Source organism: Felis catus, chromosome C1 (assembly GCF_018350175.1).
Source record: "Felis catus isolate Fca126 chromosome C1, F.catus_Fca126_mat1.0, whole genome shotgun sequence".
Lineage (NCBI taxonomy): Eukaryota > Metazoa > Chordata > Mammalia > Carnivora > Felidae > Felis > Felis catus.
In genome coordinates, this window is record NC_058375.1 from 191544181 (window position 1) to 191805038 (window position 260858).

Consider the following 260858-nt stretch of genomic DNA (forward strand, 5'->3'; position numbering starts at 1 on the left):
CTAGAGAATGTTATGCGAAGCAAAATAAGTCACTCAAAGACAAATACCATATGATTTCACACATATGTGGAATTTAAGAAACAAAACAAATGAGCATCGGGGAAAAAGAGAGACAGTCAAAACCAAGAAACAGACTCTTAACTATACAGAACTAACGGATGGTTACCAGAGGGAAGGTGGTGGGGGATGGGTGAAATAGGTGACCGAGATTAAAGAGTGCACTTGTGATGAGCACTAGGCATTGTATGGAAGGACTGAATCGCTATATTGTACATCTGAAACAAATACTGTATGTTAACTAACTGGAATTTAAATTAAAACTTTTGTAAAAAAACAGAAAAAAAGGGAAAGATAAGTTGGGATTTAGATAAACCAAATTCGTAGCGGTGGCCCAATATAGAAGTGGAGGTCCTCAGGAAGCAGATGTGAGGCTGAAGTCTGAGAGCCGTCAGAGCTAAGACACAGGTTTGACGCTAATCTCCGGGGAGGTCAACGTTTAAGCCATGAGAGCAGAAGGATCCTGCAGTGGGATTCCGTGTGCAGAGGAAGGACAACAGGGAAGGCTGAAGAATGAGTCTGAGACGTGTTCACACTGAAGGAGAAGGGAGTTGGGACTAACAAAGAACCCAGAAAAGGCATGTGAGAGTTGAATGGAGCAACAGGACCGTGGAATGTCATCAGTGCTGACTGGTTCAGAGAAGTTAAAGAGAGTGACAGCAAAGGTCGCTGGTGGCCTTGGAAAGAATGGCTCCAGGAAAATGACAAGGGGAGAGCTGAACGGCAGTGGGTCAAGGAGTCATCGTGGAAAGAGCAAGTATCATGTTTAGCAGTAAAAAGAACTGACAGCAGTTGAAGGGAAAAGAAAGTAGAGGGAAGATTTTAGTCTTAAAGAAATATCCATGGTTAAGAGGGTAACTACTGTGGGCACCCTATTTGGGCTCTAAGAATGTGCAGGTGATATCCGCTCTAGCTCTTAAAATTTGCTTTCGACTCTTTTCGTTTAGCAGGTAACATGCACAGTGTTTTTATAAAGGACCTTCTACTCTATTCTTTATACTTATATTTTATTTTCTTAGACACTTTTTAACCCAACACCTATTCTCTAAATCAGGATACAATGACACATTTCGTTCCATTAAATGCGTTACCATGCAAGATGAAACATGGAAGAATTTTTTCAAGTTTCAAAGCAAAAGGCAAAGTTATACTCAGTTAACTGGATTTCCGATTACATCCTAGAATATTTGGGAATGTGACTGGGTAAAAGTAACCCTACCTGTGGGTTATTTATGTCCTCTTATATTATCAAAATCGGCACTCCCTTATCAGAAACTTCTTTCCTCAACTCCTGTCCATCCCCATCTTCCTTCTCCACACCTAATCTTTGTTTATTTGTTCATTTTCCCCTAGACACTTATTTTAGGAATTAGCCTATGTTGTTTGTATCTTACACCGTTTCCTCTAGCTACAAAATGAGCGTAACTAAAATTTACGAAGCGCTTGAAAAGTGCCACGGGCTAATCCAAGTGCTTTCCATGGGTGGTGTCCTGCAATCTTTGCAATGCATTTTACGGACAAGGCAAGTGAAGCAGGGAGAGGTTAAGTGACTTACCTGAGATCACATAGTTCTTAAATAGTGGAGTCTATATTAGAACTAAGGAAGTCTTTTCCGGAGTCCACAGCCTTAACCAAGCACTGCGCTGCCTCTCACCAGATGCTCTAAGTTTCCTGAAATCTGCATTCCTTCTGTCCACAAACACGTTGAGGTTACTAACTTCATTCAGTAATACGTATTGGGAGATTGTAGGTAGGCATGCTGTGCTCAGGGCCAGGGTTTCAGGAGCTGACAATGCAGACACTGGAGATTCCTGTCCGGAAGGGGAGGCAAACAAGAAGTCAGTCGTTCAGGTGGAGTGTGGGAGTGAGAAGGCTAGAGTCGGGGGGAGAGCTGACATTCCTCAATACCGTCACTCCAAGGGGCACCTGAGTGGCTAAGTGGGTTGATTTCAGCTCAGGGCATGCCTTCATGGTTCATGAGTTTGAGCCCTGCATGGTGGGGCTCTGTGTTGACAGCCAGAGCCTGCTTGGGGTTCTCTCCCTATCTCTCTGCCCCTCCCCCCTGTTCTGTCTCAAAAATAAATAAATAAACATTTCAAAAAATTACCATCACTCCTAGTGGAATGTGAAGGAGGCAAGTCAGCCCCCTAGCCTTTGAATACCAGCTCCGGATTCCCTAGCTGGGAGACTCTTGGGAAAGTGAGCTCTTCCTGGGCCCGTAAATAAACTATAGTAGTAGATTGCATACAGCTGCTCTCCAGAATCTGTCCTGGGCTTTCTTCCTTGATCATTTACAGCTGGCTTCAACAATGAACTCCATGCCCAAGACTTGTGTATCTCTATCTCCAGCTTGAGCCTCTCTTCGGAGCCCTAACTACACTCCTGGTGGGCCATGCCCACCAGATGTCCCTGCTTCCAACTCTAACTTCATAAATCTAAAACTCGTTGGCTCTCTCCAAACCCCTGGTCCTGAGTAGTGCCATCTACTTCTGCCACTGGCACCGGCACTCTTCCAGAAGCCCGGGTGGAGCCTCTTTTGATTCCACCTCCTCCCTTGCCCCACCATCTAATCAGTCAGGTGTCAAGTCTTTGAACTCCTCCCTCCTTTACATTTTTACTGCCACGACCGACCGGTTTCTACTTCATTAAGTAGCCTAACCATTGCAGAGCCTCTGCTTCACTCTCCTCTCTGCCAGGAGACTTCCTGAATCACATCTGACCGCCCCGCCTGTGCCCCTGCCTGTTCCACCTTCCATGCTCACTATGCAATCACCGTTGGCTTCTCCACTCTATTCCTCACCCCTCTCCTTTCTGCCTTCCGCACCTGTCAAGTTCAACTGCTTATGCTGCTCCCTCCATCTGGGACACTTTCTCTATTTCTCAATGTCCAAATACTGCCCACCGCCAGTTCACACGCACGGGCCTCTACCAACTTTTCTCTCCTTTGGTTGGAAACCATCTCTTTCTGACATGAACTTACAGAGCACTTTACTGCTCTTCTCAGCACTTGGCAATCTCTACCTTGCTTGTGTAGTTCTTACGCATCTTCTCTCTTCCACTACGTGGCAAAGTCTTTGGGTGTAGAATCCAGGCGCGGTTCATTTTGAAGGTGTCGCAACTGTCTCTAACACAAAGTGCTCAAAAATATAAATTGGTGACTAAGAAGATGAGTGGAAGGCCTGAAAGAAGATTGGAAAGATGAGGGAAAAGAAACAGCAATAACACACCACCATGGGCTTGACTGAAAGCTGAACACTAAGCAGCAGACATCCCTCCATCACAGGGACTTCAAGTAGGAAAAATAATGCACTATAATCACATGTCACTTAAACATTTTTCCAGAAAGCCAGTTATGTGAAAGGAACAAAATAATACCACCTTAACGTTCAGATCCACACACTGCAGAAAGGTACAAACAAATGCAAGTAAGCAGGCTTTTAAATAATATAGGCTTTTTTTTTTTCTCCAAGAATTATTGGTGGGGCACCTGGGTGGCTCAATGAGCTAAGCGTCCGACTCTCAATGTCCACTCAGGTCAGGATCTCATGGTCCCTGAGTTGGAGCTCCCCATCCTCCTCCCCTCCCGGTCAGGCCCTGAGCTGACAGCTTGGAGCCTGCTTGGGATTCACTGTCTCCATCTCTCTGCCCCTCCCCTGCTTGCACTCTCCCTCCCCCTCTCTCTCTCAAAAATAAATAAACAAACATTTAAAAAAGTGGGGAGGGGTGCTTGGATGGCTCACACGGTTAAGCCTCTGACTCTTGATTTAGGCTCAGGTCATGATCTCATAGTTCATGAGATTGAGCCCCACATCGAGCCCCGAGCTGGCAGCGTGGGGCCTGCTTGAGATTCTCTCTCTCCCCCTCTGTCTACCCTTCCCCCGTGCTCTCTCTCCTTCCCTCTCTCTCAAAATAAATAAATAAATAAACATTAAAAAAAGTTATTGCTAATGAGGCACCTGGTTGGCTCAGTCAGTAGAGCATGCAACTCTTGATCTCGGGGTCATAAGTTCAACTCCCACGTTGGGTGTGGTGCTTACTTAAAAAAAATATTATTAATAGAACAGAGGAAAGAGCAAGGAAGTGAAGATACGTCAATGAAGAGTTAAAAAAAATAGATTCTCTTAGAAACTTTAATTTTTGCTTTTACTTGGCGATCCACAGGCTCCTAGCATCACGCTTTTCAAGATGTGGCCTCGTCTGAAAACATTTCACTAATAATCTTGTCTCCTTAAGGCAGCTAGTTTTTAAAAATCAAATCAAGAACTGAGCCAGGACAATCTCAAAAGCTTGTGATTTGTGCAGATATTCAGAAAAGGAGCATCCTTAATAGAAATAAACGAAAGAATTTAATAATCGCTTTACACATTTATTTTGAGAGAGAGAGAGAGTAAGCATAAGCGGGAGAGGGGCAGAGAGAGAGAGGGAGAGAGAATCCTGAGCAGGCTCCGCTCTGTCAGTGCAGAGCTGATGAAGGGGGTCAAACCACAAACCAGGAGATCATGACCTGGGCCGAAATCAAGAGTCGGATGCTTAACTGACTGAACCACTCAGGTGCCCCATGAACAACAGTTTAAAATCAACTATCATATAACGGAAGAAATGGACAGACCAATTTCAAGCATTATTCTTCATACCTTGTCAATTTCAAAAGTGGAGCCCGGGATGGATGACGTTGTTACCGCGGGCCAATTTACTCGTACTGTGGGCATCTGCACTTCTGGTCTCAAAATGTCACCTTCTTTAGGAGAAGCAAAGTACAATTTTAGATGTATCTTAAGCATGCCTGGGTTAAGGAAGAAGGAAAACCAATCTAAATGTCCCACAGAAGTGAAAAATAGTAAATCTCTAAGAAAAGGGATATGTGATTAGTTCACTAATTTCTCTTTTTGATTTTTATCCTAGCCTCTATGGGTACCGCAAAATCCTTTGGCAGCAAGACAGCACAGGAAATGAAAAGTTCCAATCCGCCTATTAAAAAAAATAAAAGAATGTTTCTTCAAGTTTTTTCTTTTTTTAAACTTTTGGTTATACAGCATGAAGTTCTTCTTATACTTGTGAAGCTATGAAAATGAAGAGAGAAGGGGCTTCTGACTAAATGAAATAGAAATGCAACTTCTGGTTGCATTTCAAGGTTAGATACCACGTTAAACTCACTTAGGCTTTAACTGATCTATAGCTACTACAAATATTAATCGTTGTTGGTCTAACCATAAAGAACCATGAATACATCTCCCTGGAGTTCTTGATAAAATACATTAAGATAATTACTCTACTTAAATAACAAAGGGGGGGAATATGTGTGCCCTGGATTTGCAGCTTCTATGTACATCCAGGCAAAGGAAATTATACCCAAAACAAGGCTACTTCACAGCAAGATTTATTAATACATCCAAAAGAAAGAAAGAAAAATCATTTTGTCACACTATATACAGATAATACATACAGTGTTTTATACACATATTACATCAGTTTTTACACAAGAAAAATATACATAAAAATGTAAACTTTTGTATACAAAAACCCTTAAACAAATTAAACAAGGACCAGATAACAAAAGGAGACCAATCCATTATTATTTCATCAAATTTTTAAAACAGTAATACAGTACATTCATTGAGATATATATGGAAAATGTGAGCCATCTCTTCATGTTTAAAGGGAAATTACAAACCAAAAGCCCATCGCCTCCCAAAATGTGGTTCCCACCCCCACCCCCCCAGCAATACCATACTCAATGCCATAGATACGCTTTTCCGTTAGAACTGGGCAGCAGGGGGATGGGGGTGGGGGGGTGGGGCTCTTACCCAAACCTGCCAACCTCCTCATCTTGCTCCTATAGTCTGTGCAGAAACGAGTGGCCCCTTAGCTTTTGTGCATATAACTAAGCTTCTAGCCACTATTCATGCAAATAGAGAGAAGATTCTCAGTTTGTAAGTTCCCTTTAAGCAGGTGTTGTTTTTTTTTTTTTGTTTTTTTTTTGTAAATAGTTTTAAGGTATGGCCTGTTAAACATACTTGTGTGCCAAGGTGAATGAGAACACTGAAAAAGAAGGGCTTTGAGAACCGCTAGTCCTTGCTACCGTGCAGTTACTTGGTAAGAAGAGATTTTACAACTGTGCAACCTGTCACTTACTGGATTCAAAGATGTTACCACCTCACCTCTGATTTCCCACTGCAACTTGGTTTCAATTCACACCTCAGGACTCCAGTTAGTACCATACAATTGCCAAGAGGCTTTCTGTTAAAGGCTGCTTCTGATATCAAGTTCCAGCTAAACTATTCCATGAAATCCCTCAAACCCCAACCTCTCTGTTTTAGTGTTCAGGGGAACTCTCAATCCACTGTTTTTTGTTTTTGCGTTTTTTGTAACGTCTTACAATGGAGGATTGTCCATCTATGTTTATGTTCCTCTCTCTGTGAGGTCTTGAAATGCAATCTGCTGCCAACTCATCACAAAATAAAATATTCCACGTTTTTTTCCTTAATAGTCTGTCATTCGGCGTGTCAAATTGATATACTAATGAAAACACCTGAAGTTGTGGGGAATAAGAAATCTATGGCAAGTGCATGCAGACTTGGAGCTCTTTTAAAAAGGAAACAAAAATGTCTGGGAAGACCTTTTAAGTAAATAAATGCAAAACATGCTCAAGACAGCTTCAGGAGCGCTGCCTTCCCTCAAAGCTGAATTTTGAACAAGGCAGAATAACAATTAGGTGATATAATTCCCTGCAGCTAGAGAGTAGTTAACTTCCCCCCCAGGCAAAATGATCTCAGTGATCATTACTTATTAATGAAAGGAAGAGGCAGACTGGCGAATTAAGTTGGTCCAGAAGATGGTGGATGACATACACTAATGGAAATGTTAGGATTGCTTTATAACTGAAATAAACAGGCTGGTTTGTGGTACATCTCCATTTGAGAGAGAGGAAAAATGCACAAGGTTCCTCAAGTGAATCTCCAGCGCTCTCTCTCTTTCTCCTATGGGACAGATGGCATTTTAAAAAATGACAGTCTCCCTTTCAGTTTAAAAAAAAAAAAAAAGTAACAATAAAAAGGAAAAGGAAGATAAATAAATAATGTGTGGATGTCTTTAGATGAGACTTTTAAATGTTCTTTTAAATAATTTTTGATAATGTATTTTAAATCATTACATACAACTGCCACTGCAGTGACAATATTCCAGTAGGGGCAGCATTTTGCTAAATGTAAAAGATTGCCATTTAAAACTCATACATATACATGTGTATATACAGTATATCAACACTATTTATATACATATATATCTGGAAAGCAACATTTCATTGCCTTTGAATATCTATATATCCACTCCCACAATATATGAGACATACTGTGTGAGTATATACGAAAGTATATGTACACATGCTCCAACATGTATATATACACTTTTGTCTGTGTGTGCATAAGAGCTTTAAAGGCACAATATATAGGGATGCAAGTGTTGTAGAGAGCTGCAGCAAAGTTAAAACAGAATGTCACCAACGTGAAAAAAAGTCAAGAGGAAATACAGCAAAACTCACTACGTAAGAATTCATTAAAGCAGTTTCATCATGAGTAAAAGGAGTTAGAGAATTCAAGAGGCATATGCGTGACTTTGTACGCTTTCCATGAAAAATGAAAATGGCAAATTTGTGGCTAAAACACAAAGTAAACCAAATTTTTAAGTGACAAATTGATGACGGTAAATGAGAAAATAAACCTAACACTGTTATCAATTAATAAAATCATAATTATGTTCTTTGCCAATGTGAGTAAAATGTCCCAAAATTATCTAGGTAAAACTTTCAAATGCGTTTTGTTTGACTGTTGGTTTGCTCATTTTTGAGACGAAGACGAATGCCCAATCCTCAAAACTACTCTAGAAACTATTACCAAAACTTACATCTTCTGGAAAATTTAAGAGCGTAAGATCTTTAAAAGAAACAACTGAGGAGTTAATGAGATATGCTTAAGCCAAATGCTTCTGGCTAGAAAGGCCATAATAAGGCGGCGGGGGGGGGGGGGGGGGGGGGGGGGGGGGAGTACCAAATGAAGTGTGATGAGAGACTGATTTAGAAGGCAGTGAAACTCTACGGCCATACCACCCTGAATGCGCCCGATCTCGTCTGATCTCAGAAGCTAAGCAGGGTCGGGCCTGGTTAGTACTTGGATAGGAGAAGGCATGAAGGTGAAGAATAGTGGAACTGGAAAGTAAGAATAGTTCTAGCAGGAATTCACTTATAATAACCATGAACAAGACTATCATCCAAAGGACTTCCGTCTTAGGATGCACTGATAATGTACTCTAGACTGTCACCTCCTCTTGCTTACAGAATAACCCAGAGTTTTCCAGGGACGGATAATCTTGCTTCACAAAGGCTGTTTATCTATTACACACACACATTTAGGGAAATATATGTATATAGCTTTATCTATACACACACATATACATACGTGTATATATAGATTTATACAAATGTATAAATAAACATAATACTTTTCAATCTTTCCATTAACAAGGCAAGTTCACATTCAGCAAAGTGCCACCACATCCCATATACACATCTCTGTACAGATATACACAAAAGGGTCTATTTTCACCCTTCAATCAGGGGGAATTTATTCTAGCAAATCCCATTAACCAGTAACTGAAGGGAGGAGTGGCACCGAAACCAACCCCCTTCTTTCATTTGCATGCATATGTACAAGAAATATGCAGATTTTTTTTTTTTTTAAATCCATAAAGCAAGAGTGAATGAAACTGGGAGATGCAGAAATACAACTACAAAAGGAACGACATGTAAAGCTCTCCTAGGTCTTGACTATACCTAAGATGAATGAGGCTTCAAAGAGAACTACAAATTCAGGTGTAGTATCAGGAGTTGTTTTGACATATTTCAAAGTACATGATTTTTTTTAATATTAAATATAAATGTGATTGGAGCACTTAATAACAACTCTAGTTTGGGCTATCTGAGACCACCAGATACTCCAGTAATTAATGTATGGCAAAATGACAAAACTCAAACTATAGGAATGTATCTTTTTTAAATTCCCTATGAATCAGGTAAAAGTCAAGGGTAGCATAATTTTTCCTGTAACCAAAATACGGGGGCCGGGGGCACACTCACTTCATAAGAGCACAAATGAGTAAAAAAAAAATTTTTTTTGATTTTTGGAGATAACTAAAATCATCCCAGCTTTGAAATATGCATGGTGAAATGATCCCACCAACTCTTTCAACAAAGCAGTCCCTTCAAAAAATGGCATTCTTTAAAAAGAGCCTATACTTTCCTTAACTTTACCAAGAAAAGATGTTCAAGATTTTCTAACTCAGAATATGAAGAGATCTATTATTAACATAAAGAAAGGTTCAACGGATGTGGTCCCATCACCCCAGTAGATAAACACAGCTCACGTCTGGGTTTGCATCTCTCTCTCTCTCTCTCTCTCTCTCTCTCTCTAATTTTTATGCTCAAAGGTGAGAGGCTGGTCTTAGAACCTGCTGTTTCTCACATCATTTTAAAAACATAGCGTAATATATAAGTTAATCAAAAGTTAAAAGAAAATGCACATGATATCAGAGATAGCCTTTTAACATAAGATAGCATAATGAAGAATTTGGTGTATTTATACTACGGAGACAATGAGAAAATAACTCTGATAGCCCCCTCTAAATAGTCATATTTCTACAATACATTCTGTTACCTTCCTCTATTTTCACCTAAGCACACATTCACCTCTCCCACACACGTGCCCCCCCAATGTATATTTTTGCATGTGTGTAAAAACACAGACAGAGACATGCACACGAGTAATTTAATTCTATTTTTAAGTCACAGTGGGAATTCCTTAGTGAGGAGGGATAAAAAGTTCCTGAATAAGACACTGAGAACATCTAGACTTATTATTTTCTCTATTTTACTTCCCAACTTACAGAATAAACTGTAAATTAAAGAATAAATCCATAGGAAATAAAGGAGGTCTTAAAAACTTAAGTTTACAAATTCCAGCTACAGTAGTTGGGAGCTTTGCTTGATCTATGTATTTCTATTTACCCTGTAACTAAGCTTCTAGCCATCTGAAGTGTAAACCACAGATCAGTTACTAAAGAAACACGACGCCCAACAGTTCTATGAGCAGTAATAAATGGTCTAAAGGTGTTCTACGTTTTGAGGCCCCAGGATATCCTTTTATTTTATATATCTGCAAGGTAGCAAAGGATAGCTATACACCTTGACACGGCAGAGATCCAGTGTAAAAAGGTGCTTCACTAGTTTGTTTTGTCAAAAAAAAAAAAAAAAAAAAAAAAAAAAAAAGCTCATATATAATTTTTTAAGCTATTAAAACACATAGGCAACATAATTCATTACACTCAATACAGCTTTAGTATAAAACTTATAATTTATGAGGTGATGTTAATAGTATAAATTAATATACCTTTTCTCTTAAAATCTACAATAAGTATTCTGAAAGCTCATCGGGGAAGGAAATTTTTAAATAAAACTTTTAAAGCTGTGCGTGGTGGGAAAGGACTGTTTGCTGAAGCGGAGGAGAGCCTGAAGGAGAAAAGGAAGAGTCCTACGCAAGACACGGCGGGCTATGAAACCAAATGTTTTCTCTTTCTTGCGCTCTCTTCAATGGTGAGTCACCTTTAGTTTCTTTTAAAACTATTTTCTTATTTTAAAAACTGCCCTAATTTCCACAAGGAATCCCTGAGACATACTCAACACTGTACAGCGAAAAGAACGATCACTGTGCCGAGGAACTGATTCCAACCCTTCCGAGCAGATGAAGACAATGTTCCAAGCACCAGATTTCCTGTCACTTCCACGCTAATCTGCTGGAGCCCACTGGGCCCGAACCAGGCAGGGTGGAGTCCTTTCAGGGCAAATCAGTCTAGTCCCCGAGCAAAAGCAATGGTGTGGCGTCTAGCTGCACTGGAACCTTCCGCACTGCATACTGACATTTTTTCCAAGGGGAACTTTGGGTGCATCTAGAGCTTACTTCAGTGGTCCCCAGCTTAAACACACAAGTAAGAACAAACGAACAAGTGCAAGAGGCAGCTTCTAGTACTCTCAGGCCACGATCACGACAGATCAGGCTGTACGTGTGCATACTTGAGAACCGGGGGCAGGCGGAGGCAGGCAGGCAGGAGGGAAGAGGGGAGGAAAGCTGGGCTGCCCTACAGAGCTTACCAAGAGTTAGAAAGCTTTTCTCTTGCCACATTCTTTTTCAGACTCAACTTTAGATCACCAAAAAACTCCGCCACTCAAAGTAGTCAGACATTCCCAAGACCTGGGAACCTAGTTTATGGTCAAGAAAGTCACACCAAATTTGCTCTCTCTCCGAAATGCCACGTGTCCTTTATTGGCTCTGTTGATCACAGTGCAGAGAGGGGAAAGCTGACAGAAACCAGAGGTGAAGGGAACGAGAATTTTTGCTATTGAGAAATGAGGCTAAGTCGGCCCCGCAATTTTTGCATTAATGACACTGGCTACTAGGAGACAGAATTAATTCACTTGTGTTTTAGGTTTTCTTTCCTAACTCACTAGTCAGGGGAAAATGCTTAACAGATACCCAAATATGTTCTTCACTGGTATTTTATGTCAAATTTTTTGAAAGATAGCATTTAAAATGTTACTTTAATCTACTAAACACGGATTCTTGTTCCCTCCAGAGTATGATATTGGAACGCTTATAAGGCTCAAGATATTAAGAAGTCATTAAACTGTTTTACCTTTCTATAGAATGCCAGTGAAGATTCCGTATTTTCAATGTATTGCGAGAGGGGGAAAAAAAAAAAATCGATGTTCTATCACATGTATACTTCTACCTCCCACCTCACCAAGAAATGTATTTCTCATCGGGAAAAAAAATCCTTGGAGTGATGTAGGTGTTAGTGATGGTTTAAAAGATACAGATGAAGACTGTTCAGTATGACTACATTTTCTTTTAAGGAATCCTTTAAACTGCCTCATTCAACTGCAGAGTTCTGCTGACCATTTAGAAGACCACTGGATCAGATTATTCCACATAAAACAGATTAAAAACACAACTTAGTAGAATGTTAAAAGGCTAAAAAGAAAGAGGTTGAAGAACCTGAAAACTAGCTACCTAAAAAAAAATTTTCCAAATGCAGTCGAAACTGATTAAATAATTAGTTTAGTGTTATCAATACCTTCATCTTTTTGCAATACCAGTCCACAACAACCTACTGAACTAACTCGGAGAAAGGGCGACCGCCTCAAACACTGCTGACGCAGCCCCAGAACCCCTCGCAAGGGGGCAGGAAGGACGACAAACGTAAGGGCGCAAGTTACAACGAACTGAATGGAAGGGGGTGTGCTTGGTTGGCTCAGTCGGTAGAATATGCGACTTGTGTTCTCAGGGTTGTGAGTTCGAGCCCCATGTTGGGTGTGGAGCCTACTTAAAACACAAAAAACTGAATGGTATATTGGTCAACAGAAACAGAAATTCTTTCACCTAAGAAGAAAGCTTACAGATCGGGCACGTATCACAGACACCGTTTCCTTCCAAATCAAAGCACTGTCTTTGCCTCTGGGTTGCGATGGTGGCCTGAGAGCGAGCTCTGATAAGGAATAGCTTTTAGTGTTAGTCACAGAAAGTGAGGAGGCTTAGCTCGCAGTTGAGACATTGGGCTTATCGAAGAAATAAATGGGCTTATTGAAGAAATAAATCTTATAAATAATTATTTGGCAAAGATAAAGTATTAGCTTTCTTTAGCCTGACACCACTCAAGACAGTAACTACAATCTTAAGGAAAAGAATACAAAGAAACACATCTTCCAACTTTACCTCCATACCTACTATTTGCTTCTTATGAAATTAGAATCTTTTCCTGGAGGGACACTAGACACACCGCACTGCCTGCCAGCATGAAATTGCTCAGGAAGTCACTTATAAAGCAGTTCTATCTCACGTGGTAGGTTACTAGAGGGAAAAAAAAAAAAAATCCTTCACCATATAAGCTTTGTGACGATAATTACAAAATTTTTCCATTGCATAGTCTGTCATTTGGTGGGTTAAGTGTAATTGCTATTTACTATTGTGAATTGTTACTAGCTACATAACCTACGCAGATGTGCAAATTACTAAGCCATTTTTACAGAGAAAAAAAACAATGTCTTAAGTACTTTAATTAAAATAATATTAACAATTATGTAGAGAGAGTAAAGGAGAGAAAACACATCTTTTCTTCGGATGCTATAGATCACAGCCAGTGAGTATCATTCGTTAGAATGGACTTCAGATTCTCAGAGCACAGAACGTATCCATTAACTGCAGCAACTCTGTAAATTAAATCACATTAACACAATCTAACTGGCCTTTATAAATGGTCCCAAAGAACTGCAGAAATAGAGTGACCCTTCTCTGCCACTATTTCTGATGAGTTTCACCCTAGAACAAAAAGCTAGCTTCCACCTAATTAGGACCTTACATACAATCTGTTTTTGATTCCAGTATTGCCTTATTATAGTATAGTGTAAGTGCTATTTAAAAGACACTAATTTTCCTGTTTCTGGAGGAAAAGACAATTCATTCCTTCCTCTACACATTAACAGCAAACCTACTACTGATAGACGAGAATTGCTCTATATCAGCTAAAAGAAAAACGTAACAGGTGTCTCTGGGTTCACAGATGTTCTTCTGTCTTCCAAAAAGGGACTCGCAAGAAACCGCAAGGGCAAAGCAAATTGCAAGCTTGGATATTTGTTTTGCAGTAGATGAAATGAGAGGACAAATTTGTTTTTTGCTAATTCCTCAAACCTACACTGGTACTTTCTACGGGTGCCCTTTCTTCAGCTATCACTGTGGGCGTCTAAACAAAAATGAATTTACTCAAAAGTTTTTGGTGTGAAGCTGTAACTGGCAACATTCCTGATCATTTCGTGCCTCCTTATTAGAAAGCAGGAAAGGGCTTTTAAATGCACACAAAACAGAAAATTGCGAACAATAAAATGTGCAACTTACTGCAAACTCAGTTTTGATAACTGAAGCATTTTAAGCAGCTACCACGAGGGACAAATAGCCAGAAAAGTTCAAACCGACTCCCCATGACTTTCCCTTTGCTGTCAAAGAAGGGGGCCGATAAGATAGTGTCCTGCTCTGGTACAACCTTGGATTAGTACACGATGGAGACTAGACCAAATTGCTGGGAATGGACAGTTATCCGGCGAGGATTAGAATGGGAGGCGAAACGGCTGGAGCAAACTAAATGACACTTCTGAGCAGAGGTAACTACTCATCATCATTTCATTACAGTACATTAAAATAAAAAAGCTTACTAACATAGGTTCACAGGTGAGAAATATTCAAATTATCTGCTCTCACCGTTCAGAATAGAAATTTATGGTGATACCAAATATAATTTTGCTTTGTGACATAATTTATAATTTAGAAATTTCTCAATCTGCAAAAAAGGCAAAGCTATTAAAAAATAAATCTTCCAATCAATTATCATGATTAAAAAAAAACTAAATATATTACAAACATATTTTTGGCCCACAAAAAGAAACTTCAATAAATACAAAATAGGGCATATAATGATTTCATACAGTCATGGGACATTTCCCCTCCATAACCTCAGGCGCATGGCATCTGCATAATGCCTTCTGATCACCATCATTCCTTTAAAAAGCAGAGAAAGAAAAGCTTTCAAAAGAAGGGAACTGGTTAGAATTAGCATGGCATAAAGAGAATACATATAGGAAGTAGGAAAATACATCCAAATCTTTACCTATTGAAAAGGAATTCAGATCAAATATTCCCTGACCAATGAATTATTATATCACATCATTAATAGATATGTTCTCTCTACTCATCTTTTAAAATATATATATGTAAATTAGACTAGACTCAGGTATAAATAGCCAATGGTATCTCAGGGGATGGTGAAACTTCTCAGCAAAAGCAGAAGAGTACAGATGACTTTAAAATCTAGTTCCACCCTTGGGAAGGGGGCAGGGGAGAAGGCAGGTAAAAAGAAACCTCACATATTCATTTCCATAGTCACCAACTTACTAAACTACCCAATATAATTTTCAACCCTAAAATCTCGGTACTTTAAAAAAATTTCTGCAGCTTAAATCTAAGTACTTAAATTGTTTTAAAAGTACCAACAGGGTAGGTAAAATTTAGGTCTAATTTCCATACTCTGCTTTGAAAGAAACTTTAAAATGTGTATCCTTCAGATATTACACGTCACTTCACAACTGGCACATTGATTCTACAAGTGTCTTCAACATTTTACAACTCTTACCAAAGAATCACTACTGTAAACATGAAAAATTCAAAAGTAAAAGATGGACCAAGGAGTTCGGAGACTCCATCTTTCCAAACGTATCTGACCTAGCCTGCTTTTCACATCAAAATATGGTCTTTAATTACATCTCGTGAATGTATTCCATGAGAGAGGATGGAGAAACAAACACCTGTCTAAAAAGGCAAAATAACCACCACACCTCGGAATCTCAGCAACCCTGCAGTCACTCCATGCTTTTTGTGACATCCCCACGGCCCTGACATGAATTCAGCTTCTCGTGTTCTTGGATAACTTAGCGGAAGAGGGTTGTACAATTCACGTCACCAGACCACCACTCTCTCTATTTGGGAAACTTCGTTAATTCGGTGGGAAAGGATGACCAACCTTATTAGGGTTGTGAGACGTGGGAAAGGAGAAGTAAGAGCCTTATTATAGTCGTTAGGAAAGAAAAAAAAAAAAACAGAAAGAAAGAAAGAAAGAAAAAGAACAACCATGGGACAGCTGCTTCCTGCCCTGCACAAAAACACACACATGGGTGCACACATACACACAGGCGGTCAAAAGACTAATAATGTTTTTCTTTTTAATTGAACATGATCACAATTAGGAATGGAATCCTGGCCTCGTGCGGTGTTTAGCAGTTGGTGCTAAGTCAGAGCCTTGATCTGTCCCTACACACCATTTGCTGTCTCTTACACAGGAACTCGATGAACAGGACCATTCTATCTAGAACCACCTCTGTAAAGACCTGGTAATAGAATGGAAAGCATTGATCTGAATACTAGGAAATAGTAAAGGGCACTGGTAATCTGAGGTATCTTCCACTTCTAGGACTTGCTGCTAAAAATCAATTCTATCCAGTCACTGTGCTGAGCCACTAAGGAAACCACTGGGGTAAGAGTGAACCCGCCGGGAGGGAATGAGCACCAGTGCAAAGGAGCACATGTGAACACTGAAGCGAGGTCCACTGCAGGGTTACTTGTTTAACTGGAAAAAGGAGTTCCCCTCTAGTCCCCATCTGTTATTTTTAAAATCTTCTTTAGGAAAAGGGGAAAGGGATGATCAACAGGAAACAAAGATAGAAAACACCAGGTTCCCCACCTGCCTGCAAACACACAGACACGCTCAGTTAGGGGAGGTAAAGGGAGAAGATGCATTATTGGTACTTGTAGCTGTGGCACCTGTTACCGTGAAGCCTGTAGGAGGGGCTATAGAGCTGTGGCTGGGCTGCAGGTCCTTAGGAATGCCACTGTGAGAACTCAGCTGGTGGCCGAAGGCTGCGCTGAACTGAGGGAGTTGCTGCTTGGGAGAGGTGGAGGCCATGAGTTCAGCAGAAGGCCCCATGCCACTGAAGCTGGTCTGCGGTAACCCCGGAAGCACGCTGGAGCTGCTGGGGGTCACGGTGGCGAAGGCAGGCTGTGTGGTCTCTGAGTTCGAAGTGGTGGGTGGCGTGGATAGGGAAGTGGAAAGAAGATGTCCATCTGCGCCAAGAAGGTTGCTAAATGGAGAGGGATCTCCAAGGTTGACAGGGAGATTGCCCCAGTGAGTTCTGGGGTTCACGACTCCTCCAAGTGGCACCTCGAGTTGGGTTGGGAGCAAGTGCTGCGCCATGATGGGCATCTCTGCTGAAAAGGTAGCTGCCATATTATCACCAGAGTAAGATGTTGTGTGGGGAGAGGTGATATGGTCACTGTAGGGAGACGGCACGTGCTCACTATCATAATGGCTTCCATGGGGCGAGGAGTGTGAATGATCACTGCTGTATTGCTGTCGTGAGGTGATTAGGTCATCTGCCTTGCTCAGCAGCTGGGCAGGATGTGGCCTCTGGGAGGCATGGCTGCCATCATGTAGTCCATGAAACTGTCCTGGGAAGGCTCTCTCCCCAAGTGCACTCTGGCTGATCAGAGTGGCAGAAGTAAGGCCGACGTTGGCTGGGGCAGAGAACTGCCCTTGGATCTGCCCTGCCAGGGGTGTAGGTGGGTTAGACAAGGTAGCAGAACGGAGCAGGTTCTCGTCCAGCTCTAGACTAGAAAAATTATCATGTACTATGCGCCCATTCAGTAGCTCCCCTAGGTCTGTGTTTACTTCTCGGCTCAAGGACTGAATTCCTGAAGCTCCAGTACCTGTGGAGAACACCCCTATTCCTCTCTCTGACAGCTCCTGGACTGGCACACCATCTGACTGGGTAAGTACCCCAATGGTACTCAGGCACTCAAGAGAAGTGACAGCCTGCAAGGCCCGCTCAAGTTCCTCGGCCTCTTCGGTCGTTGGAAGAAGGTCTCCGTTCTTTCCTGAGCAAAACAAAAGCCGTCAAGAGAATCAGCAGAGTCGTTACGTATGCCACACCACAAAAATCCTCCATTGGAATTATCTGTAACAGTATTCTATTAAGGAGAGGCCCCACGGAAAAGGGAAGCTTCCAGGGACTAGACTGGAAAGAAAGAGTGGAAGAGTAGTCTGCAGGACAGGCCTGAGAGGTCAAGCTGTCCTGCAGCCTGTATCTTCAGTTTACTTACAGCAGTGTCTAAACCCAGCTGGCCAAAGCGTTAAATTCGTAAGGATTCTTCTAAGCTTTACCGACTTAAAATGCATGGTGGCCGTCCGATTACACACGTTTTTACCTGAAGTTATTATGTCAAAATCATTACAATAGAAAATATATCATATTGGTTCGGACTGGAGACAAAAGGCCATGCAAGAGTCCCCTCGGTGCTTCTGCTCTTGAACTCTCTGCTCCAGCAGGAGGGCGGCCGTAGAAGACGGGAAAAGAGACAGGCGGCGCACCCGGGAGCCGAGCACTCACTCGCACTCAGTCCTCTCCAAAACGCTTCTGTGTGTTTCCCGCTAGTCCTGCTCCCCTCATGCCAGTTTTCATGAGAGGAAAGCCTGGGGGCTGCCACTGACTTCGTCTCCAACATTAAACATCTCTAGACTTAGGAACTTGACTAGTCACCAGAAAAATATCCAGTTTTTTTTTTTTAATTCTTTTTTTCAACGTTTATTTATTTTTGGGACAGAGAGAGACAGAGCACGAACGGGGGAGGGGCAGAGAGAGAGAGGGAGACACAGAATCGGAAACAGGCTCCAGGCTCTGAGCCATCAGCCCAGAGCCCGACGCGGGGCTCGAACTCCCGGACCGCGAGATCGTGACCTGGCTGAAGTCGGACGCTTAACCGACTGCGCCACCCAGGCGCCCCGAAAAATATCCAGTTTTTAATGGTGAAAGAAACTTTCTAAGGGCATAAAAGGTTTTCCCTGAAAGCACCACAGAACTGGTGGGATTAAAGCCAACTTCGTTTTAGAAAAGTGCACTTCAACTCAAGTACGGGGTGGGTATTGGAATAGGACGAGTTCTAAAAGGCTTCAGTAAACTCAAGTTTAAGATGTTTTTGTTGAAAAATAGAGTAAAATGACTCATTTTAAAGGGACAAAGTTAACAACCTAACAGTTGAATGATCAACCTACTAAGCCTATTAATTTGGCTAGTTGGACAAACCGCACTCCTTACCTTCTGAAAGCAGGGTAAAATCGATATAGCAGGGCTGCATTTTCTAATTACGGTGGAAGACACTGCGTGTGAGGAGGAATACTTCACAAACGCTATTTCCCTTTTTAAAAACTCATTCAGGGGCGCCTGGGTGGCGCAGTCGGTTAAGCGTCCAACTTCAGCCAGGTCACGACCTCACGGTCCATGAGTTCGAGCCCCGCGTCGGGCTCTGGGCTGACGGCTCAGAGACTGGAGCCTGTTTCCGATTCTATGTCTCCCTCTCTCTCTGCCCCTCCCCTGTTCATGCTCTGTCTCTCTCTGTCCCAAAAATAAATAAACGTTGAAAAAAAAAATTAAAAAAAAAAAACAAAAACTCATTCAGCCTTCTTGAATCAAAAAATTGAGCCATACCTTCAAAAAAATCAAAATCTTGTAAGTCATCAGGCAGCCGTGGCAGGACGTCTGAAAAGTCCTCCTGGTTCAATTCCAAGTCATGTGGAATGTCAGTGATCTCATTGGCAATGTCGTCCGGCAACTCATCAGCACTCAGCTCCGGCGTGGATGGGCTCCTGGGGAAGAGGACACAGTTGGCCCCATCACGCCCCTTATCCCTTCACACCAGTGTCCCCAAGACACGTTCGTCAAATGTGAAAATGGGAAATCCTAGCTTAAAATGTCTCCTTTTCCTACTTCCAGAAAAGGAAATTTACAAGCAAAAGGAAGACCTGACCATACTCAGTCACACAGCCCCAAAATCTTCACCCATGTAGGAAGAGAAGGCAACCGTTTCGAGATAGCTTTACCTCACATTAGTAGAACAAATCACAATTTTGTGCATTGAGTGTGTCTTAATACTTTTTAGAATTTCAAGTCTAGTCAAATAGTAATTTTTAAAAAGTGAAATGGACAGATAAAACCGAAATGTCTAGCTGAAACAGAAGCCTCATTCGACTGGTCAAAATGCTTAACTCCTGCCAAAATCAGTAAGGTATCAGATTTCTGACGGAACATTTCTGTCGAAACATATATGGAATTTCTGCTAAAGCAGAAAAATCTGAGGGCAGACAATTAAATTCTCAATTTCAGCATCTGCTTTCTGTGTTACAGTCAAAAACTTTATTTCAGATCTCACCCAGTCAGATATTTGGTAAAAATTACATTGAAGACTACAAGGTCTAGGCTCGTCTATCGAATGGCTTCGGTGGCCGAGCGGCAACGCTACAGAGATGATGCTAGGTGTTGTGAGAAGCATCACTGACCGGATCTGAGCGGTCTCCACTGGCAGTGAGACGCTGGTGGGCATGCTGAGGTTCCCTTGGGGGACTGCAGGGGGAATGGGTTTTTGGGGTCGACGAGGTCCACGCCGTCTCTTCTTCTTGTGTTTTTTGGTAAGTGCAGGAGGCTTGGTTTTTTTCCTGGGTTTCCTCTGCTGCTGGTGCTGAACTTTACGGGAGCTATCTCCTCTCAAGAAATTATCCTTTGAAATGAACAAATGGGTATTTTTAAACTGAGAATGTTTGGGAAAAGCCTAAGAGCTATCTGAAAAAAATTACTCCCATCTCTTACCATTCTATAGAATGCCTAAAACATACTGTATACCTACAGCAAATATAACCATAAGTAAATGAGTAAAGAATTCATTTTTTCAACTTAATTCAAATTAATCCAAATCAATACATACAGTTCACCCCACACTTAAGGACACTGTGAGATTTTGGCAGGCCGAGAGGGAGGTGTGGGTGGGTAGAAGGGATAGGGGAAAAAAAAAAAAAAAGACACTGTGATAGGTGCTGTAGTGTTTAAAAAAAAAAAAAAAAACCAGAATGAATGAAATGTAATTGCATTCTCAAAAGAAATTACTCTTTCATGGAAAGAACAAGAACATAAGTATACATAAATACAGTACAGAGAAAATAGGGCAATAATGGCATAAATACCTTCCATGCATGTACAAAAGGAAAATCAATTACTTTTAGTTTTGTGGGATTAAAAGATAAGTAGGATTTTAAGTCACTGGGGTAAGGGGAAGATCATTCTATAGCAATGACACTCACAAGACAAAACAGCAAATAATTGGGTATGACTGGTGCTTGGGGTATGGTGTAATGGAGGATGGAATATAAAAAGTAAGCTGTAAAGAAGTTGAGGACCAGATCACGTACGACTTTGATTACCATGTTCAGGATTTTCAGCTTCATTTTATAGGCAATGGGAAATGATTTTTGATGAAAGGAGTAACACAACTTGACAAATGCTTTAAAGGGATTCAGAACACTGGCAGCAATGAAACAGACAAGGCAAGAGAATGGAGGTATTATTTCCAATCAGAGGGCCATTTCAACAGTCAATACAAGATAAATGGCTACGGGCAATGTGAGTGGGAATGGAAAAGCAAGGCTCTGTAGGGACAGAATTCTCAAGATGTGACAGCTCCTTGGATGAAGGGAAGAACACTCTAACATGTCTCTCTAGGGTTTCTAGGTTGGGAGACTGTTAGATGATACCATTAGTTGGAACAGAGCACACAGCAGAATATGGACTCAGAAGAGAAGTTAAGGAATTCAGCTTGGCTCCCATATAATTTGAGGTACGAAGATGTCCCAAGAGATAGAGGAGGAAATGGTATGAGGGATAAAGAAAGGGATGGAGATGTAGCCTCAGAAATCATGACACCGTAAAAGCCCTTCAAGTAACTTACATGGACCAGGGAGACAAGGTAAAGAGAGAAGACAAAGGGACCGCAGCTTTATATAACTGCTGCTACTCACTTGAGTGAACAAGGTAAGAACCAGCAAGGAGGAATAAGAGATTAACAATACAACCAGCTTTCTTCATCGGCCACCCTTCAATCTGAATACTGCATTTCATCAGTTCCAAGGTACATTTTAGTATCTCTGCAACTGGGCTGCAACTGCTGTTGGCCCGGTGATGGTCATTACAGTTGGCATGGTCTACGTATGTGCGAGGGTGACAACAGTTCTTTGTACCGTCACTGTTTGACTCAAGGCATGTGCATTGTTGGTTTCACATGAAGAGGGAAAACTGTTGTGTGTACAAAAGCACGAACAGTAGCTGAGGGCATAAAACTCATTAGTGAAGCAGATACTCATTGAAGAGGTGACCGCAATTCCATTTTTTTTTTTTTTTTTTTTTTGCAAAGCAACAACCAAATGAGAAAGGAAAATAACCACAAAGTAGACAAAGCTGTATCAAAGATGATGATGTAGAAACTACCTCCTTTTCTATCTCAAGTAATTCAGTTGAAACCAGGAGTATTAGAGAAGATAAAAATCTATTGTCTAACTAAGTCTAAAGAAGCTATTTTGATACATACAAAACAAAAACTGTAAAAGGGGCGCCTGCGGCTCAGTCAGTTAAGCATCCAACTCTTGACTTCCGCTCAGGTCACAATCTCAGTCATGAGATCAAGCCCCACATCGGACTCTGTGCTGAGCATGAAGCCTCCTTGGAATTCTCCCTCCGTCCCTCCTCTGCTCACGTACTCTCTCACTCTCTCTCTCTCTCTAAAATAAATAAATCAACTTAAAAACAAAAACAAAAACAAAAATTTTAAGTGGTAAGAAGTGTACTGTGCAGCATTTTTAAATTTCTTGGTGGTATACAAAATAGTGATTTTTACAACTGAAAGTATAAATCCAGGTAATCTAAAAGAAGTTTAACACTAGCCACATACTTGAATCTAAACACAATTACAGGGGCTCCTGGGTGGCTCAGTCGGTTAAGCATCCAACTTCAGCTCAGGTTCATGATCTCACGGTTCATGAGTTTAAGCCCCGTGTCGGGCTCTGTGCCGACAGCTCAGAGCCTAGAGCCTGCTTCAGATTCTGTGTCTCCCTCTTTTCTCTGCCTCTCTCTCTCTCAAAAATAAACATTTAAAAAAAAATCTTTAAAAACAATTACAGACTAAAGTCACAAATGTACAAATTTATAAAACCAACAAACAAAAAAACAAAGAAAGGCTGTTTCCTAGCCTCTAATAGTCCTTTTTAGCTCAATACTTGAGGTCTACTTTTATCGTATCCATCATTTAATTCAACAAATAGTAACTAAGCAGCCACCAGTACCCACCAGGATGCTAGGCATCCATCCAGGCTTTCCCTCTAGGACCAGCAGAAACGTTAAGCAGGAGAGTCTGTCCAGCTCAAGATACACCAGTCCTACTCATAAGACACTCCAGTACCACCTGGTTCTAGTTCTAGGTGTGTGTCTTATTCTCCTAAGCTTGTGCAGCCCGGCAATATTCTTGGTAATGTGCCAGGCAGTCCCCACAGAACTGCTCCAGAATGAGGCCCTGCCATGCTCTTGGTAGTCCCCCACGAAGCTCCTCCACAGAGGTGGCGCCCCTATGCCTTAGCGGCTTTCCTAATGCCAACTGTTCACTGCCTCCACTATTTGCAAACACTCTTCACTCTCAACTTTCTCACTGCCTCATTCTACTTCCGTGCCAGGATGCTGCATTTACTAACTTACCATCTGCTGTCTGGTCTCATAGCCATTGAATAACATGTTCTGTGTCACAGCCTGGATGTCCTGTAGCTTCAGCTTCTACCAATGACTGTCCCGTCCAGCGCTTGAGTCTAATTCTGAATCTCAACCTCTCCCGGCCATGCGTCTAACTATCCAACAATCACTTATTGAGCATCTTTGTTCTAAGCACTGGGGATACAGCAATGGACAAAAAATGTTCCTGCCTTTGTAAAGGTTATGTTCTAGTAAAAGGATACTGACAATAAATAAAATAGTAAGTAATACAATGAGACAGACATAAATGTTAGGAAGAAAAATAAGGTACAGTCTGAGGATAAAAAGTGACTGGGCAGAGAGGAAGTGGAAGGCTTCTTTGATGACGTGACATTTGATCAGAAACCCGAATGAAATGAAGGAGAGAGGCATATAGAAACCAAGGAAAAGAACATCCTAGGAAAAGAGAAAAAAAACAAGTGCAAGGCCCACGAGGTGAGAGCATACTTCAAGGGTTGAAGAAACAGCAAGAAGGCCAATGTTGCTGAAACTCTGGAAGTAAGGAGAGAGTACAAGATGAAGCTGGAAAAATTACAAGGGCCAGATCAGGAAGTCTCATAGGCCGTGATAAGAATGTTAGATTTGGAAAAAAAAAAAAAAAAAAAAAATGTTAGATTTGATTGTAGATGTGCTGGAAAGCCATTGGAAGGTTTTGACCAGGGAACTAAGGTGACCACAAGTGCATTCTCTAAAAGGCCTCTAGGGGCGTCTGGGTGGCTCAATGGGTCACTTAAGTGACTGGCTCAGGTCATGATCTCACGGCTCCTGAGTTCGAACCCCGTGTCGGGCTCTGCGCTGGCAGCTCGGAGCCTTGAGCCTGCTTTGGATTCTATGTCTCATTCTCTCTCTGCCCTTCCCCTGCTTGTGCTCTGTCTCTCAAAAATAAATAAATGCAAAAAATAAAAAAAAAATGTTTTTAAATAATAAAAGGCTTTTATAAGACATTCTGGAAAATGTGAAATTACAGGGGCAGGAAAACATCAGTGGAGATACTTAGGGGTAGACTACAGAGGGGTAGCACAAGAGAATTCGGGGGGATTGACAGCAGATCTTGATTATGGTGGCAGTTATAGGGACGTATGCACTGTCAATCTCACAGCATTGTGCACCCAAGAGTGGATTTTACTGCACATAAACTCAAAGGAAGTGGGACACACACAGCCTACTCGGACTGCTGTGTGAACAGGACAGCTGGGTGCAGATAAGAAGGGGGCAATAAGAAGGAGACCAATTAGGAGACTATTACAATAATCCAGACCAATTCGAGAGCAGAATGGTAGCAGTGGAGTTGGCAAAACGTGTCCGGATTCAAGACAGTTTGAAAGCAGAGCCAAGAGATCTGCGTAGGTTTTACCACCCAGTATTAAGTCTCTCACTGGGGGACTGATGGGGTACAAACGTTGCTATACTGAGACGTAATCTTTAACTTACAACAGTCCTTGTGACACATTTAGCTGGTGGCAACACCAGGATCATAGCCTTAGACTATGAGGTCCTGGTCCAATGGCCATTCAGTTACCCTGCTGCTCCCCTGAAACTGTAAAATGCTTGCAGAGGGAAAGAATTGTCTTACTCAGCTTTTTCACACATATACCTTGCATACTACCTTGCAAATAGCAGAACTCAGCAAGTATCTAGGTAAAAGTAATAAAAATGCACTTTTTAAAAATAATGATGTAATTCAGATAGCCCACTAATTCAGACTTACCTCTCCTTCCAAATTACTCTGAATTAATTAGGGCTTATGATACTAGCATTAACAGAAGCAATAGTTAAGTTCAATAGAATTATAGAAAGGGTTGGCTTTTGGCCAAAATCTTATCAAATATCCAAGACATTCACAGAATTGAATATAAAAAAGCAAAAATCTAAACAAATGGGGCGAAGAAAGCTTGAAAAATCTGTTAAGTGTCAGGAAATGTGCCTTAAGGCAAAGAGAGGTATAGAATGAGGATAGATAATAAACAAAATAACTATATGTTAGTAACTACTAAATACCTTCTAGAATAGTTTTTTTTTAACTTATTTTTAATTTATTTTTTGAGAGAGAGACTGGGTGCATGTGACTGGCCCACCCAGGCACCCCTAGGACAGGTTTTTTTTAATTTTTTTTTTTAATGAGGCTATGAAGGGACACCTGGGTGGCTCCGTCAGTTAAGGATCCGACTTTTGATTTTGGCTCAGGTCATGATCTCACAGTTCATGAGATTAAGTCCCACAGTGGACTCTGTGCTGACAACAGGGAGCCTGCTTCAGACTGTCTTTCTGCCCCTCCCCTGCTGAAGCTCATTTTCTCTCTCTCTCAAAATAAATAAATAAGCATTATTAAAAAAAAAAAAACCCACTCTTTAAAAACAATAATAAAAATTTAAAAATGAAGCTATGAAATATGGGTCATGACAAGTATGTTTACATATTATATATTACATTATATTACATTACATAATATGATATGATATATGATATTTTACATATTTACATACAGTTTGTACCAAGTCACAAAATATTTTCTACTGTGGACTGCTATCCAAAGTTTGAAAGCCTCTGCTGCCGAAAATAAAATCTGAACTCACCATTTTTTTGGCATGTTCTTCACACAGAGGGGTCTGGTGTGTAATGTCAAACACGGGCACAGAGCACTGCTGTCCGTCTGCAAACTTGGCCGTGCAACTTGAGAAAAGTTGCTGAGAGCGGTTCAAGAGGATATCTGTGTTTTTCAAAGTTAAGAATGTAATACACTGAAACTCAAATTACTTTTTAAAATTTGCATATAAAATCTGCTTCTTCCCTTATGTTTAGCAAGTAATACATTTTCTTATCTATAAAAGCTAAAGAACAAGCCCAACTACTGATGTGGGAAAATGGTAATTGTTGAATTTATCGGAAGATAAGAGTCTGTTTTGCTAAAGGGCTCCTAATAGGTGTCTCTTTAATAGCCTTTCTGATTTTTGTTATTTGGAAAAAGGAGGGCCGTTTAAGTCTTCACACACTATTAAAAGTTGCACTATAATGGTAAAAAAAACAAAAACAAAAAAACTTTAAGGAAAACTTTTTGCATACAATCCTCAGTAAGAATGGGGCACCTGGGTAACTCAGTCGGTTAAGTGTCCCAACTTCAGCTCAGGTCATGATTTCCTGGTTCATGAGTTCCAGCCCTGCGGCCGGCTCTGTGTTGACAGCTCAGAGTATTGCCAGCTCAGAGTGTGGAACGTGCTTCAGATTCTGTCTCAGCCTACCACTGTCCCTCCCCCGCTCACCCTCTGTCTCTCTCTCTCTCAAATACAAATATTGTTTAAAAAGAATAAAAATTTTAATTATATTTTAATTCTAAAAAACTCATCGATCCAAATTTGGATTTTTCATTTAGCATTTCCAACACAAAACTCAAACTTACAACTTATGAAAACTTACTTTTAGATCAAAACCATACCATTAAAATTGGAACATCAGTTTTATTTATTTATTTTTTTAATAATGCTTTTACTTTTATTCTTGAGAGAGACAGAGCGTGAATTGGGGAGAGGCAGAGAGAGAGGGAGACACAGAATCCAAAACAGGCTCCAGGCTCTGAGCTGTCAGCACAGAGCCCGACGTGGGGCTTGAATTCGAGAATGGTGGGATCATGACATGAGCCGAAGTTGGATGCTTAACTGACTGAGCCACCCAGGCGCCCCAGAACATCAGTTTTATATCATAAACATTTTTAAGCATCCAAACTTTTAGCCCCTGGCTACGTATTCTAAGACTTATTTTATACCTATCAAGAAAGTACCCTTCTGTTTTTCCTTTTTGCTTTTATAGTTAAGGCGATTTATAAAACTACATAGAAAGTGATGCTGAAAAAGTGAAAATTTAATCCCAAGAACAGAAAGGAAGGCAAAAAGTCAAAGACAATAAAGAACAAGTAACTGCTACTGTATAATTTTTTTAAATGCTACTCAATTTTAGATGTTTAATAAAACGGAAAATAGTAAGACTTCATAACCAGCCTGAATGAAACCCTTTTACCACAGGTTTCCTTCTAGTATATTCTGTCTTAATGTATCTTTTTTCCCACTCAGTGAAGTTCATCCTTCCTTCATTTCAAATCAGCACTGTACCCAACACAAAGAGCAAACTATTCCCAGAGCAAAAGGCACACTGTAAAATTGTATAACTTTCTTGGAAGATTAAAAACAGTTTTTGAATAATATGATTTGATTTTTCCATCAATTGAGTGTTATATATAGTTGCTTCTTACAAGCTACTTAAGAGGCACCACAAGAACTAGAACTCTGTTAACAAAATTTAATCAAGTGCCAGCCACTGGAAGAATCTGCTACTTGCCATCAATTTTGCCAATTTTGATGTAATTCTTGAAAAAGAATCACAATGATGTAAGCAGAGAAAAAGTATCCAGAAGACATCATGAAAATTAGAAGTTATATAAAAATTATTTTGAACGTCAAATAGTTATGATTTCAAAAGTCATTCACGTAGCTTAAGAATGAAATATGAACCCGAATGAGTTCCTACTTTTATGCCCACTCAATTAAGAGGATACGTTGGAAACAATGTCTGGTGAATGGAAGGGCTTTGTTAGGGCACTGTTCACCCTTCACGGTTCCACTGCATGCTGCTGGTTCCACCTCCCTCAACTTGGTCCGGCTTATGCTAAGGAAGGAAAAACACATTAATTTTTTAACAATGCGTTAGGAATCCAGGGCAACTTTTCAACACTATGTTAGCAGAGTGCAACACCAACATTTTACTTTTCCACATTCATTAAATGAAAGGTAAATATGAGTTACAATGACCAGTTCCAATATTTCCCTAATTTACCGACAAAAGAAATTATAAATGATTTCCACTATGTCTGGGTTTTTTTCTTTGTTAAGTGACATTTTGGTTCCTTTTACTTCACAAAGAAGCAACAAGTAGACAAAAGTGATCAAGAACATGAGACTAGATTAATCGGGTCTAATTCTGAATCTCAGCCCTAACTCTTACTAGCTGTGTGACCTTGGGCAAGTTACTTAGCCTCGCTTGAGTCTCAACTTCTTCACCTATAAAGTGGAGACAGAGTACCTTTAGTGGACAGGTAAGCACCAAGATGCAACACATCCAAAATACTTATCATAAGTAGCAGATGGTAGGATACCTAGTAAACAGTCCATGGCTGTTAGTTGCTGGTATTATTATCATCATCAGATTTGGGCCATGTCAAGCTGCTGAACAGTAAATGTGCAAAAAACTTGATCTATGATGTGAGGAAAGGGGTAATGATATGCAGAAATGATTGATTTGCTCTCACCTTCCAAAATGAACTCACTTTGGATATATTCTTTTAACTTTTTATAGTATGTGCAACTCCTTCTTTCATTAAATGGCATCTCCACTTGGCACATTCAATGTTTCAATGTTTAAATCCTGTTTTTAAATTTACGAATAGGCGATGTGTTCACATGGTTCCAGAAAAACCAAAGAATAAAAACCAAGCAGTGGAGAGTCTCCTTTCTCCCCTTGTCCCAATTTGCAAGTTCCTACTCCCTCTATAGTTAGTATTCATTTTATTAGTTTCTGGATCTTACCATAGTTTTACACAAACATAAAAAAAATAAAAATATCCAAATTCTCATAAGTACAAAACGACCCTGTTTGATTCTATAAAGCATCACAAACTAGTAGGCTTTTATGCACGTCTGAGCGTAGAAAAAGAATCTACGTAATACACTGAATCATAAGTCAGGCGTCAAAAACAAAATATCTTTTGAATTGTTTCTTTCTATATCTAAGGATTTTGATAGAATGGCTTACGCTAATTAGAAGGTCATACAGAACCAAAATTACATATGAATTTATAGCAAATCTAAACAACATTTCTATTATAACTTTCATATAAATAGTAACTGCAAACAGATAACCGTGGGCTGCCAGAGAAGTTGCTTTAATTGAGAGTTCTGTAAGATTTGTCAGAATCACAAGAGTGGGGAAGTGGGCCATTAACTCCAGCTCTGTAAAAAGGATACACAATTTCAAATAAAGGAAGCTTTACTATTTTGGCAGCTTAGCCCAAATTCTCTTGGTCTAGATTTAAATAGCAGGTAGTTCTCTATGCTGAATGGATAATTTTTGTAGAACACTTTTTAATAATTCGCTCAGCCATCTACAAAACCTGGGGTAGAGCACATTCCCTCGTTTTCTTTATCCTACACTTCAAAAGGAACCACCGGTTTCATTTTTTAAAATTGCTGATCTATGTCTTAAAACAAACAGCAAAATAAAGTCAGTATAAATAAACTCAAAGTCAGAATTTCAATATGCCCCTGGATAATTAAGGTAAAAATGCCTGACGTTAGATCTATTTTATTATCCAGATAATCCCAACAAAACAAAGGGAGAATTACCAAGACATTTTGATGTTTTTATTTTTTAGTTTACTTTTTATTTTTTAAAATTTATATCCACGTTAGTTAGCATACAGTGCAACAATGATTTCAGGATTAGTGCCCCTTACCCATTTAGCCCATCCCCCCCCCCCAACAACCCCTCCAGTAACCCTCAGTTTGTTCTCCATATTTATGAGTCTCTTCTGTTGTGTCCCCCTCCCTGTTTTTTTTTTTTAATCTTTTTAAATGTTTTTATTTATTTTTGAGACAGAGAGAGAGAGCATGAGCAAGGGAAGAGCACAGAGAGAGGAAGAAACAGAATCCAAAGCAGGCTCCAGGCTCTGAGCTGTCAGCGCAGAGCCCGACGTGGGGCTCAAACTCACAGACTGTGAGATCACGACCTGAGCTGAAGTTGGATGCCCAACTGACTGAGCCACCCAGGCGCCCCTACTGCCTGTTTTTATATTATTTTTGTTTCCCTTCCCTTATGTTCATCTGTTTTGTCTCTTAAAGTCCTCATATGAGTGAAGTCATATGATTTTTGCCTTTCTCTGACTAATTTCGCTTAGCATAATGCCCTCCAGTTCCATCCACGTAGCTGCAAATGGCAAGATTTCATTCTTTTTGATTGCCGAGTAATACTCCATTGTATATATATCCCACATCTTCTTTATCCATTCATCCATCGATGGACATTTGGGCTCTTTCCATACTGTGGCTATTGTTGATAATGCTGCTATAAACATGGAGGTGCATGTGTCCCTTCGAAACAGCACATCTGTATCCGTGAATAAATGCCTAGTAGTGCAACTGCTGGGTCATAGGGTAGTTCCATTTTTAGTTTTTTGAGGAACCCCCATACTGTTTTCCAGAGTGGTTGCACCAGCTTGCATTCCCATTGATGTTTTTAATATGAAAACACTCACTACAAGCTTCTCTTTTGTGTGATTAGATGCCCCTTTAACAATAGTTTCTACACAAATAGCACTAGTCTCTCTATTGTGGCTACAAGGTAGTTCAATTAGAGTTTACATACTTTAAAAGCTATTTCAGTGGCTTATTCCACATATTCACCAACATATATGACAAAGTTATTAGATGAGAAAGAACAATGTTATTCAGGGGCACCTGGGTGGCTTAGTTGGTTGGGCGGCTGACTTCAGCTCAGGTCATGATCTCACGGTTGATGAGTTCAAGCCCCGCGTCGGGCTCTGTGCTGCCTGCTTCAGTTTCTATGTCTCCCACTTTCTGCCCTCACCCTCACTCATGTTCCCTCCCTCCCTCCCTCTCTCTCTCTCAAAAATAAACATTAAAAAAAAAATTTTTTTTTTAAAGAATGTCATTCAGCTTATATCCAAGCTATATTTTAAAAGGCTACCTAATAAAAGGCAGCCACTAAAGTTTTAATTTCTAAAATATTTTAAAAGCAACTTTTTAAATCTCTTTTGTGGAACTGGTCTTTGAAAGCAAAAATATCAAATACAGGGCATTATCCAACTGACACTGATTTTTGTGAACCTAAAATATAATGTAAACTAGCAAGTTACCAATCACCAACAAATGATTATGGCTCATTGCTAAATGAGTACCAGTGATGCACTGGGCAACAGACTTTTTACTAATCTTTAGTGACATAACCAAAAGGCGTCTTGGTATTTGTTTAGTAATATTTAGTTATCATGACGTTTTTAAAACACCACTAACAGCGGTTTGGGAACTTTTCTGAAAAAAAGCGGTCGGGGGGACCTTGATTCTACCAGCTAAAAATCATAGATAAATAGTTTTCTACACAAATACTAAATTGTCCCAAACTCCGAGTACAGTCCCTTACATCTTTGACAAGGTCATAATAACATACTAGATTCAAAGTATACAGTGCTCTACATACAAACTGCTTCATGCTGGATGAAACTAAAGTTTCTACTGAAATGATACGCTTGCCAAGCATTATGTAAATGTTAGATAGCGTTATTTTAAACCTATGTCAAACCAAGTGAATTCTTTCAACAAATAGAGAACAGGCATGTTTAATTCTATTCATCTGTTCAACACTAGAGATTTAAGAACAAAACGTACATTGTTCCTGCCCTCACAAAAATTACTGTCTGACAGAAATATTAGTATACGATTCTACAATGAAGTAGAGCTCAATAAGCACGTGTAACAGGGGGACCAAACACAGTCAGTGGAACATGGGAATTTCTCTCCGAGAAGGCTAAGTCAGTAAGCGAGGACCTGACGAATGTTACAGAACGGACACTACCTACCCCCGCCCCTACAGAGGAGCAGGAACTGTGAGTGAGGGAGAATACTGGAGGCAGCAATCATTACGTAGGTTTATTAACTAGACATACAAGCTTTCAAACAACTCTAAATATGTCAAGAAGCAGAAAACTCTGAAGGGTATAGTTATCTTTTGGATAGATGCCATTAAAAAGTAGTTTTTTTTTTAATAGCAAATATAATGAAAAGCAAAATACACAAAACTAAAAAATATATAGATATGTAAGAAATATGATCAGTAGCTGAAAATCAAAGGTTATTTTTCTTAGTTTTGTCTGTTTTAAACCCCTATTTCCTCACCTCAGTGACTTATGAGCACTAGAGAAAAATTGGAATATATAGACTATAAATTTTTTCAAACTTTATCAATAATCCTACCCTCTGAGATAGCCACTGCTAATATTTTGTCATAAAACTCCTAAAAGTGTGTGTGTGTGTGTGTGTGTGTGTGTGTGTGTCTCTCTCTCAAGGTTGTTATCTGAAAAAAATAAGTAAAAAGTGTGAAATAATAAACTCAATCTAGAACTGTGCCTTCTAAATTTGAAAATTATTTCCTTAATTAAATATGAAGATATTTTGGAAACTTTTAATTCAATTAAACTAGTAGTTTCAAAAGGTACATAACCTAAATAAGTAATTACAATTAAGTTTTCACCACCCAAACTAATTTCCAAAATGGTAATAATACTACAATTTCTTCACTGAAATATCAGATAGCTCTACATTTCCAATATATGGATTTTCATTTAAAAACAGTATCACACATTATAAATCATGTTTTCAAAATAATTTTTAAGAACACAAGGGAATGGCTAGGATATATTCTTAAGGGAAAAAACTGGACACATAACTCTTAAACAGTATGGATCCAATTTTGCTTAAATACATACTTAAAATTTAAGGAGTCCAAAGACTAATTATGAAGTCATTAAAAATCGTGTTTTAAAGAACATCAGGAGAAAATGGCAATAATTCAATGTTAAGTGGGGAAAAAAGCAGGAAATAAAATATACATATAGCATGATCTCATTTTTCCTTTTTAATACCAATGCATGGCTCCCTGGAGACTTCATACACACGCAAACACACACGTGTGTACACACAAGCAGAAGAAAAGACTAGAAGGAAACAACCAAAATATTTACAGTGCTCATTCTTTGTTTTCTGCATGGTGATATTATGGAAAATTTCCCCTTCTTTTTTCTACATTTTCCAATTTACAAAGCAATTACCTGGACTAGAAACAGAAAAGAGATTTTCCCTAAAAGAAATGCAATGGAATAAAGTATTTTGAAGACATAATATGTGAGAAAAAATTTTTAAATAAGAAGTAAAATATGTAAAATGCTACTTTCGTGGTTAAAAAAACCCCCATAAACCCTACTTCTAAATAACACATGAAATTTGAAAGCATCGTTATTTTTGTAAAGACAGGTGGCACTCTCCAATACTTCACTACATGCATTCATCTGGCGGAGCCACAGCAATGCTTCTACTGTCAGCTCGTGGTGCTGTTATTCTGCCACCCGTACAACTCTCTGAGCAACAAAACCAAGGTGCAATGCTTCGACATTTCAGGTTTAAATGCCCACTGCCCACGGTGTCTCCGCTATCCACTCAACAAAATACAGAAGCCAGACAGAGACGAGCTCCTTACAAACAGGTGGCTGCCTAGGGCTCTAACCTGGTTCGGCTGCACGCAGCTCTCTGCAGTTCCTGGATTAACTGACCGGTACACTCGGGTTCTCTGCTGGCCGCCTGCAGCAAGGCTTTCCTAAACGTGTGCCGGCATTTCTTTTGACGAGATTCTGCCCGCTCCAGGCGGCAGAGGTGCTTATATTTCTGCTGAAAGTAAGTGCAAAGTTGGGTCACCCTGGAGCTCCTACTCTCCGTATCATCGTCATCTGACCTGGAAAGCGCAGGGAGAGAAGTGAAAACCTGATTAAGTGTGAGGCTCACTGGAGAGGGGAAAAGCAGGTCAAGAAGCTGGCCGACATGGGGTAAAATCCGTGGCAGGTGAGCATATGCTTAACAAAATTAGAGGATGAGAAATCCAGGAGAGCTGAAAAGTACCGTATTTCGACAACAAGTAAGGCAGCAGAGACAACCCAACGCTTTCAGAACCTTCTTAGCATCTCCTCGTTAGACACTTCATGCATCAGTGTCTTCTAAATTTCAGGTGACTTGGGGTTCTTGGGATTCTTGGGAAGAAAATCATGTTACCTTTGCTTACTAAAAGTCTGAGTAAATGACACGGCAGTTATGAGGAAACACTCAGCAAATTTCATAAAAGATAGGTCATACCCGAAATAGAGCAGTGAATTCCTGCAGCACCTTCTCGAAGAGCTGCCCTTTTATGTGTGCTGGTTTGAACGACTCTTTTCTTGCTAAGCACTTAAAGAATTTTGATTGCAGGGATCACAACCATTCCACAGTATTTTTCATTTTACCTTTTTAACCACAGAAGATATCCTAAACAACATTTCACGTATCATGGATTACACAGAGGTTTTTCTGTCATGATGGTAATTTCGAGCGGCCAGTGGACCCCCACTAGCCTGCAACCTTGAAAAGGATGCTGAGGCCACATCGAGACTCAACAAGAGTGCTGTGGTAGGCGGGCAGTGTCTACCCTGGTGAGGTTTAAAAGGTCACTTTTCTATGGAACAAATGTAATCTCACCTTTTACTCTTTGGAAGAATGCACACCAGACTCGAAAACTGACCCAGGTTACTTTACCTTCTTCAAACAGCACGTATGTGATACTACAGACTATTTATTATTTTACTGATCTTCTGTAAATCATTGCTTGGCTTCTCTTAACTTCCTAAGTGATATCATTCCCTTTCGTTTCAAAATAGTCCGTAGGTGGCTACTTTGCAAATTTCCAGTCTAAGAAGTAAGTCCTAAGAAACAAGTTCTCTTCGGTATAGTCTCTACTACAAATATACCAATTGAAGGATCTTATTCAATCTTTTCATTTACTCAACACTCAACTTTGCTGTGTGTCTATTATGTTGAGTACCATAGAGGAGAAAAAAAATGTAAGCAATTCTCAATGCAGTTTAGATAGGATGAGCACATACCCAAAGTTAAACAATTCAAAAGACGATCGAATCAGTAACTAGAACAGTGGGGCAGGCTGACCAATGATTCAAATACCTGACCTTAAGTTAGAAAAATCTAGGAGCTTCTCACAATTTGAGATCCCAAGACCTCCACTAGATCTACTGAACCAGAATTTCCATGGAATGGGGCCTAGGAATCTTTATTCTGAATTGTTTCCCAAAGTCCCACAGCAGGATTTCATGCGGGAGCTGTAGCTGAGCCAGTAGGTGCTATTAATATCCTTAACATGAGGCAGAGAACAATAAATGACAGAGTTACAGATATGGCTCAAGTGCCACTGAAGTTCACTAGCAAGTATGCTGGATGAGAGGCTTCGTTTTTTTGTTTATAAATGTTTATTTATTTATTTTGAGAGAGGTGGGGAGACAGCGAGAATCCCAAGCAGGCTCTGTACTGTCAGCAAGGAGCCCAATGTGGGGGCTCGATCTCATGAACCCTGAGATCATGACCTGAGCCAAAATCAAGAGTCGGACGCTTAACTAACTGAGCCACCCAAGCACCCCTGGATAAGAGGCTTCGTAGAGGAGATGGCAACAGAGCTGAACCATAAAGAAAGGGCAGAATTTAAAGAGAAGAAAAAGGGCACCTCACAAAGATAAAGGAATACAGGCCAGGCTTTGAAGATGGACAGGATGGGGAACAGTAAGTACTAACTAGCTAGCTTTTGCTAAGGTGTGGGGTACATAGGGGAGTGATGGCGGGAACGGTAAACTTTCTGAACCTAAACTAAACACCAGATGAAAGGCTTTCACTTTTATTCCAGAGGCAGTGAAGACCCTCATAGAGTTTGAAGAAAATCGGTAACAGTAACAGCTGGGTGCGAGAAAGATGACACCATCAGCAGACGGAAATGAGGAAGAGACTGGGGAAAAGGGCAGGGAGCAAATGATTCTGAAACTCCAGGTAACAGGTAACAAGAACCCACGCCGGGGTGACACGGCAGGAATGTAGAAGAGGAGAGGTAACCCGCATATATAAAAGGCAGACCTTGTCAACTGGGACAGGTAGATGGAAGGGACGAGAATCCCACGGCAGTTTCCATCACCGAAGACCAGGGCACAGGAACAAGAGCAGATCCAGGGCAGGACATAAATTCCATTTCAGACGTAAAGAATTTAAAGTACAGATGAGGTATCAAAGGCAGCAGTGGGAAAACCGTTGGACATGATAAACAGGAACACAGTTAGGGAAGGAGTACAGATTTCATAGCCCAAAACCAGCAACTGAAGGACAAGGGAGTGACTGTACGTAAAAGGGCACAGAGATAATAGAAAGAACAAGGCATATAAGGGCCATTATCATAAAAGAATTAACTCAATTTGGTGACTGGATATAAAGGATAAGAAAACCAATAATGACTCAATGACTTTGAACTTGCATAACTAGGAGAATGGAAGGGCTATTAATAGAAAAAAGAGAGGAGAAACAACAAGTCTTAAAGGGAAAGTAAAGCTCAGGTAGATAATCATTTGCCAAAGCTGTTATTTGAAAAGACTCCATTATATTATAGCAGGGAGGAGAGACTAGCCCAGCAGTTCTCAAGTGTACAGCGAATGGAGAGAAGCACCTGGATGTTGAGGCGGGTTCCAGCATTACAAAAGTATTCAAAGCTTATAAGGAATTTCCAGGCTTATCTTGTTGCGGACCAGGAAGCAGCAGTTTGCAGACCTGCACAGGTCCACAGACCACCCCTGGCATGGTCCTTAACCAGAAAATCTCCCAACATGCCTCCCACTTCTAAGATGTTGTGACATTAGTATTTCACACCTGGTTGCGGAGAAAGAGTAGCAAACTGGGCAGAGAAAGGCCAGTGTCCGTCATTGACCAGCAGTGACAAGGCGTGGCACCTACTGCATTCTTGGTATGTTACCTTCCTTCCTTATCTGTGAAATAAAAGAGACCTGGGGCTTGGGGGCGCCTGGGTGGCTCAGTCGGTTAAGCGTCCAACTTGGGCTCAGGTCACGATCTCACGGTTCAGGAGTTCGATCCCTGCGTCAGGCTCTGGAGCTTGCTTTGGATTCTGTCTCCCCCTCTCTCTCTGCCCCATCCCTGCTTGTGTTGTCTCAAAAATAAATAAATAAACATTTAAAAAAGAGAGAGAGCTGGGTTGTCTAGCTCCCAAGGTTGTTAGGAGAATGAAAAGAAAAGACTTATCTGAAATTAGAATACAAGTATAGCTACTATTATTAAATAGAGAAACCTAGGAATACTGGGTGGCTCAGTCAGTTAAGCATCTGACTCTTGATTTCGGCTCAGGTCATGAACTCATGGTTTATAAATTCAAGACCTATGTCCGGCTCTGCTGACAGTGTGGAGCCTCCTTGAGATGCTCTGTTTCCCTCTCTCTCTGCCCCTCCCCTGCACACATGCGCTCTCTCTTACTAAAAATAAGTAGTAAACATACACACACACACACACACACACACACACACACACACGCACGCATATGAGATACACCTATACCCATTAACTAGCCTAAACAGTTTTACCATGAGTTCTACCAATATCCAAAGAAAAACTAATTCTAATTACACACAAAATACTCCAGATGTCAGAAAAGAGGGAAATATTCTCCTTTAATACAAGTACCCTAAGCTTGATACCAAAAATAAGGGGAAATATGACAAAAGGAAAATTATAGGAAAAGCTTATTAATGATCCCAGAGGCAAAAAATATTAGCAAATTGAATCTAGCAGTATATAATAAAGGACATATCCAATCTGGGTTAATTATTTAATTATTTCTCAATCCTACCTTACTATATATCTCTTCTGCAAAACAACACAATTTATTCCTCTTTTCCTTTCATGTTAAAAGTTCCTACTTCCTTGCTTCCTCCTGTTATTTTCCCCATTTCCTTCTATTCTCTTTCCAGTCATCACTCCATTTTTAGAAATTCTCATTTGTTTTTATCACTTCAACATCAACTTATATGCTGCGGACATGAATTTGTTCTCTAGCCCATACCTCACAATGGTATTTCAGACACAGGATACTTGGTGTGCTCACCCACATCTAACTACCCAAGAAATGCTAGAATTAGCAGGACAGAGTACTGGGAGGAGACAGGTGCACAGAGAGAAGCACTCTGCAGATCTACAGACGATTCCCCTCAGTTCCTCACTTGAGTCCTGCGATCAGTACAGGCGTGTGGGAAATACTGGAGGCCAGGAAAGAACCACCTGAAAAAGAGGAGGCCCAACTAATTCCAGCAGCACACGCAGGGCCAGGGTTAGTTTGTGTTCCCACTATCCCAAGCGGAAAAACCTGCAAGATGCAGGGCACGGGGTAGACTACTCAAGAGCGTATGCCTCAGTAGTGGGGTGAAATCAGCCCTAAACTAAAGGCTGTTGTGGTCCCATTTCACAAAGTTTAAAAAGCAAGCCTCAAAAGCTGCTTCTAAGAAACAACCATCTCCCAAAACAAAGCTCTTTAAAGATGACAAAATACCAGAATCAAATAAGTAAAATTAACAATGTCTGACATCTAATTAAAAATTACCAGGGGGCGCTTAAATGGCTCAGTCGATTGGGCATTCGACTCTTGGTTTTGGCTCAGGTCATGGTATCACAGTTTGTGAGTTCAAGCTCAGCATGGGGCTCTGTGCTGACAGTGCAGAGCCTAGCGCCTGCTTCAGATTGTGTCTCCCTTTCTCTCTGCCTCTCTCTCTCTCTCTCAAAAATAAACATTAAAAAAATTTTTAAAAAACTACTGATAAAGAAAAAAATGTCAAAACTCAGAGAAAAAAAGATATATAATGCTCCTTGGACCAAAGATGTGAATGAGAGCTGACTTCTTAGTCAGAAATAATGCAATCCGTGTGAGCAACACCCTTAAGTACTGAAAGAAAAATGGTTAACTTAGGATTAATATCTTTCAAAAAATGAAGGCACACATTTACAAAACCATGGATGGACCTACAGGGTATTATGCTAAGTGAAGTAAGTCAGAGAAAGACAAATACTGTATCATTTCACTTATATGTGGAATCTAAAAAACAAAACAAAGCAGAAATGAACCCATAAATACGACCAACTAGTGGTTGCCAGAGGGGAAGTAAACCATTCATACAGAAAGAAAATGACATCAGATGGAAATACAGAACTATTCAAAAAATAAAGAGCCCTAGAAATTATAAATATGTGGATAAACACAAAAGAGTTATTTTTCTTTGAAATCTCCTTAAAAGAGAACTAACTGCCTAATACAACAGCAATGTGTTACGGGGGTTATAACATATGTAGAGGGAAACATATAGCAACAAGCGTCTATGTTAGATGCAAGGAAGATTGGGGTGCCTGGGGTGACTCAGTCAGTTAAGTGGCAGACTCTTGATTTCGGCTCAGGTCATGATCTCACGTTTCATGACTTCAAGCCCCGCATCGGGCTCTGCACAGAAGACTCCAGAGCCTACTTGGGATTCCTTCTCTCTCCCACTTTCTCTGTTCCTCCCCTACTTGTGTGCGCGCACCCTCTCCGCTCTCCCTCTCTCTCTCAAAATAAATAAACTTAAAAAAAAAAAAAAAGGAAAAGAAAACAAGGAAGATCTCAGATTTAACTAATTTATCACCTTAACAACTTGAAAAAGATCTGCTCCTCCCTCACTTGTGCACGCACACGCATGCTCTCTCTCTCAAAAAGATAAGCATTAAAAAACTTGAAAAAGACAAATTAAACTAAAACAAAGAAGAAAGGAATAAACGAATAGAAGAGAAGGAAAAAGTAAAGAACAGAAAGCAATGACATAAAGCTAACAGAGAACCAATGAAACCCAAAACTGGTTCTTTAAGCAGATAAATGAAAAAGAATAGAAAATGCACACATAGGGGTGCCAGGGTGGCACAGCTAGTTAAGTGTCCAACTCTTGATTCCAGCTCAGGTCACGATCTCATGGTTCATGAGTTTGAGCCTCGCGTCGGGCTCTGCGGTGACAGGGTGGAGACTACTTGGGGTTCTGTCTCTCCCTCTCCCTCTTTGCCTCTCTCTCTCAAAATAAACATTAAAAATAAAAGAAACTGCAGGGGCGCCTGGGTGGCTCAGTCGTCGGGTAAAGTGTCTGACTTCGGCTCAGGTCATGATCTCGTGGTCTGTGGGTTCAAGCCCCACATCAGGCTCTGTGTTGGAAGCTGGAAGCCTGGAGTCTGCTTTGGATTCTGTGTCTCCCTCTCTCTCTGCCCCTCCCCCATTCGTGCTCTGTCTCTCTCTCACTCTCTCAAAAATAAACATTAAAAAAAATTTTTTTTAAATAAAGTTAAATAAAATTAAATAAATAAAAAAATAAAATAAAATGCACAAATAGACATACATATACATGTCAAGGGCTCCAACCCAATTACAGTGTTTTCAATATAGTGTTGATTAAATAGAAAATCCACATGGAAAAAAAAAAACCGTTCCTTATTACTACCTCACATCATGTACAAAACATACAAAAATAAATTTCACAAAGATTGATTGCCAGTAAGATAATAAAGCTTCCAGAAGGTATGTAGCTTTATGACAGGTGGGTAAGCAATGACTGTTTAAAAGAGTCACAAATACACTAACCATAAAGAAAAGACTAATAACTTGTCCTCATTAAAATTAAGAACGGTTTTCTATCAAACATACCATTAGAAATATGAAAAGGTTAGCAGTTACTAGGTAATTACTGTTCCTTAAAAATATATTTAACATACCGACTTATTTCTGCTACTGAGACCTCAGGAAGAGCCTGAGAGAACTCTTTTAGCACATGCGTCTACAGTCAGACTAAGTAACCAAGAAATCTTTTACAAAACAAAACCAGGGCACCTTGACCAACACAGCAGGTACAGCATGTGACTCTTGATCTCCGGTTGTGAATTCAAGGCCCACATTGGGCGTAGAGCTTACTTAAGAAAATGAAACAGGGGTGCCTAGGTGGCTCAGTCAGTTAAGTGTCCAACTCTTGATTTCCGCTCAGGTCATGATCTCATGGTTCGTGGGGTCAAACTTCGCATCAGGCTCTGCACTGAACAGTGTGGAGCCTGTTTGAGATTCTCTCCTTCTCCCTCTGTCTCTGTTCCTCCCTGATTCTGTTCTCTCTCTCTCTCAAAATAAATAAAACTTCAAAAATAAAGTCTTTAAAAAGAACAAAACAAAACAAGGCCAAACTTTTCCCTAAAATTTCTTCAAGTATAATTCTAGTTTAGCAAGAAAACTCATGAAAAGGTTCTGGGAGGGGAGGGGTTTGTGGAGAATGGTGATCAGAACACTATCGGTTTTTCTTCCAAAATTCCAAAAACTCAATGAACTCACTGAACAATCTTAAATTTTTTTTTTTCAACGTTTATTTATTTTTGGGACAGAGAGAGACAGAGCATGAACGGGGGAGGGGCAGAGAGAGAGGGAGACACAGAATCGGAAACAGGCTCCAGGCTCCGAGCCATCAGCCCAGAGCCCGACGCGGGGCTCGAACTCACGGACCGCGAGATCGTGACCTGGCTGAAGTCGGACGCTTAACCGACTGCGCCACCCAGGCGCCCCTAAACAATCTTAAATGGTAAAACCTTTTGAGTAATTTTAAATGGCAAAACTTCTTGAGGATACAATGGACAGGCTAGGTAGGGTAGGGCCAATTTTCTACAGCTGTCCATTTTCTACTAGACTTAACCACAAGGTACAATAAATGACAAGTAGCTGCAAGACGAAACTGAAATAAAGTTGTTACCTGGGTAGTTTAAATACAGGACAAAGGTCCCCACGAGAGGGCACAGTGGCAGATACAGACGTTGGAGATGCAGACAACGAAAGCATGGCAAACCAGGCCAATCCAAGTTTCACCCAAGGGAGACCATATGGTGTGCCCATTCCCAGATCACAAGACTTTGACGAGAATATGCTGAGTGAGTGAGTGAATGAATGAATGGATGGATGAAGGGAAAAGATTAAAGTGCCTACTGGACAAGAAGTGAGGATGGCTACTTACAAAAAGAAGGCAAATATCCTGAAGGAAAAGGAGAACCAGGAAAAGAGTATTGTGGTAAGTCAGAGAGGAAGCCAGCTAGCAAAAATGACCAAGAAAGTAAAATGCTACAGAGATGAAGAAAAACTCGATGGTCTCAAGTCTAAAACAACAGAAATACTCCGAAAACTCTGTTAAGAACTGAGGGCAGAAACAGGGGCACCTGGGTGCTTCAGCTGGTTAAGCGACTGACTCTTGGTTTCAGCTCAGGTTACGATCTCACGGTTTGAGTTCCAGCCCTGCGTCAGGCTCCACACTGACAGTGAGAGCCTGCTTGGGATTCTCTCTCTCCCTCTCTCTTTGCCCCTGCCCTGTTCGCACATGCTCTCAGTCTCTCAAAAAAAAAAAAAAAACAAAAAAGAAAGAAAGAAAGAAAGAATAGAAGGCAGCAACAATATACATTGCTCCTAATCAAGAGCAAATGTGCCTAATATTGATGTTCAGGTCATCCTGAGAATTCCAACAGGAATCTTAACTACCATTAATCAATCATTGCCCATGTATAGGGCATTGTGCTAAGCATTGACTTATGTTCCCTCATTTATAGCAATTTGGAAAATTAATTCAAAATATCCCAAATCAAGTTAAGCTCATAGGAACATCAACCTTAGGAAGCATGACGGATCGGAGCTGTAATTACAAAGGTGTGAGTTCAACTGTACTCTCTCTGAAAAAAAAAAGAATTCACTAATGGTAAGCAAGCAGTCTTGAATGACACATAAAATGGAACCTTTGAGCCAGAAAAAAAAGTACAGCATTCTCTGTTACTGTCTGGGAGTTGTGGAGGCGAGGACGACTGGCCATCAAGAAATCCAACTAGTTCTCCTTGCTCTAGTTAGTTCCAGGCCCAAATAAGCTCCTCATGTAGGCTGCCTTCGTCAACATTTGTACTACTTAATGATTATTTCTCAATTTGAACTGGCATTTTGGTTTGTACATTAGTCTCTAACGAATCAGTTCCCTAAGCCTAATTATTTCTGGCTGTACTAACAGATCACATATTAAGCCTATAAACTAAAAAAAACCAGACCCTAGAGAATATATGTCCGTACAACAACACTGTGAAATTCTAGGAGTCAGCTGCGGGCAGATAGCTGGCCTCCCCTCTATCTTGCCAAACATCTATTCAAACCACAATACTTAAAAAATAATAACAATTAGCTGAGTCTGAGAGTCATCTTTGGCTCCACAGACAGGGATCTATTTCAGTATGGTTAACTGTACCAAGTGAATCCCTAAGGCAGTCCCCTGAAACAGAACGAGCTTTCTCACTATCAAGGAAGGGGCTGTGTGTTAATCAACCTACAGCTTTCTCATAAGGCAGATACCAAGAACCTCTAAAGAGATTATCTTGAAAAACATTTCAGCACATTAGAAATACTCAGCGATTGGGGTGCCTGGGTGACTCAGTCGGTTAAGCGTCTGACTTCGGCTCAGGTCATGATCTCTGGGTTCATGGGTTCGAGCCCCACATCAGCTCTAAGCAGACAGCTTGGAGCCTAGAGCCTGCTTTGGATTCTCTGTCTCCCTCTCTCTCTGCCCCCCACCCCCCACTTGCGTGCTCACGCTCTCTCTCTCTCTCTCTCAAAAATAAAACAAAAAAAAGTTTTAAAAATATTCAGTACTTAAGAAATATCAAAGAATGGATCAATCTTGTGGAAGACAGATGAAGTAAAAACCACTGATTTTTCAGCTATCAGAGCTGAGCCAAAGAAGATCCAGATACATCAGACAGTGGGACTCCAAGTAGCCCTGGGACCACAGCCAAGTTCCTCAACCTGTCTGGGCCTTGTTTCCTCTTCTGTAAAATGAGGAAATGAGACTAGGTAATCTCTAAAGTCCCTTTTCCACTCTAAATTCTATTATAATTGGTTCCTTCAGTGATAAATGGGAAAGGTACAGAAACGAATTTCCCAATTCAACTGGAGCGAAGCTCTCCTGAAACAATATAGTACATTTCTTCCCAAGTAGAATCTATTTCACCTCCATTACAACAAAACTAGATCCAACGAAATAAACAAACATTAGCATATAGAACGAAAAATCGGGCCACGGCAGGGGTAATTAAAGAATGAAAACAAAAGGAAGACTTACGTGTGTCTTTCATATCTGAGGGTTTCTCGGATGGACCATGCCACCTGGTATGGCGAGGCCTGCTCGGAGTCCTCCGGTTCCTCTCCACTCTCTTCCGACCAGTCCAACCCTGGGACAGAGGAGAGGATATGGCAGGTGAGAATAAATGTATTCTTACTTAAAGTTTAGGGGAGAAAAAAAAAAGCTACCCAAAATGCATAATACAAAAACCTACAGCACCTGCTATCACAGTGTACATAAAATGCCTCCTGATGAGTTTCATCCCTGTTCTGGCAAAAATATTAATAATGAATACATGACATACACTCAGGTTAAAATAATGACGTTATAACAAAAAGCTATATTCCGAAGATGAAATTCTTCTGTCAGACATTTTACAGAGTAGACACAACATAAGCAGGGAGTCAAGTACCCCCCTGCCAAAAAGGTAGAATTTCTGAAGTGTCAAAACATTATACGTTAAACATCACACATTCGGACATACGTAATGTCAGGGAAACCCAAAACATCTTCACAATGGTAGGTAAGGAAGGCTAATGTGTGTTCAGGTAAGAAAGAAATCAAAAGGTACTGGTGAAAGCACTCTATACTTCAACAAAGAAGGGCCTTAGAATAAACTGTCAAAGGCAGACACTTCATCCCCTTTCCCAACACCTCCAGAAAAAGGACTCCACTCCCCCAGGCAGGGCCATTGACTGGCTCGTGCCCTCTGCAGGAAGAGGGAAGGGTAAGATGGCAATAACCTGATGTGGCTTGGAGTTCCTTTGAGTTCTTTTACACAAGAGCTGGCACGTTTTGTGACATTTTGAAAAACAAGTTTAAAGGGGAAAAATAGAGAAATACAGTATGAACAATCACTTAGTTTATTAAATGCTACTGTTTTTAATGATTGGATAATTACTAGCTTCCAACATAGATGTTTTACCTTTATAGAAGTTTTGTATCTTGAAAAGGTCTTAATACTGATGTTACATCCATAACTTCCATCCATAACTTCAATACACTCATAACGCAATGAGACTTTAATTAGATACCTTGATAAATACTGATGTTGTACAGCGTAATACACATAACTTTAATATACTGCTATGAGACTTTAGATACCTTCATAACTAGTATGGTCTTCCCTCTTAAACCTCCTAAAATCAAAAGACCATCTTCATTAGACACTTACGTTAAAAAGGACCTCACACGTTGCTTCTATAAATTAAATGAGTTTATATGTGCTAAATAGGGAAATTAAGAAAAGGCTAATCAAAATGCAAATTATAAATGGTTAAAATTAAATAACACACTGCCACTGGCATAAAGCAACCTCAAATCTAGTTCCAAGATGACCATCCAAACTGTCAAGTCACCTTAAAAAGTAAATTACTTTCTCTCTACTAAAATAGTAATTACAAAAAACAAAGTCAGAAACAAGTAATCACAATAGAATTAGCTTCAGGACAGAATATTAAAAGGCAAGGCCTTTCAAACACAAAGTTACATTTAAGCACTTTCAAAAATTAGGACATGAATTATCTTTTATTGTTTTTATATAATTAACAGCAATTTCTACTAAGTCACCTGTACCTTCTCTGAAAAAGTCAAGATCTCAGTCATAAGTGCTAAGATGGTAAGTGTTTCTCTTGTGAAATTAACTGTCCAATAAAGCAAACCTTTGATCTTGGCTTCATTATCACTAGTTTTAATGTAACTAACTGAGATAACCAGCCCAGGCAAAACTGTAAAAGCTGATTACAAAACTGTATTTTTCTTTAAGTATTCTTTGCTGACATGAATGCAGACTGTACTTGGTCACAACAGTGCATTACAATTTCTCTTCTCCAAAGTAACCGTTGTTTTGAAAACCTAGGCCCGTAATATGCTTGAATAAAAAAGACAATACATTTTCTATAAGTTTTCATTCTGTTCAAAATGATAGAGCCTGGGTGGCTCAGTCAGTTAAGCTTAAGCGTCCGACTTTGGTTCAGGTCATGATCTCAGGGTTCGTGGGTTCAACCCCCACGTGGGGCTCTGTGCTGACAGCTTAGAGCTGGGAGCCTGCTTCACATTCTATGTCTTCCCCTCCCTCTCTGCCCCTCCCCTGCTCACACCCTGTCTCTCTCTCAAAAATAAATAAACCTTAAAAAAAATTTTTAATTAAAATGATAGAAAACCAGCCCTCAACACAACATAGTTTGTTTCAAAAGCTAAAAGAAAAAAATCAGCATCCACAGATAATCCAAAGTATAAATATTTAGAAGAGGACGTAGGTAAATTGTGGACTAAGAGGCAAACATCTGGGAAAAAATAAAGTTAGATCTTTGCCTCAAAACTCATACCTAATGAATTCCAAATAGAGGACTGCAATGTAAATAATAAGACAAGAAAAGGACTAAAAGAAAATATAGGTGAACATATTACACAGTCTTGGAATGAAGAGAGCCCAAGCAAGCAAAAAACAAAATAAAGCAAAACAAAACAATAAACCTGATTCAAAAGGAAGAAATTCTAAAAAAATAGAACATACAAACGATTTCAACTCCTAAATTCCAAAATCATTATCATAGATATTTAAAAGCAAATAACAAATGGGCAGGAGGAGAGGTTTTTGCAACAAATATGATGTATAAAAAGCTGTTACCTAATCAATAAAAAAAGAGAAACACTTCCATAAAAATGAGTGAAAAAAACCTGAAAAGGTGAAAAAAGAACAAGACATATCAATGTTCAAAAAGCATATGAACAAATACTCAAAGCTACATTATTAATTCAAAATAGCAGTTCTCACTCCAACTATGGTCCATAGATCCCCAGGGGTCCCTGAGACCCTCTTAGAGAGTTCCTTAGGTCAACACTACCTTCAAAATAATACTAAGACATTATTTGCTCATTTCGCCATGTTGACATTTGCACTGATTGGGGCGGGGGGAGGAGGGAACCATGGTGAACAAACCTGCTGGCACCTCAGCAGGAATCAGAACAATGGCACCAAACTGTACTAGCAGTCATTATAGGTTTCACACCATGAATTGCAGTGAAATAAAAGCCAAAAACAAGTTTTAAGAGTATCTTTGACAAAGCAATTGTATATTAAAGATTATTGATTTTATTAAATCTCAATTCTTTTTTTTTTTTTAATGTTTATTTATTTTTGAGAGAGACAGAGACAGAGTGTGAGCGGGGGAGGGACAGAGAGAAAGGGAGACAATCTGGAACAGGCTTCAGGCTCCGAGCAAGCTGTCAGCACAGAGCCCAACGCAGGGCTTGAACTCACAAACAGCGAGATCATGACCTGAGCCAAAGTCGGATGCTTAACCAACTGAGCCACTTAGGCGCCCCTAAATCTCAATTCTTGACCACACGTCTTTCCAACATCTTTGTGACTCAATGGAAAGTCATAAAGCGCCTCTGCATACCTCCCAAGAAAGTATGGTGGTTGCCTTGAGGAAAACACTTGCTCCACTGTTTTAAGCTGTGACCTCAACTAGCTGCTTTTTTGTCATCCAACACCATTTTTATTCGAAAGAGTGACGGACAAACTACAGTTATTAAGACTTGGGTATCTGGCAGTCATTTTTTTCTAAAATGAATGCAGTGAAACTGTCACTTCAAAGAAAGCAATGAACAGTATTTGCTCCCAACTATGAAATTCACATTTTCACTTGAAAGCTTGTTTTTTGTTGTTGTTGTTGTTTTTGTTTTTTTTGTTTTTTTTTTTTTTTTGGAAGACCTGAAGTCTTCACTAAGTCTATGACAACTTTCTAAAAGATTTTTCTGATGAGGTTGGGTGAGAGTATCAATGAATGTGATTTTTAAATTTTGTATAACGAAATATATCAACATTTGGAACATATGTTTAACTTGGTAAACCGCTATTTTCCAAATGACCAACACATGATGTTACAAAATCATGCATGAGTAAAAAGATCCATGCAAAGCACAAAGTAGATCAATGGATTTTAATGTAACAGTTTGCAAAAATTCCTTGATAATGGCCTCAGATTCCACATTGCAACTAATCTTTAAAAACCCACCACTTGTTGGGGGCTCCTGGGTGACTCAGTCGGTTAAGCATCTAACCCTTGACTTTGACTCAGGTCATGAGAGCCCTGAGTCGGGCTCTGAGTTGATAGTATGGAGCCTGCTTGGGATTCCCTCTCCCTCTCTGCCCCTCCCCTCCACTTGCTCTCTCTCACTCAAAATAAATAGACATAAAAAAAAAAAAAAAAAGAAAAAAAAGAGGACGCCTCTTCTCAGTGGCTCAGTTGGTTGAGCGTCCAACTTCAGCTCAGGTCAAGATCTCACAGACTGTGAGTCTGAGCCCCACATTAGGTTCACTGTTGTCAGTGCAAAGCCCACTTCAGATCCACCATCCCCCTCTTCTCACGCTCTCTCTCAAAAATAAACATTAAAAGAAAAAAAACTGCAAAACTTAAAAAACAACAGAAAAAAGAAAAAGAAGAAGAAAAGAAACTACCACTTGTGAAATTTTGGTGTAGAATCAAGAATATCCATAATTATTTTTTAAGAATTTTTTTTTCAACGTTTATTTATTTTTGGGACAGAGAGAGACAAAGCATGAATGGGGGAGAGGCAGAGAGAGAGGGAGACACAGAATCGGAAACAGGCTCCAGGCTCTGAGCCATCACCCCAGAGCCTGACGTGGGGCTCGAACTCACGGACCACGGGATCATGACCTGGCTGAAGTCGGACGCTTAACCGACTGCGCCACCCAGGCGCCCCCATAATTATTTTTTAAAAACCTGTAAAATATTCCTCCCTTTTCCAGCTACGAATGTGTAAGGCCATATTTTTATCTACTAATCAAAACCACGTATTATGACAGATTGAACGCAGAAGTGGACAGGAGAATCTAGCTGTCTCCCAGCAAACCACACATTAAGATTTGCCCAACAATGTAAAATAATGCTGCTCTTATTATATTTCTGTTCTTGGGAAAACATATAGCTATTTTTCACAAAAAGAACATGTTAACATGTAGTGACTTTGTTGTCATCTTTAAATGCATTAGGATTTTTTAAATTTCTGAGTTTTAATTTCTAATTCAGTAAATATCAATAAATTTAACTCATATACACAAAGGCTTTAGAGTGTCCTCAATAATTTTTTTTTTCAACGTTTTTATTTATTTTGGGGACAGAGAGAGACAGAGCATGAACGGGGGAGGGGCAGAGAGAGAGGGAGACGCAGAATCGGAAACAGGCTCCAGGCTCCGAGCCATCAGCCCAGAGTCTGACGCGGGGCTCGAACTCACGGACCGTGAGATCGTGACCTGGCTGAAGTCGGACGCTTTACCGACTGCGCCACCCAGGCACCCCCTCAATAATTTTTAAGAGTGAAAACGGATTGATTCTAAAGCCAAAAAGCTTGAGAAACACTGATCTAAAGTACACAAATTAAAGCAAATTTTGGGGGCGCCTGGGTGGCTCGGTCGGTTAAGTGTCCAACTTCGGCTCAGGCCATGATCTCGCTGTTCCTGAGTTTGAGCCCCGCATTGGGCTCTGAATTGAGAGCTCAGAGCCTGAAGCCCGCTTCGGATTCTGTGTCTCTCACTCTCTGCCCCTCCCCTGCTTGTGCTCTGTCTCTCAAAAATAAATATTAAAAAAAAATTAATAAAAAAATCAATTTTGTATCAAATTTGGAAAGGCAAAATAACAACTAATATCTCATACTATAAAGATGTAGAAAAACTATCATTGTCATATACTGCTGAAAGAGGTAATGTGACAAAATAATTCTGAAGAAAATATTTGACAACATGTATCAAAAAGCTTTCTATTTTAAGTTTTATTTATCTACTTTGAGAGAGAAAACAACATGAACAGGGGAGGGACAGAGACAGAAGAAGAGAAAGAATCCCAAGCAGGCTCTGTGGGGTCAGTGCAGAGGGTGATGCAGGGCTTGACCTCACGACCATGAGATCGTGACCTGAGCTGAAATCAAGAGTCAGACGCTTAACTGACTGAGCTACCCAGGTGCCCCTCAGAAAACTTTTTAAAAACCACAAAAGCTTAGAATCCCCAATTCTGCTTCTAGGAATCTATTTGAAGGAAAAATTAAAGATGTGATAGGAATAATTTTACTGTGAAACTATACAGCTACAACACTTTATAATGACACAAACTGCAAACAACCTAAATTAGAAAAAGGATTCAGCTGTGACAAATGACGTTTTGTATGAAAAATTACTCCCTTGGTAGTCCAATATGAAAAAATTTTAAAACAGTTTACAAAACTGTATGTAGAGCAGGAACCCAATTTTATATAACTTAACTATACCAAGGCATTAACAAATCAGTATTAATAAGGTTTGGGTGTTTTAATTTATTATTTTTATCTACACCTTTAAGTTTTATTAGTTGCTTTAATTACCAAAAGTCATACATGGTTTACTAACAGGTGAAACAATATAAAACTATACTGTAAGAAGAGTTACCTTTCCCGTCTCTGTAAAAACACATCCTGACCAGTTTTATCTCCCCTTGAGAGCCAATGTCAGCAGCCTGGTAGTGTATATTCAGTTACACTTTGCCTATAATCACACCTAAGAGGCAAACATCTATCTATACATATACTTGATCAATAGATGCACTGGTGCCCCCTGTTTATATTTTTTTTATGGGATAATACCCATACTTCTTGGTTCTTTTCTACTTAATATACCATAGGCACATCAAGTTAAAAGATACAGATTTCATTCTTTTTAATAGCTATATAATACTTCATAAAGCATATATATACCATAATTACTCAAGGCCTACTATTGGTTATAAAGGTTGTTTCTGGATTTTTAATACTGCAAGAAACGTTGCAATAAACATCCTTGAACACATATCCTTACATTTTGATATATGTATTTTTTAATCCAAAGTTAGAGTCCCAAAAGTGAGTTTGCTGGCTATATATACACACTCTTAATTAGTAAATACTACCACATTACTTATCAGCAATGTATAAGCCTCATCAACAACACTGGATATAGTTTTTGCCAATCTGATAGTAACTTACTGTTACTTTAATTTGCATTTCCTCACCTGCTATGGGGATTGGGGTTTTCACTGGTTTACTGACCATTTAATTTACCTTTCTTCTTCCTCTATTCCCATCCTTTTCCTATTTTTTTATTCTATTGCTATCATATGCCATGCAAATAATTTTTCCTAGTTAGGATCACAGCTAACACCATATTTAAGAATAAATTCCAAATGAATTAAAAGTTTAAATAATCAGGGGTGCCTGGGTGGCTCAGTTAAGCTTTGGACTCTTGATTTCAGCTCAGGTCATGATCGAGGTTCACCTGCTTAGGATTCTCTCTCTCCCTCTCTCTAACCTTCCCCTGCTCCTGCACATGGGCTTTCTCTCTCAAAAGTAAATAAATAAAGTTTAAATAATCAAAAACAAGCTATCTATAACAAAATATAAAGTATCTGTATGAACTTGGGATCAGAGAGATTTTCTTGAGCAAGAAAATTCAGAAGCAATAAAGACAGACATTTCTTTTAGCTGTATTTTTTTTTCCACTTTTAAATTATCAACAGATATTGCTTTGGGAATTTTTTTTTAGCAAGTTTTTCTTTTTTTTAACTGTCGGCAGATATTAACAATGCTATCGTTATTCCAAAGTCCTATGATAAGACATGTCGAAAACCTCATCAGACACAGGTGCTGAGCTGGCAGAGGCACAGAACTGCCAAACACAACCAACCGCCTTTTAACACCGCCGCTACGACCACTAACCAGAAGCTGTGATGGGATTCTACACTTCCCAACTGCGGCTTCCGCATCCCGTCCACCAGGGAGGTTTCCTTTACCAAGGCCTGCCTAAACACGGTGCCCAGCAGCGGACCCCCGCCCCGGTGCCCTCCACCCCCATCGCGCGGGGGGCGGCCGTGGGCACGCGGCCTCGCGGGAAAGGGCACATTTTGTTCCCGTCACGCGGCCACGATCTGGCACAAGAGAGAACTCACCTAGATGGGGGAACAGATCAGTGTCCAGCTGATGTTTCTGGGTGCACAGTCTCACCAGTCTCTGCAGTCGGCTGATGCAGGAGAAGTGTGGAGAGAAGGCTGTGGCTTTCATAAGGACCCGATCAGTGCTGGGCGGGTCCGTGGCGGGCGCCCTGCCGGAGGGCAGGAGGGGCAGCGGCCTCTTGTGAGACGACTGCCTTGCTTGTGCTATAGTGTGTGTGGTGGGGGCCACTCCCTGCAGTGGTAGGCTGGTGTTCGGAGGTGGAGGGGACTTGCAGACGAAACCCTGCGGTGGCGGCGGCGCCGGAGGTTTTAAAGAAGTGGGGGAGGGTGACGGGTGGGGGTGCTGCTGCGGGGGCTGCTGCTGTGAAGGTGCAGGAGGGGGACTAAAGTGCTCTTGTCGAACTTTTAAAATCTCGGTCTCTCTCTGGCGCTGCCGATTCTGGGCCAACTTGCTCTGCAACTTCTTTCTCACAGTTGCCCCTTTCTTTAGGTCATCATCTTCCTCGTTGAAAGCAAACGGGTCTTCCAACTCGGTTTCCAGGTAGTGGAGAGGGACCCTAGCCCCGGGCGGAGAGAGGGACATTCCATCCAGTCCATTGGGCATCTTCAAGGCCAGCGTGGGCACCGTCAGGCTGAAAGCCATGGTATCCATCTGGTGCCTGACCTTTACCTCATCTATAGGATCATTCTTTTTCTTCCTCTCTTTTTTCGGGATAAAGCCAAGTACCTGCAAGTGGCTGTTGCAGTACCTTTAAAAACACACACACAGAAGGGGGAAAGGTTTATGATATACAGAGTAAGAAAAGGAGAATATAGAACGACATGGTATAAATTGTGACTCCTGCCTAGTATGTTATAAATTCATGACTATCTTAACTCTTGGCATTGGTGGATTTAATGTAAACAACTGCCGCTACTCTCAAGCAATCCTCCAAGTCTGCCATTTTCCTGAAGCAAATATGTGAACTGTGTATGTGCAGAGGCTGCAGGACAGAAGCAAGTCATTCAAATAGTGAGTGGCCCCGGATAACCATCTGGCTATTGCTTCTCGCTCTACTTTATTTTATTTTGTATTCATAGCATACAAAGTAAGGAGTCTAAAGGATCACTTAAAACTCTCCTGTGCAGAAATATGTATGTATGTATATTTTCAAATATTTGTAGTCACAAAGATCTTATGACATAGCCCCTAATAATGTAGTGTCTACAGTGTATTCTACACACACACACACACACACACACACACACACACACACACAGAGTAAGAAAGAAGAGAAGGAAAAAGTAAATTAAAACTAATTAGTGGGACTACAGATGAAAGGAGTTCCTCAACAGCGAGAGAGAGAAGTACATGTTTCTACCTGCAGGAAATACTAAAATAATGCCCTGTATACAGATAAGGAAGCTAAACCTGATAGAAATCAAATAGCTTGCCCCAAACCCCACATCTGGAAAGTGTCAGAGTGGAGACCTGAACAGATTATCAAAGCTCAGAAAGACTCTTAGTAGGTCTTCAACACGAGGCTACTTTTGTAATGTAAATGGTATTTTAAAAATACTAAAAAAGGACAGAATCCTTCTACATAATAAGAAAGTAGAATGCATGTTGCTCCAGTAAACCACACTGAAAACCTATGGAGGCTTTTCGCCACTAGAAAAGCAGTGTTTTCCAAACTGGTATTCCTTAAGCAATTCAGAGTAGGTTAACAAGTATGCTTTAAAGAGTATTCCATGCTTAAATAAATTTGGAAAATACTGGCTTAAACAGAATTAGACAACGATTTTGTTGTTTGTTTCTGATGAACAACTTCTCACAGCATTTTGTATGATAATGTGCATTATGCTTCGAGGTGGAGATGTACCCATCTGACAGTGTTTCCCTAACTTATTCGAAAATGGCATCTATCTTGACTGTAGCCCACCTGTGTTATCTCCATCGGACACAGTTTTGGGGGAAAAGGCACTAAAGTAAATAATTAACATCAGTCCTGAAACTCATTGGGCTGCATCGAACAAATTTTAACTGTTTTTAACGTTTATTTATTTTTGAGAGAAAGAGTGCACGAGCGAAGGAGGGGCAGAGAGAGAGGCAGACAGGATCCGAAGCAGGCTACGCTATAGTGAAGGGTGTGATTTCGGGCTCGAACCCATGAACGGTGAGCTCATGGCCTGAGCCGAAGTCAGATGCTTAACTGACTGAGCCACCCAGGTGCCCCTGAAACAAATTTTTAAGTAGTTATTAAAAATACAGATTCACCAAATAATCAGGAGACATGGTTTCGTTGGCTTTATACATAAATCTATCAGAGGCACTTCTCAATTTTAATAGGACTATTAAGAAAGCTTTCTGGACAGTAAAGAGAATCTACACACCTAACAAGTTTGGGCTAGGTCTCACAGATACCTTAACCAGAATAGATTCATAAAGCTGTGGCCAACAAGGAAAAAAGCTTCAGGGATAACCGCATTAACCAAGCTTCCCAATAAAGAATAAGTGATTTCTGTTGTCGTTGTCAAGTCATTTTCAAATTAACAAAAGGGTTAGTGAGGAGAATAATATTTTTTTAATTTGGAAATCTAATTTTTCTGCTCATTACACACAGGCAGCCTGAACTGGTAACTGAGCCCGCTATGCGCCACCTCACGTAACATGGCAGAGGCTGATCTGCCTGTACAGTCCTTCCTCGACCTCACCCTCAACTCCTGCTCCAGCCACTCTGTCAGCATCACCACAACACAGAGTCTGAATTTGTAAAAATAGTTCCTCTTCTAAAAGGGAAAAGTTTTCATAGCTAGAATTACAACAGCTTCCTTAGTTATGATCGGTGCTTAAAAGTGTACAAATATGAACAGGGAAGACACTGCTAAGGGGTTCTTTTGAGGGGAGGAAAATGTAAAATTGGACTATGATGATAGTGGTACAACCCTGTAAATATCCTAAAAAATACTGAATTGAACACTTCAAGTGCATGAATTGTATGGGATGTGAATTATATCTTAACTAAGCTGTTTTAGAAAAGAGTAAACATCGGGGCGCCTAGGTGGCTCAAGTCGGTTAAGCGTCCGACTTCGGCTCAGGTCATGATCGAGTTTCGTGAGTTCAAGTCCCGCGTCGGGCTCTGTGCTGACAGCGCAGAGCCTGGAGCCTGCTTTGGATTCTATGTCTCCCCCTCTCTCTGCCCCTCCCCTGCTTGTGCTGTCTCTCAAAAAATGAATAAACGTTAAAAAAAAATTAAAAAAGAAAAAAAGAAAGAAAAGAGTAAACATACAAGAAACAAAAAATTTCTTGGCAAATATATACTACTAAAATGTATAAAATTATAGCAAACAGGGGCGCCTGGGTGGCACAGTCGGTTAAGCGTCCGACTTCAGCCAGGTCATGATCTCATGGTCCGTGAGTTTGAGCCCCGCGTCAGGCTCTGGGCTGATGGCTCAGAGCCTGGAGCCTGTTTCCGATTCTGTGTCTCCCTCTCTCTCTGCCCCTCCCCCGTTCATACTCTGTCTCTCTCTGTCCCAAAAATAAATAAACGTTGAAAAAAAAAAATTAAAATTATAGCAAACAAATTTAAAATATTATATAAAATAACCAACTTAATATAACCACTTACCTCTGAGACACCAAGGTAACAGTGATAAGCCTTAGCTTCCCAACTTTAAGTATATTAGGAAATTACTTTTTAATTATACCAGTACTTCTACTGAACATAACATTATTCTACTTCAAAAAGGTAGAATCCCATAAGTTAGCATTTATAATACATACCAGATAAGTTGGACACCAGATATTGAGAACCTTCCTTTAGCTGACTACCAGTCAGATCGTTTTATCAACTAAGAGTCCTCGGGGGGGGAGGCCTCAGGAATTTGTTTTCTAAAATAATACATAAAACCACCTCAAATTCCTAAGTGTCCAAAGAAGAACTGCATTAACAATAATGAAAGCTTTGTTGGGATGAGCACTGGGTGCCCTATGGAAGTGATGAATCACTGGGTTCTACTCCTGAAACCAATACCACACTGTATGTTAACTAACTTGAATTTAAAAACATAAAAAACTGGGGCGCCTGGGTGGCTCAGTCGGTTGAGCAGCCGACTTCGGCTCGGGTCATGATCTCGCGGTCCGTGAGTTCGAGCCCCGCGTCGGGCTCTGTGCTGACAGCTCGGAGCCTGGGGCCTGTTTCGGATTCTGTGTCTCCCTCTCTCTGACCCTCCCCTGTTCATGTTCTGTCTCTCCCTGTCTCAAAAATAAATAAAACGTTAAAAAATAAATAAATAAAAATAAAAATAAAAAACTAATGAAAGCTTATTTTCAAAAGAACCTCAATCTTTTCTACACTATATCATATCATAGAGCGTAGTTGTAACTATCAATATTTATATACATGTTTAGACCTTATATGAATTCCACCTGGATTTTTTTTTTTAAGTTTATTTATTTATTTTGAAAGAGTGAGTGCGCATGAGCTGGAGAGAGGCAGAGAGGGAGACAGAGGATCAGAAGTGGGCTCTGGGCTGACAGGAGAGAGCCCAAGGCGGGGCTCAAACTCCCGAATGAGATCATGACCTCAGCCAAAGTCTGACACTTAACCGACTGAGCCACCCCGGCGCTCCTCAACCTGGATTTGAGGTAATAAGAAAAATATTACCTCCTGCTAGCTAATGTCTACTCTAATCTATTCCAAATGCTACAAATAATAAAAATATTGGTCCCATTTGCATTGGTTTGAACCAATTTTGAAAAAATATATGCAATTTAGTAAGTACTTAAGTATTGCTTCTTTTGACATAGCAACACACAGAGTCCTTCCCCTTCTTGTTCTAAAAAGAGGAAATTACTTCAAATATCAAGGTGAAGACCTAGGATTGAGAGAATTAATATCTTGGAGAAATTCAGAGCTACTCTTGCTTTACTTCTTACTGCTAGCTAGTAGAAATTTCTTTACCTACTTGCTTCTACTGAAATGAAGGGGAGGAAAAAAGCCACAGTGGACAACTGCAACTGTGATAAGCTGACAAAATTACAGGGGTGCCTATCTGGCTCAGTCAGAAGAGCGTGTGACTCTTGATCTCAGGGTTGTGAGTTCAAGCCCCACATTAGATATAGAGATTACTTAAATAAATAAACTAAAAAAAAAAAAAAAGACAAAAATTATAGATGTGTTTATAGTGGAGCTTGAAGTAAATTAATCCAAGTTCATCAATTCTTCAAGTTAAAAAAGGGCAGGGGTAAGAAGAAATGGGCATGTTAAGTCTGCTAAAACCAACTGGACCCATATGGTTAGCCAGGAACAGTGGTCCCTTTCTCATCTGAAATTAAAATTTTATTCCTTGTCTCCCTGAGCAGCTGCTTCAAATTTTCAGGTATTGTAATGTGAAGCTTTAAGTGCTCATTAGAAATTCTCAGAGAGTATTCCCAAATCACCACATGGTGCTATACTCATTTTGGTGAGAGGTCTATCAACACAAATTATCTATTTCATCCTGAAAGTGTAAAAATTGTTCACCATGACATATAAAATACATGGTTTCTTTTCAACCAACGTATGCAGGTGACAATTGCTTATGTATAGGAACAAGGATATATATATATGTATGTGTGTGTGTGTGTGTATATATATATGTATATACATGTGTGTATATATATGTGTGTATATATATATATATACATGTGTGTATACACACACACACACACACACACATACATACATACATATTTTAAAGATAGAAGTAAAAAGTTCACATTTTCTACCTAAAGATAACAAGTATTTGAAACTTTTGGGAAAATAATCGTGTTATCTCCCTGTGACATCCTGCAATGATCCACATGGTTTCTGGAGAAGTGAAGAAAAAGAAACATGAAAAAGAGGCTATAAGAGGAAAAAAAAGAGATTATATGGGAAATAGTGTGAATTTTCCTGAGAATATGAATGATGAATAACCATCATAAGACTCCTTCTAAAAACACCTCCATGTTTAATTCAGCCAAGTAAAAATTCACAATCCTAGTGATAAAGCCTACTCATACTAATGAAAATATCATTTCTCAATTATAGTAAACATACTTTATATGGAACTCTTTTAACCAAAAGAGGCAACATTATAAAACAATGCCAAACACTGCTTAGAAGTCTGATAGAAAATAAATCTAATTCAAGTAATCACTCTTTTGAATAATTTTCAAGAAGTACATACCCTTTGCTACCTTTCAAGCAGATTTTAAAATTCCAAAATTATTATTGTTAATTACAACACCTAAGTAGTTCCTATAATTTCTGTTGTTTAAGCAGATTTCTATCAAAATCGGGACTTACTTTGTAGGACTGCAAACCAAACACAAGCAACAAGTGAGGGAAAAATTCTTTTAAAGTCTATTGCATCAATAAAAACACTCAAACATACTTTTCAAATAATTCCCCAAGTTTACTACCCCGTTTTTTAAAAACTGCCATCTCTCATCTTTAGAAGCATGCCAAGGTTTACTTAGATTACCCCTGGAACTCAATGTTTAAATTCACCACATTAAGAAAAAAATAGACAAGAAAAATTCCAAGCCTACGAATTAAATCAAAGATGGATTCCCACTATTAGCTCTTACCTACGATCCTCTGATTTGGGGATTGGGTTGGTGCAGCGTTGGCTGTTATATTTGGCCACATATTCACATTGCTTGAAGGGGGCAGTCTTGTCCTCCAGAACGTGTCTGATACAGAAAGCGTAGCCGTTGAGTCGCCGCTGCTTGCACAGTTTGGGGCTATATGAGCACAAGGGCTTATTGTCAACCTCAGAGAAGTGTATATGTTTCCCTTCATACATCACGTGACTCTATTCCTTGTGAACATCAGCTAAAAGACCACCACAAAAAAAGAAACCCAAATGATAAATCAGAGAGTATAAGGCAGATTTAAGTTGAGAATTTCACTGAGGGACTTCTGGCCCCACAGCCATACCTGATTTTAAATCTTCTGCACCATAGCAATGTTAAGAGAACCCCAAGGATACCACAGTTTGGAATGCTGCAGAATCAAGATGAAGCAGATTGTCTACAAAAATATCAAAAGGCCTAGTTAACAAATAGGAACATGAAAAGCTTGCTCACCTGGGAAGTGAAATTCTAGGATGTCACCCTTCCTAATGGGATGGATTCTTCATTGTAATCCATCATCCCGACATTAAATTCAAATAGTAAGAGACATGATAAAATATCAAGTTACCTTATCCCTCCAAATTGAACTAAATAACTTTTACTCTGGTTAAGTGTTGTAAGTACCTCAAAGTTACAAATGTCATAAACAGATGTCATAAGGTGGCAGGTCTTTTTTATTTCATTACTGGTGGCTGATTGCTGCATCTGTTTTCAGAGCCCAGATCTTTTCACAATACCAGTAGAATGAACCTACAGACCTAAAACTTCCCTCAGAAATTCAACATTTTTTGATATGTTGGCAAAATATTTGGCAATTTGCAACAAATGTTCCTATGAAATACAAAAAAAAAAAAAAAAGGAGGCAATCCCTATTTTAAAAGTCATTTTGCCTGTAATATTTTCCACATTTATCCCATCCAAACTATAAACTTCTTGAGCCCAAAGGCTCTTCACCCAATACACTGCTACCATTCAGTGCACTGCTATCCATAAACGCTGCTCCCAACTACACTAAATAGTCTAAGAATCACGACTTCTAAGATTCTGGAGTTTTAGTAACAAAATGCAAGTTAGAAATCACATAATGCCCACTACCTCTCTACACACAAAATGTCCAACAGGAACATTTACATATTGTAACTCCATATAGTCTACAATGAAACTGAATCAACTGATTTGTCAAGTCAGGACTGTATGTGGGCTGATGTGGTCTAACACTTTCTCCAGAATCCAAAAGTCACCCAGATGGCTGATGAAATAGCTTGGATCCTAGCTACAGAAAAACTCAAGAAATACTCTCTTCTTTACAAAACTGAATAGGAAATTCCTTACACCAATAAATGACAAGATACATAAATACTTAAAGGACTCAGAAGACAGGTTTGCCAAAATCTGCTACTTTCGGTGTTACCTTGAACAAATAATAAACGCTCAGTTTTCTCATATGCAAAATAGGGGTTAATAGTAGTAGCTATGTTACCATCACGTTGCTCTAAGGATCAAGTAGTAACAGAGCACACAACCCACCAAGTATCAAGCACTGAACAAATAGGAGTTACTAAAAAATGTCAATGCTGGGGCGCCTGTGTGGTTCAGTTGGTTAAGCTTCCAACTCCGGCTCAGGTCATGATCTCATAGGTTGTGAGTTCAAGCCTGCTTGGAATTCTCTCCCTCTCTCCCTGCCCCTCCCCCACTGGCTCTTTCTCTCAAAATAAACAAACTTAAAACAAAACAAAACAAAAAATGTCAATGCTCTCCCAAGAAGACATCCAGATGGCCAACCGACACATGAAAAATGCTCAGCATCACTCATCATCAGGGAACTACAAATCAAAACCACAATGAGATACCACCTTACACCTGTCAAAATGGCAACAGTAACAACTCAGGCAACAGACGTTGGCAAGGATGTGAGAAAGATCTCTTTTGCATTGTTGGTGGGAATGCCAGCTGGTGCAGCCACTCTGGAAAACATTATGGGGGTTCCTCAAAAAACTAAAAATAGAACTACCCTACGACCCAGCAGTTGCACTACTAGGCATTTATCCACAGGATACAGGTGTGCTGTTTCGAAGGGACACATGCACCCCCATGTTTGTAGCAGCACTATCCACAATAGCCAAAGTACGGAAAGAGCCCAAATGGCCAACGATGGATGAATGAATGAAGACGTGGTATGTGTGTGTGTATATATATATATATATACACACACACACACACACACACACACACACACACACACACACACACACACACAATGGAGTATTACTCGGCAATCAAAAAGAATGAAGTCTTGCCATTTGCAACTACGTGGATGGAACTGGAGGGTATTATGCTAAGTGAAATTAGTCAAAGACAAATATGACTTCACTCATATGAGGACTTTAAGAGACAAAACAGATGAACCTAAGGGAAGGGAAACAAAAATAAAAACAGGGAGGGGGACAAAACAGAAGAGACTCATAAATACGGAGAACAAACTGAGGGTTACTGGAGGGGTCATGGGAGGGGGATGGGCTAAATGGGGAAGGGGCACTAAGGAATCTACTCCTGAAATCATTGTTGCACTATATGCTAATCTGGATGTAAATTTTAAAAAATAAAAAAATAAAATTTAAAAATGCCAATGCTTTGGGGAGCCTGGGTGACTCAGTCAGTTGAGGGACCAACCCTTGCTTTCAGCTCAGGTCATGTGTCTCCTGGATTGTGTGCTGGAGCCCCCATGTAGGCCTCTGTACTGACAGTGGGGAGCCTGCTTAGGATTCTCTCTCACCCCCTCTCTCTACCCCTCCCCCACTCATGCTGGCTCTCTCTCAAAATAAATAAATAAACCTTAAAAAAATGTCAAGAGGTGCCTGGGTGGCTCAATCCGTTAAATGTCTGGCTCTTGGTTTCGGTTCAAGTCCTGATCTCACTCTTTGGGAGTTCGAGCCCCACGTGAAGCACTGCACTGACAGTGCAGAGCCTGCTTGAAATTCACTGTTCTTCCCCTGCTCTCTCTCAAAAATAAATAAAATAAAAACTTTAAAAAAATTTTTTTAAATAAGAACTTTCCCTTTTCACTTTATTAGGATACAAGAAAAAGTTGTATTAAAAATTTTAATTTAACTGTCCTAAAGGTCTAGATGTTCAGGACAGGAAATATTTCAAAGCAAACTCATGCTGTTTCATTTTTATACTCTCTCTTTGGCTTGCTCATCCACCTGGTCAACATAAATATTTCATAAATTAGTTCAAGTAAACCTCTGTGAACTTCAGGGGGAAAATACACTGGATATAAGTGAAACAAGTAATTTATAGAACTAATTTGATTGCCATTGTGAAAAAGCAGCCAATGTATCTAGCTTCATGAGAATATTTTATAAATAATAGAAAGAAAGGACACCTGGGTGGCTCAGTCGGTTGAGCGTCCAACTTCAGCTCAGGTCATGATCTCACAGCTTGTGAGTTTGAGCCCCGTGTTGGGCTCTGTGCTGACAGCTCAGAGCCTGGAGCCTGCTTCAGATTCTGTGTCTCCCTCTCTCTCTGCCCCTAACCCACTCGCATTCTGTCTCTGTCTCTCTCAAAAATAAATAAACATTAAAAAAAAAATTTTAATAAATAACAGAACAAGACTGAGGGCAGGGATGGAGGGATATGATGGACCACCTTCACTTTTAAGACATATTCTAGGTTAACAATCACATCTGTGTAGATTGATGATTTCCCCTTTCTTTCCAATTTTTATACATCTTTTTTTCTCTATTTGAATTGGCTAGAACTGCTGGAATGATGCTAATAATAATGGCAACAACTGTTAATCCCGTTAAATGAGAATTGCTTACCGTCAACAGTAGGAGTAATGCAAACTTTTTATAAGACATATTTCCTATCATGTTAAGTATCAAGTAATTCCTATTAAGAGTTGTTTAGGGGCACCTGGGTGGCTCAGTCGGTTGAGTGTCCGACTTGTGCTAAGGTCATGATGAGCCCTGCGTTGGGCTCTGTGCTGACAGCTCAGAGCCTGGAGCCTGCTTCGGATTCTGTGTCTCCTCCTTCCTCTGCTCCTCCCCTGCTCATGCTCTGTCTGTCTCTCAAAAATAAACATTAAAAAACAAAGCGTTGTTTCTTTTTTAAAATAAACTCAGAACTGATAGTTAATTTTACCAAATTCTTTTTCAGCTTCTCAAGAGAAAATCATTTTTTCTCTTTTATACTTTTAAACACACGGCACTTAGTATTTCCCATTAGTGATGTATTTAGTATTTCCTGATTTCCTTATACTTCATCCTGGGATGAAGGCAACTTGGTCATCATGTATTATTCTTTTAATGCGTCACTAAATCACACTTGCTAATTTTTAGGATTTTTGTAATTTGAGACTGGTCTAGTGTTTAGTTTTTGTGTGCTTTTTCAGAATTTGGTATCAAAATAATATTTCAAAAAATAACTTAGCAAATCTCTTTTCCTATGTACTAGAACAAGTTAAAAAGCACTGCAGTTATGTTTCTTAGAAGGATGCCTGGGCCTCGTGCTTTTTTGTGTAGATCAGGTTTTCATACTTACCTGCACGCAATTTAGCAATAGGACCACTTACATTTAATTTCCTAAATATCCGTGATGCATTCTCTGACTCTGCGTCTGTTCATACACAGGTGACTCGTGCTTTCTCCCTTTGCTCATGATTAGGCTCAATGGGGGTTTATCTGTTTAAAACTGTTACCAACATCTTAACAGAAAGGTTCAAATCTCTTAGATTTATTAATACCTCCAAGTATGTTTTCTAAATCCATCAATTTCTGCTTTTATATTTGCTAATACCTCCTTTCTGCTTTCTTTCCATTTTCTTATTATTATTTTGTAACTTCTTGGGATGAATTCTTCTCCTCTATCATTCTTTTCTTTAGTAATTTACTTATATCTACGAATTTTCCGCTGAGTACGACTTTAGCCATATTCCGTAAGAACACACAGAATTCCGATGATTGGTATTACTAGTTGATACGGATTTGATTTTTCAATTTTTCCTTTAGCCCAAGAGTTGTTTAATTGTCTCAGCTGGCAGAGTTTTATGCTTTCCTTTGCTTTAGTTCTATAAGAATAAGGAGAATATGGATATATCTCTGCTTTTTGGATTTGACTGATATTTTCTCTGGGATGTAATAGGTATGCTTGAAAAAGTATTCATTGTTTCCATGGTGTGCTGTTTGCTATTCCATATATCATGCTATTACCTTTTACTTTTAAGTTTTCTAAAGCACAGTTTTAGATCACGGGTCAGCAAACTGGCTTAAAGGACAAATTTGGCCCACTACCTGTTTTTGTAAATAGTTTTACTGGAACACTGTCCTGTTCATTCATTTTACATGCTGTCTATGGCTGCCTTCACATCGTAATAGAGCTGAGTAGTTACAAAAGAGATCGTATGGTCATGACACTTAAAAAACTCACTAAATCAATCAATCTCTAAAATATTATTTGCTGGTCCCTTTTCAGATGCATCTCTTAATGGATATAACTTTTTTGTCCCAATCTGTCATTTTCTTCTAATAAATGAGTAGTGTCTAAGTTATAATTTTATATTTATTTACATGACAAATAGTTTGTCCTAATTTTATTTTTTTTGTATTGCTTTTAGCTTTTAATTTTTTATTAAAAATTTCACTATATAGTCTGTTTTCCTGCAAGATTTATAGTCTATGCCCTTTAGATAACATCTCTTCACTCCACACTAAGAAAAGAAATTGGTATATGATTGACCCTCTGAATAATGTGAGAGTTAGGTGCACCAACACCCTACATAGTCAAAAATCTATATATAACTTTTGACTTCCCAAAAACTTACCTACTAGTAGCCTACTGTTGACTGGAAGTCTTATTAATAACATTAAACAGCTGATTAACACATATTTTGCATGTTATATGTATTATATACCGTATTCTTCTCTATTTTCATTTTGTAACTACCCAATCTCCAATTTTTCCCTTATATTTCTGTACTGCCATAGTTTATAACGTTATAATATTTACACTTACATTTATTTAATGCTAATCACTAATCCTTTTAACTTAGTGTTCAATTCATCTATTAATTCAGTAGTTTATAATACAGTCACCTCCCTTCTCCAGCCTTGCCCCGCACCCTGCAGGGCTGACTCAGGAGAACTACGCTGTGGTTTTTCTGTTCGGAAATATGTGTCAATTGGTATTATACTTACATGATAGCTTACCTGGACATAAAATTCCTGGGTCATATTTTTTTTGTCTAGTGACCTTGCGTATTTTTTTTTTTCCATTTTGACTTAATAATAAGTCTTCACATTTAAAGATTAGAAACCATTCTAGAATTTCAAGTCTTTTATTAGGGGAAACTCTTCCTTAATGTCTTGGTAAGTTCTTTCTGCTTCAATGATTCTATTCTTCAGGGGTTATCAATTATTGGTATGTTAGATTTACCGTGCTCCGTATCTATCACTCCCCTTTACTTTTTCCATTTTGGATTGCTCAAATCTCTCAAGCTTACCTCCATTATTCCCAACAAGAGTGTATCTGATGCTTTGAAAGTGACCTTCATTTCTATAATAACTACGTATATATTTTTTCTTTTGTAGCCTGTTCTGTCAGCTCACTCTTACCTCTTCCCGTTGTCCTATCATTGATTTCTTGAGCTTTGTCTCCTCTTTAAACTCCTGCTTCAGAGAAGCCATCTCACCCCCAACTCCACACACCACCTGTCACCATAGGGAACTATGTTCATAATTTTCACTTGCTGGGCTCTTTCTGGAAATGATTATCACCAACACTCTTCCCTTGAAGCTTGACTCAATGCTGAACTTGTCTCCCCAACTCACAGAGGCCCAAAGGCCATAGATTTTCAGGGGATGATAATGCAGGCTTCATTTCTCTTCAGTGGACCAAGATGAGCAGCTGTAAAGATAACGTGCTTCCAGTTTCTCCTCTACTCTAAACTTCTCGCAAAAACAGTATCACTGCAGTCCGTAATTCAGCCCTCCCTCTGGCCATTCAGGGAGCCCAATGTACATAACAACTCTGCCATTCCACATATGCAGGTTATTGGTTTTGCTCCCAAGGTGTGTCAGCTATTTGGGAGAAAGCTGCATCCTCACTTTCCCTGAGTTCACGCTCTCCCGGCATGCTCTTACCTTGACTCAATTTTCACTGCACTTACCAGCACTCATTCACTTATTCTGGTTATAAGGTTTTGTTAGTTACCAAAGAATGAGTTGCTTTTGTTTCTCACGCTCCTTGTTACTTCTAGTTGGTTTGAAGAGAACAAAGATGTCAGTACTCTTTATATTTTAAAATTCTGTATGGTAAAATATATCAAAACCAAAATCATAAAACAAATGTATTACCCAATTTTTTGTAAGAAATCCATTGCTTCTGTAATCAATTATTTTTTATTTTAAAGAATCAATATGCTATTTAAAAAGTTAATAAACTTGGGGCGCCTGGGTGGCTCAGTCAGTTAAGTATCCAACCTTGGCTCAGGTCATGATCTCATGGTTTGGGAGTTCGAGCCCTGCATTGATTGGGTTCTGCACTCTCAGTGCAGAGCCTGCTTGGGATTTTCTCTCTTTCCCTCTCTCTCTGTGTCTCCCTCTCTCAAAATAAATAAACTGTATTTATTTAAAAATAAATAGTTAATAAAGTTGATTCAATTCATTTCACTATGTGAAATCCACATGACTCTAGCTTTAATGGCAAGTATTTACTAATCACTTGTGAAAAGTTCATCATTTTTTCAGAAGCTGTGGAAAATAGTAAAAGACACAATTTTTAACTAACATAACACTGTGTTAACTAAATGGAATTAAGATAAAAACCTAAATTTAGAAAAAAGACATAATTTTTGCCTTTAGATGATATCGCCTATGAGACAAGATGCATTCATAAGGAAGTGTACAGTTGGAGGCCCTCATGACAGCTGAGCGGCCCAGGCTCCTCTAGTCTCATCAAATCTAAGAAGCTGCTCCCTCTGTCTAGAGCAGTGGACATCTTCCCTGTTCGTGCTCCCACCTGGGGCCAGACCTAGTCCAATCCTTCAGAAGCCAGCTTAGTCATGGCACCTACAGATTCCCAAAGGCTGGGTTAGGTACATGCTCCTCTGAGGTATTCCATGCATTTCCCTGTTTCAGTGATCATCACATTCCACTGTAACTGCCTATTCTGCTGTCTTCTCTCCTAAAAAATAAGTTCCCAGATGGACAAACCATTTTCTGTTCATCATTATATCCCAGGGCCTAGCACAGTGCCCAGAAGTTAACAGGTGCTCAATAAATAGGTGCCGCTTACATAAATAGCTTCTGTGACAGTAATTCTTAATTCCAGGTGGTCTACCTAAAACAGAGGTTACAATTCACCCAGGGATCATTAAATAATTTAAAATCACTAAACTGGCACTTCGGACAGTCTATACAGTAATTTCTAATAGCCACAGTCATATACCAAGAGAAAGTTAGTATAATTTAGAAACTTTAGGGGTGCCTGGGTGGCTCAGTTGGTTAAAAGTCCAACTTTTGCTCAAGTCATGATCTCACAGTCTATGAGTTCGAGCCCCACGTTGGGCTCTGTGCTGACAGCTTAGAGCCTGGAGCCTGCTTCAGATTCTGTCTCCCTCTCTCTCTGCCCCACCCCCACTTGTGCTAGCTGTCTCTCTCTCTCTCTCTCAAAAATAAACCTTAAAAAAAAATGCAGAAACTTTAAAGTTTTTATGAAGTAACATCAAATAGATATCATATAAAGTGGCACCCAATGTCTATTCAGCAAATAATGTTTAAAAAATAAGTAAGAAAGGGGGCGCCTGGGTGGCTCAGTCGGTTAAGTGTCCAACTTCAGCTCAGGTCATGTCACAGCTCGTGGGTTTGAGCCCCGCATCGGGCTCTGTGCCTACAGCTCAGAGCCTGGAGCCTGCTTCCGATTCTGCGTCTCCCTCTTTCTCTGCCCTTCCCTTGCTTGCGCTCTCTCTCTCAAAAATAGATAAACATTTAAAAAATAATAATAATAAATAAAGTAAGAAAAAAGTGACCTTGTAATTTTTCTGTAAGTCTAACACTATTCTGGGATACCTGGGTGGCTCAGTTGGTTGAGGGTAAGACACTTGAGAGCGTCCAACACTAGATTTAGGCTCAGGTCGTGATACCAGGGTCATGGGATCCAGCCCCACTTCTGGCTCCCCTGCAAAGGACTCTGTGCTGAGCATGAGGCCTGCTTGAGATTCTCTCTCTCCTTCTGCCCCTCCCCCATGCACATGCATGCTCTCTCTAAAATAAAAAGAAACAAAAACCAAAAAAAAACAAAAAAACATTTTAAAATAATAAAAGTAAGAATGGCTTCAAATCTGCCAATTCAACCTTTTTTTTTTCTTTTCTTTTTTTTTTTTTTTTTTGAGAGAAAGAGAGCTTGCCCGCGAGCAGGGGAGGGGCAGCGTGGTGGTGAGCACCCTAAGCAGGCTCCACACTAGGCCCAGAGCCCCACAAGGGCTCCATCTCACTACCAGGAGAGAACTCGAGGCAAAATCAAGAGGCCAACACTTAACCAACGGAGCCACCCATGTACCCCATATTCAGATTCTTTCTAACTCAAAGAATTCACTGTCTACCCACCTGCCCTCTTCAGTATTTGCCACAAGGTGCCAAAGCTCTTGCCAAGGACCTCTAAGACATTACAGAAAGGTGTTTAATTTCAACATCTTAGAAACAACTTCTATTTAACCTTATTTTCTATCTACCTGTGATCAATTTTTCTTCCCATTTCTTTGATTTTTAATATTTTAAAGTTCCACTAAAAACCGACTCTATATCATTCTACGTTTTGAACAATCAACACTTCGCCATTTTCAAATCCCTCTTTTAAATGCTCAATTTAATCTTCATACTTAATATTTCCAATTCCCTAATGTATTCAGACTCACTTTATATACCATAAAAGGAAAGAATGTTGGAGAATGGCCCTGTGCTTTGAAATCTAGCTTCCTTCTAAATGAATTACTATTTAATATCAAAATCACTCTGTCTATAAACTGGACACAACTCTTCATCTGGTCTTCTCTACATTAATGGGTTTTTAATTAAAGAAGAAATCATAACAAAAGCACTAAAGTAGATCTCAGAAAAAAAAGAAACCTATTTTTTTTTCATTTTTTACATGTAGCCTCCTACAACTGACGTTATTTACCCCTAACTCCAAAGGTGAAGTTCACATAGCCTTCACTCCTTAACATTTGTTGTAAGACATAAAGAGAGGAAACGTATAAAGTCCACATGGTCTTAACCAAATTATTACTGTCTAATCCATGAAGAAGAAAAACTATACCTAAACTCTATTTTTTAACACATGATCAGTATCACTTGAAAAAGATAAAAAAATCCCAACCACACTCAATTTATTGACAGCCATAGTAGATATTATCTTCTGCTGTGGAAATAACTTGTTTGGACTGTAAGTGGATCTGTGCTCCCTTAAAGAACACAATGCAAGTAACTGAACACTAGAGAGCAGAATATATGCCGTTATTTATTACTAAAAGGCAAATGTAATCGCTACTGAGAATAGACTCACAGAATTAGTATTTCCACAGCAAACAGCAAACATATCCACATACTGGAATTCAAGAGTGGGAAATAATGGTTAGGTATAAAATCTTAAAAAACAAACAAACAAACAACCTTCCTCGGTATTATATTATAATGCTGAGTTTAACTGGAAAAGAAAACACTTCCTTCCCACAGTTTCTTCTTTCAAATACAGCGGAAGAAGATATTAAGCAGGGAGAAAAGACAAGCCTTTAACAAAGCAACCTATGGCCCTTTCAGTCTTCCCACAGCAACACATAAACCAATCTGACCAAAATATGAACATTATTCTCTTTGGGACTGCCACTGTACCACATCCATGCGGAAACTCTGCATGTCATTACTGTTCTTTTGAGTCTCATGTTTCAGAAGCATGTTCATTTCACTGCCACAGCAGATTCCCCTAATTGCTCTCTGTAATTGTATAGTTTAGCCCCTTTTAGGAGCCTAGACTTACGACATACCTTACAATTTTTTTAAATCGAGCACTTTAATTCCCAGAATGTTAGCTTTCTTAACATATTTAATACAATGAAAAAAAAAATTTACTTATCCCTGAGTCCTATACTTTCAAGGCTCAAAAAACTTTTCTACCCATGCTATGCTTTTTAAAATTATTTTTGTTATGATGGTTTTTTTTTTTTTTTTGAGAGAGAGAGAGAGCACGTGTGCATGAGTGGGTGAGAGGGGCAGAGGGAGAGAGAAAATCTTAAGCAGGCTCCACACCCAGCAAGGAGCCTGAGGAGGGACCTGAACTGATCCCATGACCCTGGGGTCAGGACCTGAGCCAAAATCAAGAGTCAGACACTCAAACAACCGAGTCACCTAAATGCCCCTTAAGCTTTCTTTGAAGTTTGTTTTTTTTTAAATTTCTTTTAATGTTTATTCACTTTTGAGAGAGAGAGTGAGTGGGGGAGGGGCAGAGAGAGAGGGAAACACAGGATCCGAAGCAGGCTCCAGGCTCTGAGCTGTCAGCACAGAGCCTGAAGTGGGGCTCGAACTCACAAGCCATGCGATCATGACTCACAAGCTATGAGAACTCACAAGCTGTGAGATCGGACGCCCAACCGACTGAGCCACCCAGGCACCCCTGAAGTAAGTTTTCATTCAACTTCATGGAGCACCAAAAGGTAGTGAGATACTAAACAGATAAGTATACTGATTAAAAAAAAACAAAAACAAAAAAAAACAAAACACAAAAAACTAACATCGCACATAGCAATGTGAAAAGCGGTAAAATTAAGACTCGGAAATGAAAATCTTCCCGCTGATGTGATCTGAAGAGAAAGATCAGTGAGAAAAATTGCCTATCACCCCAAAACATAAACGATATTCAGCATAAAGTTCAAACTAAAATACTTGAAAATAAACCAAATAAATGCTTATTGAACATCTATTATGTGCCAAATACTTTGCTGTACAAATGAGTCTGCATTATGAATTTAAATTAACATGGCCCTTAAGCTAGTTGAATTCCTTGGCTGATTTATTAGAGAGGGAAGGACAGTTCTGTGGCAGGTGTCAGTACCCTCGGCTCTAGCGCATGTCAGAGATGGTGCTCCAATCTGGTTCTGCTAAGTACTAGGTGTGTGACCTTGGGCAAGTTATTAGGTTCCAGTTTTCTCCTATGTAAAAGAGAGGACTATAATAGTATGCACCTCACTGAGTCCTTCAGGAGAATTAAATTAGGTATTTCATGAACCGTACTTAGCATGGTACCCAGCACATAGTAATCACTTAATCTTAACTACTATTAGAAGCAGTAAGAAGTAGTTTATTGGTATTATCATTTTAATCTAGAATCTGCAGGGCTAAAATGCACTCTCCAGCTGCTAGTGGTTTTCTGAATGGTACAGTGTAATTCTCCATTAAGTCAGGGCCTCCCACCTTCTTGGAGCTAGAGTAACAGAATCCACTAAGAATAAACCATATAATCTACATTAAAAATCCAGTGTTAAAAATATTTTCTATGTTCTATAGAGTCACTATATCCTGATATTCTCATGATGCGAAACATCAACTCAATGAGCAGTGCTTGATTTGGCTGCAGCATTGATGAGGTCCACTTAGTAAACCTTTACAACAAAGGCTTCTGAGTCCCTATGCAAGCCACGGTCACACTCCATTGTGACAGAAACCCTATATTGCAGGACCAGAAGAAAAACTAAGTTATAGCTATAGTCCTCAAAGTTCTTTTGTTCTAAGAACCTGAAACTAATGGCCTCTTTGTTGCTAAATTCCACATACACTTTTCCATCCCTATCTTACTTAACCTCTGCAGTGTTTCACACTGTTGACCACTTTCTCTTTCTTGAAAAGCTCTCCTTTCTGGCAGCTCCGTGGATTCCTTTCTCTTGCTCCCACACTTAAATGTCAATGTTCCCCAAGACTTTCTTATTCTTATTTTGTAGGGATGGATGCGAGGTGAAACGCCTAAATGGGCCACAAGGGTGGGACAGGGACAGACTTTGCTCCTCTAAAGGTGGCTGATTCAAACCAGTTCTAGCAAGTTGTTGTGATATTAAAAAAAAGAAGAAAAGAGATAAATGCAGACCCAAGGTTTCTAAATTTTAGCATTTTCAAAAGGCAAGAAGCCAGATTTCCCATTACATTGTTAAAATAGAGATGCGTGACCTCAAGCAAGTTACTTTATAAATCGGTTTCCTCGTCTATGAAATGGCAGTGATAAAGTCACAAATTTTACATAAAGTGAATAAAACAAAACATTTCCACAGCCCCTTGTTTTATCTTCCACTCTACATCTACCCCAAGACTACAGGTTATGATCCCAAGTTTAGTTGGAAAACACATGTACGAATCGTAAACACACCTAAATGCATTCTTCTGGAGAAGAATCCAGAGTCCATCAGATTCCCCCCAAAAGACTTCAGAACCAGACTAAGCCAAATGTTTCTGCTTCTACAGCTTTAGCTGTCATCTCCATGACACGATCCCCGAATCGACATCTGGCCAACCTATGCAGACCACTTTACCTCTGTGACCAGCCTGTCCACTGACTTGTCTCCATCTCCACTGTCATTCCCAATGCCTCAGTTCAAACCTTCCATCTCTTCTTAGCAGCTTCCTCTCTGGTCTATTCCAGTCTTGCTCTCCTTCACTCCAATCTTTGTACAACTCAGATCCTCTGAAACGCAAATAATTTCTTTGGCCAAAGCCCTTCAGGGTCTGCTCACGAATGTAAAAGGAATCCAAACTCTGGAGCCCATCACTTAAACTCCCAAGGACCTGACCAGGCTGACCTCTCCCCCTCCCACTATTTATTCCTATTCCTACAACTCCTACAATTTGCAACACAGAATACTCTTTTGTCCTCAGGCATTTATTCCTACTAGCAGGTCCCACCTCTCCGAATGCCTTTCTAACTCCTCCCATTCGCTTAGGGCAGAAACCCTAAAAGTCTAGAAACCCTGGAAAGTCCTTCTTTTCTTTGAGGCTTACCCCTAGGCCAGAATAAATAGGTTCTCTTCCTCCAGGCTAATCTATCCCTTATCATTTAATGTTGTAAATGTCAGCCTTTCCCCCCACCCCCACCCCTAGACTAAAAACTCCTCAAGGGCAGAGAATGTGTCGCAGTATTACATGGCCACAGTGACCAAGAGGAAACTAATCTGGTAAATGAATGAAACATCACTGGTTCTGGCAACTTCCACCATCACCCCAGGTAAACATCCCACCCTCCTAAGGTGAGCCCACCAAAGTCACAGACTTCCTCAAAGCTCTGCCACCCAAACACACACACAAACAGGCAGATAACCACAAGGCTTTCAAGGGAGCAGCTGGAAGTAAAGTAAACCTGCTTTCGATGCCCACTGGAGTACTTACCAGTCCTTTACATCTGCCAACTCACAGAATCCAACGGCTAGACCACCATCAAGCTGCTGAAACTTCTATGAAAATCCTGCTAACTTTTCAGTGGCACAAAAAGGTATTTGCCCCATGAAGGCAATTATAATATTCTATCTGTACTCAAATACAGTATCAGTATTAAATTCTTAGTATTGGTAATACATAGGGAGCCAAGAGCTTCTTGACATTAAAAACACATCCATAATACGAAGAATCTTTAGAGGAAAACATTATATAAAAGTCACGCACCATTTTAAAAACCATGCGCAACTCCTCATTTAACTGTCACGGCAACCCTATGATAAAGGTATTATTATCACCCCTTTTCACAGATGAAGAAACCGAGACTTAATGAAATTAAGTCAATTGGTCCAAGTCACGTGAGATTCCAGGCCGGTCTGAGGTCAGAACCCAAACACTTAACCAACACGAAACTACACAACACTTAAATGCAAGATCCTAAGATTCAGCTGCGTGCACATCCAATCACACAAGGAGAGAAAACACAACCAAAAATGTTAACAGTGGTTATACCTCTGAGTGTGATAGACAGGGCCGAGTGGGGTGAATATGAGCTAGTATAACTTGTAGTCAGAAAAAAAGCAAACAAATAGAAGAAATGGTATTTAGATGGTTTAAAAAAAAAAAAGGTTAAGGTGGGTTAGGAGAATAGTTAATGAGCACCTACCAAGAGCCAAGCACATAGGCCATCTCATCTAATCCTTACGCCAAAAAATGTTCTATTTCCGTTTTACAGATAAAGAAACTAAACATTAAGTAATGCTCCCAGTGGAAGAGCTGGGATCAGAACCCAAAGCCCAGTCGAAATGTGCCTGACTGCAGGATACCACACGACAACTAAAATTTAACCGAAAAGCTGTTCAAAAACAAATCACATTCTGGGAAAGAATCAGAACCAAGTAGCCTGGCATAATACGTGCAAGGTGAAAAAGAACAGAGGCCTAAGGTTTTAACTTGAAGCTTTAGTCACTAGTTATCTCTGGAAGTGTCTCAAAGAGCCAGAAGCATTGTCTAAAACTAGCCATCACGGGGAGGACTCTGGGACAGACCTGTACCTGATGGAGTGGGAAGGAGATTCCATTGCTGTTTGTTTTGCAAAGCAGAGTCGTATTAGCATAAGTTAAATGGACTTAAATGTGACTCCATTGTCAAAGCGGCAGAGTATCTGCTTTGGGGACAATTTGCTGCTTCCAGCCCAGACTCACCCATTCATCTATTGTTTACAAGTTCCCAGGTGTGTGGGGGGAGAAATGAGGTGTTACAAGTCTGAGACTATTGCTAACTGTATTCAGATATAAATGACCTCTCATTACCCAGAACTACTGTTCCAAACCTGGACGGTGAGAGCGGCTAACCCTTAGGGAACATCTCTGGTAAGAATGAATGGATCAGCACTTTTTTTGACAGGACATGTTTGAATGCTCTGACTTTGAAATTTTAAAATCCATATAAACTACAATCTCATTTCTCTAAAATAGCAGTAATACGATTTACTGAGGAAAGTAGCTGGGGTGGGGGCCTACACACATTTCCTTATACAATCTTTCAGAAGAAATAAGATGCGATTATTTCACTTACAAGTTACAATAAACATCTACTTTTGAAACTAAATACTTAATAGTGAAACATATATTAATTACCTTAGCAATCTAAAATTAACTCAATATTTGCCCTGAAACTCTTATTAGTTTCAAATAAAATACAACTTTTAAAAGTGTCAAATCTTCCATTCCTTCAAGAATAAAGTAGCCCATGACACAATTAGATTAAGAAATTTCTGTAGGTTTGGGACAGGGTGGGAAAAAGCAGAAAACTCTGGGATTTGTACATACAGTTTTTGAAAGCTTAGGAAAGTGAAGTCGATAATATACCTTAAAGCTAGCAAATTATGGGGCAAAGATTTTTTTTTTAATCCTAAAATGTTCTAGGAAAAGAGACTCACTGAACGATTTCTTCCATCCAACATGCTCTAAAAATAAGGGCAAGCTATAATAGAAGTAACAATTCTGAGTACACAAGTACATGAAAACGTCCAAGTCAATAAGCAATTTCAATTAATCGATAAAGTTGAACAACCATTAAACGTAATTTGCATTTCTGTATGAAATCCATGCCTCAAATATCAAGCTTTCCTTAAGTAAAATGCTAAATGGCTGGATATCTATCATTGTGGAGAAACAGGAGTTTTATTTTAGGCAGACAAAAGGAAAAGAAAGACACAGAAGAATCATAGGAGGAGTCTCACTTCCACGCCCGACAGGAGTCAGACCAAGTCATGGGTGATCCATAGCTCTGCTCAAGTGCCAGCTTCTCACTAGGTAACAGTGCTGGGGGGGGGGGGGGGGGCTGTGTGGTCAGAATGTGGAACACCTCTGCCCATGAACGACAACGACAGCCTGATACCGGGCAGGGCACACACACAGGCACACAACATAATGGCCTGGGTCCGCTAAAAAAAGAAGGGGGGAAAAAAAAAACAAAAAACGAAAGAGGAAAAATAACTTGCAAACTTTTGCCCACACCAGGGGCTGGTAGTGGGGGCAGGGGACATTTAACATTTCCACTTCCATACTAGACGACAACCAGAAGGTGGTTAAGTGTAGCCACAGGAAACATCCCATCCCTGAAAACCAGGAAATCGAGATCTGGAAATTTAAGTTTTTTACTTTTTGTTTGTTTGTTTGTTTGTTTTTGCAACTTGCAAAGCTCGTGGCACCAAAATAAAACTAAAATTGAACCCGTTTAAACATAGGGGAAAAAAAAAATACCAAAACCACACTGTGTCAGCTACGTTCAGTTCCCTGAGGGCTCTTCCACAGACCCTTCTGAGTTGTGGCAATAACAAGTTTCCTTAAAAATCCCCATTTTTCGATGTCTAGGGTCGGACATAATATCACATCAATCCAAGTAGTTATTGTCACAATAAATAAGCCACTCATCCTTAAACTGTAGACCTGGTTTCAGAAGCTGCCCTGCCCACCTCCTCTCCCTCCTCCTAATTTTTAAATGCTTCCAAGCGTTCTGACAACCAGGGTCTCCCCCCTCGGGTTCCGTTCGTGTGTCTGATATACCAGACGCTGACCAAATAGGACAGGAAACTCCCACGTCTGGGGGCTGCTCCAGAAATCCAACCCCCGCTAATGACAATCTCCTCACCGCTCCCTTCGTCTTTCCCTGTGCGGGGACCGTCCAGGAAAGGGGGGCTTGAGACCCGGAGGAGTCCGAGAGGAAAGGAGGGGGCGTGCTTAATCTGAAATGAACACCCCCGGTTTCTGGAGCAAAGGCTAAAAAGGCGATTAGGAGAGCCAGCCCATGAGAAATACCACCTGAATTTACCTCCTCCTTTCCCACACCAAAAGCCCAGTCACTAACTAATAAGCTGCGAAAATTCCCTGGAAAACTTTTCCAAACGGGCAGAGAAGGCCCTCTCCCCAGCCTGGGGGCTCCTGGGGAACCGGCAGGAGTTTGCAGCCCGGGAAGGGCTCGCCGGGGAGTGGGGTGGGGCGCGGGCGAGGGGTGCAGGGGCGGAGTACCTTCAATGGACAGGAACTGGCAAAGAGTTGCAAAATAGCCGAGTGCTCTCCTCCACGCCCTCGGGGGTCGCGGGCGCTAGGACCAGGGCTCCCCGAAAGGAGGGCAACCCCCAATTCGGGCCTAAAAGGAAACTTTCCGGGCCGCGGCTGCACCTGACTCCTCGCCGCCCCTCCACCCCACCCCACGCCCGCCAGGCCGCCCGCCCCGCCCCGGCCTGGCCGCCCAGAGCGCAGAGGGGAATAAATAAATTCAACTATTACCGGAATCGAGGGTGGGGGGGCGTCGGCGAGAGACCAGGGGGAAGGGCCGGGCGGGTGCCCATTCCCCACTCCTAGGCCCTGACGCCCCTGTCCCGGCAACCCGGGCCTGCCGCCCCGCGGGGGAGCCTCCCGGCCGGCGCACGATCGGGCCCCGCAGCGCCGCCGTCCCGCCCCGAGGCCCCGGGGGAGCCGGAGGGGCGCGCGGAGGCCCGGGGTGCCGGGGCAGGGCGCGGCCGCCGCGGGGCCCGCCGGCCCGAGGCCTAGCCGGCTCCCCCCCAACCCCCCGCCCCGGCCCACACCCCCACCCGGGCCCGCGCAGGCCGCGCCGCTCGGCCGGCTCGGGCCCCGGCTGGACCCCGCGCCCGCCTGCCGCCGCCGCCGCCGCCCGTGGGCGCCCCCAGGCCCTGCGGCCCCCAGCCCCCGCCACCCCGGCGCCGGCCCCTCTCACCCTTTCATTCTCTGCCCGGGGCCTGACGCGGGCCGGCGGATCCCCGGCCTCACGTAAGCGCGCTCGCCGCCCGCCCTGCCTGCGCGGCCCTGCCCGCCGCCCTACGGGAGCCCGGGGATGTGGGCCGGGCCTGGGGCCGCCTCTGCTTACCTTTCAGCTGCTTTTTTTTTTTCTCCTTCCCCCCTTTTCCCTCGGCCGGGCTGACAGATCAGAGTGAGAGGCGCTGGCAATGGACTAGGAAGCTCGGCTGCCGCTGCTACTGCTCCCCCCTGGGCTCCGGCGAGAGCCTTTCCCTGTCAAGCAAGAGGGGTGAGGATCATATTTTTATTTTGGAAACTAAAAAGTGCTCCCAGGGTCGGTGATTATTAAGGGGAAATCCCTGAATATACTCTCCAGCCAAGAAGGCAGGGCTGCCGGGGCTGCACAAGAAGAGGCAGCAGCCTCCTACAGCACCACTACAGGCACTGCGAGGACATAACACCAGAGAGCCGCTCCTCTGCCCTCCGAAACGACAACTTTCCTACCATCTTGGAGGCAGAGGAAAGGGGGGCCGGGGGGAAAAGTGCACCCGCTCCCGATAAAGTGCAAATTTCGACTTCTCATCTCTGGAAAAAAGTCCATACCGGCCGTCTACACTGGCGCCTGGGGGAGAAAGCAGGGAAGAAACTGGGGGTGCTTGAGAAACGTTTTCATTCGCACCTCGGGGGAAAATGTTTCTGCATCTTCTGATGGAAAGAAATCTTTACAAGACACAGGTTTTCCGGTGATTATTGTTTTCTGTTTCCTATGTGATTTTTTTTTCCAGGTTGGTGGCAGTGGCATTTTAATTTTTTTTTTTCAGGCTAATAATGATTCTTCTCCGTTGCGGATCCAAGTTCTGTGTCTGGTGGTCAGTTTATAAATTTGTACTTCAAGAGACTTCATAGCCACTGTATCTTATATTGGTCTATGGATATGTTTTTACATGCATATTTGCAAGTCGCTTTCTATATAAAAATTTGTATTATATATTCCACTCAAAACTGAGATTGCCAAAAGACAATTGTTAAGGGATGTCTTTTGTCTCCTTGTCTCAAAGCTATGTAAATAAAACCTGACTGTCCAGAAAGGCATAATACAGCTGTTTATTTTTCACAGTGCCAATAAAGGCAGAGATCACTGAGAGGTTAAATACAATTTAAGTATAACTGAGCACATTTCTGAGAATAATCCTCATTCTGTTATGGTCTACCCATGAAGAAAGGTTACTGTAAAACTGGAAATAGACTTGAAAAGACAGCTTTAGATTTTCTTTAAAATTGCTTATTGAGGAAATGTGCTTATTCTACCCAGATACTTGATTTTCTAATTAGATTCTTTAGGGGTTAGATCTTTGGTGCATCGCACATGTTGCTGTCCACTTTCTGTGTCACAGAGTGGAAAAATGTGTGTTTTTGTTAGAGTTGATATGTTGTTAGTTCTTAACTTCCAGTGTGCTGCCAGCTGTATAAATCACTTTTAATATATTGCAGTGGTTGTCACAGATCTACTTTTTTTAAATGAGCACAGCTTAGTGGATAAATGGGATCAAAGTTACCCAAAGCTGAGGTAGCACCGAGATCAGAGAAGGGTACCGCCCACTTGCAACAATTCCCATGGACTCTTACTGGAGGAGAATAAGTTACAGAGATATTTTCCTATTTTTGCGAAGAAAGAGAAGAATACCAGAAAAATTATCAGAGGAACTTCTTATATGTTCTACAGGGAATGATGAACTGAATCTTGTACTAAAAGTTATTTTTCTGACATACGTTGGCCAACCGAGTGGGAATGGATTTGTGATGTTAGTGCCTCGAATCAGCAGAATATTTAATTTCTCTCATTTAAAATGTATTGCAAAGCATTTAGAAATGACTGATGACTCCACTTAAAAATGTTTACTTTTTGAGATTCCAAATTTAGAAGAAATTCCCATAAGGTTAAAGTGAGTTCGGATAATGCATGTATCAGATAATTATTATTTTCATGTTGACCCCATCTTTGTCCTCTAAATTTGAATACAGTACCTGAATACTTTGGGTTTTCTTTTTGTGGCCTTTTATTTTTCTCTGTAGTAGAAAAATCTGAAATAATTAAGGTGTAAAGTTAACAGATTCTTATCATCTTGGAAACCTCAATTGTGAAGTTGTGTTCTATGTACAACTTTTTAAAAAACATTTGGAGAGCAAACACATTGGTCATAACAAGGAAATTAACTTCTCTTAACGTGGAACTCTAGTGGACTCAAAAAACGGGTTTTTGAACTTGTTCCTATATATGACGTGACCTTATAGGTATGCTTTACATTTTCAAGAAATTAAGATGTGTTCACTTTAAGCTGACTGCACCCTTTTATGCAATCCCTCTTGTGACACCCAAACTTATTTGTGTGATAGGGATATGGGATATGGTGCATAATCTTAGCATCTCAGTGTCTTTCTCTTTATAAAGCTTGACTTGTACATGGCTATAATCCATGATGTTTATCCACCAGCTGAGCTAAATAACCCAGACCTGGGGAATTACAGCTTAACCAAGAAAGAAATCTCACTACCTTTTGCAATATTGGTGAATTTAATTGGCCAGTATTTCAGGTGATAATTGAATTCCTTTTAGGTGCTATGTCTCCCCAGTTCCTAGATGCTAAAGGTGCTAACAAAACTACTGACATAATTAATCTTAAATAACCCTGTTTTTGCTCAATAAAATTCCCAATATTCAAATTTGTCTAACATTATTGAGCACCTAGTGCATTTTGGTAACCTTTTTGGACACTTATGTATGTGCTCTCATTTAATACCCCCAAGAGCTCCAAACAGAGTTATTTTTCCTTCTTTTCTCTCCTCCTTCTCCTCCTCCTCCTCCTCTTCTTTTTCCTTTCTTTACTTAAATACTGTTGGGATCACTTCTTGGCCCTAAAACTTAATAAAAAGATTTCAAATTCTCCTCTAGAATTTCCGAGGTGCCTGCCACAGCTCTATGTTCTGGATCTGGAAATGCTAAATTCCTGCCATGTGCTCTGTGCCAAAACCAAATGTTGAGTAGCCAGCAATTGGAGCCCTCTTCATCAGTGACAAGTGGCCTAGCTCACCTTTGTGAGCTGGTAACTAAGTCTCTCCATTATGTTAAAAAATGCAAAAAGATAAATATAGTTGCCACTTGAAATAGCACTGTGACTGAGAGACTTCCTCTTGATCCTGAAAACTAACAGTACATGTTGTAAAGTACTAGCATAATTGGAAATGCCACCTGTGGTTGTAAAGTTATGCTATTTCATAAAGATCTAGTTAACGGATGACAGTGCATCCATGAATGCCAGGTTTACCTTATGTGATACGTGGAGCAATAGTGTCTTTTATTTATTCTGTTAATTTTGGAAGCCTTAATTTCACAGTTTGGCCTGTAGGTGAAGTAGGAAATGTTTGCCTTAATATTTTTACTATTGGAATCTTTAATTGATCTGTATTTTGGTATTAATGATTGTAATTTTGTAAAAATTAACCACCTTATTGTGAACATTATAGTGAAGTGAAGAAAATACCACCTGTATATCCTTTAAAGGTCTCATTCATAGATAGATTGTGTGGATTTCAAGTGAAAAGAGTTTTGCATACTTAATATATTAGATATCTTTAAGCAATAAAGCCATGACTTTATTGGCAAAGGTTTGCTGACAGAATCATTAAGTGTTTAAAAAGACAGTGACAGCAGACATGGTTATATAAATTACACATGGGATTTTTTTTGGAGGGATAGGGCTATGGATATAAACCTTCCCTAATCATACAAATGTTTTTCCTAACATTTCTAAAAGTGGACTCTAAAGGGGCGCATAGGTGGCTCAGTCGGTTAAGCGTCCGACTTCAGCTCAGGTCACGATCTTGCAGTCCGTGAGTTCGAGCCCCGCGTCGGGCTCTGGGCTGATGGCTCAGAGCCTGGAGCCTGCTTCCGATTCTGTGTCTCCCTCTCTCTCTGCCCCTCCCCCATTCGTGCTCTGTCTCTCCCTGTCTCAAAAATAAATAAACGTTAAAAAAAAAAAAAAAAAGCAGACTCTAAATTCATATCAAGAGTCCATAGCCAGGGTAAAAACTCCCAAGGAGGTGAAAAGACAGGAGTGGGGTGTGCGGTGTGTGTACAGAGCCTGAGTTTTCAGAGCCACGCTATTAGGATGGCCATAAACACAGTTTTTTTTTCACTTGAAGCATTGCTGTTTTGGAAACATTTGTTGGTAATGTTTCTATCTAAAACAAAGATTTGGTTTTATTGTGGTTACCGTGTCCTACAAGAAAATGTTTCTGAGACTGGCATATTTGGCAGACATCGACACCATAGTTGTAGATTATCTGAGTATGAAATTTCTGTAATACAGATTCACCTGTAGTCAAAACACACATGATCAGGTAATCTCCAAGTTCTAAACACCTAACCCAGGGGCATGGAGCCCTGGAAATTACGACCTGATGCCAAACCAGAAACCAAGAAAAGTTGTTTTATTTAATCCCCACAAGGGCCAAAAGATATCCTCCGGGAACCTGATGGTCACTGGCAGCATCAGGGGCAAGACGTGTCCCTGGTGCCGTTCCACTGCCTTATCGTGCTGTAGGCAGAAGAATGTAACAGAGCCTAGGCTGTCTGCCTTCTAGGGCCGTTCCATGGACTACTAACCTTACACTAAGGAAAACAACTCTCTAACTGAAGTTACGGTTTAGGTAATGATTAGCAAAAAGAAATACCCAAAAGCAGTATTAATGATTGGATTTGAGTAGAATTGTAAGTGATGGTCAACCTTTGCTATAATTTCAAGTGAAAAACTGTCCCTAAAGTGGTGGTTAGCTACAACATTGTAGTAAGAAGAGAAGTCCATAGAGCCCTCAGAATAACAAGCAAAGGTCAACACGAAGATTACAGTGTTCGTTTCTGCTACATTCCTGGGTAAGGGAACTTTTGTAGACCCAGTGGGAACTTAACCACTATTTCCATGGGAAAATAAATTCCGGGTTCCAAATAGCTCATCTACAATGATGTTCTGGAACGTGTCCATTAATTAGTTTGGACCTGCTACACTGTAACATCTTTGTCATATATTTGTTACAGAATGCCAGAATTCAATAGTAAGGTTGGAGAAAGGGGGGAAATTCTCTCATTCAGTTAAAGTAAGGAGTAACTAGGGGCCCTTCGATGGCTCAGTTGGTTAAGCAACCGACTCTTGAGTTCGGCTCAGGTCACTATCTCATGGTTTGTGGGACTGAGCCCCAGGTCTGTGTTGGCGGCGCAGGGCCTGCTTGGGATTCTCTCTTGTTCTCTCTCTGCCCCTCTCCTGCTCACACGCCCGTGTGCTTTCTCTCTCAAAATAAATAAGCGTTACAAAACAAAAAACTTCCTATCTTTTCCGTTTGTTTAAAAATATAAATAAGGGGTAACTGTTAACACAATTCAAACAGCTGATTCAAATTCAGGTGAGGAGGATGATCAAATTATAAAACGGTAAGGCCAATTGTACACCAGGAGGAAGACCTCAGTGACCAAAAGTTGTATTTTCACCTTAACTGCATACATTGGTGTTTCTGTTTTATGCATATCTGGGTGCTATATGAGCTTACAAGTAGGTGTTTGCTTTTTTTTTTTTTTTTTTTTAGTTTATTTTGAGAGAGAGAGAGTGAGGACGAGCCGGGGAGGGGCAGAGAGAGGGAGAGAGAGAGAATCCCAAGCACAGTCTGTGCTGGCAGCGCAGAGCCCAACACAGGGCTAGATCACACAAACCCATGAGATCATGACCTGAGCCAAAATCAAGAGTGGGTCACTCAACCGACTGAGCCATCCAAGGGGCCCTGCATTTTGTTTTATTAAGGAAAACCAGAAAGAGAAAGAAATGGACAGAAGTAGATATGATTCTACTAAAAATTATTCAACCTCATTCTTCTATTAGGTCGTTGATGTTTTTTCCCCATGCCGCAGGCCACGGCCATTCTTGTCTTCATGCCTCTGTTCTGAGCTCTGCCAGTTAAATCCTTGAGTTTTCTAGGTTTTGTTTGTTTCGTTTGTTTGTTTGTTTCCACATGTGTTCCTCTTGTGCAAAAGGGCCTGATGTGGTTGGGAGTTCAGTCATCAATCCAGGCTATCTGGTTCAGGAACTTGGCTTTACCACTTTCCTTGGTAGTGTGATTCTGGGCAAGCTACTTAACCTCTCCGTGTCCTCCTTTGTCAAAATGAGGATTACAGAGTTGTGAGGATTCAGTGGCATAGTGCATGTAAGGCCCGAGGCAGGGTCTCCTGCACCTAGTAAGTGCTATGTAAAGGTCAGCTGCTCTTTTTGATTGCTTGCCAATAAACACTTTACAGGCAGTACGGCTCAAGGTCAGGGAGAACTGTTTTGTTTTTGTTTTGTTTTGAAACACTACCAAGACAGTGGGCTTAGCAGCACTAGACACAAGTTGACCTCAACACAGAAAAAGATCAAAGACTATGATTATGGTATACCAAATATCTGCATTAAAATATAAACAGTCCATTGACTTTTTTTTTCCAGATAGTGTTGAATACCCAGGTGACAGTCTGCAATAAAGAATTTTAAGTTTAGCTGAGATTTTTGGTGTCCTTCAGACTCCATCAAAGTGTTAAGAAATATAAAATGGGGTACAGGAAAAGTACACACAGAATGCACAACAGGAGAATATGGTCACCATTATTATTAACCCCTCTGTTAGCCATCCTAAAGAATGAAATGCATTTCAGCTTCAATATGAGGTATTGAAGAAGACTTTGCTGACAATGAATCATAAACAAGATGATGAAACATCTTCAAAAAGAGCCATCCCACAAAGGAACGAGTAGATGTTTGATGTGTAACATTTCCAACTAACTTGTTTTAGCGGGCAGGTATTCGTTTTAAAATGCAAATACAGTTCAGGGTTAAAGTGTGGGGTATAGATCAGAAAACCATGTGTGAATCCAATAGCTAATATTTATTTACTAGCTATGCAAACGGGCAAGTTCCCTAGTCTCTTAGACCTCAATGCTCTCATTCTTAACACCATTACTTGAATAAGATGATTTATAGGACCATCTGTGGTATAATATCTGACACCTAACAGCCACTCCACAACTGTCCATTCCTATTTCTTTTCTCTGAATTCATAGAAAGCAACTGGAATCAAAGTAGGACTTTCATTAGAAAATGGAAAGGGGCCAGAGGGCGCCTGGGTGGCTCAGTTGGTTAAGCGGCTGACTTCGGCTCAGGCCATGATCTCGTGGTTCATAACTTTCAGCCCTGCGTCTGGCTCTGTGCTGACAGCTCAGAGCCTGGAGCCTGCTTTGGATTCTGTGTCTCCCTCTCTCTCTGCCCCTCCCCTGTCTCTCTCTCTCTCTCTCAAAAATAAAACATTAAAAAAAAATTTTTTTTAAGTATTGAACAAATACCACATTAATTAGAACCCTATTTACATATTTATTATTTGCTTGGAAGATTTATGTGAGATTTCTCTTTGAAGTTATTAGTGGTCTTGATGAAATGAAAGTTTAATTTTAAAAACCATGATTGAACTATACATTTTCACAGCCAGAACAGATTCAGCCAACACAAAGCCACATATGTTTTATTCACTCAGCTATGTGCCAGACTGATAGGCCTTTCCCTAGAACTTGGCTCCAATGGAAAATGATCACAGGGGTCTTCCTTTACAGGGTACTAGGTGATACGATGCCAAGAGAACTCACCTCAACTCTGTGGCATATTGTGTTTGAAACAGGGAACTTAAGAAATCAACTTCGCAGCTAATGACCTACTAAAAAGAATAGAATGATAGAACGGAAAATATCCAGAGTCATTGTGGTCAAAGTTTATTTCACGAAACCGTTCCCTTCAGTTACGTGCGCACATATGTGCTTTTATGGTGAACTGGAACAAAAAGTTTTAGAGCTACTGCTGTGTATTCTGAGGCTGAAATTTGTAGCGTCCTGCAGGGGTAAGTAGTGAACCAGACAGGCCCTGTCCTCGTGGGCTTTACAGCTGAGGCATAGGATAAAGGTCTGAACTGGCCTAGATTGAAGACTATAGGGAGAGGTGGAGCCAGAGAGGCGCTTGAGACCAGTGGGCTTAAAAATATTAAGTTTCTTTTTCTTTTTTCTCAACTGCTGGCCAAACATTCTGGGGGCAAATCTGCTGGCTGATGAGAGAACACGTGACCCTGGATAGGTTATCTCATGAAAATGCAGTTTGTCCATGCAGTTTAGCTTGCCGTATCTCAAAGACGTTGTGTGGTCAAGGATGAAAGAAAACCTGGAAACACTAGGACTTCTGTGCTTGGAAAATATGAACAGGGTTGTGATTAAAGTTACTGAAGGAAGTAGATCAGCTGAACATTAAATCGTTTACATAAAGTCAAAGATAACTAAAATCTCAGGTGAAGTATTTAGGACTAAAAGGAAGTATTTTTTTCACCCAGCAAGCTCTGACCATGTAAAACTTAATTCAAAAGGCGGAATTTGTGGGGCACCTGGCTGGCTCGGTTCAGAAGATTGTGTGACTCTTGATCTTGGGGTTGCAAGTTCGAGCCCTGCATTGGATGCACAGGTTACTTAAAAATAAGGTCTTTAAAAAAAAAAAAAAAGATGGAATTTATTGCAAAGGTTAACTTTGTGACAGTTGAAAATAGGAGACTCAGCCCAAATTGGTTAGCCTTCCTTCAATTAGGGAAATATTTATTGAGAGCTTGCTGGGCATGGCACTCGGACTCTGTGGGGAAGTAGAAGATAGTACATAGTTGGGCACAGGGAGCTTACAGTCTAGCTGCAAAGATAAATAACATCCTGGAAGCCCTGGAGACAAGCAAGGGCTCACAGTAGGGAACCAAAGGGGCAGAGTAAGGAGAGAAGGCCAGGTCCAGGCCCTACTGGGTAGCTCAGTGACCCTGGGCTGCTCTCAGAACTCTGAGCTTCTTTTGCTCCTTCTAAAAACCTGCAAGTGTGCTTGTGTACGTTCAAGAAAAGATGTGAAAATCTATAGCACAGTCCTGGCACATGGAAGATCCTAGATGAGTGTTTGTTGAACCTAAAGGGAGAGGGTTTTTATTTATCTGGGACAGAGGAAGTGGTATGAGGTAAAGCAAGAGTACTGTGTCTTATAGTATCACAAGAGTGTGCTGAAAAATAGAAATTAAAGACAAAAGGTAGGGCCCGAGTGAGAGAACTTCGAAAGCCAAGCTGAAAAATCTAAACAGATACAACAGGCAATAAAGAAGCATTATTTGTACTTAAGCAAAAAGGATCTTCTGCTATTTAATTATTCAAGGAATACCTATTAATCATTTATAGTGTGCCGGGCACTGCAGTTAGGATACTGGGGAAACAGTAGCCCCTGCCCTCAAGTGGCTTCACTCTGGCAAGAGAGAAGAGAATTATTGTTTTAGAGATGTTTTAGTTTATACAGGTCCCACTTTAAAAAATGTAAGTACCATGAAGCCTAGGGTTTTTTCCTTTATTATTCTTATTTTTTATTTTAAAAGTTTTTTTAATGTCTTATTTTTGAGAGAGAGCAAGAGTGGGGGAAGGGCAGAGAGAGAGGGAGAGGCAGACAGAGGATCTGAAGCTGGCAGCACAGAGCCCAATGCAGGGCTCAAACCCATGAACTGTGAAATCATGACCTGAGCCAAAGTTGGACACTTAACCAACTAAGCCACCCAGGCACCCCTTAAATTTATTTTTCTTTATTCATTTTTAAAGTAGGCTTCATACCCAATGTAGGGCTTGAAGTCATGACCCTGAGATCTACTGACTGAGCCAACCAGGCACCCCTCCTTTTTTTTTTTTTTTAACCTATTTTGTTCACTAAGCGTCTAGAAAAGTGCCTGGCACAAAATTTGCGCACCATAAATATTTATTAACTTAATAGTTTAGATTTTGAATTCTTAAATAGTACAATGTCTTCAAGACTATTACATAATTAAGATATGGCTATTTGAGGGCACCTGGGTGGCTCAGTCGGTTAAGCGTCCAACGTCAGCTCAGGTCATGATCTCGCGGTTCACAAGTTTGAGTTGACAGCCCAGAGCCTAGAGCCTGCTTCGGATTCCGTGTCTCCTTCTTTCTCTGCCACTCCTCTGTTCGTGCTCTGTCTCTGTCTCTCTCAAAAATGAACATAAAAAAACGTTTTTTTAAAGATATGGCTATTTTATAGGTTGAATGAGAAGAGTTCTGAGGAAGCAAATGTGGACTTTCAATCTCACTAAGAGTCCCAAGGTGATTAGTAAAATATCTGTACAATTCTAATGATGCCAATATATTCCAATTGTCCATATTATAGTGTAGGCTAAAAAATCTGGGAGCAGTGCAAAGTATGCTACTTTCTTCTATTGGCTTATTTCTCTTGTACATTTTTTATTGCCAAAAAAAACTTTAAATGTATGCATACTCTATTTTTAAATGATTAATGCCACATCATATTGAAAACTCTACAGGTTAAAAAGTAACATAAAAGATCACCTGAAATAAAAACAAACATACAAGAGAAGAAAAATATGGTTTTATGGGGCACCTGAGTGGCATAGTTGGTTAAGTGTCCGACTCTTGATCTCAACGCAAGTCGTGATCTCACAGTTTGTGAGTTCGGGCTGCACATCGGGCTCTGTACTGATGGTGTGGAGCCTGCTTGGGATTCTGTCTCTCCTTCTCTCTGACCCTCCCCTGCTTGTGCTCTCTTTCTCTCTCAAAATGAATAAATAAATAAATCATTTAAAAAATAAGAAAAATATAGTTTTAGTTACAGCCTTTTGTATGGAAACTCTGTAGCATACTTGAGGAAAGATCTTTAAGTATTCCCTTCCCCCATTTTGTAGGACATAATCAATTATTCCATCTGCTCTTCTGGGTAACTTAGCATCTGCTAATTGACTAACATTTTTCCCTGAGTTTCCTGTAGCCATAGATAGTTCTAGAACATAAAAACAAAAGATATCTAAGAATAGCTTTCATAATACAAGTTTCCTTTAAATTATAGAGGAAAAAGGGAGGGGGTGGAGGGATGGGTTAAATAGGTGATGGGGATTAAGGAGTGCACTTGACGTGGGGAGCACAGGGTGATATATGGAATTGTTGAATCACGATATTATACACCTGAAACTAATATGATACTGTATGTTAACTAACTGGAGTTTAAATAAAAACTTTAAAAATAAATAAATAAAGTATAGAGGGGGGAAAAAAGAATCAATATTGGCCAACTGGGAAGAACTAAATAAATATTTACATAGTCATAAATCATTTTAGTTTTCCCAGAGATTTTATGATGTTTTAAAGTATTAATATATAAAGCAGAAGCAATTAAGCAACTTAATACCAACAGAATTTATACTTCAGATGGGGGAAGAATGGATCATCTCAGTTTGTGGTCAGATACACAGATGCTTCCTGTTACTCTGTCCAGAACGATGTTAACATTAACCTCGGAGGAGGCCGTTAAGCCAGTCTTGAGCTGGAAATGGTAAGCATTGTGTTTCTCTCTATGGAGGAAGGAGGGAAGAATTATGTTACCTAAAATGTACAAGCAGCCAAGTTAGAGTACTTTATACAGTTATCACTGATGATGTGATAAAGCATCATTCAATCCACACCGTATGTGTCCATCTCTCTGAAATAAAGCTAACAAAAAATTATAGGGGAAGAGACTCATGATACCGTACTTAGAAAGCTCATGTAGGGGTACCTTGGTGAAGCAGTCAGTTAAGCAACTAACTCTTGGTTTCGGCTCAGGTCATGATCTCATGGTTCATAAGTTTGAGCCCCGGGTCCTCTGCACTGACAGTGCAAAGCCTGTTTGGGATTCTCTCTCTCTCCTCCTCTCTCTCTCCTCCTCTCTCTCCCCACCCTCCCCCTGCTCATGCTTGCTCTCTTGAATTAAATAAATAAACTTTGAAAAAAAAAAAAAAGAAAGCTCTTGTAAATACTCCATGTAGTCCATTTGTCCTTTTTTTTTTTTTTTTTTTTTTCCTATTAGAAGGGGGTTTCTATCTTGTCTGAATCAAACTGTTTGAATGGTGTGTTACTGAATTCTTTTTTGGTTGCCTCTCTTTATCCTGACTTGAATTCAGAAAATTTCTGAAATGCTCATTCTTTTAAACCATAAAAGGATTTTGTGTATTTGTTGTTTATGCCAACTCTTTAATTTGAAATAAAAAGAAAATTCAAACAGCAAAGCACTAACCGCAAAAAGCCTCCACAATGTACTAAGTTGTCCAGATTTTCATTTTTGGATTATATCCATTCATAGTATTTGCTTTCATTAATCTGTATCAGCACATCAAAATCATTACAATGTTAAAGCACACTAAGTCTTCCAAAACATACCAACTCTTCCAAAATTAAGCTTTCTTAAAGGAAAATAGAACTACTAAAAAAACAAACAGTAAGCGACTATTTCAGCTAAGAATCTGTTATTTATTTTTTTTAAAGTTTATTTTGAGAGAGAGAGAGAACATGAGCGGGAGAGGGGCAGGGAGAGACAGAGAATCCCAAGAGGACATCATCATGACCTGAGCTAAACCAAGAGTCAGCCGCTTAACTGACTAAGCCACCCAGGCGCCCCTCAGCTAAGAATCCTAAAGTACCACTACAAACTCACTGTTTGTAACAACTGGAAAAACCAAGTTCTAGCAAGTGATTTGTTTACGGTTACATAGCCTAGCCAGTTCTAGAGAGAAATGACTGTGTTTTGTTGTAGTTTTTGTTGTTAACTAAACTGCAGATTTCACCAGTTTACCACTAAAGTCCTTTTTCCACTCCAGACACTCAGTCTTTCCTTGTCTCTCATGATCTCAACTGTCTTGAAGAGTACTAGTCAGTCATTTTGTAGAATCTCTCTCCATTTGGGTTCCTCTTATGTTTTCCCATGATTAGATGAGGTAATTTATTTTAGGCAAGAAAATCTCGTACGCGATGTGTCCTTTTCAGAGCACCCTATTGGGGCATGATGTTGAGATATGTTATGGCTGCCTGTATAGTTTTCTTCCGCTGCCAGAGTAAATCACCACAGACCCAGCGCGGTAAGACACCACCCGCTTATTATCTCATGGATTCTGGAGGTGAGAAGTCCAGGCAAGTTGAAGCTGGGCTTCCTGCTCGGGGTCTCACAAGGCCGAAACTGAGGTGTCGGATGGCTGCATTCGCATGTGGAGCTTGTATCCTTCTTCCCAGTTCATGCAGGTTGTTGGCAGAATTCAGCTTCTTGGTTATAGAACTGACCTGTCTTCTGGCTATCTGGCAGCCAGGGATCACTTTCAGTTCCTAGAGGCCACTCTCAAGTTCTAGTTGTGTGGTGCCTCCACCTACAATGGCAGCAGGAGCACCTCCCAGACAATCCCTCTCACACCTCGAATCTCTGACTTCTAGGCCGAGATTTAAAAGACTCAGAAAGGGGCACCTGGCTGGATCAGTTGGGAGAGCATGGGACTCTTGATCTCCGAATTATAGGTTTGAGCCCCATGTTGGATATAGAGATTACTTAAAAATAAAATCTTACAAAAAATAAATAAGTAAAAAAAAAGGCACATATAATTAGGTCAGGCCCCAACCCATCATCTCCCTTTCTTAAAGTCAACAGTGTCACATAATATAACCTCATTACAGGATTTAAATCCATTATATTCACAGCCTGGAGGCAAGGCATATATATCAAAGGTAGCAAGGACAGAGGAAGTGAGCAGACATCTTAAAATTCTGCCTGCCACACTAGTGATTATTGATCTTGATTACTTGGTTAGGCTTCTTCTAGATTTCTCCACTGTAAAGTTATAATTATATAAAAAAATTGTAATTTAAAAATATCATGGGAGGGGCATGTGGGTGGCTTGGTCGTTTAAGCATCCAACTTCCACTCAGGTCAAGATCTCATGCTTTGTGAGTTTGAGCCCTGTGTTGGCCTCTGTGCTGACAGCTCAGAGCCTGGAGCCTGCTTCAGATTCTGTGTCTCCCTTTCTCTCTGCCCCTCCCCTGCTCATGCTCTGTCTCTCTTTGTCTCAAAAATAAATAAAAAACAAAAAATTTAAAAAATAATAAATAAATAAGACAAAAAAAATTTTTTAATGTTATGGGAGACATACTTTGAACTATGTAAATATTCTGCTTTTCCTCAAACTTTCTCACATTAATTTAATTTTTTTCCCCCACATTAACATTCTTCAATGGAATTGTCCACTCTCCTCCATTTATGTATGTATTTATTTTATTATGGACTCATGCATATATATTTATATTTAATTTGGGAAGTTATAATCCAAATTATCATTATTTTGTTGTTCAACTTCCAGCTTTAACCATTGATACCTTTTTCAGGTAGTGTCTGTACCCTTTTGACATACCCTCAATCTTTTTTGAGCACTTCTTCACTTTCTGATACCAAAAGATGCTCTAGATTCAATTATATTTTTTCCTACCCCAGCCCTGGAATAAATCACTTTTCCAAGGATAACTCCAGTTGTGTTTTGTTCATTTTTTCATTTTATTTATTTTTAAAGTAGATTCTATACCCAACATGGGGCTCAAACTTATGCCCTAAGATCAAGAGTTGCCTGCTCTACCGACTCAGCCAGCTAGACACCCTAAGATAACTCCAGTTTTAATCCAAGAGAACTAGAAGTAAATTTGTTTGTACTGACTATAAATTAGTGTCTCCATAAGTTAGGTGCAGATTAATGAATGTATAATAGAAACTTACTGTCCTAACAAAGTGCCACAAATTTAGTGGCTTACAAAAACATGGTTTAGGGTCACCTGGGTTGCTCAGTCAGTTAAGTGTCTGACTCTTGATTTCAGCTCAGGTCATAATCTCATGGTTTGTGAGATCAAGCCCCACATTGGGCTCAGCACGGAGAGCATGGAGCCTGCTTGGGATTCTCTCTCTTTTCTTCTCTGTCTTGCTCTCTCTTTCCCTCTCCCTCTCTGAGAAAATAAACTTAAAAAAATACAATAAAATGAAAACAACATAGATTTTTATCTTACGGTTCTGTGGGTCAGAAGTCCAAAATGGGTTTTACAGGGCTGAAATTAAGCTATCAGCAAGGTTGCATTTCTCTGGAGGCTCCAGGGAATATAATCTGTTTCCTTGCCTTTTCTAGCTTCTAGAAGCTACCTGAATTCCTTGACTCATGATCTCTTCCTATATCTTTAGAACCAACAGCACAGTGTCTTCCAGTCTCCTCTGTCTCTTGTCCTTCCTCCTGTCTCGCTGTATTTGGATCCTTCTGATTACATTGGGCCCCCACTCAGATAATTCAGAATAATCTCCCCATCTCAAGATCCTTAACTTAATCATACTTACAAAATTGATTTTGCCATGCAAGGTAACATATTCACATGTTCAGGAAATTAAGACACAGACATTTTGGGAGCCATCATTCAGCCTACCACATGAATATATTTAGACTAATTAATATATATGGACTAATGGGACAATCAGGCCACATAAATCAAGCAAAAGGGAAATATCTCTTTAATAACAGGTCCCTTTTTATTTTTTCATAGCTCAGTAAATCACTTTTTTAAAAATTGCAGTATGGGGGAGTTGGGGTGGCTCAGTCGGTTAAGCATCCGATTTCAGCTCAGGTCAAGATCTCACGGTTTGTGAGTTCAAGCTCCGCATTGGGCTCCATGCCAACAGCGCAGAACCTGGAGCCTGCTGTGGATTCTTTGTCTCCCTCTCTGTCTGCCCCTCCCCCACTCACACTGTCTCTCTCTTTCTCTCTAAAAAAAATAAACATTAAGAAAAAATACGAAAACACAAAATAAAACGTACTTAAAAATTTTTTTCAATAAAAAGTAAAAATTGCAATATGTTTGCAAATTTGTCTAAATCCTTCATAAAAGTAAATGTTGGTAATCTTCCATTGGTAGGACATTGGTTTTGATTTGTCCTCCACCAGGAGTGAAGAACTCTTGCTGATCCATCTATCTGTCTTCCTCCTCCATTTGCCACCAAGAGCACAGAATTTTACAGGATCATACACAGTTGTAAAAGCAATGATTATAATTTCCCATGATGCATTACTCTGTGGACCAAAGAGCTTGATTCATATAACCTGTATGCACTTCGCTGGTTGGGAATTACATTGCTGGAACTAAATGAAAAAAAAAAAATTAAACATTCTCTTCATACTCTTGGCTTTAACTGTGAATTTACTTTTTATTCATTTATTTATTGAGCTAATGTTTGAATGCCTGACTGTGCAAGGCACTGCTATAGGTACTGGTGATGACTACTACTGGGCATGTAATAAATCATGATTCAAAATAGGGGATATTGCTTTTAGTAGCTAAACCTCAGGGAGTAATCCAGGTATCCAATATTTATATACTTATTTTCTGTCTGGAAGTTACTTCTAAAGACAAGGTTTCCCCATTCTTATTACTTTCAACTGACTAGAAATAAAATTTTTGATGTAAAGCATTATGTGGAAAAAGCCATAAGGCTTTCTACTCTAGTCCTAAACTACAGATGGGTTGCATACTAAATCACAGACTTCTAAACACACATTTTTAAAAAAGTAATCTCAGGGCGCCTGGGTGGCTCAGTTGGTTGAGCGGCCGACTTTGGCTCAGGTCACGATCTCGCAGTCTGTGAGTTCGAGCCCCGCATCGGGCTCTGTGCTGACAGCTCAGAGCCTGGAGCCTGTTTCGGATTCTGTGTCTCCCTCTCTCTGACCCTCTTCCGTTCATGCTCTGTCTCTCTCTGTCTCAAAAATAAATAAACGTTAAAAAAAATTTTTTTTTTTAAAAAAGTAATCTCTACACCCAATGTGGGGCTCAACTCACAACCCCAATATCAAGAGTTGGATGCTCTACCAAACTGAGCCAGCTAGGCATCCCTAGGTATACATTTTCATTCTTTCTTTTTAAAGGATGAAATAACAACTAACACTTATTAAGCACTACTCTTGCTTAGTGCTTTATATATATTATTTAGTTAACTCTACGAGGCAGGTGTAATTATCCTTGTCATTTCCATTTCAATAGGTAATAGTAATAGAAATGACATAGCTGATAAGTGGTCGAGCCAGGATTCAAATCTGGGCAATTAACTGATTCCAGAACTTTCTTTCTTAACACACAAATCAGTGTGTACATTAAAAAAAAAATTTTTTTTTAACATTTATTCATTTTTTGAGAGAGAGAGAGAGACAGAGCGTGTGCAGGGGAGGAGCAAGAGAGAGGGAGACACAGAATCTGAAGCAGGCTCCAGGCTTAGCCATCAGCACAGAGCCTGACGCAGGGCTCAAACTCACAAGCTGTGAGATCATTAGCTGAGCTAAGTCGGCGCTTAACCAACTGAGCCACCCAGGTACCCCACAAATTAGTGTGTACATTATCACATAGTGCTGCCACCCAGTAAATAGTGTTGGATATAATGACTGCCCCAAAAAGAGTGAACAGAAATTTTAGAAACAGCTTCAATGCTGCAAACGCTTAGTAAATCAAAGCCTTGTTGAGTACACACGCAATAACTAGAACTAAAGTTCATCATTGAGTTCGTTGTCTATTCGATAGCATGACTCAGAAAATATAGGTCCCAGCACAGTTATTCAGAATAAAGTAGAACTTCATACTAGTATCTGTTTTGCATTGGCAATTACTTTCCCATAACTGAGGAGGACTGCTGTCGAGTTGGGTATTTGTTGATTTATTTGTTATGATTTATTCAAACATTTATTTGAATGCTTGTGTCCCTTCAAAAATTATACGTTGAAATCCTAATGCCCAGTGTAATGATTTTAGGAGGTGGGACCTTTGGGAGGCGCTTCAGTCATGAGGATGGGGCTTTCATGGATGGGATCAGTGCTTTTATGAAAGAGACCTCAGGAGCCCTGTGCTCCCTTCTACCTTGTGAGGCACCATAGGAGGTGGCAGTCTGCAACCTGGAAAGGGCCTTCACCAGAACCTAACCGTGCTGGCACCCTGATGGTGGACTTCCAGGCCCTGGAACTGTGAAAAATAAATTTGTTCATGAGCTACCCAGTCTGTGGTATTTTTTTATAGCAACCCCAACAGACTAAAACAATATTATTTTTCTAGTTCTTGGAAAAATCCTGAAACTCTTTTGAGTATAAAAATTTTGGCTGCTTAGTGATAAATTCTTTAAAAATATTCTAATCTGGGGCACCTGGGTGGCTTAGTTGGTTAAGTGTCTCAGGTCATGAGCTCACGGTTCATGAGTTGGAACCCATGTTGGGCTCTGTGCTGACAGCTCAGGGCCTGGAACCTGCTTCAGATTCTGTGTCTCCCTCTCTCTCTCTGCCACTCCTCCCCTTGCATTCTGTCTCTCTCTCTCAAAAATAAGTAAATGTTAAAAATTATATATATATATATACACACACACACATATATATACATACATATATATATATGTGTGTGTATATATATGTATATATATATATATATACACATATTCTATCTATCCCTAATTAGAAAGAATGTTTTTCATGTTTACTTTATTTCTGCATTTGAGTACACACATGTATCATTCATAGAAAGGTATAGTTTTCTATTCCAAAACACCTAAGTGTAAAATATTTTCATATTAGGAGTCTGGGTGGCTCAGTCAGTTAAGCATCCGACCCTGGATTTTAGCTCAGGTCATGACCTTACAATCATGAGCCCGAAATTGGGCTCTGCACTAGGCATGGAGGCCAAGATTCTCTTTCTCCCTCTGCCCTTCCCCTGTTCATACATGTGCTAAAAATAAATAATATTTCCATGTTGAAGTTGGTAGATATTTCCTAACTTAGTTTAAAAAATATATAAATCTAGGGGTGCCTAGCTGGCTCAGTCAATAGAGCAAGCAACTCTTGATCTCAGGGTCGTGAGTTTGAACCCCAGCTGGGCATAGAGCTTACTTAAAAAAATAAAATAAATACATACACACACACACACACACACACACACACACACACACACACACACACAAATTGGAAAAGGGGAAAAATGGATTCAATTTATATCCACATTTGTACAAATATTTGAAATATGGATACACTCAACAAGAACATTATTCAAGATAATTGAAAGTTTTAGAATAAAATAGAAGATGAAATTTATAAAAAGTGACATATAGTCCAGTAAAATACACATAATCTAAGATATAATTTGAAAGTTTTGTCAGCATATATATGACTACATATGACTAATTTCTACTAGATTGCTAATCACTTGGAAGTGATTCACAAATAGGGTTGTCTATCAACAAATTTAAAGAAATGGAAGATAGTATCCTGAAGGACCAATAAATTATACAGCATAAGGGTTACTAGTTAATAAATGGATTATTTTTCTACATTTTTGTATTTTCCAAATTTATAGAGAGGCAGTTACTCAACATTTGACAACATAGATAACTTCAGACTCTGCTCTGGGTGATTTGCTTATTAGTTTACCCAAGACCAAAATTTAAGACCTTAAGCCATATTATGAACATAGTTCTCCTAAAGAAGACATAGACATTCATTATTTAGGGGAAAAACAAAGTGCTAAAAATTCTTTTCTTTTTTTTTTTTTTTGAAAGGTTGTTTGTATTAGCTTTGGAAAATTGATGACCAGCATTGGAAACTTTGTTCAGGGCACTTGGGTGGTTCAGTCAGTTAAGCATCCAACTCTTAGTTTTGGTTCAGGTCATGATCTCACAACGAGCTCCATGTCAGGCTCTGCACTGACAACAGGAAGCCTACTTGAGATTCTCCCCCTTCCTCTCTCTCTGCTCCTACCCTGCTAGCTTGCTCTCTTTCTCAAAATAAATAAACTTAAAAAAAGAAAGAAAACTTGGTTCATTAATTTATTCATAAAATATTTATAGTAAGCCTACCTGCTAAAAGTATACTAAGACTTATACAGATGGTCACACGCAATAAATGGTTGAGAAATTATTGTCTCTGCCTGAGTTTCTAATGCACATGTATGAGTGAAGCACATGTATGCATTTAGTGACCCAAAAGATACCAGATCTCAATTTCCTAATGGGCCCCATAGTTCTCTCCCCTGGTTCCTAGATGGGTATCCCTCCATTATAAGTGTTCTTAATGACACATATGAACAATGTATACATTCATATTTGTGTCTCTAAACCCATATGTGGGAGATAAAGTAAGTAGTACTTAATGTCCCCATTTTACAGATTAAAAAAAAAAATCAAAGACCTTGTCATTTAATTCAGTCACTGAACTACCATGACCCAGGCCGCAGTCTAGGGCTCTTCGGCTTGCAATTTACCTGTGTGCACTCCTAATCAAATAACAGCAATGATAGGAGGAAAGGACCACTTAGATAATTACCCCCTCAGATAAACGACTAAGATGACTTTCTAGTACTTCTGCTAGTAAATTTTTATTTTATTTTCTATTTTATTTTTTAATAAGATTTATTTTATTTACTTATTTTTAAATTGTTTATTTTTGAGAGAGAGAGAGAGAGAGAGAGAGAGAATGCAAGCAGGGGAGGAGCAGAGATAGGAAGACAGAGGATCCAAAGTGGGTGCTATGCTGATAGCAAGGAGCCCGATGTGGGGCTCCAACTCATGACAAGATCACTAACCTGAACTAAAGTCAGATGCTCAACCAATTGAGCCACCCAGATGCCCTGCTAGTAAAAATTCAAATACCGTAAGAGGACAGCTTGTTGCTTCTGATAAAAATGCTGCCTCCTCCAAACAAATGATACATTTGGAGGAGAAACTTTTCCTGTTCAAATAAAAATGTGTTGCTCTTTGACCTCATAATGTCATCTCAAGGAATTTGTCCTTACTGATATACTTAGAAAATGGGGCGCCTGGGTGGCTCAGTCAGTTGAGCATCCACCTCTTAATTTCAGCTCAGGTCATGATCCCAAGGTTGAGGGATCAAGCCTCACATCAGGTTCCATGCTGAGCATGGAGCCTGCTTGGGATTCTCTCTTTCTCTCCCTCTACCCCTCTCCTGTAGTCGTGCCCTCTCTCTCTCAAAAAAAAAAAAAAAAAAAAAAAAAAGTAATAATTTATGTACTAGGGTATTCATTACTGCATTATCTATATTAAAAAAAAATCTAAAGGAATCTAGAGAAAGGCCTAAATATCCCATCAACAGGGAAGAAGTATAGCACAGTGGTTAAGAATTGCCTAGATTCCAATCCCATCTGCACAATTTACTAGCTATGTGATCATGGACAAATTACCCCACTGTGCTTTTGGTTTACCAAAAGCTAATAATAGAATTTACTTCATTGGGCTGTGATATTTAGAACAGTGCCTAACCCACAGTATATGCTCAATACATTTTAGCTATCATTATGAATAGGAATTGGGATAAATTTTGGTAGAGGCACACAATGGAAGACTAAGTAACTAGTAAACTAGTAAAGAGAACCCTATATACTCTACTTAACCAGAAAGCAATCTCTGCCAACTTAGTCTCCCTCCAATGCCTAAGAAAAAAATTTAGCTAAACTTAAGTTGGCTAAACTTAGCACATATATATTGAAGAACAAAGAGTAAATTCTTTGAACTCTGGTGGAAAAAGCATTTGGGGGTTTTGGAGAGGGAAGGTGAGAAGCTTTGGAGAAACTGGAGTGTGAGGAGAGAAGAGGGTAGCCAACACTTTTGATGCATTAGCTTTGTGAGTAGCTTCAGGAGAGAAAAGGGACCAGGGAAAGAACTAGGGGCCTTATTAGAAATTGAGATTGGTATCTTTTTGGTCACTAATTGCATCCATGTGCTTTACCGCATCAGAAACTCTTAGCAGAGACAATAATTTCTCAACTGTTTATTGTGTGTAATCGTGCTGAGTCAGAGAGTGAGTCAATGCAGCTCTCTGGGAGGGAGGTACTCACATGGGAAAAGGAATGACCTCTTCTGGGCAGATAGGCCAGTTTAGGAAAATTCCTTGCCCATGCCCTAATCATTGTATCTTGGTGCCCGGGAAAAATTACCTATTATTCCCAAGAATGAGCAGTTGAGTTGTTCTACTCAACCTTGAGGATCAGGCGTAATAACTCAAGTTAACATCAGATGTTCACATATACAGAGCACGTTGGGTACTGCCCAGGGAATAAAATTGAATAGGCACAGTTCTTGCCTAGTAACCTTAATTGTCAAGCTATTAAGGATATTAGCAGTTGACTGTTAAAAGCACAGAAGCTCCTAATAATCTCTTTAGTAGTTCGCCTGGCAGAAAGGTTTCCTACCCCTCTTAGGGTGTTTTTCATTTTCCTTGTTAAAATTGCTTTTCTTGGGGCACCTAAGTGGCTCAGTCGGTTAAGTGCCCAACTTCAGCTCAGGTCATGATTTCACAGTTCGTGGATTCGAGCCCCATGTCGGCTCTGTGCTGACAGCTTAAAGCCTGGAGCCTGCTTCAGATCCTCTGTCTCCCTCTCTCTGCCCCTCCTCCCCTGCTTGCACTCTGTCTCTCTGTCTCTCTCTCAAAAATAAATAAACATTAAAAAAATTTTAATTGCTTTTCTTGCACAGGAACTTAATGAGCTAAACCATAAAACATGAATGGAAGAACTAATTCTCATCAAAAAGTTCACAGTACAATAAGATGTGGATTCTTAAGACTCAAATATATTATTGAAAATGATTAGGTATCTCTTTTCTGGCCATCAATAGGTTTATACAGGGCACCACATGTTCCTAAAACCATTCCCTTACAAGATATTTGTCCTAATATTCCAGTTTCAGATGAGGGTTTTACCAAAGGGCAATACATTTTCTATACCAAGTCACATGAAGGAAAGATGCAGAGTACAGGGGAGGACAATGATAAATTGGAACTGGTAGAAAATGCATCTCAAGTATAAGTGGGAATGACATGAGAGGGAAATAATAGGTAAGAACACTTGAGGCAAACCACTAGAGATAGAGTGAAAGGAATATGGAACACATCTCATCTCCTATGGAACAAAAGGTTTAAAGGGAGATGGACACACACATTGGCTGGTAAAGTGGATAAAGGAGAGGGCATAGGTCACAAGAGTGAGGACACACACAGGAGTTACTGAGGAATAACCCCAATTTCCCAAGGGAATGCGGCTGCCCAGGGATACACTACCCTTCCTTATCATTCCCTCCGGGTTTGCAGGTACAAAACAAGCCCCAACCCATCAAGAGGTGTGGCTGTTTAGTTCCTGCTTCTAAGTAAATAATACATTTCCACTTCATGCTTTATGGGAATTGTAGTTTGAGATTTGGGGAGCTAAAGGAAGGCATATGTTATCTTATTACTTAACTTTATCCACATAATGTTGCCCTTCAGATTGAGACCAGGTTGCTTCCAGACTTTTTTTTTTTTTTATGTTTATTTTTGAGAGACAGAGAGAGTACGAGTGGAGGAGGGGTAGAGAGGGAGACACAGAATCCAAAGCAGGCTCCAGGCTCTGAGCTGTCAGCACAGAACCCGACTGGGGGCTCGAACCCACGAACCATGAGATCATGACCTGAGCCAAGTCAGACACTTAACCAACTGAGCCACCCAGGCGCCCCAGGTTGCTTCCAGTCTTAAAAAAAGAAACGAAACAGGCAAAAAATGTGTGGCCCTTATTCTTCTTGACAGGGGAAAAGGAGATTAATGAAATTTAGTTATGCTTTACTGCTCCTTTTAGATTTCCAACATTATCCCAGGCCTTTCCAGCAGCAAAGTAGATGCTTCTATTCTAGAACAATGGGGTGAGGTCACCCTATCCCTAGGAATATGAGGAAAATCCCAAAATCTTGGAAGAGTTTAAAGATCTCAGTATGCTCAGTTCCTGTCCTAGTTTGCCTTTGTGATTACAAAACTTTCTTTTTTGGGGGTGTCTGGGTGGCTTAGTCAGTTAAGCATCTGACTTTGGCTCAGATCATGATCTCATGGCTCCTGGGTTCAAGCCCTGTGTCGGGCTCTGTGCTGACAGCTCAGAGCCTGGATGCTGCTTCAGATTCTCTGTCTCCCTCTTTCTCTGCCCTCCCTGTCTCATGCTCTCTAAAATTATAAATAAACATTAAAAAAAAAATTAAAAACCCAACTTTCTTTTTTTAATTCAGAAAAAAATTAATATACAGTAGACTGTTGGCAGGGAGGTTACTTATCCTGCTGAATAATGTAGTAAACCCTTTAAATGGAAATGGAATGGAAGTCCCTAGAAAACTACAGTTCGGGGTCCATTGTGGTGCTCAAACTGTGATACTAAATATGTCACCTGAGGAACACTACTTCGTTTGGACCTAGTACTTACCAATCTATAGCACCCCAGCCTGGACAATCTGCAAGCAACCTAACAAAGACTCATTTCCTCCTATAAATAACCTTAAGCTCACAAAGAACATTTCAGTTACATATGCCAAGGATCCTGAGCTATATTTAAAAGCTTAAAGAATCTGAGCCAAAGGGAAGGGCCTCAATGCTATCTAGTATATAACAGGACACTTACCAACTCTGTAATGGATACAAAAGTACTAGAGTTGTGTATGTAGTAAGTAATTAGAAAATAGTTATGGATTAATTGGTATATTATAGAAACTTCATTTTATAGTTGTTAATGGTCTCTGGCTTTCCTTCTCTCTCTCTCTATTTCCCTCTTCACTGCTGTGGTACAGACTCAGGACCTATGGCAGGAACTAATTGTCCCTCAATATTCACCCTTGTGGCAGTTTTAATTCTTTCACACTCCTCCCATGGGATGTATGTTTCCCCCTCCTGAATCTGGGTGCACTCTAAGACTGTGGACAGTGGAAGTGATGCTATAGAACTTCCAAGGGTAAGTCATAAAAAACCTTGCGGCTTCCTCATTGGTCTCCAGGAATGCTCTTGCTCTTGGAGCCCTGAACACTCTACGATTATCCTGAGACTGTCATGCTAAATAGGCCACAAGTAGATGCTCTTGAAGACAATCCCATCTGAAACTGTCCTTCCAGCATTCCAGCCCAGGCGCCAAACTTGTGAGTGAAGACGCTATCTGGGAACGGAGTGTTCCCACCACAGGTGCTCCAGCCCCGAGCTGTTTCAGTCATCTTGTAGAATTCCATTCATCCAGCTGAGGATCCAGCCTTATGGAACACAGATCGATCACCCCATCTCTACTGTGCCCTTTCTGTACTTTGCACTCATGGGGTCATCTTATAAGCATAGTAAGATAGTTGTTGTTTTATATAATTAAGTTTTAGGGTAGTTTGTTACACAGCAAAAAATAACTAGAACACCATCTCTTAGAATCTTTGTTTTAGGGGCACCTGGATGGCTCAGTTGGTTAAGTGTCTGACACTTGATTTGGGCTCAGGTCATGATCTCATGGTTTGTGGGATTGAGCCCCACATTGGGCTCCATGCTGACAGCATGGGGCCTGCTTAGGATTCTCTCTCTCTGCCCCTCTCCTGATCCTGCTTGCTCTCTCTCTCTCTCTCTCTCTCTCTCTCTCTCTCTCTCAAAACTAACTAAATAGGAATCTGTTTTAGTTAGGTAGATGGCTTTAGTTGGGTATATTTCCCAGCCTCCTCTCTTGCAGGTGAATGTGGCTATTAAGTCTTACCTATGATATATGAGTGGAAATGATGCAATTTCTACGTCAAGTCAATAAAATGTTAAAAGGCAGGGTGCCTGGGTGGCTCAGTCGGTTGAGTAGCCAACTCTTGATTTAGCTCAGATCATGATCCCAGGGTCGTGGGATCCAGCCCCACATCGGGCTCCACGCTGAGCGTGGGGCCTGCCTGAGATTTTCTTTCTTCCCTTCTTTCCAATTTACTCACTCTCTCTCTAAAAAATAAAGAAATAAAATAAAATAAAATAAAATAAAATAAAATAAAATAAAATAAAATAAAATAAAACTCCACTTCCTCTCTCTCATCCATCCATGTCTTGCTGGCTGAAACAGTGATAATTGGAGCAGCTATCTAGGATACATAGATATTCCGGATGCTATCACAGACTGGATTCCCCACATAGCAGACTCTGAGAAGAGTTTAGTGTACAGAATATTTAATTTTTTTTTAACGTTTATTTATTATTGAGACACAGAGAGACACAGAGCATGAACAGGGGAGGGGTAGAGAGAGGGGGAGACACAGAATTCAAAGCAGGCTCCAGGCTCTCAGCTGTCAGCACAGAGCCCAACACGGGGCTCAAACCCACAAACTGTGAGATCGTGACCTGAGCCGAAGTCGGTTGCCCAACCAACTGAGCCACCCAGGCACCCCAGTGTACAGAATATTTATTAAGGAGTTCCCTGAAGGTCAACACCTGTTAAGGAGGGAAAGAAAACAGGAATAGGCAGAGGGAAAGGCTGAGCTGTAGTACAGGCCCAATGACAATCTCATCCAAACCCACAAAGAGCTCAGAAGCTAAGATATAAGAAAGCCCTTTAGAGTTGTCCTCCAGTGGATCTAGAAGGTCAGGCCTTTATACTCCCACATGGGTCAGTCATTGTATGTGAGTCATCCTACCATATGCTTTTGCTAGGTTATAATTACAGCATATTAGTGATCTATTATTACATAACAAAATAACCCAAAACTTAGTGGCTAAAAACAACAAACATTTAGTACCTCAGTTTCTGTGTGTTGGGAATCTGGAAGTCTATGGGTTATAGCCATCTCAACTGGGGGCCAAAGGATTCAGCTTACTCAAGTGGTTGCTGAATCCTTAGCTGATGATTGCTGGTTCCTTAGCACATGGTCCTTTTCATAGGCTGTGTATGTGTCCTCTCAACATGGTAGGTGGTGATCTGAGAGGGAGAGAATAAGAGAACAACCAAGATGAAAGCCAGTCTTTTAAAAACCTAATCTCAGCAGGGACATCCCTACTGATTACAAGTGAATCAGTAAATCCAGTCCACACTTAAGGAGAGGGGATTACATAAGGACATAAGGGCATGAATCCCAACAGGCAGGGATGGTGGGGGTCATTTTCAAGGCTGCCTACCACACATAACATGCGCATAATTTTGTATCCTATTTTTAGTTGTCATCGACTTTGATGTTTTGTTTCACTACATATTCATTAAAAAAAAAACCTTTTTTTAAATGTTTATTTTTGAGAGATACACTGCGAGCGGGGTAGGGACAGAGAGAGGGGAGACACAGAATTCAAAGCAGGCTCCAGGCTCTGAGCTGTTAGCACAGAGCCCAATGTGGGGCTTGAACTCGTGAACCACAAGATCATGATCTGAGCTGCAGTTGATACTTAACTGACTGAGCTACCCAGGTGCTGCTACATATTCTTCATTTAAATAAGAGTGTTGGGGTACCTGGGTGGCTCAGTTTGTTAAGCACCCGACTTCGGCTCAGGTCATGATCACACAGCTTGTGGGTTTGAGCCCCATGTCAGGTTCTGTGCTGACAGCTCAGAGCCTGGAGCCTGCTTCAGATTCTGTGTGTTTCTCTTTCTCTCTGACCCTCCATCACTCGCACTCTTGTCTCTCAAAAAATGAATGTTAAAAAAAAATAGTAAAAAAAAGAGCTGTTTCTAATTAAAAAACCTGCCTCTAATTTGTCCTTAATTCTCTATTTCCACAATTACAAAATGCATATGTAATACTAGATTTCTTTCTATAGTCCTTTCCAGATCCAAAATTATATGCTTCTAAATAAATGTTATTCATCTTGTGATCTCTTTACATACCAATTCAAATTAAATATTATAAACTAATGACTAGTCGTAAACAACACATTTGCCATGTTTTTCAATACCAACATATGCTTTGTAAGTTATTTTTGAAATATTAAGATGTCAAAGATCTTGAATATCATAGGTAAATCAATCTTCAAAGTTTTTCAATGGTAAAATTCACAAATACTTTAAGCAAAAGGTATTTGTTTCCAAGATCCTTGTTCTCTTAAAATCTAGACCTGAGATCTAGTCATAGTTTTCTCATTAACATGGTCCCTTAGGCTAAATTAAACAAAATAATTAAAGTACTATGCAATTAAGATATTTTAAAATATTGGTTATTAAAAAATTATTAGGGAGTTACTAGCTATCTTCATCATTATTAAAAGGTGGCCATTTTTGTCTCTATTTTTTTCCAACAGATCTTTATCAGATTTTTTCCCACTCGTTTTCAAAAGTTGAGTCAATCACTAACAAGGTCTAGGCATGCTAAGACACGACTAGCCTCACCAAATGTCCTAAAAAAATAGCTTGTAATATTAATGTGTATCATAATTTCTATTTGAACCCTCATTTTCACAGCCATACAAGACCTTTGCTACCAACAGATTTGTAGTATTACCAGGGACATCTTAACAGTAATCATGACATGTTAACATTAAAAAACAAAACAAAACACCTCTTAGCACTGCTTTCTTTTCTCATGTGTTGAATAGTGGCAGTGTAATTGGTTAGAGTAACAATAAGGCTGAGTTTATGTTAGCTAGAAGTTTATGTTGGCAAAAGAATCCACTGGCCTCCTTTGTGCACATCAATAGCTCTGACCCTCTATTACCTTACTATCTATCTTACTACCCTTACTTTACTAGCAAGTATTTTCCCCCTCTTCTGATAGCATTGTTTTTATGGTTTTGCTCTTAGAAGTACTCTCTTTTAAGGGTTAGAACGCAACACTCAGTAAATCTTTCTACTTGACTGGTAAAAGTTCTATCAAAATAAGCAGAGTTCTACATAATAAATTTCACAACCTTGGTGGACGGTCCGTAGTAGCAGTGTTTTGTTGATTAGTTTGACCTTGGATAAGTCAATTTAATTCCTTGGAGCCTTAGGAAAGGAATGCATTTCTTTAGAAAAATGTAAGCTGGAGGTTATATTAGGCATGACTTTCACAATCAATAGTTTGAGTTTTTCACTTCATTCATTTAGAACGGTGCCTGGCTGGCTCAGTCAGTAGAGTGACTCCTGATCTCTTGTGAGTTCAAGCCCCATGTTGGGCAGGGCACAGAGTTTAAAAAAAAAAAGAATTCCCACGGATGGTTCACTGCAACCTCCTGAAACTGAGCAAAATTTTGAGTACACGTTTTCCTCTAATAACGGTCTTCAGTTATTGAGCACATTGAACATTTACTATGTGTCAGGAAGAAAGCTAAGAGTTTCATAGGTTTTCTGACCTACTCCTCAAAACAACTCTTTGAGGTCAGAAGTAAATACAATTATTCGATTTTTATCCCCGTTTTACAAACGAACAATATTAAAATTTTTCTAAATACCTTTCCAAAGTTGAACTAGATATGTCAGACCTGGCAAGAAGTGGTGTTTAAACAACTCAGCAACAAACAATAATGATTGTATACTGAGTATTATTAAGAAGGCATAATACTTTTTATTAACGTATTTGTTATAATACAATTCACAATAAATTTGGGGAGCATTCTGTATGGAGCTTAGGCATTAAGATTCTTCTTGTACATGTACTCAATTTTCATACTGTCCAAAAGGTTTACATTTGAGGCAACATGGGACAATAAAAATATCTCGAATTTAAACTCCCTTACCTTTAGTCTGTAACTCTGTAGCTTTAGGCAAGTTACTTCATATTTCCTGGGTCTCAAACCTATTAGTTGCAGGTTTTTTTGTGAAATTAGACATAATGTACTTCAAGCTTTAGAGATACATATTTAGAAGGTCCTCTTTAAATGATACTACTTTTCCCATTGCTTCTTAGCTTCCCTTTTGGCTAAGATCAAGTGTAAATGAGTATCATTCTTCCTGGATATTTTCAGACTGGTTTCTTCACCCAAAGGGACTTGGCCCTGAGCCTTTGTAGACCTTCTCACTGCTGACCCTTTCATTACTTAGAACCATAATTCCATCAGCCAGGTTAGTCTCACCTATATATATTTCTTTTCTATCTGGGAGCTCTTCTTCAGAAAGTCTTTTTTCCCTAGCAACCACCCTTAATGTTTATGTCCGCAATAACCTTACTATTAAGCATTACACACAACAGGCACTCATCAGACAGACTTGCATGTTTACTTTATGTAAAAACAAGCCAATTTTACAGAGCACTACTTACCCCAGAGTATTCTTTAAAGAATTACAAGTTCAACACGCACTGCCTAGATGGCAGCCCAAGGATTCTGGACCAATTTGGTTATATGTCACCTCTTCTCCACTTGAACACAATGTTCCCTCACCAACAAGCCTATGAAATCTACTAACATTCACTGAAAAGTACTGTGTAAAATACAAAACAGCATATGCCACATATGCCCCCTCGAGGTCAGCTACAGTGCTAAGGGGACAGAAAGGTTGTGCTGAATTCAAAGGCTTTAAGCAAGAATTTGTATAATTTCAGGCAACTTAGAATTTTAAGTACTTTAAGCAAAATACATTTCTTAATGTTTTACTAAAGAAGATAAACAGTTCTGAAAAAGCTGTTACAAGTGACACATTTTGTACAATTTCTGAAGATAAAGTATTGATGACATATTATTATTTTAAAAATCTTATTGTATCAAGAATATTGCATCCTATAATTGGGCTAAGTCTTTAGTGAAAATAGGAATAAGGATTATAAAACAAAAGGATTCTGACCATAGATTGTGAAAAAAATTTAATAAGTTAGATTATCTCCTAGGTTAATTGTAAAATTTTTACTTACTTTTTAACAATGAAAATTATGAAAGCTGTCAGTTCTTCTTCTATTATTGGAATAATTTAGTTCATTTAAGACTACAGATGGTGTTAATATAATGAATATGGAACTTCAATAAAGACCTAAATTATATCTCTTTACTCCTTCACTCTAGTGGTGTATGTGTGTGTATAATCTCTTACACAAAGAAAAATGTCACATAAATCACCGTGACATAGAAACAGATTCAAGAGAAAACAGAAAAATGGACTATATATTAAGCTTCTCAATGCTAATTCTTAGAAGTAATAACCTATAGGATCTGTATTAATGGGAGGCAATTATGTGTAGCAGGAAAGAACAATGGGCTTTGGAGTCAGAACTAAGCTTGAGTCCTCGACTTTGCTGTGACCTTGGGCAAGCTACCAAATACCCCTAGGCTTCAGTTTCCTCATCTGTAAAATGAGAGAACACTATCTCAGTGAGTTGTAGCAAGGACAAAACAAGACAATACACATAAAACCAGAGTGCTTAGCACACAGGAAAAGCTGAATAATCATGATCTACCATTATTATGATTAATTATAATTGTTCAAATACATATCTGATGTAGGATTATATTATATATATATTTTCTATTTACCCAGCTTGACAGAATGCTTAGATCATTAGCACTAGAAAACAGTGGCTCCTAATGGAAGGACCATTTTACAAACATAAACGATCAATGAAAATAAGCAAAAACTCCTATTTCAAGGATTTTCTTTATATGTGTCACAAAGATTACCAATGCTTTTATGTGAAAGAGCATCTGTAAATATGTTCATTAAACTATTTAACAATGTTTACATACAACACATAAATGTTTTTGAAACCTCAAAATTCACTAATAACCACAGTATCATTTTCAAATAAGCATGGTACAATCTTAAATATTACATCATTCAGATTATTTTTTAAACAGATAAACCTGTAGGAGGTCCAACATAATTGCCCATTAATTATTTGTAACAAAACAGGGTTCCTAGTAGATGTTTCAGCAAACGGATGGCTCCTCTACTGCTTGGGCACCTTCCGTGACAGCTTTGACACATTTGGCCATTGTCTGTGAGGCTCTGCTAATTGAGTCTGAAAGATATTTTAAAAAGTGCATTTTGATAATACAATTTTTAAAAAAGCACACAGTAAAACTTTCTTGTTGCACATATTCAGGAACAACAAAAAAAGACTATAAAACCCTATTGAACTATATGTAATGTGAGAGCAACAAATTCAGAAGTCCCTTATTAGCTAATAAATGTTTTTAACAATTACTCCTAGGAATGATTAAATAATTATATATATACAGCCATGGAGTGTCTGCGTGGCTCAGTCAGTTAAGTGTCCGACTCTTGATTTTGGCTCAGGTCATAATTTCACGGGTTCATGGGATCCAGCCCCAAGTCAGGCTCTGTGCTGCCAGCACAAATTGGTATTCATTCTTTCCCTCTCTCTCTCTACTTGTGCATGCTCTCTCCCTCTCAAAATAAGTAAACTTAAAATAATAATAATTATATACATTCATACAACACGCTAGTGTGCAACATTAAAAATATTGTAGAAAATTATTAAAGACAGGTAAAACATGTACAAAATACTATTTTTTTTTTCAACGTTTATTTTTGGGACAGAGAGAGACAGAGCATGAACGGGGGAGGGGCAGAGAGAGAGGGAGACACAGAATCGGAAACAGGCTCCAGGCTCTGAGCCATCAGCCCAGAGCCTGACGCGGGGTTCGAACTCACGGAATGCGAGATCGTGACCTGGCTGAAGTCGGACGCTTAACCGACTGCGCCACCCAGGCGCCCCCAAAATACTATTTTTGAAAAAAAGTTTATAAAATAGTATGTATACTAAAATCCACTGAATTGTACACTTTATGAGTGAATTTCATGGTATGTGGATGATATTTCAATAAAGCTGTCAACCCCCCTCCCCCCCATAAATGAATAATCATATCTTTTGTTTAAATAAATGTATGTGTATATCCCTGGATGCCTGACAAAATATTAAAAAAATAAATATAGTTATTTTTCTGGATGGTGGGATCATAGTAATTGTTTGCTCTTTGGGCTTAAGTATGTATTCTATAACAAACATAACTAAAAAACAATTAACAATAATCTTAGATACAAACTTAAAAAATTAAAAAATATACTATATGCTTTGATAGAAAATTATTTAAAATCATTTTTAAATTACCTCATAACATAGATATTATATCAGGTGTTATTTTATACCAAATGGAAGATTTGCAGCAAAGAAGTTTCAGTAAGTCTGCATTCCTTAAAAACATTCCTAACAATATACATCAGAAGCACTGGGTTTTTTGTTTGTTTGTTTGTTTGTTTGTTTTATTTTATTTTTCAGAGAGAGAGAGACAGCGTGAGCAGGGCAGTGCAGAGAGAGTGGGAGACACAGAATCTGAAGCAGGTTCTAGGCTTTTTGTTTGTTTGTTTGTTTGTTTGTTTTATTTTATTTTTCAGAGAGAGAGAGACAGCGTGAGCAGGGCAGTGCAGAGAGAGTGGGAGACACAGAATCTGAAGCAGGTTCTAGGCTCTGAGCTGTCAGCCCAGAGCCCGATGCGGGGCTCGAACTCACGAACCATGAGATCACAACCTGAGCCCAAGTCAGATGCTTAACCAACTAAGCCACCCAGGCATACCTAGAAGCACTGTTTAACATGAGTTTTGATATTTCTACTGTATTTCTCAGAAAAACCTTAGCAATTCTGGCTGTCACTTACAAAAATGCTTCCTAAATTAGTATACAATGATTTTATACACAACAGTAAAATTTTATATTGAAAACATGCTTACATTTCAGAAACAAAAAAAAAAAGAGAGTAAAATCAGATGATACAAATTACATTACTTCTGATGTTTGAAAATTTTCAAAGATTAAATAAAAATATCATATATTCTGGGGCGCCTGGGTGGCGCAGTCGGTTAAGCATCCGACTTCAGCCAGGTCATGATCTCGCGGTCCGTGAGTTCGAGCCCCGCCTCGGGCTCTGGGCTGATGGCTCGGAGCCTGGAGCCTGTTTCCGATTCTGTGTCTCCCTCTCTCTCTGCCCCTCCCCCGTTCATGCTCTGTCTCTCTCTGTCCCAAAATAAATAAAAAACGTTGAAAAAAAATTTTTTAAAAATATCAAATATTCTTAATAACAGGTTGGAATCTTTTTTTTTTTTTTTAGCATTTATTTATTTTTGAGAGAAACAGAGGGAGAGATTGAGCGGGAGAGGGGCAGAGAAAGGGAGAAAGAGGATCTGAAGTAGGCTCCGCACTGTGAGCACAGAGCCCAATATGGGATTCGAGCTCATGAACCAAGCTCGATCATGACCTAAGCCAAAATTAAGTCAGCCACTTAAACTAAGCCACCCATCCAACTAAGACGTTGGAATCACGATGCTAAATTAGGTGATCTTCTACCTTCCCACCTTTTATATTTGGCAGGCATGCTGACAGATGCATACCTGTCATGTAGAAGTCTTTTATTGTTAGCTGAGGTGGAACAAGCGGATCAGCAAGAAGTTGCTGGTTCACTAGCTACAACAACAAGAACAAAAAAGCATGAGATCAATAATAGAATTGAAAACTAACAGCAGAGGATACACTAGTATGAAAACTGCATACAGGCAAGTTTTTACCTTGGAGAGCTCATTTGCTTGCTGGAAATAATTGGCTCCTTCGACATCATCATATCGGACAAGATTAGGAGAGACTTCCTCCAATCTGTTCCTTACTTGATCCAGAGTATCATATGGAAGAGTCATACCTGCAATCTATACATATCAGGTCCCCAAAATTGACACAAAGCTTTAGTATTTAAAAATTCAAATCATACATAATTGCAACTATAGTGAAATAATGTTGTACCAATGAAAATTCTATTGGCGTTCATTAGCATGTATATTGTGGTTAAGTGGAGAACACAATTGTCAAAAATTTTAATTCATAAACAGCTATCAGTATGTTAGTAATTTCTCTTTAGAAATTAGACTGATTATGAAATAAATCATTAAAGAGATAATGGTATGCTAAATCTGAATGCTTTTGCTAACCTGATACTGATCATAAACAAAATCTACAGACAACTGTGTATAATTTTAAATCTCATGATGCCTTTTTTCTTTTTTACAATAAAAAGAGTTAAAAGCAGTATTTTTAGGCAAAAATTAAGCCAAAAATAAAAACACCAATATCAAATTCCCATTTTCTGAACATATTTTTCCAACAGAGATTATTCAAATCATCTCTGCACTTCAGACTTTGCATCCGCTTTGTCTTTGACAAGCTAACAAGTCAAACTTCCCATTAGCAACATCACTAAGAACAAATACCTCAGAGAGGGCTCTTATAATTTTCCAGTCTTCTCTTGCCAAGCCAGGAGGTGTCACTGCTACTCTTGTCTGCTGAGCTCGGCCTTCAGTATTGACATAAGTGGCTGACTTTTCTGTGTAAGCAGCGCCTGGGAGAATAACATCAGCTATTGGAGCTCCAACGTCTCCATGATGTCCTGTGAAAAGACGGAAAATGCAAACCATATTTTAGCAAAAAATTAATTAGGTACCATACATGAACCCAGAAGATACCCTTTTGTAAATCCCATTAAGAATTTAAAAAGTGTTAAAAAACAAAAAATAATTACAAAATTGTTTACTAAATTACAATATACAAAACAATATAAAAATTTTTTGGAATAAAAAGCCCACATTTCAACTCCCTTCCCAAAGAAATCACTGATAAGCATTTGCTATGTATCTTCCCACATAATTTTTTGCAAATACAGAAATACACATAACACCGCACATATATGGGCAACTAGCTATATCATTTCTCTTGATAATTACAAACTAGAAATGCTCAGGTATATGTAAGTGAAATTTGGTAAAGTAGATGGAAATGGTGGAGGAACAAAAATGTAGTTCAGGAATGACAGTGATAATACTAAAAACACAATAAACAGAAAACTATACAAAATAGCTTGCTGAAAAACTGAAATAGTATAATGAAAGTTTTAATAGTTTAACGAAACTGTTAGAAGGAAAAAAGAACTTGAGTTAAACGAAATATATAAAATATTTAGTCTCATTTTTGTACATACATAGAAAAATACATGAAGCACACATTTCGAAACCATTATCAATGATTATCTCTGGATAGGATAAGGAGCTGGATGTAATTTATGTATTTTGCTTTAATTTTAACAAACAAAAAAATACAAAACATTATATAATGCTTTTTATGTTCCATGGCAATAAAAAGCCTATTAATAAATTTATGGTGTTTGTGTAAAATGAAGTAGAGAGTTATGTAATACTTTTCCCTGTCAAATATCCAGGAACACTCTGGACTCCATCTATTCCAGGGAAACTTGATTACATTTATGAGTAAGAGTTCAAGAAAATGAGTCAAATACAAAGAAGCCAAAGGAGTACTGTCAAATATATTTCATTAAATGTTCTGTAACATAACACTCATGATTTTTTAAACTTTTTATACTGTTTATATAAAAGTGCTTTCCTCTAATTATATAATAATGGTAAACATTCTTTGAAAAGCAGAATTTTAGTGCTACATAATATTTCACTGTATAAATAAACCATAATTTAACCATTCCTGTTACTGAAGCATTTAGGCTTCTTTTAATTTTTTGTTATTAGATATCATCAGATAGTAATTTTTTTTAATTTTTTTAAATATTTGTTTACTTTTGAGAGAGAGAGAGAGAGAGAGAGAGAGAGAGAGAGACAGAGAGACAGAGTGCGAACAGGGGAGGGGCAGAAAGAGAGGGAGACACAGAATCCAAAGCAGGCTCCAGGCTCTGAGCTATCCGCATAGAGCCCAATGCAGGGCTTGAACTCATGGAGCGCAAGATCATGACCTGAGCTGAAGTCTGATGCTTAACCAACTGAGCCACCCAGGACCCTTAAGTAATTTTTTTTAAAGTGATCTCTACACCCAACATAGGGCTTGAACCCATGACCCTGAGATCTAGAGTCAGAAGCTCTACCGAATGAGCTGGCCAGGTGTCCCAGGTAATAATTCTTTTTTTCTACAGGTAATAATTCTCAATTGCAGTATCAACTATGTAACTAATAAAACCTATGATTTGGTTTTTAAAAAATATTGAGGGGCGTCTAGGTGGCTCAGTCAGTTAAGCATCTGACTTCAGCTCAGGTCAGTATCTCACAGTTCATGGGTTCGAGTCCTGCATAGGGTTCTGTGCTGACAGCTCGGAGCCTGGAGCCTGCTTCGGATTCTGTGTCTCCCTCTCTCTCTGTTCTTCCCCTACTCACACTGTTTTTCTCTCTCTCTCAAGAATAAATAAACATTAAAAAAATATATTAAAAAAATACTGGGGCGTGTGTATGAAATTCTTGAACGGAAAATATTTAATCCACTAAATATATTGCCATACAGTTTCTAATCTACACAATATTCGATTCTCTTCTGTTTCTGGTATCACAGATGCTACCTACCTTGATAAATAATGAAACAATCCTTTGGCAAATCCTCTCGAGTGATACAACCTCCATCTGCTCCCAGGAGAAATAGCACTTTGGGAGGGCTCTTACGAATTGCTTCCACCCCAGGTTTATAGCCAAGGTCCAAAGCAGCTACTTGGCTTGCAATCCTGTAAAACAATCAAATTTTTAGCACACCTGCAGTGTTATCATTATAAAAAATTAAATGTGATTCTTGAAATGATACTTAATCTCCTTTCTATTCAATGCTGACAAAGACCTTCCCTTATCTTCTTTACCCATTTTAAACAGATGTCAAAACCAGAAACAGCAGCTTTTTACTGTTTTAAAAATGGCAAACAAAGAAACAAGGTGCTTAGAATTATTAGAATAATTGTGGAAACATTATGCCAATTGAAATTACCCTAAAATTGGTTCTTAGTCAACACAGTAAGCCAAAAACTGTCATTAGATAAAAATTAGACGATTTTGAAAACTGAAAGGGAGAAATTAAAACACTACCCATAAGACTGTAACTTGGAGAAAACTACAATTAGTTCATGGGTGTATGTCCTTATGAAGTTCTTTCTATGAACATATACTACTCTTATAAGCAGAAAATAATCCTTTAAAGAACAAGTCTGAAATAACTATACTCTGAACAACTCAGTCTTTGGTCTAATTTGCTAATGTTAACTTTCTTTCTAGAAATAGTAGCCATTCTGAGGACCTACTATATATAAAGCAGATTGGTGTTTTAGCTATTTGTTGGGGGAGGAGAGCAGGTCAAACCAACTCCTACCAGATGCTACTACTCTGTCAAACTCTGACTGGATAACGTCAAAAGAATGAAACGTTTTTAAAAAAAGTGTAAGATATATATAACGAAAACTACAGAACAACTTTGAAAGAAATTAAAGACCTTACTAAATGGAAAGACATCCCATGTCCATGGATTAGGAGACTTACTACTGTTAAGACAATACTCACCAATTGAACTTATAGATTCAGTGCAATCCCTATCAAAAATCCCAGCTGAATACTTTACAGAAACTGACAAGTTGATCCTAAAATTCATATGGTTTGCAAAGGACCCAGAATAGCCAAACCTATCATGAAAAGTAAACAAAGTTGGAAGACTCCTACTTCCCAATTTCAAAACTAATCCCTGTGCCCCAATAGTATTTTTTTAATGTCTTGATCTCTCTCTCTCAAAGATCTGAGCAGAGACTCACGTTAACTTATGACAGTCTACCTCATCCCGGAAAAACAAACTCAGTAAGCCTAAGTTTTGCCTTTGCAATAAAAGATACGTCCTAATAAACTAAAATGAACTTTCAAAAAAAGGAAATCTTTTAATAATGAAATGAAAAACAAGGTTAATAAATTAAAAATTACATCAACGTCAGTGCTCTCTAGAATGAAAACCAACAAAATGATGGAACAAAACAAGACATTTTCTCTAAGGGTGCCTGGGTAGGTCAGTCGGTTAAGCATCTGACTCTTGGTTTCAGCTCAGGTCATGATCTCACTGTTAGTGACTTTGAGCCTCATGTCGGGCTCTGTGCTGGCAGTGCAGAGCCTGCTTGGGATTCTCAATCTCCCTCTTTCTACCCCTACCCCACTTGTGTTCTCTCTCTCAAAAGTAAATAAACTTTTAAAAAAATGTTTATTTATTTTTGAGAGAGAGAAAGAGCGCAAATGGGAGAGGGACAGAGAGAGAGAGAGGAGACACGGAATCCAAAACTGTCAGCACAGAGCCTGACACAGGGCTCAAACCCACAAACCCCAAGATCATGACTTGAGCCAAAGCCAGCCACTTAGCCAACTAAGCCACCGAGGTGCCCCAATAAATACACTTTTTCTAAAAAGGCATTTTCTCTAAACCCAGAAAAAAAGGAAATGAGAAAAATTATGAGGGAAAAGAACCAAAAGTCTGAGGGCCACCAATGCATAACAAAAGAAGCTTCTGCATGAGAGCAAGTAACTAAGTAAACCAGTAACTATGATATTCCCAGGCAAAGGTAATGACAGCTGAGTGTCACCACTTATATTCTGGTAGAATTTTCTTTAACATCAAAAATAAGGAACCCTTAAAAATCAAGAACCAAAGGGCAAGCAAGCAGACACGTACACCTACACAGTCAGGTCATTCTCAGGGACAAAACTGAGATTACAGGAGATTCTCTTTAAAATGTTAAATGAAATGGTGAAAAATTACTATTAAAGGAAAAAAGACTGTCACCTTTGTACTTAGCCAGGTGTTTATCTGTGAGAAGGAACCAGAAACACATTGTTAGACATTCAGGAATTTTTTTGAAGTTATTAATTTTGGTACCCATTCAGAAACACAAAACTGTACGAATAAGGACATGGATGCAAGGGTGAACTAAAAATAAGAAGTAAAAATTGTGACCAGAAAGGATCCAGAGGTGTTGGTTAAGTGTCCAGCTTTGGCTCAGGTCATGATCACGTGGTTTTTGAGTTCGAGCCCCATGTCGGGCTCTGTGCTGACAGTTCAGAGCCTGGAGCCTGCTTCCAAATCTGTGTCTCCCTCTCTCAGCCCCTTGCCCACTCACACTCTCTCTCTTTCTCTCTCAAAAGTAAATAAACATTTAAAAATATATATAAAATATAAAGTTTTTCAAAGTGTTTACAAGATTTGCAATGCCAAATCAAACCAATAAAAGAGAAATATAACACTGAAATTAATGTTTTAGAATGTATGAAAATACTTCTAAATGAAAAAAATTTGCCTATCATATTTAAAAGTGGTTAGCTTGGGGCGCCTGGGTGGCTCAGTCGGTTAAGCGGCCGACTTCGGCTCAGGTCATGATCTTGCGGTCCGTGAGTTCGAGCCCCGCGTCAGGCTCTGTGCTGACAGCTCAGAGCCTGGAGCCTGTTTCAGATTCTGTGTCTCCCTCTCTCTGACCCTCCCCCGTTCATGCTTTGTCTCTCTCTGTCTCAAAAATAAATAAATGTTAAAAAAAAAAATAATAAATTAATTAAAAAAAAAAGTGGTTAGCTTTAATCCTTAAACAAATTTGAAAAGTAATACGTGGAGTGCCTGGGTAGCTTGTAGGTTAAGTGTCTGACTCTTGATTTCGGCTTAGGTCAGGATCTCAAGGTCGTGATATCAAGCCCTGGGTTGGGCTCTGCACTAAGTGTGGAGCCAGCTTGGGATTCTCTCTCTCTCTCTCTCTCTCTCTCTCTCTCTCTCTCTCTCTCTCTCTCTCACTTTCTCTGATATTGCATTATTTTTAAAGACTAGCGCCTCCCCCCAGATAAAAAAAAAAAAAAAAAAAAGCTCAACATGACTCTTCATCAGGGAAATACAAATTAAAACCACAGTAAGATACCACCTCACACTTGTGAGAATGGCTAAAATTTACTACACAAAAAACAACAGGCTTTGGAAAAGATATGAAGAAAGGGGAACGAACACTCTTGCACTGCTGGTGGTACAGCCACTCTGGAGAATAGTACGGAGATTCCTCAAAAAACTAAAAGTAAAACTACCCTACAATCTAGCAATTGCACTATTAAGCATTTACCCAAAGGATAAAAAAAAATACAGATCTGAAGAGGTACATGCACCCCAATGTTTACAGCAGTATTAACAACAATAGCAAAACTATGTAGAGAGCCCAAATGTCCATCAGCTCATGAATGGATAAAGAAAATGTGGTGTCAGGGCGTCTGGGTGGCTCAGTTGGTTGAGCATCCAACTTCAGCTCAGGTCATGATCTCGCGGTTTGTGAGTTTGAGCCCCGCATCAGGCTGTGTGCTGACAGCTCAGAGCCTGGAGCCTGCTTCAGATTCTGTGTCTCTCTCTCTCTGCCCCTCCCCACTCACACTCTGTCTCTCTCTCCTTCAAAAATAAATAAACATTAAAAAAAAATGTTTTTAAGAAAATGTGGTGTGTGTGTGTATATACACACACACACACATACACACACACACACACACGCGCGCGCGCGCGCGCGACAGAATATTACTCAGCCATTAAAAAGAATGAAATCTTGCCATTTGCAATGACATAGATAGAGCTAGAATGTATTATACTAAGCCAGATAAATCAGAGAAAAACAACTATCATATGATTTCATTCATATGTGGAATTTAAGAAACAAAACAGATGAACATATGGGAAGGAGGGAGAAAAGAAAGGGAAATAAACCACAAGAGACTTTTAACAATAGAGAACAAACCAAGGGTTGATGGAGGGAGGTAGGTGGGAGATGGGTTAGATGGGTGATGGGGATTAAGGAGGGTACTTGTGATGAGCGCTGGGTGTTGTATGTAAATGATGAATCACTGAATTCTACTTCTGAAACCAATATTGCACTATTAACTAACTCAAATATAAATAATAAAATATAAAATGAAATGAAATGAAATATTAAACTAGGGGTGCCTGGGTGGCTAGTCAGTTGAGCATCCGACTCATGATTCTGGCGTTAAGTCATGATCCCAAGGTTCTGGGATCAAGCCCCACATCGTGTGGGGAATCAATCTCTCTCTCTCTCTCTGCTCCTCTCCCCTGCTCACTCTTGCTCTCTCTTAACGAAAAAAAAAAAAAAAAGACTAGCATCAATTTACATGTTAATAATAATGAAATAGCTAAAAATTTATACATATTCATGATATTAAACAGCCATTAAAGTTTATAAAAAATTTCTAATTACAGGAGGAAATTTTATCAGGTAATGAAAATTGATCAAAACCAGGTTACAAAACTGTTTACACAATATGATTTCAACTATATAACTAGAAAAATATTTACACAGGAAAAAAAGGACCAGAAGTAGCAACAGTAATTATCTGTAAATTGTGGAATAAGGATAATTTCCATTTTTGTATACTTTGTTCTCTTTCCAACTTTCTAAAATAAATTTGCATTATTAATATAGTCAGGAAAAAAACTTTCCTTACATTGAGTTCTCATGTTTACATTTTTATCATTTAATCGAAGTCATAGGACTTGTTGCAATTATTGAACCAAAGTATACTAATAGGGTACAGATTTTCAAAATTTTGTCAGCACTGCTTTTTCAAATATTTTAATTATTTATCTCAGGTTCTTCTCACACAGAAAATAAAGGTTTTAATCTATTTTGCATCTGCTACAGATGCTGCTAAATATTAAGCTGTTTGTAAGTCTAAATGTGACAATGTAACAGAATACACGTACACAAATTACTTGAATTTTACAGTATATAAAACAATTACTCAACATACCTATGAAGGATATTCATAACTTTCCAATCACTGGTAACATCACTACTCGTCCGAATCTTTTGAGCAATGTTGGAAACAGCTGCAAGAATTGCTGCCCCATCATTTCTTTGGAGTGCAGAACTGCCTAAAACCACCATTGGTTTTTTAGCTTCATGTAATACCTATTTAAAAAAAAAAAAGAATTTTGATTAAAAAATCTAAACAATCAACTAAATCTAATCAAATTTGCATCTACGATATGTTGTGTCAAGTTTTAGTTTCAATGCAGAATGCCTTTGATTTTTACTAATCAACATATAGACATACATCCAACCAGATTTAACCAAAAACATGTTGCCAATGCTACGGTGAAATGGCTAACTGAGAATCAGATAAAACAGACTTTCTAAAACTAAGTACTGAGAATGAAAGACTTTCCCAAATATCCTTTGGTCAGAATGATTACGGGTATGTCCAAGAAAAACTGGGCAACGTCCCTACAGACATTTCGTTGGTACCGTCTAAGAGGAAAAACCACACTCAAGTACCATGCTACAGTCTATCTACCCACCATGCTCCAGACAAGGAGGAAGAGGTAGGGAAAGCAACAACCACTAGGATTACAACGCAGAATAGCTAAGACTTTAAGGGTTCTGCTTCCTGAATGTCAAAACATGAAGGGAAGTGCATGCCAAAAGCAAAGGAAACAACAGATTTGGTGGAGGATAGAAAAATTAAAAGCTGAAGACTACATAGCTCACTCTCCTGTCCACCCTCTATATCATTCCTCAATAAATAAGCGGCCCAAAGCAAAGAATCAGCATGAAAATTATGCCTACATACTAGGGGAGGACATTAATCACAAGAGGAATTTCCCAAGAAAATGTGAAGTGTGCAGAGAAATAGTTTTCAATAGCCTCAGAGAAAATGAAAAACACGCTTTTTCTCGCTTGAAAAGAAAGGCTTAGAAGAGTGACAAAACAGAGAGTATTATACAATAGAAGGACATTTTGTCACAGAACTCAGGAAAGAACTGAAAGAGAAACAAATTAGCAATGAACGTCATTCCAGAAACAATAAAAAACAAAATAAAACAGGACTTCAAAAATAGGGACAAGAAAGACAGGCAATACAAAATCATATAAAGCAAACTGAAAAAGAATAAAAGAACAAAGGAAAAATGACAGAAAAAGACACAAAAGGGGATCCAGTATCTGCTTTGTTGGTTCATTCTTTTTTTGTTAGCAGCACATCTTAACTAATAGAAAACAGACTTAAATCTAGTATAGAAAAAAAAAATACTTATCATCTTCTGGGGCATGGAGATAGGAACTAGAAAAGAGGGACACTTTTAAGTATTTTTTTATATTTTTGATCACTGCAGTTGTAATCATGTTTTTCCTATTCAAAACAAAGGAACTGGGCTTAGCTGCCTTGTCCCACTTGACTACGCCTAAAGCTACACCATCTTGGAACAATAAGGAGAAGCGCACACGCAAACACACAAGGAAGCAAAGGCACAGAGGATAGTAAAGCAGGAAGGAATGTCCTTCCATGGTGACATCCTTGGACAACCACAACATCTGTCAAACTGCCTACCCTCCAGAGCCATTACATGAAAACCAGAAACTTCTTTCATTTTTTTTAACAATCAGCACTCCACCATACACACACAAATACTAAAGTAAAAAGAACCTTGAATCTTCACAATGAAAGGTATACCATGTCCCATAAAAATGTGACAGAGAACCACTGTTAAGATATTCTGGTGAAGTTATTAAATTTCAAAGATAAAGATCTAAGTATCAAAAAAAAAAAAAAGTTTCTATGGGCGGCTCAGCTGGTTAAGCGTCTGATGCTTGATTTTCGCTCAGGTCATGATCTCACAGTTCTTGAGATCAAGTCCCACATGGAGTTCTGCGCAAACCCCTGGTTGGGATTCTCTCTCCTCTCTCTGCTCCTCCCCTGCTCAAGCTCTCTAAATAAGTACCTAGACAGTTAAAAAAAAAAAAAAAAAATTAGGACAGGGGTGGGGGGAAATATGACTGACATCACACTTCTCCACAGTAACAAAAGGCCTTGTTTATAAAGTTCACAAAGAGAAAAAAAAGAGTGTGGCTCAAGAACTCTGTATCCTGCCAACGTTCTCTTCAGGAATAAAACAGACACTCCCAAGCAAGCAAGAACTCAAGGTATAGTGGACTTATCAGCCCCTCTTGGAAAAGTAAATTAAGACCTATAAATATCAGACAGCAATGAGATAAATGTAAATAAAGCGCTCAGGGAAGGACTGGTGAAATTTAGTAATAACTCTTGCAATAAAGAAAGATTTCCTAAAGTTTAATTGTTTCAGGTTCACTTCAATTTCTTTTCTGATAATTTCAAGTAAAATTAAACCATGGTACATAAAAACAGCATGTATAACACGATCTCATCTTTGTTTGCCTATCCATCCATCTTGCTCTATACATGAATAGAGATGACTATGATGGTTCATCAATGCTTGTTTGGGTTGGTGGAATTTGGGGTAATACTTTACTTTCTTCCATTTTCTTTTCTGTACTGGTGTAATTTTTAGCAGTAATCACACATCACTATTATAAAACAGTAACTTTTTAAATTAAAAATGCTTAAAAATTAACAAAGGTAGGTACATATAACTTGAGAGCACCTGGCTGAATGGATGGTTACCCAAAGCAATCTCCTGAAGAATTTTGGGGGAATCTCCCAGATGGTCATATCTGTAAGTGAGATCCACTGGGCTGCCAATAAGGGCCACTTTTAAGTCATTATGAAGCCAGCTGAAATAAAAATGACAAACTTTTAGAGCTAAATTACTAATTCAGAATAGTCATCAGTCTCATCAATGCTAGGGTCTACATTTATGTTACAAATGTTAAAAACACAAAAACACTCACAGAACACTTAACCTTAACAGATACAACTTATTGTGTACCTTTCAAAATAATAATGCTGTAAGAATACACACCAAGGTAAGTCAGTGAATTAATTTGCTGTTAGGAACCCTACGCAACCTATAAATAAAACTTTTAATTTTAGAATAAATGATTTATAATTTTTATTTTGCCTTATCACAGCAGAGCCAGTCATCTCCTAATTATCCATTAAGGCCACTTTAATATAGTTTATGAAAATAAACTACATCATTCATATTTATTCTCTTTGATAGGCAAGTATAGAACCAGCTCTTCTAAAAATAGTTACAAATGCAGTGACCACATATTGTTTGTCTGAGACAGTGCTGGTTTTCATCTGTTATCCTGGAGTAATTAATTCCCCCTTTCACTCTCAACAGTATCACATTATAGATAAATTATACCAACCTATTTATAAATCTCTAAAATATGAAAAGATGGAGGTATTCTACAAAATACCTGGCTTTGCTCTTCAAAAAAATGTAAAAAAAAAAACCAAAACCCTGGAGAGTCATGACACTAATTGCAATGTGTGACTTGAAACTGGATCCTGGGCAGGAAAAAAAAAATCATTAGAAAAAATTATAAAAGAAATTATGGAAAAATTGGTGCATCTTGAATTATTTCAAAATGAGAAGATAAAGTAAAACGATCAGCAGGAGAGGAGGGAAGGAATGGACTGATTAGAAGCAGCCCTCCAATTATCTTCTGACTAACACTATTAGGAATCAGCTAAGTAGTCATTTTTCAGATGTAAAACAAATTATTATATAACCAGTTTTTAAACCCTGAATATTACCAACCTCTTTCGAATTCTAGCATTAAACAGTGGTGCCTCAAAACGCGGATTTGTACCAACCAGAAGGAGAACATCTGCCTCTTCCACACCAGCAATTGTAGTATTAAGAAGATAATTAGAACGCAAATCTGTGCTAGAAATACAAAATTAAAAATGTAGGTTTACTAATACACAATGACAATCCACGCAACATTCTCATGTCCACAAACCCAAGGTATTGCCAGACAAAAAATTCTTAGGAAGTATTTCTAAATTACATCAAAGTTTCAGATACTTATTATTGATAACTGGATTCTCTAATAGTTCCTGGCTTGACTTTGGCCTATATATGTGAAAACAAATTGGTGGGTATGATGGAGAATCCAAGCGGTCACATATCAGCCATAGGTGTATTTTCTCTTTTTTAAATTTATCTTTTTAAGTAAACTCTACCACCAATGTGGGCTTGAACTCAGAACCCCAAGATTAAGAGTCACCTGCAGGGCACCTGGGTGGCTCAGTCAGTTGAGCATCTGACTTCGGCTCTGGTCACGGTCTCAGAATTCATGGGTTTGAGGCCCGTATCAGGCTCTAGACTGATGGCGCAGAGCCTGCTTGGGATTCTCTCTTTCTCTCTCTCTGATCCTCCCTGACTTGCACTTTCTCTTTAAGTAAATAAACTTAAAAAAAAAAAAAAAATCAGGAAAAAAAAAAAAAAGAATCACTTGCTCTACCAACTGAGCCAGCCAGGCAGGCGCCCAGATGTACTGATTTATACACAGCTTGTCACAACAACAACAACAACAACAACAACAACGCAAGCCTAGATGCTAGATTCATACTGCTCACCCAGCTCCTGCAGTGGGGAAGACCTCTTCAGTGCACAAGGTGTCAGAGTCCACTCTATTAAGCAAATCTTTGAGAGCTACCAGGGCTTCAGCATCCACCAAGCCACCTGCAATTGCTGCCACATCCTTGCCTTGAACACTCTGCAACTAGAAATGGATGAAAAGGGTATCACCAAAACACCTCCGTTCGGCAAAGACCACTGCTCAGAACACAAAGCAATAGTTATTTGTAAGTATAAAAAAAGCAATGAACTTTTGACTTAAAAGGTTTACACTAATTATTAATATAAAAGTGAGAAGCAAAGGTGTAGATGAGGCTAATAATACCACCAGCTTGGAGGGAAGCTGTTTTATATTAGAAACGAAGAGGTCTCATAATGAAGTTTGGAGAATGAAGAGTGAGGAATTACAGCTAAATACAATTTCTTCTGAAGTATCCACCGTTCCCTCAAGTCCTTTGTGTATGTTGCCTTTGTCTCTGGCTAGAAAGCCATTCTCTCCACTTTTGCTCTGGCAAGTTTGCATTCATTCTCAGATTTTGCCTAAGTCACCTCACATAGGAAGGCATCCCTGATACGCTAGTCGTGGTTAGGCACCCCTCCCACAGGCTCTCTCAGACATGATTTCCTGCACAACTAACTGCAGCAGCACATGATACCTGACTGACTCTGCATCTTTCCTGACTACAAAATTGTGGGAAGTAGGGACCATATATTAGTGGTCTCTATAGCCCTACTTCCAGCATGATATCTGGCATTTGGTTCTCTTATTTGTTTTGTTGCATTTTTTGTTTTTTTGATTTTAGAGAAGAGAGAGCAAGTGAGCACAAGTAGGGGAGAAAGGGGCAGAGGGAAAGAGAGAGAAAACCTTAAGCAGGCTCTAAATTCAGAGCAGAGCCCGATGTCGGGCTCGATCCCACAACCCTGGGATCATGACCTGAGCCACAATCAAGAGTTGGATGCTCAATAAAGCCTGAGCCACCCAGGCGCCCCTCTGGCATATGGTTCTTAATAAATGCTCATTAAATGGAAGGCAATCTTGGTAAAACAAAAGAAGTGAAGAGACATACATGACCCCTCTTTGTTACAAAGATGTCCCTTAAAAATTACAAATACTATTTATTCTATATTTCAATTTTTTACCATTCCAGCTACACGAGAGAGTGCATCTTCCCAGGAAGTGTAGGTTAAAAGCCCCTTTTCGTTTCTGACCATTGGCTCGGTTAGTCTTTGACGTTTTAGCCCATCATAGGCAAATCTGGGTAACAGAAAATACACCATTTACGGAATCTTGCTAGAGGCAACTATAGTTTTCAAGTTTAAAATATAAAAGAAATGTTATTTAAATACAGTACTGGTTAAAGTGTCAAACAGAATAAATACCTGAATACAAATAATTACTTCAGGTCTTTTGAAGGATGAACTAATAAATTACTTTATGAACACCATCTGAAACTAAAACATCTAAAAAGTTTGGGTTCTTATGATTTGTTTTCAGCTACCTGAATACTCTTGAAATTGTAACACATAAAAATCTGACAGCTAAAGAAGCCAATCATTTAATCACTTTTTCTTTTTTTTCTCAAATCACTTTTACTTATAAAACTTGAATACCTCTAGATATTTTATCAAAATTATCACGTGCAAGCTCTAACTTATATTTAGCTTCTTTTCTCCAATGAACAAACTGGAATAGATTAAATATATTAATCCCCTTCAATTTTTCCAACTGGGAGGAAAATGGTATTTGTCAAACTTAGTAAGAAAGCCATTGATATACCTAGGACTATTAACATTAGTTTTGTCCAGTTCTCTATACAAATAATCTAGATTAACTAATTTACAAGAATAAAGACAGTTCCTTAAAATTAAAGTGACTATAAAATTTAGTTTAAATCAACTGCAAAAGTGAAGGAAAACAATGTAGTAGCACATACCTGGTTTTATCAGAGATCCACTCTTCATTGATGTCCTCATGCATCCTTGGCAAAATCCGCATCACCTCTCCGGTTCTTGTGCTTACCACAATATTACTTCCAACTGCATCCATTACATCAATGGATTCCGTCTTTCTGAGAAAATAAACACCTATGTTTACCACATTTATTTTGGCAATAAGGACAAAGTTTCTGTTACCTGGTTTCTCAAAAACAAAAAATTTTACGATGACTTTCCTTCCTGAATTTCTAAAGTTAATGGGACTCAGAGAAACTGCAATAAAAAAAAATACCCTCGTATTTGAATACGTCACATTAATTCCTACTGTAAAAATAAAGCTTTAATAATTGTTATCTAGGGGCGCCTGGGTGCCTCAGTCAGTTAAGAGTCTGACTCTTGATTTCGGCTCAGGTCATGATCTCATGGTTCGTGAGTTTGAGCTCCGTGTTGGGCTCCGCACTGACAAAATTTCTTAATCCGGGCTGTCAGCGTGAAGGCTGCTTGGGATACTCCATCTCCCTCTCTCTGCCCCTCCCCCACTTGTGCTTGCATGCATGCACGCTCTCTCTCTCTCTCACAAAAATAAACTTTAAAAGAACAAATAAATGAATAAATAAAAATAGGAAGTGTTAAATAATACAAAAGCCAATGGTAAGGGCTCCAAATGGCCAAATCTGATTATCAAGATAAATAGCAAGAGAGTAAGATTTTTGGGTATGGCCAATTAAAAAGTCTGATAAATCCTCCCCACAAAAAGCAAAAATAAAGCTGGACAAAACTAACAAAAATAACCAATTCAGCACTTTGGAAATCTTCCAAAGGCAAACACCATCATGAGAAGCTTTTATGTGGGGCAAAACTACTGAACTTTAAGCAAGAAGCATAGAAATCAGCGGTGGTGTGTCTTGGGGCCTGTTCTCATCCCCTTCCTACCACCTGAACAGGAGGCTCTGCCAGGCTCAGAGAGGCTGTGGAGATGGAAGTTTCTTTTCTGCATGCATTATGGGAGTTTCAGGAAGCAAAAGAGAAAAACCTCTACTTGAACATTTCACCTATGTACTGTGCCCCATCCCCCCAATCTTTTTATATACATAAAATACATGGCTTAAACACAGAATTTTGAGATACTCCCACATATTCTAGTGGAAGTCTAAATATGGGGGGCAATTTAATGATAGGCTTTAGAACCTTAAAAATACCCAAATTTGTTGCAACTACCTACTCCATTTCCCAGTTTAGTCAGAAGAATCAGAGATATACGCAAAAATTTATGAATAACAATTTTTATCATAGATTTACAACTATACAGAAACAAACTAAAATGTCTAATAATAGGAACTGATTAAATAAAGGATGATAGGGGCGCCTGGGTGGCGCAGTCGGTTAAGCGTCCGACTTCAGCCAGGTCACGATCTTGCGGTCCGTGGGTTCGAGCCCCGCGTCGGGCTCTGGGCTGATGGCTCAGAGCCTGGAGCCTGTTTCCGATTCTGTGTCTCCCTCTCTCTCTGCCCCTCCCCCGTTCATGCTCTGTCTCTCTCTGTCCCAAAAATAAATAAACGTTGAAAAAAAAATATTTAAAAAATAAAAGATGATATAGCCACATGTCTGAAAACAATATACAGTGAGAAGAGACTATAAATTTTAAATCATCAAGACAATTTTACTCTTTGGAAGAAAAGGTGAATAAAATAATTATGTGGTTAAGTACTTTGGAATCAATCTCCAAGAAAACTATAATTAATTTGCCAGATCATCCTATCCTTTAATCTATCTACTTACTTTCCATTAAGAGGGTTTTACTTAAAGCAAACACATAAAACCTTAGCAGACCAAAACAATTAGAATACAGGAAGAAAATGAATCTTAAATTTTTTTGAATACTAGCCAATTAAAGGATAAAAAACAAATTGTCAAAAATTACAACACTGAATACCTTGTTTCCCAAGGGCGGGCAGTAAAAGCATAGGGCTTCGAAGTCAGGGCACCTACGGGGCAGATATCAATGATATTTCCAGACAGTTCAGACATGAACATCTTTTCAATGTACGTGCCAACTTGCATATCATTTCCTCTGCCTGTTGTTCCCAAATCATCTACTCCTGCAATCTCACTTGCAAACCTGCAGGATAAAAATATACCATCAAATAGTAAAATCCAGCAAAATTATCTCCTTTCCTATGATCACAGTGAGATAATGATTTTCAAAACACCAAAAAGACACGAGTTTATTTTCAATGGTGAGCAAAGTCCTTGAATAAAAAATTGTTCAATGCTTGCATGTAATTTAATCACAGCATAACACAAACTGCACGAATCATAGGTATAGCTCAGCAAGTTATCAAGGAGTTAATGCTTGTATATTTTTATTTGTAAATTCCACAGAAGTTGATATTCACTGAAAGTGAACAATTCATTTTATTGGCTTATGCAGAAAACATTAAAAACATCCCTCTTCTCCTACCAAAAAAAAAGTTGCCTTTTTTTTCTAGTATTGTTATTCCACCAAATTTTGTGACTATTAAGTATCTGAATGATATTGCAGAAGAGAGAAGGAAAAACATTACCTGATGCAGCGAGTACACTGTATACATCTAGTCATGATAGTCTTTACCAATGGCCCAATATTCTTGTCCTCCACAGCACGTTTCCCATCTAAAAATCTGCTCCTATCATTTCCAAACATCATGGACTGGTCCTTTAGTAGATTAGGAGAGAGTTAACATAATGCTGCTAATGAAATTAAAACCTGAGATAATCAAAAAGATTTATGAAGTTTGACAACATACCTGCAGATCACATTCACCTCCCTGGTCACAAATAGGACAGTCCAGTGGGTGATTTGCTAACAAGAACTCCATCACACCTTCTCTGTACGAAAAGTTGTAGTACACAAAATGATATAAATTTTTGGCACTCAAAATGGCTATCTAACCTTCAGGGATGTACCTTTTCATATAGTATTAACTTTACATTTATTCTCAAAATGCCAATGCAACCATCATTCTAGTATTAGACACATAGTCTAAAAAATGCTTATAGAAGTCCAGGAATAAAATATCATTAAAGAATCTAGAAAATTATGACTTTTAAAACCACAAAATTACCCAAAGTCACTAAATAGTCTTCAGAAAACAATAATTCAAAACAAAACAGAGTGCCTAGATGGCTTAGTCAATCAGGCGTCCAACTTCAGTTTAGGTCATGATCTCACAGTCTGTGGGCTCAAGCCCTGTGTTGGGCTGTGCTGACAGCTCAGAGCCTGGAGCCTGCTTCGGATTCTGTGTCTCCTTCTCTCTCTGCCCCTCCCCTGCTCACACTCTGTCTCTCTCAAAAATAAACATTAAAAAAAAATTAAGAAAAAACAAAACACCCACACAAATGCACAGCAAAAACAAATATAATCAATGCCTATATAGTAACAGTAATACTTTACTACAATAATCTCAGTTCAATAAGCCCCAGACTCACTATTCATCATAAGTTGAACAGGTTACTATATAAGAGATTCTTTTTCAAGTTTTTTTGAGAGACAGCATGAGCAGGGGAGGGGCAGAGACAGACAGGGAGAATCCCAAGCAGGCTCTTGCGCTGCCAGTGCAGAGCCCAACACGGGGCTGAATCTTATGAACTGTGAGATAATGACCTGAGCTGAAACCAAAAGTCAGACACTTAACCGACAGAGCCACCCAGGTGCTCCTAAATAAAAGCTTTTTTTTTCTTTCCCCTAAATAAGAGCTTTTAATGCTCAAAACCATAAACACCTGACTTCACCTCCTCAACATGTACTTAATTCCACTGCTCCTAGAAGTCAAACATGCCAACTTTTTCAAAACTTGCTATTGAATTTCCCATGTATGGGAAGGCCTAAATACTGAAATGAACAATTTTCTTCTCTAAGAAAAGTTACTATGCTAAATAACATGAAAGTACCTTGCTTTCTTAGATTTCTCTGAGTTTGTCAGGATATTCCAACCTTTCATTACTGGCATGGCACAAGCCGCCACAACCTGGAATTTCAATGGAAAAATGTCTAAGTATTTGTATTTAGTTGTAATTATCAGCAACCCAACATATAAAACATTCAGCTATACATTTGAAAATAAGCCCAGTATCTTTGAAGATTCATTTTTTAACTTTTCATAGTTACGATACGAATCTGACACTTCACATTTCTCTATGAAAAAAAGTAAGATATTGTATTTCTAAATTCTATCCTCCTAGTCAATGCAACTCTATATAGAGACTCTGAAACAGAACATCAAATAACTGTGTTTTGATTAGCAGGTACTACTGAATTAAAACTTAGAAGACAAAATGAAATTAATTAAACAGAAAGTGAACCTCTTCATTGTAATCCCTTTCTCTAGTGAAAATGGCCCGGCATGAGCCCTTCCAATGTACTGCCTGGCAATTCCACATCCTAGTTGTCACACAGCCATTTGGAAATACTACTGCCAGCTGTGAGAAGTCACCTTTAATTTCTCAATCTGTTGTAATTATATAGTGCTTGCATTTATAAAGCACTTTCATCAATGCATTTCCAGTTTTGAAATGAACAGACTCAACTGCACAAAATAATAAATTTACAGATACAATTAAACAGGGCTAGGTTTCTCCACTACAACAATGATTCTAAGTAAAATTCGCTGCAAGATTAAAGTTTTCTACCTTCTACAGCATGGTGTGGAATTTTAGGTATCAAGTACCTTAGGAGCTTTCTCAATTTCAACAAGGCACATCCTACAGTTTCCAGCAACAGACAATCTTTCATGATAACAGAATCGAGGGATCTGCATGCCAACCTTCTCACAAGCCTAGAAGACAAAGTAAAAAATTCCTACATTAGAACAATCTGACCTCATCCTTGCTTTGCCTAAAACAGAAAAAGAAAGGCTACACCACCTGCCTTATTACTCCTATCTATAAACATCTATACTTTTATTCATTCTTCATCCCTAAAGAGATTTCCCTCTTTCTTTGCTCTTGACTCCTGCTCCTGTCTGCTCTCAAGCCTGCTCTAAGGTCTCAGCATGCCTATACTTTATGGAAGAAACTGAATAAATGAACCTCAGATTGTGCTGAAGGTCTGACTCCTCATTTCCACTCTGAACCATTGTCCATAAAGACACCCCTTCAAACTCTGTCCCCGTGGTTTCATACGTGGACTTCCCATGTACTAGATGCAGCGGGTAGAGTAATAAGCAAGATCTTGTCCCAACCTTCATACTGGTTCACATTTCAAATGATTATACCCAAACCCTCATCTGGAGCCCTGGCAGTTCACCACTTCTCCAAGTTTTAGACTTAAATAGTTCTGTGCATGGATACGCTCTATGGACAGCTAAAATTCAATCTATTTGTGTCCCCTATGATACATCTCCAAATAAGTTAACAAAGCCAGAAACCACAAAAGTTTTTCCTGCTTTTCATTGTGCCTAAAGGCCTATCAACTCACTCTCACTGAATCTATTCTTTTATTTTCATTCCCATTGCCACTATCTATTTTAGGCCTTTAATTTTCAGTTCTACTAATGCAAGATACTCTTCCCTTGTGTCTCACACCAGTCTTGTTATTCTCCAAACTAACATCCTCTATGGTCACTGCGATACAGCTTAACTGCCATGAAAACTACTGATAGGTCAAACTATAAGCTCTTTAGTATGACATATATCTTCTTTCATTACTGAATCTATTACAGTAATTTGATTTCTTGTTTTCTTATCTTCTATATATATACCTTATGTTCTAACAATAGCAAACTATTTAAAGCTTCTTTGTCCAAATATAAACACTTATCCTTTACAAATCTCCTCAGGGACCACCGGAGATATCCCTAACATCTCTTTCTATCACTTCCTATATACCTGGCAAAAATGCTCTCCACTGTACCTTGAACATATACTGTTATGTATTTATTGTTTACAGGTCTATGCCTGGCAGATAGTCTAAAAATGACTGCTAAATGAATAAAGAGCATTTAGTTCTTGGTAACTTGCAGACAGAATGAAGTATCACTTCTTCAAGACCAATTCTGTTAGTTCTGAAGGAATCTGGAGGAATTATATATTTAATGCATGAATTCATTTACCTGCTTCGTAGGACACATTCTTAAAAAATATTACTAAAAATAGAGAAATCACATGAAATGAAAAGCATCAAGCAGGTTCACAACAAACAAAAATTACCTTTTCCCCAAACTTACCTAAATTAACTTGTGATTTATTTTTGGTAACTTCAAATTTTAAATGGGTATATACTCGGAAGGCAGAAGTGAAACAAAATAACTGCCATAATTCACTGAAGAAAGTCAGAAACAGATAAATGATAGCTCACTTTGAAATGCCAACATTTCAAATCCAGTTTACTTTCATATAATTTTACTGTCTATAGTTCTTTTATGAGCATTTATCAAGGAATCTTAAAATTTTTTTATGCAAATAAACAGTGTAACAGAAATAAATTGATACAAAAAAAAACACAACATATACAAAAACAAAGAATTGGAACATATGCCTACTTGGAGTACGGTAGTTCCTGGTTCCACCATGACAGACTGACCGTCGACAAATACTTCAATTAAGTTGCTTGCTGCTGTGGCAGTTGTTCGAACTGACCATCAAAAATATTGAGATGAGAAATAAATTAAGAGTTGAATTTATTATAGCAGAGGATAACGGGTTAACTCTAACCTACAAGTCTAAAATTTTTCCTCATTTTACACTATTCCCCTCTATTTCTCTAGATGCAAACTTTTAGAATACTGAATTAGACAAAAACTTTTCCAAACCTGAATACCAAGATAGAATATGGCTGCCCACTTTTAATGGTAGTTAATTTAAAATTTTTAATACCATGGAAAATATGTTCATGGGAATACTACTTTTCAAAAGCAGGACTGCTTTTTCCATTTTGGGACTGATAGTTCCTACTACTTTTTATTCCATGACAACTTCTATAAACTGTTTAAAGTTATATTTTTAAATTTATTCAATTTGACTAGGGTCATTTGTTTCTATTTTATTTAAAACAAATTATGTTTAGGGTCTTTTAAGAAACATTCCATAAACCAATGAATTTACAAAGACAGTAAATGCAAAAATAGTACCTACAAATGCAAAAAAAAATACTCACCACATCCTTTATGAGACTTAGAAAGGCCTACTAAGGCCCTTTTTAGAGGTATCCTTAACATATTGCTAAGAATAAAACAAAGAAGAGTTATATTATCATAGGAAATAATAAAACTCTAATTACAAACTTTTGGGTAATGGTTCTTAAGTTTAATAGCACTTTACACACATTATTTCATTGAACATTCACAAGTCCTGATATTTTTTCCTCAAATTCTAGAGATGAGAATACTCAGTCTGAGAGAGAGTAACTGACTTGTACAATGTCAAGGAGCTAAGAAGGAACAGCTAGTAATCAAATTTACGTAAAGGGCAGTTTTGTCATTTTTAAAGTATAAACAATCAAATGTAAAACACTACTATGTAGTAATATAAGTTTTAAGAATAAGTGAGCTTATCATTAATACTATGTAAATAAGACCTTCTGCTTTCATTTCGTACCAATACTCATTCTAACATTCCATGTTCTTTTTTTTTTTTTTTTTTTTTTTTAATGTTTATTTATTTTTGAGACAAAGAGAGACAGAGCATGAACAGGGGAGGGTCAGAGAGAGAGGGAGACACGGAATCCCAAGCAGGCTCCAGGCTCCGAGTTGTCAGCACAGAGCCTGACACGGGGCTCGAACTCACAGACCGTGAGATCATGACCTGAGCCAAAGTTGGACGCCCAACTGACTAGGCCACCCAGGCGCCCCTAACTTTCCATGTTCTAAGCAGTTATCTACTAAATGTTCCTGAGATTCTGTGCTGGCTCAGAAGTCCAAGCCTTTTAAGTATCTGGAGAGCTATTTTCTGGGCTTGGTACAATTATTTTACAGATTTGCAATTATAGGTCTGTTCTACCCTCATTGGATTAATGAACTTCTTGAATCTTTGTATCTTTGGTGCCTATTTCCAAGGCTGATACACAGTAAGCTCTAAAATAGTGGTTCTCAGGGTGCCTGGGTGGCTCAATCAGTTGGGCAACTGACTCTTGGTTTTGGCTCAGGTCATGACCTCATGGTTTGTGGGTTTGAGACCTGCGTGGGGCTCTGTGCTGACAGGGTGGGGCTTGCTTGGGATTCTCTCTCCCTCTCTCTCTGCCCCTCCTCTGTTCGTGCTTTCTCTCTCACAAAATAAATAAACTTTAAAAAATAAATAAAGGGGCGCCTGGGTGGCTCAGTCAGTTGAGAGTCCGACTTTGGCTCAGGTCACAATCTCAGGGCTTGTGAGTTCGAGCCCTGCGTCAGGCTTTGTGCTGGCTCAGAGCCTGGAGCCTGCTTCATAGTCTGGGTCTCCCTCTCTTTCTGCTCCTCCCCCACTCACGCTGTCTCTGTCTCTCAAAAATGAATAAACGTTAAAAACAATTAAAAATAAATAAATAGGAGCGCCTTGGTGGTTCAGTCAGTTGAGCATCTGAGGCTTGATTTTGACTCAGGTCATGATCTCACCGTTTCAGATCGAGCCGGGCATCGGGCTCTGTGCTGACACCTCAGAGCCTGCTTGAGATTCCCTCTCCCTCTCTCTCTCTGCTCCTCCCCGACTCACACTCTTTCTCTCTTTCAAAATAAATAAAAATTTAAAAACAAATAAAACAGTGGTTCTCAACCAGGTACAGTTTTGCTTCCCAGGGAACATTTGGCATCATCTGTACACACTGTTGTCACAGCTGGGGGGAAGTTACTAGCATCTAGTGGGTAGAGGCCAGGGTACTACTAAACATCCTACAGTACACAGGACGGTATCCCATAATAAATCTTTGTTGAATTACTGAAAGAAATAGGAATGAATTATATAAATAACACCAATTAAAGACATACGTAAGCAAACAGAATGTTAACCGAACTTTAGAGTTTTCATCCATTCACTTGATCGTAAGGGCTTGGAACTGAACTTTCTGTCTACTCACTTGATCAAATGGGCTAAGCATCTAAATTATAATTTTTCACTTGGAACTTCTAAAAATGGAAATTACGTGATCAGAATGTATCAATGTAGGGGCACCTGGGTGGCACAGTTGAGTGACAGACTCTTGATTTCCGCTCAGGTCATGCATGACCTCATGGCTCATCAGATCCAGCCCTGCCTGGGGCGCTACATTGACAGCATGGAGCCTGCTTGGGACTCTCTCTCACTCTCCCTCTCCCCACGCACACACACCCTCTCTCTCAAAATAAACTTAAAAAAAAAAAAAAAGTATCAACATAATGACTTTGAAAGTAAAGAGAGTAGGGGTGTCTGGGTGGCTCAGTCGGTTGGGCTTCCGACTTCGGCTCGGGTCATGATCTCGCGGTATGTGAGTTGGAGCCCCGTGTCCGGCTCTGTGCTGACTGCTCAGAGCCTGGAGCCTGTTTCAGATTCTGTGTCTCCCTCTCTCTCTGACCCTCCCCCGTTCATGCTCTGTCTCAAAAATAAATCAACGTTAAAAAAAAAAAAATTTAACAAAAGTAAAGAGAGTAGAAAACAGTACGCATACGTAAGTTTTAAGCATAAAGTTTCACATATCTATTATAGAAGAGGTATAACAAGGTTTCTAATTCAGACTTGTTAATTCATAAAATTCATTAATTCAGAACTTGTGATACTGAATTTGCAGACATGAAGGCTACCACATACCAATGAGTGATTTTTGATAAATCAGAGCTTCCGCTTAATGTACAGATCAGGAAGCAAACAATACTTCTTAGATTATGCGGTATTAGTAGGAGTTCAGTAAATGTCAATTAGAACTAAATTCAACGTAGACAGAAATAGCCACTGAAGATCAGTTTCAAAGTCCTCTTCTTTGGTACTCCCTCTCTGTACCATAGGCACACATTGTGTACATAACTTTATTTTTCCACCTACTAAACTGTAGGTTAGTAATCGATTTTAGTACCTACTAAACTGTAAGCTCCTTGAAGAGGAATAGTGCAATTTGGTCATTTCCCTTTTCCAAAGACCTAGCCCTTGAAAAAATAGCCATCAAATAATCTTATCAAGTTCCAAATGAGTAAACTCTACCTTATTAAAATGTATTGCTATATAAAGGTAAATCTGAATTTGCTGAATTAAGAGTAGTGACAGAATGAAAATCAATAATTAATATTTCACACGTCAACACTTTCTTACTATTATTTTGTCTCCATACAATATAAAAGTATTGCCCACTTTAGCTAGGAAATCAAGCAGAAATAGGTGGTCTCTTGAAAATCCAGCAGGGAATAGTGCATAGCCCCAACAAAAGACAGTTTCACAAAACTTTAATCTGTACTTTACATGTATTTATCTACCGCGTGGGAATGGAGACAATCGCCTCCAAATGGGAAAATGTTAATGACCAATCACTTCTAAAACTAGACTGGACAATTTTAGCATAGGAACAATACAATATATTCCCTACCATATAGCCTGCATCCACGCACTTCTCTCTCTCCAAGATACCACTCTATTGGAAGCCACCATCGTCTTGCCTGAACTATTATAAAAGGCCCCCACCCAACAGGTCTCCTGCTTTCTACACTGTTCCTACAGCCTCTCCCGTCTTCCCACAGGCTGTGGCCTCGGACTTCAATGCATTCCTTCACAGCTTTCTGGCCTCTCCTTGTCCTTCAAATTCGGGCTTAAAAGCCATTCTTCAGGGAGACTTTCCTTATCAGCCTATCCTAAATTTCCCAAATACTCCCTAGTCCCATCACCCATTTTATTCTTCGTGGACTCGGTTCTAGTTCATAGCAGACGTTCGAGAACTATTTGCTAAATGAATTCTATGTCTAATCTCTGGCCGAAACTTAACTTCCACTTCCCTGGAATTAAAAAGTGCAGGTGCTCTGACAGCCTTATAGCAAACATCCTGCTTAACGATGCACACGCGACTCGGTGGAAAGAAGAACATTCCGTAAAGAAACAACTTGAAGTTTATTCAGCAGACACGGTTCACGTTACATTTTCAACGCCCTCTATTCGTTCTCGAGCGGAGCTGGGGCGCGTCCACGGTCTCCCGGTACCCGCGTTAGATCCCAGGAACTTTTAAGCAACGAAGCTGTGTTATCCGCAATGCGACCTGGGGCAAAGCTTTTAAATATTTCCTACAGTTTCCCCACCAGGGAAAGGGATAAAAAATGTTCCCCAACGCACTCAATGGACAAAAGCAAAAACAACAAAAAAAAAAAACCCGAGGACTGGATGGTGGCTAAGGCAATAGCGGCCAAACGTACTGTACCAAGTACGTGTGAACTCGGTGGGGGCAATGCTCAATCCGAGGGCCTAAGTCAAGTACATAGATCCTCTCCCCGGGAACAAAACGGCCTCGGCTCCACAAAGGGGAATGACCTGCATTTCCCTTGCACAGTGAAGGTCACCCACAAGCCTGTCTCCGGGCCAGCGCTCCCAGGGCTTCCTACTCCTCCACCACCTTTCTGCTCCGAAAGACCAGAGACCATGGCTAACAGCCCTCACCTGCCGGCTCTCGGGGGTGCCGGAGGCGGGGTGGGACGCGGCACCCAGTCAAGGACAAGAGTAGAATGAGTCACCTGGGCCAAAGGAAACAGTCTCGTCAAGAAATCAACTCCTGTGGCAAGAGGCACCTCAGCCTTCTCACCCAAGCACGACCTCACCTTCCCCTTGGAGCCGCCGAAGCCGCTCTGCAGAACTGTCTGCACCGCACCAACCCCCTCAGAGAGACCGGCTTGCTTATTCAATATGGCGGCCTCGGCTAACCTCGCCCGCCGGGCCCGGAGAACGGGAAGCCAGGAGGGACTAGAAGCCCCAGATTCGACAATTTCCCCCGCTCAGGTTGAGTTCGGCAATTTCCGTCAGCTGGCCAGGGGGCGGGGCGAAGGGCCATTCGGTTGGAAGGGGCGGGAGCGGGGGCGGGGTGGGGGTGGTAGAGCTTGGAACCGCAGTTCCGCCGGAAGTAGTCAGTCTCCTGAGGCCGGGCGTTTTCGGTCATTTCCGGCACTTCAAGGGGCGGTTCCTGTAGTGTTCCGGGGCCGCGCGGTACTTATTTAAGAAATACCCTTTTGTATCTGTTTGTTTCTAAACACAAAGGCCTGCGAGTAACACGTGGGCCGTTCAATTCAGAGCCACCCAGTTTTACATTGAGGATGAGGAGATTAACGTACTTTGACCTTTAACCTTCGGCCCCGTGCGGCAGAGGGAAACGCCTACGTCTCTATATAAGGCCTTTTCCGGCCTTCGGCGGCCCCTTTTCCCTTTTAGCGCTAGGCGCTCGCTCCCCGGGCTCGCGTTCTTCCCCCCGCTGCTGCCCCGTTCCGCGATCCGCTGGCGCCATGGGTTTTGGAGACCTGAAAACCCCCGCCGGCCTCCAAGTGCTCAACGACTACCTGGCGGACAAGAGCTACATCGAGGGGTGAGGACTGGCTTCGGGCTGGGGCCGGGCTCCTGCGGTCGGGCCACGTGGCGCGGCCTCTGCCGCCGCTGGGGGAAAGGCAGCGGGGCCTGCGAGGGGTGAGGGATTAAACGTGTGCTTTCTTTCCGTTGACGGGGTTCAGCCGGGTTTTCCCGCGGCTTTACACGGTTAGCGAGTGTAAGCCTGTAGGTCTGGGTTAGAGGTTACAATCTTTGAGGTCCACCAAGTAGCAGGGATTTCTCGGGATAGCGCAGAGGACCAAACACGTGGTCCCTGATCTCAGGGAGTTTACTGAAAAACCGGGCAGCTTAGGTTGCCAGGTAGCAAATGGGCCAGTTCCCAGGAATAAGTTAGACAGGGGTGGCGTTTGTCATTTATTTGCTGGCGTTGGTGGGTTTTTTTTTTTTTTTCTTTTAAAGGCGAGTGTAATTATTTTTGTGTCCACGGCAGGTATGTGCCATCACAAGCAGACGTGGCGGTATTTGAAGCAGTCTCCGGCCCCCCACCTGCCGACTTGTATCATGCCCTACGTTGGTATAATCACATCAAGTCTTACGAAAAGGAAAAGGCCAGGTAAGATTATCTTGGTATTTGTCTGAAGAGCAGGATGCTTTCTAAACTTAAACCCAAGATTTAACACTTGACCAAATGGGACCCAGGCTACTTTAGTTTTGTTGGGATATTGTGAGCTAAGTATCTTTGTGACTTGAGAAGGCCAAGAGACTGAAGTCCTCCGTTTTTTCACAGAACAGGTAGAACATGGACAACAGCAGTTCAACTTTTCCCCACACTGCCCAGACAATGTGCCTGGACCCTGACCTGGGGGGCCCACCTCTGGGGTGAGAGGGTGGCTCATTCATTCAGTACTTGGCCATTCTTCTGAAACTGCCAACAAGGGTGGAAGTTTGGGGAAGTGGACTCCAGTTCACTAAGAATGGAACTGAGCATACTTAATGAAATCTCAAACTGAAATATTCATACTGAAAGAGTAAATCCTAGTGAGTATTGAATGTAATAACGTCTCACATGCTACTAATGTTTGTTGGGTGAGGAGGTAAAGATGCAAAAGTATTTATCTGGGAGTGGTTAGGGGTAAATTCGTAGTACAAAAGGGTTCTATTGATAAATAGGGATGGAAACATGTTCTGGCGTGTGGTCTGAAAAAGAACATCGTACCCATTTCATCGTGATTGAACTTAAAAAATTTTTTCAAGCCTTCCAGGAGTGAAGAAAGCTTTGGGCAAGTATGGCCCTGCTAATGTGGAAGACACCACAGGAAGTGGAGCAACAGATAGTAAAGACGATGATGATATTGATCTCTTCGGTTCTGATGATGAGGAGGTATGACATACATGAATACGTATGTTGAGCTTAGTCGTAGGCTCTGGTGAAATTGCCTGGATTTGAATTCTGGTTTCACCGCTTTGTTACCTACCTGACTTAAAAATGATGAGTAAAACCAAATCACCATCTTTCGGCTGAGCTCGTGATGGATTTGCTTTTTTCTGATGAGACTGGTCTTTGTTGTGATGGTCCACTAGCTTTTGAGCTGAGGAACAACTAGCTTTGTGAAATGAATTTAATTTTTCTTCATAGGAAAGTGAAGAAGCAAAGCGGCTAAGAGAGGAACGCCTTGCACAGTATGAGTCAAAGAAAGCCAAAAGTAGGTCATTTTATAATTTGTGCTGCTTTAATTTTATAATAACGTGAGTAGTTTCATTTGAAGCTTTCTCGCCAAAGTAATTTCCTCCTTTGTTGAATAGGTCAGTATTTTAAAACCCGTGTAGGTGGCTCTTCATAAAACTTCCACAGCTACTGGTCTGCAGCCGCTCTTATGGTAGCAGTTGTGGCATTCCTCTGTGGGAAAGAAACTGTCACACAATTAAATACCTCTTTCTTAGCACGACAGAAAGTGGGCATGTGAGTGACAAACAGATGACTTCTGTGGTTTCGTTGGGCTAAGGAGATGACCCACCGGAAAACAGATGACGATTTTAAAAAGGTCTTCGACTAAAATGAAGAAAACGTAATTGAGTGTCTGAGTAATGCTGTTTGTGCTCTTTTTAGAACCTGCGCTTGTTGCCAAGTCTTCCATCTTACTAGATGTGAAACCTTGGGACGATGAGACAGATATGGCAAAACTAGAGGAGTGCGTCCGAAGCATTCAAGCAGACGGCTTGGTTTGGGGCTCTTGTGAGTTCAGTCTTTACTTTCTGAAAATAGCATCTGGAGTTTGCATAATTACCACCTTTGTCAAAGAACAGGCCTTTTCTGAGGTTTTTTTCTTGATGCTCTTTCAGCTAAACTAGTTCCAGTGGGGTATGGAATCAAAAAACTTCAAATACAGTGTGTAGTGGAAGATGATAAAGTTGGAACAGATATGCTGGAGGAGCGGATCACTGCTTTTGAGGACTATGTGCAGTCCATGGACGTGGCTGCTTTTAATAAGATCTAACGTTCATTGTAGATAATTTCCCTTAAATAAAAGCTTGAAGACAACTGTTGACTCTGACTCTTACATGGGGTGGTTTTTATATTTTTCCCATTTTGAGGGAAGAAACTCAATGGATGTGTAATTCAAAAATATAAATTTGGGTCAGCATTGTTAGATATTTAGCCCAAATTAGTAGAAATGGACTCGATCGTAGTATAGTTTCTGGACCCAATGCACGAGGATACCACTTTGACCACAATATTGCAAGTTTCATATTTGCCTTGTTTTCAAAAGAAACTCTATAAACTTCACTTGTGGAAATTTTGGATTAAGAAATTTGACGAGGGGGGCGCCTGGGTGGCATAGTCGGTTAAGCGTCCGACTTCAGCCAGGTCACGATCTCACGGTCCGGGAGTTCGAGCCCCGTGTCGGGCTCTGGGCTGATGGCTCAGAGCCTGGATCCTGTTTCGGATTCTGTGTCTCCCTCTCTCTCTGCCCCTCCCCCGTTCGTGCTCTGTCTCTCTCTGTCCCAAAAATAAATAAACGTTGAAAAAAAGAATTAAAAAAAAAAAATATTTGACGAGGGGTGCCTGGGTGGCTTAGTTGGTAGAGCGCCGAACTCTTGATTTCAGCTCAGGTTGTGATCCCAGGGTTGTGGGTTGGAGCTCCATGTTGGGCTCTGCCCTGAGCATGAAGCCTGCTTAAGATTCTGTCTGGGTGGCTCAGTTGGTTAAGTGTCTTCACTTCGACTCAGGTCGTGATCTCATGGTTACTGAGCCCCAATAGGGTTCTCTGCTCTCAGCATAGAGCCTGCTTTGAATCCTCTGTCTACCTCTCTCTCTGCGCCCCCCACCCCATGCTCTCTCAAAAATAAACGTTTAAAAAAGATTTTCTGCCCATTTGCCCTGCTTGTGCATGTGTGCAGGCACTTCCTAAAGCTAAAAAAAAAGATAAATTTTTTACTAGATATTTAGCCCTGCAGGTTTATAATGGTTCAGACCTTGGGTACTTTTGCAGGGAGTTAACCAAATTAATACCCAGGCTGGTTTTCCTCAGTGGGGATGTTGGGGGTATTTTAATGTTTGCTGGAATACTTAATGAAACACTGGAGAAAAGGAAATTAAGTGTTGAGATGGACCAATGACTTCAGTTGCAGATGAAGTATAGTAAAACCTTGGTTTGCGAGCATAATTCTGGAAACGTGTTTACAATCCAAAGCACTTGTATGTCAAAGCAAATTTCCCTTTAAGAAATATTGGAAACTCAGATGATTCGTTCCACAACCCAGAAACATTCATGTAAAAAGGGTTACAGTACTGTAATTTAACAAAGTAATAAAATAACAAAATATAAAGAAAAATTAACTTGCATGTACCTTTGAAAACCCTCATGGCTGGTGTGAGGGAGGTGAGAGAGGAGGGTTATTGTGCAGGATGACTTTCACCATCACTAATGAATGTTGACTACAGTACAGTTTTTTTATTTTGAAAGAAGGATCAGAGCGAGAATCCCAAGCAGGCTCCCCCCTGTAAGCATGGACCCCAGTGGGGCTTGAACTCAAAAACTGAGATCATGAGCTGAGCTGAAACCCAAGAGTCAGAAGACGATTAACCCACCAAGCCACCCAGACACCACAACTACAGTACAGTGTTGAGAGACTTGTCATATATGTATTTAACGTAACTGGCAATAAGGCAGCAGAGGGTCTCTATCTGCAGGCAGCCTGACCTAAAATGAAGCAAGGCATTCCTAAGCTTACTCTTGTATGGACAAGCAAAGGACTGCCCAGAGGTGCTTTGAAGTGACAAAAAAATACACTAGTGCCAGACACACTTCCAATGAAAAATCATTGATTTCTGCCAAACACCACAGCCTGAGAGCAAGCATCTGAGCGTGGGAGACAATCACCCACGTCTGCAGCGAGAAAGAGAACCATTGGTTTAGTAGTGATTTGATGTTTGGCACCATATACCACTTGTATTGCAAGACCTTGCTCGTTTATCAAGTTAAAATTGAGAAATGTTTGCTCATCTTGCAGAACAAGTTGCAGTACAAGGTTTTACTGTAATTTGTCACCTAAGGATCAAGTCGGGGGTTACTCGAGACTGAAACTTCACACAATTAACAAATTCCACTTGAAAGCAGTATGATAGGAGATGGGGTGTGCAGTGTTATTAAAGGGACACCTGACCCTGAGGAGGGAAATCAGCTCCAGGGAAAGATTCCCAAATTTGTCACAAATTACAACAACCATTCGTCAGGCAGATGCTGCGAGTTGAAAACAATGCCTCATTGACTTAAGGGAGAGCTTGTTTTAAGGGTTTTTGGCAGTGTGGTTTTTGAGTAGCAGTGTCTTGGGAAGGGTGTTTACAGGTAATTGATTCCCAGGCTGTGGTTCATAAGCCTGGCTTGGGTGTGCAGGTGGGGACCGAGTGGCACATTTTACTTGGATTTGGAAATATAAGAACCTATTGGGAAGGGACTTCCATACTGCGGTCTTGCTGCAGGTAAATACTGAGATGAAGGCAGTATGTCTAAGTCAAGCATACTTGACTTACTGGAATACCGGAAGCAGCCGCATCATAGTTTGGAATATATGCAACCTTTGGCCTTTTTTTTTTTTTTTTTTTTTACCGTAGTTTTTATGAAAGAGTTTAGGAATTATATCTTGAAGTCTTATTTTTGTGGTCCCTAAAGACCAAAGAGATGAAATGATATGTTTGAGGTCAGAATTTTCCTAGCCAAATCAGACAGTGCTATTCTTTTCCTCTCAGTTGGATTTTCTTTATATGGGAGACCACTTTACATGTGGGAAATTGTTTACATTCGAAAGAATATGTATTTAATCAGTGCTTCTATGTATTGATGACTACAATCTGCACTAAGCAGTATTTGCACCCTCATGAGGAATTTTCCAACTGTCAGTGTTATGAGAGCCAGCAGAGGGCAGTGCTTCATTTTCTGGAGAACCAGAGCCTGGAGATTATGGAACTGTTGCTCTGGAAAGATCGAGATGTAGCAACTGGGGAATAGTAGCCCCAAATCATTCACAATCGTTGACATGTTAAAGGGATTGAGCTCAGCCAAAATGTAACATATTGATAAAAACTAATGATTAAAAATTTGGTTAAAAGTAAAAGGAGTTAGAACAGTCAATTCAAACTGCAGCTGTCTTGCAAATCTCAAAATGATAAATGATAAACATGTGACTTTAAAAATCTTCACAGCCTCAAATATTTTTATTGGTATCTTTTAATTTTTATTTTAAAAAATAGTACAGTAGCATAGTTCAAAAATCAAGGGGTTATACAGTGAAGTCTGTCTCCCTACCCCCCCAACCCCAGGCCTCCTGTTTACCTCCATAAAAGCAACCAATCAATGTCAACAAGTCCTTAGGTCTTTCCAAAACTAGTCTAAACATAGAGTAACTGTAGCATACAATACAAGGTGTTCTGCACCTTTTACTTTGTCCATCGAAATAGACTTGGATGTCTTGGAAATTATATCTTGGATATTCCATATTGTATTTATAAAGCTTCCTGGTTTGCTAATAGTTACATAATCCTTTGTCTCAGCTTATTTGACTGGTCTGTTTACTGGAGCTTTCCATGGCCTTCAGTTTTCTGCTGTTAGAAGCAATGCTCACATTTCATGTGAGCCAGTATACCAAGCGACCTGTTTTTGAGCCATGGGGCGCAGAAAGCATATGTATACATAGAAAATAAGATATTTTTGTTTGTTTCTGACTTTGGAGAATTAAGATAAAAGAGGCCACTTTTTTTTTTTTTTTTTTTTTTTGACGCCCAGAAGTGATTACAGTAACTCAGACCATATTTATTTTTCGTGTTCAGCATCCCTAGCACAAGGCTGGGAACCGTGTGGGAATTCAAAATGATTCATTCAGTATCCTGTCAGATGCTGTAAAAATACAAAAGAGTTAAGAAAACTACAATAGGGAGTTGTCTCAAACACATAAAATTGTTAAAAATTAGTCATTATGTGATTAGGCAAGTAATCCAAAAAAAAGTTCAGAGGGTCAGGGAAGGCTAGAATTGAAAAGTTTTTTTAAAGAAGTTGGGACTTGAGCTGGATGGACCTTGATTGGTAATTTGTAAAAAAAGGAAACACACACACACAAAAGAAAGAAAACACGTGAAAATTCTGGGGGGGGGGGGGGAGGGTGTAAAAAGCAGAATGATAAAGGCAGGAATAAGAATGGACAGTGACACATTTGGGAGGCAATTAGATCAATCTGGCTGGTGTTTGCAATATCTGTTTGGTATTAGGGTGGGGTCAGGTTGTACATTCAGCCTGGCTCCTGTGAGGGCAGCGTGGGGCAGAGACTTGAAGGTTTCCAAGCCAGATAATGACAAAGGCAGACAGCTTTGACCTGGAGTTGCTTCTGAATCAAAGGGCTGTTAAAACCCTAACATAAGTGAAAACGGCTAACTTACGGCATGTATACTCAATGAAATACTTTATGGACAATATAATTAAAAAGTAACAGACTCTAGCAACATTAAAAAGTACTGGAGTTTTTCCCTATTAGGAAAAGATAGGCTTGTGGTCAAATACAAATACAAAAACCTTGGTGTTCATGTTTGGGGATATATGTGTACTCCCCGCCCCCCACCCCCCACCCCCAAACAAATACAATTTAGCAATGGCAAATTTTTTGTCCTTACAATAAAAAAGTAAAAAAAAATACATGCCTCATATACATTGTCCATTTTGAACCCCCTCGCAAGCCAATGAGATAAAGCAGATGCTGTTACTACCATTTTAGATGAGGAAACAACTCTGAGCAATGATTTGCCCGACCACTCACCTAGTGAGAGAGAAACTGAAACGCAGGTCTTGGCCAGGTAATGTGTTGGAAATAGAACGAAGAACATTCTTCATCCCTGCTTTTAGACAACTTAATCCTATTTCATTGATGTGACCCTTGCTGCATATCCTCAGTTAAGGAGAGTGAGAAGATAAAGTCACATAAGGGTACATTTAAAATGGATATTGAGACTGCTAAACATTCTCTCATTACGTGCTCTGTATGGATAATAATAGTTGCATTCCAGAAATGTCCCAAATGACCATCTGTTGTTTGGAAGGCCGCTGGCCTGCATAACTTCAGTAAAGTAAAAATCAAAGGAAAATGTCCAGGGACTTCTCAAATTCATCCCCAAAAGAACTGCCCATATGCAAGATACTATTCAAACCTGACACCAACTTGTAAAACTTCTATCCTCCCTCCGTCCCTACAAAATGGGACTGTTCTCTTTTTTTCTGATCACAGCCTGTTTTCCAACCTCTGTACATCTGCCCTTAATGTGTCACCTATCTGAAAATGCCTCTTTCCTCATCGGCACTTTAAAAAATTGCAGTCATTCTTCAAGATGCACTTCAAATACCTCTTTCAAGAAATCTTTTATTCTGCTTCTGACCCTTTGCAGCCTCTGGACGCAGTCTTTTATAGAACTTCTATACTGTCTTGTTTTTAAATTCTCTGTATAGCTCCCCTATGATTCCTAGGAGATTTTTACGTTCATCCAAGAGGAAAGGATCTAATATTTACTAAGCAGTTACTGTGTCAGAAGGTGCCAAGAATTTCACTGATTAATACCAGCTAATAGTGATCAAGTTATTTATAGAGCTAAGTACCCTTCTAAGTGCTTTACCTGCATCAACTCATTTAATTTCCACAGCAACGTAGCAGGTACCACTATTATCTCCATTTTGAGATGGGAGAAACAGGTCCAGAGATTTGAATTAATGTAGCCACAAGGTCACAGAGCTAGGATGTGTGAGGGCCTTACTTCAAATCCAGATACCCTACTTCTGGAAGCCCTGGGACTTGCCTTCTTCAAACAGCTTCTATCCATTGAAGAGGCAGGTCTGACTCAATGGGTCTCTGCCTCATCCCCCGAGAGCCTGGATTCTTTACTGTCCTGCCAGCTAGGCACTGAACTCCCTCACTCCCTTCCCTAATTGTTCCAGTGCCTGTCCTCTCCTCCAGCCTCTGTCCTTTTAGTCACTCAATCCTGCTCCTAATCATTAGACCCCGGGAAAGCCTCACTGGTCAGATTCCAACTATCCAGGGAGGAGGCTTGGAGTCCCCAGGCCCAGGCCCAATGCTACTTCCTGGATCTACCCTCAAACTGAGAATAAAAAATTAACTCCTGTTTCTGCTGGGAAGTACTTGTACTGCTTGCTACTCTCCCCTAGCAGATTCCTGTTACTATCAGCGATTATCAAAGCTCCTAACACTAGAGTTTTTAGCCTGGGATCTAAGAACGCTATTTTAAAAGCCTGTTTCTAGGGAAGGGCTCCTGGCTAGCTCAGTCTCACATGCGACTTGACTCTTGACTGTAGGGTTGTGAGTTCAAGCCCCATGTTAGGTGTAGAGAATTTTTGTTTTTTTAAATTTTCTTAATGTTTATTTATTTTGAGAGAGAGTGCACAAGAGAGCACGAGTGAGCGGGGGGGGGGGGGGGGGGGGGGGCGACACAGAATCCGAAGCAGGCTCCAGGCTCTGAGCTGTCAGCACAGAGCCCCCCATGGGGCTTGAACCCACGAATTGTGAGATCGTGACCTGAGCCAAAGTCAGACGCTTAACTGACTGAGCCACCCAGGTGCCCCAGATTACCTTTTTTAAAAAAAGCATGTTGCTAGGGAAAGGACCTGAAACTTTCACTAGATTCTAAAATGAATTCAGCGTCCCTCTAAGACCTTTGTAGACCTTCTTTAAAGCATTTTTCTTTTTTGGAAGCCCTACCTTTCATATCAAACACTGAAACATATTGAAATCCCATATTAAATGTAAGTTTTTATATAATTACAAAATATTTCATTTGGCCGACATAAAGGTGTATTTTATAGACGTATAATTATTTATTAATTTTGACTTTTCAAGATTCTCTTTTTGTATTCTAGAACCAATACTATATTTTAAAATCTCAGATTTTTTTTGAAGTTTATTTATTGAGAGAGAGAGAGAAATCCCAAGCAGGCCTGTGCTGTCCTGATGCAGGGCTCAAACCCACAAACTGGGAGATCTTGACCTGAGCCTAAACCAAGACTTGGATGCTTAACCAACTGAGCCGCCCGGGCACCCAAAGATCTCAAATATTTTTATAGGCCCTTGGTAAGCTCCTGCTTACCAGGTAGTAACATCTCCTGCTCCATAATTTCCTTCTGCCCTTGGTTGCCTAATCCTCTCCCTGCTTCTCACCCTTCCTTTCTCCAACAGCCTTGAGAATCTCTCCATTTGCTCAAGCTAAGGATGAGCCTATAGAGTTCTCTTTGTCTTGGATCCTCCAGCTTTTCTCCTGATCCGGGGAAATCAAGGCCTATCCCTTGAGGGCAAGTGGAATCTCTTAACCCCTCGTGGCAGAGGGGGCAGACACTGACAATGAGTACCTTTCTTCCTACCCTCCCTCCATACTGGGTAGGGCAGAAACCATGAAATTTGGGAGTGACAGGTTGGGATATGCTGAGCTATGCCACACATTTTGGGAGAATAATTTCCAAATCCAGATCTGATTGTTGTCTGGGCCAACAGTAAAGAACAGAGCCGATAAAGATCTGAGACTAGCATTTCCAAAAGCTGAGAGATGAAATAAAAAAGGATACTGACTCAAGAAATAATACATCTCCTCCTCCCAATTTTCAAAATAAAATCCGGAAATTATGGAAAGTCAAATGCTTTTAAAAATTGCAGTGAGTAGCAGAGTTTGTATTCATAAAAGACAAGGATACCAGCAGAGACAAGGGACAGGAACAGGATCCTTAGGAAACCCCAAAATCAAGCAACCCCAATGTTTGTTCACTTCTATACTGGGTGCTCTTTCCTCTCTGAACAATCTACACTTTTCTTGGCTTTCTTCTGGCACTTACTACTGTCTACCTTGTTCTAGCATTGTTTTCATGCAGGTTTGATCTCTAGACTTTCTAAACTGTTAAGTGCCACATGCCTCTGTATACCCCTTAGACACTCATCTGTTTGCTAAAGGAATAAATGGATAGAAGGCAAAATACCATTACAGTCTGAAATGCAACAGATTTGCACCATGAAGAGGTCACTCACTGACATAAAAGTATACTTCATTGGTCTTGTACTGGTGCCTACATCAATACAGTTATAGGAATAGAAGGTAGAAATATATCACTATGTCACATATGCTTTCTTTTTCTGAAATCTTTCTGAGATTGGGCTGGCCTACCTACTATCTAGGTGTCAGGGTTTTACGTTTACAGCAATGTCACGCATACTTGCACATACCCAGAGTTTTCCAAAAATGTTAATTATACTGATACCATGAGGGATTAAGGATAGGAGCATATCCCCATTGACAGGTGGGGTCACCTCCCCTTGAACCTGAACTGACCTGGTGGCTACTTGGACCGAGAGAGTACAGTGGACGTGGTACTGCATCCGGGTCGGACATAGACTTTAAGAGGCCTAGAGATGTCCACCTTGGCTTCTTAGGGCCCTAAACTGTGCCATATAAGGAGTCTGACTACCCGAGGTACCATGCTGGAAAAGCTGTGAAGAAAAAAGAGAAGAGAAGAAGGGAAGAACAGACAGTAGGGCAGAGGAGACAAGCTGTTCCCAACCTCAGCCACTGGGGTCATCCCGGTCCAGCTAAAGCTCCAGACCTTGTGAAGTGGAGAGATGAACCATCTCTCTGTGCCTTATTTGAATTTCGGACTCAGATTTATGAGATATAATAGTAATAAATTGTGATTTTAAGCAACTAGATTTTGGGACACCTCACTAAGCATTAACAGTTCACAACGTGTTAAGCTACTATAACCATTACTTTAATTTATAAATGTATATACATAGATTTCATGAAATAAAGAAATTAAGTACATGCTGCATTTTTAAGACACGTCTCATAGGTTCCTTGTGCAAAACTGAAGTGAGCTTAAGCATATATTTTAACACTTTTGAAGTGAGTTAATCATATATTTAATATTAAGATTTAGGACTTCCAAATTACTAAGATTTAAAAAAATAGCTGATGCTGTGTCACCAGTGGTGACTAATCCAACATGGTATAATTAACAAAAATGACAGATAATTTAAGTTGCAGGGGGGAAAAAATGAAGACCTTTCCTAAGGTTTATACCCACACAAAAATGTAATGCCAATAAATTGACTAAAAATAGCAACAAAAAGATACGGTTAGTTCTGTACCTTGGAACCAAATAACCTGAAAGCATTTGTCAGGGGACCCACATAAAAGCTTTGTACTGATTTGTGGACGAGTGATAACTCACTGAGCTGTTTCCAGGAGACACAGGTTCTTGGTCTCAGAGTTCCTGAGCTGTTCGCTCACCGTGCCAGAACAGCTGACTTCCCACAGCGTGTGCTTTAGTATCTCAGCAACCGAGGCCCGAAAGCGAGTTTGGAACTTCTTACTAATTAGGACGTAGAGGATGGGGTTCAAACAACTATTGAGGAATGCCAAGCCAGTGGAGAGGGGGATGCCGGCCTGAAGCACCTGGTGGAAATAGCTACTGTGATGGATTGTAAGCTCCCAAATGCTAAACAGGTGATAAGGAGTCCAACAAATCAAAAAGGCCATGACCACAGCGAGGATGGTCCAGAAATGCTTACTGGAGACCAGGATGCTTCGCTTCTTCACCTTGAATATGAGACACAAGTAGCAAATGCTCATTGCTAGCAAGGGGAAGAGGTACCCAACAATAAATTTCACCCAGGTCAGAACATGGTGCCTCACGAAAGTAAGGTCAGGATCATACTCGTGGAAATTGTTATAGCAGAGAGTGTGGTTATTGAACTCCAGAGTGTCCCGGAAGTATAGGGCAGGACCACCCATTAGAGAAGCCAAAAACCAAACGAATGTAATAACTATCAGGGAGTTCTTTAGGGTTCGGTGCCGATGAGATACGACAGGATGGACCAAGTGGATATAGCGGTCCAGACTAATCACCGTCAGGAAAAAAACACTAGCAAACATGTTCAGCTGGGCAATGAAGGAATTGGCCTTGCACAACAAGATGCCAAAGGGCCAGTGGAAATTCATGGCCACGTAGGAGATGTACAGAGGTAGGAAGAGAAGAAAAATGAAATCCGCAATAGCCAGATTGAGGAACCAGAGAGCGGTGACTGTCTTCTTCCACTTGAACCCCGTGAACCAAATGACAGTGGCATTTCCTGGAATACCCAAAATGAATGCTACACAGTATAACACCAGGGAGATCCAGTGAACAACTCCCAGGTGGGCTTTCTCCTCCAAATCAGACTCTGAGGAGTAATATTCCAGGGTGTAGGAGTAGTTCTCAAATTCTTCAAATAATGTTTCGTCTAGATCTTCCATGACCTTGTCAAGTGGAGAATGAGGGTATCTCTAGAAGCAAATTTTAAAAGAAAGAAAACAATGTTTAAAAGCAGAGGAAATGTTCAGTGAATAAGGAACGCCAGGCTAAAAATATTGCATCTTATGAACTGGAAAAAGTATATTTTGGGATAAGATTTGTGATTATATTCCAGACGTCCAATCTTGGTGAACCTCAAGTTTGCTCCAATTACTCTCAAGGCTGTAAGAATTGATTTTTGTAAAGTATTCAGTAAATGCCAAATTAAAACGATGCAGGTGTTAATTCCTCTCTCCGTAAGACCTATAGGCCTGACTAGAGAGAATCTAACATTCAATAGGCATATATTAGGTTCTTACTCTGCACGATTATTTTATGGAAGGTACAAAAGAAAACAGATGAATACTTACACGGTGATGACTTCAAATCCCTTAGTGGTACCCTGACTTCCAAAGCTATGGACAGAGTTCCAACTGCTTCATCAATCCACCCACCTGGATGTCACAGACAAGTGCTAGAGATTTTAATACCCTATTTTGTATCCATTGATGTTTTGATTCTATGTTTATGAATGCAAATATGTCCATAAGAATTATATCAGTATGGAAGGCTTTTCAACCAAAAGGTATCCTTGGGAGTAAACTTGACTATGACCATTTAATTTCTGTATCAATTTCCCATAGAGTGCAGCTAAGCTTTACTTAAAATTTTATTTTATTGAAATTCCTTTGAAGTAATTTGAATTAATGATCTTTTACATTTACAACAAAAATCTGATTTTTCTTTAAAGTTTATTTATGTATTTTGAGAGGTCGGAGGGGCAGAGAGAGGGAGAAAGAGAATCCCAAATAGGCTCCGTGCTATCAGCACGGAGTTTGGGTCTCAAACTCACAAACCGTGAGATCATGACCTGAGCTGAGATCAAGAGAGGCTCAACCAACTGAGCCACCCAGGAGCCCTGAAAAAATCCGATTTATTAATCATTTTATTTTGTTTATGTTTGTCCATACAAAAATGTGTCTAATTTCACCCAAACTTAAGTTCCCTTTCATGACCTTTTCTCCCCCCTCCTATCAAGGGTTAAGAAGATGGAAAAGGCATCTTTTCAATCAGAGTCAAGTTTTGCTGGGTGCGATTTTAACAATCTCAATTTTATTTCTTGTTATTTCTGTCTGTTATATTCAAAATCAAGTAGAAAAAAAAGATGAATAGTTGCATTTATTTCATGGAGCTACAATCATGAATGGGGCAAATATATAAGATCTGGGATTACAGTAGGGTTAGAATGAAGAGGTCAAAATGTCCCATGTTGCTCAGAGACATCTCACACTCCTGCTAACGCTGAATTTATCATCTCACCTAAAATTGTCTGAGGAATCTGGCAGGGCATAATTAAAAAATAAAAGCAGGGGCACCTGGGTGGCTCAGTCAGTTGAGCATCTGACTTCGGCTCAGGTCACGATCTCACAGCCCATGGGTTCGAGCCCTGCGTCAGGCTCTGTGCTGACAGCTTAGAGCCTGGAGCCTGCTTCAGATTCTGTGTCCCCCTCTCTCTCCACCCCAACCCTGCTTGTGCTCTGTCTCTCTCTTTCAAAAAAGTGAATAAACATTAAAAAAAATTTTTTTTAACTAAAAGCAATTCATTAGCATCCTCCCAGACCCAGCCACCCTTCTTTATTTTTCAATATTCAGCTCAAATGCCACTTTTTCCTAGAAACATTTCTTGACATCTCCTTTCCCCAGATAATTATAATAAGAAGAACTATTATTATAAATAATAGTCAATGTTATTGGGAATTGTTTTGGCGCCAGGCATGTATGATATAACTTGATTCTCATAAGACTCTTATAAAGTGGGTAAGTGGTCCTATTACTATTCCCATTTACAAGAAAGGATACTGATGTTTGAAGAAGCTTTGTGAGTTTCTCAGGATCACACAACCAATAACCGGAGAGTCAGGATCTAAATTCAGATCTGTTGAAAACAGAGCCTGAGCTCTTAGCTACTACAACAGTGTACGACACTGTGCTCTTAATTGTACTTAATATACTATATTGTCATTGGTTTATCATTGATTTCTGCCCTACCAAACTCTCAATTCCTTGAGAACAATGCCTGTCACCTCTGAACCCCACGGTCCCTAGCACAAGTCTTAACATATCACAGGTGCTTAACAAGGGCTGAAGAAATGATTGGCTCCGCTACAAACCCCGTTCAGAACCAAAGGCAACAGGAGAGTTTGTGAGTTCACCCCCAAGTCACCGTCATCGCCAGAGTCTCTCTGACCTTGAGCACCCCCAGGATCTTGGCTTTTCTCTTGACACCCGGTCTTTTCCTTCATGTACCCTACTTCAAGGAGCAAGAATTGGCTTCTTTCTTGCCGCCCTTTGCTTGCAGGTCTGGGATCTAACTCTGCCCACCGCTTCTGGTCCCTGACCCTCCTCTGTGTCAAATCTTTTCTAGCCTAATGTCTAACTCCCTGTCTTGGTTTTCTGCCTATATACTGGGACACCCTCACCTTCCTGGTGGTTATGACCTTTTAGGCTGTTAGGAATTCTGCAGCCCAACGGTCCACCCAGGTGGCAGTCTAAATCACCTTACAAAATTCTAAGCAGGAGGCAGAAGGAACCTCATTCTCCAAACACAGAAAGCCAGTGGAAGACCCCTAACTGCACTACAACGATTATGCTCACCAAAAGTCAGAAACCTCTCCCTTCCAATGCCATTACTGACCCTACTGGGCCAGAATGATCATAGGACCTGCTGAACGACACCAACCACCTCTTTTCCCAGTTCTCTTGGTGGAGGGGGGCAGCACCTTGCAAATGAGTGCCCTAGCTCGTCCGTTTCAGAATCCCTTCGAACAGAAAACCCTGAAGTTCACAGAGGTTCCCAATCTTCCAGAAAGCAGATGAGTTGACTAGACACAACGCCCAGTTAGTGCAAGCTGGAGAAAGATTTTCAAGAGTTGCTAAATGTTGCCCAGCTGACACCTTCACAGGAAATATAATCTAGGAATTCCCCTACGATTTAGAGCAGATGTTTTTGTGTGGTGATGATGGTGAGGGGTGTGGGTAGGATGGAGAAAAGAGAGAAGTAAGGCAGAGTTCAGCAACTGTCCTCCTGAGAACTTGGACAGACAGTTAACCCTTAAGGACGTATTCTTGTATAATTCTTTTTTTTTTTTTTTAACGTTAATTTATTTTTGAGAGAGAGAGAGACAGAGCATGAATGGGGGAGGGTCAGAGAGAGGGAGACACAGAATCTGAAACTGGCTCCAGGCTCTGAGCTGTCAGCACAGAGCCCGACGCGGGGCTCGAACTCACGGACCACGAGATCATGACCTGAGCCAAAGTCGGCTGCTTAGCCGACTGAGCCACCCAGGCGCCCCAATCTTGTATAATTCTTATACCTTGCTGATATGTTGCTTTAGTTTATAGGCACCTCCGGACCTAATTAAGTTTCCAAGTCTCACACCTACCCACCTATCTAGCAACTATATTAGTTTCATAGGGTTGACAAGACCAAGTGCTCTAAACTTAAAATCTTAAAATTTTAGGGGCGCCTGGCTAGCTCAGTCGGTTAAGCAGCCAACTCTAGATTTTGGCTCAAGTCATGATCTCACAGTTTGTGAGATCGAGCCCCGCAGCGGGCTCTGCACGGACAGTGCTGAGCCTGCTTGGGATTCTCTTTCTCCCTCTCTCTCTCTATCTGCCCCTCCCATGCTCTCTCTGTCTCTTAAAATAACTAAATAAACTTAAAAAAAAATCTTAAAATGTTAAAACAAATTTTTTGTCTCACAATCTGGAAGCTGGAAGTCTGAAGTGAGGTGTAGGCAGGGTCGTTTCCTTCTGAGGGAGGTCTGTGAGGGAGAATCTTCCCTAGCTTCTGGTGGTTTGCTGGAAAACTTTGGCATTTCTTGGCTTGTACATGTGACACCCTAATATCTGCCTTCACCACCACATGGCGTTCTCCCTGTGTGAGTCTCTGTGTCCAAATTTCCCCCTTTTGTAAGGCCACTGGTCATACTGGATTACGACCTACCCTAATGACCTCGTTTTAACTTGATGACCTCTGTAAACACCCTAATTCCAAATAAGATCACATTGTGAGATACTGGGGGTTAAGACGTCAACATATCTTTTTGGGGTGGCCACAATTCAACCCATAACATTAACCTAGTGCTGGCAGCCACCATTTCTGAATTGTAATCACTCATTCATTCAGTACGTATTTAAAAAAAATTTTTTTAATGTTTATTTTTGAGAGAGAGAGAGAGAGACAGAGACATGCAGACCATGAGCAGGGGAGGGGCAGAGAAAGAGGGAGACACAGTCTGAAGCAGGCTCCAGGCTCTGAGCTGTCAGCACAGAGCCCCATGTGGGACTCGAACTCATGAACCACAAGATCATTTCAGTACGTGTTTAGTAAGAGCCTCCATTTCTCAGGGACTATTCTAGTTAATTGTGCTTCTTCACTACATGAGACAATTATTTCTTCCCTCTTAGTTTTTAGATTCTAGCAGAAGTGGATAGACAATAAAAAAGCAAATGACATGATGTGTTAAAAGGTGGTAAGGGCTGTAGAAAAAACTGGGGGGGAAGAACAGAATAAAGGGAAAAGGTAAGGTGCTTTTAACTTTCAGTGGAGTGGACAGAGAAGGACTCTTTGAGAAGATGGCAACCACAAAAGACGGGGGGCACAGGGTAAGGGAGTTTGTTATGTGGATCTTGTAGGCGAGAGTGTTCCGGGCAGAGGGAACAGCCAGTGCAAAAGCCTACGGCAGAAGCGCCTCTGACATATTCCAGAAACAGTAAAGATGCCAGTAGAGCTAGAATAGGGTGAGCGATGGGAGCAAGGGGAAGAGTAGAAGAAAGGAAGCAAGAAGGATGCGTGGGAGGTCAGATTGTGTAGACGGTTGAAGGCCGCTGAGGGACTCTGGCTTACACTCTAAGGGAAATGGGACGCCATTGAAGGGTTTTGAGCAGAGGTGAAATGTAATCTGTTTCTATTATCAAACAATCCCTCCTCCTGCTCTGCTGGGAATAGACTCTTGCGTGTGGTGGTGGCAGTGCGGCCAAGCGAATATAGAAGTAGCAAGACCAGTTAGAAGATTACTGCGAGACGCCTGGTCAGAGATGAGAGTGGCTTGGATAAGGGTGGTAGCAGAAGTGATGAGAAAGGACTGGATTCCTTTTTTCTTTTTTTTTTTTTTTAAGTTTATTTATTTTGAGATCGAAAGAGAGGGGTGGGGGAGGGGCAGAGAGAGAAGGAGAGACAGAATCCCAGTCTCCACACTGTCAGCGCAGAGCCCACGGCAGGACTGAAACTCACGAACCACGAGATCATGACCTGAGCCAAAGCCAAGAGTCGGAATCTTAACCGGCTGAGCCACCCGGGTGTCCCGGGGCTGAATTCTATCTCTGTTTGGAAGCCAGAATCCATAGGTTCCTTGGTGGATCAGGTGTGAAAGAGGAGCGTCAAAAAGGACCCCCAGGTTTTAAGGGGCCCTCTGTCCCAGAGTCTAAGGCCATCTACCACCCTTTGTTCCCTCTTCTCCTTGGCTGGGACATGGATCCAATGAGGAGCTATCTTGTACCACGTGGATGAGGGAAACATGTTTTTTTCATAAGCTAGGAGAAGCTTGGGCCGTCAGATGACCTCAAGGAGCAGAGAGGCCCTACCTCTTCGGACTTCCTTTCTCTACGTGACTAAGTGAGAAAATATTTGCCCCGCTATTGTTTTGGGCTCTCGGTAAAGCAGCGGGGCCTGTATCCTAACTAACTTAGCTCCTCTAGACCTTGCCTTGAAGCAGTGGGCTGGAGACCTAGCAGTGCCCACCTCCCGTGAAGGGAGGCTGTAAGAAGCCCTCAAGGAAGGAGCTACTCTTAGCAATGGTCATGGCTCCTGGAAATGTACTGGCAGAGAGAAAGCGGGGAATCTTCCCTTGGGGACAGCAGAAAGAGGAAGAAGCTGCCTTTGTAAGGGGGGAGTCTCTCTTACCCAAAGCAGCATTTCCATTCCTCTTAAAAATTTTTTTTTTAACATTTATTTATTATTGAGAGACAGAGACAGACAGACCGTGAGCAGGGGAGGGGCAGAGAGAGAGGGGGAGACACAGAATCCGAAGCAGGCTCGAGGCTCTGAGCTGTCAGCACAGAGCCCGCCGCGGGGCTCGAACTCGCAAACCGCGAGATCAGGACCTGAGCCGATGTCGGACGCTTAACCGACTGAGCCACCCAGGCACCCCTCCATTCCTCTTTAGATGAGAAATGTACTTTCTGATTTGCCATAGTCACCACCATTTCCAAATCACTCATTTATGATACTTTCAAGAATACTGTCAGCACTTGAATTTGTAATCTTTGCTTAACACTGTGCCCTGTATCTAGAAAGAAAGAAAATGATTGCAAAATAAAACTGTACACATACGAGACAGAGTACAAATAAAGTATGGATAATGCAATCTCAAAATTACACCTGCAATCTCGGGGCACCTGGGTGGCTCAGTCGGTCAAGCATCTGACTTCGGCTGGGGTCGTGATCTCGCGGTTTAGGAGTTCGAGCCCCACGTGGGGCTCTGTGCTGACAGCTCAGAGCCCGGAACCTGCTTCAGATTCTGTGTCCCCCTATCTCTCTGCCCCACCCTTCTCGTGCTCTGTCTCTCTCTGTCTCTCAACAATAAATAAATGTTAAAAAAAATTTTTTTTTTAAAACAAAGAGCAAAAAGAGAGACAAAGAGAAAGCATGAAGAGATGTGCCCTCAATCTAATCATGTGGGTACACACGTGCATACACGTGCACACACACACACATAACACACATGTGTTTTGAGAAGTGATGGAAGGCTGGCAATCAGACTCAGTGGTGAAACTGGAGAAACATCTGGGCAATAGAAATGAGCCTTGCTGGGCAGTAACCAGAAAGGGAGATGAATAGCAAGCGAATTAAGTCTTTGAACCCGGGCTTAAAGGAAACCCTGTCATTTATTACATAGGCAGAGGCAAACAGTCTTGGCTGGCAGTGACTTTCCACTGAGACCTCATATAGCTTTCTCAATTTGGAAATGCTTGGAACAGCACAATAAGAATGTCAAGATGAGACGTTCAGACTTGCCTGAAAAGAGGAAATAGCTACTGTATTTGTCTTAAACCATATGTGCTGCTGAAAGGCAAATAAATAACTGTGCCTGAGATAAAGACTAACAGATATACGTGACCGTAAAAGCTTTTGAGTAGCCACTTAACTAGGTGCCAGGCTACGCGGTGGGTGTGCATATATGCAGATCCATCAAGTCTGTTAGAAATGGGTGATAAATGCTCGGTGTGGAGCAAAGGTCGGAGGACTACCCCTGAGGTTTGTGGTTTGGTTTCCAAACAGTATGAAGAGCGATGTTTACCGCAGGGCTTCGGATTCTGAGAGGACCCAAGTTATCACATTCCTGGGTTACATTTACCCCGATACTCAAGTGGCCAACGTCTGGTCCTGGAGCAGAGAACTGTATTTTTAATTAAATAAATTGGTCTCTGATCAATTCAGATTTAATAGATAGTAAAGTCTGAACTCTTTTCTGAACAAAGAGAATCCTGGCAGAAAAGTGTGGTGATAAATAGTCTGTAAAACCCAGATGATTTGGGGGAAGGACATCTGGTAGAAATGTGTATCATTAAACTTGTAAATGTGGCTTTAAACTTTTAAACTTTTAACTGTGGCTTGGTGATAGAGGGAAACATTTTGTGTGTCTACCTTGACAAAACACAAGGATTCCTTCCGGCAGAACATTTGGTGAATGCAAGGGGGTTTAATTTAGTTCCACAATGATGAGTTAGATGGATTTTTATGGACCACTGCAAAAATGTACACCTAACAGAATCTTCAGAGAATTTAGTCTCTAAACTCCTTTGAACAGAGAGAAGGATATGGTGTTGTTGATCTTTGTCTATGTGGATTGCCCATGTAGGGTTCCCTAAAAACCTGGTAAAAAAGAATTGAAGAGCTGAATGTGTCTCCTTTGAAAACCTTGAGGGGACATGTATTTTGCTTCTGAATGAATGACAGAAATGAGTGGAACAGATCAATGGACACGACAGAGAAACTCTGGTGAAAACCACAGATCGGTGACCCAGCAAAACTTTATTTTTCAAGGGCTGTCTTCTTAGGGAAGAGAGATTTTTTTGAAAAGCATATGTGTATGTGTGTGTCGGCGGGCGGGGGAGGGAGGGGAGCTGGGGGGAGTTATTTGGGAGCATTGCTCAGTATTTTCCACTAGCTATCAAATGTAAACTCTATACCACACCCCAGATTATACCCAAGATGTCTGACACCATCAGACATAGAGTATTTTGCTACCCTTTGGTTGAACAGTCTCTGCTTGGAAGATGTTGAAGTATGGCAAAGTTTTTTAAAGGCACCTGTTGATTGTTTAAGGGAAGCCAGGGAAGTTTAAACGGAAATTAAAGGCTGGGCGTGAGATTGATGGCTCCTGTTGTTTGGGAGGTGGTAGAATAGTGATTGCCACAGAGCTTCTCCCATCCCAAGCCCTGGCATGACACACACCTGAATAGAGAAGCATCTTGCCTATCTGTCGTTCCTATGTCGTTTACTACTACTTAATGTCGGACACGAAGATAAATAACGATCGTCCTTGCCATACTAGGAGGCTGGGAGTATTTTGGTTTGGCTCAAAGAAAGGGAGTGTTCTGGTAACGAAGGCCTTTGAATGTCGTGCTTAAGTATTTGGATTTCATTCCGTCGCCAGTTGGGAACGAATAAAAATGTGTGTAGCTGGGAGTGACATCGCCAAAGCTTTGTTTTTGTAAGGATCATCCGGCAGCAGTTTGGGAGAATGTTGCCACGATTGAAGACAAAGAGGGAAGGGCCTTAGGCATGAGAGTGAGAATAAAGATGAGGGAGACATCGTTTGAGAGACGTTCACTTCGGAAATTAATAGAAGCTTTCAGGAAGCCTCGCTAAACTGCGTTTAACCTTCACAATAACTTTTTTATTCAGCTGGCATTAAGGTCAACCTCAGATAGAAGAGCCAACTAATTTTAGGCATACAGATGTTTTACTCACTTTTAAAGGCAGTGGGGTTGGGAGAGAGTTCTTCCTTTATGGGGAAAAAAACACAAGTAAATTGAGTGGAAATGAAATGATACCTATTTCGTTCTGTTGGGATCAAGGTCTTTTCATAAAAGGCACTTGCCGGCTGACTAGAAGTGTAACCCCCACGCTTCACTTGGACAGCTGAAGAAGACGAAGCACATATTTGAAAAGTCAATGCCCACTTACGTTTCAGTTGTTTTAATGCTCCACCCAGAAGTTAATATCCAGATTTGTGCAATCCGTATGGCCCTGTGGACTGCTGGGAGAAAACAGAGAATGGTTAACCTTGGGTCAGGGAGAAACTTTTAGGCTTAATTTCTTTGCAAGACTTTCAGCTAATTAACACACAGATATAATTTAAATATCCAGCAATAGGGGCACCTGGGCGGCTCAGGCGGTTGAGTATCCGACTCTTGATTTCTGCCCAGGTCAGGATCCCAGAGTCACGGGACTGAGTCCCACGTTGGGCGCGGTGCATAGTGCCTGCTTGAGATTCTCTCTCTCTGCCCCGGCCCCGCTTACTCTTGTGCTCTCTCTCTCTCTCTCTCTCTCTCTCTCGCAAAGAAGTTAATAAAGAAATAAATATCCAGCAATAAAGTGGTCTATGGGCTCTGGAATCAGAATGCCTGTTATCAGATCCCAGTCCCATCTCTTCCTAGCTGTGGTATCTTAGACAAATCAGCGATTCCCTCAAAACCTCAGTTTCCTCATTTGACAAATGGGCATAGTAATAGCACTAACTCATAGGGTTGCTGTGATAATCACAAAAGGAAATCCTGAAAAGGTGGTTTGGCTCAGTACCTGGCACATTAAGCGTGTTCAGTAATTGTAGCTATGGATTCTCACCAGTTCAGGACTAACCAGAGCGGGAAACTGGCTGGCTCCTGTGAGAAGGGCATTCGACTCCTGGGGCACCTGGGTGGCTCAGTCGGTTGAGTGTCCGACTTTGGCTCAGGTCGTGACCTCGAGGTTCGTGGGTTTGAGCCCCGCATCGGGCTCTCTACTGTCAGCGCAGAGCCTGCTTCGGACCGTCTGTCCCCCTTTCTCTCTGCCCCTCCCCTGCTGGCACGCTCTATCTCCCTCAAAAATAAACAAACATTTAAAAATAGAAGAGCATTCGACTCTTGATCTCGGGGTCCTGAGTTGGAGCCCCATGTTGAGTGCAGAGATCACTTAAATAAATAAAACCTTTAAAAAATATAAATAAATAAACAGACACTCGTTTTGTTTTGTAGGCTTCTTATTTTTCAAAATATTGAATCTGTATGGAGTTCACACATTGTTAGATGCCTGTTTTCTGAAGGTGTTTGAGTTGGCGGCTGCCATTATTATCCCCAAATCTGGCCAAGAGTGGTGAAAAAAGAGAATACCATAGAGCATTATAGTCTTCTTACTTCTCTCGTTTATAAAGCTACTTATTTACCTCTGAATAAAGATATAGTCTAGGTCTTTTACATTTTTCTTTCTTTCTTTTTTTAATGTGAGCTCTATGCCCAACATGGGGCTCAAACTCATGACCCTGAGATCAAGAGTTGTGATCAAGACGTACATGCCCTACCAACTGAGCCAGCCAGGTACCCCAACATAGTCTAGGTCTTTATCTCACTTTTTTCCAAATTTTATTCAGAGTCTGGGAGAATCACCATCATCAATAATGTAATGTTTCAAAGCCTTAGTCACAGCAAAGAGAATTCCTCAAATCAGTATTTCTTTGAAAAGGGATTTTTCAAGTAATTTTTTAGCAGAAGGAATATGGGTACTGAATGTGAAAACCTTGGGGCGCCTGGGTGGCTCAGTCGGTTAAGCGGCCGACTTCTGCTCAGGTCATGATCTCGTGGTCTGTGAGTTCGAGCCCCGCGTTGGGCTCTGTGCTGACAGCTCGGAGCCTGGAGCCTGTTTCGGATTCTGTGTCTCCCTCTCTCTGACCCTCCCCCGTTCATGCTCTGTCTCTCTCTGTCTCAAAAATAAATAAACGTTAAAAAAAAATTAAAAAAAAAATAATAAAAAAAGAAAAAGAAAAAAAAAAAACCTTGATGGCACAGGACTTGTGTAACCATATTTTTGTAGAGCATATGACTAGACCACTACTGCAGATCCAAGTTTTCCCAGTTTTGGGATATTTTCATTCATATAAACAATCAACACCAAAGCTTTAATCCTTTTTTAGTGTCTCCTGGCAGTGTTATGTCTCCTGAAGAATAGATTTTAGAGCACCTCACAGAGTACATAACTTTTCATAAACAGATACCACCCATGGCTTAAATTCAGAAAAGTTTGGGCCACACAGTGGAAGTCTGCAGCTACCATACCTGTTTGCTATTCTATTTCATCATTACTTGGCACTAAAGACGTTTTGCTTCTCGATCACATATTGTCAATGACATTTACAGAATAGGGGCAATACTGGGTTTAGGGTGGAGACTGAATGGGCAACCATTGGATTCTTATTTTAATTTATATTAAGATATTTCCTTTGTGAAGGAAAGAGAAGGCTATTCTCCTGCAGGAGAAGGAACAAAAGTCAAGGGACTTGTAGAATAGACCGAAGTTGCAGCCATTTCACAAAACAATACTCTTTATCATTCAGAGAGGTAGTAAGTGAACTTGGTCGAGGAGGTGGAAGAGAAACTGGTTTTGGTTGCAACAGTAATGTTTTTTTCAACACAACGGCAAAAATGTGCGGGGTGGTGGGAAGGGCAACGGTGCTAGAACTTCCTCCCATTCATCGAAGATTATGCCTTACAATATATATTTATATAATGCCTGACAATAGCTTTGCCTCCCCACCCCCATCCCCCCAAACTGGGAGGACGTAGGAGGGAGTGTGGGATGAAGTGTAGTCGTGGAAGATAAAATAAAGCCTAAGTTGAAAGTCTTTCCAGTCTGTCATTACCAAACAGTTGGGTGCCAGAATCATTATTTTGATGGTTTGGAGCCATTCGTCATGAACATTTAAAATTATTTCATGCTAATAACTGCAAAGCTGGCAACCTCAGCTCTCCACTTTGTCATGGTCAATCTGTATCCGGAGTAGTTTGTTGAGGTCGGCAAAACAGATTCTGAAAAGACCACCGGAGGGTGAAAGCAGTGTAAAAGGAAGGACTTAGGAGACCGAGGGCACTTGAAAAGTTACATCTTTGCTGGAATGGCTGAAGGAAACCAGTGAGAAGGGAAAACAAGGAGTCTGATAGCTGTCTTCACATACTTTAAGATGAGGAAAAAGTAAGACATTACTGTGTTTCTCATGTTGGAGCTAGGACAAAAAAATGTTGGCATAACAGCCAAGAAAATTTGGCTTCGTAGAAGCAAGAATTTATAGCTGTTCAAAACAGAGAATGTTAAAAAATCTACCAAACAGCAAATGGAGCAAACAGATACATCGCATTGGGTGGGCACTAAAGGGGCTCGGCACAGGCAGGCTGCTGGTTGGGGATGTTCCAGAAGGCACTGATGCACGCACAAAGAAGGGGTCTTTAACACCATTCTTTCTTTATTTTAAAAAAAAAAATCTTTTTTCACGTTTATTTATTTTTGAAGGAGAGAGAGACAGAGTGTGAGGGGAGAGGGGCGGAGAGAGAGGGAGACAGAATCTGAAGCAGGCTCCAGGCTCTGAGCTGTCAGCACAGAGCCCGACGCGGGGCTTGAACCCGTAAACCACGAGATCATGACCTGAGCCGAAGTCAGACACTCAACCGACTGAGCCACTCAGGTGCCCCTTTTTTTTAGTTTTTCAAATGTTTCTTTATTTATTGAGACAGATAGAGCACAAGCAGGGGAGGGGCAGAGAGAGACAGAGACACAGAATCCAAAGCAGGCTCCAGGCTCTGAGCTGTTAGCACAGAGCCCAACACGGGGCTCAAACTCACGAGCTGTGAGATCATGACCCGAGCCGAAATCTGACACTCAACCGACTGAGCCACCCAGGCGCCCTACAGTCTGTTTCTTATTAAAACAAATGAGAGCCATTTACCTCAATACACTACTGTGGATAGTTTGTGATCTATCTCTGAACATCTGGATATCTCACTCTATAAATTCAGGGAGTCCTTTGCAACTTACAATTACAATAATACTTTACAACTATCCCACTTATGGGAATGTTTCCTTATCGTTTGTCCCCCTTGGTCCACCCAAAAGTTCAGACTGCACGGCACGGGGCCAAGATTAGGGTGAGGCAAGTGAGGCGGGGTCAGACAAGTGTAGGGCCAGATCCTGACTTCACTTAAAATTTTGGTATTTTGTTCAGCAGATTTTTTTTTTTTTTTGCATTCATTTTGATTAATGCAGTTTTTGGTACTTTGTACAATTTTGCATCAGTTGACTCACCCTGGTGCTGGCCCTGCCACTTAAGTCCACAGGTACTAAGTAGCCTGGTGTGTTGAAAGAGCACTGGAACTAAGGAGACACCAAGTCTTAGTTCTGTGTGTCGCCAGATGCAGGACTTTGGATGAGTCCCCTTCCCATTTGGGATCCCAGGCATCTCATCTAATTTTATTTAAAAAAAATTTTAAAAAAAAAAAATTTTTTTTTTCAACGTTTATTTATTTTTGGGACAGAGAGAGACAGAGCATGAACGGGGGAGGGGCAGAGAGAGAGGGAGACACAGAATCGGAAACAGGCTCCAGGCTCTGAGCCATCAGCCCAGAGCCCGACGCGGGGCACGAACTCACAGACCGCGAGAGCGTGACCTGGCTGAAGTCGGACGCTTAACCGACTGCGCCACCCAGGCGCCCCTAAAAAAATTTTTTTAAGCTTATTTAATCATTTGGGAGAAAAAGAGAGAGAGAGAGTGCTCAAGGGGCGCAGAGAGAGACAGAGAGGAAGAGAGAATCCCAAGCAGGCTCTGCACTGGCAGCGCGGAGCCTGACGTGGGGCTCAAACCCATAAATGGCGGGATCACGACCTGAGCTGAAACCAAGAGTCAGAGGCTCAACTGACTGAGCCACCCAGGCGCCCCGGTGACATTTCATTGTAGACTTTTATGAGAAGCTAAAAGATAGCAGGACAGTGTATTCTAGGTCTTTTACTACTCCAAGTAGCACCAAATCTGGTGCTTTGCACAGAGTGGGCATTTGAAAAGTGTCTTCTAATAAATGGGTTTTTTTTTTTGTTGCACACTGAAACAAAATTATAGACCCAAGTTCCAAAACGAAAAGTCCACACAAATTAAAAACATTCTGCAAATAAAAATCAAGCCTCCCCAAACAAGAATATTATCCGTCCTTCATTCTTCCCATTAAAAAAAAAAAAAAAAGAATTTGAAATCATTGCTCTTTGATTTATTTAATTATGGCAAATTCTTATTGCTTCTTCTTTTTTTTTTTCTGGGAAATATTCTATTCAAATATTTCAGGTCTTTAGTGAAGCAGACTTGTGTAATCATCCAGCCCTCAGGGATTTCTTTCCATCTAAAGATACTAGTACCACCCTAATGAGTCAGATTTTATAAAATGTAACATCTGTGAGAAAAAAATTATAAACATGCAACCGTACCCAAAACAGCTGGAGAGCTGCAGGAGAAATAGAATCTCCACTTCCTAACTAGTTCTTCCTGCCTAAGTTTGCATAGCTAGAAGGTAAGGAAAGAAAGCATTTATATTTTCTCCTTTTCTTTCCTTGACTAAGAAAGAAAGAGAAAAAGAAAAGAAGGAAGGAAGGAAGGAAAGAAGGAAGGAAGGAGGAAGGAGGGAGAGAAGGAAGGAAGGAGAAAAGGAAGAGAGGGTAGAAGGAAGGAATAAGGGAGGAAGGAAGGAAGCAATAGATTGCAGTTCAGTGGTAAAACTTATGACTGTATTTTAAGAGCTTTCCCTTGTTCTTGGCTCATTTTATAATTGGCATCTTTTCCGTTTACTTAACGCTCTAGAGCGGTAGAAAAGAGAGAGGAAAGAACCACTTCTGAGGCCTCTTAACTACATTATTTTGTAAATTGGTCCCGGACCCAGTAACTATACAGTAAAAGAATTTGCATTTATTTAGTATCTTTCTTTCATATTTGATAGGACTCATGCTGACCCAGAAACAGAGGTGTAGTACTTGAGGAAAAGAAATGGGGTCTTGTGAAGGTCATTAAGCATGGTGGCTCATGAGAAAGAATGGACGTATGTATGTATCCACTGTTCTGCTCAGTACTTCGGATAACTCAAAAGCCAAGGGTTTCACAGGTACTCAAATCAGCACCTATCCAAGTAACATAATGTATCTTCATTGAAATATAACACAAGCAGTTAATCTCCTGGCAAGGAACTTGGAAGGAACTCAGTAACAAAACACTTGATATAATACTAATAAAAAAAATTTAAATTCTACTTTTAGAACAGGTTCCTGTATCTTTTCTGTTCATCACAGATTTTCTCTAACAAGACAAAGTCAAACCATTTTAAGCCTAAAGTCCAACTATCAAAAATTATTAAAAGCAGAAAAGACACGGCAATTTTAAATTCATCTTTTTTTCCCTAATTTAATCCTAGTTAACATATAGTGTAATTATGGTTTCAGGAGTAGAATTTAGTGATTCATCACCTACATATAACACTCAGTGCTCATCTTAACAGGTGCCCTCCTTAATGCCCATCACCCATTTAGCTCCTCCCCCTACCCATCCCCCATTTACCCCTCCCCCTTCCCAACACCCCTCCAGCAACCCTCAATTTGTTCTCTGTATCTGAGTCTCTATGGTTTGCCTTCCTCTCTGTTTTCATCTTATTTTTTCTTCCCTTCCCCTATGTTCATCTGTTGTGTTTCTTAAATTCCACATATGAGTGAAATCATACGGTATTTGTCTTTCTCTGACTGCTACATTTATCTTCAAAACCACCATGCAGAATCACGTTAACAGTAATCATAGATAGCTTGAGTTGAAGACACTTTAGTTTTGTCTCCATTAAGATAATAAAATTTTGAAGGTTCTGAAAAGAGATATCCAGAATGGCCTATTACTTCTCAAAAATCAAATTCCACCATACGCACCTGGAAAATGAGACCGTAAGGCAGTGTCCAGAATGTTCGTTAGAAATTATCTCTCTTCTCTCACTTCAGAATTCACTTGTTAAGCAACACCCACGTTGAACTTTATGTCAGTTACTGTACAAAGCAAATCATCTTCTTTGACAGGTTTTCCTAGCTGGTAATGTGCTTAGGTAGCAGTTATGGGCCCTGAAGTTTTTTCCTAAGATGGATCTGGTAAGCCTACATCAAAGAGATACAGAAAAATGGACTAATGGCTTTTGCAGGGCTTTTTTAAAATATATACTTTTTTAAAGTTTATTTTTATTTAATTTGAGAGAGAGATAGACAGCAAGTGGGGGAGAGGCAGAGACAGGGAGACAGAATCCCAAGCAGGCTCTGCGCTGACAGACCAATGCAGGGCTTACTTAAACTCACAAACCGTGAGATCATGACCTGAGCCGAAGTCAATGGTCGGGCGCTTAACCACCTGAGCCACCCGGGTGCCTTCTTATCACCCAAGAGAAGGGAGTCGATGTAGCCCACCTGGGCAAGGTCCCACTCAACCACCTCCACTCACATTTCCACAGTGTGTGGCACTCACCAAAGGCACGGAGACTAGTGTCCTGGGGCAACGGGTTCCAACATCTAGACGTGCTAAATTTCTGCACCAACACAAGATTTCTCCTTGACCGTGAGCTCAATGTGAATCAAGAAAGGGATGTGACTGCTTAAAAAAAAAAAGAAAGAAAAAAGAAAGAAAGAAGAAAAACAAACAGACAAACAAACAAAAAAAAAACCCTGTGAATTTGCCCTGGAGCTCTTTTAATAGAATTGAGGGAGTGTTTGTCCAACTCTGCTTGAACTGGTCAGGTTGCATCCGGGGTTGTTGTATTCTTTTCTGAGAATTACAGTTTAAGAGGAACGATGGTAAACTGGAGCATGTCCAGAAAAGAGAGAACAGGGTGGAGGGAAAGCTTAAAACTGTATCATGTTGAGGAACACTGAATGAATTGGTGGAAGCTATTTATTCTGGAAAAGAAAGAACAGGATAACCTTTTTTTAATTTATTTTTTTAGTAATCTCTGCACCCAACATGGGGCTCGAACTCATGACCCCAAGATCAAGAGTGGCATGCTCTTCTGACTGAGCCAGCCAAGCGCCCCTGGGTAGGATCACTTTTTCAAGCGGGTCAAGGTCTGGTATGCAGATGAGGGAAATTTATCTGGCTGGAGAGCAAAACTAAGGACATGAGAGAAAAAGATATTTGAGCTCAACAGAAGGCAAACTTTCTGAAGACTATAGTGGTTAAAAATTGGCATTTATTCATTTAAAAAATATTTCTCAAAAAAATTATTTTTTAATGTTTATTTTGATTTATTTTGAGTGAAAGAGAGAGAGGCAGAGAGAGAGGGAGAGAGGGCCCAAACAGGCTCCGTGCTGTCAGCGCAGAGCCCAACGCAGGGCTCGATCTCGCCAACTGTGAGATCCTGACCTGAGCCGAAGTCAAGAGTCAGACGCTTAATTAAACCGACTGAGCCACCCAGGCGCCCTTTATCAGAAAACATTTTTTAAAATATTTATTGAGCATCTGCTATGTGTTCTGGGCCCTGAAGAAAGAGTAGTGACTGGTGGTGAACAGAACCCGTGGAGCTTTCATACTAGTACAGAACTGGGTCAGATGATGGCACATTTCTCATACTTGGAGATGTTTAATGAGGCAACCACAGATTGAGGGTTTTGTAGGAGGACACCAGGAATTCAGTGTGACTGGGCTTGCTTGATGATGTCTAACGTACCGCCAACCCTGAAACTCTCTGTTTGGGTTACTCTAATGTTGTACCGGATACAGTTGGATGGCTCTCCTGGCCATTGGTCAGAATGTACAATTCTGATTCTGTGGCTTAGCGGTAATTTCCCAATCAATGAATATATGCCGTGCTGCCTTCACTAAGTGTTCTTGGAGGGGTGGGGTGGCATGAAGGATAAAAGGAGAGGACAGTATAAAATTCCTTTCACGTGTAATGTACTGTGAAGGGAAACACTTTTCTTATTTCTCATTTTGACTCCCAAAGATGTGGCTGCCATGTCTATTTCTTTTCATCTGTTGCAACTTGCCATTTTTAGTTGGGGAAGTGGGAGTGCTCCCTTTACAAACCAATTTCTATTCTTTACTCTCTTTGGAAGAAGGTGAAGTAGGGGCGCCCGGGTGGCTCAGTCAGTGAAGCGTAGGACTCTTGATTTCAGCTTAGGTCATGATCTCACGGTTTGCGGGACTGAGCCCTGCGTCAGGGACTGTGCTGACAGTGTGGAGCCTGCTTGGGACTCTCTCTCTCTCTCTCCGCCCCTCTCCCACTCCCTCTCTCTCAAAATAAATGAATGAACATTAAAAAGAAAAAGAAAGAAAGACAGTGAAGTTAGTATGGCTAAAGATCACAGAATTGTAGTCTATTAAAGTGAAATGAGATGTCAGAGACAATTTAAATCTACTCCTTTCATTTTATACATGAAAAAAACGTAAAGTGGAGCACTTATAAATATCTGAATGCTGAGGAGGATGGGTCGAAATAAATACCTAAATACTAAAGACAGAAGCACTAATATTACTAGGATTTTAGGCAGAACATTTACTTTGGGCCAAGAAAGTTTTATAAAGAACCATGCAGGACTTCTAGCAATTACAAAGTTAATATTGAAATTTATGTTATTGGATGCATAAAATAATAGCGTAGACCCAGCCAAAGGGAGACTGTAAACCTGAAGATATATCTGGGGGCGCCTGGGTGGCTCAGTCAGTTAAGCGTCTGACTCTTGATTTTGGCTCAGGTCATGACCTCATGGTTTCATGGGTTCGAGCCCCTCTCTCTGCCAGTGCAGAGCCTGCTTGGGACTCTCTCTCTCCCTCTGTCTCTGCCCCTCCCCTACTTGTGCTGTCTCTCCCTCAAAATAAATAAATAAAAAGGAAAAAAAAGAAGATATATGTGAAGCAGGTACCTAAAATGTAGCACAGAGAGACAGTAAGATGGAAAATAGGGAAAAAGGCTAAAAAATAAAAGGCGAAGAGGAAAAAGCCCTAACATATTATGAAATCAATGTTGCCGAAGGGAATGAAGCCTTGCGTTAACCAGGTGGTTAAAAGTAGGACCACTATCAAAGTCTAGGTTATATGTGGGTGTTTTGATCATCTAATAATAGGATTATAAATAATGGCCATAATATTCCTGATCAGGACAAAGGATGACTGATTTGGGGATAATTCAATCTGGTGATTCTCAGAGGTACCAAATGTCTTCTGGAGAGGAGACGGATACATATTGTTCTGCCTTGATAGCATCCACAGACCCGTGTGTCTTCAATTGAGGAAGAAGGGTCATTTTTGAAAACAGGATCCCTGGGGCCTTCACCTAAATATAGAACAACTCCCTAAAAGAATAAAATCAGAAAGACAAAAACTCATTCTAGAAGGAAATCAGGACCATGATTCTAAGACCTTTCGTAAAATTATGAAATGCTTGTAAATTTCTCATATTGACCGTGTTTCTGTTATTTACTATTCTCTTCTAGTGATTAACAGTAAAAGATTGAAGATAAAACTAAATGTTTGTGGAGCAAAGAGTATGGCAGTTGGAGAGATGTGCGACAAGAGAAGTGGGCCGAGTCAGCTATGGCGGGAGCAGAAGGTGTCTGAGTTGGGGGGGCCCCTCAAAGATAAGGAGAGAAAAGGAGCTGGTTCGAGCCTGACTCTGAAGCTGAACAGCAGAAAAAGACCATGGAACTCTCCAACAATGTAGTCACTGCGGTCTACATAACTTGTTGTGCCTTAATACATGCGTTCAGTTGTGAAGTGACCCTGTAGGTAGAACCTTCTTAGGAAGGCTATTGGTAGCTCAAAAGCTTGGTGGAGTTATGTTGCTGGCAGTATGGTACTCTGCTACTCTGGATATTTTTAAAGCACTTTTCACTACAAAACCTCTAAAAACACTAGATTAAACAGAGGCACCTAGTGGCTCGGTCAGTTAAGCATCCAACTTCAGCTCAGGTCATGATCTTACGGTTTGTGGGTTCGTGAGTTTGTGGGTTCGAGCCCAGCATCGGGCTCTGTGCTGACAAAGTTTTATTTATTTAAAGCTTATTTATTTATTTTGAGGCACCGCGTGCACATGCAAGAGGGGGAGGAGCAGATAGAGACAGAGACAGAGAGACAGAGAGAGAATCCCAAGCAGACTCTGCACCATCAGTGCAGAGCCCGATGTGGGGCTCAAACTCAGGAACCGCGAGATCATGACCTGAGCTGAAATCAAGAGTTGGACGCTTAACCGACTGCGCCACCCAGGTGTCCCCAAAAATCATCTTTTTAAATGTATGGCCGAACTGGCAAGAAAGAAAGGAAAATTCTTAGTGGCCTGAACTGAAATGGAGGGATCAGGAATCCAGAGAGACATCAAAGCTGTAGACTGTCCCATGGCTTATGCAACCTTGCCTTTGTTGTCACCACCATGCAAAGCTCAGAATATATAATGTAGGACCTGGAAATTTCCTTAAATGCCTGGAACCAATAAGTCTCCCAGGTTTCGGTGAGGGGCTCTGTCTGCATGTTGGGGGCACACTTTTCAGCTCCGCTTTAGCCTCTATTTTCAGCTTGCAGAACCTTCAAGGTCATCCAGAGGTGAAAGCTTAGGACCTTTTCCTGGCTTTCTTGGCCATGCACAGAACCCTGGGCATGAGCACAGCCTATACTTGCATGTGGCCTTCTGGATTCTCAGGTACACATCAGAGCTTTTCAAGGCCTCTCCGTATGTCTCGTTCCTCAGTCTTTCTTTTAAAGCTTTTGGTTAGTCTAATGCTTTCCCTCCACTGGTGTCCATCACCTCAGGCAGCTGAAAAGCTAAGTAACTGCCTGTTATTATTTTTGACAAATGCTTCTGGGGAAAAAGCTTTTCACAGTAGGTGAGCTGACTTAGGTCAAATATAGATAGTCTTGCAAGTGAGTTTTTCCAAGAAGCCACCAGACAGGTCATAGAACAGTTCTCTGGGGATGAAGCTTTGAAGGATTTCCACAACTGCTTTCTGTTCCTTTCAGTTGCTGCCTGGCTGCTTGCTAGGCTTCATGGAGAACGAACGCAGGCTGCTGGTTTTCAAGACTATTGCAAAGCAGGATGAGACCAGGGCAAGTTAAAAATGCCACACAGCTCACTTCTTTTACTGTGATTGAGTAGTTTTGAATTTTGTTGTTTTGGTTTGTTTTCATGTATCTTTATCTAAAGAAACTTTTTAATTCATTTTTGAGAGACAGAGAGAGACAGAGCGCGAGTTGGGGAGGGGCAGAGAGAGAGGGAGACACAGAATCCGAAGCCGGCTCCAGGCTCCGAACTGTCAGCACAGAGCCCCCTATGCGGGGCTCGAACTCATGGAACTGTGAGATCGTGACCTGAGCCAAAGTCAAGGCGCTTAACCCACTGAGCCACCTAGGTGGCCTTGTTTGTTTGTTTATTTCAATTTTTTTAATGTTTATTCATTTTTGAGAGAAAAAGAGAAAGAGACAGAGTGCAAGCTGGGGAGGGGCAGAGAGAGGGAGACACAGAATCCGAAGCAGGCTCCAGGCTCTGAGCTGTCAGCACAGAGCCTGACGCGGGGCTGAATCCCACGAACCGTGAGATCATGACCTGACCGAAATGGGTTGCCTAACCAACTGAGCCACCCAGGCACCCCACCCCTTGTTTGTTTTTTGGGTTTTTTTTTGTTGTTTTTATTATTTTTTTAATTTGCATCCAAATTAGTTAGCATATAGTGCAATAATTATTTCAGGAGTAGATTCCTTAATGCCCCTTACCCATTTAGCCCATCCCTCTTCCCACAACCCCTCCAGTAACCCTCAGTTTGTTCTCCATATTTATGAGTCTCTTTTGTCCCCCTCCTTGTTTTTATATTATTTTTGTTTTCCTTCCCTTATGTTCATCTGTTTTGTCTCTTAAAGTCCTCATATGAGTGAAGTCATATGATTTTTGTCTTTCTCTGCCTAATTTCTCCTAGCATAATACCCGCCAGTTCCATCCACATAGTTACAAATGGCAACCCCTTGTTTGTTTTTAATGAACACTCCCAGATTGTTGCAAGCTTTTGGGTAAATATCAGAGTTATGTAAAAGTTGAATGTGACCATTTTGCCAGTTTCTTGTTGCTTTGTGGAGGAGAGAACTTTCAGAGGTCCTTACTCTGCTATTTTTGCTCATGTCACCTGAATAAGGAGTTGGAATAGGCATATTTTGTGCATATGGGAACCACGTGCCTCAAATAGCATGGTGTTCTTTTAAAAATTAGGCTTATGGAATCTAAGAGTAATAATGTAGCCCACTTACTAGTTAAGCTCCTATGGAAACACACATATTTTTCCACCACCTTCTTCTTCCTAAACTTGCTTTAGTTGTAGAGACTATAAAAGTGAATGAATGTGAATGAATAAATAAGTGAATCAATCAACCAGTCAAACAATCAAATTTGTGACTCATCAGAGGGTCCAGTTCAGGGGCTTAAACACAATGAATATTCAAGGAATGATGCTGAATCAAAATATATAGGCTCAAAATAGGCAAAGTTGACCAAATCTGTATTATATTTTATCCTACACATAACAGTAGCAAGTCTGTAGCTTTATATTTATCTCATATGCACTTGTGGCTCCTATATTGAAGATTTCCCACTTCCTTTAATGTTTATGGGATATATCTTAGTTTGAGTGGAAAATGAGCACTATCATATAGTTTTAGCAGTGAATTCTTTCCATTAAAGACAGGGGAAAAAGGACAAAGGAGGGATGGAAGAAAGTAGGGAGGAGAAAGGAAGATACCCCTGTCCCTTTGTCATGGTGGTAGCCATTGACAAATTTTGAAAGTATTTGACTAATACCTAGCAGAGGTAATTCTTTTCCATCAGAAAACTTATAACTAGCTCAATTGAGGGACATTAGTTAAAGAAGCTTGTCTGGAAATAATCTGAAAAGATCCTTGTGTCTCATGTCTTCCTTAATTTGTTATAATGAATGAGTCATAATATTTTAAGAGGATTAGAGCTGCTTATAATGAGTGCTACATTTAAGGGACTAAAGCTTTAGTAACAATATAATATAATGTGATTATGGTACAACATAATATGATGGGACAAGATAATATGATTCTTTCATTTCCTGTTTTCACTTGCAAATTACAAAAAAAAAAAAAACCAACAAAGCAGCTTTTTCTTTCATTCTTTGTTAGAGAAGAAAATGTGAAGGTTAAATAGTATCTGGCTATGTATACTCACACACTCACACAAATACTGTGTTAACTCAATTTTAAATATGGGTAATAAATTTGGTGTAATAAATCATTTTATCTCTTTACTTCTCTAAAACTCTCCTTTATTAATAATGAATATAAAAGCAGGCCTTCAATGGCTTTCTAGCAAAGGTAGTGCATATCTTAAAAAATTACTTTATCTGTATTAATACTTAAAATCATCGAATTAAAAGCAAACTGTGTTATTTTCCTCAGTTCTTGTGACATTAAGTCACAAGACTCAAATTTGAAAAACACTGAAAAATAGGAACGTTCTTCAAGACATCAGGCCTGGTCTGTTTAGTCTTTGTCAAGGAAAAACAAATAGAAAGATAGTTCCATGTTAAAAGAGAAAAGAGGGGCGCCTGGCTGGCTCAGTCAGTTAAGTGTCTGACTCTTGATTTGGGTTCAGGTCATGATCTCATGGTTTGTGAGTTTGAGCCCCGAGTTGGGCTCTACGCTGACAGTGCAGGGCCTGCTTGGGATTCTGTCTCTCACCCTCTCTCTGCGCCCCCCCTACTCTCTCAAAATAAATAAATAAACTTTAAAGAAAATGGGGAAAAAAGATCAAAACAAAGTAAATCTGTGACCATTGATGAAACATTTTTTTTATGTTTATCTTTTTGGGTTTGTTTATTTATTTATTTTGAGAGAGAGAGAGAGAGAGAGAGAGAGAGAGCACAAGCAGTGGAGGGGCAGAGAGAGAGAAAATCCCAAGAAGGATCCCAAGCAGGCTCCAACTGTCGGTGCGGGACCTCACATGGGGCTCAGACCCACCAACGGTGAGATCATGACCTGAGCCGAAACCAAGAGTCAGATGCAGGTGTTCCTATCTTTTTTCTTTTTTTTTTTTAATTGAGGTATACTTATGGCACAGTCTAGGTCCCCTTTCCAGGTAAAATGTTGCCCTAGCTCCTGGGGAGCCATCAAGAAACAACGTCCAAAAAAAAAAAAATTAAGAAAAAAAAAAAAAAAAAGAAACAGCGTCCAATTAGCAGCCCTTCAGGGACTGCTGTTACTACACAGAGTTCCCTTCCCAGGGCCATGCCCTTCTAGAGTGGCTCACCTCCAGTGATGGCTGAAATGGAAGTAGGAAGGCCTGGCCATCATGCCCCAGTGGGGGATAATTCTTACGGGTCCATTTTCGCTTCCCAGGTCCATCTATGGAGACGGTCCTACCTTTGCAGCTCAATTTCTCCCCCTGCCCAGTTGTCTCCCCACCTTCTACACACAGGAATGGATCCTAAGGGCACAGCCTCATATCCGATCATTAAGCTGTCCCTGAGTCTTCTTTTAGAAGAACCCAAACTACGACACATGATAGACATCAGACAACCTCCAAATAAGGAACTTTTTTTTTTATGTTCTGTTTTCTTCAAAAATGTCAGTGTCATCAAAGACAAAGAAAAGCTATGGAAATGTTCCAGATTAAAAGACTAAAGAGACATGGCAAGTAAATGTTACATCTGATGCTGACTGCATCCTATACGAAAGAAAAATAAAAGGCCCAAAAGAACATTATTGGATCAATTGACAGAACTGGAACATGGATTAGAGGTTGGCTGACAGTATTGCATCAACTTAAATTTCCTCTAATTATTAAGTATGCAATGGTTATGTGGAAGAATGTCCTTGTTCTTAGGAAATAGACACTAAAATATATAGGTAGGGGCACCTGGATGGCTCAGTTAACTGTCCGACTTCGGCTCAGGTCATGATCTCGCAGTTCGTGAGTTCTAGCCCCACCTAGGACAGCCCGCTTCAGATCCTCTGATTCCCTCTCCCTCTCCCTCTCTCTCTCTCTCTCTCTCTCAAAAACAAACATTAATATATATATATATATATATATATATATATATATATATGAGGAGAAGGAGGCATGAGTTGTGCAACTTGTCTCAGGAAAACTACATGGACCCATACACAGAATACAAAAATAAATGGAGCAAAATTTTAACAATAGGTAAAAGGGATTTGAAAGAATTCTTTGCCTTCTTCTTGCAAGTTTTTTGCAAGCTTGAAACTATCTTCAAATAATACATTTAAAATACATAAACAATTATAGGTCAACCAGATACAGCAAAATGTTAGTCATCGATCTAGATTATAAGTATGTAATTGTTCTCTGCACGATATTCTTTCAACTTCTCTGAATGTTTGAAATTTGTCATCATAAAAAATTGGAAAAATACACAGGCTAGGATATTTGTTATGGCTCAAGTATTTAAGGCTTGCAAGACTATACTTTTTGGAGCATGATGTACTGATTTCAGATAGGAGCCACAAATTGAATGGTTAATTTATCTATGATTAAATGAGAGAATACATATCAGCATGCCAATTAGACGCCCTTGTCTAAAGTAGAGCTCTTTAAAAATTTTTTGTCAGTGTTTATTTATTTTTGAGAGACAGAGAGAGACAGAGCGTGAGCAGGGGAGGGGCAGAGAGAGACACACACACAGAAGCTGAAACAGGCTCCCGGCTCTGAGCTGTCAGCACAGAGCCTGGCTCAGGGCTCGAACTCACGAGCCTTGAGATCATGACCTGAGTCGAAGCAGGCACTCAACCGACTGAGCCACCCAAGCACCCCTAAAGTAGCACTCTTTAAATCATTATTTACCTCCTCACTCAGGGAAATCCCATTAGATATACAGTGTAAGCTCTGAGTCCCAAAACTCTTTTTTTTCTTTTTTCAGTTTATTTATGTATTTTGAGAGAGACAGAGAGAGCACAAGTGGGGGAAGGACAGAGAGAGAGAGAGGGAGAGAGAGAGAGAATCCCAAGCAGGCCCCAAACGGTCAGCTCAGAACCTGATGCAGGGCTCAAGCCCACAAAACCATCAGATCAGGACCTGAGCTGAAGCCAAGGGTCAGACACTCAACTGACTGAGCCACCCAGGCACCCCAAAACTGTCTTTTTAAATTCTCCGCTATATCCTTAGTTGCAAGAACAATTCCCAGAACATGGAATAGGCCCAATAAATATCTGTGGAAAGAACGAGTGAGGAAGAGCTTAAACAAAGATGATTTTGGTATAGTTAAATAATTATACCTACTAACCATGAACTCCTGTCATTATGGTCAACATGAAATTTGGCTTTACTTGTTTGGCTTACTTTCTCTTTCTTATTACAGGTTGGGAGAATCAGAATTCTGGAATTGTTTCAGCAACCCAGTAGTTTATCTGGATAAAGCTGAGCCAGGGAAGCTTGAGGTAGTGCTGCTGGGCTCCGGGAGGGAGCAGCAGATCCTTCAGGAAGCAAGCCCGTTGGCAGATTAAGTGTATACAGTGACCTTGAGGAACGAGGTGCAGCTGCTCCTGGGGGCCTCGGAGGGAAGGACTCACCACACAGGACAGAGCCGACTTGAATCCCGGAGAACTGATGCTCCACCACGCGTGGAGGAACGAAGTCAGCCAGCTACAGGAAGCCACGCGTCGGAGAAGATAGCTTAGTTCTTAAGCAAAGCATCGACACTCACTCAGTAAGGCCAGAAATAAATAAAGCTGCGGGAGACGGCCCAGCCAGGAGTCAGAATGCAGAAATCAGGACTGGAAGCAAGACCCGAGAGGAGCCTAAACAGATGTGGAAATAGAGTGCAGTAGCCTGGCAATCAGTTTCGTCTTATTTGGATGTTTGCCCACGTGGAGCTGGGTGGAAGTGTTAACCACAAAACAACAGCCTTCCCATGATCAAGACCTCCCAGCAAACCACTGGGGCTTGCTGATGGTGCTGGTGGCTAACGGGGGCTCAGTCCCAACTGGCAAGTGTCACCCTGAGACACAAGCTGCTGTTGTTTGAGGGCACCCTTTACATTTTACTTGACTGTACTGTACTTAACATTTCTACTCCCAGCTCAGAGTTGAGGCAAATTGACCAGAGTATAACCAAGAGCCTTTTTAATTTTTCGTCTTTATCCCCCTGCCCAGTACCCTCCCACCTCATTTTCAAATCTAGAAAGCTGATTGCTCCTTAGGCAACTTTTATTTAAAATAATTTGTTGGGGCGCCTGGGTGGCTCAGTCGGTTAAGTGTCTGACTTCAGCTCAGGTCATGATCTCATGGTTCATGAGTTCGAGCTCCACTTTGGGCTCTGTGCTGACAGCTCAGAGCCTGGACCCTGCTTCGGATTCCGCGTCTCCCTCTCTCTCTCTGCCCCTTTCTGCTCATGCTCTCTCTCTCTGTCTCTCTCTCTTAAAAGTAAATAAACATTGGGGCACCTGGGTGGCTCAGTCGGTCAAGCATCCGACTTTGGCCCAGGTCACGATCCCGTACTTCATGGGTTCGATCCCCATGTCGGCCTCTGTGCTGACCAGCTCAGAGCCTGGAGACCTGCTTCAGATTCTGTGTCTCCCTCTCTCTCTGCCCCTCCCCCATTCATGCTCTGTCTCTCTCTGTCTCAAAAATAAATAAACGTTAAAAAAATTTTAAAAAAATAAAAAATAAAAAAAATAAAATAATTTGTTGGGGCACCTGGGTGGCTCAGTCGGTTAAGTGTCCGACTTCAGCTAAGGTCATGATCTCATGGTTCATGAGTTCGAGCTCCACATTGGGCTCTGTGCTGACAGCTCAGAGCCTGGACCCTGCTTCGGATTCCGCGTCTCCCTCTCTCTCTCTGCCCCTTTCCGCTCATGCTCTCTCTCTCTGTCTCTCTCTCTTAAAAGTAAATAAACATTGGGGCACCTGGGTGGCTCAGTCGGTCAAGCATCCGACTTTGGCCCAGGTCATGATCCCGTACTTCATGGGTTCGATCCCCATGTCGGGCTCTGTGCTGACCAGCTCAGAGCCTGGAGACCTGCTTCAGATTCTGTGTCTCCCTCTCTCTCTGCCCCTCCCCCACTCTGTCTCTCTGTCTCCCCAAATAAACATTAAAAAAAAGTAAATAAACATTAAAATAATTAATAATTTGTTTAAATTTATAATTAAATATAAAATTATTTGTTTCAATTTTGTAATTAAATTTAAAATTATTTTATATTGAATATTGAATATATTCAATATATATTGAATAAAAACGTATCCTTTTAACTAACAGACCCAGCAGATATCTAAAGTGTTTCCAGGGTGACATCTTATTATACTGCTTAAAAAAAATACACACACTCCTCAACCTCATGACACATTGGAGTGAGAATTAAAATCAGTACAGTGGTCTTAATACAGAACTATACCGTGAGACATGATTTGTAATACGTAGGTGTCCGGAAAAATACGATTTATGGCTGGGTTTTATTTCAGATACCTTACCCATTTACAGTGATAGTACCACATAATGTTTCTTCCATTTTCTTCTTCGATCTATTTCATTAGAAAATACTCAACCCGGGGCGCCTTGGTGGCTCAGTCAGTTGAGCACCCGACTTCAGCTCAGGTCATGATCTCATACTCTGTGAGTTTGAGCCCCGCATCAGGCTCTGTGTTGACAGCTGGGAGCCTGGAGCCTGCTTCAGATTCTGTATCTCCCCCTCTCTCTGCCCCTCCCCTGCTCATGCTGTGTCTCTCTCTGTCTCAAAAATAAATAAAAACTTAAAAAAAAAAAAGAAAAGAACCTAGTGACACCTGTGTGGCTCAGTTGGTTGAACGTCCGACTTGATTTCGGCTCAGGTGATGATCCTAGGATCGTGAGATCGAGCCCGGCATTGGGCTCTGCACTGAGCATGGAACCGGCTTGAGATTCTCTCTCTCTCTCCCCCTGTGCCAAGTCTCTTCCCCTCACACACTCTCTCTCAAAAGAAAAGAAAATGCTCAGCCCACTGGCCTGAAAGAGGACTTTACTAAAGAAGTCACTGGTGTGTCCAAAAGCTAAGTTACTGGAGGAGGAGTTATAACTCCAAAAGCAGACTAAGTTAGTGTACCAGCAAAGCAAAGGCTTCACTTCTGTGGATTAATGTACAATTTTGCAGTAAGAAAATTCTGGAAAAAAAAAACTATTTTAATTTTATTACAAAATTTATGAGTTTTAGTTTAGTATTTATTTTTTTCAACATTTATTTATTTTTGGGACAGAGAGAGACAGAGCATGAATGGGGGAGGGGCAGAGAGAGAGGGAGACACAGAATCGGAAACAGGCTCCAGGCTCTGAGCCATCAGCCCAGAGCCTGACGCAGGGCTCGAACTCACGGACCGCGAGATCGTGACCCGAGCTGAAGTCGGACGCTTAACCGACTGAGCCACCCAGGCGCCCCATATTTTTTATGTTGAATTACATATGAGGAAATGTCCTAATTTCTTTAGGATTTAGGGCCTGTCAGCAGCAATTGTGAGAGACATTGAAAGGGGAAGAAAGATTCTCAGCGTCTTTCCTATCTGGTGTGTCTTCTCAGCTTCTCTCTCCCTGTCGCTGTCTGAGCGACACATTGTCAACAGCTTAACACAAATGATCCTTGTCCGTAGAAATATGAATGAATTGTGTCTACTGGAATGCAGTTGATTATTGTCTTGTGAATTACTGACCAGTTTTGCCAGTTTTGCGACTGTTTCTAAATTCATGTCAACATTCCTGATGGCCTATATATGCGTGATACTTTGAATTCTCGTTTCAACCCATGGTAACATCTCACCGAGTCCATCATTCATTAATGAGTTTAAAAAAAAAACAAAAAAAAAACCCTTGTGACACGTTAATTTTATGTGAGTCACGATTTACCTGTTTAAAAAATTCTCTTTTCATAGATCTTTAGTCCAAAAGTGTTGCTCCGACCTTGGGAGGACAACGAAGAAGGAGGAGGATGGAGGCGTAGTAAGGTTTTTAAAAAGTGTGTATGAGGTTTCTTTCCGGTCCACTCAATTTCCAAGACCTACATTTACCTTCCAGTCCTAGGATAATGATGGGACTAAACATCAAGGTGGGGAAGCACTTCCTCAGAGGGGTGGGGGGCTCAGTGAATTCCAGGCAAGTGGGGAAGGGCTTCAGAGGAGAGAATTCTGATAGCACCCCAAGTGTGGCACTGCGGAGGCAAATTCTTTCTTTCGGGATCCCAGACTCTCTTCCCTGCACCCCTATCTGTCCTCTTGAAAGACTGTGTATTAGAAGCCAAGTCCCTAATATGACTGTTGGAATCGAGAGACCGAAAGCAAGATTAATAGAATTGCTTTGCACAGCCAGAACATTAACAGAGTGTTCAAGTATGTGCAGCCTTCCTTTTATCTCTCTCTCTCTCTCACTTTTTTTTCCACAGACTGAGGCCACTTTAATCGCTGCTGCAGCTACTCAAACAGAGGAAGAGAGCCAAGCTCATGCTCTAGCCATCCCCAAACTCTAAATAAACTGGTGAGATGTGGCGCTTTGCCGGATCAACGCTGCAGTTTGAGAACACGGCAGGCCTTCATTGGCCCGAGGACACTTACCTGGCTCACCATCATGGGATGAAGAGAAGTCATAGCAGCCCCCAAAGACGCTCCAGTTATGCCTCATCTGTCACTGCCCTTGCCCCCCACTCTCCCTCGGGACATCTAAATATATCAAGGGTGTTTATGTAGAGTTGAATTCTGGTTCTATGTTTCCTTTCCAGTCTGTCTTCTTTCTCTGTCACCCTCATCTCTTCAGTTGTGAAACTTCCCTCTTTCCCACCAGGCCCTCTTCATCTTGTGCTTTGGTGAAATCCACAAAGCATCATAAGCATTTCTGGGCAGTATTCTATGGTCGTTAGGGACTAGGGCCCTGGAGTCAGACAGACCCTGGTTTCAAATTGCAGTTCCACCTATTACCTACCTGTGTGGCCTTGCGAAGTTAGTCCAAAGTTCCAAGCCCTGATTTCTCCATCTGTAAAAGAGGGATCATAATAATATCTACTTGATTGGGTAGCTGTGGGGATGAAATGAGACAACCACGTGGAGCTCAGTGTCTGATACATAGTCATTTGTCACTATTATAATTGCTTTCCCTAGGTCTCCAGACCTCTAAATCCCATTTTCCCTCTATTTCTAGTGTATGTCTATTTCCTATTGTCTTATTTGTAAGTACTATTTCACATTTGTTCCCAATCCAACGTAGAAACTGGTAAGGTTTAGGACATCCTCCCCAACGTGTGGCACCTTGGTATATTAAATAGCTTAAGCTGAAGAAGTTTGAGAAACAGCAGCAGCAGAAAGGACTCTCTGACCTCCCTTGTCTCCCTTGAAGCAGATCATAGGAGTCTCATGTGACAGATGCCCTCCATAGACCCTGAGGAAAGGGCATCCTTACCTCCAAGGAAGTAGGGACTCTGAGAAGGATCTGAGCAACAAACCTTGCCATGTTTCCCCCACTTTACTCTCTCCGCTCACAACCCTTCGTCTTAACACATTGTCAGAAGTTCTCATTTCTGGTCAGGATAAAAACACTCCAGTATAACGGTTTCCTCGGGTCTTCATTTCCTTATGAAGGCTCCCGAGTCATGCCAAACTTGTATTAAGCAATCTGTATGTTTTTCTCTCGATATTCTGTCTTTTGTCGCAGGGACCCCAGTTGAGAATTTAGAAGGGGAGGAGGAAAACATATTTTTTTCCTCCCCGATAATGGCAAATTAAAGACAGTGGTCACACATACCACATCTTTTTTTTTTTTTTTTTTTTTTTATTACAGCCAACTTCAGTTTCTTCATCTGTGATCTGGGGAGAAACCCCATCAAGAGACCATTGCTGGGTTGTTTAAACAATATTAACAAGATACTTTCTGTACAGATGTAGCTCTCACAAACACGGTGAACATTCCTAAAAACCCACCGGACTTTCTACAAGAAGTGTGGCAAGCGCCAGCCCCACAAAGTGACACGTTACAAGAAGGGCAAGGATTCTCTGTATGCCCAGGGAAAGCAGCATTATGACAGGAACAGAGGCTAAGGTGGGCAGACTGATTTTTCAGAAAAAGGTTAAAATTACAAAGAAGTGCTGAGGCTTGAATGTGTTGATCTCAACTGTAGATCGAAGAGAATGCTGGCTATTAAGAGAAGCAAGCATTGAAAGTGATCTAGCTCTAAATGTCATATTTGTTTTATTATGAAGATGATATAATCTTGAGGTTATGTTCACTTAAAAAAAAAAAAAAAAAAAGAGGGGCCCCAGGGTGGCCCAGTGGATTGAGCGTCTGACTCTTGATTTTGGCTCAGGTCACAATCCCAGGGTCATAGGGTCAAGCCCCGTGTCAGGCTCCTAGCTGAAAGTGCAGAGCCTGCTTGGGATTCTCTCTCTTCCTCTCTCTCTGCCCTTCCCCTGCTTATGCTCTGTCTCAAAATAAATAAACAAACATTAAAAAAAAAGAAAAAAAAGAAGAAGAATGATAGGGGTGCCTGGCTAGCTCAGTGGGTAGAGAGCATGTGGCTTTTGATCTACAGATCATAAGTTCAAGCCCCACATTGGGTATAGAGTTTACTTAAAAAAAAAAAATACACAGGATACGTATGTGTCTAGCACAGTGCCTGGTTTATAGCCAAGAATTGTGATATATCATTATTATTATCTTACTTTATTAATCTTTGAATTAGGGTGTATTATGAAATAATTCACATAACTAGCATGACTTTGTTGAGAGGTTGCAAACTCTTAGGCTTCCAGCTACAGTAATGATCACCGGCTGTAATCAGAGGGCTCATTTGATATTATTCAGGCTTGGTTTAGCTAACATTTCGGATTTATGCTTCATTCTAAGAAAACATCGGCTGAAACATACCACTGTGAGCAACAAAATAATGGTTTCCTGCTGTTACTGTAAAGCTGCATTGTGCTCATTCCTTCCTTTCCAAAGTAGGACATTCTGATCCTGTGATAATGTTCTACTGAAGGAATGTATTTATTTTGCACCAAAGGATTCGTGTAGATGAGTTCATTTCTTGTGCTGAAGACGGGTCTAACATAGCTGGGACTTCTTGCTGTGATCTCACTGACTTGCTGTCATCCAACTGGCTGGAAAACACAGGAATTGTCTGGCTCAGCAAGAAGAAGACCAGCTTTTCAAAAGAAATTCTTTTGGGGCATTCTCTCAAGTTTGATGAATAAGTTATTTACCGATTGCTTAAGAAAAAATCTAAAATGGAGGCAATGGTCATTCTTTACGAAATTACTGAAGAACACTCAGTGGACTTGAGCAGATTCCATTTCACGTGGCAAAAAAAAAAAATAGATGTAGTTTTTAAAAATCAAGCTTTTGTTTATTTGAGGCTGAAATAAATGAATGTGAATATTCTTCTTTTTAATTTTATTTATTTATTTTAAGTAATCTTTATACCAACATGGGGCTCGAACTCATGACCCCAAGATCAAGAGTTGCATGCTCTTCTGACTGAGTCAGCCGGGTGCCCCAGCACGTGAAGATTCTCGTAAATATTTTAATAAAAGTTTAAAATGGACAGACACTCTCTACAGTCATTTTCCCCTCCTTGTGTCCTGGGAAACGCAATACCTTTCTGAATAAATCTTTTTTATAGTGTTTGATATATTATAATCCTTCCTCTGATATAAGCAATTTTAAGTGCCTACTGAAGTTCAGAATACTTGCCCTATTCATTCTCTCAACAAAACAAAACAAAGAAAAAAAAAAACAAAAGAAAGGCAAACTATGGAGAAACGCCATGTTTATACATGAAATATTATTCCAGAGCAAAGCCCCTCTCCCAGATAAGGCAAGAAGAACTTGGTCATTTTACTATCTTCTAAAATTCCCCCCATCTTCTTGGTTAGTGCATGTGAAGGACTACACTGAAGTAACATTTTGTATGTGAGCATGTTGATAATGAGAAAATCACCCCAGAGGTGAAGGGCTATTTCAATAGGGCTAATGAAATAAAAGCCCATGTGGGGCAGAAAGGCAGTCAAACAAAAAAGTCATGTTTAACATTAGCTATCTGATCGGGTAAGAGTAAATAATTTATTATTTGCTTTTTTAGTTTATTTATTTTGAGAGAGAGAGAGAGAGAGCACTTGAGGGAAAGGCAGAGAAGAGAGGGAGAGGGGGAGAGGGAGAGAGAGAGAGAGAGAGAGAGAGAGAGAGAGAGAGAGAGAATCCCAAGCAGGCTCTGCACCATCTGAGTGGAGCCCAATGCAGGGCTCAAACTCACAAACCGTGAGATCATGATCGGAGCCCAAATCAAGAGTCAGATGCTTAACTGACTGAGCCACCCAGGCGCCCCAAGAGTAAATAATTTATATCAACTTAGTATTTTTCATTAGGTAGCTAAACAATTGATTTGACTAAGCTTTTATTTCCTGAACTTGCTGGTTGTTTTTGACTGGGGAGCAAATCACCGGCTCTACTGAAGGGTAAGCGGTATTTTCAGATGTTAGTTCATTACAGTTCATTCTAAATGAACTCTTCTCTGACCACCACCAGCCTGTCCCTCAGTCTCAATCAAGGTCACTGCTCTATATGCTTTACTTATAACTGTTAGTTATATATTTGAATACATAATAAATGTCTCTCCTCTGACAGGCTGTAGTTTTTGCTTGCCTTTATACCCCTAGAGCCTAGCTCAGTGCCTGGCAAATAGTAGAATTCAAAAATATTTATTGCCTGGCTGAAAGCCTACATTAGTGGCTTTTGATAGAAGACATTTATGCCCATGGCATCTTGACAATAACTAACAATAATTTTTATCTGAGAGGGCAAAGGTGAGTTTGAGGTGAGAATTTAAATTCTTGATTATCATCAAATTTGTTAGTTCCTGTGTTCAGTTCCTCTTTTTTATTAGAGGTGTTAAAAGACTGTTGAGTGTTTAGGAAAGCTAGCTTCCCTCCTGAAGGATGTGTTAAATCTGTTCAGCCACTTAATTAGACAAGGACTTTTGGTTGACAGTGGTCTTACTTCCAGGAAAAGGTGATGAAATTTTCCTCTAAAATCTTACAAAAGCAAACTAGTTCACTATTTCATGAGTAACTCATAATTAAAACCAGTTCACCCAGTGGCGCCTGGCTGGTCCCATCAGTGGAACTCTTGGTCTCAGGGTTGTGACTTTGAGCCTCATATGGGGTATAGGGATTACTTAAAGATAAAATCTTTAAAAAAAAAAACAGATAAATAAAAAAGAAATAAAACCAGTTCACCTAACCACATGCAAAAGGAAGCAAATACCAGGCACACTTATCTATATAATAGCATTTAACACATTGTGGTAATACCTAACATTTCCTGCATATTTGTGAAGTACAATACGATGTTAAGCCATTTTACATGCATTTTCACATTTAATTCTCTCAACAACCCTGTGAGATACTATTATTATTTCCATGAGGCAAAGAGAGCTTGGGCACTTAGCAATAGTGTTGAAACTCAGACAAGAGTTCTGGTCTGTCCGATTTCAGGCACTTCCTTCTTAAACCTTGTGCACCGTAGTAATTATCTGTGGAAGTGTTTTCTCCCTTACTAAACTGTGAGAGCCTTATAAGCAAAGATTATGTTTTAATCATCCTTTCTTGTTTGTTTGTTTGTTTGTTTGCTTGCTTGTTTTTGAGAGAGACAGAGTGCTCTAGATAGGTAGAGAGAGGGGGAGACAGAGGATCTGAAGTGGGCTTTGGGCTGACAGCAGAGAGCCCGATGTGGGAGCTCAAACTCACAAACCGTGAGATCATGACCTGAGCTGAAACCAAGAGTTGAACGCTTAACTGAGCCACCCAGGCACCTCTTGTTTTACTCACGCGTATGTCTCAAGTACAGAGCAGCCTGTGGAAAACCTAATAGGTGCTCAATAAAAGTTTAGTGTTGGAGGAGAAAGTGCTTTCTCAGTCATCCAAACTATAGTATGTGTACTAAGGTTTCAGTGTTAAACATAGTTAACTATATCGTGTATATAAATAAAATACACAAATCTAACAAATATTTAGACAAAATAAAACAAGTAATTATACACGTAAGTATCCTACTATTTTTTTTATTAAATTAGTAATCCATATTTTCTGTTGAAGCATAAGAAACTGCCATTTTGTTAGGTCAAAAATGGTCAAGTCAAATAACAGCACTTTTAAAGGGTATAACCTAATTGAAAAATCTATGTCAACTCTTAATTATATAATCAGGCAGAATACTCCATTACCATATTTTTTTTTCTATGCAAACAGAAGTGCATCATTACAAACCACCAATGAGAAAGTTCTATGAAAAATTAAGGATGTCATATCCATAAGCACTATGTTCCAGGTCCGGGGATCCAACTGTATGTACAAATTATTTTTCATGAAATTAGGGACAGTGTGGTCCTAATGAAAATTCAACACCACACATATTTTTTTAGACTCGGCTTGAATTCTCTTTTCCAAGCTACCAGGTTGCAGACCTCCTTTCAAAGTCCTTGTCCACGAAGTCCTCGCTTTTTCATAGCAACTCTGCCTTCATCCCAAGACCTGATGCACCCCCTAGTGTTCCTCAAACACTTCTGGAATGATTATATTACATGTGTTTATAATGATCACGTTTTGTTGAATAGTGAGGTCTGTTATATGCAGTTATGTCAAATATTTGAAATGGCAGAACTCAACCCAACTGACTCATTTATTATTATTATTATTATTATTATTATTTTAATTTTTGAGAGAGAGACAGACAGACAGCATGAGCAAGGGAGGGGCAGAGAGAGGAGGAGACGCAGAATTTGAAGCAGGCTCCAGGCTCTGGGCTGGCAGCACAGAGCCTGATGCGGGGCTCAAAGTCGTGAACTGCAAGATCATGACCTGCGCTGAAATCGGACGCTCAGCCAACTGAGCCACCCAGGTGCCCCCATAGACGATTCTTTAATAACATTTGGGGGGGGCATAAAAAGAAAACACAAAATTAGAACTTCAGAGAGAAACCCTGGAAGCCATTTTAAGCACCAGTGAAATCTGCTTCGCTTCTGCATGACTCCTAAGGGAACACTATGACCCTCCCGATTGAATTCTTTATGCGTTAGACTTTATGAAATGAATTACCTTCTTGGCTTCACCTTAGCTGGAACTTTGTATTCATGAGGTTGCCTTTTCGACAGTAACACCAACAAGGCCTCTTGTTTTTGGTGTCCTAAAAAGTCCGCCTAACCCACTGGTGAGCCTGAATCCTTTTCCTACTCTCCTTTCGTCTTCAGTTTAAGAAGAACACTCAAAACAAAGCCCACTTGGGAGTTTCCTGGTCCTCGTTGGGTCAGCCTGACTTTGAGCCCAGCTGTATTAATGGATTGGTTAAATTCTGAAATGCTTTATGCAGATCAGCCACACTGGCAATACAGGTTTTCAGGACTCCAGTGAGAGCCTTCACTGCCGGATTGAGTTAGATGTGGATTCCTAAGGAGAGTAGTCAGCAGTATTACTGAAAACAGCAGTGAAAAACATCAAGTGTTATATAAATATATTCCTATTGTAACCTGAAAATCCCTCCTGTTGACAGTGGACGCAAATGGGGTCGTATTTAGGGTGTTAATTCGGGATTCGTTGGGGCGTCTCCATTTTTCTGATGTAGTTCCACTGTGCTTGCCCGAAAAATATATCACACTTGAGAAGAGTTCACCCAAAAGTATTCCCGGGGCCTCCAGGAGGCTATTGCACGTGTTTGAGTACAAGTTCGCACCCCCTGGGCACCACAACTCTTATCAGCGCACTGCCCAAGCATGGGAATGCTTGTCGCGTCAAAGCTGGGTAGGGCTTTGGCATGAAGTGAGGGTCGTGGGATGGAGAATTCTCTTTCATTGATATTTTTTTTTGTTGTTTTTGTTAGCAGAGACCATAAACAGGGCTTCTTGTGCCCTGATGCTTTAGTGGAAACAGCTCTCTGCTTTTCACCTGCATGCTGCTCTCACATCCCTTGTCTCATGGGTCAGAAGTCTCTGCTCCTCCCTCCTAGCAAGTGCTTCCACAAGCTCCTAGGGCTCAGGAGGACTTCTGGTGGGTACATCCCATCAGTTACTCAGTCAAGTCCAAATCTTGCCATCTCACTTTGACTGTGTCATGGGACACTGACTCTCACCTCCTCCATGAACTGTTAACCTGAATATGCCTGTTCACATCCCTCTCTGCCTTTTCTAAACTCCACCTTCGGTAGGCACCCCATACTTCCTTTTTTTTTAATGTTTATTTATTTTGAGAGAGAGAAAGGGAGAGAGAATGAGCATGCACATGACAGAGAGAGGGGCAGAGAGGTAGAGTGAAAATCCCAAGCAGGTTCCGCCCCATCAGTGCAGAGGCCGATGGCGGGGTTCGATCCTACAAACTGTGAGATCGTGACCTGAGCCAAAATCAAGAGTCAGATGCTTAACCAACTGAGCTATCCAGGTGCCTTAGCACTCCATACTTCTAAACGTTTTTAGGTTAGGGGCTCCTGTCTAGCTCAGTCAGTAGAGCATGCGACTCTTGATATCAGGGTTGTGGGCTCGAGCCCCACTGAGCATAGAGATTATTAAAAAAATAAATTAAAAACAGATAAACGGACAAGCAAGCCTTTTTGGTTTAATAACTTCATTCTGTTCCCAGGCAGCATAGCTTTAAGCTTACCAAGGGCAAGACTCTTCCTTTAAAATTCTTATGTCTTCTTCTACCAACCTAGCCAAGGATTCCATCAATAACTGTTTGATTGAATAGGATTATGAACAGGCACCTTCTTTTAGCTAATGATAAACAAACAATCCCTTTCTCCCTGGCAAAATGGCAAATAACAATTTCCAACTTCCATCTTTTTTTAAAGATTTTTATTTTTATTCATTTTTTTAACGTTTGTTTATTTTTGAGAGAGAGAGAGACAGAGACAGAGACAGAGTATGAGCAGGAGAGGGGCAGAGAGAGAGGGAGACACAGAATCCAAAGCAGACTCCAGGGTCCGAGCTGTCAGCATAGAGTCCCCAACTCAAGCTTGAACCCACAAACTGAGAGATCATGACCTGAGTCAAAGATGGATGCTTAACCGACTGAGCCACCCAGGCACCCCCTGGTGCTGGTTTTATTTTTTTTAAGCAATCTCTACGCTCAACGTGAGGCTCGAACTCACGGCCCCGAGATCATGCCCTACCAGCTGAACCAGCCAGGTGCTCCCCAACTTCCCTCTTCCACATGGAGGTGAAACAGAGTAAGACAAAACAAAAGAATATTTAAACCATTCAAAAGTCCTATCACACTTTATTTGCTTGATTTTTGAATTCCTTTATCACAAATTATGTGTTTATTTGCACATGTCCTGCAGAGAGCTGCTGCGTGTCATATTTCAGACACCGAAGTTCACAGGGGTTCGTTGATTGATGTTTTAATAATGAACAAGAGTGGCCAATGAGGTCCACATCAGATGGCTGGCTTTCCCCCGGGTCAGTTCCCCTCACAGAGAGAAACTCTTCCACAGGCAAAACCAGGCCCTATTTAACCTTTACCCTTCCACCTGCTAATTAATCATCTGACCAATATATTAATTGGGCTGACGGTACCACGGCATAATGTCTTACAAAACACTTGTGCCTGAATCATGTATACTTGGCTCCAAATGGCACGATTTTCTTTAACAATGAAGAGCATTTTTCGGGGTGCCTGGGGGGCTCAGTCTGTTGAGCCTCCGACTTCGGCTCAGGTCATGGTCTCACGGTTTGTGGTTTGAGCCCCGCGTCGGGCTCTGTGCTGACAGCTCGGAGCCTGGAGCCTGCTTCGGATTCTGTGCCTCCCTCTCTCTCTCTCTCTGCCCGACCCCTGCTCATGCTCTGTCTCTCAAGAATGAATAAGTGTTAAAAAAAAAATTTATAAAAAAAAGAGCATTTTTCATCTTATTTGAGTATCAACGGAATAATCAGAACATACTATGATGATTGAAGAATATGAAAAAACCGTCTGAGTGAAAGAGTTGCCTCAATCAGTATTTATTGGGTGTCCACTGTATGTGGCACTGTATGTAATGAGCATCCATTATATAGATCTCACTGAGCAGTGACTCAGCCAGACATTTAAAAAGGAGGCAGGGGGAGGTGGATTGTGGTGCTGGAAGAAACGTGGCCCATCAGTTTTATTTTAGAGAAAAGGGAACTGAGGTCCCAAAGGTTTGCTTCAAGCCATGAAACAAGCTAAAAGCTTCGTTGGTGTTAGAGCTCTGCGGTGACAGGCAAAATCAAAATGGCAACTGTAAAGATGTGCCCTCACACCTTTGAAGCATATTTGGAAACTGTGCAATTCAAGAGAATGCTGTTAGGTGTGCCTGGGTAGCTCAGATGGTTGAGCGTCCCTCTTGGTTTTGGCTCAGATCAGGATCTCCCAGGCACGAGATCGAGCCCTGCGTCGGGCTCTGCGCTGACAGTGCGGGGATCCCTGCTTGGGATTCTCTCTCTCCCTCTGCCTCTATGCACGCATGCACACACATACACTCTCGCAAAATAAATAAATAAGCAAACAAACAAATTAATTAATAAATATAATTTAAAAAACCAAAGAGAGAATGATGTTAGTAATCTTCATTTAACCAGCTATGTCTTTTCTATCTATTAACTTCTTATGCTATCAGCTGTTACTGTACTCAGACTTCACTACTTTCATTAGAAGTTTTATAAGGCAGAAACCTCTACTAGTCAATGTTATCAAAGAAACCAGGTGAATTAGAACTGAAGAGCCCCCATGAGATCAAATATTTAACTTTTTTTGTGGTTTTTATGACAGCTGAAGACCGAAGAAAAAATAGGAATTTTCAATATGATAGAGTTTTTAAATCATTAAAGTAATAGACTATTAGAGAAAGTTCAGGAAAAAAAGAAGAGCTATATCACATGAAGAGGCCCAGCATCCACCAGTGTGGCATAACAATTATTACTATTATTATTATTATTATTATTATTATTATTATTATTTTGAGTAGGCTTCCATGCCCAGCACAGAGCCCAATGCAGGGCTTGAACTCATGACCCTGAGATCAAGACCTGAGGTGAAATCAAGAGTCGGACACCTAACTGACTGAGCCACCCAGCCACCCCTAAAAATTATTTTGAGCAGAAGGCACCTGAGGTCCCCAAATAACTCAATTGTCATAAAGCGCCTCCTGGAGAGCAACCTGGGAAGACTGACTCCTTATTAGAGGTGACGTCTGCACACCACCCCTAAACAGACAAGGGCCCAGTCAGTTATCTTTCTAAAAAATCATTTGTTTTCCCATTCCTTTATTAAGGGATGGTATATAAATTAGGAAATCATAACTTATGATTTCCTTCCCTCAACTTCCTAATTAAGATGGTATATAAACCCAAATTCTAACCATCTCTTTTTTAAAAAAAGTTTTTAATGTGTATGTATTTTTGAGAGAGAGAGACAGTGCAAGCAGGGGAGGGGCAGAGAGAGAGGGAGACACAGAATCCGAGGCAGGCTCCAGGCTCTGAGCTGTCAGCACAGAGCCCAACGTGGGGCTTCAACTCACAAACCAAGAGATCATGACCCAAGCTGAAGTCGGATGCTTAATTGACTGAGCCACCCAGGTGCCCCACTCTAGTCAGTTTAATTTGCAGGCCTTCAGAACTGAACCTAAGAGAGTAAAGTTTTCCCTCCCTAACATACCATCAGTTTACCATCAGCACATCATAAGCTCATTACAGGCTCATTACCACTACTATTTTGAATACTTCAGTTTTTTTTCAACTGCATTTACTTTCTACATAATTAATATTATTAATACTGTTAATATTATAAGCACCCATTCATGATGCTACATAATCCTCCAAATTATGATTTCCTAATGCCTGCAAGATATTTCACTGAGATGCTATATAAGAAATCCTTAACTAGCCTCCTACCATTGGATATTTGACTGCTTCTGATTTTTTAAAAATTATAAATGATTTGGAAAAAAGAACTTTGAGCATACAGCGTTCCTCCTTTCAAAATTACGCCCATAGGTTGTCTCCAAGTGCTGTGGCCTTTGAAAAGGGAATATTCAGTTAAATATCTACCTCAGATGACAATTGGTGGTAAAGTAACAAGATATGTGACATTCTGTTATAAACTAAATGACTGAAGTCCCAGGTAAAATCATAAATAAAGACCATGAGAAAACTGAAAAAGCATCTAGCGTCAGGAAAATGTGAAAACGTGAGGAGAATTTAATTCAGTCAAAGGAATTACTTGAACTAAGTAATTGAAGACCCACAGAAAGGTCCATTGGTCTTTTATTTCTTTCCCCCACACAAGAAACAAACAAACAAACAAAAAAACACTGGTGGATTCATTAAGCAACAAGTTTGTGGAAGCTTGGGCGGATGAGTTTGTTTTAAGCGAAAAAGGGCCAATTTGAAAGAATAATTGCTGGTGAAAGTTATCAAATTTTCATTTGGTTTTCATTAGCTTTTACTGGGAGGAAAGGATAAACTATTAGACCAAAAGCAGCTGGCTCCCACCTCCCAAAAGAACAATCACGTTAGATAAACCTTTTCTCCCAGCAATTTCCCTGCATTTAGTCATTTGTCCTTCATTAGGAGAGCCCAGGTACCAATTATCCTAACAGGCAATTGATTATGAGATTTCAAAAATGCAGCAACAACAAAGAAATGTTTGTTCTGAAGAACCACAAGCTATTCGTCTTTAAAAGGGAGAAAAAAAAAAAACAACAACAACAAAAACCCAACCAACCACATTTACAGCTCAGTTTAGAACTTTCCCCCCTACCTTGTCATTTAAGGAGGCCGAAATCAATTTTCATCTCAGAGCACCATTTTCTCCTACTAGTTTTCTCTAAGTGGCCTTTCCACAAATGGTGTTTGATTATTTCTGAGTCACAACTACTTAAAATCCACATTTATGAGCTGTAATTTTCTAGGTAAAAGCCGAGGAAATTACTCAAAGTTCTTTGTGCCCTCCCACCCCCTCACCCGAGCGACACCCTCATGTTCTCTCTTTCAGGGTTTGAGGTTTTAATCAGCAGCAGTAGCAAACCTGGTTATGACCTTCCCTAAAAACTGTGACAGGACCAAAACTATGAATCTGCACATAGAACTTTTCCTAAACTATCAGGAGTCCTTTTTCTGGTCTGCCAGCTGGTACTTAGTCAAAATACTGTTTTGTAAATAAATCATCTGCAGAAAATCCTCATCAGGTCGGCTGCAAATGTGTCAGTCTGAGGAAAACAAACAAGAAAGCACTTACCAGCTAATTTACTTTGAGGAGAGAAGCTATTCTGATGCCTGGGTGTGACCTCCCCGTTCCAGAATGAAATGGAGGGTGGTTTTCAGAACGGCTACGTTGTACACTCTTTCCCAGCCTCCTCATTTGGCTTTTATCTGGCTTTTGAAATGACACTGGAGGAGAGTGATGTTGGGTTTCATTTGAATGTGGTTCTTCCCTTCCTCCACCACCCTCCACAAAAATGCATCATGTATTCCAGGAGAAAAGTAAACGATGAACAAACAGCACAGATTAATTCTTTTGCTCAGCGTGTATGTGTGTATACTGAGGTTTGTTTTTTGAATGGAAACCATTGCTATTGGCTGCAGTGCCGCAGGCTGAAAAGTGATGGGGGGGCACCCATCCTTCCTTTGTTTGATGGGCTTTTGCTTATGAGAAGTCAAGTTAAATTTCATTCTGACGGTGGAATGAAAAGAACCTTAGAATGTCAAAGGAGAGCTCTTCAATTGCACAGCGAACTGTAGGGCTCATTAGGAGAGATTTTACTTACCGGGTTCCAGTGTGTTTCTGACAGTGGAGAATTGTAATCACACATTAATTAGGTGTTTTAGTTTTTATTTCTTTATCTAGATGGGTTGCCAGAGAAAGCTCTTAGGGGCTGAGGAAATTGGCAGATTGGTTTTTTTTATCCCTCATCTCCTTCTGTGGTCCCGCAGATGTGAGCACATCTGTGTATCTGAGGTAAGGCTCAGAATTCAGAAATTCACAGGATAAGAAACATGGAGGCAAGCCTTGAGGTGGTTAGCTTCCCTCTGCAGAGCTAACGTGTTTTTTGTAAGCTCTAACAGCAGCTCGATCATGTGATATTGGAAATTGAACATTAGGTCACAAAACATTGTTAGGCCAGCTAATTGAACAGCCTTAGGTGAGCTGCCAGAGAGGAAGCCAATTTTGTATTTGACTGAAGGATAGCAGAATATGCCATCTCAAAACATGCCTCTGTGGCATAAAGATTATTTTGAGCTGATTGTTTTTAAGAAACTGCAGACACAGAAGAAGCTCTGAAAACAGAATGGAAGATACCCTTTTGTAAGGGAAATCTATATTTATAAAGGAAATTTACATTAGAAAGGGGGCCTGTATCAGGAAGCGAGCTATTACCAGAGATGACTTTTTCACCTGAGAGACTGTCTGCTTGGCAAGGCAACCTTTGTTTACCAAACATTTCCTCTTCTCACCTTCCCGTGAATTTCCTTCCCCGGCTTTTAGCACCAGACCCCAATCCCTTTCCTTACCTCTGGATGGTATGTAATCCTCAGTCTTCTGGTCTTTCGAGTCTCATATTCTAGTGGGGCTCCCATATATATGTAATTAAAATAGTGGGGTTTTTTTTTCTCCTCCTGTTAATCCTTTTTTTTTTAAACGGGGGGGGGGGGCCTTAGCCAAGAACAGTGAAAGGTAGAGGGAAAATTATTTTTCCTCCCTTTCATGACCAAGTCTAGAAAATCTAAAGCAGCAATGCTCGTGGGGGGGGGGGGGGAGGCGGGGGGAGGAGGGAACATATCAGAATAACCCTAGGGGATGTGTGCACATGCTTTTTCAAAATATATATATCCCTCAACCCCATAAGGATATACCCTCTCCAACATTTGCCCGATCCCTTGATTCCACAGAAAATAACCACTGTTAATAATCTTTGCATATTTCTTTTCGGTATTATCTGAGCATAAATATGGTCTTTGGAGGAGATAGTCGTAGAGCGCTCTGCTGGAGGTATCTAGTCACCAGTTCCTACTCTTTTGTATCAGCAACATTAGCATTTGTTAGTAGTTGTAGGTATGGGGCACCTGCGTGGCTCAGTCAATTGAGTGTCCAATTTCAGCCTAGGTCATGATCTTGCGGTTCATGGGTTCAAGCCCCGCCTCAGGCTCTCTGCTGTCAGAGCAGAGCCTGCTTCCTATCCTCTGTCCCCTTCTCTCTCTGCCCCACCCCCGCTCTTATTTTCTCTCTCTCTGTGTCTCAACAATAAAAATAAAACATTAAAAAATAGTTATATGTAAACTTCTGTAATCATACCAAAGTACAATTTCATCCACAAAAGACATTTTGAGAATTTGGGGAAGACTTAGTTATTTTACAGAGTTTTGACCGTATTTTTTGGCAATAGAGCAGGGAGCATTGAGTAGCAAACGATAGAGAAGATAAGAGAAAGGACAGTTAGCAAACGCTTACTAGTTACCAAGCACAGTTTAAGCACTGAAATCCAGGAAAGCGTAAGCATTTCTTCCCCCAGGATTTTATTTGTAAGCAATCTCTACGCCCAACATGGGGCTCGAACTCACAATTGAGGTCAAGCGTCACATGCTCCACTGACTGAGCCAGCCAAGCCAAGTGCCCCAGTGTAACCATTTTTGTTTTAATGTTTTAGTTACCTCTGAAAACGACAGAAGTGAAACATATGCTTGCTTAGCTTTGAAATTGCTACCAAACAATCAGGAGCAGTAAATAAAATCTCTCGGCTAATGAACCCTATAGTTTGCCATGCATTTGAGAGAGCTCCCCTTGGACATCGTAACATGATGCCTTATAGTTGATCCATTATTCAAAAGCAGTTGAAGCTGAAGGGCTCACGTGTACTAGAGATAACTTACTTGCCACCCCACGCATGTGGTGTATTGGCTGAGCTGGTGAGTCACTTCAATGGAGATGGCTTAACAGAGCCTCTACTGGATGTTGCATAGTTGTCCTGAGCATTCAGTCTCCAAACACCATGCTTTTAAGAGACTTAACTAATTGGGGGCACCTGGATGGCTCAGTTGGTTGAGCCTCTGACCTTAGCTCAGCTTATGATCTCCTGGTTCATAAGTTCGAGCCCCACATCAGGCTTTGTGCAGACAGCACCAAACCTGCTTTGGGTTCTCTGTCTCTCTCTCTGTTATGCCCAGAATTCGTGATCCCCAAAGACCACTAGGGAGCCGAGTCCGATGCAAAAGCAAAGAGCCTTTATTCGAGCTAGCTCGAGCTCAATCCCCTACCTGCACCGACGCAGCGGTGAGATACTAGGGAAAGAGAGCGAGTTTCAAAAGGACAAAGGTTTTATTGGGGCCTGGGGGCAGTTGGTGAGGTAATGGCTATGGCCTCAGCCGATTGGCTGGGGAGGGGTCCTGGGGAAGGGTCCGGCAGGTGAGGGAGGGTTTACTCAAGGGGAGGAGGTGTGGTCAAGGTGAAGGACACAGAACAAGATGGAGTCAAGGGGAAGAGGTGTGGTCAAGGTGAAGGACACAGAACAAGATGGAGTCAAGGGGAGGAGGTGTGGTCAAGGTGAAGGACACAGAACAAGATGGAGTCGGCTGGCGTAGGCCCGCCCTTTCATTCCCCCCTTGTCATGTAGCTTACGGACCCAATCATGGGATCGGCTGCATTTATGGTGACAAGGAGAACAGAGTCTGGAGGTTTACGCAAAGTTCTGGGAACCAAGTGTCCCTGGGATGGCTCTGGGAGGTCTGATTAAGTATTGTCCCCGAGCTGGTGTCTATGATCTGCCAGGTGATGTTTTGGGGGGCGTGGGGACTCCCGGCAGCATGAGCAATGACAAGCAGAGTTAACAGAGTTACCAATATTAGGTGGGTTGAATGCACTGTAGCTTGAGCTTGAGCGGGTTGTGTTGGTCCCGACTGATGGCCCATCGCGTGACGAAGTCCTTCCGGATCGAGGAGGGGTCCTCTGGCTGAGCGTGGGTGTGATGGACCCAGGTCGCGATGCCGTCTACCTTGAGAGCGGTGGGGGTTGTCAACACCACGATGTAGGGTCCCTTCCAGCGCGGCTCGAGAGTCTCTCGGTGGTGCCTCTTGACGTAGACCCAGTCTCCCGGCCTGTACTGATGAGGTGTCGGGATCGGGCCAGCCTCGTAGATGGCACGGAGGCGCGGCCAAATGTCCTCGTGCGCCCTCTGGAGCCCGCTCAAGGAAAGAAAAAGTTCTTGATCTTTAAACTCAGCAATAAGTTCAGCTCAAAGGCTGGGAATAACAGGGGGTGGCCTGCCAAACATGATCTCATAGGGAGTAAAACCCAGAGTGTAAGGAGTGTTTCTAACCCAGTAAAGGGCGTACGGTAGGAGAGTCACCCAGTCCCCGCCAGTCTCCATGGTTAATTTGGTAAGGGTCTCTTTTAGGGTTCTATTCATTCTTTCTACCTGTCCTGAGCTCTGGGGCCTATAAGCACAATGTAATTTCCAGTTTGCCCCCACCGCCTTGGCTACTGCCTGTGTTACCTGCGAGATAAAAGCTGGTCCATTGTCTGATCCTACCAGGGCAGGAAAACCATACCTGGGTAAGATGTCTTCTAGTAGCTTCTTAGCCACCGTCTGAGCCGTTTCATGCTTGGTTGGGTATGCCTCCACCCAGCCAGAGAAGGTGTCTGTAAATACTAAAAGATATTTAAAACCATACTTTCCTGGTTTGACTTCAATGAAGTCGACTTCCCATTGGGCTCCCGGTCTGGTGCCTCTGAGCCTGGTTCCTTTTTTTATTTGATGTGGCCCTCGCGTTGGTGAGTTGGCAGGTCTTGCAGGCAGATACAACTTGCTCTATTTTGGTGTCCTGTTGGTGAATCCTCTCCCTGCATATCTGAGCCTTCTTCGCGGATGCCTGGTATCCTAAGGCCCCCAGGGTAGCCAGCAGGTCCTGGGTCCCTCACTCACAGTCTTTGGCAGTGTCGGCAGCAATCAGGATGTCATCTACATACTGTAGAAGGGTGAGGCCACGGTGCTCCCTTCTGTACTCACCCAGGTCCTCGTGTAGTGCCTCGTCGAAGATGGTGGGTGAATTTTTGAATCCCTGAGGTAGCCGTGTCCAGGTGAGTTGTCCACTGTAGCCCTCCTCCAGATCATGCCACTCGAAGGCGAACAAGGGTTGGCTCTGGGGTGCCAGCGGCAGACTGAAGAAGGCGTCCTTTAAATCTAGTACAGTATACCAGACCCTGGAGGGCGCTAAGGAGCTCAAGAGAGTATATGGGTTGGGAACAGTTGGGTGTATGTCCACGACCCTCTTATTTACTTCCCGGAGGTCTTGTACCGGTCGGTAGTCATTTGTGTGAGGCTTTTTGACCGGCAGTAGGGGGGTGTTCCAGGCAGACTGGCAAGGAACTAGTACCCCTAGGCTTCGTAGTCTCCGGATGTGTGGCTGGATCCCCTTCCAGGCCTCCTGAGACATGGGGTATTGTTTGATCCTTACCGGACTCTCTCCTGGCTTGAGCTCTACCAGGACTGGGGTCCTATGAGCGGCTAGTCCCATCCCCCCTGTCTCTGCCCAAACTGAGGGGAATTCTTGTAGCCATCTGTCTATATTATCCTCTCTCGGGAGCGCCTCCTGGTGGAGGAGGTATTCATCCTCCAGTTTCATGGTCAGGACCTGGATGGGGTGGCCCTTGCCATCGGTGACCTGAGGCCCCCCTTGTCTGAAAGTTATCTGAGCTCCAATCTTGGTCAGTAAGTCCCGTCCTAACAGCGGGTAGGGGCATTCTGGTATTACCATAAAGGAGTGGGATACCCGGCCCGTTCCCAAATCTACTGTTCTTCGGGTAGTCCATGAATACTGGCTCATACCAGTTGCCCCTTGTACCCAGGACTTTTTGCTAGCTAGTTTTCCTTGTGGGGTGCGGAGGACCGAATGTTGTGCTCCGGTGTCGACAAGGAAGTCAATAGGGGTCCCCTCCACTTTAAGAGTTACCCTGGGTTCGGGGAGAGGGTCCGAACCCTGACTCCCCTAATCACTTAGTTCATCCAGCTCTAGGACTTTTACTCGATCAGTCTTGCTTCCCTTCCAGCCGGCCCATTTCGGACAATCTCGGGCCCAATGCCCTATCTCCTTGCAGTATGTGCACTGATCCTTCTGCAGCCTCTGCTTCCCCCCCTTGGTGGTGCTTTTACCTTTTCTTGCGTCATCTGCCAGCTGCCGGAGACGGCAGTCTCGTTCCTCGGGGAAGTCAGCAGTGGTAGCTAGCAGTATTCTGGCCAGGTCTCGAGTCTGCTTACTGCTGGCAGCCGCCATGGCGCGAGCCTGCTTGTCCTCAGGAGGCTCTCGGTTATTATATACCTTTTCGGCTACCACCAGTAAGTCCTGCAGACTTTTTTTCTCCTAGTCTATCTATTTTCTGTAATTTTCTCCTAATGTCTATGGCCGATTGGTTTACAAAGGCCATGATAACAGCTGCCTTGCTTTCCAGAGCCTCTGGATCCATGGGGGTATAGGTACGGAATGCCTCCATGATCCTTTCTAAAAAGGCAGCCGGAGATTCATCTTTTCCCTGTTGTACATTTCCTACCTTGGCCAAATTGGTTGGCTTTCTAGCAGCCATTCGGAGACCCCCCATTAGAGTCTGGCGGTAGACCCGGAGCCTCTCCTTACCTTCTGCCGTGTTGAAATCCCACTGGGGCCGAGTTAAGGGGAAGGAGGCCTCTATCTGAGCCTGGTTGGTGGTGGGATTCCCGTCTGCGCCCGGAACTAGTTTTCGGGCCTCATTGAGGATTCTTTCTCTTTCTTCAGTCGTGAACAGGACCTGCAAAAGCTGCCGGCAATCGTCCCATGTGGGCTGATGGGTAAAAAGAACAGAGTCTAATAAATCAATAAGCCCTGCCGGTTTCTCAGAAAACTTAGGATTCTGAGCTTTCCAATTGTAGAGGTCACTAGTGGCGAAAGGCCAATAGTGATGGGGCTGATTCCCCTCCGCGTCTGGGGGTCCGGTGGCTCGCAGGGGCAGAATAGTAGAGTCGGCGGCGGAGGCGGATTGCTCCCTCTGAGCCCTTTGTCTGGTAAATGGCGGGCTTCCCCCTGGGGTGTTTCCGCCTCCCGCTCTCGGAACAGCATCTGCCTCCCCCGGAGGGGGAGGATGGTGTTCTTCCGGCATCCTAGAGGGGTTATACGGGGGAGGAAAAATTAATTCTTCTTCAGTACCCCCCTGTAGGACAGGGTAGAGGGGTGCTGAAGGCTGGGTAAGACGTTTCCTCTTCTCTGTCTCCTGCAAAGCAAGAATGGGTTTTGGCTCCGGAGGGAGCAGGGTTAGGAAGGGCTTAAGCCAAGAGGGTGGGTCTTCTACAAGGTCCTGCCAAGTGATAATGTAAGGGAGCTGATCAAGATGGCCCATCTTAGGCTGAGAGATGATACTCCTGACTCGGTGGATGGTAGGGAGGTCGAAGGTCCCCTCTGGTGGCCATCCGACATTGAAAGTTGGCCACTCGCTAGAACAAAAAAACTGCAACCGACTCTTTCGGACTTCCACACTGAGGTTGTTAGCTCTTCCCCTCACATCCTGAAAGTGATCAATCATAATACTTAGAGGAGTAGTCTGAGTCTGTCCCATAACGTCCGTCCAGTAAGTCCACAGAGCAAAACAGAGAAACACAAAAACAGACAAACAGAGGGCCCCTAGAAAGTCTTCCAACTCCATGGAAGCAAAACTGAGAGCTAGCTTAGACATTTGAGGGGATTCCATGTCCCTCCAAAACCGATGAGGGGATTCCACGTCCCTCCAAAACCGATGAGGGGATTCCACGTCCCTCCAAAGACGACGGCCTCACGCCGACCAGCGGGAGCGACCCGCCTCGTCTCAGACCTTTGAGGGGATTCCACGTCCCTCCAGAAGGGAGAATCGGAACGTCTTCCGAAACTCCCGGCCCGTGGTCCTCCAGTGCGTCCACCTAGACCGCGTCGGGCACTACCAGAATTCCAGAAATGAGCTCACACAGAAAAGACAGAACAAACAGACACTAACCGTGGCCAGTCAGGCTCTCCGGGTCGGGGGTCCCTCGGGGTCTTGGGGATCCCGGGCCGAGCCCCCAAATGTTATGCCCAGAATTCGTGATCCCCAAAGACCACTAGGGAGCCGAGTCCGATGCAAAAGCAAAGAGCCTTTATTCGAGCTAGCTCGAGCTCAATCCCCTACCTGCACCGACGCAGCGGTGAGATACTAGGGAAAGAGAGCGAGTTTCAAAAGGACAAAGGTTTTATTGGGGCCTGGGGGCAGTTGGTGAGGTAATGGCTATGGCCTCAGCCGATTGGCTGGGGAGGGGTCCTGGGGAAGGGTCCGGCAGGTGAGGGAGGGTTTACTCAAGGGGAGGAGGTGTGGTCAAGGTGAAGGACACAGAACAAGATGGAGTCAAGGGGAAGAGGTGTGGTCAAGGTGAAGGACACAGAACAAGATGGAGTCAAGGGGAGGAGGTGTGGTCAAGGTGAAGGACACAGAACAAGATGGAGTCGGCTGGCGTAGGCCCGCCCTTTCATCTCTACTCCTCCCAAGCGTGCTCTCTCTCTTTCTCTCTCAGAAATAAATGAACATTAAAGAAAAAAGTTTTTTAATTAAAGAGACTTAACCATTAGCCTATCTGTCTATGAGAAGAGATGTTTCTGGAATTGAGTGAGTGGGGGGAAGGGGCAGGAATAACTTCTGCCACATAAAAGGATTTCAGACCCTCCCCTGTTCATGCTCTGTCTCTCTCTGTCTCAAAAATAAATAAACGTTAAAAAAAATTAAAAAAAAAAAAAAGGGGGCACCTGGGTGGCTCAGTCGGTTAAGCGGCCGACTTCGGCTCAGGTCATGATTTCGCGGTCCATGAGTTCGAGCCCCGTGTCAGGCTCTGCGCTGACAGCTCAGAGCCTGGAGCCTGTTTCAGATTCTGTGCCTCCCTCTCTCTGACCCTCCCCTGTTCATGCTCTGTCTCTCTCTGTCTCAAAAATAAATAAACGTTAAAAAAAATTAAAAAAAAAAAGGATTTCAGGACAGTGTCACCACATTCTAAATCATTGCAAATTCTCTGAAGCCTGTTGGGCGTAGGATTTCAAGGGGTCCTTTGAGAGGGGCATGTGTGTGTAAGCAGGTCTGTAGGGCCACCTTGGCCCAGAAGAGAAGACATGAAGTGCCTCTATCATATTTTTTGGTTAACGGTATGCCTCTCTTAAAGAACTTTTCTTCACTGATGCTTGAAATTTCACTGTTAGAGAATTGTTCTTTGGAAAAGATGACATTTTAAAAGAAAAGCTTTGTATTAATTTAGTGAAGCTCTAATAGTTAGAATGGGTCAGGCAATTTTAATATGGCCATCCCCTCTCCGCACCCCAACCCCACCAGAAAAAACGTTAGGGTCAGCCACTTGGTCTCCCTTCTTTTGATAAGATCAAGATCGTTATTCTTTTCCTTTCTTGTTTGATGTTAAAATAGGTTACTTGCCCCAAACACCCGAGTACTCTGATAATAGAAATTTCAGAAGTAGATATTTGGGAAAATACAGTGAGGCCACATTGATTTTGTTAACGATAATTTCTAAACTTTTTGTTGTCACTGTTTATTTAAAAGAAAAAAAGAATTCAGCCTAGAACATTGGAAAAGAGATAACATACAAGCAGACATTTTCTTATTAAAGAAGCTGCTTTGTGGGGCACCTGGGTGGCTCAGTTGGTTAAGCTCTTGGTTTTGGTTCAGGTTCATGAATCCGAGCCCCAGATTTGTATCCTGCTTGGGATTCTGTCTCTCTCCCTTTCTCTGCCCCTCCCCCCTGCTCGCTCGCTCGCTCGCGCGCTCTCTCTCTCTCTCAAAATAAATAAACTTAAAAAAAAAAAAAAGATGGTTTGTGAAAAATGGGAAAACTTCACTTCTTTTCATTTTTTCTCCTCTGGTCATAGAGAGAGACGACTGTCTCTTTGTTTAAGTGCCCTTCTTCGGCCTGTTTCTTCAGGGTCAGAGATTAAATTTGGGGGCCTTTATTGGTTGAGCAGTGAGGCTGGAACCATGCAAAGCTTTTCCTAGACTCTGAAATGGACTCACAGACGCAGACTCAGTGGCTCTGAGAGGTCACATTGATGAGCCAGGCTAACCTGACCATACCCGGCAGCTTTTATGCCACTTAAAGCGGAGAATTCTGAAAGGCCATTAAGGACAAAGCCCTTCTCCAAATTCTTGCTTTTAATTCCGTATGGCCCCTGCAGGAACTGAGCCTGGAGGATGCTCAGGAAGTCTGTTGGAGGATTTAGCTATACATCTTTTTAATTAAAATACACAAAGCTCTAATTACCTGCGGAAATGTGGGGAACGGCTTGTATTGTTATCTCTTATTTGAATAAACCTTCTCTTTTAATATGCCAAATGACAAATCAAACGAGATCTACATAGAAGGATTTAGACTGGTTCTCTTCACTACGACATCTCAGATGCTGAGGGCCTGAAGCTTTTGCAGAGTGGAGCGACCCCCTCTCAGAAGGTCCCCGCGTCGAGCTGCCGCAGTGAGGCCTCTGCAGTGAGGCATGTGGGCAAAGGCTTCAGGGCTCTGGGTTAATAATTTCTCTGGGAGAACTGGTCGCAGCCACTCTAATTCTTGGAAGAAGTATTTCCTCTTTTTGTAACCAAGGGAAGTAAATAACCTTGTTCACTTACTGCCCTGGAAAAAGAAATGTGGTTTGCCAGTGGTTAAATCAATCTGCTGTATGTCACTTAGTCAACAGGCATCTGGGTGACACCATGCTTGGTCCTGATTCAAGAGAAAGGACTGCTCTGGGAATTCAGGCCCCTCCCAACCATCTACTCTAATTATGCTACTTTTCTCGTTAAACTGCTGATTATGGGTATGATGTCAGTACATCTGTATTTTTCTAAAATGTCACATTTTGGGGAAGGAAAAGATCACAGAATAAAGCATATTTTCTCGACTTCTGTAACTGGTTCAATCACTATTTGCATTTTTCATTAGGAAATTGGTAGCCCGGGGGCCTGCTGCAGCTGCACACGCGTTTTGTTCCTGCTGCACAGTGTTTTCCAGAGTTTGAATTAATTTCCATCATTTAAAAATCAGGAGATGTCACATCGCCGTCCTGATGATCATCTCCTCTTGAAAAACTGGACAGAGCCGGATAACAATGGGTCTGCGTCCCAAAAGGACACCGTCGGAGGAGGCTGGGTAAGCGGTGGTTCCCGGTACCGTCAGCAAGGCGCTGCTTTCCGGCTCCGTCCCTTTCTCCTGCCCTCCCGACTCCTGGACAATATCCATCTGACCCTCCAGGAATTTGCCCTTTCAACCCGTGCTCCTTTCTAATTCTTTTCCTGTTGAATTTCTTCAATTTAGGGAAATTGAGTACACAGAGAGGTCATCAGGCAATCATTTTCAACCACATGAGGAATTTTAGGTTTGTTTGTTTTTGTAAATAAAAACGAATCCTCTGCATTTCCCTAGTAAAACCTGAACGCATTATAAAATATGATTAAATTAACACAACCAACTTTAACCTGCTTAACTAGGGTCAGCGATATGCCAAAGGAGGGACATGGGGCGCGGACTGCCCAGGTACAGGCAATAGGGAGGGCACTGTCCATAGGGAATTTAAAAACAATAATGAAACCAATTAAAGCCCTTCTGCTTTTTGTGTGATCACCGCATGCCAGCAATGCTGAACAAGGTCAGTGATGAAACACTCCTCTCAAAAATCCTTTTGTTGGCTTAAGGTTTAAAGAATTGCTTTGAGAACTATGAGTTTAATTTTACATATGTATAGTATATCCAATATATTATGTACATATATATATATACACACATTTTATTTTACAAGGTGTTTAAAAAAATTTTTTTTAACGTTTATTTATTTTTGAGACAGAGAGAGACAGAGCATGAACGGGGGAGGGTCAGAGAGAGAGGGAGACACCGAAACCAAAACAAGCTCCAGGCTCTGAGCGGTCAGCACAGAGCCCGACGCGGGGCTTGAACTCAGGGACTGCGAGATCATGACCTGAGCCGAAGTCGGACGCCCAACCGACTGAGCCACCCAGGCGCTCCTACAAGGTGTTTTACATGAAAGTTTATTACTTGTTCTTATTTTAATTTTTGTTATTTTTTCATTTTTAAATTAATAAACTTTTTTTTTCAGGAATAGAATTTAGTGGTTCATCACTTACATATAATACCCAGTGCTCATCCCAACAAGTGTCCTCCTTAATGCCCCTAGCCCCTTCAGCCCATCCTCCCACCCAACACCCTGCCAGCAACCCTCTGTATTTAACCCTCTGTATTTATGTTTTGTCTCCCGTTACTTATTTTTTAATAGACGATGTAGTTTATATGGAAGTGGAAAAGCTCCCAATTATAGAGACATCCCCAGTGCCATGCGTGGCCTCAGTTCTGCTTTCTTTTGAGATTAAATTGGTAATGGTTCCAAATCGGTACAGTTCCTGTTTCCTCACTGTGATACTACGTACGCTTACATTTAAACTATAGATTTGAAACACACAGCGAAAGCACATGGTAAAAATCAAGAAGCAGAATTTAAGTCGTTTCCATTTCTACATCCCATGCCACCACTTGGAGCTTTTAGTTATATTTAAAATGGGAAACAGTGAAAGAAAGGGAGAGCTGCAAGGTGTGGTATATTTTGTTCGGCAAATGTAAATTTTTAGTTCAAAACTTTTTCTTTTTTAACTGAATTTGGATAAAACTTTTAAAATAGAAAATCAGGGGCGCCTGGGTGGCGCAGTCGGTTGGGCGTCCGACTTCAGCCAGGTCACGATCTCGCGGTCCATGAGTTCGAGCCCCGCGTCGGGCTCTAGGCTGATGGCTCAGAGCCTGGAGCCTGTTTCCGATTCTGTGTCTCCCTCTCTCTCTGCCCCTCGCCCATTCATGCTCTGTCTCTCTCTGTCACAAAAATAAATAAACGTTGAAAAAAAATTAAAAAAAAAATAAAATAGAAAATCATTACACACACACACACACATATATGTATATTAATGTTTATTTTTTGAGAGAGAGCGAGAGTGCACATGAGTGGGGGAGGGGCAGAGAGAGAGGGAGACACAGAATCCAAAGCAGGCTCCAGGCTCTGAGCTATCAGGACAGAGCCCGACGGGGGCTTGAACTCAGAAGCCATGAGATCATGACCTGGGCCGAAGTCAGACGCTTAACCAACTGAACCACACAGGCACCCCATAAAATTGAAAATCGTTTTTAAAAATTGTTTTAAAATGAAAGACTGGGATGGCACGCCTGGGTGGCTCAGTCAGTTGAGCATCCAACTCTTGATTTCAGCTCAAGTTGTGATCTCAGAGTGGGTCGTGGGATCGAGCCCAAGGTGGGGTTCTGCACTGAGTGTGGAGCCTGCTTAGTATTCTCACTCTGCCCCTCTCCCCCTAACTCTCTCTCTATAAAAATTACTTACTTGGGGCACCTGGGTGGCTCAGTCGGTTGAGTGTCTGACTTCAGCTCAGGTCATGATCTCGCAGTTTGTGAGTTCGAGCCCTGTGTCAGGCTCTGTGCCGACAGCTCAGAGCCTGGAGCCTGCTTTGGATTCTGTGTCTCCCTCTCTCTCTGCCCCTCCCCTGCTCATGCTCTGTCTCTCTCTGTCTCAAAAATAAATAAAAACATTTTAAAAATTACTCAATTAATTAATCAAAAAAATGAAAGACTGGAGGCACCCGGCTGGCTCAGTCTCTAGAGCATGTGACTCTTGATCTCAGGGTTGTGAGTTCAAGCCCCACATTGGGTGTAGAGGTTACTTAAAAGTAAAATCTTTAAAAAATAATAATAATAATAAAATGAAAGACTGATTCAAGAAGTAAAAGCACTACAGCAATGATGTGATTTAGTAGTTGCCTAAATTGTACCTTCTGCAGACAGATCAGTTTCACTAAAATTCAATTACTAATTGCTGATGTAGAGAAGTATCTTTTTCTCCTATCCATCTAAGTGGGGTTCCTGTGAGAAAAGACAGATTGACAAGAGAAAAGCATACACATTTATTTAATATGAGTTTTAAGGTCATGGGACCTTCATAAGGAAATAAAGACCTGAAGAGTGTTTTGTGCCAGGTTTGATGAAGAATGAAAAGTCACGGAAAAAATGTGGTAGGACAAAGAAGGGTATGAGCAAAGTGTATAAACTGGGGGAACAGCAAGGCCCCTTTGTTCAAATTCCTCCTGGTGTCATGGATGTCAAGATGGATATACTTTCCTCAAGTACAGGGAGGGCGCCTCTTCCACAAGGGTTTCAGGACCTGCTTCAGGAGAAGGTCAGAAGGTTCTTCCTGCTGCACACGCTCTTTCGCAAATTCCTTCATGCTTAATATATTCAATATGTCAAGGTGCCATATTTTGGGGTAGCATGTCCTGAGCCTTGTCACTGGATAGTTATTTGCATGAAATATTATTATATCAGACGGCAACCAATGGATGTGCAGTCAAATTGTTAGTAAGACCTAAAAAGAAGCAGTTAGGCCTGGGAACTTACATACATTTTAACAAAGGGTGTTTCATTGTGGAGAAGTGATAGACAAAGGAAGAGGGGGAGGCGGACTTCTAGGGGTGATAAATTTGGGGAAGCTGACTAAAAATGTATGGTAGATAAGGGTTGTTTTAGTAAGTGCTATAGTCTGAATGTTTGTGTCCACCCCCCACGGCAAGATTCATATGTTAAGTCCTAACTCTCCACCTCGAAAGTGATAGGAGAGGGGGGGCCTACGAGAGGTGATTGGGTCATGAGGCAGAGCCCTTGTGAATGGGATTAGTGCTCTTCCTGGTACATGAAGGGAGACACTTTTTTTTTTTTAAGTTTATTTATTTTTGAGAGAGAGAGAGAGAGAGAGAGAGAGCGAGCATGAAGGGGAGAGGGGCAGAGAGAGAGGGAGACACAGCATCTGAAGCAGACTCCACACTCTGAGCTGTCAGCACAGAGCCTGACGCGGGGCTTGAACTCACAAACTGTGAGATCGCGACCTGAGCCAAAGTCAGACGCTTAACTGACTGAGCCACCCAGGCGCCCTGAGACTCTTTTATAAAGGGGAAATTTGTTACCTTTACAAAGGCGAATTTATGTCCTGTCTTTAAGCAGAAGGAGGGAGAACAAAGAATCCTTTCCGCATCTGCTGTTTCTTAATTGCTTTCAACTCAAAATAATCCTTACACCAAAGTGGCATATTTGGGGGTGGCATATGTTTCAATAACCTAATAGACTCAGCAAGATGCGCTCAGGAGCACTCGGTTTTTTCTGTGGTTGTTGGAACATTTGTTTTTAAAAAAATTAAAAAGTTGTTTTTCTTTTATAAAATTGTGGTTAAAAAACACGTAACATAAAATTTGCCATCTTAACCATTTTAGATATACAATTCAGTAGTTCAGTATTCACACTGTCAGGAACTAGATCTCCAGAACGTTTTTCACTGTTTGTTTCGTTTTTTTTGTTTTTTTACTTTCAGTGTAGTTGACACATACCGTTACATTAGTTTCAGGCGAAGGACACAGTGATTCCACAAGTCTACGCATTATGCTGTGCTCACCCCAAGTCTAGCTGCCACGTGCTGCCATATTATGCTATTAAATACCATTGACTGTAGTCTGCATGATGCATTCCTTTCATCCCTGTGACTTATTCATTTCATAACTGGAAGCCTGTGCCTCCCACAGCCCTTCATCCCATTTTGCCCATCTTCTCACCCCCATCCCCTTTGGCAATCACCAGTTTGTTCCCCCCATTGGTAGGTCTGTTTCTGCCTTTCTTTTTCAGTTTCTTCATTTGTTTTGTTCTTTAGATTCCACATGTACGTGAAATCAAATGGTGTTTGTCTTTCTCTGTCTGATTCATTTCACTTCGCGTAATATCCTCTAGGCCCATCCATGTTGTCGCAAATGGCAAGATCTCATTCTTTTTTATGGCTGAGTAATATTCAAGTGCGTGTGTGTGTGTGTGTGTGTGTGTGTGTGTGTGTATTCCACATCTTCTTCATCTATTTATCTATCAATGGAAACAGGTTGTTCTCATATCTTGACTATTGTAAATAATGTTGCAATAGGCATAGGGGTGCCTATATCTTTTCAAATTCATGTTCTCATTTTCTTTGGATAAATACCCAGCAGGGGAAAAGAACTTTTAAATCTTCCAAAGTGCAACTATATACCTATTACAGTAGAAGTCCTGGTCTCATACTGAATTTTGAAAAGACATTCGAAAAGGGATGCCTGTCTAGCTTAGTCAGTGGAACATGTGACTCTTGACCTTGAGGTCATGGGGTTGAGCCCCACATAGGGCATAGAGATTATTTTTAAAAAATATGTTTCAGTGGACAGGTCAGGCAGAGAAGACCTCAGGCTAAGTAGCCAGCACGAAGAAAGACAGTGCGGGGAGCAAGGGACCAACTTCACAGCAGCAATGTGGATAGAAAGAACACGAAGGTCCTGCCCAGGACAACCTGATTTGCCAGGAGAGGCAGAGGTCCAGGTGGAGTTACCGGAGAGGCTAGAAAGGGGTCCAGGCCATTAATTTTACTACAGTCTTTGAAGATGCTGGGTATCCTTGGACTGAAACTGTCCATGGAATGAGATATCAGCTGCTTTGTTTAGACTTTGTTGCTTTGTAGTCAATGCCACACCATAATACCTTCCACACCACCCACCCATTCAAAGTAACTGCCAGAATAATTAACATTTCTCAATTAAAGAATCAGAATGATTATCATAGAATTTTCAGAAAATAGAAAAGAACATAACATGACGATTAAAATCACTCCAATCTCCACCATTTAGAGAGTAAACCCATGACATTTTGGCATAGTTGTATACTTTAATTAATTAGTTAATTAATTAATTTTTGTACATAATCTCTTCCCCCAGCATGGAGCTCGAAGGCACGACCCCACAACCCAGAGATTGAGAGTTGCATGTTCCACCGATTGAAACAGCCAGGTGCCTCTTTTTGTAATTTTTTTTTAATTTCTATATTTTATTTATTTACTTATTTATTTATTTTTAATGTTTATTTATTTTTGAGAAAGAGAGAAAATGAGCCAGGGAGGGGCAGAGACAGAGGAGGACAGAGGATCTGAGGAGGACTCTGTGCTGACAGCAGAAAGCCCAACGTGGGGCTCGAACTCATGAACTATGAGACCGTGACCTGAGCCAAAGTGAGAAGCTTAACCGACTGAGCCACCCAGGCGTCCCCCAAATTTCTATATTTTAAAAATATTATGCGGGATTAGTTTGTACTTGCAATTTTGTGACCTGACCATTTTACTTACACTGTGAGCATTTTTCCATGTCATTATATATTACTCAAAAACATATTTTTAATGACTGCATAATATCATACTCTACAGATGTTCTTTAAGGCATTTTAAAAAGTGGCAATTTTACTGCCATCCTAGAAAATTAGAGTCCTATCTTCAAAGCAATTCCTGGGATCCTATGCTAAAATAAAGCACTATCAAGCTGGATCCCAGAGATAAGCGTATTCTATGAACTACTGAAATGAAATATAAAATCCTAGCACAGGAAATAAAAAAAAAAAACCCACAAAACCCTAGCACGGGCTGCAATTTAAGCAAATAGAAACAGAATCTGGTACTTTTTCTGTCAACAAATAACTCAGAAAGCTTTTCCATAAAATTAAATAATGATGTGATGTGTTATCCACTACATTTGTAGCAGCGTAATTACAATAATGAGACACATTTAATATAATGAGACTCCATATTTTTAAAATGCTAAGTCACGCCAAGCATGCTATTTGGTGTTGCCCAGTTATTAAACCATTTAATATTTCCATTTAAATTTTATGAGGTCCAGGAAGCAAAGTGAGAAGAAATTTTGTTGAATTATAAGCATATTAGGTGGGAAAATGAAAGCTTCTCTTGCATCCTCCAGAGTCAGTTAGCAACAGAGTTGCAAGTTTATAGCTTCAGTTAGAATTCAGGAGCTCTCGCCAATGAATACAAATTTATGGCACTTTAAAGAGCATACTTAATATTTTATTTTCTTTCCTGTGATTTCAGCTACCAAAGTATTGCAGTAAATGTCACACTTGGGAACTTACCTGGGAAAACTTCCCCCAAACCATTATGGTGCCAGTACACATAAAGGTGATCAATGCTAAGACCGGGGCACTCGTGGCCAAAACAGAATATGGACATGGTATTGAAAAATCATTCGCTGGGAGAAAAAGCAGAGTCGGATTGATTAAGTAACACTGCACTTTGAGATCAAGAGTCCTGAGAAAGGTGTTGACCACACATTTTCTAGGAGGGGTCTTTGCTCTCTAGAACAGACTCTAGATTTTGTGATTAGTCATTTGATGCAGGGCAAGAGGGGAAACCAGCACATATTGACTGCAAAATCTGGGCTTTAAGAGAACCTGGATTCTAGTTCTGACTGCTCTCCCACTAATTGGCTGAATGGCTTTCAGCAAGTTTCAGAAATTCCCCAAACCCTGGTTTTCTTATCTGGCGAATGATAATGATATTACCTGTATCACAGTGTTGTCGTCAGGTTTCAATGAGACAGTATCTGTAAAGCACATAAACAGTAAGGTCTCAATACATGCTTATGTTCTTTATTACTCGTCATCTATTATGCCTTGCCCTAGGTACTTTCCAGTTAAATTATCTGTTGATGAGGTGCTATTAGCACCTATTCACTTAGCAGCAATGACCACAATTGCCTCCTCAAAATCCATTCCTTCCTTCTTTCTCATCACCAGAGCCACAATTTTATTTAGGACAGCAGTGTATCCAGATAAAACACTACATTTCCCAGCTTGCCCTGAAGCTGAGAATGGCCACTAAGATTTATGTGGAAAACATTGGCTGGGGCTTCAAGGAAAGCTGGCTGTGCTTCAGAGGTACGCCTTGGAAGGTCAACAAGATGAATGAAGCTTCAGCCGCTTTTTGGAACTATAATGGAACAAGAAGTGCAGGGAAGAAGTTACAAAAAGTCTAGAATCCTGGAGGTCTCAGCCTTGAGCTTTTTTTTTTTTTTTTAATGTCTATTTATTTTTGAGAGAGAGACAGAGCATGAGGGGGGCAGGGTCAGAGAGAGAGGGAGACACAGAATCCAAAGCAGGCTCCAGGCTCTGAGCTGTCAGCACAGAGCCTGATGTGGGCCTTGAACCCACAAACCGTGAGATCATGACCTGAGCCGAAGTCGGATGCTTCACCGACTGAGCCACCCACGCACCCCTAAGCCTTGAACTTCTTGAGGCACTCAAGGGAAGTCAGCAACATTTTACCTCCCCAAACATACTGTTTCTTGAGAGATATAAGCCTTGAATGAGTTTAGGTCACTATTACTTTGAGTCTGTTGTTATATGTTATCCCAAGTGTAGCTCACTTTTCTCACACCATATTAGAATCCTTGAAAAATGATGACACCTTCATCATTCAAAGGATCATTATAACAAAGTCGCATTTTGTGAAGTAACCTGAATAAGTTTGTTTGTGAAACAAACAAAAAACCTGAGAATCTACCTCACAGTGTTTTTGTTAGAATGGAATGAAAAAGAAAGGGGTGCCTGGGTGGCTCTGTTGGTCAAGTGTCAAACTTTTTTTTTTTTTTAACATTTATTTATTTTTGAGAGAGACAGAGACAGCGCGAGTGGGGGAGGGGCAGAGAGAGAGAGAGAGAGAGAGAGAGGGAGAGAGAGAAACCCAAGTAGGCTCTGCATTGTCAGCACAGAGCCCGATGCACAGGGCCCGATGTGGGGCTAGAACCCATGAAATCGTGAGATCATGATGGAGCCGACACCAAGAGTCAGACGCTTAACCAGCTGAGCCACCCAGGTGCCCCCAGAGTCAAACTCTTGATTTCGGCTCAGGTCATGATCTCACGGTTTGTGGGTTCGAGGCCCACGGTTTGTGGCATCCTAGGGATCGAGCCCCGCGTTTGCTTCCTTGCTGAGCATGGAGTCTACTTAAGATTCTCTCTCTCCCTCCCTCTCTCTGCCCTGCTCATGTGCATTCTCTCTCTCTCTCTCTCTCTCTTTCTCTCTCTCTCTCACACACACACACACACACACACACACAAATAATAATAAAATAAAAAAATAAAAAAGAAAAAACACATAAACTGACTTGTCTAACACAGTCCCTGGCATGTGGTGATTATTTGGCTAACACTAGAGGGCTATCACGAAAGAAAACAAACTAGAAGAAAATCTTGCTTTGTCCTTGGAGTAGAAACCAAAGACAATCATTTTTATAGCTCATTAGTCGACATTCTGTATTATCATTATTTCCCTAAACTCATTGTCTGATAAATTCATTATTCAGGAGGATTGTAGCTCAGACGTGATTAAGAAGGCAAGGCATAAAGGAAAGTCGGTGGACTTTCTTCAGAAGGCTGGAAGCACAAGAGTGGCCTGTACGCATAGAGAGTGGCAGGTAACAGCTTGTAACCTCCTGAGATTGCTTCTGGGATATGAGAGAAATCATGTAATTGTATCCCATCTCACGTTCCGAATGATTATGTCAGGTAGGATGTAGATTCAGAAAAGTGCAGCTGTGGGCCGGGGGGGGGGGGGGCGCCTGGGTGGCTCAGTCAGTTAAGCAGTTGGCTTCAGCTCAGGCCGTGATCTTATGGTTCGTGGGTTCGAGCCCCGTGTCCGGCTCACTGATGTCAGCCTGTCAGCACAGAGCCCGCTTCAGATCCTCTGCCCCCTCTCTCTCTACCCCTCCCCTGCTTACTCCCTCTCTCAAAAAATAAATAAAAAACATTAAAAATTTAAAAAAAAAGAAGAAAGCAAAGTGGAGCTTTGCCAGGTCCTGATGGCCTGGCTCCTCGTTTCCTGCTTCTCTACTCGTGCTGGGGTTACAATGGCAGTATCCCAACACAGAACGGGAACAAACTCGGTGGCTCCGTGTGAAGATTTTGAATGGTGGAAACACACACAAGGCCCTTCCCCTGAACCTGTGGCGGTCACGTGACTAACGGTCACTTTGAAACCCTCAGGGGGATGTCACTGCCAAGAGCCCCGAGTGAGGTCACCGTTCACGTGCTGAGGAGCATTTTTGCATCGGCCCAGTCTGCGTCAGCATCAACTTGTTTTTAGTTAAGCTGTAAAAGAGCAGTAAGACCTCAGAGACCACTCCCAGACAATGTGTATTCGCCTCATCTTCAGTGGAGTCTCACTGGACTTTGGAGACAGGTTTCTCTGAAAATTCCTGGCCGTGTGCTAAGACACCTTCTTGCACAGCAACAGCGTTCAGGATGGTGTGCAAACCATGCAACGGATAAGGTTACTGCTTTCCCAGCATTCCGTCTTGCTTATTCCAACTATGACATAATTTAAGTGGGAGGAAACATTTTCTATGGCAGCCGTTCACAGAAATGTCATACGTTTGTGGCGTAGAACTGGTAACCACATCCCCAAATTATAAACCATTTGGTGCCATCGTACAAGCTAACTCAATGCTCTGCTCTATAGGAGACACACCGAAGTCAATGGGATAACGGTGCTTCTGCACAATGGAGTCTTCCGCAGGTGAAAAAGGAAGAAAGAGGATCTCTCTGTCCTCACAGAAAGTGTTCAGCAAGATAGACGTTAGTACTAAAAGGTGGGTCCAGAACTGCATTATAGCATGCTATCTTTTGAGGAAGACAGGGTATGCATGCATGTATGTATGTATGTATGTATGTGTGTGTATATTGACCAAGATTCTTTGCCTGACTAAACTTTACTAGGGCTCCCCATGAACCTTTTCCTCAATAATGATTCTTCCTTGTAGAAGTCAGTTTTAGCAAAACTCCTGCTAAGTCACCTTAGGAGAATTCCCCACCATGATAAATAGCTAATACATGTGTGAAATTAGCAGACTCGTCTCCAACATTCAAGAAACCAAGCGATTTCCAAGCCTTGGGACTATGCCCCTAGGTCCCATTTCAAGGCTCTAGACCTTGGCAGGCTTATTCATCCTCCTCAAGGGAGAGAACTTCTTCAGGATGACCTCTAGAGAAGTCATAAAAGAGATGTGCAAGGCCTGAGTAACAACTTCAGTCTCAGAAAGAACTGGATAGGAAAAAGCTGGATGTTTAATCCACTTAGATGGACTTTGGAAACAGCAATATGGCTGCTTGGTTGCCCCTAAGTCTACCTCTCAAGTCCTTGTGTATGGTTTACCCAGCATGACTCACCCTAGAAAGGACAAATTGCATGATATATTAGACAAACAGTGGTTTGGATCCTACCCACGGAGGAGAGTGGACTCTCGCTAAGCTGAATTAGCAAGGTTCTTGCTAATGCCAGATTTTATAAGGAAGTGCACAGATGGGCCAAGGAGAAGTTTCAGGAGCCTGACTAAAATTTTTTTTTATTTTAAATTTTTTTAATGTTTATTTGTTTATTTTTAAGAGAGAGAGAGAGAGAGAGAGAGAGCACGTAGGGGAGGAGAAGAGAGAGAGAGAGCCACAGAGTGTGAAGCAGGCTCCAGGCTCTGCACTATCAGCACAGAGCCCGATGCAGGGCTCGAACTCAGGAACCATGAGATCATGACCTGAGCCAAAGTCAGATGCTTGCTTAACTGCTTAACCAAATGAACCATCCAGGAGCCACTGACTAAAGTTTGATTAAAGAATCTTTGTTAGGGGCGCCTGGGTGGCGCAGTCAGTTAAGCGTCCGACTTCAGCCAGGTCATGATCTCGTGGTCCGTGAGTTCGAGCCCCGCGTCAGGCTCTGGGCTGATGGCTCGGAGCCTGGAGCCTGTTTCCGATTCTGTGTCTCCCTCTCCCTCTGCCCCTCCCCCATTCATGCTCTGTCTCTCTCTGTCCCAAAAAAAATAAAAAAAATAAAAAAAAAAGAATCTTTGTTAAAAACCATATTGTTTTAAATAATTTAAAAACATTGAATCAAATGAAAAGAATATTTAAGACCCAAATATCCTCTTTGGGTCTCTGGCTGGGTCCAAGAGTTAAACTGACATAACCCTGAAAGATTAACAAGAGAAAAGTATAAAATTTTATGAAGTCTTTACGCTTACATTGGAACCTCCACAAGGGAATGAAGCCTCGATGTGACCAGAGCAGGACATTTTTATACCTTTTAGACAACATAAGCAGAAATGTGTGAAAAACTGGGTTTCAGCTAAGGGTGGGAAATGGTGAAGTATTAATTAGGAAGATAAGAGTTAGGTGAACAAGGTTTTCGTGCACCCATCTCTTGGCCCCAAATCCCCTGTCTCCAGTAAGAACGTCTTCTCTCCTCCTGACACAGGGAGGGCATCTTTTCACATGAGACATGTATCTCCTGCTTTCGGAGGACGTAGGAGGGTCAGAGTGTTTTTCTTGTACCGGCTCTTCCTCAAATGCCTTTAGTACAAATTATCCAATATGTCCATGTGGCATATTTTGGGGTGACATATTCTGGTGTCCTTCAAGAACAATCCTTTAAAATTAAAAATGAACTGGGGTACCTGTTTGGCTCAGTGGGCAGAACACACAACTCTTGATCTCGGGGTCATGAGTTCAAGACCAACACTGGGCGTAGAGCTTACCTAAAAAAAAAAAAATCGAAAACAAACTGAAATTAATGAACCTAACTGTATGTCAAGCTGGTAGCATATACACACACAGGAAAAAAAAGCACTTTAAGAGACTTTAAAATATAATCTTTTGCCTGCACATCTTTATGGAATATAATTTAAGAGCTTGCAAAGAAGTTTTAAACTGCAGTCTACAATTAATGTTAGTACAGATAATGGCCCAGCATCACTGTGGAATAATCCTGCCCAAAATATATTGAACCAAATCTAATCAAGTCTCTGGATGTAACTATTGCTTTCTAGAAAATGCAGGGGATGGATAAAAAGTTAAATGACATTATGGGAGGGGTGGCTGGGTGGCTCGGCTGGTTAAGCATCTGACTTTGGCTCAGATCGTGATCTCGTGGTTTGTGAATTGGAGTTCGAGTCCACGTTCGGCTCTGTGCTGACAGCTCAGAGCCTGGAGCTTGCTTCAGATTCTATGATTCCCTGTCTCTCTGCCCCTCCCCTACTCACGCGCGCTCGCTCTCTCTCTCTCCCTCTCTCTCTTTTTTTTTTTTTATTTTTTTTTCAACGTTTTTTATTTATTTTTGGGACAGAGCGAGACAGAGCATGAACGGGGGAGGGGCAGAGAGAGAGGGAGACACAGAATCGGAAACAGGCTCCAGGCTCTGAGCCATCAGCCCAGAGCCCGACGCGGGGCTCGAACCCATGGACCGCCAGATCGTGACCTGGCTGAAGTCGGACGCTTAACCGACTGCGCCACCCAGGCGCCCCATCTCCCTCTCTCTCTTAAAAATAAGTAAACATTAAAAAAAATTTTTAAGTGACATTATGAGAAAGCAATCAGCCACATTCAAAGTATGTTACATTCTAAAGGATAAATGATTTGCCAACAAATCTATAAGTGTGAGGAAGAAAGGGTTAAGAAAAAATATTATAAAATAAAAGAGAATTAAGGGACAACATAACCAAATAAAATGTGTTGACCTTATTTGAATCCTGACTGCTTTTTTGACAATCAGATTAATTTTCATATGCACTGGGTATTAGATAAGTAAAGGAACCCTTGTTAATTTTACCAGGTATGACAATGGGAAAGTGGGTGGGTCAAAAATCTTATGTTAGTAGTGAGTAAGGTGATGATCATGGAAAAATTGTTGTGTTAGTTATCAATGCATGCTGACGTACTTACAGTTTCAATCTTATGATACCTGGGTAATTAAAATACTCCAGTGTCCTAATACTAAACTAAAAGATTTAAAGAGAAGTAGGGATGTCAGACTGAAATGCTTCAGAGATGATCAGTAGGTCACAATGGGAAAGGTATTCTTTGGTTTAAGCAACAAGGAAGTCACTGGAAAATTTAAGAAGATGCAGACCAGATGATTTGGAGTTTAATTAGTGAGGGAGGGTTTCGAGCGCCAAGATCTGAGACGGTGAAGTTTATTTTTGAAGAGCTGGAAAGACACTAATAGAAAAAAATAAAAGCCATTGTAATAGCACTAGTAACTAGTGGGGTTTCAGATAGGTTGGTTTGCTGCCTTTTTCTCTTTTTAACGTGAAGCAAATCTATAGGGAGGAAAGGGAGTTCTCTTTTTTATTTCTTTCTTTCATAATTTGGTTCATAACACCATACTCTCTCTTTTCCTCTGCCAGAGAGACAGTGTTCCAGAGGGTGTATTGTCTTGCCCCCTGGGTCCCAAAGGAAGTAAACTTGGAGCAAATCTTCCAGCCAAGGCAGGATGGATGGGTAGTGAGGTAGGAATGAATCTTTCCTGTTTTAAGCCACTGACATTTTAAGGTTTGTTATTGTAGCAGAACTCAGCCCATCTGACTTAGGAATACTTTTCTTTTCTTTTTTAAGTAAATTCCACGTCCAAGGTGGGGCTTGAACTCACAGCCTTGAGATCAAGAGATGCATGCTCTAAGGACCAAGCCAGCCGGGTGGCCCATGGGATACTTTTTAGTATAACAAAATCTAAAAGATGCTTAATGAATTCTGATAGCAGCTTTTCTCAGCGAGACATTGGTGACAACATGTCTCCTATGTGGCTGAGGGAGGAGTTCGTGTCACCCACCGTGCATTCTCCCTGTGTCCCATAGTTTTCTGTGTCTCCTGTGGCAGGAACAGTGGCAGGTAATCATTGGCTTTTGTCTGTTGACTCCAGGAACAGCTGCACGACTGTTCTGTTTCCAAAGAAGATTTTTACATATCTTTTCACAAGAATGGCTGCAGCCGCAGGATGAGACACTGCAGAATTAGGAAGTCTCAACAAGAGGCCTTGGTAAGCGTTCAAAGAACATGATTGAGGAAAGGAAAGGTTAGAAAATCTGACTCAGTCCACGCCTGGAAATTCCGAGAAGCGAGCGCGATGGAATATTAGGGACTCCTTCCCCATCTGGAGGCAGGATCTGGAATTTGTGACCTGCCCTGATCGTGCTGACGTCACGCAGGCACTGCAGTGGTAACTTAGCAACTCTGCCAGCTCTCCCTCCGTGGAGCCCACTGTGCAGGAATGTGATTAAGTCGCCCGTGGCACCAAATCCTAGCTAATGCTTCAGAGGACCAGGCTTTGTCTTAGAAATATTTTCCAGTGGATAGAAAAACAGCTCTTTCTGGCTCACTGCAGGGTCTGTCTCTGAGGGCGAATGGAACTGCTGAGATGGCAGTTTATTCCAGTGAGGTAGCCTCAGCCAGCTGCTGGGAGGCTGAGCCCATTTACCCTACGGGCAGGTGTGCCAAGGTAGCAGGGATCCCTCAACAGCCTCAGCTGGGTTCATCCAGGATTCAGACTTGCTGCGGCATGATCTGGGAGGCTGGCAGGTGCCGGGGGCTGGGCTTTGGGCATCAGGAGCCTCGTGGAAAAGAAATTCACTGATTTGGCTCAAAGACAGTGAGAGAGCAAGTGCTGGGGGCCAGGGGCTTTCTGAGGACAGCATGGTGGGTGTCTGTCACTCAGATTGTCCTCTGTGACTGCTCTCTGGGCTGCGCTCCTGAGTCCTGGGAGGAGGAGCTGCACTTAACATCGAGTGGAAATGGACAGAGCTGATCCACTTGTAACCTCAGACGTGCAAAGGGGCGGGAGAGAGTACTCCGAAGCCTCATCTGAGCGCACCCTGCTCTTTTGATGTCCCATAGGCTCTTTCCACGGCCACCTCTGATCCTGCCCCCATTGCACTCCCTACCCACCCTCCACTTTGGTGGCCAGTTACCAAGAGGGCCCTGGGTTCCACCTCAAGGGCCTAAATACTTCATTGCCTAAAAGGCTTTCTCAGGCCCAGGCCCAGGGGCTGAATGCGTCGGTGCCAACCTCCAATTGATGAGGGACATAGACAGGTACATAACACTCCCCCCACCCCAGCTTTCTAACCCTGCCTTGGGACAATTCTGGGGCAGTTCCACACAGCTCCCCAGGGGTCCCAGCGGGACCCAGACAAATTTGCCCACACCGGTAATCCGCTCATTAGCATATCTTCCACTGGCTGCTCTCTCTGGCTCCGAGCTCCCTTCACTCCCGCCTTCTCTTCTGCTTCCTAGCAACCCCTCCCAAACAAACTGCCTGCACCTACGCCCCTCCTGGGGGGCTGCTTTTTGGGAAAATGTAAACCAAGACACCCACTCTCTGTATTACCTGCCTCGCCACCAATTTAAATTCTCTAACCTCCCTTCATTCTTCAGGCCTTTCTTCTTGTAGCTGATGTCGAATTTATACCTCCACCAAAGCAACGCACCACCTTCTTTGTAACATGCCGCACAGCGACCTAGAGATGCTGTGTTTTTGAAATTTCAGTCTTCCTTTCTGCTCTCCCCCACCGGCGTCTGCATGTACAAAGAGGCAGAGGAGACAATTCTTTGTCTCTTGATATGAACTGTGCATGGACACAGCCCCTTGAAAGGTAGAAGTCACTGCTGTGAGCTTGCTTTTCACTATTTTTACTTCCACCCAAAAGGGTATTTTCCTCACTGGATGCTGCTGGGGAAGGCAGTGGACGCAGTGACTCACGGGGTGAGAGCAGGAAGGACATCAGATCTTGGCGACATTGAGGTAGCTTCGGAGGCCCTGGTGCCCGATGTAAATGTGGAGTGAGGCAAATGGAGGGTTGCTTCAAGAATACATTGAAGGCACCCACCAGAGATGAGCAGCACCTTTGGGAGGAATTTGAGGGAGGCCTGGAATTCCCACAGCACGGGCGAGAATGGAATTGAAGCCCTCCTTTTAGACACTGTCTGTCTTGACTGGTGTGGCCCAGAAAATTATGCATTATGCTAAGACAGCTGTGATTATTCCCCATGTACTCTAAATTGCTTAATTTGGCTGAGTGGATACACACTAATCCATTCCCTGGTGAAGCAGACACAAAGGGATATTTCCCCATAAAGCGAAGCATGATGGCAGATATGATGGGAGACTGGGGAAGCCATCATGGTTGAACTTGGGTAGAAACTTACAGTAAAAATGCCACAGAGGTGAGGGCTCCTTGGCATCCTGAAGAAAGCCTAGCATTGGGAATGATTTGAAAAGGTGAATCTGCTAAGAAAAACTCAGCCAGGTGATAGTGTAACTTAATTCTTTAAAGGAATCAAATTCAGAGAGAGTAACTTTAAGACTATGTAAGCTGTTAGAACCTTAGGACTCAGTGAAAACTCAAAGAAATAGCATTTATTGAATGTGTTCTTAACTTGGGGACATAAAGTGCCTAAAACTGGATGCCAACTGTTTCTCAAAAGAGCATTTCTAGTTATGGGTGCCTGGCTGGCTCGGCAGGTGGGGCATGCGACTCTTGATGTTGGGGTCCTGAGCTTGAGTCCTACGTGGGGCGTAGAGATTACTTTCAAAAACTAAATAAAATGAAAAAAAAAAAGAGAAAGGATTTGTAGTTTCATCAGATTCTTATTGGGGAATCTGACCCCCAAAAGATCAAAAACTATTGGTATACTTTAAGAATACAGAAACCAAGGCATCATATAAAGCTACCTACATGCAACCTCTGTCCTGTTTCTAATCTCGTGTGGACTGTACTTAGAACAATAATGGTAACAGCAACAGGCGTCACCACCACCTTAATGAGCCTGAGGATCGTGACAGCCAAGCGGACTTAACGTGCTATTGTATATATGGAAAGCGTGGGTTTTGTACTCAATGGTAATGGACTCAAATTCCTATTTATATTGCTATTTAATAATTATATGACCTTCACCTGGTAACTTCATCCCTTTTTGCCTATTTTCTCATCTCTAGAATGTAAATCCTATCTCATATGTTGCTGTGACAGTTAGTATGGATATGTGTGGCCTCCCTGGAATTCTTTCTTAGAAATTTTTTTTTTAATGTTTATTTATTTTGAGAGAGAGAGAGAGAGAGAGAGCAGGGGAGGGGCAGAGAGAGAGAGAGGGAGACAGAGAATCCCAAGCAGGCTCTGCACCGTCAGCACAGAGCCCGACCTCACAAACCGAGAGAGCATGACCTGAGCCCAAATCGAGAGTCAGACACTTAACCGCTTAACCGACCGAGCCACGCAGGCGCCCCTGGGATTACTGCTTTTACTGTCAGAGCCCTCTGTCACAGGATGTAGATGGGTTGCCATAAAGGTTGGGGTTCGTCAGAGAGATCAGAATCTACTCAAGCTGGTTTCGGTAGAAGAGTCATCACAATTTGGAGGGCTGAAGAAACATATTGCGTACTGAGCGTCTAGAAAGGAGCCTCAAAGCCTAACCGCAGAACTAGGACACCCCGGAAGCTGCTGCATATCCTGTGGGCAGGAGGCCATCTACTCAATCGGGAAGCTGCACCAGGACTGCTGGCCGGGAGGTCATGCCATTGTTATTTCGTCATGAAGGCGTCGTGAATTGGAGGTCGGCCTCCACAACTACGGGCTTCAGAACCACGGCACACCTATGACAGTAGACCCTGCCATCTGACGGCAGTGCCCGGAGAGAAACCACATACCTTTGCAGATAAACCGCATACCTCTGCGACCACTTATGAAACAGGAGCATAGAAACAACAAAAGCAGGGCTCTTACCTCATAATCTGATTTGAGGAGCCTAAATCATAGCCAGGGCTTTAGCTCAAGGGGGTTTGGAAAATGTAGGATTTTTTTTTTTCTTTAATCTTTTCATCATCTCATATGGGGGGGGGCACACTAGAGAGAGATTAGAATGCATGCTTAGCGCTAATCTGCCACATGCACTCCAGAATGTTTGGTCAAGGTATTTTTATGTTTATTTTTTAAAAGTTTCTAATGTTTGTTATGGAGAGACAGAGCATGAGCCATCAGCACAGAGCCCGATGCGGGGCTGGAATGCAGAGACCACGAGATCGTGACTTGAGCTGAAGTCGGCCTTTAACCTGACAGCCACCCAGGTGCTCCCAGGGCATTTTTATTGTTATCTTTTTACTGTTTTAAATTATAAAAGTAATACACATGAATATATTCACTTTGCAGAAGATGAGAACAAAACAAACTTATGGAGTAAAAAGTGAATGTTCACCTCAGTTCCTAACTTATTTCCTGTCAGGAAATTACTGACACCAATTTACCTTGCCTCTGCGTCACATTTTGACCGTACACGTATCTCTCTCTATAGGTACAACACACATATCTGAGATGAAAAGCAAACAAACAAAAAAAACATAAATGGGGCACCTGGCTGGCTTAGTCAGTAAAGCATGTGCTCTTGAACTCAGGGTCATGAGTTCAAGCCCCACATTGGGTGTAGAGATCCCTAAAAACAAACAAACACCCAAACACCCAAAACACCAAACCAAACAAACAAAACACACATAAGTATGGTTAACAGCAGTTCAGAACTTTGCTTGGAAATCTTTTCATGTCAGAACATAAAGATCTACAAGTTGGGAAACTTTCTGTGAAGGGCCAGATAGCAATAATTTCAGGCTCTGTGGGCCACATGTAGTCTCTGTCCCTTCTTTTTTGTTGTTGTGTTTTACAATCATTACAAAATATGAAAAACCTTCTTAGTCTGGAGGCCACACAAAACAGGTCACAGACCAAATTTGGCTTGTGGGTCATAGTTTGCTGACCCCTGAGCTAACCTTACTCTTTTTAATGGCCGAATAGTGTCCCATGGTATGAATATATCATAGTTTCAGTGGTGGGGAGGTCAATTTTCTTGCTGAAATATTTAGAGATTTTACAATTTTTTTTAAATTGCAATGTTTTAATTTATTTAAATTTTTTAAAGTTTTTATTTATTTATTTTGAGAAAGACAGAGACAGTGTGAGCAGGGGAGGGGCAGAGACAGAGGGTGAGAGAAGATCCCAAGTAGGCTCCACACTGTAAGCGCAGAGCCCAATGTGGGACTCGAACTCATGAAACTGTGAGATCATGACCTGAGCTGAAACCAAGAATCAGACGCTCAGCCACCTGAGCCACTCGGGTACCCTTAATATTTTTTTAATGTTTATTTATTTTTGAGAGAGAGAGACAAAGTGTGAGCGGGGGAGGAGTAGAGAGAGAGGGAGACAGAATCTGAAGCAGGCTCCAGGCTCTGAGCTGTCAGCACAGAGTCTGACAAGGGGCTTGAACCACAAACTGCAAGGTCATGACCTGAGCCAAAGCCGGATGCTTAACCAACTAAGCCACCCAGGTGCCCCTTTAATTGCAATGTTTTAGAAAAAAACACCAGCATAGGGGCGCCTGGGTAGCTCAATCGATTGAGCATTCGACATCAGCTCAGGTCATGATCTCGAGGTTCACGAGTTCGAGCCCCACATCAGGCTTGCTGCTGTCAGTGTGGAGCCTGCTTTGGGTCCTCTGTCACCCCCTCTCCCCACACCTCCCCCGCTCATGCTCTTTCCCTCAAAAATAAATAAAAAACATTTAAGAAACCACACCAGCATATATTTCTCATGAATATGTGTGTAAATGTTTGTACCTATGTCTCAGAAGTGGAATTTCTTGATCAAAATGTATATTCAGCCTAAGGTTTCATATACACCATCAAATTCCCCTTCAAGAAGGCTTTTCCAATTTAGACTGACACCAGCATTACATGAGAATACTTGCTTTCTATCACTCTTCCCAGTCCATAATATTATTCCTGTTAAACTTTCATTAATTCAATGGGAAACAAATCACACAGAAAATATAATATTCTTTTTCTCAGTAGTATATTGAATTTTCTTAAAGATAGCTCTATTGAGGTGTAATTGACTTACAAAAAACTGTACATATTTAACATATATAATTTCATGAGTTTGGACATATGAACACATGTATGCACCATGGCAAAGGTAACAAACATACCCATCACCTCTAAGTTTCCTCGGCTGCCTTTGTGTGTGTGTGTGTGTGTGTGTGTGTGTGTGTGTGTGTGTATGATCAAAACATTTAACATGACATTTACCCCATTTCTAAGTGCACAATACAGTATTGTTAACTATAGGCACTATAACACTTACTCATCTTGCATAACCGAAATTTTCTCTATTCAACAGCAACTCTCATTCCTGCCTGTCCTCAGCCCCTGGCAATCACCATACTGTCTTCTGCTTCTATAAGTTTGATGATTTTAGATACCTAATGTAAGTGGAATCATATAGTATTTGTCTTCCTATATGTGAATTATTTCACTTGGCATAATGTTCTCCAGGTTAATCCATGTTGTTACATATCATGAGATTTCCTTCTTTTTTTAAAATTAATTATGTTGAGAGGTACAGAGAGTGTGCAAGTGAGGGAGGGGCAGAAAGAGAGGGAGAGAGAGAATCCCAAGCAGGCTCTACACTGTCAGTGTGGGGCTCGATCTCATGAACCTCTGAGATCATGACCTGAGCTGATGTCCAGAGTTGAGCACTTAACCGACTGAGCCACCCAGGTGCCCCTCCTTCTTTTTTTAATGCTGAAAACGTATTTCTTTGTGTGTGCACACCACATTTCTTTATCTATTCATTTGTCAATGAACATTTAAGTTGTTTCTATGTCTTACTATTGTCAATAAAGCTGCAATGAACATGGGAGTGCACATGTCTCTTTAAGATCTCAATTCTGGGGTGCCTGGGTGGCTCAGTTGGTTAAGCATCTGACTTCAGCTCAGGTCATGATCTCGCAGTTCGTGGGTTCTAGCCCTGCAATGGGCTCTGTGCTGACAGCTCAGAGCCTGGAGCCTGTTTTGGATTCTGTGTCTCCCTCTCTCTCTGCCCCTCCCCCGCTTATGCTGTGTCTCTCCCTCTCTCTCTCAAAAATAAACATTAAAAAATTTTTTATTAAAAAAAAAGATCTTGATTTCAACTCTTGGATATGTACCTAGAAGTGAGATTACTGGATCTCATGGTAGTTCTATTTTTAATTTTTGGAGGGACACCCATACTGTTTTGCACAATGACTACACCATTTGACAGTGTGCAAGGGTTCTACTTTCTTCAAATCCTTGCCAACACTTGTTAATTTTTATTATGTTAATAATAGCCATCCTGACAGATGTGAGGTGTTATTTCATTGTGGCTTTGATTTGTGATGATTAGTGATTTTGAACATCTTTTCATATACTTGTCAGCCATTTGTATGTTTTCCTTGGAGAAATGTCTATTCAAGTACTTTGTTTTTAATTAATTAATTAATTAATTGTTTATTTATTTTAAGAGAGAGAGAGAGAGAGAGAGAGCGCGAGTGGGGAAGGGGAGAGAGAGGAGACAGAATCCCAAGCAGTTTCCCCACCTTCAGCACAGAGTCTGACGTGGGGCTCAAACTCACAAACTGTGAGATCATGACCTGAACTGAAGTCAGACGCTTAACCTACTGAGCCACTCAGGCACCCCTGCCCATTTTAAAATCAGGTTATTTGTTTATTTTGCTATTGAGCTGTGGGAGTTCCTTTTATAGTTTGGATGTTAACCTTTTATCAGACCGATGGTTTGCAAGTATTTTCTCCCATTCCGTAGGTTGCCTTTCATTCTGTTGATTGTTTCTTTTGCTCTGCAGAAGCTTTTTAGTTTGATGCTAGTCCCATTTGTTTATTTTTGCTTTTGTTGCTTGTGGTTTTGGTGTCACATCCAAAAGGTTTTGGTGTCATATTCAAGATGAATATCAAAGAACTTTTTTCCTGTGTTCTCTTCTAGAAGTGTTATGGCTTCAAGTATTACATTTAAGTCTTTAATCCATTTGGAGTTAAGTTTTGTGAATGTTGTAAGATAGGGGTGCAATTTCATTCTTTTGCATGTGAATATCCAGTTTTCCCAACACCATTTATTGAAAAGATTATATTTTCCCTTTCAGTTCTTGGATCCACTGTCAAATATTAGTTGGTCATATATGCCTGGATTTATTCCAGTGCTCTGGAATTTATTCCATTGGTCTATGTATATGTTTTTATGCTGGTACCATATAGTTTTGATTATCATAGCTTTGTAGTACAGTGTGAAATCAGAAAGTGTGATGCGTCTAGCTTTGTTCTTCATTCTAAAAATTGCTTTGGCTATTCAGGCTCTTTTCTTGTTCCATATGAATTTTAGGATTGTTTACTCTGTGAAAAACAACATTGGAATTTTGATAGAGATGTCATTGAATCTATAGATGATTTGGAGTCGTATCGACACTTTAATAATATTATTTCCTCCTATCCATGAACACTGGATGTTTTTTCCATTTATTTCCATTTTTTTCTCAATTTCTGTTATCAATATCTTACTGTCTTCATTATACAGATCTTTCACCTCCTTGGTTAAATTTATTCATAAATATTTTATTCTTTTTGATTCTATTGTAAATGGGATTATTTCTTTATTTTTCCTTCAGATATTTCATTATTAGTGTATAGAAATGCAAAATTTTTGCAACAAATTTTTGTACATTGATTTTGTATCATGCAACTTTACTAAATTTGTCGATTAGTTCTGACAGTTTTTTTGGTGGAGTCTTTAGGCTTTTCTAGATATAAGATCATGTCATCTGCAAACAGACAATTTTACTTCTTTCTTTCTGCTTTGGATTCTGTCTATCTATCTATCTATCTATCTATCTATCTATCTATCTATCTTTGCCTCATTACTTTGCCTAGGACTTCTAGGACTATGTTCAATGGCTGTGGTGAGTGTGGACACCTTTGTCTTGTTCCTGATTTTTGAGGAAAATCTTTCACTGTTGAGTATGATGTTGGCTATGGGTTTGTCATACAGGGACTTTATTATGTTGAGATATAATCATTCTATACCCAATTTTTAAGAGCTTTTTATCATGAAAAGGTGTTGAATTTTTTGTGAAATGTTTTTTTCTGCTCTGTTGAGAAGATAATATGATTTTTTATCTTTCATTCTATTAAAGTGGTGCCTCATGTTGACTGATTTGCCTGTGTTGAAACATCCTTTTATTCCAGAGATAAATCCCACTTGATCATAGTGTATGATACCTTTAGTGTGCAGTTAAATTGGGTTTGGTAGAATTTCACTGAGAATGTTTGCATCTATACTCATCAGGGATATTGTCCTACACTTTTCTTGCAGTGACAACTGACTTTGGTTTCATGGTCATGCTGGCTTCATTAAATGAGTTTGGGAGTGTTTCCTCTTCTTCAAATTTTTGGAGGAGTTTAAGAAGGATTGGTGTCAATTCTTCTTTAGATGTTTGGTAGAATTCACCAGCTAAGCCATTTGGTTTGGGTTTTTCTTGGTTAGAAGGGTGTGGATTATTGTTTCAATCACCTTAATTGTTACTAGTTGTTCAGGATTTTGATTTCATCATGATTCAGTCTTAGTGGATTGTATTTTTATCCATTTCTTCTAGATTATCCAATTTGTTGGCACACAATTGTACATAGTCACCTCTTATGATCCTTTGTATTTCTGTGGTGTCAGCTGCAACGTCTCCTCTTTCATTTATAACTTTGAGTCCTTTCTTTTTCTTGGTTAGTATAGTTAAAGGGTTGTCAATTTTGTTTATCTTTTTAAAACCCCAACTCTTAGTTTTATTCTCTTTTTTTACTGTCTTTCTAATCTCTATTTTATTCACTTCTGGTCTAATCTCTATTATTTCCTTCCTTTAGGTAATTTTGGGCTTAGTTTGCTGTTCTTTTCCTAATCTTCAAGGTGTAATGTTAAATTGCTTTATTTGAGATCTTTCTTTCTTTCTTTCTTTCTTTCTTTCTTTCTTTCTTTCTTTCTTTCTTTTCCTTTCTTCCTTCCTTTTTCTTTCTTTTTAAATAAATATAAGCACTTATCACTGTAAACTTTCTGCTATGGGGCAAGGCTGTCTGGAGCCATGGGAACCCAACCCCTGCCTAGTAAGGCAGGCCTATCTATAACTTCAGTGGATCCAGAAGGTGGGACCACCTTCCCAGTTGCCCTGGAGGGCAGAACACGCAGCCAAAGATTATTCATGAACCTTGAGTTTTAATGTTGTTTGCCCTGTTGGATTTTGAACTTCCTTAGGAACTGTCACTCCTTCCTTCTTTCCTTTTGGAATGGGAATGTCTACCCTATGTCTGTCTCACCATTGTATTTTGGAAACACTCAACATGTTTGATTTCACAGGATCACATTTGGAGAGGAATTTGCCTCAGGCTGAGTGTTTTTTAAAGTTTGTTTTATTTTTGTATTTGGTGGGGGGAGGAGCAGAGAGAGAGGAAGAGAGAGAAAAAATCCCAGGCAGGCTCCATGTTGAGCCCCATGAGGGGCTTGAACTCACGAACCTGTGAAATCATGACCTGAGCCAAAATCAAGAGTCAGAAAGCTTAACCACCTGAGCCACCCAGGCGCCCCACCTCAGGCTGATTTATATGGTATTTAGAGGAAACTTTGAACTTAGACTTTGAGCGGACATTTGGTAAGGATGTGGATCTTTGGGGTCCAGAGACTGAATGCTTGTACCCTCCCAAAATTCATATGTTGAAAGCTAATCTCCAATCAGATGGTATTTGGAGGTAGGACCTTTTGGAGGTGATTAGATCATGAGGGCTGAACCATCATGAATGTGGTTAGTGCCCTATTAAAAGTTGCCCTAGGACTCTGTGCTGACAGAGTTCTCCCTCTCTCTACCCTCCCCTGCTTACACATGCTCTCTCAAAATAAATAAACATTAAAAAAAAAAAAGTTGCCCCAGAGAGCTCCCCCTGCCCCACTTCTGACACGAAAGAACACAGAGAAAAGATAACCATCCAAGAGGCAGGAAATCAGCTCTCATCAGACATCTAATTGGCCAGCACCTTGATCTGGACTTCCCAGCTGCCACAACTGTGAGAAATAAATTCCTGTCGTTTATAAGCTACCCAATCTATGGCATTCTGTTATAGCAGGCTGATTGGACTGAGATAGGAGTTATGATGTTTTCCAGTCCAAGTAGCCACCTCTATTCTCCCCTGGGATGCCAGACTGTGCTGGACTGGTCAGAGCTTCAAGATTGGCAGATAGAAGCTAGTCTTCGGGGAACACCGTTGGAAAACTTGAGAGCTGGGAGTTTCTTTCTGATTATATATATGTATGGTGCTGCACAGGAGACAGGGTCTCTGGCACGAGGATGTCCTGAATCTCTTAAACAGCTTAACAAGTGTGGCTTTATTCTCTCAAGCAATAGGAGACTTTCAACTAATTTCTGATTTCTCACAAAGGGAACTATTGACGAATCAGTGTGTTTTGGAGGGGAGGAGGGTCCAGGACTTCTTACTCCTCCATGTTGCTGATGTTACTTAGTCATTTAGTTTTTAAATTTTGATGTGAATCTGGCAAGTTCTTGATCCTCTTTGAGCCTCATTTCTTTTTATGCATCTAAAAAGTGGAGGTGAGGTTGTTGTGAGTACTAAGTGAGGTAATGTATGTAGGTCCTGTGGGCTTTACTGGCTTCCATTCCCAATGGAGCAGAAGCCCGGCTCTGCTTCATGGAGTGGCCAAGGGCGTCAACATTGGTTTGACAACCACACCGATGAATTCAAACATATTCTCCCTCTCTTACTCTGAAAACCACCACCTTGGCCGAACTGCTGACCTTCCTCCAGCAACTACTTTCTCCTCTGACCCCGTCCCCCAGGCACAGGCTCTCCTCCAGGCACTACTGATGTTCTGCACGGGCATGTGAACCTTTATATCACCCACAAACAGGCACTCTTCAAGGATCAGAGTATGGTCTCGTGTGAGGTGGCAGGTGGACAGAATGCTGTCTCCTTATGTCTGTTATGAGGGGTATGGTAGGAAAGCAGGGTTACTCCTGTGCCCGAATCTTCTAGCACATATAAAAGCTCTGTCTCCTAGTACTGTCAGCTTCCTCAGGCTCCTTCCTCAGTGAAGGACTAAGTCCGGGTAATTCGACAAACCCCGTCATCTCTGCTCCCTTCCTTGTTAGGCTCAATGTTCTCCCAGAAGTCTCCTCATTGCCTTCTGCATATATTTTCTGGCAAGAAGTGTCCCATGGTTTTCTAGATGTGAATGGGCATGTATGAATCAGAGCACAAATGCACTGATGAGGCTCAAACGGCGGGTTCTGCTGTACAGGTTAAGCACCCAGCCTTCAAAATTGGTAAAAACCACTAGCCCTGAGTTTGGCTCAAATCATCTTTAACTGAGGCACAACTTTAACTGAGGCAGTTTCAAGGTCATTTGCAACTGGATTTGGACTCCAACTCTGCTGATTTCCTGATTCCATGTTCGTTGATTTCTGTTCTAATTCTTATGATTTCTTTTCTTCTGCTTACGTCGGATTTAAGTTGCTCTTTTTTTTCTAGTTTCCTAAAGTGGAAACTTAGGTCACTGATTTTAGATCTTTCTCTTTTTCTAATCTATGCATCTGCTCTCACTGCATCCCACAAACTTTGGTATGTTGTGTTTTCATTTTCATTTAGTCCAAAATATTTTTAAATTCCCCCTGAGACTTCTTCTTTGGCCCATGTGTTATTTAAAAGTGTGGGTTTTTGTTTTTGCTTTTACTTTCAGAAACTGTTGATATTCTGTCAACCGTATTTCCATTTTCAGTTTAACAGTCTGTGGAAGGACAGGCTAAGCACACTCAGTGGCTGTTCCTACACATCCAGGAGCCTGAGCGGTGGGAGCCAGACCAGTCCTCAGCAACGGGCTGTATGCTCCAGCCTTCCTGAATTCAGGGAACTGCTGAATAAGTACAGAGGGCACCTCACATCCATCCATGACCTTAAGTAGGGTGCCAGTAAATTCGGGACCTGGAGCAGTCTATTCACCCTGACATTTCTCCTTGGCCACAGCCTTTTCAGCAGTGGCTTGCTCTTCCTTTCCAATCTCCTTAGGATCTCTGTGGAAGTAGAGATCAGGTATGACCTCCCGTGGGTGCTCATGGGAGATGGTGCCACTCATGCATAGAATTTCCTGGGTCAGCATCCCCTACATCAGACCCATGGAGTGAGGGCTCTTGTTTGCAGGGGGCGACAACACTACTTAGCTTAGAGGAGAGTCTGTGTTACACAGAGCGGTGATAGGCAGGTGGACATTTGACACCTCGGTCAAAAGGCTGGTGGTCAGTTCTGGAATCAGTAACCTCCAGAAGTCATGGCTCCTAGAAGGCTGTCTGGGTCTGGTTAGTGAAGGTTCCAGGAGTGAAGCACCAGCAAAGGGGTGTCTCCAGGGCAGCAGCAACTGGGGCAGAGCCCACTGGCCAGTATTCTTGGACGAGATGACTCTGACATCAGCCGGGTTTTCAATGGCACAAGCTGCCGGCAGAAGCTTCTCTCAAGTTCTCTTCAGACTTATGACGAAGGTGCTGTCACTTTTCCTTTTACAGATGTACTGTTCCATTTGGGAGTCGTGGTTGGTGTCACTTAAGTGGGTCTGGGCTGCAAGGAATTTTAGGGACTTCCGTCTCTTCCATCTGTGGGGTATCAGGGGCTCCACACATCGTGAACGCTTCCCTTTATGTTATAATGGAAACCTACTCTGGGTAGTGCAGAGATGCTAGAAGTGTATTTTTTAACCTCCCTACACGTTGTAATTTTCCAGGTATCTTTGTAATTGATTTTCATTTTAATCCCATTGTGGTCTGAGAGCAGACAATACATAATTTCTTTTTTATTTTATTTTTTAAATTGACATACGAGTAAGGGTATAGGGCAACAATGATTTCAGGAATAGATTGCTTAATGCCCCTTACCCAGTTAGCCTATCCTCCCTCCCACAACCCCTCCAGCAACCCTCAGTTTGTTCTCCATATTTATGAGTGTCTTCTGTTTTGTCCCCGTCCCTGTTTTTCTATTATTTTTGTTTCCCTTCCCTTCTGTTCATCTGTTTTGTCTCTTAAAGTCCTCATATGAGCAAAGTCATATGATTTTTGTCTTTCTCTGACTTATTTCGCTTAGCATAACACGCCCCCCCCCCCCCCCCCCCAGTTCCAGCCATGTAGTTGCAAAGGGCCTGGTTTCTATTTTTTTAAAGTGTTTAAGGTATGTTTTATAGCCCAGAATGTGGTCTATCTTGGTCAATGTTTCATGTGAGCTTGAGGACAATGTGCACATTGCTGTTGCTGGATACAGTAGTCTACAGATGTTGATTATATTCAGTCGATTGATGATGTTGCTGAGTTCAACTACGTCCCTACTGATGTTCTGCCTGCTGGATCTATCCATTTCTGATGGGAGGATGTTGAAGTCTCCAACTACGATAGTGGATTCATCGATTTTTTTCTTTGCCATCCTGTTAGTTTTTGCCTTGGCTAGTTTTATGTGCTCTTGTTAGGTCCATACTTGTTATGTCTTCTTGAAGAATTAATCCCTAATGTTCTTCTTTATCCCTGATACATTTTCTTGCTTTGAAGTCTACCCTGTCTGAAATAAATATAGCTGTCCTTGTTTTTCTTTTTGTCAGGGTGGGGGAGTGGTGTTAGCTGGTATATTTTTCTCCATTCATTCACTTTAAAAACAAAATCTTTACTTCTTTTTTTTTTTATTAAAAAAAAAATTTTTTTTTCAACATTTATTTATTTTTGGGACATTGAGAGACAGAGCATGAATGGGGGAGGGGCAGAGAGAGAGGGAGACGCAGAATCGGAAACAGGCTCCAGGCTCCGAGCCATCAGCCCAGAGCCCGACGCGGGGCTCCAACTCACGGACCGCGAGATCATGACCTGGCTGAAGTCGGACGCTTAACCGACTGCGCCACCCAGGCGCCCCAATCTTTACTTATTTCTTAAATGATCTTTAGGCCCAACGTGGGGCTACAGACCCATGCGATTTCATGATCCTGAGATCAAGAGTTGCACACTTACCGACTAAGCCGGCCAGGTGCCCCTCTGACAATTTCTGCCTTTTAATTGGTATATTTATACCAATGATATTCAAAGTTATTATTGATGAAGTGAATTAACATCTAGGGTTTACTGGTTTCTATTTGTTATTCTTGTTATTTGTTCATATTTTTGTCTTCCACTCTTTCTGCTTTTTGTGTTTTTTGTTTGTTTGTTTGTTTTGGTGCAAAAAGGTCATTTTATTAAAGAAAGGGACAGGACCCATGGGCAGAAAGACCTGCCTACCTTTTGTGGTTTTAATTGAGCATTTTATGTTTTTGCTTTCTCTGCTTCCGTACTTAACATATCAGCTATACTTTGTTTTTGATGTTTTTAAATGTTTATTTATTTTTGAGAGAGAGAGAGAGAGGAGAGAGAACATGTGTGCGGGGAGTTGAGGGGGGCCAGAGAGAGGGGACAGAGGACCCAGAGTGGGCTCTACGCTGATAGCATGAGATCATGACCTGAGCCCAAGACAGATGCTTAACTAACTGAGCCACCCTAGGTGCCCCTAATGTTTTTTTTTTTTTAATTTTGATTAATTAATGAATTATAGCTTTTTCTGGTGAAAAGTTTATTGACTGGATTAGTCCTTTCATAGCACCAAGTTTTGGTTCTGGGATGCTGTATTACATATAATTATTCAGATATAAGCAAGAAAGCAGAGGAACTCCTGAATGCACAATAGAAACGGGTTGACCAAGGTGGGAAGAGAATGGAGGGGAATCAAAATTATCAAACATTTTAGAGTAAGAATGTCAAGCAATCACATGAATTCTTCATTCATGCAAGCGATGAAATACCTCAGGTTGGGCTTTTATTTATTCATTCAATAAGTATTTAAGATCTATTATGTACAGACATACATTTCTATTCCCATAGATACATCCAAGGACAGACACTCTATTGCTTTCCTTGCAAACTCAAGTACATTTCAGTATCCAGTATGATTTTTTTTTTCATTCGTTTGGAATTTTTTTTTTAAGTTTTTAACGATAGCCCTAGACTTTGTACTATACATTTACAACAAATCTAAGACCACTTTCCAAAAACTCCAACTTCAGAAATAGTTTAACAAAATAGTCTTAATTCCATCTTGTCCCTTGGATCATTGCTGTCATTCATTTCACTTATATATGCATAAATAAACATATATGTGTGTGTGTATATATAAGCATACATACCTGAATACATTGTTGATTAATATTTGGGACAAATTGTTATCTGTAACCTCAATTAAAAATAAGAAAAAGTTACAAAAAAAAAATAATAAGTTTTTATTTTACCTTCACTACTTTGATGTTCTTCCTCTTTTAACGCTAATCTCGACCTTCCATCGGTTCTTCTTTCTCTCTCTAAAGAAAACTTTAAAAAAAAATGATTTTATTTTTAAATAATCTCTACACCCAAGGTGATGCTGGAACTTCCGAGCTGAGATCAAGAGTGCCGCTGTCTAGGCACTGAGACAGGCGCCCCACTAAAGAAAACTTTTACCAATTTTTCCAGGCAGGTCTACTAGCAACAAATTCTCTCCATTTGTGTTTGAGAGTATCTCTATTTCTCCGTTAATAAACCCCATATATCGCTGGGCTGGAGCGCAAATCCTGACCTTAGCAGGCTCGAGCCCCGGAAGAGGAGGCCTGCGCACGCGCACAGCAAAGGTGCCGGCCGCTGGAAGGAATGAATGGTGGGGAGCGCACTCTCCTACCTCTGGGTAGAGCCTGATATTTGACTCGGAACAACTCGGAGGCAAGGGGGAAAGTGGTATTTCGAGTGCGCCCGTGAGCACAGAATGTGGAGAAACGGTTGAGGCTCAGACTCTAGACACTGTAGCCTCTGCGCCGCGTGTGACAACGTCCCGGACATCTCACGCAGATCCCTGCGCAGGACCGGGCGTGGCACCCCAGGCTGCGAGCTGCGTAGTAGCTGCCCAGCTTCAGGCTGGGAAATCAAGACAATTCTCAGCAAAAATCAACACAGCGCACTAGCCATCAAGGGGCAAAGGTGCCAAAGATCAGAGAGGGACCCTTTGGGCGGTGGCCCTTGCCCGAGGGTCCAGCTGGTGAGCCCACGCAGCCCAGGGTGGATGTATCATGTCCATCTAGTGTAAAGTACCCCGCTCGCTCGGTCAGTTGTTCTAAAAACGTGCGCTGGACTTGTTTTGAGGAGAAATAGTAAGACACACGACACCAAAATGGTCATGATTGAAGGAAGAAGTTTTCTATTATAATAATGGTCCCCTAGAAACAGGAGGCAGTGGCCGTTCATGTAGGGCGACCAAAGAAACGTCCTGCAGGCAGAGAGAGAGAGAGAGAGAAAGGAGATCTGTAGCTGGGAGCCGGTCCCGAAGTTTATCTTGGGACAGAATGAGCGAAAGAGGTAAGCCAAGGGTAGAAACTTACAATTTATCCATTTCTCTTAGGTATCCGACCTGTTGGCATATAATTGTTTTAATAGTCTCATAATCCTCTGTATTTCGTTCATTGCACTTACACTGTCTCCTTTTTCATTTCTGATTTTGAGTCCTGTCTCTTTTTTTCTTCGTCAATTTAGCTAAAGTTTTCCCAGTTCTCTTTTCAAAACATCAACTCTAATTTTGTTGATTTCTTTTTCTGTTGTCTTTCTAGTCTCTACTTTCTAGTCTCTAGTATCTACTGTTAAAACCTGTATTGTTTCCTTCCTCTGCTAACTTCGGGCTTAGTGTGTTCCTCTCTCTGTTGTTCCCTGGGCTAAAGTTAGGGTGCTTATTTGAGATCTACTTTTTCCCTAACATAGGCATTTAGTGTTGGAAATGCCCCTCTTAGAACAGCTTTTGCGGTATCTCCTAAGCTTTGTTACGTTGCATTTCGATTTTCATTTGTCTCAAGATACTTTGTGATTTCCCTTTTGATTTCCTCTTTGCCCCATTGGTTGTTCCGGAGTCGTGGTTTATTTTCCACGTGTTGGCGAATTTTCCAATTTTTCTCCTGCTTGTAATTTTTTGGCAATACCCAACGAAAACAACAAATGCAGAATAGCCATCAAGCAGCAGGCGTGCCAACAGCCAGTGGTGCCCCTTAGGCCGTGGCCGCAGCTGTTGGGTCCAGTTGGTAAGTCCAAGCAGTCCAAGGGCTTATCATCTCCTTCTGGGGAAACCACCTGCTGACTGTACCAATTGTTCTAATAATGTACCCTGGACTTGTTTGGAGCAGAAACAGCAAGAGACACAGACATGAAAATGATGGTCATGAAAGAAGAATATTTTTATTATAATCGTGGACCGGACCAGAAGCATTGCGGACCATGCAGAGCGACTAGGGAAGTAGTCCATAAGATCAGCAGGCAGACAGAGAGAAGGGAATTAATTGCTGGTGGGAACCTTGACAGAGGTTTTTTTTTTGGGAGGGAATGAGTGAAGGAGGGTAGGCAGGAAATATGAACTTACGATTGGAGAGTTTGAAAAGTTTTGGAGTACTGTAGTCTGAGCATGGTTCCCCTGCTGTGTAAAATCTGGTCCCACAGAGTCTGAGGGTCTTTTAGTAAAACCTGAACCTTAGGACTCCTGCCATGGTGGCTACTTCCTTCTCCATGGCACTGAGCCCACGATGCAGAGGCTGCAGAATTAGTGAATCCCAGCATTCCTTGTCCTTTATGCTTTTTTATTTATTTTTAATTTTTTAAATGTTTGTTTCTTTGTTTTTCTTTATTTTTGAGAGAGAGAGTGTGCGAGTGAGCAAGGGGCAGAGAAAGAGAAGGAGAAAGAATCCCACAAGGGGCAAAGAGAGAGAGAGAGAGAGAGAGTGGAGCCTGGAAGGGGAAGGGGCTAGAACTCGCAAACTATGAGATCATGACCACCCAGGTGCCCCAGAGTTTATTTTTGAGGGGTGGGGGCAGAAGCAAAGAGAGGGAGACAGAAGTTCCAAAGTGGGCTCCAGGCTGTCAGCACAGAGCCCAATTGCTGGTCCCGAACTTAAGAACCCATGGAGCCAAAGTCTGACGCTTAACTGACTGAGCTGCCCAGCTGCCCCCATGCTTTTCTTTAAAAAAAAAAAAAAAATTCTTCATTGTGTAAAAATATGTATGTAACACTGAATATACCATCTTAAACATTTTTAAGCATTTGGTGAATGAGTGTTAAGTATATTCTCATTGTTATTCAGCCGCTCTGTAAAATTATTCATTCTGTAGTTCTGAAACTTTATAACCAACAAACACTACTTCCCCCTTCCTTGGCAAAGTCCCTTCTACTTTTGTTTCTATGATTTTCACTACTTTACATACTTCATAGCAGTGAGAATACATTTGTCATTTTTGTGACTGGCTTATTTCTCTTAGTATAGTCTTCTTGATGTCCATTCATGCAGTCACGTGTGACAAGATTTTTTTCCCTTAAGGCTACATAATATTCCATTATATGTACACACCCCATTTTGTCTGCCCATTCATTTAGCGATGGACATTTGGGTTGGTGTACCTCTTGGTATGGTTGGATGCTTAACTGAGCCATCCAGCTGCCCCTCATTGTGCTTTTGATATACATTTCCCTGATGATTAGTGACGCTGACCATTTTTTTTAATTAAAAAAACATTATTTCTTTCTTTTAAGAAGGCTCCTTGACCAACCTGGGGCTTAAATCATGACCCTGAGATCAAGAGTCACAGCTCTGCCGACCGAGCCAGCCAAGCGCCCCAAGTTGACTGTCTTTTCATATCATTGTTGGCCATATCTATACCCTCTTTGGAGAAATGTTTATCCAATCTTCTGCCCATATTTTAATGACATTATTTGTTTAAAAAATTTTTTTAATTTAAATCCCAGTTAGTTAACATACAGTGTAGTATTAGTTTCAGGTGTACAATATAGTGATTCAACACCTCCATATATCACCCGATGCTCATCACAACAAGTGTCCTCCTTAATCCTCATCACCTATTTAACTCATCCCCTCACCCACCTCCCCTCTGGTCACCCTCAGTTTGTTCCCTCTGGTTAAGAGTCTGTTTCTTGGTTTGCCTCCCTCTCTCTTTTTTCTCCTTTTGCCCCTTTGTTTTGTTTCTTAAATATTACGTGTAAGTGAATTCATGGTATTTGTCTTTCTCTGACTCACTTATTTCGCTTAGCATAATGCTCTCTAGCTCCATCCACATCGTTGCAAATGTTAAGATTTAGTCACATTATTTGTTTGGTTTTTTTACTCGTAAAAGCTCCTGACATATGCCGGGTAGAGAAAAAGCCCTTATCAGCTATATGATTTGCGATTATTATCCCCCATTCTAGTAAGTTGCTTTTTGCTCTGTTGATTGCCTTTGATATGCACATATTTTAGAATTTGATGTAGGTTCATAAATAAGGTTTTTCAAAAATGTATAAGAACAATACATTTGTGTATTTCTTATGCAGTAAATATACTTGATTTCACATAGATCACCGTAATAGTTTTATATAGCTGTGTGACAAATTGCCGCAAACCCAGTGGCTTAAATGAAACCCATTTGTTCAAGTTCTGTATTCAGCACTTGTGCAATCTGTATTTGGAGCTGAGCCAGACTCTCTCCTAATCTCAAATCCCAAATGAAGAGGTCGCTATACCTATTGCTGAAGTCCTGAATAACAACTTATTATCTTTAAAAAATTTTTATTGAATATTTCTTACTGAGAGAGAGAAAGAGAGAGTGCACATATTGGAGAAGGGTAGAGAGAGAGATGGGAACAGAGGATCTGAAGCAGGCTCCGTGCTGACAGCAGAGAGCCTGATGTGGGGCTCAAACTTATGAACCCCAAGACGTGACCAGAGCTGATGTTGCACCCTTAACCGACTGAGCCACCCTGGCACCCCCACCTTACTTATTATCTTAACACGTGTCAGCAGGGTGGCTGGCTGGCTCTGTAGGTGGAGCTACTGGGTCTCCTGGTCCCAAGTTCAAGCTCAGATGGGGTATACAGAGTCCTTAAAGAAAAAAAAAATTATAATGTCAGCAAATACCCGTACATGTTTTTTGTTAAGTGGCACTGTATGTGACACTGTTCCGCCACTTTGCATGTGTTACCAACATCTGCGTTGTACTCAGCAGGAGGGGGGACCCTGTGCCGCACTGTTAGTGGTGTTCTACCTACGCAGTTACCCTTAACACCTTCACAAACTCTACCATGCACCAAACCTTGGCCTCCTCCATGACAAAGTTTTTTTGGTTTGTCATATCTTAAGCTCCTGAATTTTCCAAAATACACCTGTGCATGTCCTTGTAAATATAGTTTTAGCAAGAACCATACTAGGTTAGCTTTGAGCTGAAACCCCTATTTCTACATCAGATCACCCTCTCCTGTTTCTAGCAAGAACGGTGGCTAGCTAGCAACTATTGGTCGCTTTAACCAGAATCCCCTTGTTTTCCTCTTAAGCACTTTTCCATCACTGCCAGGGCTCTGCTCTGTAGGCATATTTCCCCCTTGCTGCACTGTGTTTGGAGGGAAGGGCGGTCTCTCCCCGAAGTGAGGTCCCAGGCGGAGGGTCCCTGTATCTATTGCTATGATCCCAGCAATGTCCATCTCACTATCCTTGCAAGGGTCACGGAGTATTCTGCCTCTGCGGTGGCTCGAGGTAGGCGACACCGTGCAGCCTGATGGCACCACGACTCTGCTCCTCAGCCCCAGAGGCGCTCCTAGGCGGCACCTGGCGCCATAGCACACGGCGTGTTTGGGCCTCATCTGGGTCCCGTGCGGGGCTGTGCGGGTTTGCCCTCCTCACAGCACTCCTGGGGGCAGCTTGGGAGGACTCCCCTCTTGGAGCTCCCCCCAGTTTAGTCTGGAGGATCTTAGCCACCCCGATCAAAGGCGACACCGCGCGGCAGCCATCAAGAGCAAGTGCGCCACCAGCAGCGTTTCCCTCCAGGCCCTGGCCTGCCGCCGTGGGGTTGGTGAGCAGGGCCAGTCCCAGGCTGTGCGTCCTGGGCTGCGTGGGGTGATCCTCGATGCCGGCAGCCCGTGGGCCTCCATACGTGGCCTGCTACTGTTCTGAGCGGAAACAGTGGGATATCGACAGGGAAATGATGGCCCTGAAGGAAGAAGCTTGTATTTGCTCCTAGTCCCCCAAACGGGAGCCGCGGCAGGGCCGGCGGGGCCGGGAGGGAAGCAGCCTGGGGTCGGCAGGCAGAGGGCAGAGGGCACTGCGGGTGCAGCCAGTAGGGGGGATTTCTGGCGAAGCAGCGGGCAAAGCGACGTAAAGGAGAGGCGCACACTTAGGCTTTAACTGCTTCTGCCAGGCTCTTTGCTTCGCTGGCAGGTAATTGTCGTAGTCGTCTCTTCTGGTGCTTTGCGTTTCCATGGTGGGCGTCGAAACGTCTCCTCTTTCGTTTAGATGTTATTAATTGGGGTCCTCCCTCCTTTGTCTTGGTTAGTTTAACTAAAACTTGTCAATTTTGTTTATCTTTTTAAATAGGGAACCCTTGGGGCACCTGGGTGACTCAGTCACTTGAACGTCCAACTTTGGCTCAGGTCAAGGGCTTGCCCTTAATGAGTTCGAGCCCCACATCAGGCTCGCAGCTGTCAGCCTGTCAGCTCAGCACCGGCTTCACATTTTCTGCCTTCCTCTCTCTGCCCCACTTGCACTCTGTCAAAAATAAATAAACATTAAAAAAGGGGGGGGCACCTGGGTGGCTCAGTTGGTTAAGCATCTGACTTCGGCTCAGGTCATAATCTCGCGGTCCGTGGGTTTGAGCCCCATGTTGGGCTCTGTGCTGGCAACTCAGAGCATGGAGCCCCCTTCAGATTCTGTGTCACCCTCTCTGCCCCCTCCCCGTCACACACCCTCTCTCTCAAATTAAATAAACATTTAAAATTTTTGAAAAAAAAGGGAACTCTTATTTCATTGATCTTCCTATTGTTCTTCTATCTATAGTTCCTTGATTTCTGCTCCATCCACATTGTTTCCTTCCTACTGCTGATTTTAGTAGGCTGTTTGCGCTATTCGTCCCTGAGGTTACAGGTAGGTTGTCAGTTGAGATATTTCTGTGTTGTTAATATAGTACTTTTAGGTACAAACGACTTCTGAGAACTGCTTTGCTGCATCTCATGAACTTTGTTATGATGTATTTTCATTTCTGATTGTGTCAAGATAATTTGTCTTCCCTTTGGTTTACTTGCGACACCCGTTGGTTGTTCTGGAGTTGAGGTACGATTTCTAGAGGTTTGTCAACATTTCTGTTTTTCTCCTGGTAATAATTTCTGTCTTCATACCACTGTGGCCTGAAAAGAACGCAATATGATTCCAGATTGACATCTAGCCCATCGCGCACCCGTGCAGGCGCTCAGCGTGGGGAGGTAGGAGACACTCTATTGTGGCGACTTGGGGTGTGGCTCCCTGTATGACCATGAGGATCTCTCAGTCCGTCTTCAATCTTAGGATATTGTGCTACTTGGAAATTGCTGCTTCCCCTAGACAGTGAGCCATAGCTGAGAGCCCAAGAGACAGACTCTATGAAACACTTCACCCCACCTGGGTCGGTTTTACTTTTCCTTAAGGATTTTTTGCGAAAAATACTCAATTTTTGTTAACTATCATCTTAACCATTTTGAAGTGTACGTATCGTATTAAGTATGTGCATTTTGTGTTGAAAACTTCCGTAAATATTTTTTACCTTGCACATCTGAAACCCTATATTCAATACAATAATATCTCCTCTCTTCTTCGAAGCCTTTGGTCACTGCCAATTACCATCATTTCCAGGAGTTTTGTCTACTTTAGATACTTCAAACGAATGGCATCATACAATACAGACCACATTTTCTTTTTTGACACCGGCTTATATCTCTTAGCATGATGTCCTTGAGGTTCGTTCATGCAGTTGTACTGGTCAAGGTTTTTGTTTCTTTTTTTTTTAAGTTATTTATTTATGTATTTTTGAGACAGAGAAAAAGCACACATGCATACAAGTGGGGTAGGGGCTGAGATAGAGAGAGCGGGAGAGAGAATCCCAAGCAGCTTCTTCATTGTCAGTGCAGGGCCCAATGCAAGGCTTGAACTCATGAGCTCATGAACTCCTGATCATGAGATCATGATCCGAGACAAAATCACACGCTTGACCAATTGAGCCTCCAAGTTGCCCGCCGCTTTTTAAAAATGTTTATTTTAGAGAGAGAGGCAGACATAGTGACAGAGACAGAGACAGAGAACACACACAAGAAAGGAGCAGAGAGAGGGGAACAGAGAATCTGATGTGGGTGCTGCACTGACAGCACAGAGCGTGATGTGGGCTCGAACTCACGAATCAGAAGATCATGAGGTGAGCCAAGGTTGGAGACTCAACCTATGGAGCCACGCAGGTGCCTCTCATTTCTTTTTTTTTAAGTAGGCTTCATGCCCAGCACAGAACCCAATGCTGAACTTGAACTCAGGACCCCGAGGTCATGACCTAAGCTGATGTCAAGAGTTGAACACTTAGCGGACTAAGCCACCCAGGCGACCCAACTGTAATAGTTCTCTAATAGTTACAAACTGGCACACACACACAGTGGCTTAAATGCAACCCATTTATTTGTACAAGTTCTGTAGTCAGAACTGGCCGTGGTTGATTTGGAGATGAGCCCGTCTCCTCCCCAGTTTCAAATCACAATGGCAGAGGTCGCCCTGTGTATTGCGAAGGAACGGAATAAGGCTTTTCTGATCATCTTAACACGTGTCATTATGTATTTTTTTCATTACTGAGTTCTGTGCAGAACAGGTGGCTCTGGTACGCACTGCTGCTCTGTACCTCTGCCCCTGCCCCGCGTCACGTGCAGCGCCTTACCTGGCTCCGTCCCTCAGCACTGCACTGCGTCCTACTCAGCGCCACCCCGCGGTTCGGGAGGTGGTACCATACGCGGGATGGTTCTCCCTACCGTCGAGCGGCCCGAGACCAGGGTAGGCTTTGGTAACAAAGATTCTTTCCGAACTACATTCACGTTCCTGAAGCTTCTCCTGGGTCAGCTGTGCACTTCTTGGTAAAATCCGAGTAGGAGCAGATCCTGCTAAGATACTTTCACCGAAATATCCGCATGTGAGCACCCTGGGTTTGTGATCAGGATCATCACTCTTCCCCATCTCCCAGGTGATATTTGGTCACCCCCTTCTGTCTTCAGCAAGCCTCCTGTTAGATGGGATTAGCCAGAACCCCCCTTTCCTCTGATGTTCCTGGTAGTAATTTCCATGCGGTGTCCCACGGGCTCCTTGTCTCCAAATGTCCACCCGCTCATGCTGTATTTGTTGTTGGTCTCAATCTGTCCTGCACTGTAAGTTCCCAGTTGGAGGGGTCCTTATAAGTAATGCTAAGTCCTGATTAGTTTGCATTCCTGTCCTAGCGAGGGTCTTTAAATACTCCTTTCCCTTAACGGGGCTATTGTGATGCACTACATCCCGCTGCCTTAGGCCACAACACACCTCAGCAACTGTGCTGAGTCCGTGAGCGAGCAGCTTCCGATGCCGTGCGGCAGCCGCGCCCCTCGGTGGTTCCGTAGGCGGCATCGTACCTCGGTACCGTACCTTAGTACCGTCCCTGGTGCCGGACTGCAGCTGTACCTGGGCACTTCCAGGCCTTTCCAGGCACTGCGTGGTGACGTGGATTCTTTGTTTCACCACCCAGGTCAGGCACATGACCTTTCTCTTAGACGTTCTGTGCACTTCCTTGTCAAATGGAGTTGTAACTCCCACCTTGATAGATCTATTTCCCCAGGACCTGCACCCTCCTCTTCTGATCACTTGCATGGATATCTCATCGGGTTCATCATTCTTACCATCTCCCATTCAGGTCTTGATCACCTGGACATGTCTTCGTCAAGAATCCTCAGAGCTGGTTTATGCAGAACCCTCTTTATCCTTGATATTAGCTCTTAGGAATTTTTGATCAATGCACTGTCCTCCATCCTGCTCCTTGGCTACAATTGCACACGTGGTGTTGCCGCACTCAGAGTTGAGTCCTGTCCACCCCCCACCCCCGTGTAAAGCCCAGTTGCAGAAGTCCCTGTACCTGAAGACCACATTACAATCCCTAAGAAGTGTCATTAGTGTATTTTCCCTGTAACCGTGGCACTCTGTGGGAAACCACACTGCGGCATCACCCTACCAGGGCCCCATTCTCCATTCTTTGTACTGGCGATTCTACCAATACCGCTGTACTGTATCCCCGTGGGACATGCAGTATTTGTCATTCTTGTGCCTGGGGTACTGTGCTGAGCAAAATGTCCTCTATGTGCGCTCACACTGTAGCACGGGAAAAGGCACCCTCCCCCCCGAAGGCTGCCCTAGTATTCCAGTGTATGCCTACACCCCGTATGCTTACACCCCATTTTCTCTCTCCATTCATCTAGCGACTGACATTTGGGATAGATCCATCTCTAGGCGATTGTGGACAATGTTATGATGAACACAGGGGTCTAATAATGATCCAGACACTAGTTTTAGTAGTTCTGGCTAATACCACAGGTGGGATTCTTGGGTCATGTGATCTTCCCTCCTTTAAAAAAATTTTTTTTCAACGTTTATTTATTTTTGGGAGAGAGAGAGAGAGAGAGAGAGAGAGAGAGAGAGAGAGAGCATGAACGGGGGAGGGGCAGAGAGAGAGGGAGACACAGAATCGGAAACAGGCTCCAGGCTCAGAGCCATCAGCCCAGAGCCTGACGCGGGGCTCGAACTCCCGGACCGCGAGATCGTGACCTGGCTGAAGTCGGACGCTTAGCCGACTGCGCCACCCAGGCGCCCCTCTTCCCTCCTTTTATAATTTTGAGCAAACTCTCTATTATTTTCTGTCATGGGTACATAATCAACATTCATACCAATAGTGCTCTTGTGTTCCTAGCTCTCATTTCTGCACCCCCCCCCCCATTGTCATTTTTTTGTACCTTTGTTAGTGGTCATGCTGACGTGTGAGTTAACAGATCATTGTGGTTTTGATATGCATTTCCCTTAAGATTAACGATGCTGGGCATCTTTTCATATGCTTGTTGGTAATTTGTATAGCTTCTTGGGAAAATATCTGTTGAATCTACTGCCCATATTTTATTTCTTTTAATTTTAAAAAAATGTTTAATTATTTTTGAGAGAGAGAGAGAGAGACAGAGTGTGATTGGGGAGAGGCAGAGAAATAGGGAGCCACAGGATCTAAAGCCGGTCCAGGCTCTGTGCTGACAGCCCCGATGCGGGGCTCGAACCTAGGAACCGTGAGATCATGACCTGAGCTGAAGTCAGACGCCTAGACAATTGAGCCACCCAGGCATTTTTTTCTTTTAAGTTTTTTTTTAACATTTATTTATTTTTGAGAGAGAGAGAGAGAGAGAGAGAGAGAGAGAGAGCCGGGAGAGGCAGAGAGAGAGAGAGTGCCCATATTTTAATAGATCTGAATGTCGTCGTGATCTTGCTGAGTTGTAAAAGTTCCTGAAATGTGCTGGGTAGCAGCTTATCAGTTACATGATTTACAATTATGTTCTCCTTTTCTGACCATTCCAACATTTATTTTAATTTCATTTTAAAAATATACTTATTTTTGAGAGAGAGAGAGAGAGAGAGCGAGCGAGCGAGCAAGCAGCAAGCAGTGTGCACAAGCTGGGGAGGGGCAGAGAAGGAGGGAGAAAAGACTCCCAAGCAGGCTCCGTGCCTTCAGTGTAGAGCAGGGTTCTGGGCTTGAGCTATAAACTGAGATCATCACCTGAGTCCATGTCAAGAGTCGGATGCATAACCGACTGACCCACCCAGTCAGCCCCGAACATTTAAAAAAATAATGTCTATGCTGAAAGTGGGGCTTGAACTCACAACCCCTAGACCATGAGTTCAATCCTCTGCCAACTGAGCCAGCCAGGCATCCCCTCTTCTTTTCTGTCAGTTGCCTTTCACTCTGTTGATTCCTGCATTGAAGAGCAACTGTTTTAATGATTAATACCGACTCCTAGGTCATTTTTTAAATGTATAGGCCATGATTTGTGTATTGCTTGTGTAATAAACATAATAACAGAATTCACATTGATTACTGTAGTTTTTTGATTGCTCTGTAAGAAACTCTCACAAGTGCAGAGGCTAAGGAAAATTCATTAATTAGTCCAAGTTCTGTAGAAAGGATTGCTGAGGCTGTATTCGGAGCGGAGCCAGTCTCTCCCCCGATCATAAATGCCGATGGCAGAGGTCCCTATACCTATCGCTGAGGTCCTTAGTGAAGCCTGTCTCACCACCTGAGTGTGGGTGAACATTTGTTTTCCATAAAGTGGATCCGTGTGTGACCTTCTGCCACCGCTCTGCATGTGGTACCAACCCCTGCCTTGTACGCGGCAATGAGGGGGACCATGCGCCCCTCTTAGGTAGTGTCCTTCCTGGGGAGCGACACTTAGCGCCTACCTCGGCCTCTTCTGTGACAACGTTTTTTTCCTTTGCCCTACCTTGGACAAGTTTCTGGAACTTTTTTTCTAGGCTCATTTCTGCATGTCCTTGTAAAATCCACTTTTTGCAAGAACGCTGCTATGTTCAGCTTTGACCAGAGTGCCCACCTTCCACATTTGATCACCCTGTCCTGTTTGTAGCTAGAATGCTGTTCGGTTCCTTTATCCAGAATCCCCTTGGTTTCCTCTTAGCACTTTTCCATCACTGCCCGGGCTCTGCTCTGTAGCCATATTTCCCCCTTGTCGCGCTATGTTTGCAGGGAAAGGCGGTCTCCTCCCCCCACCCCCAAGTGAGGTCCCAGGTGGAGGGTCCCTGTGTCTATTGCTATGATCCGAGCGATGTCCGTGTCACCATCCTAACGTCACGGAATATTCTGTCTCTGTGGTGGCTCCTGGTTGGCGACACTGTACAGCCTGATGGCACCAAGACCCTGCTCCTCAGCCCCAGAGGCGCTCCTAGGCGGCACCTGGCGCCATAGCACACGACGTGTTTGGGCCTCGTCTGGGTCCCATGAGGGGCTGTGCGGGGCTGGCCCTCTTCGCGGCACTCCTGGGGGCAGCTTGGGAGGACTCCCCTTTTGGAGCTCCCTCCCAGTTTAGTCTGGGGGATCGTGGCCATCCTGACCTTAGACAACACTGCGCGGCAGCCACCAAGTGCAAGTGCGCCACCAGCAGCGTTTCCCTTCCGGCTGTGGCCGCTGCCGTGGGGTCGCGTTGGTGAGCGGGGCCAGTCCCAGGCTGTGCGTCCTGGGCTGCGTGGGGTGATCCTCGATGCCGCCAGCCCGTGGGCCTCCATACGTGGCCTGCGGACTGTTCTGAGCAGAAACAGTGAGATACAGACAGGGAAATGATGGCCCTGAAGGAAGAAGCTCGTATTTGCTCCTAGTCCCCCAAACGGGAGCCGCGGCAGCGCCGGTAGGCCGCGAGGATACGTCTATCATTGGAGTTTTATTGTCTCCTCTTTCATTTTTGATTTTATTAATTGGAGTCCTCCCTCTTTCTTCCTGGTATTTGAACTAAAACTCGTCGATTTTGTTTATTTAAAAAAAGGGACTCTTATTTCGTTGATCTTTCTAATGTCCTCCTCTCTAATGTCCTTGATTTCTGCTGCATCTGAATTATTTCCTTTCTACTTCTACGTTTAAAAAAAAAATTAAAATAGTTTTATTTTAGAGAGAGAGCACGTGGAGGGGAGTGGGCAGAGGGGGGAGAGAATCCCAGGCAGCCTCCTCACTTGGCATGGAACCCAACATGGGGCTGGATCCCACAACCGCGGGATCAAGATCTGAGTCAAGTTGGGCACCCATCTGAATGACCCACCCAGGCGTCCCTCCTACTGCTAATCTTTAAAAAATATTTTGATGGGGCGCCTGGGTGGCTCAGAAGATTGAGCGTCTGACTTCAGCTCAGGTCATGATCTCGCGGGTTCATGGCTCGACCCCGCTTGTGCTCTGCGCTGACAGCTCGCTCTCGGAGCCTGGAGCCTGCTTTGGATTCTGTGTCTCCTTCTCTCTCTGTCCCTCCCCTGCTGATGCAGTGTCTCACTCTGTCCTCAAAGATAAATAAATGTAAAAAAATTATTTTAAATATTTTGATTTAGTAGGCATTCTTGCCCTTCTTCCCTGATGTTAACATTATATTGTTAATGAGATCTTTCTCTATTCTTAACGTAGTGTTTTTAGTACACATGTCCTCTGCAAACTGATTTCACCTCATCTCTTAAACATTGTTATGTATCGTTTTCCTTATTTTTGTTCTCCCTTTGATTGACTTCTGTGGCCAGTTGATTGTCTCGCGTTGTTGTTCAATATCCATAGGTTTGTGAGTTTTCCACTTTTTCTCCTGCCTGCAGTTTCTGTGTTTACAGCCCTGTGGCCAGGAAAGAACTTGATAGGATTCTAACCTTGACACATAACCTACCAGGCACCCCTGGGGCACTCTGTGTGGAGTGGCTCTTGGAGAGCCTTGGGGTGTGGCTCTGAAAGCCGCACTCACCATGACACCTCAGGGAGTACGGAGTTTAGACTGGGAAAATTGGCAGTATGGGACGAAAACAACAGAATGAAGTAGCCATCAAGCAACAAGCATGCCAACAAGCTGCAGTGCCCCTTAGGTGGCGGCTGTGGGTGCTGGGTCCCATTGATGAGCCCAAGCAGCCCAAAGGTGTGTCGTCCTCTTCTGGTGAATCAACCCCGCTGGCTGCACTGATCATTCTAATAATATATCCTGGACTCGTTTTTGCAGATACGAACACACAGAGACACAAAAATGATTTGTTATAAAGGAAAAAAAAAATTTTTTTGACACTCAAGGATTCTTAGAATCATTTGACAGGGGTGAGGAGAAGGGCCCCTGGGGCGGCATTCTGCGTGATCAGCAGGTGCCATTGTGGGGAGGGGGGAGGGAAGATGGGAAGACACTGTGGGTGAGAGTCTTTTTTTTCAACTTTTTTTTTTTTTTAATTTATTTTTGGGACAGAGAGAGACAGAGCATGAATGGGGGAGGGGTAGAGACAGAGGGAGACACAGAATCGGAAACAGGCTCCAGGCTCCGACCCATCAGCCCAGAGCCTGACGCGGGGCTCGAACTCCCGGACCGCGAGATCGTGACCTGGCTGAAGTCGGACACTTAACCGACTGCGCCACCCAGGCGCCCCTGGGTGAGAGTCTTATTGGAAATTTCCTCAGGCAGAAATGGGGTAAGCAAGGAGATGCATGGATGGCTCCACGGGTAGAGCACACGATTCGTGTGATATGGGGGCTCTGAGTTCATGCTCCACGTTAGGGTAGATACTAGTTTAAAAAGGAAGAAAATGGGGTAAGCAAGGGGTACAAATTATAATTGGAGACCCTGAACCGCACGGACCCTGGGCAGCCTAGAGCGGTGGTCCCCAACTCTGTCATATCTGGTCTCATGAATCGTAGGATAGTGACCTATTTGCATAATTGTTGCTTCTCCCACACCGTGAGCCATGGTTCAGAGGTCAAGATACAGACCCTTTAAGTTACCTTTCCCCCTGACCTGGATCATTTGAGCCACTGAGGATTTTTTGTATGTAAAAATATATTTCTCTAATGGTTATCATAGGCTATTATGTTCGTTTTGTTTTGAACATTTCCTTAAATCCCCTCTTTCCCATTTATTTATTTATTATTTTTTATTTATTTTTGAGAGACAGAGCACGAGCAGGGGAGGAGCAGTGGGAGACACAGAATCCACAGCAGGCTCCGGGCTCTGAGCTGTCAGCACAGAGCCCGACGGGGCTGGAACTCACCGGCCATGAGATCTTGACCAGAGCCAAAGTCGGAAGCTTTACCAACTGAACCACCCAGGCGCCCCTCCTTATATCTTTTTTATCTTGGAGTTTTGAAGCTCTATAACTGATATGCTGATATCACCTCTCTGCTTCCCTTTGATGTTGATAACTGCCATTCTACTTTTGTTACTATGATTTTTAAGTACTGTAGATTCCTCAAATGGGTGGGGTCATACAGTACTTTTTTTTAAAAATTTTTTTAACGTTTTTATTTATTTTTGAGACAGAGAGAGACAGAGCATGAACGGGGGAGGGACAGAGAGAGAGGGAGACACAGAATCAGAAGCAGGCTCCAGGCTCTGAGCTATCAGCCCAGAGCCCGACGCGGGGCTCGAACTCACGGACCATGAGATCGTGACCTGAGCTGAAGTCGGACGCTCAACCGACTGAGCCACCCAGGCACCCCAGTACTTTTTTTTTTAATGTGTATTTATTTTTGAGAGAGATAGAGAGCCCACAAGTAAGGGAGGGGCAGAGAGAGGAAGACCTAGGATCTAAAGCAGGCTCTTCACTGACAGCCGAGAGCCCCACTCGGGTCTTGAACCCACGGTCTGTGAGATCATGATCTGAGCAGAAGTTGGATGCTTAACCGACTGAGCCACCCAGGTGCCCCCAGTCCTTTTTTTTTTTTTTTTTTTTTTTTTGATGTCGGTTTATTTCTCTTAGCATGATATCCTTGAGGTCCGTTCATGTAGTCACATGTGCAGGATTTATTATTTTCTTAAAGCTACATAGTATTCAATTGTATGTATACACCCCACTTCTTCTGTCTATTCACTAGCGATGGGCATGTGGATTGGTTCTACCACTTGGCATCAGTGAATAATGCTGTGAAAAGACAGGGCATGCAAACATCTCTTTGAGATTCTGCTTTGAGTAGTTTTGTATGAATACCACAGATGGTATTCCTGGATCATGTGGTGTTCTCTCTTTGTATATTTTTGAGTAATTCCCTACTGTTTTCTATTTACATGGATAAAGTATTTAGGTGAACTATTTACTCTCACATCAAGGCCTCTTATGTTCCAACTTCTTCATCTCCTCTCCCCACCTCCACACAACAATTGTCATTTGTTGTTCCTTTTGTAATGGCCATCTGATACATGCAAGATGTATCATTGTGGTTGTGATGTGCATTTCGCTGATGAGTAGTGATGTGGAATATTTTTTTCATATACTTCTTAGTTCTGCTTATACCTTTTTCTTGAGGACTATCTATTGAATCCTGGACCCATAATTTAATTGTGATATTTGTTTTATTCTTGTTGAGTTGTAGAAGTTCCGGAAAACTGCTGGATAGAAATTCCCTAATCAGGGGCACCTGGGTGACTCAGTCGGTTAAGCGTCCAATTTCGGCTCCGGTCATGATCTCCCTTTTCCTGAGTTCTGGCACTATGTCAGGCTCTGTGCTGACAGTTCAGAGCCTGGAGCCTGCTTTGGATTCTGTGTCTTCCTCTCTAAATGCCCCTCCCCCTGCTTGCGCGCGCGCGCGCGCGCGCGCACGCTCTCTCTCTCTCAAAAATAAATAAACTTCGCAAAAATTTTTTAAAAAGAAAGAAGTTCCCTAATCAGTGTATGATTTGCAATTGTTTTGTCTCTTTCTGTGAGTTACCTTTTACTCTGCGGATTTCTGCATTGAGGTGTAGACATTTTAAAGTTTGATGTAGAGCCATAGGTCAATTTTTCAAATTTTTATGAGAACCATGTATTTCTGTATTTTTCTGCAATAAATATAAGAATTGATTTCACACTGGTTACTGTATTAGTTTTCTGTTGCTATGTATCAAGTTGCCACAGTCTGAGCGGTTAAAGGAACTCGTTCATAGTCACAATTCTTGTAGTCACAGCTGCTGGAGGGTGTACATGGAGTTGGGGAAGGTCTCTCCCCTAGTCATGTTCACAGGGACAGAAGTCCCTATATCTATGGCTAAGGTCCTGAATAATGCCTTCTTTACCTGAATAATGCCTGAATAACTACCATCTTTACAACTGTCATACTTTTTTTTTCCTTTGTGTTCTGTGCCTGACATTACACACTGTACCCCACTGCTGCTCTGACCCTTGGCTCCTGACCCACATCATGTGCGGCACCTTCCTGTCTCCGTCCCTCAGCACTGCGCTGCGTCCTACCCAGCACACACCCCGGTTCTGTAGGTGATACCATATGCGGGATGGTTCTCCCTCCCGTCCCACAGCCCTGTCCCCAGATACTATTCAGTAACAAAGGTTTTTTGCCTCACTGTACTATATTCAGGTTCCTAAAACAGGGCCATCTGTGCACTTCTTTGTAAAATCCGAGTATGAGCAAATCCTGTTAAGTTATTTTCACTGAAACGTCCATATGGAAGCACCCTGGCTTTGCGATCAGGATCGTCACACTTCCCCATCTCCCAGGTGATATTTGGTCATCCCCTTTTGTCTTCAGCAAGACTCCTGGAGGTGGGTGTAGCCAGAACCCCCTTTTACCCTGATGTTGCTCATAGTAATTTCCATGCGCTGTCCCACAGACTCCTTGTCTCCAAATACCTACCTGCTCAAGTTGTATTTGAAGTTGGCCCCAGTCTGTCTGTGAAGCCCCAGTTGGAAGGGTCCTTATAACGAATGGTAAGTCCTGAACAAAGTTTGCATTCCCATCTTAACAAGGGTCACTGAATACCTTTTGCTTTAAGCAGGACTCTTGAGATGCGCTGAATCCCAGCACCATGGGTGACCCCCGTCTCAGCAACTGTGCTGACTCCGTGAGCAGCAGACGATACCGCACGGCACCTGCGCCCCTTGGTGGATCCTTAGGCGGTGTTGTATCTTGGTACCGTGCCTCAGTACCGTACCTCGGTACCGTACTGCAACTGCCTTCGGCATTTCCAGGCCTTTCTAGGCGCTGATAGGTAAGGACGATTCCTTGTTTCGCCACCTAGGTCAGGCACATGAACTTTCTCTTGGACTTTCTGTGCACTTCCGTGTCAAATAGAGTACATCTGTCAGCATGCTAAGTCTGTTTCCCCAGAATCTCCACTGTCCACTTCTGATCACATGGATGGATATCCATTGGGGTCACCATCCTTACCATCTTCCATTCAGGTCTGATCACCTTGCCCTGGCTTTAGCAAGAATCCTCAGAGCTGGTTTATGCAGAACCTTCTGTATTCTTGACCTCTACTCTTAGGAATTTTTGATCAATGCACTGTCCTCCATCCTGCTCCTTGGCTACAATTGCACACGTGGTGTTGCCGCACTCAGAGTTGAGGCCTGTCCACTCCCCACCCCCGTGTAAAGCCCAATTGCAGAAGTCCCTGTACCTGAAGACCACATTACAATCCCTAAGAAGTGTCATTAGTGTACTTGCCCTGTAACCGTGGCACTCTGTGGGAAACCACACCGCGGCATCACCCTCCCGGGGCACCATTCTCCATTCTTTGTACTGGCGATTCTACCAATACCGCTATACTGTATCCACGTGGGACATGTGGTATTTGTCTGTCTTGTGCCTTGGGTATTGTGCTGAGCAAAATGTCCTCTATGTGCGCTCACCCTGTAGCATGGGAAAAGGCTTCCCCACCCCCAGCAAGGCTGCCTAGTATTCCAGTGTATGCATACACCCCATTTTCTCTCTCCATTCATCTAGCGACTGACATTTGGGATAGATCCATCTCTAGGCGATTGTGAACAATGTTGCGATAAACATGGGGGTCCACATTACTCTTAGTAGTTCTGGATAATCCCACAAGTGGAATTCCTAGATCATGTGATGCTCCCTCTTTTCAAAATCTTGAGTAGTGTCTATATTGTTTTCTATCAGGGTTGCATAATTATCATTCACACCAACAGCTCTCTAAGGTTCCTAGCTCTCAATTCCCTCCCACCCCAACAATTGTCATTTTTTGTTCTTTTGATAGTGGCCATGCTGATACATGAGATAATATATCATTGTGGCTATCCTTTTTGTTTTTAATGTTTATTAATTTCTGAGAGAGAGAGCGCATGAGTAGAGTAGGGGCAGACAGAGAGGGGGACAGAGGATCCAAAGCAGGCTCCATGTTGATCTCAAGGAGACTGACATGGGGCCTGAACTCATGAAACATGAGATCATGACCTGAGCCAAAATCGGGTGCTCAACAGACTGAGCCACCCAGGATGCCCTCATTGTGGTTTTGATATGCGTTTCTCTGATTAGGGATGTTGGGCATTTTCTCATATGCTTCTGGCAATTGGTAAACTATCTTCGGAGAAATGTCTATTGAATCCAATGCCCATATTTTAATGGGGCTATTTGTTTTGACCTTTTTGAGTTGTAGAAGTCCCTGAAATATGCTGGAGAGCAATCTTCCTACCAGATGTATGATTTGTATTTATGCTCTCCTTTCTGACCACTCCAACATTTTAAAAGTAATCTCTGCATCCAACATGGGCTTGGACACTTGACCACAAGATCAAGATTCGCATCTTCCACTGACTGAGGCAGCCAGATACCCTCTCTGCTTTCTGTCATTTGCCTTTTATGTGGGCGATTCTTGCATTGAAGTGCAAAAGTATTGAAGATTAATACAGTCACATAGGTCAAATTTTTCAAACTTTATAAGGATAATATTTGTGTATTGCATGTGTAATAAAGATAATAATAGATTTTGCATTAATTATTGTAATTTTTTCATTGCTGTGTAAAAAATTGTCACAAGCACAGTGGCCAAACTAAACTCATTAAATAGTCCAAGTTCGGTAGTAAGGATTGCTGAGGCTGTATTTGGAGCTGAGCCAGTCTCTCCCCCATCATGAACCCTGATGGCAGAGGTCCCTATACCTATCGCTGAGGTCCTTAATAAAGCCTATCTCACCATCTGAATGAGTGTGGGTGAATATTTGTTTTCCATAAGGTGGATCTGTGTGTGTCACACTGAACCACCTCTCTACACGTGGTACCAACCTCTGCATTGTACGCAGCAGTAGTGGGGACCATGCACCCCACTTTAGGTGGTGTCCTCCTTGGGGAGCAATGACTAGCACTTCAATGCTTTGTACTGCACGCCGTACCTTGGCCTCCTCTGTGACAACGTTTTTTCATTTGCTGTATATTAGACAGTTTCTGGAACTTTCTCCTAGGCTCATTTGTGCAGGTCCTAGTAAAATTAACTTTTAACATGAACCCTGCTAGGAAAGCTTTGAGCCGAACCCCTGCTTTCCAAATCCGATCGCCATGTCCTGTGTTTGTCAAGAAACCTGCTTTGTTGCTTTAGCCCTTAGTTTCTTCTTAGTAAATACTTCTTAGTAATTTTCCATCACTACCTGGGCACTTTGTGTCATGACACATGGCATGTTTGGGCCCTGATGGATCCCGAGCAGGGCTGTGCAAGGCCAGGGCTCTTCACAGCCCTCCTGGGGGCAGCTTGCGAGGACTCCCCTTTTGGAGCTCCCCCCAGTTTAGTCTGGGGGATCGTGGCCACCCCGCTCGAAGACACCGCGCGGCAGCCATCAAGTGCAAGTGCGCCACCAGCAGCGTTTCCCTTCCGGCCGTGGCTGCCGCCGTGGGGTCGCGTTGGTGAGCAGGGCCAGTCCCAGGCTGTGCGTCCTGGGCTGCGTGGGGTGATCCTCGATGCCGGCAGCCCGTGGGCCTCCATACGTGGCCTGCGGACTGTTCTGAGCGGAAACAGTGGGATACCGACAGGGAAATGATGGCCCTGAAGGAAGAAGCTCATATTTGCTCCTAGTCCCCCAAACGGGAGCCGCGGCAGGGCCGGCGGGGCCGGGAGGGAAGCAGCCTGGGGTCAGCAGGCAGAGGGCAGAGGGCAGAGGGCACTGTGGGTGCAGCCAGTAGGGGGGATTTCTGGAGAAGCAGCGGGCAAAGCGACGTAAAGGAGAGGCGCACACTTAGGCTTTAACTGCTTCTGCCAGGCTCTTTGCTTCGCTGGCAGGTAATTGTCGTAGTCGTCTCTTCTGGTGCTTTGCGTTTCCATGGTGGGCGTCGAAACGTCTCCCCTTTCGTTTAGATGTTATTAATTGGGGTCCTCCCTCCTTTGTCTTGGTTAGTTTAACTAAAACTTGTCAATTTTGTTTATCTTTTTAAATAGGGAACCCTTGGGGCACCTGGGTGACTCAGTCACTTGAACGTCCAACTTTGGCTCAGGTCAAGGGCTTGCCCTTAATGAGTTCGAGCCCCACATCAGGCTCGCAGCTGTCAGCCTGTCAGCTCAGCACCGGCTTCAGATTTTCTGCCTTCCTCTCTCTGCCCCACTTGCACTCTGTCAAAAATAAATAAACATTAAAAAAGGGGGGGGGCACCTGGGTGGCTCAGTTGGTTAAGCATCTGACTTCGGCTCAGGTCATAATCTCGCGGTCCGCGGGTTTGAGCCCCATGTTGGGCTCTGTGCTGGCAACTCAGAGCACGGAGCCCCCTTCAGATTCTGTGTCACCCTCTCTGCCCCCTCCCTGTCACACACACTGTCTCTCAAATTAAATAAACATTTAAAATTTTTGAAAAAAAAAGGGAACTCTTATTTCATTGATCTTCCTATTGTTCTTCTATCTATAGTTCCTTGATTTCTGCTCCATCCACATTGTTTCCTTCCTACTGCTGATTTTAGTAGGCTGTTTGCGCTATTCGTCCCTGAGGTTACAGGTAGGTTGTTAGTTGAGATATTTCTGTGTTGTTAATATAGTACTTTTAGGTACAAACGACTTCTGAGAACTGCTTTGCTGCATCTCATGAACTTTGTTATGATGTATTTTCATTTCTGATTGTGTCAAGATAATTTGTCTTCCCTTTGGTTTACTTGCGACACCCGTTGGTTGTTCTGGAGTTGAGGTACGATTTCTAGAGGTTTGTCAACATTTCTGTTTTTCTCCTGGTAATAATTTCTGTCTTCATACCACTGTGGCCTGAAAAGAACGCAATATGATTCCAGATTGACATCTAGCCCATCGCGCACCCTTGCAGGCGCTCAGCGGGGGGTGGTAGGAGACACTCTATTGTGGCGTCTTGGGGTGTGGCTCCCTGTATGACCATGAGGATCTCTCAGTCCGTCTTCAATCTTAGGATATTGTGCTACTTAGAAATTGCTGCTTCCCCTAGACAGTGAGCCATAGCTGAGAGCCCAAGAGACAGACTCTATGAAACACTTCACCCCACCTGGGTCAGTTTTACTTTTCCTTAAGGATTTTTTGCGAAAAATACTCAATTTTTGTTAACTATCATCTTAACCATTTTGAAGTGTACGTATCGTATTAAGTATGTGCATTTTGTGTTGAAAACTTCCGTAAATATTTTTTACCTTGCACATCTGAAACCCTATATTCAATACAATAATATCTCCTCTCTTCTTCGAAGCCTTTGGTCACTGCCAATTGCCATCATTTCCAGGAGTTTTGTCTACTTTAGATACTTCAAACGAATGGCATCATACAATACAGACCACATTTTCTTTTTTGACACTGGCTTATATCTCTTAGCATGATGTCCTTGAGGTTCGTTCATGCAGTTGTACTGGTCAAGGTTTTTGTTTCTTTTTTTTTTAAGTTATTTATTTATGTATTTTTGAGACAGAGAAAAAGCACACATGCATACAAGTGGGGTAGGGGCTGAGATAGAGAGAGCGGGAGAGAGAATCCCAAGCAGCTTCTTCATTGTCAGTGCAGGGCCCAATGCAAGGCTTGAACTCATGAGCTCATGAACTCCTGATCATGAGATCATGATCTGAGACAAAATCACACGCTTGACCAATTGAGCCTCCAAGTTGCGCGCCGCTTTTTAAAAATGTTTATTTTAGAGAGAGAGGCAGACATAGTGACAGAGACAGAGACAGAGAACACACACAAGAAAGTAGCAGAGAGAGGGGAACAGAGAATCTGATGTGGGTGCTGCACTGACAGCACAGAGCGTGATGTGGGCTCGAACTCACGAATCAGAAGATCATGAGGTGAGCCAAGGTTGGAGACTCAACCTATGGAGCCACCCAGGTGCCTCTCATTTCTTTTTTTTAAGTAGGCTTCATGCCCAGCACAGAACCCAATGCTGAACTTGAACTCAGGACCCCGAGGTCATGACCTAAGCTGATGTCAAGAGTTGAACACTTAGCGGACTAAGCCACCCAGGCGACCCTACTGTAATAGTTCTCTAATAGTTACAAACTGGCACACACACACAGTGGCATAAATGCAACCCATTTATTTGTACAACTTCTGTAGTCAGAACTGGCCGGGGTCGATTTGGAGATGAGCCCGTCTCCTCCCCAGTTTCAAATCACAATGGCAGAGGTCGCCCTGTGTATTGCGAAGGAACGGAATAAGGCTTTTCTGATCATCTTAACACGTGTCATTATGTATTTTTTTCATTACTGAGTTCTGTGCAGAACAGGTGGCTCTGGAACGCACTGCTGCTCTGTACCTCTGCCCCTGCCCCGCGTCACGTGCAGCGCCTTACCTGGCTCCGTCCCTCAGCACTGCACTGCGTCCTACTCAGCGCCACCCCGCGGTTCGGGAGATGGTACCATACGCGGGATGGTTCTCCCTAGCGTCGAGCGGCCCGAGACCAGGGTAGGCTTTGGTAACACAGATTCTTTCCGAACTACATTCACGTTCCTGAAGCTTCTCCTGGGTCAGCTGTGCACTTCTTGGTAAAATCCGAGTATGAGCAGATCCTGCTAAGATACTTTCACCGAAATATCCGCATGTGAGCACCCTGGGTTTGTGATCAGGATCATCACTCTTCCCCATCTCCCAGGTGATATTTGGTCACCCCCTTCTGTCTTCAGCAAGCCTCCTGTTAGATGGGATTAGCCAGAACCCCCCTTTCCTCTGATGTTCCTGGTAGTAATTTCCATGCGGTGTCCCACGGGCTCCTTGTCTCCAAATGTCCACCCGCTCATGC

At 41.5% G+C, this 260858-nt stretch overlaps 4 protein-coding genes, 1 long non-coding RNA gene and 2 other non-coding genes across 35 annotated transcripts; 3 read left to right on the forward strand and 4 right to left on the reverse strand.

Moving 5' to 3' along the window:
• Positions 1-5418: 5418 nt before the first annotated feature.
• Positions 5419-77842, reverse strand: INO80D (INO80 complex subunit D). 8 transcript variants are annotated; one of them, XM_045034371.1, is made up of 11 exons: positions 77705-77842; positions 59155-59247; positions 58803-58958; positions 52205-52956; positions 44229-44337; positions 33704-33928; positions 27912-28021; positions 25942-26075; positions 20086-20303; positions 19238-19395; positions 5419-17630 (listed from the first exon to the last, which is right to left on the reverse strand). In XM_045034371.1, exons 4-11 carry the CDS (start codon positions 52857-52859, stop codon positions 16465-16467), a joined length of 2775 nt encoding a protein of 924 aa, XP_044890306.1. In that variant the 5' UTR covers positions 52860-52956; positions 58803-58958; positions 59155-59247; positions 77705-77842; the 3' UTR covers positions 5419-16464. The 8 variants fall into 8 exon arrangements, with proteins under 8 accessions (XP_044890306.1, XP_019694078.2, XP_044890305.1 ...); XM_019838519.3 differs by having other exon boundaries at positions 58803-59049; XM_045034370.1 differs by having other exon boundaries at positions 77555-77768.
• An 11048-nt stretch (positions 77843-88890) lies between these two features.
• On the reverse strand, positions 88891-104640 carry LOC109502825. The gene is made up of 2 exons (XR_002161685.2): positions 104082-104640; positions 88891-89064 (listed from the first exon to the last, which is right to left on the reverse strand). It is a non-coding gene; the product is annotated as an uncharacterized LOC109502825 (long non-coding RNA).
• A 2798-nt stretch (positions 104641-107438) lies between these two features.
• On the reverse strand, positions 107439-138146 carry NDUFS1 (NADH:ubiquinone oxidoreductase core subunit S1). Of its 3 annotated transcripts, none has more exons than XM_003991043.5 (19): positions 137995-138146; positions 133422-133486; positions 132808-132899; positions 130996-131103; positions 130220-130296; positions 129076-129157; positions 128854-128984; positions 128223-128408; positions 126289-126423; positions 125495-125609; positions 124354-124499; positions 123530-123658; positions 122462-122591; positions 119812-119972; positions 114586-114740; positions 112444-112619; positions 111751-111885; positions 111577-111649; positions 107439-109189 (listed from the first exon to the last, which is right to left on the reverse strand). In XM_003991043.5, the coding sequence occupies exons 2-19, from the start codon at positions 133480-133482 to the stop codon at positions 109098-109100; spliced, it is 2184 nt and encodes a 727-aa protein (XP_003991092.1). In that variant the 5' UTR covers positions 133483-133486; positions 137995-138146; the 3' UTR covers positions 107439-109097. The 3 variants fall into 3 exon arrangements, with proteins under 3 accessions (XP_003991092.1, XP_006935550.1, XP_006935551.1); XM_006935488.5 differs by having other exon boundaries at positions 137911-138051; XM_006935489.5 differs by lacking the exon at positions 137995-138146 and adding an exon at positions 137837-137926.
• Positions 138147-138409: 263 nt separating this feature from the next.
• EEF1B2 (eukaryotic translation elongation factor 1 beta 2) lies at positions 138410-141248 on the forward strand. Its single transcript, XM_003991046.5, has 6 exons — positions 138410-138749; positions 139200-139322; positions 139964-140090; positions 140346-140412; positions 140817-140942; positions 141050-141248. The coding sequence occupies exons 1-6, from the start codon at positions 138670-138672 to the stop codon at positions 141202-141204; spliced, it is 678 nt and encodes a 225-aa protein (XP_003991095.1). The 5' UTR covers positions 138410-138669; the 3' UTR covers positions 141205-141248.
• LOC111562152 lies at positions 140188-140265 on the forward strand. The gene has a single exon (XR_002745196.1). It is a non-coding gene; the product is annotated as a small nucleolar RNA SNORD51 (small nucleolar RNA).
• On the forward strand, positions 140554-140686 carry LOC111562155. The gene has a single exon (XR_002745199.1). It is a non-coding gene; the product is annotated as a small nucleolar RNA SNORA41 (small nucleolar RNA).
• Positions 141249-144935: 3687 nt separating the features above from the next.
• Positions 144936-237160, reverse strand: CMKLR2 (chemerin chemokine-like receptor 2). Of its 20 annotated transcripts, XR_006583489.1 has the most exons (14): positions 237028-237160; positions 236606-236684; positions 218060-218140; positions 213124-213164; positions 194895-195046; positions 182593-182643; positions 178230-178457; positions 168180-168305; positions 167600-167818; positions 160820-160889; positions 150466-151559; positions 149568-149725; positions 146012-146131; positions 144936-145101 (listed from the first exon to the last, which is right to left on the reverse strand). XR_006583489.1 is itself a non-coding variant. In XM_045034382.1 (13 exons), the coding sequence occupies exons 11-13, from the start codon at positions 151527-151529 to the stop codon at positions 145095-145097; spliced, it is 1191 nt and encodes a 396-aa protein (XP_044890317.1). In that variant the 5' UTR covers positions 151530-151559; positions 160820-160889; positions 167600-167818; positions 168180-168302; positions 178230-178457; positions 182593-182643; positions 194895-195046; positions 213124-213164; positions 218060-218140; positions 236606-236684; positions 237028-237160; the 3' UTR covers positions 144936-145094. The 20 variants fall into 20 exon arrangements, 19 of the variants coding, with proteins under 19 accessions (XP_044890317.1, XP_044890314.1, XP_019694082.1 ...); XM_045034382.1 differs by lacking the exon at positions 149568-149725 and having other exon boundaries at positions 168180-168302; XM_045034379.1 differs by lacking the exon at positions 149568-149725.
• Positions 237161-260858: the final 23698 nt, after the last annotated feature.

Excerpts from the sequence above, each read along its gene's own strand:
- EEF1B2 (XM_003991046.5), top strand. The coding sequence starts at position 138,670 with ATGGGTTTTGGAGACCTGAAAACCCCCGCCGGCCTCCAAGTGCTCAAC. Across the intron at positions 139,323-139,963 it reads TACGAAAAGGAAAAGGCCAG|CCTTCCAGGAGTGAAGAAAG; the intron begins GTAAGATTATCT and ends AATTTTTTCAAG. Across the intron at positions 140,943-141,049 it reads CGGCTTGGTTTGGGGCTCTT|CTAAACTAGTTCCAGTGGGG; the intron begins GTGAGTTCAGTC and ends ATGCTCTTTCAG.
- NDUFS1 (XM_003991043.5), bottom strand. The coding sequence starts at position 133,482 with ATGTTAAGGATACCTCTAAAAAGGGCCTTAGTAGGCCTTTCTAAGTCT. Across the intron at positions 130,297-130,995 it reads AAATTGAGAAAGCTCCTAAG|GTTGTGGCGGCTTGTGCCAT; the intron begins GTACTTGATACC and ends TTGAAATTCCAG. Across the intron at positions 109,190-111,576 it reads AAAAGACTTCTACATGACAG|ACTCAATTAGCAGAGCCTCA; the intron begins GTATGCATCTGT and ends AATATCTTTCAG.
- INO80D (XM_045034369.1), bottom strand. The coding sequence starts at position 59,020 with ATGTATGAAGGGAAACATATACACTTCTCTGAGGTTGACAATAAGCCC. Across the intron at positions 33,929-44,228 it reads CTCAGATATGAAAGACACAC|GTCAGATGACGATGATACGG; the intron begins GTAAGTCTTCCT and ends TGCGCTTTCCAG. Across the intron at positions 26,076-27,911 it reads CACCAGACATTGTTTCCAAC|ATATCCTCTTGAACCGCTCT; the intron begins GTATCCTCTTAA and ends TGAAAAACACAG.
- CMKLR2 (XM_045034387.1), bottom strand. The coding sequence starts at position 151,529 with ATGGAAGATCTAGACGAAACATTATTTGAAGAATTTGAGAACTACTCC. Across the intron at positions 146,132-150,465 it reads TGTCTCCTGGAAACAGCTCA|CAAGGGTCACATCAATGAAA; the intron begins GTGAGTTATCAC and ends GAGGATATGCAG.